Here is a 278446-nt window from a genome sequence, read left to right on the forward strand (position 1 = left end):
CATTTGAGTTGAGGTGGAGACACTCTCACTTAAAAACAAAACAAAACAACACCACAATAACAAAAAACCCAAACAGGTATTCTGGTATTTTCAGTGTTTAATTATTGCAATAGATTAATATTCTGGAAAACTGCATTCACTTATCAGATAATCTAATAAAGAAACTAGTGATTACACTGCTTAACTAGGTGAAAAAGGAAAAGTCCCATGTTTAAAACATTTTGAAATGTTGAAAAATATGATCGATTTAAAAAGTCGAAAGAAAAGAGAGACTGTGGAAATGGTAAATCCTGTTCCTATAACTGGATTTTAGCCACTTTTGGCTACATAGACACTAAACATAAAATTATATGCATCCCTTTTTTGTCACTGTCTTCTGTTCCCCCCGCCCACAAACTTAATAAAACTCACCTGCTAGCCCTTCGAATCAAATTCTCAAGGAAAGGGAAGCTACCGCCTCACCTTACTGCTAAAGAACTTCCCCTGTAATTTCTGATACCCCTTAATGGTTTAAATTTTTCTTAAAATCTAGAGCCACAGCTAACGTGACTGGCCAGTTTCTGGACCCCTGCATTGATTTAACATCTATCATGTTAATTCATTTGAAAAACAAAAAGGCTTTTATCTTGAGTCCCTATTTACCTTAAATCTCATGATGAACACTGATGTCACAAGAGAAGACATAAAACTGTTTTTTCTTAAACTGTTGCAAGTTCAGTTCCGAGGAGGGGCTAGCTTATTTTACTGAGATCTCTGTTCATGGGTGGGTAATAGGGAAAGACAGGAGTTAATGCTTCCCTAGAGATTGAATTCCTTCTGCCTTGTACCAATCCTTCCTCTCAACTCATGCTTTCACACGTTGCTTGACCCAAAAGCATTCACAGGGGTCAGATTTTAAAAAAAGTTTAACTTAATTTCTTAAATATTGCTTTTAACCTGCTGCCACCCAGCCCCCCATTCTCAGCGACTACGGCAGTAGTTCTTAAATAACTACCATTTTTTGGCTAGAATGAATAATACATCAACTATTTAGTTTTCCCAATTAATAAGATGTCTTTTGATCTTCTAAAGAATGTTTTCACCCACACAATTCTTTTTTAGAAAAAAAAATAATAATTCAACTTCCCTGTACCAGAAAAACCCTCATTAAAAATGAATTTCCAGCATGAGATGTCAGAGCAAGGGCAAATGTTCTAATCTGATATTTGCTGTAATTCTGTTGATCATAGGTCCTTCTCATATACTAATGAAGCATTCTCTTGAAGGAAAAAAAGGGAGATAGCAGATGTTGAATGGAAACTAATATAGATTTTTTTTTACATGACTCAATTGAATAACACCTTGGGAAGAGTATGGAAATTTGTGTTTGTTTTTTAGTATTGGTTTCCTTCTTGGTGTTTTTTGTTAGGAGAGCTGGTTAACCAACTCCTTTTGAAATTCTTAACTTCATAATTTCTCTTAAAGAGGTCCTCTACTTTTGTGGCTGGTACACCCTTTGGGGGTGTTTATCTAACCATAGTGAAATGGTGGGTGGAGCGGGATTGCAGGGAGAGGCAGGTATGTTTAATGAAGCGCACCATAGCATCAAGTACACTTAATCCACTCAGTCTCTTAAATATATCTAAGCTGTTTCTCCTTATATTCTTTTATGCACAAATATAGCAAGTGTTTTTACCTACCACTCACAGAAAGTTTCAGGCTGTCTATAACCTGGGGAAGCACTTGGAATACCATCTCACAAATTAGAACAATTTCTGCTATTAAACTGCAATGTTTATTGCCATCCCAGTTTGTTTCATTAATAAATAACAAATTATAGAAAGTGTACATTTAAAAAATGTACATATTAGTTTTAGCTAACATATGAAAAGATCAAAAATACATTTCCAATGGAGAATTGCTTTAACATCTGTCTTCTTTGACTGTACTGGTCTTAACTGAAAAAGAAGAGTTAACCAAAGTGTTGTGAAGTTGGAAGAGTTGTTTCTCTAGAAAATCAAGCACGCCACCCAGAAAACTGCCTGTCAAGAGTTTTATACTTGGAAGTCTCCGTAATCCATCTCAATATGGAGTGGGGTGAGATTAAAAACTACTGATTTATTTGACAGAAATATATACAACAGCATGATCATCATATTAAACACCTGCTTAAATTTGACTCTGTAGCAGGACTTAATCACATCTGAAAACTTGAAATTTAAGAAGATATTATAAACTCAGTTGCAAGTAAATTATAGCATATGATGTAGATCGTGGGTTAGAAAATAATTGAAAATAGAGATACTGCTTTAAGAGAAACAAAATAAGATTTTTCACTTGTACCTTAAAAAAACTCAACGTTAAAAGGTCAATATACTATGTATGACTTTTAAAAACGTAAATGATGCAGTAAAATCAATGGTTAATGTGGCAAATACAGCAGGCTTGACCGTGTCAGGGCTGAGGTCACAGATTCAGAGTAGGGAGCAGTGTTCCTTGGGAGGTGAATCAAAATTCACATTTCACACATGCAGATTTTGATAGATTCTGATGACATCCACCCAAGTCCACCTCAACTTTGCATCTACCTCAATTCAGAAATAGGTTTAACGTCGGTTATCCCTCACATGTTTGGGTGTTATAAGAAAAACATTGAGAGTAACTTTATTTAACCCTGACCAAAGTCAGTTGAGAAAGCAGTAGAAATATAATATTACAAATACTTTGGTAAGTATTTTTCAGGAAGTAGTTCCTTCCTTCCTTCCCCCTTCCTTCCTTCCTCTCTTCCCCCCCCCCTTTCTTTCCTTCCACAATTAAAAAAATTCTATCTGTGGTCACACTTTTCTACTATTTTATAATTTAATCAGTCTAGAACAGTTATGCTTACATAAAAAATTTCCTATTCTCACATTTTTTAATTAAAAAAATTACAGATATGTAAATATAAATGTGAATTCATTAAACTTTCAATTGTTTGAAAAGACCCAAAGATCATAAAAATTTTAGAGGGTAAGAAAAATGTTAAATAAGTACATTAAAGTTTTTAAAAAATTTGTGTGTGTATAAACATGGGGTGTCAGTGCTACCAAATTCCAGGCTTCAACATTAAGTTATTTATTTTACAAAATAAAGTAATTCTGTCATGATTTTGTGGTTCAGACTCCAGATTGAATGTCTTTCTTCTCCATGGAGTCAATTCTGACCCTCTTTTATCTGAATTTTACCTACAACCTTTTATTTTTCCTGGACAACATCAAAATGTTTCAGGATTAGACATTAGGCAAGTGAAATGGATACATTTCTAAATTTGCTTATCCTGTTTAGTTTTGACAAATATAAACTTGTTCTGCTAGTCTAGGTAACAAGAGCTGGAGAAAAATAGATATTTACAATATATATTAATGAAAATGGTACAAGTATTTAAAGTATTTAACCATATGTGGTATTTCAATAGGATAATTCGTTAGTCCAGTCTTCTAAATAATCCCAAAGTGACATGAATTCCTCTGCAGAATGAATGTCTATAGAGAGTAATCCATGGAAGACAGACAAGCCTCTTGTCATTTGCAGCCTTAATCCATTGCCTAGAGCGTGAAAAGTGCTCAGGATAACAAGTGTGGGAATCAGTAAAATCAACATTATTTTTGGATTTTATTTTCTTAACAATACTGACTGATCAATAGGCTGGTGGAAACTGACAAATACAATAGGGTCTGTTTGATGAATCAATCTAGTGAAGTAGAAAGAGAATCCCTGCTCCCCCTCCCCCATTCTTGCCCCTTTAAATCCTCTTCATTCTCTTCCTCCTCGTCCACCTACACTTACACAAACACACGCACACACACGCACACACACACACACACACAGAGGGAGAGAGGGAGGGAGAGAGGGACAGAGGGAGTTGCTCTTTCTCTATTGGTCTATAGCCATTAAGTAATGAAAGCTGTAGTGACAATGCTTAGGTCATTTTTTATAAGAATACTAAACCACTTTCAATAAGTGTTTATGTTTTTAATTGTAAGACTCACCCTTTCCTTTCAGCCAAGAAATTTCCATATTACTGAAATAGAGCTCTCTCCTCCAAATTTCTAACGTGTGCTGTATGTGGGGTTGGGGGGAGGGTGCAGAGTAGAGAGAGTTGGGGAATAAAGAAGGGAAAGTTCTGTCCTGTTGATCTTCATACGCCCTTCCTCAAAACAAAACAAAACAAAACAAAACCATAAGGATATCAGCTTTGAGAAAAATTGAAAGAAAATACGAAAGGAAATTTAAACACCTCAGGCAACATGCCTGTTTAGAAAAGAATTAATGGTGTTTGTATGACTGCCTGAATACATGCATATATGTCCACAGAAAATTTAGTAACCCTTCACCAGCTCATGAAGACGCAGAGATATTCTCTTTATGTTGGTCCTTGACACCCAGCAGGGACTTCTGTGAACTTTGTCATCTTCCTCTGCCCTTTAAACCAAAACTAGGGAAGTGGCTTTAATTAATGAGATGTGATGCACTAAAAATGTTAGCCAGACCATTCCAGGAGCTGGAAAACCATACATGTTTTTAAATGCTGAGTGTCCTTTTGAGAATCCCCTGTTGTAATTTATAATTCTCAGTGGACCTATATTTGTCTTGAGCTGATTGTTGAAATGGGCTTTACTAGGAATTTCTTCGCTGAAATTGCAGTGGGGCGGGGGAAGGGGGTGGTTGATCCAAGGGGGTTTCTTGGGAGGAGGGAATGATTGCTAACAAGGTTTTAAAACCTCCAGTGGTTAAAGTTATATTGATGAAAAGGACAGACATATATATGCATATCCATATACGTATATAGGCATAAACATACGTATAACATACAACGCACAAGTCCAAGCAGAATTATATAATGAGCATGAGTTGGAAATTATGTAGGTAGCAGAATTCAGATTTTTTTTCATCAAAATTGCACCTAAAAATGGCTATAAAACAACGCTTGCCTTGGGAAGTAAATTTATAGCTACATGCCTTTCACAGGCACGTTGGAGTGTTCTGCTCCCAGCTCTAATCTCTACGAGATGTTTTTTGCATGTGTTGTGTGACAGGAGGGAAGGGGAGTGGGCTGAGCTCGCCTGTTCTCCCATTGTCAGCCAGTCTAGTGAGTGTTGGGAAAACCTGTCTGTGGGATCTTGTGTCATCTCTCCCTACATGTGTACAGGAAAAGTCCGCGCTGCTCACGGTTTCTATCTCTCTCTCTCTCTCTCTCTCTCTCTCTCTCTCTCTCTCTCTCTCTGTTCCCCTTTCATTCTGCTTCCCCGGAGCCGAATGAAGCAGGCAGCAGGATTAGAGTCCGCCAGCTATCAGAAGAGTCTAGATAAAAGGAACTGCTTCTTAAGCACCACTGCTGCAGCCCTTGTTGATTTTTTTTTCTTTCCACACAACAGTTGTGCCTCATTATCCGGTGCCTGGCTCGATTTTTTTTTTTTTTTTTTGGAGGGTTTGAAGTTTCTGGGCTTCAGTGACTGTTACAGAAGAGGAGGTGTTAGTGTTGCCTGGAGGTCTTGATTGTCTGCATTTATGAATGAAACTGACCTAAATCACCTGTTACCTCCAGTTTCCAGATTGTTTGAACTTCTGTGGCTGCACAATACAGGACCCGAGACTGAAACAGCATAGGACCCACAGTGCCTGCAGCATGGGCTGGTTCGCTAGGATTGTCTGTCTTTTCTGGGGAGTATTACTTACAGCAAGAGCAAACTATCAAAATGGGAAGAACAATGTGCCAAGGCTGAAATTATCCTACAAAGGTAAGTTTTTCTTTTCCTTTTATTTGACTAGCTTTCTAATGCCTCCCTGCCCCCTGCCTTTTCATTCCTTGAACTCCCTCCCAACCTAAACCGTAAAACCTTTAGTTTAACCTGGGAAACCTTTGTGATCGTGTGTGTCTTTTGGAGGTGATTGAAACACTTTTTTATAAAAGCATGGCTTCTGTTGGATATATGACAATTTAAATGCAAACAAAGAACATTTAATCACATTTGCAGAGAAAAGCTGAATGCCTGGTAAATGCTGATCTATATATGTGATCATATATCCTGATAATTCTTCTGACTCTACTCCTATTAAAATATTTTTAAAAACCACTAGTGCAACAATGGTCTCTTTGTAGATGTGAGTGCCTCACCTATAATAATTATTATGATGCATTGTATTTTCTTAGTTTTAGACAGTAAATGGTTAATTGTCATCATGAATATTCAGTTTGTTCAGATCTGACAATCAGATGCTTAACATAAGCAGTAGATCATGGTTTGCCAAGAGAATATAAACTGGAGAGAACAGACTAGTTTTTCCACAGTGTGTTATGATTGTACAAAAGACTGTGTATTTGGCTAATTGGTGCAAAGCTAAAGCCTTTGAAATGTAATGTTATTTGATTCTATATGTACTTCAGTGAGAACTGAAGAGATACTACTTTCTAGTTGTACAGCTAGCTGTGTGAACTTCTTTTCAAAAAAAGTATAAATTTAAGAAGAAGAAAAAAGCCTTATCACATGATCGGTCTGGTTACATCTTAATGTGTATGCTTGTTTTTTAACGAGGATTTTAAAGAAAATATTTGTTCTATATTTGTTTAGATAGATTTTATAGATAGATGTATAATATCATGCTAATATGGATTCCAACATGGTATATATAACTTTTAATGGAAGAGAATATTTATATAACTGAGGTATTATTAAAATGGAGTTGAAGATTAAACTGTTTTAACTCAAGTAGTTTTACTCCCTAGGGTGTTGCTTTCTTATGATTCTCAAATTTCTACAGTTGGGGGTGGGGCAATAAGAAGCTTCAATTATATTTCGTTTTTAGCCTATGATGTGAAAGAAAATTATTGCATCTATCTGTAGAGATGTCTGTCTACTATACATTGCTCTTATGCCAGAAAAGATATTCTTTAATTTTCACATGACGGGGAACATCTCTTTCTGAGTACTCTAGTGTGAATGAGAACCACAAAATAGGAAAGACAGATGTAATTTTTCACACTTTGGATTAGAAAATTAAACACCTACTAAATGTGTTTGTTTGTATTTAATACTTAGATAAAATACATTGAATTGGAAAATATATTTATTTTTGGTATTATTTTTTGGTTATTAAAAAGAGAATGAATTTTAACCATTAGCAAGCAGAATTGCAACTGTACTCATATAAGGTTTTTAAAAATAATCAAAAGGCACCCATTAAATATTTAATTAAATCCCAATTGTGTCTTTATATAGTAACTGTCTTTAAATTATTTTCCTAGTGTATGATATTATGGTATCTGTGTTTTCATCAGTTTTTGTTTTCTATTTTTACTCTTTGAGAGTATTTCATCCAATGATTCTTAGGTTAATCGTCCACTTTCTTCAAGTTTATATTCCTCATGAGTAAGTTTTACGTACAAGTTTACTTCCTGAAGATGTGAATAGCTATATGCTATAATTTTGGAGTAAGTTTGAAACATGACATGCATTTTAAAAATCTATATTTGGAGATACTTGTCTAAGTGCTAAATAAATTGCAAAATCAGTAGGAACTGAGAATTATTCTTATTTATTTTGCAAGAATTTTATTTCCATGGTAATGGATTACTCTCCATTAATAGAAAAGGCACCAGTTCTTTCTACATATTAAAAGATAGCATTTAATTAGAATAGCCCTTTGTTATATACAAATACTTTAAACTTGTCTAATGAAGTGAGTTGTATATATTGACAAGATGTATATATTTGAAACTGTCTCTATGAGCTCTTTTTAGCAATGGTATCCATTAGAATTATTCTGCTTTCCTTTAAACCAAAAACTGCCCTACAGCTACATAACAATTCTATTGATATACCTAGAGCTGGGCAATTTGGTAAAACAAGCTGTGAAATGAACAACACCAAAAAGAATAATAGGGATGGCCCAAGCAATTTTTCTTCTGCCCTTTTATTGGTCTGTCATTACCTTTTTGTCTCTACATGTACACTTGTTTTTCCAAAGCAACTGCCTGGTAGCCAATTGTCAGTACTTTGTTTCTAAGCTGTAATAGAGATTTTTTTTTTTTTTAGCTACTTCTTTTTCCTCCTTAATTAGATGTCAAACACAGTTAAAACATCCACTGCTTTGCCCTTAAAAATATTCCAGCATGATTCATGAAGAGTTAAATCCCTGCCAACCCTAATTTCCCATGGTCACTTGTTTTCAAAGATCCACCATTAACCCTCTCATTTCTCAGGTTGCCAGGACGAAGTTTCAGGCAATCACTGTACTTACTCTCTACTTGTCATTTTGCCTGGTAGGAGATAAAAGAGATTTGATATGTTAAATGAGAAAGAAAGAGAAGTAAGAACAAGAAGGCAGCCTTTGTAGTGGATATACATATATATCTAATAAGGTACCTCTTTACTTTCTAGGAATAGGAATTAAATAGATGTTTTCAGGACCATCTGGAGAAGTGATAATATTAGAAAAATGGGGTAGGCTGGCTTTTCCTCTGAACCAATCTGATTTAGAATCCTTGCGGGGGAAGCAAATGTGAGAACTCTGTAAATCTCAGCAGTCACATACAAATTATCCTCAAGAAACATTCACTCAGAGATACTTTTCCCTTCCTTAAATTCATGTAATATAGCTAGATGTTATAATGCTTCTTTTTAAAATTGATGAATAACTGTTTATTTGCCCTACGAAACTAGTCAAATTTCACTTTTCTCATGAAATACCAGATTATCATAAAATCTTCCTTTTGGAATGTGTGGTACAATGAAGACTTCAGAAAAACGTATGGAAATCACAAGGAAATAAATTAGGTCTGGGGTTTTAAACGAATGGCAAACATTCCATCACTCAGTGTAATGAGCTTTTCCAGGACATTGTGTGCTTCAGTTTTAGTAGAAATCAAAGACACATGCAAGTCTGAATGTGACGGTGATCATGTGAATCCAAAGATTATATCAGTGCCTTTAACTTTACCTTCATAGGGAGGACTTAGTAAATAGCCCTGAAATAAATGGTAGACATTTCAGAGGCTTTCTTTTCATACTTTGTAAAGGTTTTTTTGTTTTGTTTTTTTTCCAGAGTCAAATTGTTTAATTATTGTAAGAATGAGATTATTAGTTAAATCAAAATTCTCAGACATATCTTTTTGAGTGATGATAATGTTTAATTAAAAATTATGAATTAAAACTTGCAAAACCTTTTTTATTTGCCATTATTCAATATATTATGACCACTTCAAAATTTAATTTGTATGAATAATGATTTACTAATTAAACTTGTTGACTTTTCTGGGATTTTCATTAGTCTGCCAAAGCACAGGCATATATTTACATATTCATACATACATGTGTACACATATATGAATAGGTGAATATACATGAAGGACAAAATTTATGTTAATATTTTAGAGTTAATAAAAACAATCTTGGCAATCTACACGTGGTAAATTATAATAAAATACTTTACAAATAAAATTGTTATTGGTTTTAAAGATAGTCATGTGTTAAATTACATATGTATATTATAGCACACGTGATCTTTTTTTTAATATTTATTTTTTTATCTTTGGCTGCATTGGGTCTTTGCTACTTTGTGCGGGCTTCCTCTAGTTGCAGCGAGCAGGGACTATTCTTTGTTGTGGTGCGTGGGCTTCTCATTGCGGTGGCTTCTCTTGTTGCAGAGTACGGGCTCTAGGCGCACGGGCTTCAGTAGTTGTGGCATGCAGGCTCAGTAGTTGTGGCTCGCAGGCTCTAGAGAGCAGTCTCAGTAGTTGTGGTGCACGGGCTTAGTTGCTCCACGGCATGTGGGATCTTCCCAGACCAGGGCTTGAACCCGTGTTCCCTGCATTGGCAGGCAGATTCTTAAACACTGCGCCACCAGGGAAGCCCCAGGCATGATCTTTTGAGTCTCATGAAAAGTCTTCATGAATATCTCAAGTATTCAAGTAATAATATAAAATGGAATTTGTCTTACACTGGAAATCTCCTCATAGCTAAAATGGAATGTGTCTTTGAAGAGTAGGGTAGTAACATGTATATTTTCACAGAGCAAAGACATTATAAATTCTTTGCAATACCTTATCTCCAGTAGTCACTGCATATATGGCATCAGATCTCTTATTTGCTGATTCTTATTTAGTATGGCCTTTTCTTCCCAAATTCTTTTAACTTTAAAAATCATATTTTGGTTCTGAAGTCTTCGATTTGAGCACGCTGAAAACTAGAACTTTTTATTTATCTACTCGACAAGTATATCCAGGCAAAATAATAAAAAACAATATAAAACAAAATGCACAGTATCACATCTTGCGATCCAGTGCGGATCAGATCAAATGAGAGCTAGTGAAAGTCTCCAGTTTGAGGCTTCTCTGTTTGGAGCTGCCAGCCAGATTGGCCTTTGAAATAATAACTTATCAGTGCAGACTTTGGCAAGTAAGAAAATGACTGAGACCACAAAACCACCCCATGTAAGATAACTCACCAACTTTTGATAATGATGTGCAGTCTTTAATAGCTTAAGGAAACCTGAATACTGAAGAGATGAATTTTCCAATTCTAACTTTTTTAGGTTGTTATTTCTCTTCATATAAATTATTTCCTAGACTCCACTATTGTCAGTGATATGAAATGCCTAAATATTTAGGCAACTAAATAGAGGTATAGATCTGTGATAACTAATTTTTCTTTGTTTTCTTTTTTCTTTATCATATATCAATCAAACATGATTTAAAAATATGTTGTGATTTTCAGTCTATTATATTTAAATTCTATATTGAAGAATTAATGCTATTAAAGGATTTTTCAGGAATAAATTTCACTGGAATCCATCAGTATGATTGCATATGTTCCTAGTAACAAAATAAAAGTTAAAGTGTTGGTAGCAGAGCATAATGTATTTCTATTTAGTGTGAATATATAATTGTATTTGAGATGTGAGCTTTAAGTAACTTATAAAGTTATCAAGAACTTAAAGTCAGCTGTAAGGAAGTGTGTGGTTTAACTTCTTATCCCAGTTTCTCTCATTTAAACTTCAGTGGTACACCTACGTATCACAGTTCCCAAGATCAAAATATCACACACACCTTTACATCGTTTTGGAGAACTGTAAAATCTAAAGTCAGGACTATTTTAAATAGAATTTACACTTGAGTTTTTAAAATTCTTCCAGTACTGAAATAAATTTTTAATTGATCATTATCTATAACATTCATTTACAAAGTCATGATATTATAGCATAGAGAGTTACATTATTAATTGATGAAGACATTGCACTTATCAAACCTTCATGAAAATAAAAACCTATGATAAAATGATCCATTAATGCAAAGTTGTAAGTAAAATCTCCAAAACTCATGACAGTGTCTTAGTTCATGCGGTGAAAGCTGATTTTAAAAAGACCAGCAGTTGTAAACATAAGTTAGAACCAGTGTGAATCTTGGGATGGATTTTACCCTTCATGACTTCTAAGGTGCTGTTTAAAGGAACTACCATGATTTGCAGTTCTATGCTTCTGCTAATAGGTGGCACTAGCAATTTGAGACAGTTCTTTCATTAGTTTGGAAATGGGAAGGCTGCTAGGATAAATACACACAGAGTAGTGTGTGGAGACCAAGCTTGGAAAAACTGGCATGAGAGTCAGGATACGTAACAAGTACAAAACAGAAGCATTAGTTAAAATGGAATTTGCTACAGAATTTGATGTGCTCTTTGCATTTATTGGTACCTTCTGACCCTCAAAAAGTAGATTGTTGTAACCAAAATTAAATAAATAATGTAATTTAATTTAAATGAGAATTTACATGTGCAATTGGTCTATAAAATGTAAACAAAATAATGAGTGAAGCAGTAGTAACAAACAATCGGAGTGATGGACGGACAGTGTCCTGTGGATATGTATAAATAATACATATATAATTATTTTAAGCCTGGATCATAAAGTGCACTTAACAGGAGCAAGGCAGCCTGCCTGTGGCACATTATCACCCTCATTTATAATTGGAGAGTGGCTAGTTGAGAAGGTAAAATAATGTTTAGAAAATTACATTTGGTATATTTTTAAAAGAAGGACTCCTTTAGATTTGTAGGTTATTTTAAATTATTATCATAATTAAACATACCAAAGAACCAATAAATTCTATCTGACACAAATAAGTCTAAATGTCTTCAGTTACTATCTCCTTCCATTGCCAAAACATAAACATCAGTATAAATAGAGAATTTGCACACTATTTCCAGATAGTAACAAAGCTGGACTCTGTCAAACCCAGGATAAGAGGATATACAATTTATACTTGAATTAGGGAATAAAGATAAGTAAAAATAAAATTCTGTTGAATAAATATGAAGAGTGAATTGGTCTTAGTGTTTTCTACAAGCTTAGAGTAAAACTGAAAGGGACCACGAATTTAGGGAGTCTTGTCATCTCATGAATGAGTCGTTGAAACTACATATCCAGGTTTCCTTTGCTTGAAGAGATGTGCCGTGGGAAACAATGTTGACCAAAACTTTACAGTAACTTAATTTGTTACTGCAATCATAAACATGTCTTTGGATAAAATATAACATCACCCACTTGAGTCTTCATCAGCAAACTAAATGAAGTTTAGTTCTATTGATATGTCCAATGAGTTCTTTAGTCAAGAAAACTACTTATGTGGATCATCTTTGTTGTGTCAGATTGTGAGGTTCTAAGGCCAGATTGTATGGTTTTTCATTGGTATAATCTCAAAGGCTAGCACAGTCACTCATTGAATGAACTTGTACTTCATTGGATACACCTTGTTTTTAACCGCAAAGTATACCTGTTTATAAGTGAGTACAAAATTAATACAAATCTGTAATAAATCAATTCATTATAAGTGAATAGTACGTTATAATGTGGTAGAGAAAGTAAAGTCAGTTCTAAATGCTAAGGTAGGAGGATATCAGTGGAGGCATTTAGATGCATGCAAAGGGCAGTGGTATCTCCACAAATAGAGTCTCCTCTGAGCCAAGCGTATTCCAGCACTGAATCACAAAGTGTCTGGGTCACCTTTGTTTGCCTGCAAGTAGGAGATGGAAAATATATAACAATAAATGCATCTCAGAAGCCTCTAGGAGAGAAATTATTTCATTCCTTTCAACAAATACCCTGAGTTTCCTTATTATGGTATCTCAGTACACACAACAAGAAAAGAAAAGTGAGCGAGACGATTCTAAAATCAAATAGTGGCTAAAGACATACTGTCTCCTTATCACTCTTACTGTATCTGGATTTTTGTGTAGAACAAACCAGTCCTACCAAACAAAGTTGAAAATGCAATCGTTTAAAAGTTTAAATTGGCTAGATTTCATTGTCCACACTTTTGGGAGAATCCTGGCTTTGCTCTCGGACAACCTGCTAAGATTAATGTTGCAGAGCCTTCCTTGCTTCTTCTTACCCTTGATTCCGCTTATCAAGAGCAGCAGTTACTTATTGCCCCTTGCTTTTCATCTCCAAGTAAGCCTCTGGCTTACTTTGGCTCTGTGCTTTATGGCCTGGGACCACCACCTACTTCCATCCTCAGCCCTTGCTCCCAAACCCCACCCGCCCAGGAGAGTAGATATGATAAGAAAGATCCATAGGAATCTTTGTTGAAGTGTGATGTGCAAAATATATGTTGAGTTTGTTGTTTAAGATCCCAATTTTATATAATCGAGACGGTGAGAGAGAACAGTAGGCTACTTTCCTTAGTCCACTTATAGGTCTATAATTGGTATCTAGAATATAAATTAATGTACAGTGCTTGACTTTACAGTCTTATAAAATATATGTTAGTCTTGTGACAAGGTAGAATTATCAATAGGAAAGGAAATAATACAACTACCCAGAGTGCTCTTACATACAAATCATAGTTATTCATGGTGTTTAAAAATGATTAAGTCCTAATCCAAGCCCTTCCAGAATATATTTGGGGAAAGCCAAAACAAAGTTCTTTATGCCTGAGGTCAAATCAAAACTATACAAGCACTTTTGAGTCTTTATAATATGTGCAGAAATTTTACCTTCAAATTTGAAATTTCAAGAGAATAGACTCTGCTCTGTTGTAATCATCCTTTAAGAATTAGTTTAAATGAACCTAGGTTTTCATTAGCTATGCAAACTTCAATTATTTACAAAAATAAGTTATGATAAATAATAAGCATTTCTTACTTGTATTTTATATGTAAGACAAACACATAAAACCGTGTAAGGCAAGTGGCAGATTTCTTGATGAATAAGTAGATTCTTGGATAAATAAAGTGAATACATAATGGGACTTCTGAGGAAGGTGGTATCACATCTACCTAAAGACTTCAGGGAATTTTGTAAAATAAGGCATAAGGAAGGTGGGCCTTGAAAGACAAGAAGTATGTGAGAAGGCAGAAATAGAAAAAAGTGACAATTAAACTACTATCAAAAATATTTGGGGGATATTTTTTATAAAAGCAATATATTTCATAAAGTATGTAATAATAGAGTTATATATATTCTTATGCATTCAAATGTGATATGGAAACAAGTGTGTCCTTTAACAAGGGGAACTTAAAGTTGTAGTATGTCAGGCTAGGAATGTCATCTAGTTAACAGGTGTTTGTCTATGTTTGACTGAAAATGAGAGCAAGATGGACAAGTGGCACATCCTTGAAAGACTTTTCCACAGTGGTCACAGTGGTCATTTGGGCTTATTCCATCTCTCCTTTGAGATTTATCTGTAAAGTATATGAGACAAGCTTCTTTCTAACCAATGGAGAAAAGAGGAAAGTTGAGTGTTGTTATCCAGTATAGAAAACACTGTGACTTTTGTTCCTTGAAATTATAAAATATACTGGTTTAGAATGCAGGTTTCTTCTTGTTCTCCTAGTGAATTCCTATTTTTTTTCTGCTTTACTCTATTATTTCTGTAACCAATCCACCAACAATTTTTTAAATTTATTTATTTATTTAATTTTTTTTACATCTTTATTGGAGTATAATTGCCTTACAATGGTGTGTTAGTTTCTGCTTTATAACAAAGTGAATCAGTTATACATATACATAAGTTCCCATATCTCTTCCCTCTTGTGTCTCCCTCCCTCCCCCCCCATCCCACTCCTCCAGGTGGTCACAAAGCACCGAGCTGATCTCCCTGTGCTATGCGGCTGCTTCCCACTAGCTATCTATTTTATGTTTGGTAGTGTATATGTGTCCATGCCACTCTCTCAGTTTGTCCCAGCTTACCCTTCCCCCTCCCCATATCCACAAGTCCATTCTCTAGTAGGTCTGTGTCTTTATTCCTGTCTTACCCCTAGGTTCTTCATGACCTTTTTATTTTTTCTTAAATTCCATATATATGTGTTAGCATATGGTATTTGTCTTTCTCCACCAACAATTTTGAAAAGAGCAACTGCTATTTTATAAATCATATTTGTTTTTAATATGAAGGCACCCATATCATCTATATGATGATCATCAAGTATTAAGATGCCCCTTTAACTGTGTATTCCTGTTATGTGCCATGTCTTTAAATGCAAAGTCATATATTACATATATTTTAATTTGCTTAGCACTTTGTTATCATTCAGGATGTTCCTCTGGCTCACTTAAGAAGGAAACTTAGTTTCAGAACAAACAAGCTAGTAAAATCTTGGAACGTTTCATAACATATAAGACAAAGTTGTAGGTTCATGGTATTTTGCAACACAAACTGCAAAAAGTTACTTCTGGAATTTTGGTCATAATAGAATAATCCCTTGTACTTGCAGAATTATATATAGATGAAGAGCTACACAAATCAATGTGTTTATACGTAGTTCAAATGTGTGTGTATCCATAACAAATACAAGAAAAGTTACATTCAACTCATTACTTTTCTAAATCACATCATGTTTGAGAATTATGGAAAATGGAATGCCAATCACTAGAACACAGACTGAGGCAAAAGGTCATGGGAGACTGTCTCTCCCTTTGCTCGATGGCAGGTCTTGAGTGGTTCAGGACTGGCCATGATATTCTGTCCTTTAGTGGTTGACCTTACCAGAGCATCTTCTACTGTGCAGTGCTGCTGTCTAGCCAAGTTCTCTGCTCTCTCTTAGGCACTAGCACTCTGGGAAGTTACCAAATTGCCTCTTTCAGTAGCCCTTCCATTAAGACTTCTCAGCATCTTGGCTCCAGGTCATGTAGTGTCTTTCCTCTAAAAGCACACACCTCTCAGGTCCTTCCACCTCCAGAATGTAGTGTGTGAGCAGGTCCCGCTGGTACAATAGCCTTTCATCTTTCCAGACTTGAAATAAATGATCTTTTTAACTGATCCTGGCCACCCTCCTCTACCCCTTTGCTCTGGAAGTACAAAGTCTTCAACCCATACCTTCTTATCCTATCCAAATAGATCTCCTCTAAGTCTATCATTTGGAAAACAAAATCTGTTCATTTTCCCCTGGGGGTATAGAAAAAGTTTCTAGGCCTCAAAAATTAAAAGCCTTTCTGTCTCTCTTGGGAAGAGGCTAGGAAGCTTTCATTTTTAGCAGATTAATCTACAGAAATTAAATGACTATTTCTTAATTAGGTAACTTTGCCACTTTAACTTTTCTCTAAGGGCTCTCTTCTACACACATACACCTAAAGCTAGACATCTGCCTAGAACAGAGGGTGTGGTGCTCATATTTTAGTCTAAATGTCTCAACTTTACATCTATAAAATATGCTGACTAAAGGACAAACAAATTAGTCTTCTTGACCCTTGAGATGTAGAAGTGTCCCACAACTGATGAGTGGGAAGAAAAGCACAGCAGAAAGCTGACAACTGGAGGGCATGAGCCAGGGTTACCCAGGGAACTCTTCCCAGTCTGCCCATGCCCCTGCTTGGGAAAATTACTTTCCCAGGTGCTACAAGTTCTGGGAACCAGTTGCTGAGTAAGCTAGGGGCTTTTGCATGTACCCCTTCTACATAGCAAAGGCCACAGAAAATCTACACTTGGATCTGTCACAGGGAACCCCAACTGAACTTGTTTGTTCAAAACTATACTCACAGTCCTCTCTACAAACTTGTTTACCCTCTTGGTTCCCCGTTTCAGGGATTGTTGTCATTTTGTCCTAGTTGTTCAGACCACTAGCATCTTTGCCTTCCCCTTGCTGACTCTCCCCATATCTAACCAATCTCAGTGTTCTATGGATTCTCCCTCTGGAGTTCATCCCTCAAATCTTTCCTCTTCTGTCCTCCAGGTTAAGTCAGGCTCTTATCATTACTTGCCCTGTTATGACAGCAGTCACCTATAGTTGTCTCTTCTTTCTGTCATTACTGGCTATAACTCTTTCTGAAATTCAAATCTAATTATACCACTCCTTTTTAAAAAGTTCCTACTGATTACAGCCAAACTCCTTAGTTTTACCTAGAAGGATGATTAACCTAAAGTAGTCTAGGGCACAGAGGAGCTATTTGGAGGGCCTGCCATGGTTCAGCTATGAGGAAATGAATGCCGGAATAAGGATCATGATAATTGAAATGAGAAAGAAATGCTGGAAATGGGACACATTGAACGTATAGAAAAATTGGGTTTGGGGAATGATTGTGTGTAGGGAGGATCTGGAGAATTCAAGAACAATAAGTTTTAAGTTTTCTGCAACTAGGAGTATTATACAACAATTGATAGTATCTGGAAAGTGAAACTCTCTTCACCTTACAGCCCAACCATGCCCCAATATAGTACTCCCTTCACGTCACACCTGTGACCTTGCTGCCGCCTGTCCTCCCACGCTCTCAATTGTGTACTGACGTTGTCCTCTCAAACAGACATCGACTTGAGTATCACCTTTGGCTAGGCTTTTGAAGAGGCAGAGAAACAGAGGTAGGAAACATAATATGGCACCTGTCCTGAAGAAACTTAGCATTCGGAAGGGAAGAAGACACAGATAGTCAACTTTGTAAGATCACACCTGCTCTTTATCTATCTTATATTCTCAGTCAAGTACAGAGTCTTGTGCATGACAGAGCCTTACTAAATACTCCTTGAATGAAATGATTGAAGGAATAAGTGAGGAGGTGGCTGGTAATCATTCCAGGTGAGAGAGCTAAGGAGCAGAGGTGAGACCATACAAACAATGGATTTGAGAACAAAACATAGCCCAGTTTAAAGGTTTGTAAAATCAAGTACTGGGGCTTCCCTGGTGGCGCAGTGGTTGAGAATCTGCCTGCTAATGCAGGGGACATGGGTTCGAGCTCTGGTCTGGGAGGATCCCACGTGGCGTGGAGCAACTGGGCCCGTGAGCCACAACTACTGAGCCTGCGCGTCTGGAGCCTGTGCTCCACAAGAGAGGCTGCGATGGTGAGAGGCCCGTGCACCGCGATGAAGAGTGGCCCCCGCTTGCCACAACTAGAGAAGGCCCTCGCACAGAAATGAAGACGCAACACAGCAAAAATAAATAAATTAATTAAAATCAAGTAGTGAAATATTTGATTGGAAGAAAAATAATTTAAGGCTACAGGAGCAGTTCAAATGCTGATAAATGGTAGGGAACTCTGAAACAGAGTGTACAGGATTTAAACTTTAGATTCGAGTAATAGGTGATGAAATTTTTTAAAGTTTATAAGTGAGTGGCATGTGCGAAGCAACACTTAGGCATCCCGAATCCTGGGAGTAGGGCTTTAGTTCTGAATTACTGAGTCATCGTCTGAGATGCAGAAGCAAGATTCTGTAACAAGACTTATAACTCAGGTTAGGCTTCACATAATGACCTTGTTATCCTGGGGTACAGAGACTTCATATGTGGGCATGTAGCTCACCTTATCTACATAGAGCATATATTTTCACATGTCTAGAAAAATGCAAGTTATACTTAAGAAAAACTGCAGATATTTATGATTTCGTGTAAAATTACAAATTCCAACAGTTGAGTGTCATTTAGGATATAGCTCTACCTAAAAATATTCTACATTATGTACTAATTCCTTCAAATATTAAGTTTATGGCAGACTATACATGTAAAACTTCTGATGAGGAATGATACATGCATTTTACTCTGTCACAAAGTCACTATTTAGGCAAAGCAAGATATCAAAGGTGACTTTCTTTTTTCCCCATCACCATATTATATGAGTTCATCATTCTTCTTTTTTTCTTTTTTTTTTTTTGCGGTACGCAGGCCTCTCACTGTTGTGGCCTCTCCCGTTGCGGAGCACAGGCTCCGGAGGCGCAGGCTCAGTGGCCATGGATCACGGGCCCAGCCACTCTGTGGCATGTGGGATCTTCCCGGACCGGGGCATGAACGCGTGTCCCCTGCATCGGCAGGCGGACTGTCAACCACTGTGCCACCAGGGAAGCCCAGTTCATCATTCTTTTGATGAATTTTTTTTTTTTTTTTTCTCCTGGGCTGGAAAGCAAAGATTCACTCCTTTGCATTTGATTCTAACTAGATAAACTTAGAAGCTGTACTCAGAGCAGCTACTCCTAAGACTCAGATTCCCTGTTGGACTCTCACATGCTGACCTGGAGCCATGGAGTTTTCTTACTTTCATTGCATGTTTTTCATGTTCAATAGGGTCTCAGCCTTCTTTTGCTTCCCAAGGTGCTTATTCAGAACAGAATTAAGGTTCCCTCTGCTCACTCTAACAGAGCAGACGTCCATTCTCTATCTATTCAACCCCCTAATCCAGACAGATTCTTGAGAAAGATTTCTAGCATAACAACAAAATGAGACCCAGTGACTCAAACAGTTTCTTTCTGGCATGCATGAAATCACTTAGCAAGGCACAGTGTCCGTTGTGCCTACTGTTTCATCAGAAACAAGATTACTACTTATCTGATTGGCTTTGCTCTTTAGCTGCCAAATTGGAAAAAAACTGTCTACTCTATGACAGTACTTCTGTTCCCATCTATATAAACATCTACACATTAATTCTGAAAGAATCTGTTTAGTCTATTCTAAGCAGATGCCATATAAGGGAGTGAAATGAGCAATGTTAGAGCAATTGGTTTCTTTTTTTTTTTTTTTTTTGTGGTACTCGGACCTCTCACTGTTGTGGCCTCTCCCGTTGCGGGGCAACAGGCTCCGGACGCGCAGGCTCAGCGGCCATGGCTCACGGGCGCAGCTGCTCCACGGCATGTGGGATCTTCCCGGACCGGGGCACGAACCCGTGTCCCCTGCATCGGCCGGCGGACTCTCAACCACTGCACCACCAGGGAAGCCCAGCGATTGGTTTCTTTAGTACAGGTCTCAGTCCAGAATATTGAACTGTACCACAAGCAACATACACTAAGGGTCATAGTCTCCCGAACAGATTCTCCATTGTACATATTACACCATCTTTTTCATACAAATTAGTTTTCTTTATAGAGTTAATAGCAGATTTACTGCCTTTTCACATTTACTAAAGAATAAAATTTCACATTCTTGGAGTATACAAAATGATAGCACATATTCAATTAAAATTATATATATTTGATCATATGTGTTGTCATTATTTAGTATTACTGAATAGTAAGTCATGCTGTGTTTACAGAGTTCAGGTACCTATTTGCTGGCCTTTTGAAAATCAGTGGCCTTTTTGAATTTAGCTGCTGGAACAAAAATTTCACCAATACAAGAGGAATCTAAGCCTAGCAAAGAAAGCAATGAATTGACTCTGGCATTTTCTAGGTGTTAGGACTCTGGCATGTATTTTAGCCTCAGGTTGCTCTTCTGTTACATGCAGAGAATAGCTACTTTACAGTAGCTCTTATTGGGATATTGACAATACACGTGTAAGGTATTCAGTCAGTGCTTGGTACATGGAAGAGATTCATTAACTATTAATTCCTTGTGGCAGATTAATAATTGCATAGGTTCTAGGTTACAGTGTTTTGCTCATTCAGAGTGGGTATGCATGCATGCATTCTCTAGCTATTATGCTTATTTTGTGAACCAAATTAATAAATGCTAATAATACAAAGAAAATCACAGTTATTATATTTGTAATGTGCTTCTTTCAGAGACACGTAGCATAATAGTGCAAATCTTTGAAAACATGAAGTTTGTCAATGTCATCTGGTCAGTGAATACAGGAGAACCCTCTGTGAAAAGCTAGTGTTGCAAGTAAACAGTTGTAAAAAAATTTAAAAAGCTGAATCTAACATTCAGCCTTTCAGTCCTACATAAGTGCCCTTAAATGTCTTGGTGTTGACTTGTTGCTTGTCACAGTTTTAAGTGTGGACTATGGATGAGGGTATACATGATACTGACCAGGGGGACTTCCCTGGTGTCGCAGTGGTTAAGAATCTGCCTGCGGGCTTCCCTGGTGGTGCAGTGATTGAGAGTCCGCCTGCCGATGCAGGGGACACGGGTTCCCAAGAATCTGCCTGCCAATGCAGGGGACACCATTTGGATCCCTGGTCTGGGAAGATCCCACATGCCATGGAGCAACTAAACCCGTGCGCCACAGCTACTGAGCCTGTGCTCTAGAGCCCACGAGCCACAACTACTGAAGCATGCATGCTCTAGGGCCCATATTGCACAACAAGGGAAGCCACCACAATGAGAAGCCCGCGTGCCTCGACGAAGAGTAGCCCCTGCTCGCCGCAACTAGAGAAAGCCCGTGTGCAGCAACGAAGACCCAACACAGCCAAAAAATTAATTAATTAATTAATTAATTTAAAAAAACACTAATTATGGGGATGAAAGCAGACATGATTTTTAGGTCTTCTGGCTCTCAATGCTTAGTGATCCAGACTGAGCAAAGGAGCACCTGTTTCTTAAGAAAAGACTTGCCTGCATCTCGCAGATTATAAGTTCCAGTTTGTGTTTTCAACATGAACCAAGGTCAGCCATTTAATATTCAGTAAAAATAACCAGGAAATGACTAGTTTTATTAGCTCCTGTACTTACAGCATATCCTGTCGAATGGCGTAATGGTTGCCTTGAATATTATTTTGTTATGACTTGGTCCATGAAGACACAACATCCTTCATGACAACTTACAAAGTGTTGAATCCACAGAGGAATTAACACAATATTCCCATTTAATATGTCCCCGAGGCTGAATGAAACATTGTAGATATGAAGTCTGAGTCTTTCAGACCAATTCTATGAACCTCCTGTGATGGCGAATAACCCACTTGCAGGAAAAAGGATATGCAGTCATTCGAGAAAATAAACTTGCAGTCTGAAGCTAGTAAATAGAATGAAGAAAATGTTGGGAGCCACTTAAAGGGGCTTTTGTCTAACAGAAGACACTGGGAAGCCAGACTGGGAAATCTAGACGTTGTCAGAAGGGGAGGTGACACTAACCACAGTTGGCTTTTAAAGGACTTCTCTGGAAGGCAGAATTCCTTTGGAAAACACTTTATGCACCAGCATGAATAAGTTTCTGAGGTACTCTAGACAAAGATGAATTTTATTTCTTTGTGGCTTTAGCAATATTACAATGCTCATAAACTCTTTTACCTTATGCCAGACATGTGGAAGCAATCAATATATGTAAATGATATGTGAAGGTGAGGCATAGTTTTAGCTTAAAAACTTAGACTGTCTGCGGTTATAAATTATAACCACATCACAAAGAGCTACTCGCCTTTTAATAGTAACTTAAATGTAAAAATAATCAGCGATGAATTCTTAAAACTGCTAGTGTTTTCTTAGTAAAGTACAATAAATGTAAAATATAGTGCTACTTTGTGCTGTTACGTTATTTTTAAGACAACATTTAAAGGCAAATATTTTTTACTTTAAGTAATTATTAAAATGTAAATAGCTGTAGTTAGACATAATTACATCAGTCTATCTCTGAAAAATTACTTTTTTGCCAAGGGTTGCATTTTAGATTAACTCCAGTTGCCCTTATTAATATTAATGCCCCCCTTTTTCTGTTAACATTATATCAATTTGGTTTTTGCCTATAATATACTTTTTTATATTTATATATGTGTGTATATATGTATTCCTATGCTTTGTAACATTTTGTAAATTTTGAACATATAAACATGAATCAAATCTCCCAGCAAAGGAAACAGATATAATAAAAATAAATGTTTCCCTTTCTTTAAATTCAAAACAGTGAAACTGTTAGTCTCAATATGATGGTGCTGTGCCTCTTTTAAAATATTTTTACCATCTGCTCTATATAAAGCTGGATATTAAAATAACATGAATTCAAAGTAGTGTTAGACACACACACACAACTAGTAGAGGGAAAGAAAGTAAAATAAAATAAATCAAAGATGAATATTTAAACATTAATTTATCATCTTTTCAATGAAAAAAAGATCATATTTTGTTAGACTGAAATCAGGTCTGTTATATCCCCAATTTACTCATAGTAAAACAAACAAAACTCATTCTAACATATGTACTCGAGAGAACCAAGAAACAATCATTATACTAAATATTTAAATAAAATTCACCAATATAGAATGGCTCTACATGCCATACTTCATTCAGCAGGCATGTACTGGTGCAGGGTCTCTGACAAACGGGACAGAGATAAAAGACACAGTCCCCATGCAGAAGAATCCTACCCTCCTATATCAACCCAGATTAATTAGGGTTTAGTATATCATCGGGCTAATTTTTTAAAATATGGAAGTTTTACAAAATAGAATGAATTCCTCAGTCTACTAGACAAATGCCAGTTGCCATTTGGAGTTTATTTCCTAGAGCAATAGTAGAGGAATGTGAGGAGAGGGAGAATGACCAGGAATGGAGAAACATTGACTCAGCTGCTGGATGTGAACAGTCCTAAAAGAAAGACAAATTCTTCAACTCAGATGCTTGTGCCCGTGTGTTGTTGTTGTTGTTGCAGTTTGGTCTAGGGTTTTACTGTAACTCTGATTACTCAGCACGTATTTCCATGCTATTATGCTCTTGCTTCTTTAAATAGTATTCTCTTTCTCATCCAGAAAATGTTCTTTTAAAACAAACTCGTTTCAAATGGACAAAAATTAACTAGGTATAACTATGCACCAATCACTATAATGATTACTATGAAAAGAAAATCATACAGGGTTAATCCCTTTTCTCAAGAACCTCACAACATAGTGCTCGAGACAGTATACCACCCAACAATAAGGCAAATTGGTCCATCAGTTAGATATAAAACAAATGCCATGAAATTTAGAGGTGACAGTGGCTTGTTAATTATGCTGCAGTATGATATTGAGCATAGAGAAAATATGTTTTACAGGGAGTGAAAATTAATCTAGACATACAAGGATGAAGAAAATTTTCCAAGGAAGCATGGGGAAGCCCTTTCTGGTAGAAGCACAATCTGGAAACATGAGGCATTAATATGTATAGCTTATCTAAGGAGCCACAACATTAATTGAACATTAATTTAATCTTTATGGAAAGGGGTAGCAGATAGTGAGGCAATGCGAGCCAGTTCTGAAACTCTGAGTATGTCAGGGATCAGTGATTCTTTATAATCTTTGATCATCCCTCATACTAATATGGTATGCAATGAAGTACACTATACATTGTGGAATATGTACAAAGATAACGTGAATTCTGCCCCAGGGGCAAGAGTTTGTTAAAACACCCAAATGTGCAAAGAGTAATGTATCCTAACAAAGGACTGTGAGAATTCGGAAAATTAAGATATCACAGAGGCCATGGATCAGGAAAGTCCTCTTGTGAGAAGAAGAATTTGAGGTGGGCCTCAAAGAGCCTTTTGGCAGGTGTGGAGGAGAGAGGAAGAATAGAAAACATTCTAGGTGACGGAAGTAAATAAACAATAAACAGAGGAGAAAGTGTTAAGGGTAGTTCATGAAGTGTTTAGTATATTAGTTTGCTTAACCATATTTTAAAAAATCATATGAGGTACGTTCAGGTACTAATTGAATAATCATGGGCAGTTAACTTGATTTCTCTGAGCACACGATGCATGACACAAAAGAGTATTCAGTACCTATTCAGTCTTTTTCCTTCAGTTTCCAATGGAAATGTTTAAATATCCCATAAAATATGTCATCGTCATTATTATTATTTTTTTTTTTTGCGGTACGCGGGCCTCTCACCGCTGTGGCCTCTCCCGTTGCGGAGCACAGGCTCCGGATGCGCAGGCTCAGCGGCCATGGCTCACGGGCCCAGCCGCTCCGCGGCATGTGGGATCTTCCCGGACCGGGACACGAACCCGTGTCCCCTGCATCGGCAGGCGGACTCTCAACCACTGCGCCACCAGGGAAGCCCATTATCATTATTTTTAATTCATATGTTTAAGTACATTTTAGGTTCATGGTACCAAGTCCAGAACAATAATCTACTTAGAATCGGTAGAACGTAGTAGTTAAGAACATGGTGTTAGTAATCAGGAATTTGGGGCTCAAATCTGACCCTTGACTATGTGACCTTGGACAATATGCCCCACTAAAACTCAGTGTTTGTTTAAAAGATGGGGATAATAAAAGATCTAACCTTTTGGATGCTTCTGTAGATTACATGAGGTTTAGCTGGTACCCTTTTAAAATGTATCATGGATGATACACATGGAGTACTAGCAAAGCAACTGGCATGGTGAGTGCCCAGTAATATTGCATTTTGATAGAAAATATAGGAATGGGTCACAAAATGAGGTATCAGGTCAAGTGATAAAAGTGTAGAAAAGATAATAAGTGTAATGGAGAAGCAGAGGAGGCATTCTTTACCAAGGATTGAGATGAGAGCTGAGAAGTCAAAGATGGGTACAAGTAAGATAAGTCGAGAGTTGAGATAGTGCTGTGAGCAATTAGGTAAAAACGTAAGCTGTATTTGGAGGGGAAAGACAAATGTTTTGTTTGTTTGACTGCCTTTTCCCTCTATTGTATTAAACATTGGTTTACATAAATCATTTCAGTAAATATGGCTACCCTTGTTGATGTAGGTGCTAATTATTGTGACTGATTTTCTATTTTCTCTCTGTCTCCTGAAAAGATTGATAAGCAATGACTACGTCAAGATGTATGAAATAGAAGAGAATTGAAAGAGCAAGATGACTAGATATCTCAGCAGTTATTGCTAACAATAGAGTTGTTTGATGTAATGATCTATCCAGAAGTTTATCAAGACAGTTAAAAGGCTACAAGTCAATAAAATCAGACAAGTGGAATCAGGGGGAGGAAATAGATACTGTGAGGTGGGATTGGGGAAGAGGAAACTACTTAAAATTATATTGGTTAATGCTTTACTTTTTCTTATATCTCTCATTCATTTGAGACAGGAAACAACTCTACCTTTCAAAATTATTTAAAGTTTTGTAAAGAATATTGAATTGTTTAACCATGATCGCTAAATGGAGTCTTTTCTAAGTGATTTATAAAAAGTGAACGTAATAAATATCATATATAGAACAAAACTTATAAAAATTGTTGTTACTAAACAATAGCTTGTTTCCATAATCTCATTATAGTTCCCTTGTTATTGAACTTGTGCCTAACAATCTGTGATTCTTTTTAGTTCAGGAAAAGAACAGAGAGTTTTACCTTATGTGACAATAATGGGCGGGTGCTATAGCTAAATAACTGGGGTGATATTATGTCCTAATCATTTACAAGAATAAAATGCATGACCTATCAAGGGGAACTAAAGACAGGTAACCTACGAGTAGATTATTTTTTATAATGTGCCTTCTGATAGGTTATGGATCAAAATATCCTTTATGAAGCATAACAGCTATACACAGTAAAGGCTGTGTGTTGTATGCCCGTTAGCTCTGATGCCACAATTCTAAAGCCATGCCATTAGATTATAGCTCTATTAACTATTTTCTCTTAACGCATACAGAAGAATAGCTTTATTTGAATGCACGTTTCATCATTTTCTTTTAACTTTTGGAAGTAGCATTTTCTTAACTTTTTCCCTGTGTATTCCTAATAATAGAGGACAGTTCCAAAAATATTTTCAAGAACTCGATAGCACTACTGAAGTTGTCCAATATTATGGCCCAAGGCTAGACATTATTATGCAACAATGAATAAGGCTTAGATGGTGCTGTTTCCAATTTCCAGAGCCAGTTATCTTCACTACTGGAATTGAATGTTGCACACTCTAAACTTCACGCATGTTACTAGGAAAGATGACTCCAGACTAAATTATTTGAATTATTTGCCAAAGTAAATCAAAGTCGTTGCTTTCGTTTCACAAACATTGTCAGAGAGGCTAGGAAATGCGAGTGAATAGGAAATACTAGTATTGTTCTTTGTCGGGTTGGAAACTTCTTTTAAATGCTTAAAGAAATAAGCATTCTTAAACACTACTTCTTCAGTCTTAGATTAAGCATAGGAAGACCAGCTGTTTGCTTGGTCTACAAATATTGATTTTTCTACTGTTATCTTTGGAGAAAAGGAGTTCATCTTAAGCCACTGTTCCAAACTCTTATGGGTAGTAATCTGGCACCTTAGTGGTTTGCCATGCCATCTTTCATAAATAAATAAGCTCATACATCTTAGAAGATAATAGATGATTTATTTTTCTTTTTGTTAGGTATACATAAACTCATGGTATGTTTTCCATTAAACACAGGAAGAGAGAACCATTTGTGGTAGAAATTCCAATAGAAAACATATTTACACCCATCTGATCTTTATTCCAGTCTGGATAATAATTTTTTGATTTGTCTGCTCCTTTTTTCAAAGTTCTTAGTATTCATACTAATTGGGGCCTTTATTTAAATGGCTTTCAGCAATTTGCAACACACCGCACAGTAACCTCTTAATGTGCATTTAGAACCAAGATTTGTATCTACTGAAATGTAAGAACTGCATCCTAAATAATTTATAACTTCAACGAAATAAGATATTGCGTGTATTAAAAAGGGAGGAACTAAGTAGAAAGAATCATTCTTAGAAAAAAATATTGAGTTTTAATTCATAATTGCATATTTAGGCTGTCACAGATTTACCATTTCCATGCCAAATAAAGTGATAAGAGTGCTGTGAAAATTTAATGCTTGTTAATGTTGGAGAATCACTGTGACCATAAATAAAAACTGCTATAAAACTTCAGAGCATTCTTTTGTGGGGCAGGCAAGGTTCACGTAGAGTCTGCTCCGATGCCTATTTCCAGACATTTAGGATTCACATATCCAGCTTTTAACAGTACGTACATCTACTTGATGGAATGTTTATCAGACTGTTTTATTCAAAATGATGGATATAATAATATAGAGAAAAAGTAAAAAGACTGATGTAAGTTTCTAATCAAGACATTTGTTAGCTATCATTTAGATAACCAAAACCATTTATCTGTTGGTTTCATGCTCTGCCCTTAAGTCATCCGGATGACTCTGAAAGAAAGGAGTGGAATTTGCTCTCAAGAAAATTCTAACTTTCAACCCTAGCAGCAGGGTCCCAACTAACACAGAATGCTGATGACTAAACTTCCCCATGTACCTCCCAAGTGGTGAACACTCATGCTTCTAAAGCAAAGGGGAACTGATACATGGGATACTCAACTGGCATAAGTAATACAGTGAGGTGCTGGTTTGAGATCAACCCTCCTACTCCTTTTTACTGAGGTTGATTGGCATTCCCCAACATTGATGTATCCTGATGTTTGAAATAGCGTTAGCTCTAAAGCAATTGTTTTTAAAGTTACTTAAAATAAATAACCCTTTATGTTAGAAGTAAATAATGGTGATGATAAAATTAATATCAACCATCACTACTTAATGAATATTTATTATTGGCTAGAAATGGTACTAAGATTTTTGGGTAAACCATGTAATGTAATCATTACAGCCATTCTAATCAGTGGACATTTTCCATCCTTTTATGGATGAGGAAACCAAGGCCCAAAGTACAGCAAGTAGTAGGGAAAACAAAATTTTCATGTCTGTCTGATACCAAAGCCTTTACATTTTTTTTTTAATTTTGGTAAGGACACCTAACGTGAAATTTACCCTCTTACGTTTTAAGCGTATAATACATTATTGTTGATTACAGGTATAATGTTGTATAGCAGCTCTCTAGAGCTTATTTATTTTGCTTAACGGAAACTTTATGCCAGTTGATTTGTAACCTCCCATTTCCCCCTCCCCTAACCTCTGGTAACCACCCATTCCACTCCTTGATTCTATGAATTTGACTATTTTAGATACCTCATATAAATGGAATGATTATTTTTAATCATTGGCTCTCCATTGAAGAAGATCTGATTGCAGGTGATTGAAAAAAAGAACACTACTCAAAGGCTACAACCGTGCAATTTTACATGATCGTTATGATCCAAAAAGTGACTTAAAAATAACAATGTCAAAATCACAGAGTCCTAAAATTCTTTTTTTTTTAACTATTTTATGGGTTTTGACAAATGCACATATCCCTCATTATAGTATCATACAGAATGGTTTCGTTGTCCTAAATCCTCTGTTCTGACTGTTCATCTTTCCCTCCTCCCTAACCCCTGGCAATCACTGCTCTTTTTACTGTCTCCATAATTTTGCTTTTCTGGAATATCATATAGTTGGAATCATACAGTTTGCAGCCTTTTCAGATTGGCTTCTTTCACTTAGTAATATGTATTTAAGGTCTTTTCATGGCTTGATAATTCATTCATTTATTTATTTTCAACATCTTTATTGGAGTATAACTGCTCTACAGTGGTGCGTTAGCTTCTGCTTTATAACAAAGTGAATTGAATACTATGGATATACCACAGTTTATTTATCCATTCACCCACTGAAGGACATCTTGGTTGCTTCCAAGTTTCATCAATTGTGAATAAAGCAGCTATAACCATCTGAGTGCAGGTCTTTGTGTGGACTTACATTTTTGAAGTCTTTTGTGTAAATACCAAGTAGTGAAATTGCTGGATCATATTAAAATTCTTGATATAAATTATTGCTATTGGGCTTGAGGGGCGAAACATTTCAGAGACTACTACATTTCCAAGAAGTTAACCAGAGATTGTTCATCTTTTTCTAACTTAAAACACACCCTAATACCTAAAATCTTTGGAAAAAAAATGAAATCTTTTTTTCTAAGCATATGGGCTACTTATAAAAATGAACACTCAGTCCCATAAGAAGCCTTACTCCCATCATAGATATTCATTCATTCTGTATCTTTATTTTGAAAATGATTTCCATAAAATCTTTCATTTTTTAGAAGTGAATAATAATGCATAGTTTTCCCATAATGCGTAGCTAAACATGTACCATTATGTAATTAAGTTTACTGAAATAAAAAAGATAATATATAAAAAGTAATTTTTGCAATAGCAAACAGTTCTAGCCTCTTTTTTTTTTTTTGATGTGCAAGATGTTTCAGCATACAAACCATTATTTCAGATTTCAAGAAAATTTTAAGCACACTCAGATGAAACTTCTATAATATGCCTAGTTGAAGCTGAAATAATGCAAAACCTCTGCATTCCACAGGATTTACTCTCTAAAACATAAATCCTTTCCTAACATCCAAATATTGCCCCAGCATTGCTGGCATGTTGAACCTGGTTCATATAAAGGTTCCTAAGTTTTGGCAAACTTTTTGACAAATGAATGAAATCACAGACTCGAGTCAATTGTCACATTCTATTGCGGATACTTTATTGGAGGCATTATCTCTCAGAATTAATGAAGTGGGCAGATTTATGAAATGTTAAGAGACTCACCAATCTTTTAAGAAGAAAGAGAAAAATGGTGTTTACATAATGTGCCTTCTCTAGTTTTACAGTAAGTGATAAGTTCTTCTGTTTAGAGATAACAACAAAGTGTCCGCTGTGAACACCACAGGTTATGTTTTTGTTTTTTATTTAGCTCTTTCACTTAAAAAACATGTTTCCAGTGTTGTTCAGATGAACAGCTGGAATACTTAATTGCAATAAAGCGCTTGCCTTGACTATCATGAACCTGGAAATTTATAAAGGATTAGTAAAGGGACCAATTATGCATTATCTCAGTATTTCTGTACCTCAGGGTTTGATTTCTGTTTCATATTCCTGCTTGTGAATTTCAGATCCAAATATCTCTTTGTATCCGGGTCTGTGCTTCTGAATGTACCAACTTAACTTTAAACGACAACTTGTGCTCATCAGGTCCTCTTTCTCAGACTCCTCTTATCTTCCACCCGCAGTGTATGGCACCATCATCCGTGCAGCTGAGTTGAGAATTTGGGTCATGCTGGGTTTCTCCATGATAGTAAATGGATTTGATTACATATTTCCAATAAATAAATAACAATTTTATAGGAGTTTTTAAAGATAGTTCAAATTGTTCAGTGGAAGGCTCTTACTTTTCTATGATTAGTAATGCTACCTTAAGAGATAATATGACAAAAATAGGCCAAATACCCTGTCAATATGGAGATATACAAAATGAATATATTGGTTGGTAAACTCACAAAACATTGACAAATTCTGATTCAAAACTTAAAAGAGTGTGTTTGAGATTTGAAAAAATTCAGTGAAATCTTGCTTTTGATCATTTAGCTTCCTTCCTCTACTGCTGAACATGTAACTTAATAGCTGCTCTTTTTTTTTGATTCTTGTTTGAAGAAGCCTGGTGGCTTACATTATTATCTTCATGGTACAGCAAATGGAGGAAAGTAAAAATAATCGTGTTTCCATGTAAGCAGGATAAAATATAATATTTGGTTAAAAACATTTAAAATGTTTAGTATTAAACTAATTTGGTTCTCTCTTAATATGATAGTTTGTTTTTTTTTTTTTTTGCGGTACGCGGGCCTCTCACTGTTGCGGCCTCTCCCGTTGCGGAGCACAGGCTCCGGACACGCAGGCTCAGCGGCCATGGCTCACGGGCCGAGCCGCTCCACGGCATGTGGGATCTTCCCGGACCGGGGCACGAACCCGCGTCCCCTGCATCGGTAGGCGGACTCTCAACTACTGCGCCACCAGGGAAGCCCAATATGATACTTTTTTTAATCAAAAAAAGTATAATAATTTTATTTTGTTCATTAATATTTTCATTTTATTTTGTTTTCTACAAATCTTACATTTTGCCACTGTTTAGCTATTTAAGATATTATTTATCTAGATTTATATTAGAAAACAATAGAAAACAATTGAAGGGTATACCAATATCAACATTAAATTAATTGGCCATTAATTAATAATTAATGACCAGCTAATATCTCTATGTTATTATTTTGAAAAGAATGAATTTTTCTAGTGATTTTGTGTATTTAAAGTTAGAACACTTTCTAATCTTTGGCAAAGGTGTTAATTTACATATTCACATGTGATTTACATATATTAAAAAGCTTCACCTCTTTGAAAGTAGTATAAATCCCTCAGATCTGCACACTCAAATTGTCAATGAGTAAGTGCAAATCTCTTCCCACTCTCCAGCCCAAAAAAGAAAATATAATTTTTCTGTTTCATTAAGCCAACTGCAGAAAAAAACCTTTCCCCTTCTTGTGATGTCATATTTTCACACAGGATCATCATAACCTGAAACTGAACTCTATATTCATTTTTGTTGAAATTTTTTTCTTGCTTCAGAAGTAAGCAATATGTGTTGATTTTATACTCTAATTGAAATAACTATTCAGGAGATTGGAGCACTGTTCTTTATAATTCAGTGTGATAGTGTATTCCATCACCCGGCAGCTCAATTTATTTCTTTCACCATCTGTTCTTTCTTTCTTTCCTCTCTGCCAAAAATCGATAGAACTCAATGAGCAAAATTGAGCTGTTCCATAACCCAACCATATTGGGATTATTTTGTTCACAATACATTGACCTAGTTCTTACACTGGTCCAGTTTAATTAGGTAAGCCCTCTGTTTATAAAAATGCACATTTACTAAACTGTAAACATTAAATGAGTGTTATAAAAGCAGCCAAAATGTTATTGTTTCAACAGTCAAGATTTTAAGTTGGCAATACTTGGCAAACATAAAGCCATACACAGTCTGCTTTCAGCTTGGAAATCCATGCAGCAAGAGCTTTTCATGAGGATCAATTGTACACGTCCAAGGAGATTAGATAACTAAAATTTTAAATGCAAGGAAGTCTGAAACTCTTATCAGAGATTTTAACATATATATAAGTATGTCACTGAAGATAAGTCTATCACAATACTCACAAAATCCTCAAATAATTTTCAGCTGCTCTATTCCATTTGAAAATGCCATATAAAGTTTTTTGCACACATATCAAATTAATCTCATATGATTTTCACAAATGTAAATACAGCAAAGAGCAGGAAAAAGTCTGATGACATTTTCTACTAATCCAAAATTGTCACAGCATTTGCTATTGTGTAGCTTATTAGCATAAAAAAACCACATAAATTCCATTTTAAAAGTCACTGCATTCATAAATTCCATTTTAAAAGTCACTGCAAGGCTAAGCACCTTGAGAAATTGCAGAAGTTGCACTCTATATATACTTTATGTGTGTGCACTTTATATATTACACAAAGTCATTTTAACTTTTAAATGAAATGCTTTTATAAGTAGGAAGATGAGAAAGATGTCAAACAGTACATATATAAAAATGTTTTATCATTACAAGGCAGTGAGTCAGCGTAACTGAGAGTACCAAGATGTGTCCGCCTTCCATAACTTATGTCAGGGCTGTGTTAACAAAGCTGTTTTCATCTGATGTCTCATTCATCTTTGCAACCTGAAAACTGAAATTGCAGAGTGCTTGGTGACACTTGTATTTGTCATTTTCTTTCTTTGCATTTTTCTTTTAAATTTTTGTTTTTACTTTTCTTGCTGGAACTCTCATTAGTTACAGGCACTTATAAAAGTAGGCTGCAAGAAAAATACAGCTTTAGGTCTTAATAACGGTTAAATATGAAGCTATTTAATGAGACGAATGATATCTTCTCTACAGAAAAGCTTTAAGTATTCATACAAAGGAATTGTTACCAGTTATGGTCATTTTTAATAAATAGTATCTCATTTTAAAAATTGATTTCATCTTTATTATGTGTATTAACAACATTGCACCTTGTGATGGCATTATTTAATGTTACTTCCCAAGAAAGTGTCATTCTTTTTGTGATTGATTATAGACTATTCATTGTGACCTAGCAATAGAAAAAAGCGAAAGATGGTCTTTTGTTTTTTTAAAGCAAAGAAGAAAATTCTGGAAAATATCTCCTTTCTTAAATTTATGAATCTTAGTTCCGATATCTGAAGAATAGAAATTACAATAATTTCTATTAAAGAGCAATAAGCTAATTATAATTAATTTAAAAATCCTTCACAACCATTTATATTTTACTCCAGTAAACAAGGATTACAAAGAAGAGCATTTAATAGATACATCAATGATAATGATTATCTGCAATGCCCAACCTTTACAACGGTAATCCAATGATACTAGACATGCTGTAGGCCAATTTATTAATTGTATTCACTATAAAATTGAATCCTAAGACAATTCACTGGCTTTTGCTCTTGAAGATTTGCAGCAGAGAGAGGACTAGGGCCCAGGGCTTGTATCTACATAAAGTTTTCTCAACATTTTATGATGGTTCATTATTTTCATAGACAACATAAGTAGTGGAAAAACTTAATGCCCCTATTTTCTTCTCCATATTGAAAAGTGTTTTTATTTAATAGGAATGTTATTTACAATTTACAATAGTTGTTATTTTTATCACAATACTTAAAGTATTTGAGGACAATTTGGCGTTTGAAACACTGACTACACATTAGAATCACCTGGTGAGACTGATTAAAAATATATTAATGATGCCTGAGCTCAACACAGGATCAGTAATAACAGTCTCAATATTTTTTTAAGCGTGTCAGTTGATATTAATGTATGGTCAGGTTTGGAAACACTGCTTTAGTTTATATAGTTCAATATAAACTTGAACCCTCAAGAAATTAAAATTACATATTAAAGCCAAGTAGGAAAGAAGCTTAAACTTTATCTGACAAATTTAGATAATGAAGATAATCTTTAAAATGTATATTAAGAGATTAACTCAAGTGGCAGAAAGGCTCATATATTTTGTGAATTAGTAGGTGTTATGTTAGGTATCCTAGTTGGTTCTCATCATGTTCTGAAATAAAATCTATTTTGTAAATCATCTAATTTGCTTATGAAATATAAGTTAATTTAATAAAGGATATGATTTCCATAACTTGATATCCATCATTCATTTCCCTCTTTGTTTACCACAATGTGATACTATTATTTGCTTCAGCATATGTGTATTTCTTCTGTCAGTTGTTTGTAGAAAGTCTCTTCTTTCCTTTTAATACACATGTATATTTGTAATATTGTTGTTATCTTTATTAATGATACTACAGAAGCTTAGCTGTTTTGTAAGTGTTAGAAGCGAAAACAAAAGAGAGCATAGATTGCTGTGTCAGCATGTGGGCTGCAAACAGAACAGGAGAGTTTGTAAATACACCATACACTAAACGAGTAAAAGGAGGGAATATGCACATTAACTTAATTTGATTCTAGTAAAAGTCATTCGAATGGAGGAAAAAACAACCCAGGAGACAGATATTTTGTCTTACTACCTCTTGGTTTATTCTTCATTGTCCTTTTTCAAAAGCAATGTTTTCTAATTGAGTATCAGCCTGGAACGTGGAATTCCAGAATTTTATTCCACTTACATATGAATTATCTTTGACCTTAAACCATGGTGACTTTGTTATTAAGTAACCCCTTACTTATTGAGTGAGATATGATCGTATAATCTACGGGAGTGAAAATAGTAAATGTAGTCAAATAAATACGACTGAACTCTGTGACCTATTTCCCCTAATAACTTACAACCACTAGTTGTTGGTTTAGCCTATGGCCCACTTCTCTATTTCATTCAGCTTCAAAACATTGCAGTCATCACTGCGATGCAAAATTAAGCCATTTCAACAAATAATCTCAATGTGTATAGTTCTTTTTCAAGGACTATATTTTTATTTGCTTCTTCCACTTGTATTTGAGAAGGGATATTATGGTAACTTTTATTTTTACCTTCTTGGAGTGATGTTAAGCTTGAAATGAAGACATTGGCAATTCTCAAACTAAATGACAGAAAAATCTGCACCAGATGATTGTCATTTCTCTCTGTCTTGTTCTATTAATACCGCTTACAGATTCTTCTCCACTCTCCACCTCATAGTTTTGCTGTTTCATGACTTTTATTGTCATGAGTTCTTCTTACAACCTTCTCTCTATGTGTCTGGGTGTTTGCCATACTCAGTTCTCTGTGTCTCTGGTATTCAAACTCCCAAAGAGAGTACATTTAATCTTTTCTTTCAGAATTCGATAACAAAATGTTCCTACTGAAAAGAGTTAGCGTGCCAGGCATGTCAGAGGCATATCAAGTACAGACTTTGGCGCAGGCAGAGATCTCTAATCCATTAAATTGTGGCTGCATGATATAAAGCATGACAGCAGACTACTGTTCCTGTTATTCAAAGGGAGGCTTTGGGTGTGGTGAACACAGTTTTAATGATTTAAATCTAAATTTGAGTGCCACCTGAACACCCAACCACATGTCCCGTAGGTAGCTTGAGGACTACATGTGCTTCCTATGGCCTTTCCACAGTTTAATCCTGATTGGGTCTCTTCCCCTTCTATTTTTTTTTTCCTCTTTGATGATTCCCCTTCATCATCCAGATAAATTCTTTATTTCTTACCATGTCTTACAAGATGCATTATGTTTTCAAATCTGCCTGCCTTTTCATTATCACATCATTTTGTTCTGTCAGTCACTCCCATGATCCAGGAAATCCGAATTGCTTTTGCAGTATTTGTTCACTCAGCAAAAAATTGTGGGGTACCTACTACATGCTAGGCACTGTTCTAGGCACTAGGGATACAGTAATAAAATAGTCCAAAAAAGTTCACAGAATATATTGTCCATTCTTAACATTGCTACTACCCATCTTTTTTTTTTTTTTTTTTTTTTTCGGTACGCGGACCTCTCACTGTTGTGGCCTCTCCCGTTGTGGAGCACAGGCTCCGGACACGCAGGCTCAGCGGCCATGGCTCACAGGCCCAGTTGCTTCGCGGCATGTGGGATCCTCCCGGACCGGGGCATGAACCCGTGTCCCCTGCATCGGCAGGCGGACTCTCAACCACTGCACCACCAGGGAAGCCCGCTACTACCCATCTCATCCTTCTTGTCCTAACACTTTTCATCTTCCATATTTTATATAATCACATATCACATATACTCATGTTTACTACAAATATAGACTACACTGGAGGGTCTTTATATGAATATATATTTAAAATATATTAAAATGAAGATTCTGTCACCTGGGCCTAAAGCCATGGGAACAAGGAATGTGTTAAGAATTAAGAACTGTTTTCTTGATTTATTGTTTCAAGGTATAAAGACAGTGCAGGGGCTTCCCTGGTGGCGCAGTGGTTGAGAGTCCGCCTGCCGATGCAGGGGACGCGGGTTCGTGCCCCGGTCCGGGAGGATCCCACATGCCGTGGAGCGGCTGGGCCCGTGAGCCATGGCCGCTGAGCTGCGCGTTCGGAGCCTGTGCTCCGCAACGGGAGAGGCCACCGCAGTGAGAGGCCCGCGTGACAAATGGGAAAAAAGAAAAAAAAAAAAAAGACAGTGCAGTCCAATGAACAAGAGCAAAGATTGTTAAGCCAAGCTGCCCATATTCTGTTTTCAAGTTATTTACTACATACAAGTTATTTATGTTTTCTCACTATAAATTAGGAATAATAATAGAATCGACCAAATAGGGTCATTGCTAGGACTGAATGTGCTAATATGAGACTACCTGGTCTATATAAAAATGACACAAATTGAAGCAGTTTTAGTTATCAGGTATTGTCAACAAATATACAAGATCATCCTTTCTTGGGTATAGGTAGAAGTACAAAGCACAAAAGAGGAATGTTTACTTAGCCCCTGAACATTGTCTAAATACAATTCTAATTTTCACAACTGTATAAGAATGTGGAGATAAAAATATCAAATATATTCTAGGAATTTTGTTCTATTTTAATAACAATTAAGATTAAATCATGGCAATAGATTTATCAGTGAATTAGTATATAAGCAGAATTACAAGAAATAGTCCCCAAGCTTCGTTCAAGTATCTTTTACAAGTATTTTCCCTTGGTTTTCTGATTTAACATCTCTGTTAAAATAGCATTATATGAAATTAATTGCCATTTTTCCATATAAAATAATTTTTTTGAAAAGCATATAGGCCATTGGAAAAGATGATTCAATTAGAAGGTGATCAAACAAATAGATACTTAAAATTGACAGATAAAGTTTCTCTCAAATATTGGTCAACAGGAATTTATAAAATTTAGGGATATAGAAAAATATATACTTACACAATTAATTTTATTACCTGAGTGTCACTTATTTAAAATTACATATAAAACTATATTAATTGAGGGATGATGCTGTTTTCCAGTCTCATTTTATGAAAATACTTTGTTTGAAGTATTTCCATGCATCTCTGATATCAGACTCTTCAACATTATTTAAGCTGAATTTGGAGTCACCAATGTTCATCATTGTAACTTCTCTTTCCCTGAAAATTATAAGGCTAATCAAAAAATGCTCATATAAAATAAGGACAGTTAGTGTTTTTTTGCCCATTGGTATATATATATATATATACACACACACGTTCTCATAATAATAGAATCGACCAAATAGGGTCATTGCTAGGACTGATTGTGCTAATATGAGACTACCTGGTCTATATAAAAATGACACAAATTGACACATCATTGTATTGCTTCTTTAAGTGTGCTTTAAAAGATATATGTGTATAACATAGTACACATATGTATACACATACATATATATGTATAACATATATAACATACACATATGCATAACTTGAAGTCGTAAGTTTATACCTCTACATATAATTTATAGGATTTAACATAATTCTATACAAAGCATATAAATACAGCAGAGCTTGGATTTTGGAATCAACAACTTTGGGTTAAAACACCCTTCCGACAACTTGTGTGGTTTTTGACAAGCTACTTTATCATTAGTAGCCTCTCTTTCCTTACCTATAAAATAAAGGTTAATGGTCCTCATCTTGCTAAGTACTCAGAATCTGAATTTCTAAAGGACTCACCAAGCAATTACATTAATTAATCACTGGTAGTTTTTGACTTTGGTACATAATTTCTAATGCAAGATCTCAGCCTCCGCGTAGCAGCTCTCTCCCTAAGTATTAATAGGAATTCCGAGTCTGTCTCCCTTCATTTCAGTAACAAATCTAATCCAGCTAGCTTGAGCTATCAGCCAGGAAATGCTATTACTTAGCTGTGCAGCTCTATTCTCCTTGGTTCTTGTGGCAGTGGGTAGACATAGCTACAACTTTGCTAAGCCACCCAGTACTGAGAACTTTTTTTTTTTAACTCCTTAGCAAGGGATTATCTCTAAGACCTTGAGGTGCCGAAGCTCTTTGGTTGTTTGTAGGTAAATTGAGAGTAATTGTTCCCTCCCAATCTAACATTCTGCTATAGAAGGAGTAAAGCTTCTACCTGGATTTTGAAAAACATTTAAAATGAAACACATCTCTCAAATTTTCCTTAAAGCTCTCTTTTTCTAAAAAACCAATTCCAGTCCAGAAGAATATGGGCCAAAAGACAATTTGAAGACCACTTACCGCACTTAGAATCATATTCAGTTTTTATCCCTGAGATTTGTTATGAAGTTTCTCTCTCCTGTCTGCCTCTTCCCAGGTCCTAAAACATATGAGGGGTCCCCAACTCCAATTCCTGAAATGTAGCCAAGTCTGGATCTCATGTTTGGCTCCAGTGGGGTGCTCTGCTTCACTTCCCCCATGCTTTCCTGCCCTCCTCACATCTACATTTGTAAAACCCTACTAGAGTATACATATGGCACTAATACTACTAGCCACTCACACATAGTAACAGCATCTCACTCTTCCTATAGTGACTCTTTCTTATTAGAGAAAAATGAACTTAAGAAATGACATTTTGGAGAAAACTGCATGTATACAGGAGCTTCTGCACACTACTACAGAAATCAATTATTAAAATATTATATTTATAGTATCCAGTATGCATGACATGAAGCTGAATGTTCTTGTTCTGTCAGTAATATGAAACTCAAAATATAAACATTTTATTCAGAGTAAATCCAATAAGACCATATGTTAAATGCTGTATACTTAAGCAGGCTAAACTCTCAGGACCTGAATTAGGGTCAGGATTAAAATGAGTACTGAGCAAAGCAGTTTTGGGGTATATTGTTGCTATTTTTAATGATAAGCTTATATGAATGTGCTAGAAAAATGAAACATTAGTACCCTTAAATGAATTTAAATATTAATTCTTCTAGGGCATTTAAAAAAGAATATACTATTCATATTCTCTTTTTTGACAATTGGCTTGTCAACATGTTAAATATCTATTTGGCTTTGATCTTAAGTAAAGTCAATATGCAAAAGTATTTCACATGTGAATGAGCCTGCCTGTCCTGCATCTGCTCTGCACCAGTTCCAAAATTAGACTATAGAGATCTAGCAGTTCTCTCCATAAATCAAGGTATTTCTACAACCTCCGAAGCAGGGAGAGATATACACGATACAGTGAAATCATTTCACACATCACTTTAAACCTATTTCATGGGCTTGCCAGCTACTTTTATAGTTTAGTAAAAACCTTCAATGACTGGTTTTCCTAGTGTGGTAGAGTTGGGATTCTTAGTGTCCCATGAGCGTGCTTGGTGTGATTTGTGCTGTAAGCCACGTTTGTAGTGCAAAGATCGTGTGTTCACATTTTAATTTCTGGATTGAATTAAAAAATACTTTAATGAAAAGCATTCTCTTCTTCTACTCAGAAGGTTGCCAAAGAGCAATCTTTTGTCCTATTTCTGGTAGATAATTCTGTTGAAGTAAGCAGAAAGAACAGTTGTGATAAGGGGCCTGTGAGGACTTTAAATTCAGATAGCCTTGACACTGAGGTCTTAGCCTCCTTTCTTTATTTCTTTGAACATTAGTGTTCTCATCTGTAAATCTGAAATAACACTGCCTACCTCATGAATTTATTATAAGGATAATGTATATAAAGAGTGTGAAAGAGCACCTAACACAGGATATTACTAAATAAATATTAATTTTTCTACCCCTCAATATGGTCCATGGTTAAAAATATTTCAGTACCAATATTGGGTGCAATTCTGTCAGTGAGAATAAATGAGATCACTCTACTCCTTAAGAATATATTTTAATCTAAGTTTAGAGTACCTCAGATTTTATTTTATTTTAATAAGACCCCATAGCTGTCTCCTGAGGTTTTAAAAAGCCATAAATTATTTCAGAATAAAATTGCATAATAAATCAATCATATTTTGAGGATCAACTTAAGATTTTTATGCTTATTTGTATACTTTAATGTGTGAAAATTGATGCTTTCCATTGTGGGACTCTTGTTCTCATGGCTGCAGTGTTTCTTTTCTGGCTTTCGAACAGCAAAATGTCCAAATTATGAAAGTCACAATATTAAACCCATTAGGACACAATTGTCCACACCCAGCTTGCACAAAAGTCATTATCTACAGCTAATGGTAAAATTGGGTCTTTCCAGCCTTCAAATTACTAGAAGCATTAATGCTTAGATTACATCAAGAGCTAAAAGAGCCTAACAATATTTTTGACAGTGTATTCTGTGATTGAGTTACAGTATCACTAGGTAACACACTTCTCAAACTGCAAATTGCCTTAATGTTGGAATGCTTTTCTCTAACCGGTGTGAAGAGGTGTGGTGGTCTAATTTTATTTCCCCCACTATTACTATGTCAACTCCCTGGGAAATATAGCAAAGGTAGAGTGATAGAGCTTCATGTAGGAGTTTTGCATCTAATGTTTTACTATTTAACAGGATCTGCGTGTAATATTTGCTAGGGAAGAATACATTTGTAAAGATGAGTGCTTCCAAAACACATCACCCTATTTCTTTTAAATTAGTGTAAAATAACAAATGTACTGCAAAAGACTTTTTTTTTTTTTAAATTTGCTCCTAGTGTAGGGTGTAGCAGTTTCAGATGGATTTACTACTTCAGTGGGTGTAGAAACAATCCTTCATTATTTCCATAACTGTATCAAGCACTAAAATATAAATTAAAATTTATGAATATTGTACCTTTAAGACCTTGGTAAACAACGTGAAGTTGCTGTTTACTATGCTCACTGACAGATTATCCTAATGGGTTTCTGTAAAGAGGGGAAGGCAGGCAAAAGATACAGCCCCTTTCTTTGAAGAAAAAATGAAAACTCAAAACATTTTAAGTTATTTATAATGCAAAAGGTCATGGCTTACCAGGTCCGGCAAGTCAAATGAAGCTTGTTTTTAAAATTGCAAACTCTTACAGACGCAAGCTTTAAAAATTCGTCCATAAAATTTAGTTTAATATTGAACTGTGACTTGTTACACAAATTTTGGAATCACTTGTCATCTACAGAAACTAATATGTATAATTTTCTACCTTACTGTGATCTTGTAGAACTACTATATTCTATAGAGACCATAATGTTAAAAATTGTAGAAAAACAGGTAAAATTCAGGGCATCACAACAATATGCAATGATCAATGGAATAACTACTAACAATGGAATTGTATATAATTTTTTATTCATAATTTATTCAGTCAATATTTTTTGAGCACCTACTCTGTGCTACATGCACTGTGTTACATAGAAGAGTTGCAAGGAGGCACAAACATATATGGTGCTGCCCAAATGACACTTACTGTCTAGTTGGTGAGAGAGATAGTAAACTAAAATATGGCAAAAGTAAACATATAGACGTTCACCCTATGACAAATGCTATGAGGCAAAAAGAATATTATGAAAAATTTAATAGTGAGACCTATCATAGATTCTCACATCAGGGAAGACATTTAAATTGAAATGTAAAATTCAGGTTAGCCAGATAGAAGGGGAAGGAGGGATTAGAATATTCCAGACCAAAGTTATAACATCTGCTAAAGACCTCAGACAAAAGAGCACTATAGTTCTAAGTGTGACAAGGGAAGGAGGAGTTAATAAGATATTGGGCCTAACATGGCAGGGACTTGAGCAAAGGAGTTGCATGATATGGTCCAAATTTTAAGAGGATCCTCCATTGATTATTCTGTGATCAATGCATTGAAGAGTGGAGTCAAACTTATTTGGAATTCTGTTGTATTAATCGAGGTAAGAGAGAAGAGTACTTCAACTAGGTTGGTAGTGGTGGCCGTTGAAAGGTGTGTGGTTGTTTGAGATGTATTTAAGGGGAGAATTGACTGTGACTTTCTCGATTTGGATAGCAAATCGAGAAAAACTGTGTTTCATAATATTCTGTCAATTTCTTTGTTTTTTTGAGTGAAGCCATCTTTATTTTATTTCATTTTTTTTAACATCTTTATTGGAGTATAATTGCTTTACAACGGTTTGTTAGTTTCTGCTTTATAACAAAGTGAATCAGTTATACATATACATATGTCCCCATATCTCTTCCCTCTTGCGTCTCCCTCCCTCCCACCCTCCCTATCCCACCCCTCTAGGTAGTCACAAAGCACTGAGCTGATCTCCCTATGCTATGCGGCTGCTTCCCATTAGCTATCTATTTTACATTTGGTAGTGTATATATGTCCATGCCACTCTCTCACTTTGTCCCAGCTTACCCTGCCTCCTCCCCGTATCCTCAGGTCCATTCTCTACTAGGTCTGCATCTTTATTCCCATCTTGCCCCTAGGTTCTTCTGACCATTTATTTGGTTTTTGGTTTTTCTGGATTCCATATATATGTGTTAGAATGCGGTATTTGTTTTTCTCTTTCTGGCTTAATTCACTCCGTATGACAGACTCTAGGTCCATCCACCTCACTACGAATAACTCAATTTTGTTTCTTTTTATGGCTGAGTAATATTCCATTGTATATATGTGCCACATCTTCTTTATCCATTCATCTGTTGATGGACACTAAGGTTGCTTCCATGTCCTGGCTATTGTAAATAGAGCTGCAATGAACATTTTGGTACATGACTCTTTCTGAATTATGGTTTTTTCAGGGTATATGCCCAGTAGTGGGATTGCTGGGTCATATGGTAGTTCTATTTGTAGTTTTTTAAGGAACCACCATACTGTTCTCCATAGTGGCTGTATCAATTTACATTCACACCAACAGTGTAAGAGCGTTCCCTTTTTTCCACACCCTCTCCAGCATTTATTGTTTCTAGATTTTTTTATGATGGCCATTCTGACCAGTGTGAGATGATATCTCATTGTAGCTTTGATTTGCATTTCACTAATGATTAATGATGTTGAGCATTCTTTCATGTGTTTGTTGACAATCTGTATATCTTCTTTGGAGAAATGTCTATTTAGGTCTTCTGCCCATTTTTGGATTGGGTTGTTTGTTTTTTTGATATTGAGCTGCATGTGTTGCTTGTATGTTTTGGAGATTAATCCTTTGTCCGTTGCTTCATTTGCAAATATTTTCTCCCATTCTGAGGGTGGTCTTTTCATCTTGTTTATGGTTTCCTTTGCTGTACAAAAGCTTTTAAGTTTCATTAGGTCCCATTTGTTTATTTTTGTTTTTATTTCCATTTCTCTAGGAGGTGGGTCAAAAAGGATCTTGCTGTGATTTATGTTATAAAGTGTTTTGCCTATGTTTTCCTCTAAGAGTTTGATGGTGTCTGGCCTTACATTTAGGTCTTTAATCCGTTTTGAGTTTATTTTTGTGTATGGTGTTCGGGAGTGTTCTAATTTCATTCTTTTACATGTAGCTGTCCAGTTTTCTCAGCACCACTTACTGAAGAGGCTGTCTTTTCTCCGCTGTATATTCTTGCCTCCTTTATCAAAGATAAGGTGACCATATGTGCGTGGGTTTATCTCTGGGCTTGCTATCCTCTTCCATTGATCTATATTTCTGTTTTTGTGCCAGTACCATACTGTCTTGATTACTGTAGCTTTGTAGTCTAGTTTGAAGTAAGGGAGCCTGATTCCTTCAACTCCATTTTTCGTTCTCAGGATTGCTTTGGCTATTCAGGGTCTTTTGTGTTTCCATACAAATTGTGAAATTTTTTGTTCTAGTTCTGTGAAAAATGCCAGTGGTAGTTTGATAGGGATTGCATTGAATCTGTAGATTGCTTTGGGTAGTAGAGTCATTTTCACAATGTTGATTCTTCCAATCCAAGAACATGGTATATCTCTCCATCTATTTGTATCATTAATTTCTTTCATGAGTGTCTTATAATTTTCTGCATACAGGTCTTTTGTCTCCTTAGGTAGGTTTATTCCTAGATATTTTATTCTTTTTGTTGCAATGGTAAATGAGAGAGTTTTCTTAATTTCACTTTCAGATTTTTCATCATTAGTGTATAGGAATGCAAGAGATTTCTGTGCATTAATTTTGTATTCTGCTACTTTACCAAATTCATTGATTAGCTCTAGTAGTTTTCTGGTAGCATCTTTAGGATTCTCTATGTATAGTATCATGTCATCTGCAAACAGTGACAGCTTTCCTTCTTCTTTTCCAATTTGTTTTCCTTTTATTTCTTTTTCTTCTCTGCTTGCTGTGGGGAATACTTCCAAAACTCTGTTGAATAATAGTGGTGAGGGTGGGCAAGCTTTTCTTGTTCCTGATGTTAGTGAAAATGGTTTCAGTTTTTCACCATTGAGGACAATGTTGGCTGTGGGTTTGTCATATATGGCCTATATTATCTTGAGGAAACTTCCCTGTATGCCTACTTTCTGGAGGGTTTTTATCATAAATGGGGATTGAATTTTGTCAGAAGCTTTCTCTGCATCTATTGAGATGATCATATGTTTTTTCTCCTTCAATTTGTTAATATGGTGTATTATGTTGATTGATTTGCATACATTGAAGAACCCTTGCATTCCTGAGATAAACCCCACTTGATCATAGTGTATGATCCTTTTAATGTGCTGTTGAATTCTGTTTGCTAGTATTTTGTTGAGGATTTTTGCACCTATGTTCATCAGTGATATTGGCCTGTAGTTTTCTTTCTTTGTGACATCTTTGTCTGGTTTTGGTATCAGAGTGATGGTGGCCTTGGAGAATGAGTTTGGGAGTGTTCCTCCCTCTGCTATATTTTGGAAGAGTTTGAGAAGGATAGGTGTTAGCTCTTCTCTAAATGTTTGATAGAATTCACCTCTGAAGTCATCTGGTCCTGGGCTTTTGTTTGTTGGAAGATTTTTAATTACAGTTTCAATTTCAGTGCTTGTGATTGGTCTGTTCATATTTTCTATTTCTTCCTGGTTCAGTCTCGGAAGGTGGTGCATTTCTAAGAATTTGTCCATTTATTCCAGGTTATCCATTTTATTGGCATAGAGTTGCTTGCAGTAATCTCTCATGATCCTTTGTATTTCTGCAGTGTCAGTTGTTACTTATCCTTTTTCGTTTCTAATTCTATTGATTTGAGTCTTCTCCCTTTTTTCTTGATGAGTCTGGCTAATGGTTTATCAATTTTGTTTATCTTCTCAAAGAACCAGCTTTTAGTTTGATTGATCTTTGCTATCGTTTCCTTCATTTCTTTTTCATTTATTTCTGATCTGATCTTTATGATTTCTTTCCTTCTGCTAACTTTGGGGTTTTTTTGTTCTTCTTTCTCTAATTGCTTTAGGTGTAAGGTTAGGTTGTTTATTTGAGATGTTTCTTGTTTCTTAAGGTAGGATTGCATTGCTATAAACTTCCCTCTTAGAACTGCTTCTGCTGTGGCCCATAGGTTTTGGGCCGTTGTGTTTTCATTGTCATTTGTTTCTAGGTATTTTTATTCTGTCAGTTTCTATCAATTTCCCTAGTAGTTAAAATCTCAAAGATATCTTAGTCACAATATTAAAATTGCTGGAACTAGCTAGAAGCCCTAGATCCTCAGAAAGGACTGCTAGTGCTATTTTCACACACACACACACACACACACACACACACACACACACTTCATTAAAGTAGGTAAGCATTCAAAACCCACCTTTTAACTTTTTCCTAGCACATCTGCACTCCGCAGTCCCCTTAACCTTGTTAGATATTAGTCAGTGTGTGGTTATCAATGAAACCTTTTATGTGAATTCTTAAATAGCATTCAACAGGCCCTAAACACAAGACTTTTGAGATCCCTACAGATGTTAGTCATCTTTTAATAATGAAGTATGTTATTTCAACAGATGTAGATATTTGGAAAACAACTGATAGCTAATAGTTATACCTGCATTTTTGCACATAAACATCTATATTGTAAAATAATGTTTTAAGGATTTTGGAGAATTAGAGGTACCAGTGTGAAGGCAAAATAGAAGATTTTAATACTCAAAGGAATGTTAATGATCAGCATCCCTTCTAATACCATTCAAAAGAGTACATTTTTGTCCATTCATATGTTCCAGGTAGTGTTGCAATTGATAGAGCATTCAGTCACTTGCTCAAAATGTACTAATCTTGAAAATTACACTGCTGATTGCTAATTTGTCAGAAATTTAAAGAAAAAACAAAGCATTCCATACAAGTATTTTAAATCAGTGCTGGCATGCATAATAGACATTTCAAGTCTGCCTATCCACCGTTTCGTGGAAAGTTTAGTTACGGTAAAGATTTGGGCTTGATAATGTTATACAGAGTTCCTTTAACAAAAGAAATAGAGACATTCTTCAAGGATTAACATTTTATGAGTCAGGACGGGGGACTAGGACTTCCATTCAAATAAATATATAGGGGAAAAATCCTATGGATAGAATACACAGCTGGTGAAAAACATAATATTCCCACATACATTTCATGTCTTTTTGACATGTGTATCTTCACTGTATACAGACTTATATACATACGGACTTTCCCACAGAAACATGCCACATACATAGAAATGGAATGTGTATTTTACAAATAATTCCTTCACAGACAATCCAGGCAATAAATACTAAGTGAAGTGATAAAACTATCTTTTTCTGTGGCTCACTCAATTATGCAACATTAACCTGAATCTTTTTTTCTAATAGATTATTTTGAAGGTACTTTCAAGTCACAGAATGACCAAGAATGAATGTTGTTATAGTTCTCCCAATAGCATTTTATTGTGTCACATTTTCAGGGGTTTATGATTACCTGTCATGAGGAAAGTTTTGGAAAGACTAGTTTTCTGCTATAAGGCTCACAGGTGGAGACTTCAAGCAGGAACTAAGTCCAAATAACTAAGTAGTCATCCTAGCATGAGCAAAAATGGCATATTTTCATCACTCTAGGAAGTCAGAGAGTATAAACCTCATCATTTCTTTTTTCTTCCTGGTGCATCATGTAAGTATTGGTAACCTTTGATTCCAGAGGATGATACCAAAAAATGAGAAGAAAAAACACAATAAAAAGTTTTAGTTATAATTTACAAAATTCCACCTGGGAAAATTGTATAAAAATCTTAAAAAATTTGGAATCGTAATGTCTTCAGAAAGCAAAGGGCTTAAAGATATTCAGACATTACATCATTATTTTTCTTAAGTTTGCGTGAGAAATATTTAGGGGCAGGTATTTTAATGTGGTCTAACAGGGACAAAGACAGACATAGAACAAATTTTGGCAAGGCGTAAGTTCCATCATAAATCAGCTGTAGCATTAAATATGGTATTCAGAACAAAACCTAAGCTTTCTGAATCTTCCTTAACTGTACAGTTAATCTAGATATATTTGAAAATAATATGATATTATGTTGCTTAAATATAAGAACAATGTTATTAATGTAACTCATCAGCAAATAGAATATATGCTTTAAAAGCTGTTTTACTGGATAAGTTAGAGGAGAAATATATTTAAAACATTTTGATTTTGACTTTCCTCATTCTCCCCTACATAATTAAAATAACCTAATGCGTGTAAAGACAAAACAATAATGAAGCCAAGAAGACTGTATTTGGTAACGCCTCAAGGCAATATTTGATACAAGTTGACACAATTTCTAATCCCCTACCTTAGAGAAATTCCCAAAGTGAAAAAGATGGCCTACTTGAGGTCCAGTGTTTTTGTCAAGTTGTTTGGGAAGAACAAGGCACACCTGCCCAAAGTACACCAACTTCATAAAATGCAGAAGCTCTGGACTGGGAAGGCATAGAGTTGATGAAAGCTAAAATATATTCAGATTCTCCCAGAAACTTTGGAGTAACTTAAAAAAAAAAAAAGCTATGAAAATCTAATGGGAATTGAGAACATTTGAGTCTAATTAAGAGAGACACTATTTTTTGTAGCCTTGGATATGCTGATCCAACCATAGGAAGAATCCTGCAGAAGGAAAATGTTGCATGGGAAAGTGTGTTGATAGATAGGTCTTGAGTTGGAAGTATGAGGTCACTGGTTTATATCCTGAGGAGAAAACCTGGACATATTCCATGAAAAACAGCTGCTTTAGTAAAATGTAATGTCTTACACACAAGTGGAATTAAACTAGCTACTGTCATTTTAAGGATTCCACAACTCTCCAAGAGAGGTGGATGTTTGGACTCAAGCCTTTCAGATTTGCTGCTTCAGCACGAAAGTATAATTTTCCTTGAAATAAATCAGTAACAGAAAAAAATACATTTCAGTCAGAGTATATACTTTATGACTTGAATTATTTACATTTATTGAGACATGATTTATGGCCCAGGATGGGGGCTATCTTGTGTTTCATGTTTACTTGAAATGAATGTATATTGTATTCTTGTTTGGTGGAGGGTTCTACAAATGTCAGCTAGGTCAAAGTGGTTGACAATGTCATTTAAGTTTTCTGTATCGTTGCTGATATATATATATATTCTATCAATTATTTGAAAAGGATTGTTGATATCTCTGAATATAAAAATATTTCTTTGTGAAGTTCTGTCAATTTTTGCTCTGAGTATTTTGAATCCCTCTTATTAGGTGAATAAACATTTTCTATTATTATGTCCACTTAATTTTAAAAAAGTGTAGGTTTTTTTCCCCTGCCAGCTCTGTAGAACTTCAGAGATTCCCCCAAGATCATATTTGACTTCCACTGAGAAGTGTCTTCCCAACTATGGGAGTAGGGGAGTTGGGCTTGATTCCACCATTCTGTGAATCTCAGCACACCCCACCCACGCTCACCCTACCCCTCCTTTTTTAAATACCACTCTTATCGTTTTAATTTATTTACAGGGATATATTATCATTTTAACAAAAAATAATGTTTAAAAACAAAAACATTACTCCTCCCCCCTAGTTTCAGATCCTTATAAGTTGTGTTTCCTATAGCGAAGATAGTTACCGACTGCTGGGCCGCACCCCACAGTCCTGCAAGCCTGTAGTTGCCCCGCCTCCAGACCGAAGAAGAAACCCAGAGACAGTGACAGAGACATCAATTTATTGGACAGGGGAATCTTAAGCAAAAGAAGTTCTGGAGGGACACTACACCATTTACAGCAGAGGGCAGGCAGGACATATCTACAGTCTTCTCTACCAGGGGGAGGAGGCTACCATTTACAGAGGGAATTGACATCAGGTTGGCTCATCAGTTACTAGGGAAACCAGGAGCTGGGGCACGCCCCTCACAGCCCCTCGGGTTAACGAGCATCACAAGCGCAGATGTTTCCCTTTAATAAACTAGCAGGTGGAGCTGTTCTGGCCTAAAGGGCATGGGGCAGGCACGTTCATTTGAGTAGGGTGCAGATGAAGCAGGGACTGGTCCAGAGTGGATGTACAAAGAGCAAGAGAACAGTCATCTTGAGTGGCTGACCGTACACCAACCCCCCCGGGATTGGGTGGACGCCAGCTGGCTCCTTTCCTTGCCTGGTGCCACTCACGCCAATTGAAGGAGACCAGGTTCGGCAGAGCAGAAGTTTTATTTGTTGATCAAGGTATGGGAAGGGAGAAAGACCCCTTCCACGAAGGGGATGGAGGTGGGAAACTTTTAAGGGGAGGGTATGCCATCAGAATTGCGGAAAGGGGTGGAGACTTACAGAAATAGCTGGAGCATGTGCAGTTCTTTGCACATGGCAGGCACTAATTGTGCCTAGCAAAGTGCAGGCCCCCCAGTTGAGCGGAGGTCTCAGGGTGGTAAGGAAGCAAAGGAAACTTTCTAATCCTTTGGGTCTCGTCTGCGCAGGCGCGGCCCTCGTGGTCAGACTGGAACCGGTTCAGGGCGGCTGACTGTCGCCATCTTGGCCCTGTCTGGCTGCGGCAGGTTCTGCGGTTTTGCTTCTGTGGCGTCTGCCTTCGTTTCTGTTAAACTGGCACAGCTGTGGGCATAGGCTGACGGATTGTGGTGTGGGGAAAAGGAAGTAGGTTAGTCTCTGTACTGGCGTGGGTCTCTTTCTGGGGACGAGAGGACGCCGTCAGAGAGCCCCAGGCCATTTACTGGTCGATAATTCAGCCTCCGCAGCTGGACCCAGGTGGGGCTCCATGCGCCGTCATGCTGTACCCATGGCTCCAGGGCCTGGCCTGGTGGAGATCCCTGACTCACAGGACCGGCAAAGCCACTGCACAGGATGCGCGGAAGGGAAACGGGTAGGTTGCCCTGGTGCCCGGCTGAGGAGATGCCAGGTTGGGCATATAGTAGGTGCTGACAAAGTGCTTAGGGATTTGGAAGCTGCGCCCTGCGCAAGCCTCACTGGGGGTTTTGTACAGCAGATCCTTCTCGTGCCAGGAGCAACGCTCTGTTTAAAGGGCATTTCAAGGAAGCCAGCTAGCACCCGAATAGTTATGATTACGGGTCCCAGAATTTGGTCTGTGTCTGAAGGGGCCGAGAGCAGGAGCTGGGCAGGACGTATCACCCAAATGTGAGTTTTAGGCCTGACCGGACCCCTGCCTTTCTTTGAGAGCGGGCACTGTCCTCTTAGCTTGGGGGCCTGGCTATCAGCTCATGCTGCCCACGAGGCTTACTTCCCCACCTGGCTGGAAGGGATGATGCTCATCCTTCAGAAAGGCCTGCCTGGCAGGAGGATCCTGAATGCAGTGATCAATTAGCTGTGTCTGTCGTGGGTGCAGGAGGGAGGAATGGCTACATATGTGTCCAGAATTTGTCATCACTCATCTAAATGCCTGGTCAAGGCCCCACCTCAGATTCTGCTCACACAGAAAAGCATCACAAGACAGAGATGTCAGCTAATGGCTACACGCCGGCCTGTGGCTACAGCCCTGTGGATGGCCGTGAGGACCCCTCTGGCCTGAATACACGAGAGCAGCTACCCTCACCCACTGAGCCACCCCCAGGAAGGCTCCCCACCCCCCCCACCACGACATATGGACGCCTTTCTTGCTCTAAGGCCGATTATATATATCAGAGAATTGACATATATATATATGTGCCTGATATATATTACAATACATACAATGTTTTTACAAAATGTACCATTTTACAAAAAAATGAGTTGGCTGAAATGTACAGGTATAGATATATTTTAAAACCAAGAAGCGAAAACAAAAAAATGGTCTCTTGAAACAAAGTGACTTTGTTTTATTTTTCAATTCTAGACGTATGATTTAAATTCTGGGAAATCATCCAAATTTTTTATTCAGACAATGGCTATTAATCAGTTTTGGCTGAATTCGATATTAAATATTTGTTAAGTATGTGTTTCACTAATTTTATGGCCTTTCTCAGTGTTCTAATTAAATAGATCCTTTTTTTAAAATTTGGAAATGTATATTTTTTTACAAGTTAAAATTATACTAAGGAATCTACCGAAAACATGGGGTATTGTTATTACAATACTGTTACCCTCCAATAATTAAAGGAATTGAAGACAACACTAGTGCACAAAGAAAGGAATTGGTCTGTACTCAGTTTTCAGAATACTTAGCCTAGGTAGATAATGTCTGTGATTTCAAGAAAATTCCCACCAAACTTTTTCCCAAATATTTTAACATCCCATTATTTATTCATGTTATATTTTTAATAATCAATTTCTGCCATTAATATGATAGCATCTCCCTGAATATTCCTTGAAAAAGAATGCTTTTGTATTAAAAGGAAAAAGAGACTCAGTGTCATACAAGGTAGGTAAACATTGGGTTTAATAGTTTCCTTAAGCAAATTTCCTTACCTCCAAAAGTCTTCAATGTCTTAATTTGAAGTATAATATAATGATATATGTAGTATTCTCTCAAACTCGTTTTCTCATGGAATCCTTTATTCCATGAAGCATCAGAAGAATCTTGTTTTATAGAAATATACCTGTATAGCATCATTCATTCATTCATTCATCTACATGTATGTTTGCTTTCATTAGGCAAAGAGACAGGATCAACAGTTCTTAATATATAGATGATGTCAAGTAAGCGTCACAGAAAATATTTTCTAACTTTTGTCTGGGATACTTAAGATTTTATAGCCACATGCTTTTCCTGTTTAGTTTTCTGTTTACTAATCATAAGAAATATAGTAGAAGGTAGAAAGAAAATAAAAGACTTTATGATTAAAATTAAATTTCACTACAGTATTATTTTGAACCTCAACTAGAGTATTTAAAGAGGAAGTTCATGATAGAATTAATTAATTAACAAAAAACACATTTAAGAAAAGATGGGCCACAAAAACAGTATAAGGCCAAGTATAAGAATCCATTTAAGCAGAGATTAAAACATGCGCGTTTTTATTTTTTATGGTCTTTCTTTTGGGAAGAAAATAGGCATTTTTTTAATCCCCATTTTGTCCTCACATGAGTATAAGGTAAGAGTTCTAAGGTCAATGATAATTCTGCTGTAATGTATATTAAATCAATGTGTGTACTTTTAATGAATGTTACAAGTCAACTGCTGATAGTTCAAACGCTCTCTCTTTCTTTGATGTCTGCAAGGATGATAACCAACTGTACGGGATGTGGATGATGTGCCTTTCCTGATAGATCCTCTTTTGACTTAAAGTCTGTTGATTGCTCCTTTTGCAATAAGAGCATTTTCAACTACCTGAATCAAGACTTTCATAATATCACTTAGTGGTTCTTGACAGCTAATGAAGTGTCAAAGCAGGGCTGATAAACTCCAGAGCCTATCAAGAGGGCTGAGTGTAGCATTTTTTAGATTCTGATTTACTAAATGAGGTGGAAGTCATTATGTTCATCAAACAAACTCAACTATGAACTTTTAAACTAATTTCTTGGTTTTTTTAAGGAGAAGTAATTTCTTCTTATTGAGTACTTAGAAATGGTAAGGCAACAGTTATATTGGGAAAAATTAGAAAATCTTTCTCAATTTTGTAATTATACTAGTTTCTACCACTTTTTGAGTTTTATCAGTAGTGGCATTTAACTTAATAAGAAACAAACGCCTGTTTTAAATAACACCCTTACAACATTAATATAAAATTAAAATAAATTTTTAAAATCTTGGAAATCTTGTTTAAAATGCATTGCTGCTTAGGGACACAGCCAAATACATAACCTCAACTTCTAAAGCAAGTTTTGTGAGGTGGAAGTTCATAAGTTGCTCTTTTCATAACAATTGATTAGTTTGAATAGAAAGTTAAAGTATGTGTCTTTGAAAAAATAAACATGTTCCAATTTTAAGTATATAAAATTACTTTCTATTTTTTAATCCAAAGTTTAGTGATAACAATATTGTTATAAAGACATGATCTACAAAGATAATCTATTAACTATTTACATGCAAAATAAACAAGTATCAGGAAAATGAAAGTATTAAGATATCAGTGACCTTAGATAATGTTAAAGGACTCTAGTTGCTCACATTGAACTACTCCGAGGGTTTTATTAGGACTGAATAGCACTAACACACACTTTCTCTCCCTGCAGGTCTAAAGGCAAATTTTACCCCTATTGTTCTCTGCATTCAGACTAATGGGAGTGTCTAATTTTGAGTGTGTATTGTGGCCAGCAGGGATTAAAGGGAGGTCATGTTTCGCTCTAAACAAGGTTTATTACTTATCATTCTAACATTGTTATTAGTGCTTTGTTTTGGTTTTTCTTTTGCTGTTTTTTTAAGAGGAAAACAGCCACATTTCCTGATGAAGTATAGAAGAAAGTTTAAAAAGAACTTAAGCTGTTTTTTTGTTTTTTTTTTTTTTTTGCCTACTCTTGAAAAAGAAGTAAATCTATTTCTGAATTAGATGTTTGTCTTGTGGGGATAAACGTCTCTGTGTCTTGTATTGGTCTAGAGAATCTTCAGTGTCTGCTGTCCTGTCCAGTCCAGAGATGTGCTTGATTTAATGGGCCCTGGGAGAGCAAGGATTTTCCACAAAACAAGCTGGATTTTTAGCTTCATCCTAGGGAATCACTTAGTTGTCCTTTGGGCTCTTAAACCAAACCTGGCTCACATTATATTTAATTTCAATCCCAGAACAGTTCTAAACACGACCCAATCTTGGAATACATTTACAGTGGAATGTTTTTGGAAAAGAGAATAGAATAATTTAAACTTGTCTCATTTTCTGTATAAGGTAAAATTCTTAAATTATTTTGTTTCTATACAAAATTAATTTTAGAAGTAGTACTATCAGATAACTTTACAAAAAAATTATTTTGGCAGAGAAGAATATAGGAAAACTTAATTTTTCCCAAATTATCTATATAATAATCCTATTTACCCCCTTTTCATTTGTGTATGTAGAAAAATTATAAAATGTCAATGAATTGTTATGAACTAATTTCATTAGGGCATCTGACTTCCATTGCTTACCATTGCTGAAATGTGCTCACTTCAAAATTAAATACATTATTAGGGGAAAAATACTTGAGGAGTTCCATCATAAATAGGATATTATTGTCACTAAGATTAGAATGTCCCCAGAACACATTGTGTGGTTTCATCTAGAGACTCTTTGAGTTCATTGGTTTTCAACACCATCCTCTCTCATCTCCCTCCTACCCCTCTGTAGGGAAATCTGATTCAAACAAAATCCTTTTATAAGTAAGCCTGAAGCCTTCATGATCAAAATTCTAGTTTTAGAGGTGGGACATTCTAGTTATAGAGGTGGGACATGCCAAGTGAATGCCCTCCCTCCCCACATCCCCCAGAAATGACAATTAAAAAAACATCTCAGGTGAACAACTTCTATTTTTCAACTGACAAACTTAAATTGCATTTGTTTGTGGCACTCAGATACTATATAGTTTAGAGAATGAAGAGACTAGGAGTAGTAAGGGCAGCAGGATAAATTATGAGTTATCTAACCCATATGCACTATTTTACATGATAAACATATCCATTTTATCCACCTAATTGGAAATCCATCTATTCATTCATTCAGTAAACATACAGTAAACACCTTTGTCAGCCAAATCTGGGGTTTAGGTAATTTGTATCCCCAGCCACACACAGCTGCCTCTTGGATTTGGTTACTTGATTTATCCTTGGGAATATTCACATCATCTCCTGGACTTCCTTGTGACCTTCTCTCTCCCTCACAGCTCTAAGAATTAAATAGATTCTTGTCTCAGTTACAAAGGGACACCCACAAACACTGAATTACATATGTTCTCTAGTAAGTTCACGCTTGGACATACCAGTTTTTGTCAGTGATTAAGGAAAACTTTTTTTGCTCCCATAAATGTGTTTTGGGATGGAAATAATGGAAAAATACTGATAAAATACTCAATTTATTTATTCAATAAAAGGTCATTTGCTCAGCATTAAGGCAATTCAAATAAATCATTCTTAAGCAGTTTAAAAAAAATTCTTATAGTGAGCATATGCAACACATAGTGGGTGACTAAGTGGTTTATAACTATTTAATTCTCCATATGTGTATATTTTACACAGTTTTGTTACTGGAGAAATGAAATATTCAATTTGTAAGTATCAGAAAAAGTTTGCTTTCTTTTAGTCATGTGGGGAAATGCTAGTTATTTGAAGAACACACTGAAACATATGCTGTGGTGTATGTAAATGGAATGACCAAGACTGCCTGAAAAATCAAACTTTCAATTATGTTAATCAGATAAGCGTCCTTTTTTTTTTACTTTGCTAATGATACAATGCTTACCACTCATAGGCAATTAATGCACAGTTGCTGGTGAACTCATTGATGATGGAAACCTGCCTGTGAAGGAGCCTTACAAATAAAACAAAAGACAGAATCTAGAAACAAATTTTAATCCTAGATCACTAGCCCATCACTTAAAGCACCAAATTAAACTGATTTGAATTGTAAAAGAAGTATCTACATTTCAATTCTAAATTTTTACTGACTAATCATCTTGCACAGAAATGAGTGATCAGTTATAATATATGTTTGTATTAATAATTTTTGTCCACATTGAAACATTTAGTTGATTTATATAATGATGACATTTAAACTTTCATTGTTATTCTTCCAAGAAGTAAAAATTAACATTATGCATTAGTTATTTTGTAAATTGTTTCCAACTTTTTTTTTTTGATTATATGCCTGTGCCCTAAACTTACTGCCATCAGCTATCAGGCAGCAAAAATAAGGAGAAAAAATTAAAGTTACAATTTTTTAGAGATTTATTTAGAAAGAGGATTGAACTGAGAGCTAGGAGACCTGAATTTAAACCTGGTCTCTGCAACTGTTAATGGTAGAGTCACTCATTCTCTTTTGCAAATGGAGGCAATCAGACTACAATCTGAAGTAGATCTCAAATTCAATAATTAATTATCTAGTTAATCATTTCCTCTACAGATAATTAGACCCATATGCCACTGTGGTAACTTTATATCTAAAAGAACTAAACACATAGTCTAATGCCCATGCAGATAAATGGCATGCAGTTAATGCATTCGTGTGTGTGATGGTCAAAGTGTGTGAGGCATCAGAGGAGGGAGTGATACCTACTAATTCTTAAGGCTTTCATAGGAGAGATGGCTTCTAACTGTACCTTGAAGCATGAGAACATGGGAAATAAACTAGAAGCAAGAGGGGGGAGGCTAGATTTAGAGAAGAGTAAAGTGGCCATTTCTGATAGAGTTGTGGGAACTTATAGAAATAGGCATAGAACAAGGTAGCAAAGGAAGATTAGGGACTGTGACTTTTATTAGGGAGACTGAGCGAAGGTGATAGTGGTGGGTGTAGGTGCTTTTTTTAAAAATAAAAACATTACATTTTTGAAATTGGCTCTGGTCAATTTTTATAATAATGCCTTGAACAATATGTTAAAATTGAGAGAAATTGAAGATAGGGGACCAGTTAAACTATTGCTATAAACTGTAGCAATAAACTATTGCTATTGCAATAATTTCTATGTTTAATGTTACTAAACCAAACTCTGAAAAACTTTATTCATATGATTATTATATATAAAATGACTATAGTAGTGCTTAGCACATAGAATATTTTAAAATAGCCATTTTATAGCCACATTATAAATAATTTAGGGTTTAGATGGCATAATTTTATTGGTTGTTTGAATGTAATATATAATCAGAAAATCTAGTCTATAATCTGACATATAATACATATCACAACATTTACTTATTCCTAGATGTTATTATATTTACTTTTTCTGAGTTTTTGCTGCCTTTTTTTTTAAAAGGTGTTTCAAATACTATTTATTGAGACACTTGCTTCTATGTGCCAAGACGAGGTATATACCAGGAAAAGGTTCTAGGATTAGGAATACAAATATAGGTAAAAGCAGCATATTTTAACTCTAGAAAGGGAGCCAAAAAGATAAAGCGGTGATTAACCTACATTATTACATGGTACTGTTTCACAAAGGAAGGCATGATATACTGTCCCTTAGGAGGCTGGAGAATTCACAGGAGAGGCGTAACCTAGATCCTGAAATCTGAGTAGGTTCACACGGTAAGTGAACTCGGAAACCATTGGGAGATAGACCACATTCTAAGCTGTGGTAACTATAGATAGCAGACCATTGAGGTAACTGGAAACAATTCTACCCATGCATGTGTGTGTGTGTAAATATATATATTTATAAATCGTTATATATAGGTACATACACACAATCTACTGGTGAACGAGCCCAAAAACGTGTGGAACATACAAAGGGCTCAAATGATACGTTGGAAATTTCTAGGCAGGTTTTAAAGAGGCAAGTGATGTAATATCTGTGCTTTGAAGTTTGATCCATTCCTTGTTTGAATGAATATATTACTAAGAAGTTGTTATTGCTGTAGTTTCTTGAATTGATGGGTGGTCTGTATCCTTAAACCTTGCAAGTTTCCGAATGTCTGATATTGCCTCTCTTTCTTGCTGGGTATAAACTTATTGAGTCACATATGTTTTCAGTTGGGTATTTGCACAAATTCCTGTTTTGTTTTCTGGCAAATAATCTTGCTTTCAATAAGGATGAAGCCCACCTGATAACTTGCCTTCAATAGGTGACTGGGTTTTTATTAATGGATTCCAAATATATTCTTCTTTTATTTAGGAAGTTCCATAACTGATCCTCTGTAAGATTAGATTTTCCTGGCAGATGGTGACATTTCAGTCTGCAGATACTTTTATTTTTAGGTTTTATTTCCTATCTTTTATTCTTATTATCTTCCCAATCAATTTCATCTCTTTCAATGAAAATTTGATTTTGTTATTACTTAGTTTGGAACTTTGGCAACAAGACTCAATCCTCTCTCTTCTTTGTCAGTTCCTCTTTCCTATGCTTTTCAATTGCATTTTGGTCAACTTTTTATCTCCTGACAGTGAGTGAGCGAGCTGGAGGAGTTCACTCTCTCACTGTTGGAGTATACAATTGTTGTTTTGACTTGAAAACAAGCTTCACATTTTTTAATATATTTTCTTCTAGGAAAATATATTCTTTCATATTTTGGCGATTGGTGTGTGTCTTGTGAAACTTCATCAAAGACACTGTGGAGTAGTCTGGTGTTCACACCTTCTACTCCTGCTTTCACTGTAGTTTACCTACAGTGATTTCCTTTAGTAGAAGGATAATGCACACACAATAAATATTGAGCATGTGTGTGTTATTAGAACAGTACTTGGCATATAAGTGTTTGTTATGATGTTGCTGCTGCTTTTGTACTTTAGCTGTACTTCTGCTTTTTATGGACATTTTCCAGTAATTTTATAGCCATATAGACTCCTACAGCTTGTTTATGTAATAAAGCATTTATGGATGGAAGGTTTGTGATTCGTTACATTTTAGTTACTAATTACATCATACCTGGGATATTTGTTTTGTAGAAAGATTATTCTGGAGGCAGTGCATAACATGGCTTGTTGGTATAAACCTAGAAAGGAAGTTCTATTAGAAGATAATTAGAATAATCAAGGGAAGAAATTATAAGGAATTGAACTATGACAGTGGCAGTGAGGATATAAGCAAAAGCAAGTTACAGGAGAAATTATAGTGTTGAACAAAACTGAAGTGATGGAATGGGTCTCTGGATGATGAAGAGGCTCTGGTTTGTACAATTCTTTGGATGAGTGATACTTGCAACCAATTTAAAAATGTACAGAAAGGTGATGATGTAAATGGAAAAAAGAAAAGGGAGTGAGTTCTGATCAATTCCTGCAGACTCTGAGATATTTGTGCAATATGTAAATAGAGATTACTAGTAAGCCTTTGTTTGGCTTTTGGGGGGAAAATCTGTCTTTGAAGACATACATATGAGACATGTCAAAATACTGCTAGTGACGAAAGCCATAGTTGTGGATAAGATTATACACAGAGTTATTATTGTATAAAAAGACCAAGTACAGAGCAAATAAAATAATATAAATATTTAAGAAACTCTTAACTAAGGTGAATTATGTGATAGTGAGAGGTAACCAAACTTCTCAACAATCAGTTCTTAGTGTTCTCCAAAGCATATTCTTATATTTCTCACTTTTTCTTTTCAATGATCATTTCTTAGTATTCTCAAAAATTCTGCCGCCTTAGAGGTAGTGCAGAGGAGGACAGAGCCTGGCCTCTGGTGTCAGGAATTAGAATCTTGACTCTATATCTCACAAGCTTTATGACCTAGGATATTCCCAATATCTATCTGAGTCAATTTCTTCATGAGAAAATATGGAAATGAAAATTTCCACCTCAAATTGTTGTTGTGGGCCTTACATAAATATACTAATAAATCATTCAGCAGTTTTTTTGGCACATAATAGGCACTGAAAACTTATTTCCTTTGTATTTTCTCTTCTGTCTACTGGTTTTTATTCATGTCCTCTTACACTTCCATGTAAGAAGGTTAAAAAACTAGTCCTCGATGAACAAAATAAAGTCAGAAAAATAAGGTGAATTTTCCCACAATATAACTTTATTAATCTCTAAAAATTATTCTTTATTTGTGTTTTTTTGGTCCTTTCTAAACTTTTTGCTGATTAAGTATGAAATGATAATGATAGTAAATAGCACTTGTTTTGTTGTTTTGTTTTTATAGTGCAACCTTTCCTTTCAGCCCTTATTTTGTTTTTGGAAATTTAAATAATAATCTAGGGAGTGATGAAATACAGAATCTCAAAATTTTGGGACCTTGATGAACTTTCCAATATTTACAAATATCTAGATGTGATCATCATTTAGTCAAAATATTTTGGCATCATATAGACCCAAACTTTGACTACTTTAAATAGCATCTTTGTTCTATGAAAAGGACAAAGTTCAAGTCATGGAAAAAGGACATAAGCCTAAAGCCATCAGTGAATACAGGCAGTTCGTTAGAGTCCAGCAACTGGTGGGGTCCTATTACCTTTCATGCTATAAAACTTAGAGAAGGGAGGGTATTGAAGGGAGGGAGAAAGGAAGGAGGAGAGAAATAGAAATGTCATGGAAGTCAGAAATATAGAGAACAGGATGGCTGTTGTTTGGATTTGAGGTTAAGTGTACAGCAGTTTTCTATCCAACTATGAGAAAGTCTAGTTCTGGGCGGTCTTGCATTCTAGAAAGCAGTATTCACTTTATTGCCTTTTTGAAATCTGATTCGATCATTGTAATGTAATCATCTGTGTAGATCTGTGCTTATCCTAAAGATAATCAAGATACCACAGGAACTATACAACTTTCTTATGTAGAGCTGAATCTACATATGTGATTTTGATGTAAATTTTGTCACCTTTTATTCTTTTCGTATATTAAATATACAAGAAGAGCATTAACTTATAAAATAATTTTTCAGTATCTTAACGTACTGATAGTGACTGCTAACAATGTCTTTTCCTTTTTCTTTATTCAAATAGAGCTACATTAGAGATCCTGATGTATTCCGGGGGAAAAGGCAAATCTGAAAATTTATAAATAAATAAGTATAATGAAAATGACAATTGACTCATTAGAAGAGAATCACAGTTCTTCTCCCATGATTATATTCTGATTAAAGAACAGATCGATTAAAATTTCTTTTCTCCTTTTGCTGCATGATATTAGATTTAAAAAATCTATCAAATGGACTTTGTGTCTTGAACGTCATAAGATTCATAAGATTTTTTAGTATTACATCACAAGAGAATGCAATCTATTTATAATTGAAAACAGTGCTGCTTGAAATTATATGAATTGATTTTCCCTTCCAGAACATCTATACACTTATGCTTACTGTCTGCATTGTCTTATAGCCTGTCATAATAATAATGGTGATAATAGGTAGCATTTATTGAACACAGACTATTTGCTTGGCCTTGTGACCACTTTATCTTTCATTTTGTCATTAAGCAAATTATAGAAACACTAAATCATTTGGTGAATCTGGAATAAACAAAATGTTTGCTTAATTATCTTTCAAATTTAAGAATACGTAGTTCATTAAGAGTGCTTGTCTGAAATGGCACTTTTGATTACAGTCCTACATTTACTTTTCTCTATGGTTGACACGGCATGTAGAAGTTGAAGTAATGTCTCAACAAGGGAAAAACTGAATTGCACCCAAAAAGAATTAGTGCCTTTGTATGCTTTAGTCTACTAGGATTCACCAAAGTCGAGCTGATTCTATAGAAATTTAGGTTTTTCTAAAGTAACATTTGTTGTTGTTTGACTAAATGTGAACATAGGCAAGATGTAAGAAAGTAGTGGAGTATTAAACATCTCATATTACTGAATATTAATTTTAGTTCCAATACCAAGTTGTGTAATGGTAAGATTTACATAACAGAAGCTGAAAAGAAACACCTAAAATTCTTTGACTCTAAAGGAGTAAAGTCCAAGTTGAAGTTATTTAATATCAATTGCAGCTGAACATGTCTACATATAAGGAAAATAAAATGATACATTTAAGTTAAAAATCATAAAGGAAAACAGAATATTTAAAAATGTGAAATCTAGACTTTGAGAAAAAAATCTCTGATTTTAACCTAGGTTTTTTCACCCTGAAAAGTGGTGAGATAATCTAAGCAATCCAGAATTTGCCCTGGCTCACTGCCAAGAAGGTCTCAAAAAGACTCCTCTCTCAGTTACAAAGCAATGTGTGAAGTCCCTGATACAGAGGAACATCTAAAGAAATTGCAGCAAAAGGAATGATGAGGCAAAGTTAAGTACATTTGAAAGGAATGTAGAATAGCTGCTAACCTGTACTCCAGGAAAAATTGCCTTTTTGTTTAATGAAATGATCCAGCAGTAACATTTTTTAAAGTGTAGTTTGTTTCTAGAGTGATTTCACATGTAAATGACTAAAGACTTTCTCTAAGTTGTCGGTACCTAGGAACCAATAATTTTCCCTGAACTCAACCTGTAACATATTTTTCAATTGTATGAATATTTTCATTGTTTAAAATTGTGATATAGAAAGTCATTATTTTTGCTATTTAAAGTTCAGCATACAGAAGTTGGCAAACAAAAAAGAATACTGTTCTTAATATGACCATTACATTTAATATTAATGTAAATAAAGGAGCATAGTGCTCTTCTTATTTATCCCTTCACCATACAAAATTACTGATGTTAACAAGTTAGCACACTTGGTAAGAAAGTAGAAAAGTACTTTTTTCATTCAGCTCCATCTGGACCCTAATTTCCTACTTGTAGTCGAGAAGATCAAACATTAATATTTAACCTCTACTTATACAAACAGGTAATCTTTAACTGAGTGTTTACTATGCAAACTATTGCAGTAATTGTTTTATGAATTATCTAATTTCACCTTAATAATAACTCTTGGGAGATTTATTATTAACCCCATCTTCCAGAACTCGAGGCCCAGGTAGTGTAAGGAACTCATGCTAGTTTACACACCTTGTACGTACTGAGGTGGTGCTTGTGTTTTCACCTGTAACTGTGACTCCATGTTCTATGGCTGTAGTAGTTGTCTTCCTATAACTTCTTCCACATTATGCTTAGACCTCTCTTTCATGGTTTCTATGCATTTCAAATTAAAATCAATCCTTGTGTCTCTTAAATGACCCTCCCAATGATTAATATCTCTATGTAATTTTCTTGGTTTAGACTCAGCTGGCTTTTTAAATTCTTTTAGTTTGCCTAGCTACCTATAGTTTAGTCTCTCTGGTATTAGGGTAGAATTATAGTGTTTAGAATTGGAAAAAAGAGTGAAGGTTATCTAGTCTATTTGATAAACAGATCTCTTTATACAGCCTTTCAGTCAATGCATGAATATATGCAGGGATACAGCCCCTGTCTCTGGTAATAGCCCTTTCCATCCTTACACAGCTCAGGGTGCCTGAAATATCAGTCTTACATTGACTCTCTGTAGCATTGATCCTTTACAATCATTTCGTGAGAGGAATGGCATTTACATTCAGATATCATGTGGTGGATTCTCTGTTCTTTCTCTCTGGAGACTCACAGCTCTCATTTATTTCTGATGATGACTTGCATGAATGAAACTCCCTTGATCTATTTCTTCCTTCCCTCCTTCCTTCTATTCTTCCTTCCTTCCTTTTTTTTTTTTTTTTTTTTTGTCAGAGGTAGAGAATAAGATAAGACAAGCCCAGTATTGTACTGTTTCTCATGAAGAAATTAGAAAAGCATCTTTTAACAATGTATTAACAATTAATTCTTCTAATTTTGTGAGTAAGATGTATAGGTAGGTAGGTAGGTAGATAGATAGACAGGCAAGCATTCAATTTAATATTCATGACCTGGTAATATGGAAAAGAAACCATGTGAGTTGTGGATGATGAGCTATTAACTATATATCTCCTTACGTGAGGGAATGTTAATTCTGGTAGATAACTCATTTATAGGAATGATTGTAATAATTGACAGTGTGATGCAGATTATGAGTAATTCAAGCAAAATATTACAAATAAATTAATTCTATGAGAATTCTTAGGGATTGCATTTGAACTAGCTTGGAAGAGTGACACTATTTTCTCTAGGTGGCATATAGTTGTGTCAGGAACAATGGCAGGAAAGGCTGATAAGTGGACGACCACAGAGCATGTTTTCCTGGAGGGTTGTGGACATGAGAAAGAGTACTGCGGTGGGGTCTAAACACAGATGGTGTTGATCTGACCTTTAAGGCTAAGTTAAGGAGTTTGAACTTTATTCTCTATTAAAATAATATTTTTCATAAGATGGAAAAGGCAATAAGAGAAATAAAGCAGGTAACTTATCAAATGACTAATGTCCTGGGATAGGGCTGGGACATTGAAGCGGAAGGGTCTTCATTTCGGCTTCCTCTCCTTGGAAGGCACATTCTACATTTTATGGAGGCTGATGAAAAGGTTCTGTGTGTGCACGGTAAAAATCTGAATCATTGATTCAGGACACATTTCTGGAGCCTCCTCAACATTTCTATCCCATAAGAGATGGGTTGTGGTGGTGTATATATATATATATATATATATATATATATATATAAACCTAATTTCAATTGAAGCAGATAAAGAAAACCTCTTTGGTGATGATCAACACTTACCTCTCTAGTGAAAAGGTGGACTTACTGTTATATCTATCTGAAGATGTTTTTGTCACTTAAGGTGTAGGTCTAAAAAAGTTCAGTATTTGCCTGTTCACAACAAAAGCAAATTGGAAATCAATAACAAACTGAAAAATTGGGGTCATGTAGTAAAATTTATTTAATTCAGTGTTTTCATAAAAGCCTAACTCAGTTGATCTATTATATATGTCAGTTACAAAATATTACAAAGGATTTAGATGGTGAAGTTAATGATTTAATGGTCAAAAAGACGTAAATAAAAAGAGGCCTCAAACAACCTAGGAGGTTGAACAGTGTTTTCCCCACACTACCTCTGCTCTGTTGGTCCCTATGCTTATCCTTCTAGCAATGACTTGGAGCAAATGAAACCACTTAAACAAGTCTTAGTAAAGTTAAAGACATTTTGTATACAAAGTGACCATTCTGATCTATTACTACATGGAGAGATTGCACCAGCCCAATTGTTTGGACAAGGTATTTCTCTCCTTTCTTGTGTAGGAGTGTGTGGTCTTGAATATGAAATCAGCAAACTAATGGGAGTATAACTCCCACTTCAATGAAATGTAAAGAAGTCCTGTATATTTTTTACTACCACAAAGAATAACCGCTGATTTGTAACTACAGCAGGCAGCAGCCTCATTACCATGTACCAATAGTCTGTGTTCATATAGGACCTCACATTAACACCCAATGTCTTGCTTTGTTACCTTGCAGAAATGTTGGAATCCAACAATGTGATCACTTTCAATGGCTTGGCAAACAGCTCCAGTTATCATACCTTCCTTTTGGATGAGGAACGGAGTAGGCTGTATGTTGGAGCAAAGGATCACATGTTTTCATTCAACCTGGTTAATATCAAGGATTTTCAAAAGGTATCTTTATTCTAATATATGTACTATTCTTTTGAAACAATTCAAGTTATATAGAATTTTCTAGTTATTTAACAGTGTGACAACTGAAAAAAATTGTTTAAATTAATATTTTATCTTTTCAGACACAAATAAAAATAATGCACTGATCTATCACAAATCAGTGGATGTAGTAAACCAGCAAAATTATCAGGGAGGAAACTGTACTATTTTCAGTGATCATTATAAGAAATACTAACTTTAGCTTATTCTTCCACAGTTCTATCATTTTTCCTGCATAAAATTAAATACCTAAAGCATTATAGAAATATATCATAATTGATTTCATGTACTAGGTATATATATTTATATATAATTTACATATCTCTCTATATTTCCAGCACATGCAGAGTTCATCACTCATCATACACATGCCTCATCTGAACGTTGCCTGCGTTTGGAAAGTTTATTAGAGCACAGGCACTCTCATTCATTTACATATTGTCTATATCTGCTTTCATTCTACAATGGCAGAGCTGAGTAGTTGTGATAGAAATCATCTGAATCACAAAGCCTAAAATATGTACTATCTGGCCTTTTAAACAAAAAAGTTGGCCAAACCCTGATCACAAAGATCAGTTTTCAGTGTCAGGTTTTTGCAAGTATGGACATTTAGAAACTAGCCTTCTATCATTATTTTTAATATACTTTATTGTGTTTCTGGATTATTTAATTAATAAGCTATACAGTTTGGAAAAAAAATATGGATTGACAGATTAGTGGAAATTGTGCTACTGAGTCTATATGCTGTATTCTAAGTCAAACAGTTTTTTTTCAGTCGGTATTTCCTGTCAGTTCTCTGAGGAACAAAGATCTTTATGCAACAGCTTTCCCAAGAGTGGTAATATAACATGCTTTTTAAGGTGCATACACTTTAGTGTATGTATGTATGTGTGTGTATATATATATATATATATATATAAGTTTTGCTGCTTCTTAACACTTGGTTTTAAAGTCGTGTGCCTCAACTTTTTATAAACTGTAACATATTGGACAGTTATTTTTAAAAAGTAACAGAATTGTAAAAAGCTTTTTTTCTGGTTGGAGAATGTTGTTTTGGGATAAAGTGAAGATTTAATTTCAGGGCTGATTCATATCTCTAATAGAGTATACTGCTAAACCTAAGACTTTTACTTTTCTTCTGTTACCCAAACATTAAAATTCTGACTATATATTAAGAGATTTGATTCATAACATACAGTCAAATAAAATGGCACTGCCCTTAATGATATATTTTGGAATTAAGATATAACATTTAAAAATCACCTTGGATATTTCTTTTTTTGATTTTTCAATATATTAGATTTTGAAGCTTCCTCAGATTAACAGTATCCCTAAGGTTATCTACTATCTAAGAAAACTGATTATCCATTGTTTTTTCTGAAATGATAAAAATATTTATCTTAGCATCTTTTGTAAAGGTCAAAAAATAAGCAAGTTTTTGTTGTTTTAGTGAAAGATAACCATCCTTTATAAAATGAATGAAAAATCTAAGATGATTAGGAAGACTACATATTTTAATAACAGGAGGTTATATCAGTTCAAATTTTCAGTGTTTATAGAAATTTCATCATTTTGTGAAATCCATATATATGAATATATATATATACTTATTATATCTATGTATCTATTGTATATATCTATATATCTATAAATAGAAAATATTTGAGCACATCTCACCTCAGAATATATGTTTAATGTATTCAACATTTTTTCTGAATAAATATTCTTAATTTGGTTTATATATTCAATTGGCTCTAAAATTGAAAAGGACTAAATTGTCATATAAACAACCTACTATTTTATAGGTAAGAAAAATCCTAGAGACATTTGTGTGCCCAGGATGCATCACTTGTAATAAACATATACTGAAATAATGGGTTAAATAAAAGTTAAGTGACTTGCCTAGTGTTATAGTGTTCTTCTTATAGGCTCTTGATTCAGATCATTATTCTAATAATAGAAGACATATTTCTAATTTTAAAGCATTCGTTTCAATACATTATTTAATTTTAATTATATCACACTCTTTATAAGGGTAAATATAGTTTACTTAAGGATTATATCTGTTTGTCTATATTGTCTATTAATGCTCTTTTTAACCTATATGTAATATTATTCAACAACTTTTTCCTAAGCATCTACTACTGTGATAAACTGTATAGGGGGCACTAGGGTATGTCATCAGTAATTCTTGAGGAACTTACAAGATAATACTAAAGATGTATGAGCATAAAGGTAAATACTAGGCCAATCCCTGTTAGAGACAAAAACACAGTCTCAGGCTTGAAAGGACCATGAAAAGATTCTTGGCCTTGGTAAAGGTCTCAATCTCCTTAAGGCATAAATGCTTATTCGCTAATGAGTAAGAAGAGCTACCATGGGTAGATGTATAGAAGCCTAAAGAAGGGAAAGTCTAAAATAGATCATGAAGCACTCTGAATATGAGGGTAAGAAATTTAGTCACTATTAACTGAGAAGTTTTTGAGCAAGAAGAAAAAATATCAACAGGTTAACAAATCTAACCAAAAGATAGGAATTATTCTTCATGGAAATAGATGCTATTGGAAGGACAATTTATATATTTGTTCCGTTGACTTATAGTTATTCTCATTAAATTGCTTTCCAAAAGAGCACTTTCTACACCAGAATTTATTTTACTCATGCCAGATCTTTAAGCTAATATTTTTTTACCCTGATCTGTAACAAGTTGGGAGTACACACCCCTCTAAATATGAGAGAATTTAGCATGAATGTTAGCAAAATTACTTTTTATTAATATTTGTCATAAGAGAGAAATCACAAAATGAGGCCCATGTTGTGTCAATGCTGATAATCAAGAGCTAGGAGACTACGAGAAAACAACCTGCCCTTTTCAATTTAAAAAGTTATCTGTTTTAATAATCTGTGATTCTTGCACAATCTAGCTGGAAAGCTGAATATACAGTCAATAAATCTTAGCTCTTCTATATATTATTTTTGTGTCCCAGAGAAAATTTATATTTGATCCTCCTCCTGTGTATGTTTTACTTTACATACACAAACACACATGAAAAGAAGAGTACATGAAAAGGAAAAGAATACATAAATTAAGAGCTTCAAATGGTAAAAATAAATCCATGTCCAAAAATTTTTAGGGCTTTTTATTGTGATATGGACCTGAAATGCATTTGCCATGTCATCATAGGTTATTTCAATATGTCCTAAATTCTTGTTTATAAATGTGTTATATTTTGCTCTTTAATTCCCTAGATTGACTATCACAGCCTTTGCCCAAGTTTATGACCATTTATACTGAATTATCTAGAGGTTCCCAGATGAATGATAATCAGTCATTTTGAGACTAAAAGCTTTCTAGCAGACATGGATGATGAACTGCCATCATCTCTGGATTTTTCTTTTACATATGACTTTTTTTTTTTCCCTGAAATTAACTAATGTTACCAGAAAAGAAAGATGAATAAAAAAAAATTAAAATTGCTCTACCCCAGTACAGATAGGAGTCATGGGAGTTGCTCAGGGGACTGGAAAATTTTATATTAAAATTTAGATGAGGGTATTTGAATTAATATTATTGAGGGAAATGCATCTACAATCCTCTAAGCCATGAGTCATGCCTTGATTTATCTACCACTGTCACCTGATTTATCTACCACTGTCACTGTATTCAAACAATACAGGAACCTCTGGAAAGATGAAGACCAAATATCAGGGATGAAAATACAGTTATTACACAGTTAGTCTGAGTTTTGCCCACAGTGGGGAAGGTGATTTTTTTTTTTAGAGCTATCTATTTGCTTCTTCATTTCCTCCTTTATCTCCTGAAATTATGTAGTGCTACTCTTACCTATTTTCCCTGTCCAAAAAAAAAAAAAAAAAATTCCTTTCTAAAATGGGTTTTTCTAACCCTATCAGTTGCTCATTATAGCATGTCATGCTGAGATTTGAATGACAGAAATGGATCCAGAGCACCTGATGTTAACATTTCAAAATCACTATTTTATGATAAAGACCAATTCATTTAGAAGACTGCAAGCCACATTCTATGCTTATTTCTATCTCTCTTCACTGGATTCTCACGTGGTCTCAGGATGATCTCCCTTTCCCAACCTGCCTTACAATTCTTTGCATTGCACACTGCTTACATCTACTGACTGCATAAATTTCTGTGTTGCTCAACTTTCATTTATACAGCAAAGCCTAATGGGTAGACAGAGAGTGAAAGATGTTAAGTTCATGCCAATTGACTGATGGTACTGCAAAGTCTTAAACTAAGAGGTTCCTGCCACATAATGCTTTATGGAACTTTCTTTATCTCAGTTGCTCCACTTGTTCTAACAGACTATAAGGTTGGATCTCTTAGAAAACTTAATTGGCAGAAAATAATGTTTCTTCTCTGCCCTTAGATTGTGTGGCCAGTGTCTTACACCAGAAGGGATGAATGCAAGTGGGCTGGAAAAGATATCCTGGTAAGTATCAATCTACTAAGTTATTTTAGTAATTGCATAAGGAATTTATTACTCTATCATCATTTTTGTCCAGTGTTATATTAAATACCATTCTTTGCTTCTGGACTTAGAAACAAATTAATGATATTTGATTTTGAATATTGACATTTTTATGTAAAGCATTGAAAATCTTATGTAAAGCAAGTGGGTAGAAAATGACAATACACCTGAATAAAGCAAAAATGGGTTCCTTTTGATGATTTATATACACAAAAGGTAATTAACCGTTTTAGCATATATACTTATACTCAATAAGTCCACTTATTTGTGCAGATTTGTTTTCATGTTAATTCCTCTTGAATTCCTTTTGAATGCATTGAAATTTTTCTTCTTCTGAATCATCATGATTAAATTCCCCTCCTTCTTTCCATTTCATTCTATGCCTTTTCTTTCTTTTCCTTTCCCCTTCTTTCCTTCTTACATTTCTTCTTTTTTCTCCTTCCTCCCTTAGAACTTCTCTCTTCCCTTCCCTCCTTCTTTCACACATTTCATGCACTCATTCCTTAAATAAATATGGATTGAGAAATGACTATGCAACAAACATTGTCCTGGGTACTATGGACAAAAGATGAGTGAATGGTAAGCAGTCCCTACAATGGTTGTACCACTGTTAGTAGGTAGAGGCCATTTTTCCTGAGGTAAACTTTGTCAGTTAAATTAAGTGGGCCGCTGGTTTGAAGTATAGCCAAGGATCTGCACAGATCATGAAAGGCAGTTATAATCATTTAAATCAATAAATTAACATGAATTCAGGATTTTAAATATTTGTATTATTTTAGGTCTTATCAGATATTTTTGGGTCCAAAACACAAGGAAATAAGTTTAAAAGTTTTGTCTCTATATTAGCATTTAGAAGAAATTTATTCTATGTGCATAAAGACATAAATCAACTTGTATGTATGTATATAGACATATAGATATTTTCAAGGGACAATCTGATTGATTGGTAGCAGCTGGCTAAGATTATGTATATGTTTAGAAGGGTTTAGAAGTGAAATCAGTATTCATGGAAAAGAATGTCTCAATCTGGTAGCAGAGTTGGCTACAGGTGAAGGCAGATAAAGGAGCACAAAGCACAGGTATCTCCCATCCATGATTAATACATATCAGCAAACATGGGAAATTCATCCTTAAAAATTTCAATTTAAGTATAGTGATTACACGTCACATTAAACCATAGTACAGTAAACATTTTTCTGATTATGTGAAAGTGGACAAAAAATTCTGTTCTATCAAATTTTATACTACCCCAAGTTAATACATAGGTTGGGATGATTGAAAAGGAGTAAATAGAAAGAAAAATGAAGTAGGAGTCCAAAGAATCAAGAATTTTATGTTGACTCCCCACTGACTCATTAATTTTAATTGAGCAAGTACCTTAACTTTTGGGGGGTTTTAGTATCGTATCCATTTAATGGGACATATTTGCAGTTGTGAGAAAGAAGTTCAATAGATTTTGTGATAATTATTTAGAAGTAGGTAATATTGCATAAATGTAGGCAAAAAATATGACTGAATACACAAAAATTTATTAACATCAAAATGCTATATTTACCATTAACAAATTATGTTGAAAGACTTCAGTGTGATAATAACTAAGGATGGAGAGAAATGGAGGTTTTACCTGTATACAGCTGTGACTTTTAAAAACAGATTTTTTTTTTCTCTTTCTGTTAAAGTGTAACAGGTGAAGACATGGAAACTTAGAATTACTGCGAACTCTATCCTGTGCCAAGTACTTTGATAATTTAGATAGTATTTTATATATGTAGTTTTAACGATAATCTTGTCAAGTGGGTATCATTACCACTGTTTTCTTAAGAAATATAATGATTCAGCATATTCATTCAGAATTGTTTCATTCAAAAATTTTGGAACAAAAAAAAAATTTTGGAACATTTTGAGTACTATGCTAGAAGTCAAGATCAAAATTTTTGTGCCTCTGCTGAAGTTTTTGGTGTTGTGTGGCATGTATGGATTTGAACTTAGCTATTAACACACAGATAATAAGCAATAGAGATTCAAATAAATACCTTACCTATTCTGATCTTTTTAAGCCTGCGGATATAATGATAACCAGCTCGTGACATTCTTGTAAGATTCAATCACAAATGAAATTATTACATAGACTGTAATGCATGATACAAAATTAACTATTAGTATCTGTAACAGAGTTGCTTAGACAATTTCTAAGTGAAAACATCATTAATGAAATTTATTTGGTCCTCTCTAATGAACATGACCACTGTAGTGTGGAACTGTTCTGAATTCAATTCCATCTGAACACTGAAGATAATAACCATACTTATCTGACAACTTATCTGTATTTTATAAAAAGCACTGAGCCAAGTACTGAGCATATTTCAGTTGCTAAGATAGCAGATATTCTTTTGTGTTTATGGTTTCCAAAATTCGCCTCAGTACATTTCCCTTATCTTCCATGCCTCTCGCCTTGCCTCCCCTGCTCCTCTCCCTCTTCCTCTCCCCTTCCCTCCCCTCCCGTCCCCTCCCCTCCCCCTCCCTCCCCTCCCTCCCCTCCCCTCCCCCTCCCTCCCCTCCCTCCCCTCCCTCCCCCTCCCTCCCCTCCCTCCCCTCCCTCCCCTCCCTGCCTCCCTCCCTCCCCTCCCTGCCTCCCTCCCTCCCTCCCCTCCCCTCCCTCCCTTCCCTCCCCTCCCCTCCCTCCCTCCCCTCTCTCCCTCACTTCCCCTCCCCTCCCTCCCTCCCCTCCCTCCCTTCCCCTCCCCTCCCTCCCTCCCCTCCCTCCCTTCCCTCCCTCCCCTCCCTCCCTTCCTCCCTCCCCTCTCCTCCCCTCCCTCCCCTCGCCTCCCCTCCCCTCCCCTCCCTCCCCTCTCCTCCCTCTCCTCTCCCCCTCCCCTCCCCTCCCTCCCCTCCCCTCTCCTCCGCTCCCCTTCCCTCCTCTCCCACTCCTGCTCCACTGTCAATACTGAACACTGAGGGATTCTGGTAATAGCCCAGACACAGTTATTTCAGCAGCTGCAATAAAGTCAAGATCCCCACAGTGCCCTATGAATAACCTTAATCATGACCTCAGAGGTTTCCTCTCTAAGAAAAGCAACTTTATTTTTCAGGTTTACTGAAAATGCTTATGAGTTTGATAGAACTAAATTAAAAGGAGCTAAAACATACGGTGTTTGCTAAGTCTGATACAGGGTATTAATGGCACCTGATTATTTCATAACACCTTTTAATATGGATTCTGAAAACTTATAAATTATGTCTTATATATTATGTTAGAGATAGGTAATTAGGTGTGCACTGAAAGATGTAAATTTTTCAAAGTTTAACAGTATGTCAATATTAGTCATACAGATCTTAAGCCAGCTAATTAATGTAACCTGATAAAATGCTCATGCTTCTGTTATTCCTCTACATTCTACATTAAATGAATTCAGTCATTGTGAATTTTTATTCTTCTTTGTTAACACTTATTTAATGAAGGGAAAACACAACAAGTTCCATATATTTTAGTTAAAAGAAAAATATATTTTTCCTTTAGCTCTTAACACTAAACACCAAACACTAAAGTATATTTAAATAATAAAATATATTTCGTACTATTTTTCTGGTAACCCATCTCATTCCTTTAATATTGCTTTTCATTGACTGTTATGCAAAATACATTTTGTGCATGTGAAATGCACAAATTTTATTAAAATTTATCTTACTTTTCAGGAGACCTCACTTATGTATCTCAACTTACATAACTAATTTAAATAGGATACATGACATTTATTGGTTATGTTTGGACTTTAACATACAGATGCATTTTTTTTCTTTCTTAATATATGATTTTAGAAAATAGCAAATAGTTGATTTATTGGGATTGTAACATTTCTTCCTTGATAAACATAAAAAATAGAATTAGTATTTTTACCAAAAATTTCTTAAATAACCACTTAAAAAGAAAGATTAAGGGTAAAGAGGTTTTTTTTTTTTTTAATTTTCATTCAACACCATATTTGTTAAGTGATACATGGACAATTTGAAGGAAATTCTGCACTGTATCTTGAGTAAATAATAGCTGTGACTGATGGGACAGTAATTCCTTTCAAAGACCTCTTGTGATGCTCAAAACCACATGAATGAGGCCTTGAGTGGTTTTTGCAGCCATCAGGACTTCAACATAGAATTGTAACCAAAATAGGAAGTGACCTGAACATTTATAGAAAAGTAAACTAACAGCCTTCTTGAGTGCTCTCCGTGGTTTCTAGAATCCAAGTTTACCCTTTTCCTACTGGTTTTAGTGTTTTCTCTAAATGTCCTCTGCAAGTAAATCTCCTTTAAACAAACCATCCTGGAGGAAGTGCTGTCTTCTTGGTATTAGATTCAGATGCAAGAATACAATAGGAAAAACAGGACAAAGACACTGGTTATTTTTATGTATCTTGAGAGTAGGTCATTTTTAAGTCCGGTTAAGATGGTCAACATGGTATAGCCACCCAGCAAGTCAGGATATACCACTTGATTGAACCTACATAGTTCCTGTGTCACTAAGTGTAGCATTATACAGAAAGTATTCCCCATTCTCCCAGGCAGCTGGGAAGATACAAACCATCATTTCTCACAGCTCAGTTTTGCATCATACATATATATTAAATCAGCTGCTGGGATTTGAGCAACTAGTCCACAATGAAAGGACTTTGTGGTAAGAGGGAATCTACAGCCAAAGACGTGTATAGTCTCTCTCTTTCTTCATATATACATAGATGGAGAGAAAAAGAGAGAGAGAATACAAACGTGCCTTAGGCTGCTGATAATGGCATTTCTGACAATAAGATTAATCTAAACTTATTTTTTTTCCAGAAGTGAATATGCAGGATATATATACTACCATTGCCTTCTTTTCTTGGTGTTGTAAGTTCTAAACATTTACATTGTTACGATATTTTTATATTAGAGGAGTGAAATGCTCATGAACTTTTCCACTGTTGTTACTTGAGAGTTGTAATTTTAAAAAAAATTACATGATATATATTATTGTACAGATACCCTCAATAAGGACATAAATGCAATCCAGATATCTCTATTCTGACTGCTATTAGCTGCATTTACTTTTATTTTTGATATTTTTCTGGTGCTTAAAATCCACTTTGTATTCACAATAACATTTCTATTGAGGGATTAACTTCCTTGACCCTGTTTTGCAAATGAAAACTGAATACATGCTAAGCTGGTAAAAGAATCTGTTTCGAATCAATAGCTCTCTGAATCTTCTTCGTTTATCCTGCTAAACCATCTCTCTTTGTACTAAGTTTCAATAAAACCAAATGGCAACCGTATGACTATTAGAAATATTTTGAACATTGTTGGAAATCAAAATTTCAACCATCTGAGATGAACAAAAAAACCAGATTCTCATAAAATCGCTCTTGTTGGATACATTTCAAAGTGCAATATCATGCACCTGAATTTTGGGACATTTTTGCAGTTCTTAAGAGATATATTTTTGTCCTTAGTTGTTACTCATTTTTAACATATGATATATTATTACATGTCTGTCGAATTTATCATGACTCAAATTGCAGGACCTCAACAACACTAATTTTTTTTTTTTTTTTTAACAACACTAATTTTTGCCAAGTGAATGCAACTGAGAATTTGAAGCTACACATTCATCTGAAGTTGCAGTACAGTCTAAAATGCATGTTAGTCCTTGAATTTCATTTACTTTTTCAAAGGTCAAAGTTGATATCAACTTAATTTTTTAAATTTTATTTTAGGGACTTCAAGGCATGTTAAAACTCTAAATGGATAATTAGAATTACCTCTGATTCTATAAAAATCATAAGGTTTCATTAAATCTCGAAACCCTGATGTTTAATTGTTGGGAGATAATTTTTCATAGATCTCTCACACTTCTGCACATCTGATGAACAGAGGAACTCTTAAGCAAAAGGATACTTTTAAAATAACCTTGAGAAGTAGAGACAGTGTCTCCCTCAGAGCAAAGGGCAAGTTATGCTCACCTGCAGGTACAATGAACATAACATCTTCCTTAAAATGTAATGGCCAGGATGCTTATGCCTAGTATAAAGTGTTCAGGTTCCCTCAACCCAGAGTTCCTCTGCTGTAATGCACCTCACTGCATGTGCAGGTGTCACTTGGCCCTCTTCTCACTGCCCAGTGGGAATTGGAGCTTGGGTAACTGGCATGAGAAATGCTGATACTTTGACTACTGATATTTCTGTAAACAATAAAGTCATTTATCTCTGATTCAGGAGCTGTATATCTTCTGCCAGCATCTGCAAAACTGTGTCAGGGTAGCTCGTTATCTTACAAGTAGAGCAGAATCATAGACCCTTTACTGTTCCTGATAATATTGATTATAAGTTTTTGTGGGCACCCTAGATGACCTCACAAATGAAAGACTATGGTCACTTTATTCATTTTTAAGTATGATTCCATGATGAAATTTGATGATACTTCAGGTATATAGACAACTGATTCCTGATGAGAGCAAGTGAAAGACTTCTTATTAAATGTCACAGAAATGAGCATTCCAGTTTTCATGTGCATTCATGTGTGTATGTTTATTTCTGCTTGGAGGTAAATAACAGGCAAACTGATAACATTTAAATTCAATATTCAAAGAATACTAGTAATAAGGATAGCTAACATCTATTGAAGCTCACTATGTATATTAGGTATTATTCTAAATCGTTTCTTTTATTAACTAATTTATGTAACTCCTTTTTGGTTATAAGATACACATTTCCTTTCAAAGGGTGTAGTCCCAGCTTACCTAAGTGACACACCACAGTTCTGCCACAGCTATTGAGAAACAATTGCTGTATTTGCTGTTTGACTGTGACAATGATTCATACCACCTACCACTTTGATAAAAAGAGTGATTATAAGTTTATAATTGATAGTCCTTACTGTTGGAGGACTGGAATTTTATGAAAATTCTAATGAACAAAATATAACTCACCTTTGTAACGGGAATGAGCACAGATTAATATTCAAAACCAATTTTATTAAATCCACCTCTCATTACCACCAATTATGGGTTTAACCTCTTTTAACTGTACTTAAGAAGAAATGAACAATTCATAATAGACTTCTTGCCCAAGTCATGGCACGGTGTGTGGAATGGTGTGAGAGTTAAGCGGACATGAAAATATTCTAACCAACAAATGGATGATTGATTATTTAAAGAATAAGATGTTACTCTTCCGTTAATAAGTGCTAGGCATCATACTATGTACTTTACACAGATATGTCATTAATACCAATTTTAGTTGAAGAAACTGAGGCTCAGAAGTCCTAAATAACTTTCTTGTAGTCACGTAGCAAATGGAAAATGATGCTTTAATAATTCTAACCCCTGTCTGACTGACTTTTAAAGCATCAGATTAGTATAGGTAACTACCTTCATGTTATTTCTATTTTTTTCATTTTGATTTTATTACTTTTATTCTATGTTTTTCTTAAATTCTTCAAGAATACCTTTTCAAATGTAAATACATACCTAAGAATAAGTAACATTTTCATTAAATATTATAAATATAAACAAATTTTTTAATTCTAAAGTTTAAACTTTTAACTGTATTCAGAAATTATTTTTAAAATTATGTATGTATATACATAATATATATACATATAAATGTGTGTATAATCCACATATATTATAAATATGGAGTATATGTCTAAATGGATTATTGTAAATGGTTAAAGAGCCTCCATTTATTAGAATATATGTAGAATATTTTATATTATTAATTAGTACTTTAGACATTAAGGATTTCAAAAGTTTTTTACTTTTGATATTAGACAAGGCAGAGGGTAGAAAAGAGGTATATATGAATTTTAAGAAAGCATTCCTCTAGGGCTTCCCTGGTGGCACAGTGGTTGAGACTCCGCCTGCCGAGGCAGGGGACACGGGTTCGTGCCCCGGTCCGGGAAGATCCCACATGCCGCGGAGCAGCTGGGCCCGTGAGCCATGGCCGCTGAGCCTGCGCGTCCGGAGCCTGTGCTTCGCGACGGGAGAGGCCACAACAGTGAGAGGCCCGCGTACCACAAAAAAAAAAAAAATAGCATTCCTCTAAAATCTGGATTTCATTTTTTTTCTCCTTCCTTAAAGCTACATCTCATAGGTGATTAAAGATGCAATTCATCTCCCTTATTTGAGTATTAAATTCATTCATGATAAATGCATATATGTTAGAATTAATATGCCAGCTAATTCTGTCCACAATAAATCTCTTTAGATTGTAAATCTACCTACTTGGTGTAAACCATTGACTTAGTTGCCTTAAGGCATGAGCACTAAGTATTCAACAACCTTGCGTAATATTGGAAACCACAGAATGTCATTATTGAAATCAGAGTAAGGTTTTTGACTACATAATAGTTCTGGTTTGGCAGGAAAAAATATTCAGGTTGGTTTCGCATAGTATTTTACAATTTTTTGCATTCATTTGAATATGAGATGAAGAAAGGTTATGCTAAGTACATATTGTATGGACCACCCACAATCAAATAACTCCAGTGAGTGGTACAAATGTAATAATTAGATCGATAGCACAATGTAAAATAAAATATAAGCCAAAAGTAGACATTATCAGCTTCTCTGGTCCATATGACATTTCAAAGTGAAATTGCTCAAAGCTCCTTTAAATAGTAGAAGAGAATCACATTGGCTAACTTTTGCTAATACCATGGTCTGTAGTGCTTAGGCATAATATAATTTTGACCAAGTTTGAAGGTTTCAAATAATTTGAAAGAAAAATGTTTATAGAATCTTAATCAGTATTTCTAGAACTTCAAAACAGATAGTCAATCCAGAGGTGAAAAACGAGTCAAATGGGATACTTAATTGAAATGAGCATTCAGGTAAAATGTTTTGGTATCCTTGGGCAGGAGTCTTCATTTAGTCTATCACATCATTGAAACCAAGTTAGAATTTCTTTTCTAATTGTCATGGATTTGAAGATGTTATAGTTCAATTAATATGAATAGACTCAGACACTTAAATAACTAGCCATGGAGTAATGCCATCTTAGTTGTTCTAGTTGAATCAGTATGTTTAAAAAAAATTCTCTGAAATCAAAACAAAACAAAACATTGAAGTGGAAAGGTCCATTGGTTTGATTATGCCATCATTCTTCTTAAAAAGGAAGGGGAAAATGTCTCCCCAGATGGACAGAACAGGCTACTCACTATTTCATCAGGTGGATATTAAAAAGTTCCAAGTCACAAATTCAACATTAGATGGCTAAGACTATAAATAGGACACAGTTAAGTCTTAGTTCTATTAGACATGCCTCTTTGAAGAAGAGATTTCTAACATCCTTTAGTGAATGCTGAGGTATTAGGAAGACATGATTATGGATGATCTGATCACAGCTGTAATAGCACAGTGTTAAAAGAAAAAAAGACAAAACCTTATTGCTAGGTAAGCATGGAACAGCTTAAATACAGAGAGGGATGAAGTGATTGACGGGAACAATCTCACGGATTACTGCTTTGGCACGAAGATTCTCATATTCAGCCAGCTTGCCAAATAAATTGACCAGAGAAAAAGAAAGTCAACAGATTAACTTCAGGAATTAAGCTTATTAATGGATTTTCATGCAGAAATGTATCCGCCCACTTTGATAGGAAAAGGCTTCCTTTGCTTTCCCAGCTGCTACATTATACATTAAAATATTTCAACATAAATTGCTGATGGGATAGAGACTTTTTTCCTTTTTAAATGAGTGTTCACTGACCTGAGGCAATGTTGTACTATATCCATTAATGTTGAGCTGATTTATATTTGAACTAGAACAAGTTGTTTGATTTAATCATGAACTGAATATATTTAAATATAGATTGTTCATCTTCACGGCCTTCTCTCCTCTTTTCTCTTCTTTTATTTAGAGTAAAATTTCACTGTTCCATCCATAATTTAAGAACATGCAAGGAGGTAATTGGAATTGGAGGTAAATTACATTCTTTTATAGAAAGTGTAATTATCAGAAGTTAGTTAAAAACACCTCTATTCTGTTTTAATTTTCATGCATGGAGCAGTTGTTTTGACAGATGGATGGACTTTATTTTTGTAACTGTCCGGGAAAAGTCTTTGTAACACACTCTAATCAGTGCTGCATATTTGTGATGTTTGTTTTTGAATCACTGTGCATTTGGCTTCTATATCCTTTTCTGAGGGTAGACATTTTCTTTCTAAGTTATTTTTCCAGGCTAATATCTCTGTGTGTAATTCCTCTCTACATTTGACCTGAAGGCACTAGAAACTCTTAAAAAATAAGTATAAATGGTTTGTCACTAAGGATGATGAATCATTGGGCTTCATGTGTGGCCTTGGGTTTGCTGGTTTATAACTGCCTTTACTTTTACTACTAGGCTAAGTTAACAATTTATAATGCTGTTGTTCTGGAGTACATTTCAGTAAAATAAGAGCTCAGTATGGTTGCCTGACTCTCGGGAAGCCAACTCGTGGCTAAACTTGTGTGTGTATCAACTTAAATTCCAAAAAGGATCCAGGTTTGAAAAATGAATTCATTTTGAACTGATTACATTCTCTTTATTACGTTGTAAATCCACTAGTGCTGAGCAAAGCAGTGCAGTAGTTGAATGCCAAAAAGTACATTACATTCTGAGTTTTAAGAATCGTCACGGTTCAAGAAAAGGTCAGAAACACTCTTCTTCTGTCTCCCTAGAGCAGAAATGTGTGAAGTGTGTTTCCTTTTTCTGCCATGCTTCCTTTTTTTTTTAGAGGAATGTCCAGGCTGCTTCCAAATAAAATGAATATCCCGTTTTGGAACACTCAAAAACCTTGGCAGCAACAAGCTGGAGAATGAAGGCAAATGAATGACAGGGATTGATACTCTTTTATGTAGGTTTTCTATTTAAAGAACAGTCATTACTCACAATGTCTCTTTCAAGTTTTGGGTTCTTCTCTGTGCAGTTCTTTTAATTCACTGTTTCTTCCTAAGTTGTTATTGATGAGTTTCCTTGCAGCTATTTTAAACCAATTTTGAAAGTATTTCATTCAATTTCTTTGTTTCAGTTCAGGTGTCTTAACATACTCTCTAAACCCCAGAAATTTCTCCCCATTCTATTTGCATCAACCTTCACTTCAAAATAATGTTGAGCTAGCCCCCAGGCACAGAGACAGTACAACCTGCTGCCACCTGGGAAAGTTCACTGGGAAAATCATTCCAGGCCTCAGGCTAGTAGGCTGGGTCTAGCTGCTTTGTAGGGCAGATAGAATCTTTATCAACATTCTCAGTAGAACTCTTTGCCAGGTTTCACAACTATAGTCCTGTGATTTTTTCCAGCAGCTCTGCAGAGGAATAGTTGTCATATCAGAGTGGTGCTTCTTTGACAGTTAATAGAGAACAAAATAAAATTAGGATATTCAGTGTGGCTCAGTTCCCTAGTTCTCAAGAATCCTGAGAATTTTTCAGTCAATAATTATTGCTAATCAGTTACCCAATCTATGAGATAAGAACCCACAGATTCTATAATCTTAGAATTCATAACAGTTGCAGAAGTGACATAGCCTTCATTTGTATGCACAAGTATCTGCGCTCATGAAATATTCCCTTCCTTTTTTTTCCTTTATTGCAGAGAACTAGGGTCTATTCTCAAATTTCTAGGATGCCCTGAGGTGTTAGTAATGAGATTAGAGAAACTGGGTTTGTATTTTAAATTCCCTGCATATCTTTATAGGTATGACTGTGGGCAAACTAAAACCCTGTTCTTTTCTAAAATGAACAATACATCCATCTGGGTGTGCCACTGCTCTTTATTAGAATATTCGTTTGCTTACCAATATGTGTGTGCACATCCAGTTTCTTAATTTCAACATATGGTGCTGGAACTGGTTGTTTATAATCTTGAATGCTATAATATTGAGTCCACTGTCATGGATAGCTGTCTTTATGTAAAAGCAGAGTATGTGACCACCTACATGTTTCAAAGAAAGAGGTGTCATAAAACATTTTCCTGAAAATGACTTATTTGCAAAGGACTGCATTTTCTTAAGAGTACAAGGTTAAGTCCTTTGGGTAAGACTCATAAATGTCTTATTTGTAAATGAGTTTATCAGGTGTTTCCCTATCCACAGCCTCTTTCCTCTGCCCAAGGATCCATGCCCTATCCTCTTGGGGAAGGAGGAGAAACTGCTACAGAATGGGGAGTTTGTGACTAAAAGTCTTGGAAGTTAGGTTATATCTGAGCTTATCTAAGGTTATGTCTAAGATGTACCGTGTTCAAAGTGGTACATGGATAAGATGCATGTACTCTTTAAGCTAGGAAATTTTTCTTCATAGAAAGTTGCAAAATCAGTTGATTTCAGTGCTTAATTTTCTATGTTATAATGCCTTGCCAGACAAAAGAAGGATTCAGGATCTAAGTAGCAAAACAGTGGGAGAAATTAGATGTGTATTTTAGTTGCTCCCCTAAACTACTCAGCATATAATAAGGAAGCATGAGGAGTCGTAACTGGCAAGTTTCATATTTTTCCTTAAAAAGATCTGATTCACCTTTGGGATGATATGTTTATAGGTCATTCTCAGATGTCATCCTAGAAAAATCAGTGATGATGGAAAGCAAGTATTTGAATTTAAATAACAATTATTCTTCTCAGATTTGGTCTGCTCTTTATTTTATGGAGGCAATAAAGTTAATACCAAAATCATCAGCTACAATCACAGAATACAAGTGTCATGTGGAAATGTACTTAAATAATTCTAACACCTCAGTTATAAACACCAATGGACTACATAAGTCTAAATGTATTCTGAGCTTTCACCTGAAGAGTCATAGGTTGTACAGAGTGACTTTGGGAGTGTTACACACATAGAGGCGCAAGGACAAAGCCAATCCACTGTTATGTTTGCCAGCATTACTTGCACTATAGTCTGCTTTTGATCTTTATCTGCATTTTTAGTTACATATTTGGCTCTTATTTATAAATGTTTAATAGGCAAAAACACAAAACTGTGTATAAGAAAGTCTATGATCAATAACAATAATTTTCAATGTAATTATTATTTACCATATGAATACTCAATTGGATATTAAAAAATGGGTATTGTATATTCCATGACAAACTCATATTTTCTACTTATATGTATTTAATTTTTAAGATTTTCTGTATGGTTAATAGACCATAACATTTTATTTGAAAATATTCTGATAGTTTGAATTTCTCTTTTCATTGTTTTATTTTTACAGTATTGATATGGACTCACCTATTTAAAAATAGTTGGCAAAAATCATGTCTTTTCTGCTCTGGATTTCTTTGGCAATAAAATTATCTAGTTTATATTTTGACTGTCTGATTTTTTTCCCCTAAATCTTTCCTTAACAGGAACAAAAGGCTAAGATTCCTATTTGTTTGTAGAACATTTTCTTTCACAGGATCTATAGATATAATGGAGTATATAGAAAAAATATAAAGAGCTCTGTCCATTTATCTCTTAGGTGACATTTTATTTGAGTAATAAAATGGCACGAATGTCTAAACTTCTATAAATAATAATAAGATATGACTATAATTCTCTCTTATAAGTAGCTGTTTTTTACCTGGGGGATCCATGACTCATTGGGCAGGGGATCTACGTATGGGTTTAGGATGTACGTGAACTGCATGAAAATATTTATTAATTATAGCCACTCTAATAAAGACCCTTCAGCCTGTAGACATTGCAGACTCTAACACCTTCTCTATCTCATCTTATACCCAAATTGTCTTTGGGGGTTAAACGACTTTTTCAAGAGAAGGTGGTTTTGTCTTCTTAGGGTCTATAAAGCTCACTAGTAAGAAGCACTACTGAAGTTCAAAGTCAGTCACCCATCATTATGAGTTACTAATGATGTTTCAAATTCATATTTAATAGAAGGTTGTATTACCTTTTATTTTTGATTTTCCAAAATTAAACTCAGAGCTGGCTTCTGAAATTTTCACCATTGTTATGATTTAAATAATTCATTCATTAACCATATAATTTGCTGTTTCCCTCATTTCTAGAAAAGTCACATATGATAATCAGTTATCTATAACTTTATTCCACTTTTGTATAAATTATAGTTTTAATAAAAACATTAAAGAGAATATTATATTTTGCCCCCCCCAAATAAGAACTTCTGTATTTCATGTAATAATGCAAGCAGACACCTTCTGTATTTCATGTAATAATGTGAGCAAACAATAGAATAATAAGCCCTAAAAATGATGTGAGAGGACACAAAAGAAATCTGTTCAAACATGCCTAGCACCCTAGAGGATACTTCAGCCATGCTGACCACTAGAGCTCACTGGTTTTCCTTTTGTTTTACAGAAAGAATGTGCTAATTTCATCAAGGTGCTTAAGGCTTATAATCAGACTCACTTGTACGCCTGTGGAACGGGGGCTTTTCATCCAATTTGCACCTACGTTGAAATTGGACATCATCCTGAGGTAAAGCTGGCTTTTAAAAAACGGTGTTCGTCCATGACCCCTTCCTATTCAAATGCTTCATTACTAATTTCTTCAGTTCATTTAGCTTCTAGTTGCTATTCATTGGGACCTACTTTGAATTCAGATGCTGTTATTAATTTTAATCTGTGAATGCAAAAAGAATGAGACCATCACTCAACAATAACTGTGGAACAGGAGGAAGGGAGGAAGCATTTGCTTTCGCTCTGGATTACAGAGTCCAATCCATTTTGCATGTGCAGCAGATGTCAGCAGGCTGAATGTGTACTGTTTTCTCCTTCATTTGTATATTGCCAGCTTTTCCCCTCCATTTCCATCCTTAGCCAGAAGTGTCTGCCACCGCAGTTGTTTTCTTCTGCCCAGAGATTAAGAAAGGATGCCATACATGTGCACAGTGATCTGATCTCATGTTTGAGCTAAATTACTCACATTTATGTTCTTGCTTAGCTAGGCTTTGTTTTTATATTTTGGGCTATTATTTTGTCAGTATAAAAAAGGAAAAAGAAATGTTTGTCTCTTACTCCTACAAGACGTTTTAGTGAGAAAATTTAGTGAGGAAATTAAAGTTAGGGAAATTTAAGTACAACTTGCAATTAGGGATGTATTTAAAGGAAAAGTTACTAGTAGGAAAGCAGTTCCATGAATTGGATTTATCAATAGCCTTAAATTATAAGCCTTTTTATTATTTTTGGCACAAAATCCTAAGAAGAACAAAAGTGTTCATGTGGTGAGAAAATCATTTGTGACAAAATTTTCTTTCAGATTGGAATTCAGAAATACTCAACAGATAAAGAATTTGTTCCCAGAATATTTCTGGAATCCTAAAGATAAAATATAATTTACATGTTAGCCACTTCTTTATAACTTAAACTCTAGAGCCTTTCTTTATATGTTCTTAATGGGTACAAAAGTGTTACAAATATGTTCTTTCAACCCAAAGACTTAGAAATCAAAACAGTTTGTGTTGTGCCTTCTTTGTATAAGAAGGCACCTTCGAGGCTATGTGGTTTCTAGACTGAACACAATTATTATGACTTTCCTGATGATCCTGGGAAGATAAAAACCCTTTACGGGGCTTCCCTGGTGGCACAGTGGTTGAGAGTCCGCCTGCCGATGCAGCGGACGCGGGTTCGTGCCCCGGTCCGGGAGGATCCCACATGCTGCGGAGCGGCTGTGCCCGTGAGCCGTGGCCGCTGAGCCTGCGCATCCGGAGCCTGTGCTTCGCAGCGGGAGGGGCCACAACAGTGAGAGGCCCATGTACCGCAAAAAACAAACAAAAAAAACCCCTTTACCAGGGTCTCACCGGCGTAGACAGTTGCCCTCATCAGCCTCTTCTCCCACTGCATCCTTCTTCCTTCCTTTACAAGTATGCATACTGTTCTTGCTGACATACCCAAGAGTTTTAAGTAAAAATTAACTTTAAGGAAGGGCAGTTCCACTTAAATTACTTGTTTCATATGGATGAAATTAGGAATAATTTCCTGCACACGGTCCTGGAGACTTTGCATACTTAACTTTTCAGTAACTTCTGGATAAATCTCTCCCTTTTTCTTTCCTTCTCAGCTATTTCCTATAGTCAGGCACCCTAAAATTGGGTCTCACTTCTCTGTTTACTGGAGACAGCTCTGGAGAACCTTCCCCATGTTGTATTGCACTTTTTACATCTGCCAGGCACCATGCTGTGTAAGACAGTGGGGTCCGGACAGCTGAGCTCCAAGCACAGGTTGGTAGAAAAGATACAGGCTTTAGGGACAGATCTGACTTCTGATCATGTTCGGCAACTTACTAGCTGTGGAGCACTGGAAAAATTACTTAACCTCTCTGAGACTCTGTCTCATAATATGTAAAAACAAAACAAACCTCTGCGATTCTCAGTGTCCATATGTTTTAAATGAGAACTTGACTTATTACCTCCAACTGCTTTCCAACCCTCCCAGCAGGGCGTGACCCACTGACATTTTTTGCTGTAGAAACTCAGGGAGTTCTAATCCCATCATTGTTAAAGGCAGGTCACCTGGCCTCACACTGCAGGGCTTTGGTCCAACCTCACTTCAGTACTGGATGCTTGATAAGGAGCAAGCTACTAACTTTCTTTGTGTCTTTGTTTCTACTCTAGAAAGTGGTAATGAGAATGGTCTCTACCTCATACAGTTGTTGTAAGAGTTTAATGTTGTCTAATAGGTAGATACTGAAAAAAATGTGGATTATCATTTTTAAAATAGAAATGTGTATCTCAGGCTGAAAGCGGTTTCAGGGTTTATGGTGATAGTTACCACCTTGCTGTTAAATGTACCTCATTCATCAGAGGTTGTATGTTACTGCACTGGGCTCTCATTGTTGCCAGGTCATTCTGTACTTAGCTTAATTTCCTCCATTTTTAAATTTGAAGCTTAGATGATCTTGGTGGTCGTTTAAATTAAAATATCATATATTGTTCCTGTATTTTTACCATTTTCCCCAAAATGTAGTTTTGTTTTGTGTTTTTTCTTTTTGAAGTTGCTCTTTAGCAAAGTTCCTTCCTTCTCATCTCATCAACTACTTTATTGCTGCTTTATGGATGGGTGGGGAGATGCAGAGGTACAGCTTCTGGAGCCAGGCCATTTACCCAGGAAAATGGAGGAGGCCGTTTCCTCCTTCCCATCTCCTTAAGGTGGGATATTGACGTACAAGTATTTTCCTGAAATCCTAAAACTCAGAACCTTTGAGAGAAGTCCTCCTTCAGAAGCTCAGTGATCTTGATTTGCATGGCAACTATACATGGGGAGATACTGTTCCAGACTGTTTAGGGGGTCAGAGGGAAAATGATTATGCAATTACCTGGGGGAATTTGGAGCAGTCTAGACAGTCAATCTAGGAAATTCTGGAAAAGATATTATCACGATGACTTGTCTAGACAACATAAAATTTAATTTTCAATGCTTAAGCTGCCTTAAGAGAGAATCTGCTTTAAATTGATCTGTATTGGTACTAAAAATACTACACTCGGATTTAAACAGTTATGCTGTTTTTGAAGTTGAGAAAAAAGAGACAATATGTGCTTCATGCCGTTAGGAAAATAATGCTGGTAATGGAAAGATTGGAAGAATAAGAAATAAAATAATAATCAGGACTGAGGCCAGGATTGTTGGATAAGAGTTCATAAGGTCTCATGAAGTTTGAATTTAGTGACTTTTATTTACAAGGATGGATTTTCAGAAAGAACCAAGACAAATCTTTCTCCTATATTCTGGTTGAAAAGTAGCATGTATACTTTGCTGTTCCTGCCCCATTCTACATAAAATAGTGAAATAGTTTACTTTTTAAACTTCTGTCCAGGCTTTACATATTACAAATAATTTTATCATACAAAAAAGGACTTTTTGCTTTTATCATGAATTCATGGACATTTTAACATCCAGTTTTTTCTTTGCAGTGCTCTTCCTTTAAAATAACTCTTTGTCTTACATTGAGTCCCCAAGATTGTTGAAATTCATTGTTAGAAATTATGGACTTACCATTCCAGATGGCTGGATGCCACAAAAGACATCACTTTTGAAACAAAGCAAGACTTCCTTTATCATTTAATAGCTTCAGATCTTATACGAGGAAATAGCAATTCCTTTTAAATAATCATGAACAGTTTGCAAAAAAAAAAGAAAAAACCTTGTTTAGTCTTCTAATTATGAAAATAGACCCAATTTTGCTCTTCTAGCATTTTAATAGCGATATTTAAACTCCTGAATACTGTATTCCAAAACTACTCTTGCTGTATAGTGAATGCCTTATGACCACACACGGTATGTCATTTATTGCTGTATTAAGCAGATTTTGTGTTTGTGTTTCCTGTAGTACAATTGGGAATTGGTAGACCTATTAATTAACTCCAGTTCTATAAGATGTGTCAGTCAATTCTTGGTTATCCTCCAGTAGTACTTGACATTGCAGATAACTCCCAGTGAGGTCACATGCTCCATACGCATGTGTGTGTTTATTATTAAAATGCATGCAGAGTTCACGGAAGGAATGATTCAGAGCTAGAGTACAGATGAGTTTTGTGTTTAAGCTTTCAGCATCCATGCCATTCAAATGAAAAGTGTAAGTCATCCTTACGAGACAGAATATTCCCAAAAGGCTTATAGTATATGGTATTTCCCTTTCAAATTTACATCTGTTAATAAAAAAAATGTATGAATTTAGGAGGAGGATAGCTTTTCGAAGAAGTGTCTGGATGTTTTCTCACATCCTAAACGGGCCTCCTCCTCGTACTGCGAAGGAAATCTAAAGAAAGATGGACCCAGATGAGAGCTGGAAAATATTAACTCTATAAATACTCTCATAATGTCATGATCTCAATTTATGATAGAACCAAAGGGACATTAAGAAATGCAATGAAGCTTAATGGCTATCTCTAAGGTCATTTCTGCAATGACAACTAATATATCAAGATGTAAAATAAAATGTTTTGTCTGGTTCTTCTCTTCCACCAAGAATAAGAGTTTGCTTTCATGTAAAACTTTGAATCACATGCTCTTAGTAACAGTCTCCAGGTCCAAATACTACTTAAGTGGTAGCTAGTGCTCTGTCGACTAATTTATACATCTAATCTAACTTTCTCTAATTGAGTTATCTCTCTCAGTGTGTTATGTCATTGAGTCCAATAGAGTCCAAGTTTATTTCTAAGAGGAAATGCTAAAGCTAAGAAATTCAGATATCTTGGTAAAGCAATGAGGCGTTGTTTGGGGGTTGGTTACATCATTCCATCTTTCTTAGATCATGTCTTGGAGTCTGACTTTTCCCACTTATGTTAGTAGGTTAGTTGGGAAAAGTCAGGATTCCTTGGTGATTTCTTCTCGCTTCATCATTTCCACCAGAGGCAGTGTGTCCCTCATTTGCACTCTCAAACTGAGCCAAGCGTGGTTAGAGCAAGACCATTATGGTTTCCAGGTTTTTCTTCCCTAATCTTTCAATACTTGAATCATGTTGGAAGGTGGACCATACAAGTTACCATGCTGAATAAACAATACCACCGTTTATATTGCAGATGAAATTTTAAAATGCTTTGCTGTTTGTATTTGAGAAAAAGGATCACAGTTCATAAATTCTTTGACCTTAACAGCTCAGCAATATATTTCTTGTGAGCTATTCACATTCTAAACTCTAGATATTATCAGTGAGGCTGTTTCTCAAAATCAACAGAACTAGTGGCCAAGTGAGGCAGTAGAGGGACCTAAGTTATGATTAGAAACAAGTTTAGGGAAAAAAAAAAAAATCACAAATGGTGAAAGAGAGAGAGAACCAAAAATCCAAACCAGCTTCTCCTATACCCAATTTAAAAGATTTCAAATCACCATTTTATATTTTGACTGGTTTGCTCTAAATATAGGGTATGAAAACACCATAGTTATGAGATTAATACACTTTTACCCTCTACACTTATTTGGCTCAATTGTAAAACGTTTTCTTTTTTCCCCCCTCATAGTATTTCATCACTATCTCACAATGACAGAAAAAATAGAAATGTTAGCATTCAGTTTTTAACTTTCAGAGTATTTAGTTTCATGTTTTGTCAGATCTGGTTCAACTAGTGCCAGAAAAAGAATTTGAACAAAATTAAACAGTTTTCTTAAGGCCGTATCGGTGCAGTGATGTCATTCTCAATTACTTATTAAAAGACTGTGTTATCCGTAGTACTCAATTTCTGAGTGACATCTTCATTCACAATACAGACATAAGGACTAAATCATAAACAGCACATTGACCAATATATATTTTTCTTTTCTTCATAACTACTAGTAGCTAGTTTGGATCAAAGACTTTATATTTCTTGGAGCTAATCTGTCACTGGAGGTGTGTACTCCAACTTAAATTTTTCTCTTACTGTGCCCTTTTTGATTGATTGCTTTGCACTCATTCCCTATATAATCTATTTTAAAAGGAAGTTTCTGTTTATAAAAACTAATTTGTTATCAATATTATATTTTTCAAAAAACACAAAGAGTAGTGCTAAACCCCATTGCCTGCTCACCTGTTTGGGCTGTTTTCCTCTTCTCTTTTGTTCTTCCTCTTCGTGACCCTTTCTTTGCCCTTGAACTCTAGTTCTGTTTTTCTTCCTTTATCTCTTTGTCTTCTTGCCTAAATTACTTCATTTGGAACCAAAGTTTAAGGTAGTGGAAATACAGCCTGGATATATAGGTGAGAAGGAAGGCATTAGTTTAATATATTTGAAACTTGGGGAAAATACCAAGATAAATTTAGACTGAATTTCCACAAATCAGAATATGTTTACCTCCTCTTGGAGTGTGTTTCAAATAGGCCTCAGCAAGCTATCTTGTAGATTTGTTTTAAATCATGATTGTTCACTTTGATGATAACCTGAGGAAATGATACAAGTCCATTCCAAATTATTTGGATAACTACCTCATAATCATGTAAAATCTTAAGATTTTAGTGCTCTTGTTTGCTTAAAGCTTATAAGCATGTGAGTGCCAAGGATATACCTTTAATATTCTTGGGCTAATAAGAAGGAAGCAAAGGTTGAGTTGATATGCAAACACTGTCTTCCTGCCAAGTAAAGGCCAAAATGGGGTCAGAGTGGGCTTTGTGAAGGAAGATCTTGCTGTGGTTCAAAAAGAGAAAAGTAAATTACCCCAGAGCACAAAGGAAGGTAGAACTGCTAGCTTCAAAGACTAGCTTCTGGTCACTAGAACCACGTTCATATTGTAAGAAGGTATTTACTTTTCAAGATACACAAAGATATTATTGTCCCATTGCTTTGCTATTGCTAATTTCAATTGTATTTGCTTTCTAGTTTTGTTGGTACTTAATTTTAATCAGGAAGAACCTATATTTAGCTTTATAATTTTATAAATTTAGTTACTACTAGAAAATATGCTATGTAAGTTAACTGGTGGCACACTAAGAAGATAACTTGTGGTAGCTTTTAAGCAGATAGTGTCACCTGTTTTTCACATCTGAGGACACTCCCCTTGCTCTAGTGTAATGGCCTCTGGTCTAGGTTCCTCATGGCTCTCAGCTGCTCCAGGCTTACCACATGTAGTCAATTTGGACGTGATGCGAGCTGGGGAAATAGAAAGAGCAAAGGCTGGTGCTGTGAATCAGCGTGAGGTGATGAGCATAGCACTGAAGTGAAAAGGAAAGACATAATGAGAAAACCAGAAGTTCTGGAATAAAGGTTTTATTTATTAAATAGATTTGGGGGAATACTAGGAGATAATGGAGGCTTAACGTTTATATCTAGGGCTCTTCAGCTTTGTAGCTACAATTCTGTTCAACTGCTACAATCAATGCCCAAGTGATCTTGGAGGCAATTTGTATTCAGAAGCAATTTATATTCAATAGAGGTAAAATGGACTTTAATAAAAATATAAGAAACATTTTTCCTAAGCAAGGTTCTAACAGTAATGGTGAGGAACATAAACACAAATGTCTGCCCTCAAAGATTTAACGTGTACATAAATATGTAACTTCAACATGATGAAACATCAGTAATAATAACAACTATACTCCAAACAGCTAGTATTTACTAAGCAATAATTATACTCTGTACTGGCTGCTTTGAATGTATTACCTTACTCAGTGTTCACAAAATCTGATGAGGTAGGCACTCTTCACATCCTCACTGTACTGATGAAAAATTAAGGGTTTCATAGGTATTTTATAATGGGCCTGAGGCAATCATGCTATTCATTGGTTTACGTCTGAGTGGAGAACCCGCTCCTTTAAAAGGAAGTACCAGCCTGGCACAGAGCGAGAAAAGGGTTAAAATCACTAATTCTGGGCTTCCCTAGTGGCGCAGTGGTTGAGAGTCTGCCTGCCGATGCAGGGGACACGGGTTCGTGCCCTGGTCCGGGAAGATCCCGCATGCCGCAGAGCAGCTAGGCCCATGAGCCATGGCCGCTGAGCCTGCGTGTCCGGAGCCTGTGCTCTGCAACGGGAGAGGCCACAACAGTGAGAGGCCTGCGTACCGCAAAAAAAAAAAAATCACTAATTCTGATTTAGGGTATTAAGTCAGAGATTTTCTCATGTATTTATTTTATATTCCAAAAATACTTAATGTGTGCCTAGTTTGAACAAGGTGATGACTGTAAATAAGGGAACACTTGATGAAGTGAAGAAAGGCCATCACATTTAAGCTGAGTTTTGAAAAATAGGTGAAGTATTGATGGTTGTGGAGGATCCGTTATGTAAGCCTAGAAGGATAGAAGAGGAAAACAGAGACATTAAAGTCCAATGGCGAAATGGCAGATACCCCAGTGTGCATCTAGTACACTGATTTTCAAAAATGAGGCTGGAAAATTAGGATCAAGTTGAGTTTAGGGAAGCTAGCCAAGAGCTATACAAGATTTTAGGAAGAAACTACTGGTATTGCTATGATTGGTTCTGAAACATGTTTTTGGTGTAAATGTGTGTGTGGAGGGGAAAAAAGACATACAGGTACATCCATTTTGAGACTGTGGCAAAAGTTGAGTAGTGTCACATGCTGAGAACCTGGACTGATAGTGAGGGAAAGATACTGAGTACTGTTAAAAGTTCTCATAACAAACAATAAGAAAATTACATCTAAATTTCATAAACCACTAGATGACATACACTGACATGATGATACTCTTTAAACTCCCCAATGAAAAGATGGTTTCCCAGTTGTCTGGGGACAATTAGATAAACATGTTTTGTAGCATACTGTGGCTTACGCACATTCAATTTTCACTGCTAAGTCTACAAATAAGCTGAATTTATACTGTGCATAAAACATTAAGCTACCATATGCAAAGTTATGCGAATTTCTCACCCACAGTGTATAACAAAAACATGGTTTCTCCACACTTGTAAATCCAGAGAATGCTATTTTGTGTAATGCATATGTGAAAGCAATTCAAACACACTTTGTTTAAAAAATAAAAATAAAACACAAATAACTAAACAAAAAGAAACAAGATATATTATACTTAGAAATAGTAATTTTTAAATGAAAAATATCCATGCTTTAATATTAATTTCATTACTATGTTATAGCTTTTACTGATTTTGTGAAATTTTTATGCAGATGATGTATCCAATTTATCCCCTTGTTATTCTGCCCCATTTCTATCCTGCTGTAACTACTCTCCATGATTTTTTCATTAATTTTATTACTATTCATGACTCATCGTTGACATATTTGATGGTTTTATGACTATTATAGCATTTTGTATTTATAACCCTGTGATGAAGGTGTTATCTCCATTTTTCATTTTAGGGAACTATGTCTCAGAGAGAGTCAACTATCTACCCATCATCACACAACTAGTAAATTTGTTGTCATAACCGTCAATAACATACGACCTTCCTAGTGACATCAATATTAGTCTCATAGTGTACCAATACTGTAGCATCCTCATTGGTAGGATGCTGTCCCATGTGCGTTTTTTTGTTAGTTTTTTTTTTACTGTGGTAAGAATACTTAACACAAGATCTGCTCTCCTAACAACTTTTTAAGTGCACAATTCTGTACTGTTAACTACAGGCACAGTGTTGTGCAGCTGATCGCTAGAACTTACTCATCTTGTGTAACTGAAACTTTATACCCATTGAGCAGCAACTCCCCATTTTCCCCACCTCCAACTCCTGACAACCACCATTCTGTTCTCTGATTCTGTGAGTTTGACTGTTTTAGATTCCTCACATATCTGGAATCATGTAGCATTTGCCCTTCTGTGCCTGGCTTATTTTACCTAGCATGATATCCTTCAGGTTCATTGCAACAATATTCACAATAGCTAAGATAGGGAAACAGCCTAAATGTCCATCAGCAGATGAATGGGTAAAGAAAATGTGGTGTCAGATGCAATGAAATGTGATTAGGCCTTAAAAAAGAAGGAAATCCTGCCATATTCAATAACATGCACTATGTGTTCATTAATACTCAGGTGTAAACACTCTCAAAATAGTGAATTTCAAGTAAAATGAACTACAACTTGCATTAGTAGGAACCTACTTAAAAGAAGCATTAAGTTCTTGGTGCTGGAAATGTGACAGTGACTGTCAACTTGGTAAAATGGCAGTGGCAAATTCATGGCGTCCTTTAAAAGGATATGATAATACAATCTGGAAGTCATGTTTCAATAAAAGAAGTGCTTGGATACCCACAAAACAGTTACTTTCTGTTTCTACTAATTCCCTCTCTGTGTAAGAAAGGTGTTGAGCAAAAATAAACAAAACCTGCCTACTGGTATTTCCACTTAGATGCACAGGAGAGTTCAAATATGTTTTACAATCAAAGAGAGTTGTAATTCTTTTTTTTTTTAAATTAATTTATTTATTTTTGGCTGTGTTGGGTCTTCGCTACTGTGTGCAGGCTTTCTCTAGTTGCGGTGAGCAGGGGCTACTCTTCGTTATGGTGCGCGGGCTTCTCATTGCGGTGGCTTCTCTTGCTGTGGGGCGCGGGCTCTAGGCGTGTGGGCTTCAGTAGTTGTGGCACGTGGGCTCAGTAGTTGTCGCTCGTGGGCTGTGGAGCGCAGGCTCAGTAGTTGTGGCACATGGGCTTAGTTGCTCTGCAGCATGTGGGATCTTCCTGGACCAGGGCTTGAACCCATGCCCCCTGCATTGGCTGGTGGATTCTTAAGCATTGTGCCACCAGGGAAGCCCAAGAGTTGTGATTCTTTTTTACGCAAAAGGGATAACCAGAATCTGTAGCATTAATATATAGAAATATATTTGAAATAGATTTCTTAAAATATATATATATATATTTTAGATGTTGGGGGTAGGACTTTATTAATTAATTAATTTATTTTTGCTGTGTTGGGTCTTCGTTTCTGTGCGAGGGCTTTCTCTGGTTGTGGCAAGTGGGGGCCACTCTTCATCACGGTGCGCGGGCATCTCACTATCGCGGCCTCTCTTGTTGCGGAGCACAGACTCCAGATGCACAGGCTCAGTACTTGTGGCTCACGGGCCTAGTTGCTCCGTGGCATGTGGGATCCTCCCAGACCAGGGCTCGAACCCGTGTCCCCTGCATTAGCAGGCAGATTCTCAACCACTGTGCCACCAGGGAAGCCCCTTATTTCTTAAAATATTTTAAAAATTAAAGTTTCTCAATTCTCATTCAAAGTAAGTTTAGCAATGAAACATGCCCTTTTACTATTTCTCAATGTTTTGATCACGTAATAAATATTTCAAGAACACAGAAGAATCTGGATATTACTATACATAGAATTTTAGATTAATAAACAGAAAATACTTAATTTTACATGGCACACAAATTATTAAATAACAGAAAGTTGGTATAGTCTTTATTTCATTTTCCTTAATGTAAATGGACCTTATCAAGATATCTGCCTGTGAAGATATTGAAATATTAACATATTTTTTAAAAAGCTACATTTTTACTCAAAATTAATTTTGTACTTAGGAGTCTTTAGAGTTTCCAGCTAGAATAAATGTATTTGGATAAATATATATTTATGTGAAAGGACATCTTTTAATCATTGCCTCAAAAATTGAATGATATAGGCTTTCAGCTTTCACTTAACACAATTATTTCTATCTTTGCCTATTTTACTCAGATACTTTAGTAATTTCAATCCATTCCTATAGAAATGATAGAAAATTTGATATTAGTACCTGAGTACAGTTTTGAGATTTATATGTTTACATGCAGGAAATATATTGTTTCAAATTGTCAGAAATCAAACCACATAGAATCACTACTTTCCATTTTTATTTTATTTTATTTTTCCTGTCTGCCGTTTTAATTCGATTGTGCATCTCCGGCCACTGAAAGCAATCTCAGGAATTGCTGAGTGGTTAAAAAGGGAGTCAAATGGGATCTGAAATCAATCCACAGGTCTGTCACTGATTCATTGTGTGACTTTTGCTGCCACTGAAATGACATTAAAATGGTCTCCTCAACATTTTTATACCTCAGGATTTCTCTTGTGATAAATAAATACCTATCTAATATGCATTATGGATATATACTTTAAAAAGTAGGTGATGATGAAGAACTACAAGACTAGCTTCTGTTTTAACAAGTTATCTCACTTGAATTTACCACAAAGCTTTATACAGAGGCTAAAAGTCTGGATATTTCTAGTGTTGCAAATGGGGTTTTGTATACATGCCAGGGTTCAAGCTCCTTTTAAGTGCTTTTATCCTGGCAAACTTTTCTTCTTTTGATTTTATTTTGTTGGTATTTAATAGCTGTTGTACTACATATTTAAATTAACCTGGAAAGGATGGATGTTTAGTGTCCCATATTGACTTGCCCTTTGCTGGCCTAAATCTCGGAGGCAAATGGAAGATTTGCAGGGAGGAACACCTATTCGCTGTATTATGTCATGCTAGATAGCCATCCTAGGTACTAGGTACCTTAACACTACGTCAAATTTTTGCAAATTTTTCCTAACAACAGTATGGAATTTTTAAACGTTCATGCTAAGATTGCACAGTCTCTTAGACATATTAATTTTTTTCTAGAATAAGATGTAATAACTTACGTGACAGAGGAATAGGAAAATATTATGCCATTGATAAGCAAAATATTTCCATTTTTACTATGCAAACGACCAGAAAACTAGATGTGAACTGACACCCCTTTGTTCATAAATTCATCAGAGGCAATCAATAGTTTCCAGTCTCCTTTTTTTAAAATAAATTTATTTGTTTTATTTATTTATTTTTGGCTGCATTGAGTCTTCATGGCTACACGTGGGCTTTTCTCTAGTTGCAGAGAGCGGGGGATACTCTTTGCTGCGGTGCGCAGGCTTCTCATTGCCATGGCTTCTTCTGTTGCAGAGCACAGACTCTAGGCGTGCAGGCTTTAGTAGTTGTGGCTCGCAGGCTCTAGAGAGCAGGCTCAGTAGTTGTGGTGCACGGGCTTAGCTGCTCCGCGGCGTGTGGGATATTCCTGGACCAGGGCTCGTACCCGTGTCCCCTGCATTGGCAGGTGGATTCTCAACCACTGCACCACCAGAGAAGCCCTCCAGTCTCTTGAGTAAAATCAACTTCAGGTAAAATGAAAAAACAAAATGAAATGATGTGTTTGCCGCATGGATGACAAAAATGTAATCCCATTCACTTTTCTACCTTATACTACTCAAGAGTCTGAAAATTTTAATAAGCTCCTAAGAAAGAAATGAAAAGTACTTTTCAACTGTGCTGCTAAGAAAAATATTTTGATCTGGAAGATTTTAGTACAAAAAATTAAGTTGGAAGATTTGATATCCACAAGACTACTGAAGCCCAATACCATCCTAAGCAGAAAGCTCAGCAATATCTGATGTCTTACTTTTTTTTTTTGATATCTTACTTTTTAAAAAATGATGTGTCCAGAGCTAACCTCTGACCACAGTTTCCATGAATTTTTGCTTAAAAATACATGTTTATAAAATACTGTATCTTACAGTTACTGCATAGCTCCTCTAAGTCCTATCCTTCATTTCATAATATAGGAAATTTAAACTCAGATTGCTTAAATAGTATTCTCAAATCCCATGGCTACTTAGTGGTAAAAGCTGAGCTTAAACTCAGCTCTCCTGACAGCCGATTCAGAGTTCTTGCCATTGCACTACATTGCCTTCACTCTCACTATCAAACATGGAAAAGGACGTGAAAGGCACAATTTTTCATTTACATCAAGCTGTTTATAAGTTTTTATTAAAATAAAGTGAATAAGTAAATAACATTAGATAATTACTTTTAAAATATAGTTTTACTTTATTTCTCCATGCATTCATGGTCTGATTATAAACTATATAATGTAATGTCAGGGAAAACTTGTATGATTTCTTTTACAAAATAATATTTCCTTATTCAAAATGAGTCAATTGTTTCTTCAAAATAGATAAAATTTGAATTTTGTTTCACTACTTTATACTATTTTCCTTTATTCTCATTAAGGTAGCTAGATTAAAGATGATTTCTATTAGTTGAAACAGTCAGCATATATCAAATATTATCAAAGAAAATAATTGAAACATTAGGAAGGCAACCTGAACACTGTGAACACCAGAATCATGCAAAATTGCACCCACACACCTCTGCATACAATGGACAAGAACGACTAAACTCTTTGATCTCTCCTGGATGACATGAAAGAGTAAAAGGGGGGAAAAAAGCAGCGTCTGTTAGAAAAAGAGTTTAATGAACAGGGTGGAGACCAGCTGAGTGTTGACATAGAGTATGAGAAAAGAAAAAGAATGCAGAAACAAATTTATAGTGATAGACTTCAATAGATCCAAAGAAAGTCTGATTTAGAAAAAAGATATTAAATGCAGTTTGATTTGTATGTAAAATATTTATAATTCCTGTAGTGAGTTCTCTACCAATGTTTTCAATAGGAAAAATATATATATATTACATATGGATATAACTTTTATATATAAAACTATATATTCATATTATATATATGTGTGTGTTTATAACCATAGTGATGACAACATCTTAGACAAAAATGTGAAGGTGTAATATAAGGAATGTAAGTCAGTTCAAACTGCCTGAACATATATTGTAAATACAAATTTTAGTCTATTTTTCCTTTAACTTAAGGAAGTTGTGGGAAAAGTGGGTGTTTTGAAATGGATCAATTCTACAGGGATAGAATTTGCCTAGGCGTTGTCCATCATTCAACTGCTGCAACTATCCAAAGCAAAAATATTTTATCAGTACTTTATAAATTTGGGCGACTTTCAGGCTTGTGAGTTTTTGTATCCCAAAGGGTGGTGGTGATGGTTTTTCTTTTTATGATTGGCATCATATGCTGTTATAAGTATAGATTCTGCTATCATGTGATTTAGTATTTTCTAGGATTCTGACTGTTACACCAGCCGTTCCCAACCTTATGTCTGGTAGATGACATGTACCTATGTGATATTCTCTCCTGGGCACACCCATCATTATATGCATAAGAATATTCTGAAATATGAGCAGCTAAAAATAATGACATCAGAGCCTTAACTTTGAAAAATAATGACATAAGAGCCTTAAGCTTGAACTGGCCATAGTTTCTTTAAAATAATAATAAAGTAAAAAGAAAACTATTGAAAATGTACATATTTAAGTTCAGGGAAGGAAGCCATGTTTGAGGTTAGAGAAAGTGAATCATGGGCAAAAATGACAAGAAGCCATGATCTTAGATGTGTGAGAAAGTACTTAGGAAATACGAAAAGAAAGATTTTTGCCTCTACGATCATGCCTGTATGTAATAGACTAAGTGGACTCTTCTGCTGGACACCAGACAAGCTGTGTAAAGGTCACCATGACTACAGTTCCACTTGGTGAAACAATGCTGTTAACTCAGATCCTGCCTCCTCCCTGCTGCTCACCACTTGGCCTATCCAATCAGGTTATCACCCTGAAGCCAGAGCAATCTTCTCAGGAAGCAAACAGTAGCCCATCACCTCTGTTTAAAGATAGAAACTAGGAAAATCTGCTTTTTGGTCTTGGTCCTTTCTATCTCGGAATCCTTTTCTGGACCTTTATCCCCTTACCCTCTACTAACATTCTGGAGTTCCTTTTCTTCTTCTGGTTCCTTTAATTCACTGTCTCTTTTCTTTTAGGTCTTTGCACTTACTGTGCCTATTCCTTGGATCCCTTGGATATTTGCTTTAATAAATCAATCTCATCCTTCTGATTCCCAACTCAAGCATCACTTCCTTAGAGCAAGTTTCCATCACTTTTCTTGTATTGTAGATAATACTACTATTAAATATGCTCTCATAGCAACACAGGTGAAAAGGCAGACAAATAAATAGATGCATATATTGTGTTAAGTCCTATAATAGGGATTAGAGAAATTTATCTGAAATAGGATATATATTTGCAGGAAGGATTCGCCTTATAAACTCTGAACTGCTAAGGGTCATTTCTTCATCTCTTAAGAGTTAATTGTGATAAACAATTGTGACTCTTTTGTGCAAAAAGCCACAGGGTGTAGATCAGAATGAGGACCTGAAATAAACATCCCCAGCCAGTTTGAACCCTTGAATAACACCAAATAGTCTCTTTTTTAAAATGTGCGTACTCCATATTTTAATACAAACCATTTTATAAATTTGACATATATCACCATTTTCATGTCAGGAATAATCCATATTGATTAACATACAAGTATGCTCAAATTTTAGCATTTTTGGTTTTTTTTGTCATTGGTATAATTGTTTTATCTCTCATATGCATAAGACCCTAAGCAGAGAACAGATTTAAGTAAAATTTTCACTGTAACGTTTGATCTGCAGTTGAAGGTTATTCTGCTGTCAGGGCCCTTATGTAGCAAAGTCAGAAAAGAAGTAGATGAAGGATACACATGACCAAACTTAAAGGAGGGAAGGGGGCCTAAGAGAAGAAAGGAATGAAGTAATATGCCTCCAAATCCATTTGTTAAAATAGGTTGAGCTAACAGTGAAATTTATTGCATAATAACAGTAATGATAATAATAATAACATATCTATTAATTTTTATTTTGGGCCCTTTGTTTAAAATCGAATAGAAATTCTTGGCAGATTTCAGTGCTCTGAATCAAGTATGACACTTAAGATTCTGTGAGTGCTGTCACTTGTAATGTAACATAGCGTTTATGTAGACGTCTACATTTCTGTCCTGAAGACTAACACAGAGGAAGCAATAAATATAATTAGCAATGTAATGTTCAGCAGCAGCTTTTCCTGGCAGTGTAGGGAAGTGGGAGTTTTAAGGTGAGAGGGCCAAAGAGACAAGGGGAGGGCAAAGGCAGAAATATGTTCACGCTAACATTAAAAAGACAATAACTGAAGGTAGCATTACCAGAAAACTACGCGCTCCATTGTTTGAGTTTCGAATTAAAGCTCTCTGAGGATAAAGGCAAATTCTATTTTGGTCAAAGAATTGCCTTTCATCTCCCCCCATCAGGATGTAATTGGCAGGAGATGACACAACCTGCTTAACAATCAGGTATTTCAGAGATTCCCAGTTGACAGTGAGCAAGATTCCCTTGACTCTCCTTAAATGCCTTTTTTTTCCTCTTTGTGAACAGCATGTATCTGGCATCTGTAAAACATTAATTCACTAACATTCTCAGAGAGTAGACCGTGGGTTGACAAGAATTCCAACTTTAGAATTTAGCAGAGTATACAAAGTTATGAAAAAATGTAGCCTGCGTGTCCATCTCTTGGGAAAAATGAGACATTGTAATATTATGGCATTTAATTGTGTTCATAATATACTGATTTAAATTCTAGAGAAATCATCTCAGAATTCTATAATGTTTGGCAGGTTAGAAAAAAAGAGCATTATAATAAAAATCACTGCCTATTTTTGACAAACTGAAAATGACAGACTCGTCTGAGTTATTAATAGATCAATGAATTTCTGGATATTCATTGTGAGGAAAGTATGAAGATATTGCCCAAAACATGGAGTCAAAGTAAAGCAGTTTTCTCTAAGCCTGACTGACTTTTTAGAAGCCACTTTGGATTAACCATAGTGTTAGCTAGATTAAGGTTTAATTTTATCATTTTACCTCAAAGGGATATTGTGATCAAATGTGTTTTACCTAGTAAGGCATTCTGCCTAATAGATTCTGAATTGTACCAGTAAATACTACTTATTCTAATTCTCCTCCCATTTCCCCGGCCCAACACTCTGATGATAAGGTGTGTACTTTCAGTTTGGAGGTTTTTTATTCAGATTAGATCTGAAATATAAAACATTTTGTGTAAAAGCATACTCTTTTTATCAGTCTACACAGTTTTCTACAGCACACAGTGTGACATACTTTAGACACTTGATAATATTTAAGTAAATGAATAACCACTAGTAGCATAATTATTGTGACATTAAAAGTATCACCTTTAAATATCCTTTTTTTTTTTTTTTTTTTTTTGGCGGTACACGGGCCTCTCACTGCTGTGGCTTCTCCCGCTGCATAGCACAGGCTCCGGACCCGCGGGCCCATTGGCCATGGCTCACCGGCGGCATGTGGGATCTTCCCGGACCGGGGCACGAACCCGTGTCCCCTGCATCAGCAGGTGGACTCTCAACCACTGCACCACCAGGGAAGCCCATCCTTATTTTTAATAGGAAAACAATCAGTTAATATCATGCATTCAGTCCCACTTTGATTTATTTTCTTGGCTTCTAGGTGTAAGCTTAAATTCTATTTTGCATTTATTTCTTCAACTCTTTGTTGTGTGTTTCCTTTTCTTTGCATTTGGGTTAAATCTTTCCTCCTTGCAGAGAAAACATGCTATTGCCATGCTGTAGGCTATTTCTGCACATATTTAGGCAAGTCATCTGCAACCATTGTGTTACCTGTCCATTGTTTAAGGAGCAAATGTTAAAGCATACATGTTTCAGGAATGGAATGGAGGATACATCATGATTTAGCAACCGTTAGTACTCTGATTGTCAAATTCCTAAATTTTTATTAAACACACATGTTGATTTTTTCCTTTGAGATAGTCCAACCGACTTATCCCCTGAACTTCCATGGTTTTACTTTTAAAGCTCTTACCAGGTTCTTTCCAAATCAAACTTTAAATCCAAGAAGTGCGTGCACTCACACCTCCACTGTAATCTAAAAAGTAAAAACAATCTTTTATAATATTTGTATTATTTTATTACCCAGAGAATATATGAGATCAAACTTCAAAATCTTTCAGATATTCACAAACATAATTCTCTTGTTTATTTCTTATAATAGGACAGATCTAACTTCAGATCCTTCCTAATATAATAATAATGAGTTTTACAAATATATTGTCCTAAGAATGAATGTTTTAAATGTCTGATTTATTTAGTCTCTATATATCTGTTAAATATTTCAAGCTTATACAGCAATTTTGCATCATCAGTACATTTCATAACCTTTAAAACTTAGTTTGATAACACAGAAGGTTTCCTTGCTACTTCATAAATCTAGGTATTTAAAGTAATACCCAGTATACTTAAACTATGAGTTGTTTGTATATAATAGTTTTATGTGTAAGATAAATATATATAAATATAGATACCACCCTTTAGAAGCTGCATAATTATTTCTTAAAAAGTACTCATTTGTAAAATGAGCCCTATAATGAAGTTACCATAAGAAATGTTAATAACTACTTTGAAGGAATGACTATGTTTCATTAGATGTATAGGTAATTTGAAATTATAACTTCATGTGATTTAGATACGTATCATTTCTGTGAAGTGATTGAAGGTTACAGACTGTTAAATGGTTATCTTTAAAACTATAATTGCACTAAATCAGTAATTTTAACCTTCTCTATTTTTATCTATGAAATAATATTTGCAGTCTGGTATATGTCAAAATATCAATAGTTGACAAGTTTTTGTAGATTTGTATATATGAAGTTAAAAATATTCTTGTTGAAGAATTTACAATTAATAAGGACTTGATTTATTTTTTAAAAGCACAATTTGTACCAGTTATACTAATAGCAACATGTGAGGCACATATTCTTCTTCCAGTGGAGTACCAAACTGATAGCTGAACTGAGGTCTTGAGATTTCTGTTCCTATTTAAGGGGAAGTATTTTACACTACTAGGAAAACATGTTGCAGAGTGGTGCTTGAGATGAGTGTTTACATATAATTTTTCACCAAATGGTATTTTTTTTCCCTAACAGCTCTAAATTGACTCATCATTGGGTCTTAGGAGAATTATTACTTCAGTGCCTTTTTTACTCTTAGTATAAGCTCAAAAACTATGCAAATAACCTTAAATAACTTAAAAAAACCCTTTCCATTGTTTCAAATCCTGAAAAAAATAGTAGCATGTAAGAACATTTAGAGCAGCAACAAAGACTTCTCACCAGCAAAAGAATAATTCTATCTTATTTACTTTTGAATTCTCAAGCTAATATTTCATATTATAGTGGTTTTCATCTTGTTGGACAGGAAGTTGGGAAAAATGAGTAGGATGGTGTATTTCGTATCATTTTTCTAAGTATGTCAGATTTTATAGTCAAAGGATAATAAAATATTCTGTTATCTTTAAATAGATATGAAAAATGTCTTCATAATCAGTCAGCATAAAACTCACACAGAATACCACTTGTGCCATAGTATGATAGCGGTAAATAAAATTGAACTAAGGAATCTTGCCTTAAATAACTTAGAATTTACTTAGAGACATGACATAAAACTGTCAAAGTCAAAAATCATATTTTCAACAAACAGTTTTTTGGTGCTCATTTTATGATGATACCAACTTCATGGATTTATATAGTTAAAAGATAAATTTAACATGTTTTCTGCCCTCAGGACTGCAAGGGCATTTGGGAAAGAAATCATTTTTAACATACAACAATGGCCAGTTATATACAGTTATGTAGAAGGTGCCATGGAAGCCCCTATTTTGGAGTATCCAGTTTTGCCTAAGATTCTTTAAGCTACTTCCAAAACAGGTCAAGACAAGAATAGACATTTCAGAAAATGGGAAGAACCTTGCAAGGCACAGAGGAACAAGATTAAAACAAAATGCAGAAACATAGAGGAAGATAAATACTAACTAGTAAAAGAATATAATACAATGCCGTAGATTTTCAGAGAACAGAGGTCAGTGGTAATGAAGTGTTCGTGAAAGATTTCGAGAGGATAGTAATAACAGTGCTAGCAATAAAACAACAATACTAAACTACTGTTTTGAGTTACTCCTGAACGCTTTGCTGTATAACTTCTGTTCATCTTCCGGATCTCCACTGAGATGCCCATCTCTAAGGGAAGCCTTCTCTGGCTGCTTCATTCCCAGTCTCCGCCTAAGTAAAGTCGCCCTTGTATGTTTAATATACTGTCCTTTAGAAACATACATTAAAATTGCATATATATTGTATATGTGTGTATACATATACACATATGTATAAATAGGGAATACAGACATATGTTTAATGTCTGTATCCCCTATAACACTGTAAATGCCAGAACACTGATACTGTGTCTGTCTTATCTAGCTTTGCAACCACAGCTCCTGGCATGAGGTAGGATCATTGAAAATTAATGATTACATGTCCAAACACTGTGCCAAATAGTTATCTTAGTTCATCACTCCAACAGTCTAACTAGGCGGATGGAATTTTTTCCCATTTTATAATGAGAAAAATGGGAATTAGAGGGGTTCATTGATCTAGGGAATTCCAGAGTCACGTTTTGAACCCAGGTCTTTATAACTACTATAACCTCCTATTACAGTAACTGTGGTAAGTTACTTGAAAGTGAATTCTGATAATGGCCTGCAAGAGTTTGGATAAAAGGATAGAACAAGGTAAATATTTTCATTACAAAAGGAAACCAAAAAAACAAAAGACATGAAATTAATAGCAGATGCACTATTTTGGGGTATGGAGTGGGGGTAATAGAATATGCTGAATAAGCCATTTTGCATATTAGAAAATAGGAAGAAATAGAGTTGGACATTTGGATTAGACCAAATTATGAGGAATCTTGAAAGAAAGTTATATATACGAAAAAGAAAGCTACTGAGGATGGCTGAATGGGAAATTAATATGAAGAAAGCAGGTTTTATACAGCTTTAAAGTGCTAGTGAAGCATGTGATAATGCAATTGGATAAAAAGGGACAGAGCATCAAAGAAATCTAGGAAGCTAAGCAGAAATCTAATCTTGATATTTTAATCCTATTGATGAAATCTAATTTTGAAAAATTGCAAACAGATAATCTTTTTTCACTGCATTAACTACCTAATACAAAAGGATGCAATCAGAAAAAGAAAAGCTTCTTCCAGTTTCAAAGAACATTTATAACGTTTCAGAAGAACATTCTGAAAACCCACTATAGCATAATAACTCTTAGAAATAGTTGCAATTTAAAGAGGCATGTCCAAGCATTTCTTTAACCAGGAATCTTTGTTAAGGCTATGATGAGTTCTGTTCATCCCCAAAGCTTCAATGAACTATATCAAAAAGCAAGAAAGTGTGGTTCTTTAAAAAAAAAAAAAAATTACACATTTTAGTTCAGCAAATTCATTCGTGGAGTGATGTTCTGTTTCAGAAATTATACTGGAAGAACTAGGAAAATATAGAGAGATCAGCTTACAAGAATAGAAGGGAAAGAAAACAAATTATTAAATAGAGTTTTATGGATTGTGATTGAGGAATATGCACCAGGTGCCAGGGAACGGTTTGTATGTTAAAAGGTGGTAGACCATACAGGGTGGTTTGGAGAAGGTGAGGCCAGAAGCAGGGAAACCGTTGAATGTGGCTGCCAGGAGAGAAGAGATAAGGGCCTACATTTGGGTAGCTGCAGTGAGATAGATTCAAAATAAATTTTCAGTATATATAGAAGCTGAAGGTAAGAGAGGGAGAAATATAGGACAAGTGCCTATCATAACAAATATGAAGATGAACACAATAGAAAAAGAATTAAGTGATATAGAAGAGGTAGAAGCAAATTTTCCTCCATGTTCTGTGAGATAAATGCCTGTGAAGATGGTAGATGTGTTGTCTTCTAGAATGATATGCAGGTTCACTAAAGGGCTAAAGAAGGGAAACTGTGGTCAGTTCTACTGGAAGGTAAGTCGACGTTAGTTCGTGGATGATGTGGATTGCCCTTAGTTTATTTTCTATATCAGAGACAGTGTGAATAATGACACTGACAAGGTTTCCCTCTTTCCTCTTGTGCTAGAAAGTTCTGAACCAAAACCGTGGCCCGTCTTAAGCAGGTGTATTAATGAATGTAGTATCTCCTTTTAGCCCTGTTGCTGGCCCAGAGTAGTATCAGCCCTATTGCCCTTTCTGCTTGCCACACCTTAATTTATGCTACTTTGTCATATCCTATGACACTTGAAATCTGTTCTGGAAAATATATGGTGTAAATGCATTTGTATTTATTTCTGTAGCACTGCATGGATGATGGCTTAGAAGAAATAGATAATACATGTGGAAGACCAGTTAGATGATTGCATAGCCAACATTTTAACGGTAAAGGTAGAAGAAAAAACTATAAGAGCTTTTTTGGTTAAAGGATAAACAAATTGATAGTAAAGAATACATGAAACTGATAAACCAAGGTATGTTCTGGGCTTTGAACATGTGTAATAATGATGATTTCATTGATAAGATTTGGAGCATCATTAGGAGAATTGGCTTGATTACAGGATGCTGGTGTTAAGAGAGAACTTGCAGTGCTTGGTTTCCACTCTATCGAGGTTATGATTTGGATGAGACATCGAAGCAGTATGTCACTTAGGCAGATATTAAGCTGAAGGGAAAAAAAGAGTAAAATGTAGACGAGGGAGTCGTGACAGTGAAGTTTTGAGTGATGATTAAAGGGAAATAAAATATAAAAAAGCCAAAGACTAAACTTCAATGAAAGTACTTTTGGTGAAGTTACATAAGAAATGATGAAGAAAAAGGAAATAGACAGGGGTAGAACAAACACAGAACAGAGTCAAAACAGAAAATCTTACCTTGTAATAGGCACTCAGAATTTCCATAGTCAGTGAAAATGCCAAGGAACAACAACAACAAAAAGCCTTGGGAAAACTCCAGGGGAGTTGGAACAAGAAAGTCATTGGTGTTTATGGCCTTATAAGTAGAAGAGTGGGAGTGGAATTCAGAATAAAATGTTAACATGGAAGGGATCGTTCAGAACAAGGGATAAGAATAAAACAATTTACATGTGAATTTTGGAATATGTGAAAGGAATCAAATTCAAGGCAGTGTCAGTCAACAAGAAAAACAAATTGTGCAGCCAGCCAAATTTATCTTTATGTGTCTAAAATATATTTCCCAATTAATCCTTGGGAAAAAACAAAACTTATCTCTTTTTCTCAGGTCTATCATGTGTTACACAGTCCCCTGGTTATCATTTTGAACATGTGAAGAAACAAGTTAAGACAACTTGTGGTAGAACAAGATTAGAAATAATAGTTCCTTGTTCCCAGAAATTTTTCTCAGTATACAAACCACAACTTTTTTGGTATGAATTTTTACAATCACACATTTCGTGTAGCAGTACCTGAACAGTTAAGCCTATCTTCTACTATAATACCTTGGCCATGAACATAATTATTGTGAATTCCAGCTCTGTTAATTATTAGTTGTACCCCCTGGAGCATAGGCATTCTCCTTAACTGTCAAGTGAATAAAATAATATCTGCCTCCTAGCAAGTTTGTGGGGAATATAAATATGATTTGAAAATAACAATAATAAATCTAATAGCAAAGAGTTTATATGGTCCAGTCACATAGGAGAAAACAGCTTTAGGTGAAAGTCAGAGTCACACAACTACAGAGCAGCAGAGCCTGGGCTCAAACCCAGAGACTGTGAAAGTAGCAGGCACAGGACTCGCATCTTCCTATGTTCTCAACTTGTGCTGCTGTAATTTAATGCTAGTATCAGAGAGAGGGCAGGCAAAGGGGACCGTGGTAATAGTAATTGTAGTAGCCACATCAATAGCAGCAGGCTTTGATGTTCACCCTTTGGTTCTGCAAAGTGATCACACAGAGCACCTACAATTTATAATAGCTATAGGGCTAGGAAAACGGTAAAAACAGCACTGCTCTGGCCTCTTCCCTGATTCTGTGTGGCACCTATGTTTGGGCACTGAAGCAATTATAAAGTGCCAAACAACAACAAGATGGGAAAAATAAAACCAAAAAATTAGTGGAAGGTGAGCAGTCTGGTTTGATTATACATTTAAGGTTCAGTTGTACTTCCCTCTTCCAAAATATTGTATCAAAGCTTCTGACTCTCAACAGTCATGTCTTCATGATAATCCACTTATATGTGTCTTTTCCATTTTGCCTCTTTTATTTTTAAAAGTGCAAAGGGGATGCAAAATAGAGGATGGCTTCATTTACTTTTAAAAGGTTAAAGAAGGTACAAAAAATTAGAGTAATATAAGGGTATAGTTAAGATAAAATTAATTTTATGGTGTAAATAGCTCAACAAATTTATTTCATGTTTTCTAATTATTTTTCTCTGTTAAATGTTATTGGAATTTTATCTACAAAAAATTCCAGATTTCAAATTTTCCAATTGTGCTACAGTTTATAACTTTAGCACATGATTCAGGATATTCCTCAACTTGGTTCCTATCGTATTTTCTCCTTTCTTGATCATGCAGCAGTTTTCCATTTCCATCTGTGTTCACTCACTGCCCTCATCTCAGCCCACCAGTTACTTTTTCCCCCCCAGAACAGTGTCTAAGAGTTTATGATCAGTTTCAAAGCTCTGTGTAATGTGATATCCTCCTACATCTATGCTCTGTGTAATGTGATATCCTCCTACATCTATGTTCTCATTTCCTAGACACCCCCTCTCATCCTCCCTTTGCTCCTCCTAAACTTCAGTACAGTCCATTTGTGCAGTTAGCCAAAAAAAAAAAAAAAAAAAATCCACATGTAGCATCCTCCCTCACTAATACTGACATATTCTTATCCTTTATTCTTAACATCCCTTGAGAAACCCACATGGTTAGGCATCACATTTCATAGGCATTTTTAGGTTTCAACATACTGTAGCTTTATTTTTCCTAATGGCATTGTCTTTGACAATTATAATATCAGTGAATAGTGAAAACCTCACAAGCAGGTTTCCAGAATATTGGACAGTCTGTATCTATAAAGACAAAAGTAATTCACCTACTGTTGAGGACAGATTCCTGCTTTATTTTGCTCATATTCAGAAATTTTGACTTAAGATATGGGATATATGAAGCAAATGGGTGCTGTGGCTTTTTATTAACCAGCTGGAAAGCTGCCTAGTTTTCCATTTTTCCTTATGCGTACTACCTTGGCATTAGCAAAATTTGAGTGTCTTCAAATAGGAGGAGCTAGATTTCTAATACATGCCATATCTGGGAGCATAAATTTAAATGATAGGAGACTATGCTCAAATTCCAGAAATGTTTAAAAACCACAAAATAACTCTCTAAAAAAAAAGTATCTCGCCTCTTTTGGGAGGACTTTTTATAATACCACATAGATAAGCAACAGTTGTACAGCTAACTATTTAAGATACTAAATGAATTTTGCCCCCATATCCTTGATATTCCAAATTAGCTATGAGGCATTCTAAGCACAATGGATTTAGGGGATTATTTTATGATTTGTGGAAAATTGGAATAACCAGATCATGCCATAAGCAATTTCATCTGAATTTTTATACATTTATTCTCAACTCACTGTCTCAATTCAACTATCCAGAGAGCTGATTGGTTCCTTTAATGATTCAGATTTTCTGAGTGAAAATTTATAAAGAAACATGTACAGAATTACAATTCATTAATCAGACATAATTTCCCTACTGTGTTATTTTATTATCTAACCTAATTTTAGGATTATTTTCAAATATAAATATCATTTATCTTATAGCTACTTGATCATTTATTCAAAATACGTACAATAATCTCAAAAATTGCCTTGAAACAATAACCAGGTCATCATTTTCCTGGTCTTTACGGTTATTTTTTTTAAAAGCATTTTAAAGCATCAAAAGAAATAAATAATTAACACTTAGGGACTTGAAAGAGATAAATTAAGAACTGTAGCAAAACTGTGAATGATTCTATAAAACTAAATCTGACTCAAAAATCAAGCCATTCAACGTGTAACCAAATGAAATTTCATTGCAATGGTTGGTGGTTCTGAGCCTGCTATATACCAACCACTTGTATGATCACTGATGCTCAGCCAAGCAGAAGTCTGGACTTGAAACAGGCCAACAAAAATAAACATAAGATGATTAGTAATGGCACTTGCAATGTAGCTTGAATTGTACATAGAATAATGGCTTTTACAGAATTAACTATGGATTTAAGAATAAATGTTGTAACAGTAACACACAAAGGTGACCATGGAAAGAGGCAGAATTATTTGGTGGAAAGGTTCTAAAACTGAGATACTAAATAATCATTTATTCTCCCTGAACTTAAGTGTTTTTATTTATTTTGATGGATTGCATAAAATAGTAATATTAATAAATCTAGACTATCTAGAGGCCATGGTTATCCCTTATTTGAGTCAGTCATCATTTTGGTTTTATTTACATTTATTACATACAATACTAAAGAAGTATGTATTTTTAAATAAATGTGGTTTCAAATTATTATTTAGTTAATTACATTTGTATTTAGTTGATTATTTTAGTAAATATCAGTAAAAACATACATATAGTAGATACGGTGAACCATCTCTTATAAGGTGATCATAATTTAATACCCTTGTATATAAATATAGAAAATGTTATCAGAAATTGGTTTATTTACCAAAATAATTTTAAGTAATTACATTTCAATCAAATTTGGACCTCCTTCGCATTTTGACATTCTTTATAAATGTTTTTATGTGTTCCTGTGATGTCATATCCTACTGATTAAATTCTAATATCAAATTTTAAGGATGAAACCTCTCCTTTGAAAATAACTATAATGACACAGTAATGAATAGCACTAGCAATTGACATTATATATTATTTAAATGATCCTGTACACTTCAGACAAGATTTGACTATGTACTTTTAGGTATGGATGACTACTTTGAGAGCATGCCACCTGCAGTGTTTTAATACAGCCAAATTTAGTTTTTCTATCCATGTGCAGGTTTTGGATGGCTTGAATTTCTTGTTAGACTTCATAACTGGTTGATATAGGAATTCCTTGAGCTCAAAAGCTAATACCACTATGGACTTTACCTGTAGAATTTTTTATAATCAAGATGCTCCTAGATTTTCCTTTGTCATATCTTAAAAAGGACCTCAGGACTAAATTCTTACAAGATTTAATATAGTATAACCTTTTCTTTTTAAATTAAGGAACAGCACTTGTATGCAAGATTAAAAATAAAGATGACCCAAAAAAAGTATTTCTTTTTCAAATAGTCTTTTTTTAATTTAGTAATACAGGATTCTTCACTGATAACAATAATATTAGAAATTACCTAAATTTCCACTCCACAGTGTACCGACTGCCATTTTCATTATCTTTTACACTCTTTTGTTATCATCTTGAGTTCTTTCCACTTTCGCCTTCCTGCTGCTCATCCTTGTTATATAGCTTTGTATCTAGAATTCAGCCCAAATAAATAATTCACAATTTGAAAATGAATGAAACATATGTAATATATTCTAGTCTTTCAAGAGCATATACTTCTTGCCTCTCTGTACATCTCTTCATTTTGAATTTGTATACTACAAAGTATGTAGGAATATATGTCATAACTTACAGTATTCAATTTTATACTACTAGTATTTATTTATTTTATACTGCTAGTATTTAGTATTTATTTCATACTGCTCTCAGTCTTTATGTGTTACTTTCTCTCCACATCTAAAATTTTACAGTTCTTAATGACAGGGATTAAAATATATTTTTTAAGAGTAATAAATAGGCATTAACAATGGGCTAGTGCTATTCATTACTGTTGGCATACAACAGTAGCATGGATAATTAAGATGATGATAAAATAATTTTAAGGAAGCAGCATGAAACCAAAACTACAAGGCAAACTGAAAAGCTACCCCAAAAGGTAGACTCCTTTTTTAAGTATTTTTCTTCTACCACCATGGGGCAAGCCATCCTCAATCTTGCTCTCAGTGTTAGAAAGAAAAAGCAATGAAGAGGGCAGAAATTAAAACAGAGAACCTTTAGTCAATCTCATAATTAAAAATGAAAAATAGTGTTTTGTTCTCTTAACCTTTAAAATATACAATATAGTTTGTGTGCATCTGTATGTTTAAAAAATTGTAGGGCTTCCCTGGTGGTGCAGTGGTTGGGAGTCCACCTGCCGATGCAGGGGACACGGGTTCGTGCCCCGGTCCGGGAAGATCCCACATGCCGCGGAGTGGCTGGGCCCGTGGGCCGTGGCCGCTGGGCCTGCGCATCCGGAGCCTGTGCTCCACGGCGGGAGGCCACAGCAGTGAGAGGCCCGCGTATCGGAAAAAAAAAAAAAATTGTAAACCTAGTATCATGGTTAAGAAGTACCTTAAAATATATATAATATTAAGTCATATATATATATTTATATGTAATATATAATATATGAGATCAGATATATAGAATATGTGTAAATGTGTTTATATGTACATATATGTATTCGTATTTATAACTACATATCCATATAAATATAATTAGTCTAGCATAACTTTGTTATGCTATCTGCATATTTCCAGTTTTTCCTTTTGTGTGTGTGTGTATATATATATACACATATATATAAACATATGTATATGTTTAGGGGCTTTCTAACTGTAATTATATTACCCATCAATATTGATCAAATATAAGTTTGGAAAATATTGACAATTTAAAAAAAATTAACAATGCCAAGACACTTAGAAAATACAGTTTTGCTAAATTTTTCTTTCCTGTTATTCCCAGTTCATTGTTCAGGTTGATTCACTCTTCTAATTATGCCACAAATATATCATGTGCTTTCTTCAACTTATTAAAAACATCTCTTCATTTTGAATTTGTATGCTACAAAGTATGTAGGGATATATGTCATATCTTACAGTATTCAATTTTATACTACTCTCGGTCTTTATGTGTTACTATTCTCTCCACACCTAAAATTTTACAGTTCTTAATGACAGGGATTATATTATTTTAAGAGTAATAAATGGGCATCAACAAGCTGAGCAAGATACTAATTGAGCTTTCAACTACTCTTAAAATAATTTATGATGACTTATTATGTTTTCTGTAATTGAAAATGTCATCTACAATGACATAAATGTCCAGTCCACACAAATGGTAATTTTAGGTGTGAGGTGTGATTTTCAACAGCAAACATTCTAGTTAATAAACCAAGTAGAGAAAAGTGAGTTCCCCTGGCTTCAAAGAAGATGGTAGTAACTCTGAGTTCTTTAGCTATAAGGAACTAAATTCTGGCAAAAACTGAATGAGCTTGGAAGAAGACCCTGAGCATCAGAAGAGACTGCAGCCGCAGCTGACATCTTGATTTCAGCCTTATGAGATCTCGAGCAGAGGTTCCTGCTAAACTTTGCCCAGACTTCTGACCCACGGAAACTGGGCTATAATAGGTGTTGTTTTAAGCCACTAAGTTTGTGGTAGTTTGTTGTATAGCAATAGAAAACTCATATAGGCAGATAGATAAGAAATATTCCTTAAGAAGATGTATTTCTAAAGTAGTGTGATTGATGTTCTTGTAGCAACCTAATATAGTGGCTTTTAGATTTCAGGCTAGAACAGGATGCTTTTTACCAGTGGTGAAAATGATCTTTACCAGTGGTAGAAGAGTAAGTAATACAACGATGATTGGAATATTTGACAGCAATTGAGGGTCTAGCATTTTAGATGGTAGGAAAGGATCAGTATGATACGGTGATTCCAGCTATCGGACCTACCAGGGCAGATGTGAATGTACAGGAAGGAAGTACATTTTTATATAAGAAGGTAGCATAGAAGTCTTACTGAAGAGGGAACTTCTTGAAATCTGTGTATATGTGAATTACAGATACAATGAAAGATTCACAGTAGAGACTTATCATAGACGTCAGGACAAGATAGTAAGATGGACATAGAAAGCTTAAAAAAGATCTGTGTTATAAAATTAACCCAGGTTCTAGAATGTGGTAGAAAGCCTCAACAGTAACTGAAGACAAAATGAGGTTATTTTTTGGATAAAAGATCATTTCCTAAAACAGTTGGTTTAGGAATCCACATGGAATTCCTGGTTAGGAATTTTCTAGTTGGGAAAAACAGAGTCCAAGAAAACTGCCATACAGCTTATCAAATTTTATAAAAGACAGCTGTAACAAAATGTAGTTCTTAAATGAAATTATAATATAAAATTTATGTAATTAGAAATTCTTAAACACAGAGAGGACAGGGTGCAGAATTTTGGAGCTGAGTTCCTTGCATAAAACCAGGAGCTGTGAAAGACAGATGCACCTATCCATGAAAAATGGAATAAAAATGTATTGCTCACCAGCCGGAGGAAGCAGCAATAAATGGATATGATATAGTCTAAGGTTCTTGCATTGTCTGGAAAGTAGTAAGTTAGTCATAAAAAATAAATAAAAATAAACCAAGTAAAAATGCTTGATTTATTCTAGGTTGTGTAATTATAATTTTTTGATAACAAAAAAATCTTGCTTTATAGCCAGAAACTGACTTCTACCAGTGAGAGAGATACATTTATAAATAATACAAGTGTTCACTATAGTAGATTAGAAATAATGACCCAAAAGTCAACTCAACATGTGATATAGAATGTCTTCCTCGTCATTAATTTGAAAGCAAAAGAAGCCACCCAATATCTGGGTACTTCTCTAAGGACTACTCTGCCTGTATTTTGCAATAGTTAACCACACAGCCTTAAAGATCAAGTCTTATGAATTCTGGATAATTAATTTAGATATAAATATTTGGAGCAGTTAATTTTTTCTAAATAAAACAGAGACATTGTTAAACAGCAGTGCATGTATAGATTTATTTAATTATATAAAAAGAATGAGTGAAGAGCTATGGAGATTTATTATACTATGACAATTTGAATTTCAGAGCACTTTGAAGTTGCCATTAACTTCTGTGTATAGCCATGATTAATTGCTAAACTTTATTTGAAGTAAATCTGAAAAATGGAGACAATAAGATGATAATGCAATGTAGTTTTTGGTAATTAAGTAATTCACAATGCTTTATAGGGGTTGCAAACTTAAATACCTACGGTGCCATGCAGGTGACATAAAAAGATGAAAATGGAAACACAAAAAGTGGGGAGCAATGGAAACGTTGAATTGTCCTATGGAAAGTTCTGAGTCTCATGAAAAGGCTTTCATATTAAAGATTTCAAAACTGCATGTCAACTAAATCATGTCTCTGGGCCAGATTCTGTTCATGAACTGCCAATTTGAAAGTTTACTTAAGATATAGTAACCCTGGGGGTTTTGGGGGGTTTTGTTTTTAATACATGGGCTGCATGATCATTGTATACAATATTAAAAGTAGATAAAAACAATATATATAGAAAAAATATCTAAACTAGAGATTCAATATTTTGATGAATTTTCTTCAAGTTTTTTTTTCCATGTATCTTACATAGTTGTTGTATTACTACATATTGCTTCCACAATGACTTAACAAAGGTATTCTAGATATTATAACATTTAATATAAACATTTATTTTAATATCTGTATCATAATATATTTTGTAGATAGGTCATAGTTTACTACCCTCCTCTTATTGGCATTTACATTTTTTTTCAGTCTTCAAATACCATGGTTAACCTCTTCTCGCTTTAATTTTTAAATTTTTATTTTCATTTGTATATTTTTCCAAAAGTAAAATAATCAAGTTAAAGTATATGGACATTCTTAAAGAGCTTTCTAATTCCCAAATTATTCTTTAAAATTTATCTTCTTCCCAAGAATTGACAGGATTGTCTCTTTGCTAAAATACCTTTGCCAAAAATAAAAATTATTTTTGTAATCTTTGCTAATTTGCTAAAAGAAAATCATATATTTATGTCATATGATTATAACAACACTTGAATGACAAAGCTTTGCTAAAACAAAGCTTGGTATAAATAAAAATGTTAGTTCTTTTGGCCTCATTGCTTCCCAGATGGTATCTATGAAAAAATCTTGAAATGTAAAGAAACCATATGAGTAGATTCCAATACTTCTTACAGAACATATGCTGCTTTCTATTGACATATTTACATTTAGGTCGATAAAATTCCCCAGTGGTGTCTAATCATGGATGTGACAAACACATTTATAAAAAGAAGTGGTTAAAAATAATAGCTGTACTTTCACAGTTTAGGATAAAAAACACTGATGCTTTGTGAAATTATAAGATGGCAAATACAAAATAACTATGTTTTGGACATAGAAGACTTAAAATGCACATGGAAAGATCAAGTGAATTGTTCCATTACTTTACTTTTTGGGGACTTTTGATTTGCTCTTTGACTGAACTCACTTTACCAGGTCTCACTGGGGCAAAATATTTTAGAGTAAATTGTTCATGTTCTGGAATTTCTCATTCTAGCCAAGATAAAATTTTCCCTTTCATTGTTATATACCTTGGGAGTTAACAGGCATTCATAGCTGAATGATTAAACCATGACAGGTATGAGATATCTGCATAAACTCAAATTAAGCTCCTATTAAAAATATAATCTTCATGAAGTATGAACACATATGCTTTCTGTTTTCCTCGGTTTATACCATTAATTTTAATGACGACAAAAAGCAGATGAATTATGTCACTGATGTTTGTTTGAGGAACCCAGATAAATTCAGATCCCTTAAATTTAGAGGGCAAATCCTATTTAATCCAGCTGTAGGAAGTGTATGTTGTTACTGGGTGGACAACAAATAAAGTGATACTAATTTCTCACAAACTTGGAAACAAAGTAATTTCATATATTTTTCTGCAAATAAAGTTAGAACTACGTTAGTTTTTTTCTACTTGTCTTTACTGTATTAGAGTATAATGTGGGGACTATATTAAATACAGTGTTACCTGTCATGGTCAATTCAGTTAAGATTAATTCAGGACCTAACGTATGCTTGAAATACAAGGAAAATACAATTAAGAGATATTATTATAACACTTTATGTATGATGTGTATTTATAAAGTAACATGGTGTGCAAATCAAACACAAAAAATAAGGATTTTAGAATCCCTCCATTTATTACTGGTTATGGAAATTGTTTACCTGACTCTGCTATATAGTATGTGACCTTAGGCAAGTCATTTTTTCTCAGTCTTTGTTATTTCATCTGTAAAATTAGTGTTATCACACTATGTACTTCAAGGGGTATTGTAATGATAAAAAAGTAAATACCTATAAAGCACTTAGGAGAGTGTGCATGGCTAATATTTGCTTAACACATATTACCTATTACATTATCATAGATAATGAGTTATCAACATGCTATCATAATAAAGATGTACCACTAATAGTGAATTTAGAATCATTAAAATTATAATGAACTAAATTTCTATATGGTTTAAGTATGCTTTCCTATGTTAATTCACGTATCTCATTGAATCCTTGAGGCAAGTATGTGGAGTGTTTTCATAGATAAGAATGTTGACACATGAAAGAGATTTTTGAAACTTGTTTTAGAGTTTACAGTTAATAATTGGCACAAGGGGTTATATAATCTAGATTTTATAATTATTAATAATATTTTTGACCATATCTACCTTCAAATTCAAATAACAACAACAAAAAATCTGGGTCGCAGAAAAGCCATATAATCTCTGGAGACAAATTTTAGAGGTAAGATTTCTGCTTTACTAAAGCAATGCTTGAACAGACTATAGAAATTGAAATCAATGATTTTAACCATTCCTACTTACATTTAATCTAGAGATAAACTCTATAGAAATGTTGTGTACCCTGATGATATTATCCTTCTTTCTATTTTGGATCCTCAGAGTTTCTCAGGAACAGAAATTATATTCAGTGAAAAAAGTCTGCATAGATGTAACTAGAAAGGGATCACATATTATGAATATTAAATTGGACTATATTTTATATAACTGGAATATTTTTATTTAATTTAATAAATTTATTAATAATTTATTAAAATATATTTTTGTCAAAACAATACAATTTTCTCAGCTTTTGCTGAGAAAAATTTACTTTCCAAAGTGTATATTTGAAAAATATTGGCAATTATTGAATAAGCATAATTATAATTATTGACTCTAAACATTTTAGCATCAAATGACTACATTTGGGATTTAAAACCAAATCTTGTAATTATTGTGCAGCTAAAACTACTCAAAAATATTAATTATCAATAATATGAGAAGAAGGTATTAGTATACTCAGTTCTAAAAATCCTTATAAGTGTATAGCTTTTCCTTGAGCTTATCTTTCACTGAGATTCTTTTTCAATTAGCAGTCAGTCATTTACTTGCAGCAATGTTTTATTAGATTGTAGAGAAAAATAAAGTTCTAATGTAGTATGGCTGCAATCATAGTGAAATCAAAGACAGGGCTAATATATTATAATCAGGGCAGAAAATTATACTTGCTTTATTCACATAGCACTACTTTTTAAATTTCCCAGCCCTCAGTGACAGATACCAGGGTTACATTTCTTTTGTATCTTCCCACAATGTATATTGTTAAATAACTCTTTCTGACAGGCTAATTTTTATGAAGTTTATTATTCGTAATTGCTCTTATATTCTTTTGAAGAGCCAAGGCCTCTTAATAGCTCTCAATTTTGAAATAACCATGGAAAATGGAAGATTTCATACAGGCCAGGAAACCAAGTTTGAATGATTAGAATAGCAGAGGGATTGGGGCTGAAGTTCAATAGCTGAATTTATAAAAATAAATGAATACCAAATAATAGTATGTAGAGAATGAAAACAAAAATGGGTTTTAAAAGTCTGGATAATCCCTGTATTATGTTCAAGGACAGAGCCAAAGAACAACAGAAGCAAATGTCCAGATTCAGAGGGATAGGATGAGAGAATCATACCAAGTTAGAAATGGAAAGGTCTTTGTAGAATAGCTGATTTGGAAACTCTTGCCATGACTACATAAAGTCAATAAACCCTAGATTGCTTATAAAACATACGTATGCTTAGCTTCAATTTTCTGGAACAAGGAATCCATAGCTTCACTGGAATATTAAAGGGAATTCTGATGCAACTGAAGTTAAGAAACGTGAAATACAAAGAAGCTAAATGACTTGACCATCGTAACACACAACATAAAAAATTCCTTTAAACTGCCGTAATGTGTAAGAAGAGCTAATTCTCCCCTCCCCAGGCTATGGCAGTAGGTCTTTTCCTGTCACAAGGCTCATGTATCTTTAAATCATCCTATGCATCACTGTCAGATTCATCATAATATTGCACCTCTTTGATGCTATTGTTCTCCAGCTAAAATTATCACCGTGTCGTGAATGCATGCTAAATTGCTTATTCTGGCACAGGAAACTATCCACAGTTTGATTTCAAATTTATTTATCCACCTTATCTCTTAATATATGTATACAGTCTTCATTGTCTAAACTCAATTTTATGTTACTTATCATATGAATTATATCTATTTTGAGGGGATTTTGTTCATGCTGTTTCCTCTAGATGGACTAACCTGCATCTGTGCTTTCCTCTGCCCTCTCTCTATGAGCTCCTCTGGCCCTCTGCACCCATAAACAATGAACACACAAACACACACATGCGTACTCCCAGATACACTCACCTCCCATCAAAATACATTTTTAAAGGACTAAATCAAATAAAGCTTTTCTTTGTATGCTGAAACATAAAATTATCTATCCCCACTTTGAACTCCTGTAGTTTCCAGTTTCTACTATCATAGGGTACATCTCATGCAGTTATTTTTTTAACGTAATATTTATGGTAAGCCCACTTTTTTATATAGTGGTTAAAAACATGGATTTGGAAAGAGTTCTGTTATCAAATTCTTACTCCATCATTTATTGTCTTTATGACTTCGAGTATTAAATGGAAAATATCTCTGCTTCTCATCTGTAAAACTGGCACAATAATAGTAGGGTTGTTTGAAGATTAAGTGAAAAGACATAGATGAACTCTTAGGACATTATTAACACTTAGTATGTGTTCAGTGTTAAGTGAAATAGCTACCAAATACTTTATAAACATTGTAATAGCATATGTATATAATATTATTATTATGTACTTTTTATTGTAATTTCTTGCTCGTTGAATTAAATAATTAGACCTTTCACGTTCATATTCCAAACATAATTCTTACATAGTCACAGATCAATATATATTTACTGTACATATTAATATTTATATAGTGTTTCAGAAAACATGTAAATTAGAAAGTTTCTAAAATAAATATAGAAGCGCAAATCCCAATAAGAAGTTATATATATTTTATAAGTAGAAAATTGTATTTGGCAAAAGCCCAAACAGCTTCTCCAGTTTGATGTTCCAGTAGCCAACATCACAGAGATACATGGAGTAATTTCTGTAAGTAAAAACTGGTCAGGTGAAACAGTTATCCTGGAATTATGGAGCTATTACATCGATAAGAAGATTTTTGAATTTCTACAAAGGACAATTTTGATAACTTTTCCCTGAATAAAATGGCTGTATTGAAAGGAGTAATATTTATTAACAAGCTTAATATTAATAAGAACTGATGAACTACAAGGTCCAATGAAAGTTAAAGAGGAACAGGGATGTAAAAGCAAAGGGATTGTAACGTTATGCTCTTTGTCATTAAATTTTATTTTTTGTCTTTTATAGTAAGAGTAAACTCTTTATAGTAAGAGTAAACTCGTATTTGAAGTGTATAACAAGTATCAATAATCTATTAATAGTGACACATAACAACACTAAAAAATTAAAGATTATCATGTTTCTTAAAACTCACTTTAAAGCTAGGTTTAATATTTAAATTTTGTAGTCTGGCCTCTACTGCACAATTGTGTTCATATCTGTGTCATATCCTTGAAGTATTAGCTCCTAGAGTCCAGGGCAATGTCCTTGCTATTCCTTGGATATAGTTTTTCTCTAGTGCACTCGGTCACACAGTCACTCATTTATTCATTCTTTTTTTCATTGAGCTTTAACTCAGTGAAAAGTTCTATCTTAGTATTTGGGAGAAATATAATGCATCAGATTTTTCCCTCTCCTCAAAAGTATTTAATAGGAAGAAAAGAAAAATGTGCATTATTGAATAGCAAGGTTGAAGGTAACAAATGGCACGAAGAGATTATGAATAGATTTCTATACAAGTTCCAGGGAGAAAATATTTTTTCTGCTGGGGAAAAGTAATGAACATTTAATGGACTGGTATTATGACTTAAGCTTTAAACAATGAGTGAAATTTTTGCCTGCATAGATTAGGGAAAAGTAATTTGAATGAAAGAAGGATGGCATATAAAAAAATACAGGACATGTATTTGTTCATCTGTTCTGCCATTAAAAGTTACTTAGGATAATCCCTAGCTAATAAAAATAAAAAACTAGTGATTTTACTATAATCTTTCCTTGTAGATTTCATGAACTTTTTCTACTGTGATTGTGTTCTGAAGACAAATTTTCTTTCCCTAGAGGGCCTCTAATTTTCAGTTCTACTCTTTTGCTGCTAAGGGAATAGGATCTAGAGCTGTGTTGTCCAATAGAACTTCTGTGACAGTGGAAATGTTTGCATCTGTGCAATATTGTATTCACAAATCTCATGTGACTGTTAAACACTTAAAATATAACTAGTGTGACTGAGAAATAGGATTTTTAATTTTAATTAATTTAAATTGCTACATGCAGCTCATGGTTATTAGAATTGCACAGCATAGATCTAGAGTCACCTTTTTAGGAGAAGTAAATCCGGATGAATTTTATCCACAAGTGGATCTCCTTTGGGTAAAATATAGTATGTCACAGTATTTCCTATGAGATCCTATTACGTCCCTTCATTGCTGAAGCCAGTAGTTTTACCCAGTATTGTCATTGCTTGTGTACTATTGTTAATTAGGATATGCACAAAGGAAATTAATAAACTATCCAGGAAGCTCTGAAGACTTCTACTAGGAAGTAACTTTTGAATTTAATCTTAAAGGAAAGGAAGTTCACCCTGGGGTTGAGGACGGGTGAGCTGGGGATAGTTCAGGCAGAGATGAGAAAAATATGGTGTGACCAAGGAATACTTGATAATTCATTAGAACTGGCAAACAAAGTATCTTTGTAAAGAGCAGGAGAGGAGAAAGAGCAATTTGAAAAAATTTAATAATGTATGTTTTAAAATACTGTCCCAGTATTGGGTTTGATTAAGTTTATATAGTTTCCCACCCAAAATGGTTATTCTATCACATATACATAGGATTTTCTTTTCTTTTCTTTCTTACAAACATCATTTATGTTTTAATCATTAAAACAACTAAAATTGCAGCTTTGTTCCCTAAATTTATTACTTGGACAAGATTGAGATTTAGGAAATTTATTGCCATGATGTCACCACTGGTTTATAATTTATAAAACTTTGGATTAGACATTAGCACAGTTATTATTTCCTCTAATGTCTTACCTCACCGCAGTCTAATAACATTCAGGAAATCTAGAAGACAAAGGGGAAAGAGTGGTCTTGAAAGCTAAAAATAGTTGCTGAAAACTGATGCAATCATGTAATAAAATATGGCACAATAACTTATATGATATGCTCACAGTATCTGCTAAAGCAATTAGAATCCATGCAGCTAGATTTCTGTTCATGTATTACTAAAAATGAAAAGTATTTCAGCCCAAGTAAGAATATAAGCTATGTGGTTTAATTGTATACATTGGTCTTAAGATTTTTGGTCTTATTACTTGCATATGTGATCTGTTTAACACTCTTTAAAACAGAAAATCATTGAGTAGCAATCAGATTTCAAAAAGTCTTCCAAGTACAGCCAGACAGTTGTCTATGTGATATGCTATGTATGACAACAGAGAATGTACCATTATATTAACACAGACTTCTTTTCCAAGGGGTCAGTGTTTTCACACATCTAATAGGTCTCGTGCACTAGATAACAGAAACAGCAATATTGGTGTCTCTCAATCACATTAAGTTCATCAGACGTATTAAATGGTAGCCCTTTTTAATTGAGAATTTTTATACATATTATATATATATATAACATCTTTATTGGAGTATAATTGCTTTACAGTGGTGTGTTAGTTTCTGTTGTATAACAAAGTGAATCAGCTATACATATACATATATCCCCATATCTCCTCCCTCTTGTGTCTCCCTCCCAGCCTCCCTATCCCACCCCTCTAGGTGGACACAAAGCACGGAGCTGATCTCCCTGTGCTATGTGGCTGCTTCCCACTAGCTATCTGTTTTCCATTTGGTAGTGTATATATGTCCATGCCACTCTCTCTCTTCCTCCCAGCTTACCCTTCCCCCTCCCCATGTCCTCAAGTCCATTCTCTATGGCTGCGTCTTTATTCCTGTCCTGCCCCTAGGTGCTTCAGAACCATTTTTTGGTTTTTTTTTTTTTGATTTCGTATATATGTGTTAGCATATGGTATTTGTTTTTCTCTTTCTGACTTACTTCACTCTGTATGACAGTCTTTAGGTCCATCCACCTCACTACAAATAACTCAGTTTTGTTTCTTTTTATGGCTGAGTAATATTCCATTGTATATATGTGCCACATTTTCTTTATCCATTCATCTGTCGATGGACGCTTAGGTTGCTTCCTGTACATATTATATTTAATGGGTTTTTTTTGGTCAGAAAAGCTTTTGAACTGGACTGTGGTCTAGCTATAGAAATGAACAATTTTCAGTGCATTTTGGGAGTCCAAAGTATTTACATATTTTTAAACATATGTCTTAATTTCTACTGATGAATATATAGGCAGGCATTTCCACTGTAGCTTGAGAGATATTAATCAGTATAGGAAAGAATGATCTTATTTTGGTAACTATAAACAATGAAAAAATAAATTAATATTTTTGAGGGCATACTAAGTATTGTTTTATATACATTATTGCAGTAAATATTCCCAATCAACCCTATGAGATTTTCCTATCCTCCTTTTATAGATGACTGAGCTTCAGAAGGGTTTAGGGATTGCCTGAGGCCCAGATAATAAAAGGCACAGCCAGGGATAATATCCATTTCTGTCTGATTTCAACAGCCTTAGACTCCATTACTATGTGTAACAGGTATGAATTTTACACTACAAACATTTCTATGTAAGAAATATCTTTTAGTTCCCTATTGTGAAAGCAAATTATATTTATTCCAGGCCCCATATCACTAGGCTGGAAAGGAAATTCAATCTTTTACCCTTCAGTAGAATCCTATAAGAATATAGAATAGTTACACTGTAGAAACCCAGAAATGTGGGCAAGAGTTCCGTTTAAAGGAAAAAAGACGGAAAGGAAAAAGGAGGCCAGCTTTGAACACATTACCTGACACCATGACAAAGGATAGTTTTTCATCTTCTCTTAAACTGTAACTGACATGCTTAACCTCTCTTCCTATGAAGTTTAATCCTTTACCTTGTAAATCAAATGTTAAACACGAGGTTTCAAGTACTTTTCATATACCTTGGCATTGTCTTACTAACGTGAATACATGATCCCAGACATCATGTGTCTCACACTTTGACAGATAACTCCTCTATCTTTGTCAGTATTGTAAAATGTCTTATGAGGACAAGAAATTTATACTAATATTCCTAACAATATTTTCAGCCACACCACCACTTCTCCTTGATGCTTCCTCTAACCTGTGAGGACTAGTCACATAGACAGATTTTAATATTTTCTATCATTGTGGCAGTAGAGTGTATATCATCTACTGAGCATATTTATTTTGGATTATTTCCTAATTTTTATCTAAATATTTCTTAAGATTTCTTCTATGCTTCTTCTTAGTATATGGCAATAAATTTCATATTATAATTTTAATATTCAAGTGTCTGACAATTGTGTATTTGTAAATAAGTTTATAATTTGGTGACTTATGTAACTGTTTTTAAGTAATATTTCTTTCAAGTTCTGGTAGGAAAGTTTACAACAATGGTAACAACTTGTGTTAAATTTTCATATTCTTGTAGCAGTAATATGAGCAGTATTAATAGAATAAAAATAGTGTCTGTTTTTTATTTTGTTGCTTTAAAAATACTTTATTTCAATTCTTTAATCCTCACAATAAACATTTGAGATTAAATATCCTTATCAACATTAACTTTTAGAAACCGAAGGCTCAGAGATATTAATTGGCCACCAAAGAACCAGAGCTAATCATTGGCCCAAGTGGGCCTGACTCCTGACTCACTGCCCTTCCTACTACAACTTAGCACAATTCTGAGAAACCCCGTAAATTTTTCACAGTGTAAATTTTAGAATTCAGCTAAAGAACCATCATTGCTAGGGGATAGCTGTTTACCAAGTACAGAATCACTGCAAGCAAATAGGAGACTTGGTAATTCTTACAGTAGTAAAGATGGAGAACATTTTTGGTTTGCTTCCTTTTTCACTCTTCTTCCCTAACCCAAATGAATTTTAAGAGTCATAATTTGAAACTCTGCCATTAGCTCCATCAGAGATATTAAATGTTAAATAAAGTGACCCATATTGGCCATAAAATGAACACCATTTACTATCCTAAGAATATAGAAAATGCTTTTATGTGAATAGTAGAGAAATTGCCAAAAAAGGTATTTTATTTCAGTCTGTGGACAAGCTAATGTGCTACTGGAAAATGCATACATATTCTGACCTAATTAATTTCCAGAGCACTTGGTTCTGAAAAGAATGCTCCGAGATACCCCAGTTTATTCCACTGTCATATAGAAGCCTCACATTCTGAGGACAGTGTCTTAGGCATGAGTTAGTTATCTCCTTCTTAAGGATTTTGTTGCAGTGCTTTCTGGCATACTTTCTACCATAGTCAAATGTTCACTTAAGTTTCTGGGTGCTTGAGCCTCAACTGAGCAGACTTCCCTGTGATAAAAATGTGTCACCTCTGTGCTTGTTGTCCTAAGGACACTATCTCCAGGCACACCCATCCTAATAAACAGTTTGATATTTCCCACTTAGAGAAATTGATAAGGATAGTTTGAGGCACCTTCCACCTTCCAAGGTGTGAGTAATTTTAAAATGCTTGAGGAGCTTGTAAGCATCAAAGTCGTAGGAATGACAGAGTGGAGGACGTGACTGCTATGACTATTTCCTTCTGGAAAGTACATACAGAGAAGTGAGATAGCGTATCTTCTTGCAGACATCTAATATAGTGAGTTGTTATTTTTTCTCTATGTGAAGGAAGTAAAGGAGTTATTTGTTTAAATTTAACATTCTTTCAAGAGCCATTAGGGTAGCTCTTAGCATAGCTCTGTGATAAAATGATCACTCATCATAGCGTGCTTGTCCTTTAGAGTTCACTTATACACTATTGCTTGCAACATGCTAAATGCTACTAAAAATCACCAAGCTAAATAGATATTTGTCTAGTAATAGCTAGGTTTTATCCCCCTTAAGTTATTCTGGCATCTCTAAAGTTTACACAAATAATAATACACCTTGATAGTGCAGAAGAATACTCAAGCTCTCTCTGATTAACTGGCATGTTAAAAATACTTTCTATTATAAATAAATTGAATTCTTCTTTTTCTTTTCTACAGGACAACATTTTTAAGCTGGAAGACTCACATTTTGAGAATGGCCGTGGGAAGAGCCCATATGACCCTAAACTGCTGACGGCATCTCTTTTAATAGGTACTCAGTCAACAGTCAGCTAAACAGTGAATTTTCTGTAGATAATAGCCAGATTGCATGTTCCTTGTTATATACCAAGATTTTTCATTATTAATCATAAAATATTTTAGGAGTATGTCAGTTGAGATATTTTCAAATATTTTGAAAATGAAGAAGAAACACTAAATGCTGATTTGGTTATTGTACTATCTAGTCTATGATTCTTTTTAATCAGAATGGTTTAATAGTATCTTTAAAATTGGCTGCTCAATCACTATACATCCCCCTAGACCTTTACAATTTTTGTTTTGTAAAAATATGGTTTTGATTTTCATTTTTTGGGAAGAGGCGTTTCAAGGGGGAATTCTGACAGGTCAGAAGGAAAGAAGGAGATTCACTCCAAGTTGTTAATTGTAGTCTGAAGATTTGTCACACTCTCAGCATTTGGTCAGCTTAATCAGCACAATGCAACTAAATGGTAGTACAATTGACAGAGACCCCTTGTGTCACCTTGAGTTGACAAAGTCCTTCTGTATTCATCTTTTCTGACTTTAGGGCTTCTTCTTCTTTTTTTAATCTAACAAAACATTTTATGCATTTCCTGTGCCCTTTTCTTTAGCCATCTTCCTAGTTCTAGTTTTCTTCTTTTACTTCAACATTGCAGATAGGTGGTGAATGCTTAGCCATAGTTCAAAAGGATAGAAAGAGGAAGATAGAAGTAGGCAGAAGGAGAAAACTTTAGTTTGTATTGAAAAATAGAGAATTCTTTCCACATTCTTTTAACCACTTCTGGACTGGGATTAAATAATACACAAAAAGTGATATATCATTAAACAATTTTTCTTTTTCTTTTTTTGTTTTCTTGTTTTAACTTTTGAGTATGCCAGCAACCTAAAGTACGGAAGATTCTGGGTCATTACCTTACTCCTGAATATATGTTTTTCTATAATCATGTAGAAATTATGTAGCTTTTTGTTTCCTTTTCTTTTTCCTTTTGTTTTCTTTTTTATAAAATATAGAAAGTAATTATTTGATAACACAAAAGAATAATAAGTGAAACTTTTCAGGTGTAAACTTTCTAATAAAATTTTGAATAATACATCTAGATTTTTAAAAGGTAAATTTAGGCTATTATTTGACATATAATAATTTCATAAAGTTTAGCCTTTTTATTTTAAAAAATAATCTTTTTTCTATTCAACAAACTAAGACTCTAGTCATACTGACTACAGCATTAACTTGAAAATATATTTTTTCCAGTATTCTCTAGTGTTTATCGCTGTTTCACTGATCCTTTTACTATTAAGAATAAAACCATTACAGCATGAATTACCTCCTCTATTGCTTTGGAAATGTAGACAATTTCAGTCCATTTGATCCATTTATGGAGCACTTTAACAAAAGTTTAAGACCTGAAGGAATGCAGCAAATGTAACACACTTATAATTTTCCTATTCGCAGATGGCCTAGTGATTACGTGTGGATGACTTCCTTAAGTGCACACACAGAAATTTGAAAACTGTCTTAAACAAAGGGGAGGAGTCCTATCTTGTTTGAACCTGCAGGCTGTACTTATTTAAATTGCATACTGAACAAAAAAAGATAGATATTCCTCAAAAAAGCAGTATGTAAAAGTGTGCCTAGAGCAGCTTTATTTTGTGGTATGTTTCTCAGTAGGGGTTTGCTTATTTATTTTAATATTCCACTGAGAAAGAATGATGACAACTAAGTATTACATAGTTCATATGGCGTGCAGCCACACAATGTCCACAAAGAATATGAAACGCTGCAGTTTTGGTTTTATATTAGAACTTCCTTGAAACAGTTGTATAGGTTTGTGAAAAGGAAAAGAGAATGAGGGAAGTTGCATGAGTCAAGGAGAGGATGTATGGCTGGAAAAGAACGGTAGGCATTTCAGAGAAACAGCTTTTAAATGAAAGGCCAGATCTCACCTAGCCAGTACTGTAAAGTAATTGAATAATTTTCAGAGATATTTAGTGCTTATTGACAGAGGAGATTATTAAAGCCAACTTAAGTTAATTTCTGGATCAGTTGAATAGCAAGATACAGAAAAATGAGCAGGCCATACTAGACCTGGTAAAACCCCTCAAAATATTTGTAGCACCATTTTAATTCAAAAGCTGTGACTTCCTTTATTGAGGTTACTTGCTTCTTTATAACTATGCTATAATTCCGCCATGAGTCAGGAGAGAACATAATTTGACATTAGAATATGCTCTCACTTGGTATTAAAGGTACTCCCCAAATTAATTAACTATAATTGAGAAATTATTTGAACCACTCTGAGCCTCAGTTTCTGTGTATGTAAAATGGCATGGCTATGCAAATTCCACTAGTTTGTTGTGAGAATTAAATAAGACAATGTAATAGCATACTACATTTGGGTACGTACATATTTCTGGCATATATTTGGAAATAGAAACTGAAAAAAGAGGAACAGGTAATAGAGGTTTTTTGTAGGGAGGCTAGGAGAGAGATTTGGTAATGTATAAATTTTACATTTTTAATTTTGTATCATTTACAACTACTTAAAAAATGTTAGTTTTAAAAGTACAGAATTAACAAAGCCAGTATATTTATTGTTACAGAAAAGGTTGCTTAACAAATGTGAAAATGTAAAAGTATTCCCATACCCTTCCACTCTCAAGAAGTAGCTTTTATCCATGCCATGTCGGGGGACGGGGGGGGGGGGGGGTGGTGTGTGTGTGTGTGTGTGTGTGTGTGTGTGTGTGTGTGTTTGAGAGACATATTTTTTTCCCTCTGTTTCTAATTACTCTGCTACGCTGTGAGTGGAATTTGCTTAAGGTGTTAACAACATAATGGCTTGGTCTTTAGGTTTGTTTGATTTTTGCTCACATCCATGATACACTTTACACCTGTGTTAGTAATGCTGTGATTTCATCAGGAAATTTTTTTTTTTCCACCTTCTGTTTCTTCTCACCACACCCTTTTCAGGAATTGTAATCCAATATATTAACTGATCTAAGCCACATTTTTACTTCATTTTGAGCTGTGAATAGAAAGTACAGAGTACATATGAACTTGTGTTTTTAACACATGCTTCTCAGGTAACACTGCCATGGTGGAAATGCAGTTCACTAAACTTTTTGTTCATCTCAGTAAAGAATGCTTTCCTTAGAGACAGTTAAGAAAGCTTACAGTTCAGAAAGAATGGCACTGTACTCAAATATGAAAGAGCAACTTTCATATTTGACAGTTTCTAGCTTGTTAGTTACATCTGTCAGCACTAATTTATCTCAGTCTGATGTATTATTTTTGAGACATCAAACTGCCTATATGGTACTTTTGTAGAAAGACTTAACAACTTTGTTGGACAAAGTATCCACAACCACTTTTTGATGTGTATAACAATTCCTTGAGTATATTATTCTACCATCAATTTAATAAAATTGGACAGATACATTTTCTTTCACTAGTAACTTAGTATATATGGGAAAACCCAAAAGTATGTATCTTAGCCATAATGCAATTTGAATCATTGTAAGCTAACATTTACGTATACTTAGGGTCGTAAAATTGGAAAATTAACATGCATAATTTGATAACTTCATAAAGGACCTCGAACATACAAAAGAAGTTTGGCAAGTGGGCTTTTATAACAAAATAAAAAAATATATTTGTTCTCCAAATATAAGCCAACTAAGGTATGTAAATTGCTTAAACGCAGATATATATATATATTGTTTAATAAATTTATTTTATTTATTTATTTCTGGCTGCGTTGGGTCTTCGTTGCTGCACACGGGGTTTCTCTAGTCACGGCGAGTGGGGGCTACTCTTCGTTGCGGTGTGCGGGCTTCTCATTGCAGTGGCTTCTCTTGTTGCAGAGCACGGGCTCTAGGCGTGCGGGCTTCAGTAATTGTGGCACATGGGCTCAATAGTTGTGGCTCACAGGCTCTAGAGTGCAGGCTCAGTATTTGTGGTGCACAGGCTGAGTTGCTCCGTGGCATGTGGGATCTTCCCAGACCAGGGCTCGAACCTGTGTCCCCTGCATTGGCAGGAGGATTCTTAACCATTGTGCCACCAGGGAAGCCCTAAACTCAGAAATTGTCGGGTCATTTCAGATAGCCAAAGAATGTAATAAGTCTTTAATACAGGGTAGAATACACAATTACATTAAATGAAATATAGTCTGAGTTGATATTTTATATCTGCTTAAAGAGAATGCAAGAGTAGGATATTCTACCACCTATACAGCTGGGCCAAATAAAAAATACGTCATACAATTTCTGGAGGAGTCATCCTGGATAAGAACCCTATAGATAGCTGAGCAGAAAATCTGATCTAAGGCCTGGTGTAAAGGAACAGTTAGTGATATTGAGCATTGACAACATGAGAATGTGCCCTCATGCCCACCTAATCATCTAGTGCCCTCCAGCTCATAGATATCATGTTGACTTTTGCTAAAAATAATATTTGAGTAGGAGGTAATTTCCTATGACTGGAGGCAACTGGTGCCTTAACTACAACCTTCCTTTGGTTTCTAAGTCAACTCTTTATAAATTCTGTCTTTAGTAATAAATTCAGTCACTAGCTCTTCTACTGATGAACTCTTCTAACTCTTCTACATTCTCTGAGTGACAGAAAATCAGTGTTTCTGCCTTTGCCTTCATTTATATTGTTTTTTGCCTTCCTCATGTGGGAATGTTGTAAAACAGCTAAACAAATGAATATGAGAAACAAATACCTATCAATATCCAAATAATGTTTATTTGGTTACAGTTTTCGTTATTTCAACTCTATCTGGAACAGAGTTTACATATAATAGCAACCGTAATTATGAATTTTACTCACACTGAAAAAGCTAAATGAAAAAAGCAATTAACTGATGATATTCTTTACTCTTCCATTTTTGATTATACTTACTGTTAGGCATGGTCTGGCTACAGTCTGATATGAAATTGCTCAGTTTTCACCTTTCGGTTGTTCTGTTTTCGCCTTTCATGATTTTCATCACCTAACGTGGTTGAGGGGGCAATGAGGTTCAACTAGTAATTTAATACTTTTGATTTTTCAAGGTAAAGAGGATACAGGTCACCCTGTACAGGTGTTCCAACATGAAAGTATTTGAAATTGACATGAAGATTTTAGGCTGCTTTCACAACACGCTTTTAACTAACATTCTCTCATTCACCTGAAGTTTAAAAATTCATCACTTCTATCAATCAATTATTTGTAAAAAGATAAGCTTTCAACCTTAATAAAAATGTTACAGTGATTGAATATAGGTTAAAATTAAGTAGACCATATGCATTAAAATGTTTCAAAGTACCTTTGAAACTTATAGATAGCTTGTTCATAGTGTTTTTGTGCCTTTCGAAAAGGGTTATTTCTTTACCTTGTGGGCATATAGAACATTATTGTAGCATATTATGGTGAGAGCAACTCAGATTTGAGCAACTTGATCTTTAATTAAGTAAAGAGAAGACAAGATGCTTTTGAATCCCAAAGATACCATAATATGGCAATTTATGGTGTCATATGAGTACCATCCATTTAGCTAGTAATTTGTACTTAATACATTGTCAGACCATTACTTTTATTTGTCTTGATTCACAACAATTCAAAATAAGTGATCAATTTTAAAAAACTCAGTCTCTAAGATAAGGTGTCTTTCTATTAATATTTAAAGTTATAACTTGGCGTTTCTCAGTGATTCTGTCTATGTAGCTATTCTGCACTGCTTTGGAAGTTTTCCAAAGCCTGGTACCTTCAAACACATGAGAGAACCAGAGGTTCTACCAGAGGAATTAATTTAGTTTGGACCACTGAAAAGGTCTATTTTTGTTTCAAAGCCCCTTATTTGCAAGTGAGAATTTTGGGTGTGAACAAAGATAACACATAAAGGATCAGACTAATTAGACTTTCCCAAAGGTATTGATAACTGAAGATGCACAGAAAGTTTCTGATTGATATACAAGAAAGTCCTTTGGAAATTATAGTGGTATACAAATGTTTTAAGTTATAATTTATGTATGCCTACTTTGTTTTCTGACTATTTTTCGAGTCAGTGAATTCAGAAACATTAGCATATCCAAATAATCAACAAGATAATAGGTTTTACTGTCATTATGGTAGATTATTTGGAGAAAATGTTACATTTATTGTTGTTTTGTTTTGCTGATAATTCACTGTAAGCAAGCAGGCAATAATGCATTTTCTGGATGGAATAATATGAGGCACTTTTTGTTTAAAGGAAAGAAAACGTCATTTTTACAAAGTTCAGTTTATTGAACGGTGATATGGTATATATTTAGTATAAGAGGCTTGGGTTAAACAGGCCTGGGTTTGAACTTTCACCTTGACTTGCCTAGTCATTAGCTGAGCAACCTTGGGTTTCTTGAGCTGTAAAATAGGGATAACATTTACGTCATGGGGTTGTTGACAGAACTAAATGAGATAATTTGAAAGTGTCAAGCCAGCACCTGACTACCCTGCAAGCACAAATGGTATTCAGTAAATATTAACTTCTCTTTCTCCTTATTTCTTTTTCCTTTCTATTCCAACCTTCTGATTATGATTCTCCCATTATTAAACTCTGACCTAGAGTTAATTCAACTTAAGTAGAAATGAGTCAAAGCACAACAGAATCTTGAGCTGTAGTGATTATGGCCTGTGTTTATCAAAATACCCCCTTCTTCAAACACATTTCTGTTATATCTGAAACTATGTGGTGGACTTGTTTTTGGATTGTATGATAGCTCATACCAAGTTAGAGCATTTTTCCCACTTAATATACTAAAAAATGAAAGGCAAGAAAAATTTTTGGCAAGGAAAATATTAGTCTTCTCCAAATTATAGCAAAATCTCATTAATTTAGATCCCACTAAAAAGGAAGTGTATTAGAAAGTTAATTTCCATTAAAATCAAAACTATAAGCAAGATTTTGCAATGAGACTTTACCCTAAAAAATAAAGATATTAGAACCATAGTAGATTGAAACGTATAAAAGCAGACAATGTGACGCATATAATTTGTGTTTTGTACTTTGTCTTTGGTCATAATAGAAAATATAAAAGTTCATGTTTCAGTAATGTGCACTGAATCATACTTTACTCAGTTTTTCAGAGTTAGTGCTAAATGAGTAGTGAGATACTCCCTTCAACAAAGACACAGGATAAACATAAGTAGCTTTGCATAGTGATGCAGAGAGCATTAGCGTGGTCTTAACATGAAACCTGTATTTTGTGTGTTTTGTTTCTCTTGCCTCAATTGAATTAAAGTATGTGTATGTGGTTTTATTTTGTCACAACACAGATGGAGAATTATACTCTGGAACGGCAGCTGATTTTATGGGGCGAGACTTTGCTATCTTCCGAACTCTTGGGCACCACCACCCAATCAGGACAGAGCAGCACGATTCCAGGTGGCTCAATGGTAGGTGGTGCGTGCCAGAATGCAGGCACAAAACACGGGCATCTATAGTAGGTCAGTGGAGAGCTTTCCTTATACGGTACAAACAGCATGAGTTGAGATTTAGTGTGCAGATAAACTCATGGTGGTGACTTCACGGCTGTGTGTGTGAGAAAGTGGGACAAAAAGAGAAAAGAGAGATTAAAAATTTAAGAAAATATTTGCTTTGTGCCAAAACTAAAGTTTCTCAGTAGTTAACTATGGAAAGAAATAGATCTGGGCTGGAGCTACGGAAGGGAGGCAATGGAAAAAGATAAGATGACTTACCAGTCTTGTCTTCCAGGGACACCACAACAAATCTCATGATGTAGTATTTTTTTTCCTCCACACCTCTCATGTGGCCTTGAGAGCATAAGTTATTAAATGTTTGAAAAAATTGTTGTGCTAAAAGCATTACATTGAAAGTGTTTTTGAAAGGATTTTGTATCATTTCATTTGATTCTCCTTTAATCTTCCTAAAATTCTTTCTCCTGTTTTATAGGTTGGGAAATTAACATCAATATTTTATCTAAGATTACATCTAACCCAATAGTAGTTTTGGGGCAAGAACCCAGTTTCCTGACCTTTAGTCACTAGCGTCATACTTGATGAAGCAGATACTTTTTTAAAAAATTTATTTTATTGAAGTACAGTTGATTTACAATGTTGTTTTAATTTCTGCTGTACACCAAACTGAGTCAATTATACATACATATATATATATACACATTCTTTTTCATATTCTTTTCCATTATGGTTTATCACAGGATATTGAACATAGTTCCCTGTGCTATGCAGTAGGACTTTGTTGCTTATCCACTCAATATATTATAGTTTGCAAGGCAGATACTTTTTTAATTCTCTTTTTCTTTTTAATACATAAATAAATTTACCATAGGAGAAAATTATAAAATTTATATGCCAAAAATAAATAAATACTATTTTCATTCAGATTTTGAACCAAATAATCCTTATATAATCTTCCATGTAGAGGTGTTTTTTTTTGGATTATTCATTTATGCATTCACCAAAGATTTTTTTATAATCGTCCCCACCATATTTTCATGGTTGTTTTTTATTATTAAATAATGATCTCCATTTATATCTGCCTTCAGTCCTATAAAATAAAGCTTCCCAGTCTCTAATCTTGCATTCATGAACTCTCCTTTGGTTTTACATGCCTCATTAATAAGGATGAAGCTCATGGCTTACAGTCCATCTATGTACTCAGTAAGATGCTTGATTGTCTCACTCTTTGAACTTCTGCCACACTTGCTTCTCCTGAACTTCTGGGGGGGTACCCAAAATTCATTTCACCTCTGTCTTTCACTGGTTTGTTAGAGAACAATCACAATATGCTCTAAAACCTCGCTGAAATTTCAGGAGACCATGAGCTGTGTGTCTTTGTTCTTCTATATCCCAATTCTAAAATGACTATTTAAATCATAAAACATACCTCAAATTACCTCAATCAGCATTTCATTCCTCCTGTAACAGTATTTCTGATTGTCCTGTTATTTTTCATGTATTAGTGAAAATGATGTGCCTCTTAACTTCCACCTTTGACCCTACTGCTTTGCTCTTAATTGCATTGATTTTTTTTCATAAATTTACCCAATTTACTCTTTTTGCTGTTTTTATCTCTTCTTCACCACTGATTTCTTCCCTGACCTGCAAACATGTTTGTCTACCCTATCCATACTCTCCCTTTAATCATGGTGTACCACGAGGTCTCTAGATGTCTAAGTCCATAGCCTGGTTAGGAACTTGTTTTCTCAGCATTTTCACCAGATTTAGCCATTTTCAACCTGACTTTGATCCCATGAAACTGCTTCTCCACTAATGACTTCCTATGTTTTTTTTTAATCAGTCTCCATTTAGACAACCTCTCCTGTGGTATTTGTCACTTAACTAGCCCTTTGTCTTTAAAAGGGTCTGTTCTCCCAGTTTCCTGCATTTCCTGCTCTCCCAATTTTCTCCAGTTTGACATTACTTCCCAGTTGCTGTCCTTTAAATGCAGATGATGCCTAAAATAATTCATGATTGAGTACAAACACTGTGGTAATCAAAAGGGACTGGACATATAGTCAAATACCCACCTCTGGGGGTAGAGGAAGTAGAATGGTGCCCAGGTGACCATCTGAGAAATTAGAAGCCTCACTAAGGAAAAGAAAAATGCTGAGCTGAGATCACGGTAAGGCTCTCTGTGTAAAGCCGTTGAAGACCCAAACTCTAAAATCCCAGAGGACAGTTTGGAATATCCACTGTTAATTATTAAACCTAGGCTTTGTATGGACTCAAAATTAGTAGGAAAAAACCTCTTTCAATATGGCTATCTGGTCTGCTCTCAAACGGAAATATTTATATAGAAGGGGAAAGTTTGTTTTTTTGTTCAGCAAGAATGAGACTTTGATCTACTAAGAACTCTAAAGGGCATACAGGCTTTCACTGTCCATGAGAAAGAAAATCTCATTAGAAGATGGAATAACATAAAGGAGAGTATAGTATCCATTTCATTTTCATGGCCTTGGAGGAAAAAAGTCATCAAGTTAAAGCTGCTTTTGTGCTGCGCACTCACATGTTGACAGCTGAGTCTGAATAATTTACACTGTGGGAAAACAGTCATTGTCCGCAGCTCTGTATTTCATCTCTGCAAATGTGTAGTTCATTTGAGAATTCAGTTATCAGTCTCTCAGCACTAAACGTGAGAACTGATTTTGCCAAATTAGCACAAAGGTTACATTTGACAGGGTGCAGAAACCAGAACTGCGGCAAGGTGGAGGATGCAGACACATACGAGATAGAACCAAGGGACTGTGTGGTTCACAAGCCTCCTGAAATTAAACACCACTGAAGAACAAAATTGGAAACATAATGTTTACACACGCATGTATAAAATAAGTGAATTTTGAGGCATCAGCATAGACTACACAATCAGTTGTGCTGCCAGAAGTAATAAATTACTTGGCAAGGTACTTTTTGAAAGGTCTCCTGGACTATTGAAATTAATTTTGGCACAGGACTTACTTTACTTTTATCAAATCAATTCAAACCAATTCAATTATTTTGGAAGAATTAATTGGCCTATTTCAGATGACTTTTAATTTGTGTTCTTGCTAAACAAAAATAAAAAACAAAACTGTTGTGTAGAATTGGATCTTGAAATGTCTTAACTTTTATGGAATTTCACTATTTTCATAATTACTCACTAAAGTTTACATTTTTATAATAGTAGCAATAAAGGCTTAAATTCAGTTTCATTTTACCAGGAAACATTAGGAATTAAGTAACAAACTTTTAGATGAAGAAACATGAGAGATGGAATCTATTGATTTTTTCCATAACTGCTTTTTAAAAATCATCCTTTACACTAGCCCCTAGTTTAAGATTGCTAGATGTTAGAACAACTTTTGATTCCAGAAAATGTACTGGTATGAGTTTGACCTGATGTGCCAAAATTCGCTGTTTTTTTCTTTTTGCTTCATAAATTCTCTTGATATTATATAGCTTTAAACTTCAATTCTAATTTTGGTTTACTAACAGTGTAAAAATTAGGTAAAATTTCTCTCTGTATATTCATAGTAAAAAACCAAGTTTACCCTGCTGTTATAGTAATGATTTCTTATCATTTATTGTGTAAGTATCACCTAGTTCTTGTACATATTAGTCATTCATTAGAGCAGATGGATAGCTAACCCACATTTATTTGATGGACACTATTTCTAACATTGTTTATTTATGTCTTGGACTAACATTGGAATGCTCTATGATAGAAGGAAAGACTATAGTCTTCAGAGTGAGACACTGTTTTACCTTGACCTTGTACCTATTCATGGGTTTATAATACTACCTACCTCTTAGAGTTGTGAAAAAATCGACTACATGATAATGCATATAGAGTACTAAGCAAGTGATTGGCATGTAGTAAGCACTTAATAAATGTGAGTTTTTTCTGTATCCTTTATCCCACTTCCATTGGGTGGAGCATGCTTAGTAAGCTTTGTCAGACTCATTCTGTGAGTGATTATATTTGAGTCAGGGTGAAAGGGCAGTCAGAGCTGGGTTTAATACATGAAACCACATGGATCCTTGAGAGAGCCAAGGCCCAGTGCACACAAACAGACCTAATTACAGTGCCCAGAGTGTTAGACCTTCCTACTCATTTTAGGAAGACCTGTTTTCTTTTAGTGGAATTTCCTAAAAGGATTGTGCCTGTGGATAGACCAACTCACTTGCTTTTTTTCCTGTAATTGAAATGGTATGCGAGTCATCATTCCACTTCCTCTCACTTGTAACACTCATACCAGGATGGCTTGCCCTTATTGGAATCAGCATAGCTTCCTCTGTGGTCATGCACTAGGATATTTCATGTTCTCTAAAGATTCAAATTTCTCCACAAGATACATTTTTTTGAAAATAGAACCAAGAAATGTAACCGCAAATAAGTTCTGAGAGCACAAATTAATACTGCATGGTACCAGATATCTAATCTTAAATCACTTGTATAACTCTTTTGATATACTATTTTAATTCTACCATCTTTAAAGGCATGAACTGTATCAGAGTATCTAACTGGATTTTTTTAATAAATTAATCATCTAGTTTGGCATAATGTCAGACTTATTAATGATGCCATTTTGAACTATTTCTCTGACTTAAGTTAGTAATATTTTGCTGACCTTGAGGAAAAAAAGCCCTCTGGAAGCCTTACTCTATGGTTACATGAGCAGATGAGTATTATAGATGTTGAGTGACCATTCAGTTGAAACAACAAGAGCAACCACAAACATCCTCTATGAAAGAAGCAACAAAGATAGAGTCTTTTTAAACTTTTGAATTACATATTCTATGAATTACATTCTGTAGTAATTAGTTAACAGTTCTGAAGTATCAGTGCATAGAGTCACAAATAAAAATGTTCGTATTTTTGGTTATTTTTGGTGAAATAATGCTGAAACATGGATATGTAATAGTTTAAAATAAGTATCCATAACTATATCTAAACACAACCTATTAGTTATGGTTTTTTCCTTATGAATCTATTACCAAGAAAAATTTTCATGCTGATAAAGAATGCCCACCTGCCAGAAATACAATTTTTTCCAAAAATACATACCATGAAATTATTCTACTCTCTAAATGATGATAAATTTAATACACTCACTAAATATGCCCTCTTTTTCTCATAAAGAAAAAGTTCCCAAAGTATACCTTTACTTGCTCTTCTTTTCTGAGGGCCTATTTTCTGTGTCATATTTTATCTAAGGACCATAATCACTTTTAACCAGTTTTGTTTGAAATTACTTTGCACTTATGAGGAAAAAAAATGAATAAAACTTCGCAATAAAAATTAACTCACTAGTGGCAATGTTTGGAACATGATTCTTTTTTCAGGCCTCTGAGAAAATGTAGCTGAATAAAATAGGATATGCTATTTTAACATTTTTTAATGATGGGCTAAAAAGTACAACCCTCAAGTATGGCACATTAATCACAAATTTTGAACCACTTATTTCAGAATTTATAGTTGAATGGTGAGAGTAGAAAATAATATTTAAGGGTATGATTACATTTACTAAAGAAAATTCTGCTTTTTAAATTAAAACTGATGAAAATGTATAAAAGTGAGACAATATCTTGGAAAATTCTTTAAATTATAGCCAGCTCTCTTTTTTCTCTTGGTTCTTAACATTATTTTTCTCTCGTCTCAGCATCAGCTTAATGAATACAGAGCCTGTCTATACCAATTTCCTCTTCTAGAGTCACTACATTCAGAGCTTGGTGGGCCTCAATAGGGATTTACTGCTGACTGAGTAATCTGGGTTCATGTGTGCAGTGACATCAAGCAAGAGATTTACCCTGAGAAGTGGATGCCATGACAATGCGTGTAACCATGGTGTGACTGGCCTCTCTGACATGGCTCTCAAAAGCTTTCCCTCTGTGAAAACAGAAGCCTGTTTGCAAATTAATTAGTTTCTGGCGGCAGCTTGATTGTTGACCCAGAGTTTGTAGAGTGGAAAAACAATCAGATTAGTGTGCTCAGGGTAAAAGACCAGTGTGCAGTTGCGTGTGGCTTGCTCAACTATTGAAACCATGAATGGACTGAAACAAATTCTTTTCTGAGAAGCCTAGGCAGAGGTTAAGTGTGATGAGCCTAGAGCTCCCAACAGCAGGGGTGGGGGAATTAAAGGATTTTAGCCAGATAAAGCTGAATGATGGCAAGCAATGCCATCGAATTTTAATAGCATGGATAGTTTTGGCCAAATAAAAAAAAAAAAAAACCCAAAAAACACTTGTTATGTTGTTCTAATCCCTCTGAGTAGAAGGAATAAGTTTACAATATTATTAAGTGTAGGTTTGACACAAATACTTTCACAGTAGAAAATTTCAGAAGTTTTCAGATGGGAAGGTTTTAATTAAATTTGTCTCAAAGGCTAATATGATAACATCTAAATGAAAAACTGTTATGAAGTAACCTGCATTTTTATGTTGATAAAATTTTTGTTGATATATTTACCTCAGCTGCTTTCTGAGGTGTAATCCTCACATGCCCAATAAAATTAATCCTGAGTCAAAGAGAGATGTTGGCTGATGAGAATACATATTCTGCTGTCTACTTTTGCAGATATCAAATTAGGTAACTGTGCCAAGCAATGATGTCTGCAATCTTAGGATGAAAAAATTCTGCATATAGTTTTTGATGATTAAAATTTGTTTTAGTCAATCAATTATTGTTTATGCTTCATTTTGTAAGATTACCTAACACAATAAGCCATATATACTATTCCTTTTTAGATACCACTGGCAGATGTCTCCCTAAATACAGCTCTGATGGCTATCACAGTACTTTCCTGTTCAAAAATCATTTGTATCTCTGAATTTACAAGTGAATTGAATCCAGATTTTGCTGCCTGTCACGTTCTTTGTCATGCAATCCTAAATGACCTCTCCAATATTAAACACTAACAGACTCAAATAGGGTGGGTTGCCCTTAAATTTACTATCATTTTCATTTAACCATACCATTCTCTCAGTGGATTTTAATCTTTCCCACCTTTGAATCCCAAGAGCACATATATGCATGTTTCGATTTATCACAGGGCCTACCACTTTGCCTTGCAATCTAGGGTATGCCAAATAAGAAACTCTTCAGTGAACCTTCTCTGCAGGCTCTGGGGTCAGATGGCCTGAGTTTGTATCCCAGGTCCTCTCATCTACCACCCTTGTGACTTAGGGGGTAATTTATGTTACTTATTTTCATCACCCATTTATGATTCGTAAAATAGGGTTAATAACTAATACACTGTTTTTCTGAGAATGCATGAGACAGTCCTCATAAGGTACTAAGAACAGTGTCTAATAATATGGTAGATGCTCATAATAACTGTGATTGCTGCTGGCGTTTGCATACCAGCTCTATACATAAAACACAGTGCACATTTGGAGAATTAATACAGAGAACCAGCCTGAAGGTTATGTTTGCCTTTCTTAATCTGTTCTCAGGCTATTTTGTTTTGTCTTATTTAATTGACTATTGTCAATATATGGGCACTTAATACATCAAAAATATATAAAATATTTGTCTTTAGTATTAAAATAGTCTATAAACTTTTTAGTAAAATTGGGCTTAACAAAATTAGCAGATGAAACAGATGGTGAACCAAGGGTAAATTTCAATAAAATGTGTTTTCCTAAGTATTAATTTAGCTCTATTAAGTGCAATACTTACCACTTAAATAAATAAATCATTAGGTTAATTCTTTTTTTCCAATATAATTTTTAAAAAAACATTGACTGCATTGTTGCATCTAGGATATTCATTTATCCTGCCGTATCACAGCTTAGCTTTTAATTTTTTTCATATGAAGACGTCATCTGTAACCTTTGGGGTCGTGGTTAAGAGCATGGAGTCTATGGAACTTGACTGCCTGACTTGGGCACTAACTGAGCAGCTGGAGACAGCTACTGTAAGCTACCTGTGCTCAACGTCCCTTTTTTCAAGTGGAAATGATAATCGTTCCTCCCTATTGGGTTATGAGAATTATGCATAAGTAAATTTCTATAAAGCACTTGGAAAAGAGACTATTCTTACCAAAAACAAAACAAACAAACAAAACAACTCAGTTGATGTTAGCTTATTCCATAACATTGTGTAAGAATTTTAAATAATAGAAAAATAAAAATACCTAAATATGTCAACTCACCAAAGATGTAGTAGAATGTACAGTCTCACTTAACTGAACAGCCATGTATTTCTAGGAAAGCAATGAAAATGGCTTAAGGAAAACAAGACAAGATGAAGTGATAGTAATCTATGCCCTTTCCTTAGACCGAGTCTATACATACAGAATTTCTTGTCTAATGATGTGAGTACATTTTGATAAAACAGATCTACTACTCTTTTGCTTCAAGAAAGGGAAAAAGGATTTTTTTTTCTAAGTTTAGAAATATCCTAAGTTACTTACATATGACACTGAAATGCTCTAAACTTCATATATCAACTAAACATAAATTATAAAATGTTATGCAGAAGAAGGGTCTTTAAAATATTTTCCTGGTAATATTAGTAAGGAAGATTTGCATGTGTTTAGATGTCCTTAAAAGAAACATTTTTTATTTAAAATTGTTTGTGTCACTATATGTTATAAGTAACTAGACAAGAGAAAATCACATCCCTTCACTTCCCACCCCGGCCTCCCCCACCTTCCTTTCAGCAATCTATCAAATTCCTGTGGCACTTTTGGATCAACACATAAATTCTGCATTTTAAACACTATAACATTTTACATATGGTAATATTATTATTTTTAAATATATTTATGCAAAAATAAAGATATGCATTTGAGAACTATAGTTTATTATTAGTAGTAATTTTGTAAATTGATAAGTATAAATTTTTTTATTCATTAGAAGTATAATTTTTATTATTTTGTGATGATTTACTAAATCATAACTATTTTGGCCTTTAATGTAGGCTGTTAGCATAAGGGATTCATCAAAAATATGTCTCTTCAATATGTTAATAAATTTGTCTAAATTCATATAAGTGTAAATAATCTCTTTTGCCTCATTTAATTACTAATATGTTTGCTTTCTTTTTTATTTTTTAAATTAATTTTTATTGGAGTATAGTTGATTTAAAATGTGGTGTTAGTTTCTGCTGTACAGCAAAGTGAGTCAGTTATACACATATATATATCCACTCTTTTTTAGATTATTTTCCCATAATGGTCATTACAGGGTATTTAGTAGACTTCCCTGTGCTGTACACTAGGTTCTTATTAGTTATCTATTTTACATATAGTAGTGTGTATATGTCAATCCCAGTCTCCCAATTTATCCCTCCCCGCCTTCCCCCTTGGTAACAGTAAGTTTGTTTTCTACGTCTGTGACTCTATTTCTGTTTTGTAAATAAGTTCATTTGTACCATTTTTTTAAGATTGCACATATAAGCAATATCATATGGTATTTGTCTTTCTTTGACTTATGGATAAAGAAGATGTGGTACATATATACAATAGAATATTACTCAGCCATAATTACTAATGTAAAAAAATGTTAGGTTTCAATATCAAAGAGAACCATCCCTTTTTGTACATTTAAAATCCTCACCTGAATGTGTATGGGAAATTCGCGACAGCCAATTTAGTTTTCCCTTTGAAACCCACACTGCCTTCTTCTGCTTAGCGTACAATAGGATTGAAGTGACAGACAGTACAGAGCGGTATTTGGGGGCTTGTATGTTGTGTTTTGACCCATTTACAATTTAGTAAACTTGAATCTCAGTGATCCTGAAAGTTATTAATGCCAAGACTGATATCAAATGATTACTACCACGTAATTGCTTAACACCTATAGAATTTATTTATCAGTGTGTTTTCTAAACACATTTAAGAATGAATGAACAAATTATACTCACGTTTTGCAGGACAAGAAAGTAATCTTCTAAGTCAAACAAAAATGACAGTATTCTGAAAATAGAAAACAAAACATAGAAATTACCACAAAACCTTACTCATTTGGGGATGAATTAAAGGGACATCTAGTCATACTAATAATTCAAATTATAAAATTCGGGCTTACAAAGCTAGGATGAACCAATAAGGTGCAGAGCATCTTTGATCCATGACTTTTATGTATTTGCAGTAATCATATTAAATATTTTGACGGAAGAGAAATTATTGAAGTAGTGGAATATTGCTGTTTGCCATAAGAAAGCTAATGACTGACCTCCCTGTTGTTACTTCTGTTGATTTCCTTTAAATAAAATAAAAGGGAAAATCACACTCTTTATAAATATCAAGGTAAATATACAGCCAACTCTGATCAACCAATCAGTGCCCAAATTAAGAAAATTGGATGTGAAAGCCCTTGAGATGATTGTATGTTAATGAATCTTAAAATGTGAACTGATTCTCCACTTTTTTCCAAACTGGAACTACCTTTACTGGCTTTCTGGTTTGTTTCTAATTCCTGAGTAAGAGCAACCTGTAGAAGGCAGTTGAAAAGACTGGCTGGAGCTAGGAATTTGACAGCAGGAAATAGAACAAGAATGGCAGACCGTTAGAGCATCCAGTTTTAATGTCCTACAATGCTGAGGTCATTTGGTAGTGATAGAGCAGAGGCAGCACCAAAAAAGAGGGTAGCCATGTCATAAAGATATGCAAAATCTCTACTAAATTTAATAGTTTTGATTAATTTTGTCATCTCCATTTTGTATAAATGTGCTGCAACTCCATTAGTCAGTTCTGCCTGTTAGCTACTCATGAATTCCCGAACTGTTTGTCCTTGGAAGGATCACACTTTGTTAGCAGTAGATGTCACTAATATGATAGTAAAGAATATTCTGTTAAGAATAGCAAAATGAAACTTCATTTAATACACTTTGATACAACTAAGGAAGCTGAGTATGTCATTGCTATTAAGCTTGATTACTTGTAACTATTACATATTTTCTAGGATGGGAAAACATAGGTTATCATTGAAAGGAAAAAAAAGTTTCTAAAAAACATATCTATCCACTATTTCTATGGAGTCAGAAAAGAAAGATGATAATTATGGAGGAATAAAGGGAGAAAAGAAAAGAGTAATTCCTAATGGTTAATAATAACTTCTTGAATAGATTTTGTCATTATCACTTAACCATAGTAATAACATCTGTCACTATAAGAAAATGTATGACATCAGAAACTGAAATTAAAATCTTTAAACTATACCATTGTCTCTTACCTAAAAGTCTAACCCTGAAGTTTATAATGTAAGTTAGATGTGATACATATTAAATAATTTTTACAGTCTCAGAACATTGCAAAATATTATTGGAACATATATTAATTCCTGGGCCATTTTATATCTGACCAGTAAAAACAATGAAACGCCATGTAATATGATAAAGGTAAAATAGCTAAGTTATTAATGAGAAGTTAAGAATAGATCACTTTTAGGTGAACTAAACTGTCAAATTTAATTACTATTTACAACATATTTTCTGTTTTTTAATGAGTATTTTTAGTTTCCCCAAACCTAGTCCCTTCTAGGCCCTTCTAGTCCTTTCTCATCTCATTCAGCAGTGTTTTCTGTTTCTCTGTATATAACTTAAGTATATCAGTCAACACAGTTACTAACATAGAATGCTACTCTTTCCTCTGTACCCTACAGTTCTACTGGAAGTGCTCCTAGATACCTGATATTAGCACAATGAATAGCTAGCTACGTTTGCTAGCTACTAATATTATTCTGGCCAACTTCTATTTTCTGTACACATTAAGCACTCTCTAGGTACCAAGAATTATCATTAAGTGCTCTCTAGGTACCAAGAACTATTATAAGAAACAGCTGAGTAAGAGAGATCCCTGCCCTCCAGGATAATACTAATAGAACTCTTTATCAATGAAAAACCCTGGAAGTCTTAGCACATCTATGGGATTATATGCATATTATGTCCAACAAGTCTTAATATCTTAAAAACATTGTTTAACTCATAACGTAAGAGAGAAAGTACTATGTATTTTTCTTTCAGTAAACATGAATTTTTTGATTCAGTTGATTTTTAGGCTTTGAGTATCAGAACCACTGACTGACTGAGGTTTTTACTATATAATGATTTGACAGCTTATGAGGGAGGCTATTTTTTGTCCATATATCTGCGGTCTTCTGTTAGAGAATATATATATAAGAGTTCAAAAATCCAAGAAATTGGAATTTTGTTTTTTTAAGTTTTGAGGAAAGGGATGGGAATCTTTTAGAATCAGAAAAACTGTACATAATATGACTATAGATTTTTAGAAGGTATTATTTTAATGGCATACATTTCTAATTATAAATAAATTTTTAAGAAGGGAAGTCATGCCGAAAATAATGAGACCAAAAAAAGATGGGTGGTGAGAGAGAATTAGTTAAGGAGTGGAGAGAAACTAGAAACAATATTCTTTTATTTTCAAGTATTTTAGCAGAAGTTCTGAATGCTTCTAGATGTTCTAGAAATTCTAGATGTTCTGAGCTGCTGTCCAGTAAGTAAGTAAATAAAGTCACTTCAACTGGTCTCTGAGCTTTAAAAGACATACATAAAAAATTATGAATTAATCATTAGCAACAATCATGATTCTTGACCCGTTTTCTAAGAGTAAAATCATTTAATTTGTTTTAAAATTTTAATTTCTAATTTGATTATTTAAAGCAGTGGTTGAATAAGAGCTTAAAAATGCATGTTCTGAACAGTTTTCTTAGGTAAATTTATTGTCTTCATGGATTTAACACACTATTTGCTATAGAATTTTTATATATCAATAGTTATACTGCCTTTTCTATCATTAAATAGAAGGTGTAGTAATTTTCTAGTTTCTTTGGGTTTTATTATATAAATCTATAAATTGTGTTGTTGTCATACATTTACCTGCCTTTCTCTTTACAGCTGCTCTGTGGGGGGGGGGTGCACAGTAACAAATGGAGGGATATTTTAGTGGGGGGGGGGCACAGTAACAAATGGAGGGATATTATTTAAAAAGATGAGGAAATCTTTCTCTCGATGTTTTAAACTAATATATGTAAACATTTCTTATTATATGGTCTAAGAAATTTATTCCAATAACATGTAATTATATAAGGCTCAGAGCATGGCTCAGACAATGGTTGTATTTATAGTTTAATACTTATTCCATGGAAAAATGTAGAAATCGTAGGTCCACTAGAAAGTAAAACTAAATCTATATTAAAGACATTAGAAACCATTTCTTAGTGTTACTGAAATAAAGGGAAACAAACCCTGTATTTATTCAAAACAAAGTTGAAAGTATCAAATTGGTTTAGAAAATACCTTTATTAGTCTTGAGTAGGTATCTATGGAAACAACTCTGTATTAGCCCTCAAAATATATAAGCATTATTAAGGAAGAAACAATAGGGAAAAGTTGCAAGAAAAAAAAGAGGAAAAGGAAATTGAATGCTTGCACAGAACAGAAACCACAAATTGAGTTAAGCATTAGCACCAATTTTAAATCGCATCCACCACACTGCAAATGCTTGACATTTAGTGTTACTACCCAGGATGTTTGAAAGTTTTAATAATTAAAGCAAATTTGAGAAATTGATGTTTTTACATAAAGAAATAATTGAAATAATCATGCACAACTGAAATCCTATGTCTGTATAGTGTTTTATATTCTTGAAAGTGCTTCCTGTAAGATCATTTCATCCTCCCCAAAACCCTGTGAAATAGAAAACTGCAAGAAATAAAATTTAAGTAATCTGCAAGAGGTCAGAAGTAACCTTGTATCCAGTGAAAACTGAGATGAAATTCATACCTTCTGACTCTCTGTTCTCTTTCTAACATGTTCATTTTACTATTTACCATTACCAAAACTTGCATGTTTCTGTTCTTTGCTAAAGCTTTTTCATGTAGGAAATTTTTATCAAGTTTTAGACTTTGGTTTTGGGTTTTTTTTTCCCCCCTTCCCCCTCCCCATATTCTCAAGTCCATTCTCTGGTAGGTCTGTGTCTTTATTCCTGTCTTGCCCCTAGGTTCTTCATGACCATTTTTTTTTCTTTAGATTCCATATATATGTGTTAGCATATGGTATTTGTTTTTCTCTTTCTGTCATACTTCACTCTGTATGACAGTCTCTAGGTCCATCCACATCACTACAAATAACTCAGTTTCGTTCCGTTTAATGGCTGACTAACATTCCATTGTATATATGTGCCACATCTTCTTTATCCATTCATCTGCCGATGGGCAATTAGGTTGCTTCCATGTCCTGGCTATTGTAAATAGAACTGCAATGAACATTGTGGTACATATCTCTTTTTGAATTATGGTTTTCTCAGGGTATATGCCCAGTAGTGGGATTGCTGGGTCGTATGGTAGTTCTGTTTTTCGGGGTTTTTTTGTTTTTTTGTTTTTGCGGTACCCGGGCCTCTCACTGTTGTGGCCTCTCCCGTTGCAGAGCACAGGCTCCGGATGCGCAGGCTCAGCGGCCATGGCTCACGGGCCTAGCCGCTCCGCGGCATGTGGAATTTTCCCGGACCAGGGCACGAACCCGTGTCCCCTGCATCGGCAGGTGGACTCTCAACCACTGCGCCACCAGAGAAGCCCTATTTTTAGTTTTTTAAGGAACCTCCGTACTGTTCTCCACAGTGGCTGTATCAATTTACATTCGCACCAACAGTGCAAGAGGGTTCCCTTTTCTCCACACCCTCTCCAGCATTTGTTGTTTGTAGATTTTCTGATGATGCCGATTCTGACTGGTGTGAGGTGATACCTCATTGTAGTTTTGATTTGCATTTCTCTAAAAATTAGTGATGTTGAGCAGGTTTTCATGTGCTTCTTGGTCATCTGTATGTCTTCTTTGGAGAAATGTCTATTTAGATGTTCTGCCCATTTTTGGATTGGGTTGTTTGTTTTTTTTAATATTGAGCTGCTTGAGCTCTTTATATATTTTGAAGATTAATCCTTTGTCCGTTGATTCCTTTGCAAATATTTTCTGCCATTCTGAGGGTTGTCTTTTCATCTTTTTTATGGTTTCCTTTGCTGTGCAAAAGCATTTAAGTTTCATTAGGTCCCACTTGTTTATTTTTGTTTTTATTTCCATTTATCTAGGAGGTGGGTCAAAAAGGGTCTTGCTGTGATTTATGTCATAGAGTGTTCTTCCTATGTTTTCCTTTTTTTGAGTTTATTTTTGTGTATGGTGTTCAGCAGTGTTTTAACTTCATATTTGTAAATGTAACTGTCCAGTTTTCCCAGCACCAGTTATTGAAGAGGCTGTCTTTTCTCCACTGTATATTCTTACCTCCTTTATCAAAGATAAGGTGACCATATGTATGTGGGTTTATCTCTCTTTCTATCCTGTTCCATTGATCTATATTTCTGTTTTTATGCCAGTACCATACTGTCTTGATTACTGTAGCTTTGTAGGATAGTCTGAAGTCAGGGAGCCTGATTCCTCCAGCTCTGTTTTTCTTTCTCAAGATAGCTTTGGCTATTCGGGGTCTTTTGTGTTTCCACACGAATTGTGAAATTTTTTGTTCTAGTTCTGTGAAAAGTGCCAGTGGTATTTTGATAGGGATTGCATTGAATCTGTAGATTGCTTTGGGCAGTACAGTCATTTTCACATTGTTGATTCTTCCAATCCAAGAACATGGTATATCTGTCCATCTATTTGTATCATCTTTAATTTCTTTCATCGGTGTCTTATAATTTTCTGCATACAGGTCTTCTGTCTCCTTAGGTAGGTTTATTCCTAGATATTTTATTCTTTTTGTTGCAGTGGTAAATGGGAGTGTTTTCGTAATTTCACTTTCAGATTTTTCATCATTAGTGTATAGGAATGCAAGAGATTTCTGTGCATTAATTTTGTATCCTGCTACTTTACCAAATTCATTGATTAGCTCTAGTAGTTTTATAGTAGCATCTTTAGGATTCTCTATGTATAGTATCATGTCATCTGCAAACAGTGACAGCTTTCCTTCTTCTTTTCCAATTTGCACTCCTTTTATTTCTTTTTCTTCTCTGCTTGCTGTGGCTGAAACTTCCAAAACTGTGTTGAATAGTAGTGGTGAGAGTGGGAAACCTTATCATGTTCCTGATCTTAGAGGAAACGGTTTCAATTTTTCACCATTGAGAACAATGTTGGCTGTGGGTTTGTCATATATGGCCTTTATTATATTGAGGAAAGTTCCCTCTATGCCTACTTTCTGGATGGTTTTTATCATAAATGGGTATTGAATTTTGTTGAAAGCTTTCTCTGCATCTATTGAGATGATCATATGCTTTTTGTTCTTCGATTTGTTAATATGGTGTTATCACATTGACTGATTTGCGTATATTGAAGAATCCTTGCATTCCTGGGATAAACCTCACTTGGTCATGGTGTATAATCCTTTTAATGTGCTACTGGATTCTGTTTGCTAGTGTTTTGTTGAGGATATTTGCATCTATGTTCATCAGTGATATTGGCCTGTAGTTTTCTTTCTTTGTGACATCTTTGTCTGGTTTTGGTATCAGGGTGATGGTGGCTTCTTGAATGAGTTTGGGAGCATTCCTCCCTCTGCTATATTTTGGAAGAGTTTGAGAAGGATAGGTGTTAGCTCTTCTCTGAATGTTTGATAGAGTTCGCCCGGGAAGCCATCTGGTCCTGGGTTTTTGTTTGTTGGAAGATTTTTAATCACAGTTTCAATTTCAGTGCTTGTGATTGGTCTGTTCATATTTTCTATTTCTTCCTGGTTCAGTCTCGGAAGGTTGTGCGTTTCTAAGAATTTGTCCATTTCTTTCAGTTGTCCATTTTATTGGCATAGAGTTGCTTGTAGTAATCTCTCATGATCCTTTGTATTTCTGCAGTGTCAGTTGTTACTTCTCCTTTTACATTTCTAATTCTATTGATTTGAGTCTTCTCCCTTCTTTTCTCGATGAGTCTGGCTAATGGTTTATCAATTTTGTTTATCTTCTCAAAGAACCAGCTTTTAGTTTGATTGAACTTTGCTATCATTTCCTTCATTTCTTTTTCATTTATTTCTGATCTGATCTTTAAGATTTCTTTGCTTCTGCTAACTTTGGGGGGTTTTTTGTCCTTCTTTCTCTAATTGCTTTAGGTGTAAGGTTAGACTGTTTATTTGAGTTGTTTCTTGTTTCTTAAGGTAGAATTGTATTGCTCTAAACTTCCCTCTTAGAACTGCTTTTGTTGCATCCCATAGGTTGTCGGTCGTCGTGTTTTTATTGTCATTTGTTTCTAGGTATTTTTTGATTTCCTCTTTGATTTCTTCAGTGACCTCTTGGTTATTTAGTAGTGTATTGTTTAGCCTCCATGTGTTTGTATTTTTTACAGATCTTTTCCTGTAATTGATATCTAGTCTCATAGTGTTTTTGTCAGAAAAGATACTTGATACGATTTCAATTAAATTTAGCAAGGCTTGATTTGTGACCCAAGATATGATCTATCCTGGAGAATGTTCCATGAACACTTGAGAAGAATGTGTATTCTGTTGTTTTTGGATGGAATGTCCTATAAATATCAATTAAGTCCATCTTGTTTAATGTATCATTTAAAGCTTGTGTTTCCTTGTTTATTTTCATTTTGGATGATCTGTCCTTTGGTGAAAGTGGGGTGTTAAAGGCCCCTACTATGATTGTGTTACTGTTGATTTCCCCTTTTATGGTTGTTAGTATTTGCCTTATGTATTGAGGTGCTCCTATATTGGGTGCATAAATATTTACAATTGTTATATCTTCTTCTTGGATCGATCCCTTGATCATTATGTAGTGTCCTTCTTTGTCTCTTGTAATAGTCTTTATTTTAAAGTGTATTTTGTCTGATATGAGAATTGCTACTCCAGCTTTCTTTTGATTTCCATTTGCATGGAATATCTTTTTCCATCCCCTCACTTTCAGTCTGTATGTGTCCCTAGGTCTGAAGTGCGTCTCCTGTAGACAGCATATATACAGGTCTTGTTTTTCTATCCATTCAGCCAGTCTGTGTCTTTTGGTTGGAGCATTTAATACATTTACATTTAAGGTAATTATCAGTATGTATGTTCCTATTACCATTTTCTTAATTGTTTTGTTATTGTAGGTCTTTTCCTTCTCTTGTGTTTCCTGCCTAGAGAAGTTCCTTTAGTATTTGTTGTAGAGCTCGTTTGTTGGTGCTGAATTCTCTTTGCTTTTGCTTGTTTGTAAAGGTTTTAAATTTCTCCTTCAAATCTGAATGAGATCCTTGATGGGTAGAATAATCTTGGTTGTAGGTTTTTCTTCTTCATCACTTTAAATATGTCCTGCCAGTCCCTTCTGGCTTGCAGAGATTCTGCTGAAAGATCAGCTGTTAACCTTATGGGGATTCCCTTATGTGTTACTTGTTGTTTTTCCCTTGCTGCTTTTAATATTTTTTCTTTGCATTTAATTTTTGATAGTTTGATTAATATGTGTCTTGGCATGTTCTCCTTGGATTTATCCTGTATGGGACTCTCTGTGCTTACTGGACTTGAATAACTATTTCCTTTCCCATATTAGGGAAGTTTTCAACTATAATCTCTTCAAGTGTTTTCTCAGTCCCTTTCTTTTTCTCTTCTTCTTCTGGGACAACTGTAATTCGAATGTTGGTGCATTTAATGTTGTCCCAGAGGTGTCTGAGACTGTCCTCAATTCTTTTCATTTTTTTTTCTTTATTCTGCTCTGCAGTAGCTATTTTATCTTCCACTATTTTATCTTCCAGGTCACTTATCCATTCTTCTGCCTCAGTTATTCTGCTATTGATCCCTTCTAGAGAATTTTTAATTTCATTTATTGTATTGTTCATCACTGTTTGTTTGCTCTTTAGTTCCTCTAGGTCCTTGTTAAACGTTTCTTGTATTTTCTCCTTTCTATTTCCATGATTTTGGATCATCTTTACTATCATTATTCTGAATTCTTTTTCAGGTAGACTGCCTATTTCCTCTTCATTTGTTAGGTCTGGTGGGTTTTTATCTTGCTCCTTCATCTGCTGTGTGTTTTTCTGTCTTCTCATTTTGCTTAACTTACTGTGTTTGGGGTTACCTTTTCGCAGGCTGCAGGTTCGTAGTTCCCGTTGTTTTTGGTGTGTGTCCCCAGTGATTAAGGTTGGTTCAATGGGGTGTTTAGGCTTCCTTGTGGAGGGGACTAGTGCCTGTGTTCTTGTAGATGAGGCTGGATATTGTCTTGCTGGTGGGCAGGTCAACGTCTGGTAGTGTGTTTGGGGTGTCTGTGGCCTTACTATGATTTTAGGCAGCCTCTCTGCTAATGTGTGGGGTTGTGTTCCTGTCTTGCTAGTTGTTTGGCATAGGGTGTCCAGCACTGTAGCTTGCTGGTCGTTGAGTAGAGCTGGGTCTTGGCATTGAGATGGAGATCTCTGGGAGATTTTCACCATTTGATATTACATGGAGCTGGGTGGTGTCTTGTGGACCAGTGTCTTGAACTTGGCTCTCCCACCTCAGAGGCACACCCCTGATGCCTGGCTGGAGCACCAAGAGCCTTTCATCCCCACAGCTCAGAATATAAGGGAGAAAGAATAGAAAGAAAGAAGGTAAAATAAAATAAAATACAGTTATTAAAAAATAATTATTAAGAAAACATTTTTAAAAAGTAAAAACAAGAAACAGAACCCTAGGACAAATGGTAGAAGCAAAGCTATACAGACAAAATCACACACAGAAGCATACACATAAACACATACACACAAAAAGAGAAAAAGGGAAAAAAAAAAATATATCTTTGCTGCCAAAGTCCACCTCCTCAATTTGGGATGACTCGTTGTCTATTCAGGTATTCCACAGATGCAGGGTACATCAAGTTGATTGTGGAGATTTAATCCTCTGCTCCTGAGGCTGCTGGGAGGAATTTTCCTTTCTCTTCTTTGTTCGCACAGCTACCGGGGTTCAGCTTTCGGTTTGGCCCCGCCGCTGCATGTAGGTCGCCTGAGGGTGTCTGTTCTTTGCTCAGACAGGATGGGGTTAAAGGAGTCACTGATTCGGGGGCTCTGGCTCACTCAGGTCGGGGGGGAGGGAGGGGTACAGAGTACGAGGCGAGCCTGTGGCGGCAGAGGCCTGCGTGACGTTGCAGCAGCCTGAGGCTCGCCGTGCGTTCTCCCGGGGAAGTTGTCCCTGGATCCCGGGACCCTGGCAGTGGCGGGCTGCACAGGCTCCCGGAAGGGGGTTGTGGATAGTGACCTGTGCTTGCACACAGGCTTCTTTGTGGCGGCAGCAGCAGCCTTAGCGTCTCATGCCCGTCTCTGGGGTCCGCGCTGTTAGCCGCGGCTCACGCCCGTCTCTGAAGCTCCTTTAAGCAGCGCTCTTATCCCCTCTCCTCGCGCACCAGGAAGCAGAGAGGCAAGAAAAAGTCTCTTGTTTCTTCGGCAGCTCCAGACTTTTCCCGGACTCCCTCCTGGCTAGCCGTGGTGCACTAACCCCCTGCAGGATGTGTTCACCCCAGCAACCCCAGTCCTCCCTGCGCTCCGACCAAAGCCCGAGCCTCAGCTCCCAGCCCTGCCCGCCTCGGCGGGTGAGCAGACAAGCCTTTCGGGCTGGTGGGTGCCGGTCGGCACCGATCCTCTGTGCAGGAATCTCTCCGGTTTGTCCTCCATACCCCTGTGGCTGCGCTCTCCTCCACGGCTCCAAAGCTTCCCCCTCCGCCACCTGCAGTCTGCCCGCGAAGGGGCTTCCTAGTGTGTGGAAACCTTTCCTCCTTCACAGCTCCCTCCCTCTGGCGCAGGTCCCGTCCCTATTTTTTGTCTCTGTTTTTTCTTTTTTCTTTTGCCCTACCCAGGTACGTGGGGAGTTTCTTGCCTTTTGGGAGGTCTGAGGTCTTCTGCCAGTGTTCAGTAGGTGTTCTGTAGGAGTTGTTCCACATGTAGGTGTATTTCTGATGTATTTGTGGGGAGGAAGGTGATCTCTGCGTCTTACACTTCACCATCTTTAAGCTCCTCCCAAGTTATATACTTCGGAAAATACAGTTGCATACTTTTCAAAAAGCCAAGATTTGCCACAGTAAAAGGATTTTATCCAACCATGGTTCACAGAATGGATTATGTTATTTATGCGTAGCTCAAATCATTGAAAGCTTAGCTGGTATAAACCCTTATTACCAGGAGTTTGGCCATGGAACTAGCAGCATATGCATCTGCTGGGAATTTGTTAGAAAGACAGACTCTCAGAGCCCACCCAGACCTACTTAATCAGAGTCTGCACTCTAATCCTACATTAAAACTGAGGACTAGGCTAAACTACCAAAACATAGTACATCTTTGATTGTTAAAGAAGAAACATAGAGACAGAACAGCTTTGTTCCATTATGTGAGTGGACTACTTATATCTCAACTAAATTGACATTGGCATGCAAGAATGTTTGTGTGGTGTGTGTGTATGTGTGTGTTCATTATTTAGACTAGGTTTACTGTGATGTGGTCTAGTTCAGACTTTGTAATTATTCTAATATTGGCCTTCTTAAATTAGTAACTTTTGCTTCCATTTTAATTGGGGAGTTATAAACACTACCTTAGTGTATCCTTTGAACAGGTTGGTTGGAATTTTAAGCAACAATCACTGATAAGATCTCTATGAAAGGCTAGTAAGACCCACCTTACTCTGCTTGAATCATTCTACCAAGACAGTGTTAGGTTAGTACAACTGCTAGCACCTTTATAATAGCCCATAAAATCTCCCACAACTACATGTCCTGTTAAATGTTAGGAATTTTCTTTAAATAGTGGTGGAGATGGTGACTTGTAGGTTCAAAAAAGCCTCAGGTAGTTAAAAAAAAAGTTGTTTTCAGAATAGATCAATATGAATTAACTGTTTTACACTTGAACTAGACTAAGACTAATAATGTTTTATTTTAAATAATAAACTGGATGACAAAACAGCAACATAGTATTTAAAATATGTGATAATATTATTTCTATGTATAATAGAATGATAATATTATTGATATTATCATTAAATATTAAATAATATTAAATATTAAATAATATGATAAATATTATTTCTATGTAAATATCCTTTTGTCCAGAGCATACAGTAAAGAAAAACTAGATAGATTCTTAGGGCAAAGACACAGGCAAAATTCAAATATAAGGCCAGAAATTATACATTTTATGTTACAACTTTAAATTTTGTATTGCAACCTTAAATTTTAACTTATTGGGATGTGATATAATTTTATACATATAATAGAGTACTTCCAATGTTAAAAAAACTCACTAGTCTCCAGTTCATATAGATGTAATCCTAAAAAAAAAAAAAATCTCAAAGTAAGTGCAGGTTGTTTTATTAAAGTAACAATAAGTTGTTTGTTTTCAATACAGTGAGATTAGGAAAGTACAAAAAATGGTAGCTAATGTTAAATTTGAATTATTATTTCTTAAGGAATAATAAAATCTTGAAGATTAAACCGTGTGTAATAAGAATTGTTTTCTGCAAATTCTAATTACTTTGAAAATTATGCTGTAAATCATCTTCTTTTCTGCCTTGAATTTCCTTCCCCACATAATTAGACATTTTCAAGAATCAAAACTATTATTGTCTCTTAAGAACAAAAGCCATAGAAACTGCTAATTATATCACAGCTGAACATGTTTTTCTTCTTTGAAGAGATCCTATATTTCTGGCATTTTTGAGAACACTTTCTGATCAGAGAATGATAGAAATAAATGCTGAAGCTTTGCTAGTTTTGCAATCAAGATAATTAGTTTCTACCTATAATAACACTCATTAAAGAGTTGCCAAGGTCTCTGTCAAGTAAAAATTGACCTAAATACTCCCTGGTCCCTAAATCATTATTTTATTTTAAGAATCAGGCCACATTGTCATAGATATTTCCTTTCCCGAGAATTCAAGGGCCTAACTACAGAGGAAAAGCCCCCAGTCAGTGCAGTCCTTGAAAAAGGGCTTGAGCTATTGCCAAGTCCTAGGAAATGGGCAGATAGCAGGATGAAACTTTTTCCATTGCACTTACAAAATTGACTTTTTATTTCACAGAGTAAAAATTTTTTGTGTGATTACATATTCAGAAATATTTTGGCAAAGTAAATTTTATGATTGTATAAAATTGGCTTTTTTCTGAATACAACTGTTACTAGAATTCACAAATACCAGTTTTGCCATCTGTAGATTCTGAGCTACTTTTCAGAGAGAAAAGAATTAAGTGGAAATTGAGTATACACCTGAATTTTAAGAGAATTTAAAAGAAATAAATTGGTATTACATATTTGCTTTTATTTTTGTGTTGCTTAAGTGGTTTTGTTCATTTGTTTGTTGGCAAGATTTCAATCTATCAATTTAACTTTGAATCATGTATAAAATATGTGGGTGAGATAATTGTATGAAACCTCTAAGAAATGTCTGAGGGCATAGACAAAGATTAAAAGGCTTTTAAGCCATTCAAGTCATTTGGAGCTATAGTATCACCAGTAATAATATCAGACAAAAAGGAAAACTAGAAACAAATACATTTATGAGTATCCAGATATTCCAAATAAACGCATGAAATCAATTCTAGTGTTACAAGGATGATTCAGTAAGTAGGAAACCTCTTAATTCATTACCTTAATATTTTAAAAATAAAATAAAGGGTGAGCTGTGACAGGGCGAGAGAGAGTCATGGACATATATACACTAACAAATGTAAGGTAGATAGCTAGTGGGAAGCAGCCGCATGGCACAGGGATATCGGCTCGGTGCTTTGTGACCGCCTGGAGGGGTGGGATAGGGAGGGTGCGAGGGAGGGAGACGCAAGAGGGAAGAGATATGGGAACATATGTATATGTATAACTGATTCACTTTGTTATAAAGCAGAAACTAACACACCATTGTAAAGCAATTATACCCCAATAAAGATGTTAAAAAATAAAATAAAATAAAATATGTTACCTTTTTAAGGTTGAAAAATAATTCAAATGAATTTTTCTGACTAATTAAAATATGTTAGCTAAGAGTAGAAAAAAGTGTTCTTAACATGATAGGAAAGGATTGAACTGCAATTAGAGTTCTTAATGCATAGAAGAATACTGTTAATTTAGGATAATATGTTATTATAATTATTTGAAAATAATAGGCCTTGTATTTTAGAGCACTTTCAGTCAGGTTTACAGTAAAATTGAATGAAGGGGATAGAGATTTTCCTCATAGCCCTACTCCCACACATGCTTAGCTTCCCTGTTATCAACATCCCCCACCAAAGTGTACATTTGTTACAGTTGATGTACCTACACTGACACATCATTATCACCCAAAGTCTGTAGTTTATATTAGAGTTCACTCTTGGTGTTTGGACCAATGTATAATGACATATATATACTTTGTGTGATCTATTATAGTATCATACAAAGTTTGTCAGTGTAACCACTGACCCAAAAATCCTCTGTGCTCAACCTATTCATTCTTTTCTTCCCCTTAATCCCAGCAACCCCTGATCTTTTTACTGTCTCCATAGTTTTGCCTTTTCCAGAATGTCATGTTGTTGAAATCACACCATACAGTGTGTACCTTTTTCACATGGGCTTCTTTCACTTACTAATATGCATTTAAGTTTCCTGCATGTCTTTTCATGGCTTGATAGGCTCATTCTTTTTAGCTCTGAATAATATTCCATTGTCTGGATTCACCTACTGAAGCACATTTTGTTTGCTTCCAAGTTTTAGCAACTTTGAATAAAGCCGCTATAAACATCATGGGCAGGTTTTTGTGTGGATATAACTTTTTAACTCCTTTGGGTAAATACCAAGCACAGTTGTTGGGCCATATGGTGAGAGTATGTTTAGTTTTTGTAAAAACCACCAAACTGTCTTCCATAGTGGCTGTGTCATTTGGAATTCACACCACCAATAAATGAGAGTTCCCACTGCTCCAAATCCTTGCCAGCATTTAGTATTGTCAGTGTTCTGGATTTTGGCCAGTCTAATAGATGTGTAGCGGTATCTCGTTTTAATTTGCATTTTCCTAATGACATGTGATATGGAGATCTTTCTGTGCTTATTTGCCTTCTGCATATCTTCTTTAGTGAGATGTCTATTAAAGTCTTTGGCCCATTTTTTAATTCAGTTGTTTGTTTTCTTATAGAATTTTAAGAGTTCTTTGTCTATCTTGGATAACAGTCTTTTATCAGATGTCTTTTGCAAATATTTTCTCATAATCTGAGACTTATGTTCTTATTCTCTTTATATAAATGTTTTTCAAAAGATGTATTTATTTCTATGAAATGTCTCTTAAACGTACATCATTCCTCTTATTTTAAATGTTACCAAATGAGTGAGATATGACTGCAGATTGGAGAAAGAGTTGAAAGGAGTTACTGCTATGTTTTTCTTCCTTCTAAGAGAATTTAAATCACCCTGTACTATACCTCTTTGGTATGGGTTTTTCTTTTTTTTTTTTAGCTCCTTGCTCAAGCACTGAAACTTTTAAAAAGTAAATCACATTCACTTAAATGCACTTTTCCATCTCATTTAATAAAGTAGAGTAAGTACACTGTGTAAAAACATGTGATGAACTTTCTGGCAAAGGGAAGAAAAACGTGCTCTAATTTAAAATAAGGTGAATTAGGAAATACCATGTTTCTTGAACCTCTACCAATTTTCTCTTTATGGGAAAGGTTTAGTGTGAAGTCATCGATTAAGTAAGGTCGTACAAATTACTTTTTATCATGGAGCAATGATTTTTCTAAACAGAAAGTTTTATTTTCTTTGGATGTAGGAAATGGAAGTGGGCTGCCTTGGTTTTCCTCATCCAAGTTCAAAATTTATTTTTAGTTTGTATTGTATGAAAAATATTATAATTACTTTATGAACATGGACTCTATTGATAGCATGATTTTTTTTTAGAGAGCAGCATTTACATTATACATATTCCATTTAATGTTGATCTCTCCTGTAATGACAAAATATTTTTTAAAATTGTCTTTTTCCCAGACCTTTTCAATTTTATAGAAATCCATTGGGGAAAAAAATCTGTATTGAGTCATTAAGGTTTAAGTATAATCAAAATCAATATCCAAATTATTACCTCAAGAATATGTGCATTATATGTGTGTATATGCATGTATAACCATATGAGGTAATGAAAAATTCTTCTATGAAATTATTTCCTTCATGAAATTCCTCTGATTTTCTCAAATAACAAATCATCTCGTCTGTTCATACAGTAGTTTATACTTAACATAATTTAAAAACATAATGTAAATGATAAAAGGACAGTTTATGATGATGGGTATGAACTTATTTGTTTAGAACCTAATACAAGGAATCACTTGTAAATATTTCAGCTTCCTGCATTTAAGAATAAATAGTCCAAAATTATAGAAATGCCTACAAATATTATAGTTGAGGTAACTGTATTAAATCTAAAGTATTATATCAAAATATTTCTAATCTATATTTATCATGATAAAACACAGACCTATAAATCATTATACATTGTACTTGTAAATGAAAGGACATCATTATACAACTCTCAAAATCTGCAATGGAAAAAGGCACTCTAATATACAATGAATAAAGCACATAATTATATCATTCTCATATTTAAATATTGAAGAACTCTTCTTTCACAAGCAGTCAATAAAAAAGACCACATACTTACAAGATAAGAGAGTGGAAATAGACCACATTTTAGTAGATAAGTATCAAATCATAAGTAATGATGACAGATAGTCATATGAACTCATGATGGATCCATTTGGTTTAAATTAGATTAATATTCTAATCACTCTCCTTAAAACCTACTTTGTGCTTAACACTATGTTTCTGTAATTTGAGAAATTCACCAAAATAGAGAAATGATTGTAAGATATACATGATAGAAATAAATCAGTCAGCAGGACAGAAAGACAAAACCAAAATACAGCAATATGTATTTTCTTAAAAAAAATTCACAAACTAAATATTTATTACCAATTTACTTTCCAAACATAGTTCTACAGCACGTAGGCAATTACAATATGAAAAAGTTCTTATTTGAATACAAGACGTTAAAAACCATAATATTTAAGTAAAAAGAACATAACATGCTATCTAGATATAGAAAATCAACCATACATTGAAGATTTTATCAGATCAAATTTGCTTCTCTATGAAAATCTAAGTGATGTTTGGAGCTCAGACCCAGTTATATTGTTTGAATTTCTCGATTTTGCTGCAGTTTGAATGTAAGACTAAGCCATAAAGATAAGTATTAGTAAAGAAAAAAAGTAAATGTTTTTACTCACCACCTATAATAATTTACAGGCTGTATTTTCTTAATTTGTCCTAATCATTATATGTGCCTTAGCTCACCTTAGCCGAAAGTTAGTAAAAACATACTACTTTTTGTTTCAGGAGGCATAGAGGTATTTTAAAATTATTTTTCTATGAACAATTTCAAATACAGGTAAGTTGAAGGGATTTGACAGTGATACATATTTGTCCTCAATCTATATTCTACAAATTTATAATTTTCTATAATTTATCACATATCTATCCATCCATTCCTCTTCATCAACCATCTTTTTTTATGAATTCAAAGTACATTTCAGAGACCATCACACCATTCTCATATGATTAACAATGATATGAGTTCAATATTTGTGTATTTTTTCTATTCAGATGAAATTTATACAATGAAATGCACTAATCTTAAGTGTAGTACTCACTGAGTTGTGACAAATGATATACTCCTGTACCCCAAATGCCAATCAAGGTCAGAAACACCTCAGGAAGTTTTCTCCTGCCCTTTCCTAATCAATCTCTACACCCTTCTTCCCAGAGGAATCCACTGTTCTGAATTTTCCACAATAGATTACTCTTGCCTATTCTAGAAACTCACATAAATGGAATTACACACAATAGATGCTCCTTTGTTTAAATGTTTTTGAAATTCATCCATGTCATTGCATCTATCAGTAATTTGTTTCTTTTTATTTCTGAGAAGTATTTAACTGTATGGCTACACCACATTGTGTTTATCTGTTCTCCCATTGATACACACCTCGGCTTAAAAAGCTGCTCTAGCCATTATTGTTCAAGTCCAGTTGTGGGCATAAGCTTTGAGGTCTCTCAGTTAAATGGCAATTAGTGGAATGGCTGGATCATAGGGTAGATATATGTTTGGTTTTATAAGAAACTGCCAGACCAATTTATATTCCAACCAAAATTGTATGAAGGAGAATGTTAAACAATGGATTGGGAGAGGAGGAGTCAAGATGGTGGTGTGGGAAGACACGGAGTTAGGGTCTCCTCACAACCAAGGTGCCTGCTGGCCACGTATGGGGGACTCTGACACCCAAGGAGACGGGAGGAACACCAGTAGGACATAGGGGGACTGAGGCGGGAGGAGAAGTGGAGGCCAGATAGGATCGGCGCCCCTGAGGCTGGGGAAATCAGGAGAGGCAGATGGGAGGGGCCCTCCGGGAGGAGTGGAACAGGAGTGGAGGGTGTTGCCCCACCCACTCGGACCCAAGGAGCCTGCTGAGCTCCCAGGCCAGTCCCCTGCCCTCCAAGGTCCCCTCCAGACTGCATGGGTCCTTGAGGGCATAGGAGGGACCGTGGGGAGATCAGGAGAAGCAAGCAGGAAGAGCCATCCGGGAAGAGCAGGAGAGGAGCGGAAGGTGATTGCCCCACCCACTCAAGCCCAGGAAGCCTGCTGGGCTCCCAAGTGGCTTGCAGGATCTTGGTTCACAAGCCTGGGGTCAGGCCAAAGCTCCTGTGGTGGGAGCTCCAAGTCCAAACCACTGGACTAACAGAGAACCTCAGACCCCAAGGAATATTCATTGGAGTGGGGCTTCACAGAGTTCCTCATCTCAGCACCAAGACCCAGCTCTGCCAAATAGCCTACAAACCCCAGTGTTGGAAGCCTCAGGCCAAACAACCAGTAAGACAGGAACACAATCCCACTCAAAAAAAAATTTAAAAATATGTCACAAATGAAGGAGCAAGGTAAAAACCTACAAGACTAAAAAAATGAAGAGGAAATAGGGAAACTACCAGAAAAAGAATTCAGAGTTATGATAGTAAAGATGATCCAGAATCTCAGAAGTAGAATGGAAGAAGATTGAGGAAATACAAGAAATGTTTAACAAGATCTAGAAGAACTAAAGAACAAACAGAGATGAACAACACAATAACTGAAATGAAAAATACTCTAGAAGGAATCAATTACAGAATAACTGAGGCAGAAGAATGAATCAGTGAGCTGGAAGACAAAAGGGTGGAAATAACTGCCGAGGAGCAGAATAAAGATAAAAGAACGAAAAGAATTTGAAGACAATCTCAGAGACCTCTGGGACAACACTAAATGCACCAACATTTGAATTATAGGGGGTCCCAGAAGAAGAAGAGAAAAAGAAAGGGTCTGAGAAAATATTTGAAGAGATTATAGTTGAAAACTTCCCTAACACGGGAAAGGAAATAGTCAAGTCCAGAAAGCACAGAGAGTCCCATACAGGATAAACTCTAGGAAAAACACACCAAGGCATATATTAATCAAACTATCAAAAATTAAATTCAAAGAAAAAATATTAAAAGCAGCAAGGGAAAAACAAAAAATAACATACAAGGGAATCCCCATAAGGTTATCAGCTGATTTTTCAGCAGAAACTCTGCAGGCCAGAAGGGAATGAATAGCAAGATATATTTAAAGTGATGAAAAAGAAAAACCTACAACCGAGATTACCCAGCAAGGATGTGATTCAGATTCGATGGAGAAGTCAAAAGCTTTTCAAACAAGCAAAAGCTAAGAGAATTCAGCACCACCAAACCAGCTTTACAACAAATGCTAAAGAAACTTCTCTAGGCAGGAAACACAAGAGAAGAAAAAGACCCACAATAACAATCCCAAAACAGTTAAGAAAATGGTAATAGGAACATACATATCGATAATAACCTTGAATGTAAATGGATTAAATGCCCCAACCAAAAGACGCAGTCTGGCTGAATGGACACAAAAACAATACCCAAATATATGCTGTCTACAAGAGACCCACTTCAAACCTAGGGACACATACAGACTGAAAGTGAAGGGATGGAAAAAGATACTCCATGCAGATGGAAATCAAAAGAAAGCTGGAGTAGCAATATTCGTATCAGATAAAATAGACTTTAAAATAAAGACTGTTACAAGAGATAAGGAGGGATACTACATAATGATCAAAGGATCAATCCAAGAAGAAGATATAACAATTATAAATGTTTATGCACCCAACATAGGAGTACCTCAATACATAAGGCAAATGCTAACAGCCATAAAAGGGGAAATTGACAGTAACACAGTCATAGTAGGGGACTTTACACCCCACTTACACCAATGGACAGATCCTCCAAACAGAAAATAAATAAGGAAGCACAAGCTTTAAATAACACAATAGACCAGATAGATCTAGTTGATATTTATAGAATATTCCACCCAAAAGTGGCAGAATACACTTTCTTCTCAAGTGCACATGGAACATTCTCCAGGATAGATCACGTCTCGGGTCACAAATCAAGCCTCGGAAAATTTAAGAAAATTGAAATCATACCAAGCATCTTTTCTGAGCACAACTCTATGAGATTGGAAATCAGTTCCAGGAAAAAAACTGAAAACACAAATACATGCAGGCTAAACAGTGCACTACTAAATAACCAAGAGATCACTGAAGAAATCAAAGAAGAAACAAAAAAATACATAGAAACAAATGACAATGAAAACATGACAACCCAAAACCTATGGGCCACAGCAAAAGCAATTCTACGAGGGAAGTTTATAGCAATACAATATCACCTCAAGAAACAAGAAAAATCTCAAATAAAAAATCTAACCCTACACTTAAAACAACTAGAGAAGGGAGAACAAAGAAAGCCCAAAGTCAGTAGAAGGAAAGAAATCATAAAGATCAGAGCAGAAATAAATGAAATAGAAATGAAGAAAACAATAGTAAAGATCAATAAAACTAAAAGATGGTTCCTTGAGAAGATAAACAAAATTGATAAACCCTTAGCCAGACTCATCAAGAAAAAAAGGGAGAGGACGCAAATCAATAAAATTAGAAATGAAAAAGAAATCACAACTGACACTGCAGAAATACAGAGGATTATAAGAGACTACTGCAAACATCTATACGCCAATACAATGGACAACCATGAAAAGATGGACAAATTCTTGGAAAGGTACTACAAGTTTCCAAGACTGATCCAGGAAGAATTAGAAAATATAAACAGACCTCTCGCGAGTAATGAAATTGAAACTGTAATTAAAAATCTTCCAACAAACAAAAGCCCAGGACCAGGTGGCTTCTCAGGTGAATCCTATCAAACATTTAGAGAAGAGCTAACACCAGTCCTTCTCAAACTCTTCCAAAAAATTGCAGAGGGAGAAATACTCCCAAATTCATTGTACGAAGCCACCATCACCCTGATACCAAAACCAGAAAAAGATATCACAAAAAAAAGAAAATTATAGACCAATATCACTGATGAACATAGATGCAAAAATCCTGAACAAAATACTAGCAAACAGAATCCAGCAATACATTAAAAGTATCATACATCATGATCAAGTGGATTTATCCCAGGGATGCAAGATTTCTTCAATATATGCAAATCAATCAATATGATACACCACATTAACAAATTTAGGAAGTAAAACCATATGATTATCTCAATAGAGGCAGGAAAAGCTTTTGACAAAATTAAACACCCATTTATGATAAAAACTCTCCAGAAAATGGGCATAGAGGGAACCTACCTCAACATAATAAAGGCCATATATGACAAACCCACAGCAAACATCACACACTTTGGTGAAAAACTGAAAGCATTTCCACTGATCAGGAAGAAGACAAGGATGTCCACTCTCGCCACTCTTATTCAACATAGTTTTGGAAGTCCTAGCCACAGCATTCAGAGAAGAAAAAGAAAAAGAATACAAATTGGAAAAGAAGAAATAAAATTGTCACTGTTTGCCAATGACATGATACTATACATAGAAAATCCGAACATGCCACCAGAAAACTACTAGAACTAATAAGTGAATTTGCTAAGGTTGCAGGATACAAAATTAATGCACAGAAATCTCTGGCATTCCTATACACCAACAATGAAAAATCAGAAAGAGAAATTAAGGAAACACTACCATTTACCATTGCAACAAAAAGAATAAAATACCTAGGAATAAACCTACCTAAGGAGGCGAAAGACTTGTGCTCAGAACACTATAAAACACTGATGAAAGAAATCCAAGATGACATAAACAGATGGAGAAATATACCATGTTCTTGGATTGGAAGAATCAATATGGTGAAAATGACTATACTACGCAAAGCAATCTACAGATTCAGTGCAATCCCTATCAAACTACCAATGGCATCTTTCACAGAATTAGAACCCAAAAGTTCACAATTCGTACGGAAACACAAAAGATCCCGAATAGCAAAGCAATCTTGAGAAAGAAAACCAGAGTTGGAGGAATCAGGCTCCCCAACTTCAAGACAGTATGGCACAAAAACAGAAATATAGATCAATGGTACAAGATAGAATGCACAGAGGTAAACCCACGCACATATGGGCACCTAACTTACGATAAAGGAGACAAGAACATGCGATAGAGAAAAGATAGCCTCTTCTATAAGTGGTGCTGGGAAAACTGGACTGCTACGTGTAAAAGAATGAAATTAGAACACTACCTACACCATACACAAAACTGAAGTCCAAATGGATTAAAGACTGAAATGTAAACTCTTAGAGGAAAACAGAGGAAGATCACTCTTTGACATAAACCACAGCATGATCTTTTTTGACCCACCTCCTAGAGTAATAGAAATAAAAACAGAAATAAACAAATGGTACTTAATTAAACTTACAAGCTTAGGAAACCATAAACAAGACCAAAAGAGAACCCTCAGAATAGGAGAAAATATTTGCAAATGAAACAGCAGACAAAGGATGAATCTCCAGAATATACAAACAGCTCATGGAGCTCAATATCAAAAAAACAAACAACCCAGTTAAAAAATGAGCAGAAGACCTAAATAGACATTTCACCAAGGAAGACATACAGATGGCCAAGAGGCACATGAAAAGATGCTCAACATCACTAATTATGAGAGAAATGCAAATCAAAACTACAGTGAGGTATCACCTCATGCCAGTCAGAATGGCCATTATCAACAAATCTAGAAACAGTAAATGCTGGAAAGGGTGTGGTGAAAAGGGAAACTTCCTACACTGTTGGTGGGATTTGTAAGTTGATACAGCCACTATGGAGAACAGTATGGAGGTTCCTTAAAAAATAAAAATAGAACTACCATATGATCCACCTATCCCACTACTGGGCATATACCCTGAGAAAACCATAATTCAAAAAGAGACATGTACCAGGCTTCCCTCGTGGCACAGTGGTTGAGGGTCCGCCTGCCGATGCAGGGTACATGGGTTCGTGCCCCGGTGTGGGAGGACCCCACATGCCGCGGAGCGGCTGGGCCCGTGAGCCGTGGCCGCTGGACCTGCGCACCTGGAGCCTGTGCTCCGCAACGGGAGAGGCCACAACAGTGAGAGGCTACAACAGTGAGAGGCCCGTGTACCGCAAAAAAAAAAAAAAAAAAAAAAGAGACATGTACCACAATGTTCATTGCAGCACTGTTTACAATAGCCAGGACATGGAACCGACCTAAATGTCCGTCAACAAATGAATGGATAAAGAAGATGTGGCACATGTATACAATGGAATGTTACTCAGCCATAAAGACAAAACGAAACTGAGTTATTTGTAGTGAGGTGGATGGTCCTAGAGTCTGTCATACAGAGTGAAGTAAGTCAGAAAGAACAACAAATATGGTATGCTAACACATATATATGGAATCCAAAAAAAAAAAAAAGGTACTGATGAACGTAGTTGCAGGGCAGGAATAAAGAGGTAGACATAGAAAATGGACTTGAGGACAAGGGATGGGAGGGCAAAGCTGGGGCGAAGTGAGAGTAGCATCGACATAGACAACACTACCGAATGTAAAATAGTTGGCTAGTGGGAAGCAGCAGCATAGCACAGGGAGATGGGCTCGGTGCTTTGCAATGACCTAGAGGGGTGGGGTAGGGAGGATGGGAGGGAAGCTCAAGAGGGAGGAGATATGGGGATGTGGGTATGCATATGGCTGATTCGCTTTGTTGTGCAGCAGAGACACAGTATTGTGAAGCAATTATACTCCAATAAAGATCTATTAAAAAGTTTTTCAAAAACAAACAAAAAAACCCACAATGGATTGGCGTAAACAAACTGAATGTTGATGAAGTCACTTTTGGTATTATGTAGAAGAAAAAATGTAGGAAGGTAAGACTGATAACAAGAAACTCAGAAAGCTGTTAAAGTGTGGGAAAACTTTAAAGACCTAAACTAAGACATGAATAATAAAAATAGACATAAAAGATATTTAGGAGATAGATGGAAATAAAACTTGATGATTGATAAAATCTTGATGGAGAGTAAGGAGAAAGAAATAGTATGGCATTGAGAAAAATGAGATTCCAGATGGAGCTGGTGTGGAAATGATGGAGATAGTTATTCTGAGGAGCTAAATGTGCAATACTACATGAACACGGGCAAAGTCAGCCAAAAAGTTCTGCTCAAGCATAGAATATCCTGGGAATTGGGGAATCAAATTGATTAAGTTGGAAAAAAAAATTATAGGAAAGGGAGAGGCAGCAACCATGGGAGTGATACGTTTTTGAGGAATTCCTTTCTCTACTTTAAAAAATTCTTTTAACAATCAAAATAATTTTAATTACCTCATAATGATTATACACACCCCTGTAATCTTACTTATACATAATGTAATTAAAAACAATAATCATTTAAATAATGCAAACATGATGAGTACACTCATGGTATACATTTGTTAATACAAGGAAAATATACAAGGAAAGCACCTATAAATGTTGCAGCACATGTAGTCTTGCTCGGCTAGGCAAGCCCCAGCATTGAGAATCAAACCTCCTTTTGAATATTTTAAGTCCATGCGTCTTTATCTAAGTCGGTGTGAAGAACAGTGCGGCTGCCGATCTTTTTAGTTTTTGACTCGTTTTGATCTTCTTTTTCATTATGGCACCTGATGTGAAAAAAGGAGCTCTTGATTTGCCCTTTGCTTCTGCCCTTTACCTTCCACCCCTGTTTTTTAAAAAAGATACTTTTTTTTTGTTTACTTCAATGGTACTCTTCTTAAATGATTTCTGATGAACAGCACATGGATAAACAATGAAGCAGAGGTAACGAACCATGGGTAAATAATGACAGTTATTGTTGTTCTCCGTCCATGTGTTTCAACTCTATTAGGTCATTTGATACTTACAGCATCTCCATAATCTCACCTTATGATGAGACACAGATATGTTAAATAATTTGCTCAGGGTCACACAGTAAGTGGTAGAGCTTAGCTGAATGCTGCGACAGCCCCCTAACCTTAACCTCTGTGCAGTTACTCTGCCATCATCTATGTGAAGGCAGTTTACAAACTGTAAGACAATTATATAAATAGGTAGTGTTCAGTTGAGTTCAGTTAGAACTTAAAGGGTAATGTACTATCTTAAGAAGCAGAGAAGATTTGAAGATGAATGACAAAGCCCTGCCTCAAAAGAACTTTGTGAAGAAACATCCTATATCGTAAAGAATAATTTAGGGCAGGTGAGATGGTATAACTACTTTAATTGAAGTCTAAACAAAATATTGTGGAAACCCAGAAGACAAATTTCCACTGGAAGAATTTAAAGAAAGAACTTTTGGAAAATACTTGAAAAGGATCTTGAAAATTTGGCTTGATTCTTCATAGAGAATTTGCAAGAAAGAATGAAAGTTCTGAGAATCCAGAGTGATAAGAGAGGAGGAAACAGAGGGAAATGCAATGGGAGGTGAGTCTAGAATTATACAGGGGGGCACTGGATAGTGAAGACCTTGAATGCCTTTTAAAGGAGTCTGAAGTGGTAGAAAGTGTCAAGGTTTTCCACTAATTTTTTATTAAAGTTAAAAGCTGATCTCTTTATTAAAATAGTAAATAATAATCAAATAGTGTATGTGTATATGCAACCTAGAGACATATTACAAAAATTACAGAATACACAGGTATAAATATTTGATGCTGCTTGACGCCGTAAAAAAAACTCGTCTCTTGTTCACATCCTAGCTTTGCCAGTTTCTAGTTCGCATTTTGAGCATTTGTTGAGTCTTAATGTCAGAGTTTCTTTCTGGGATGAGTGTGGTTTAAAATAATGTATAAGAAGGACAAGGAAGGGACAAAATAAATAGTACGTTTTATTTTCACTTACTGTTTGTGCTCATCTTCCATTCTAATCAGCCCTTCTCTCTTTCCTGACATGATTCATTTTGAACCTTTCTTCGGGTTAAACTATCCCAAGAGCTGTTCATAGTTTCCCAGCCAGCTAAGCATCAAAAGTTTTTCCAGGCCTGTTCCTTGGCAGCCAGAGGTTTTTGTGTTCCACAGCCAAAAATGATATATCCATTATGCTTAGGCTGTTAGCTAAGAATGTGAGATGACCTTATGCTGCATTCCCTGCATTCCCAATGTGCTGGAAGTTCCCATTCATGGTCTTCTGATTCTTCGGGGCCTTTTTTCCCCCTTACGTTGCATCAGAGCTGAAAGGGGAAGAAACTAGTCACTATGGCTGCCATCGTGGTGCACTAGCCTTCATCTGGTGAGGATTTTTCCGCATCAGCAACTTGTAAGTATTTTGAAGTCTAAGGCTGTGATACTGGAAATATTTTTTTTAATTGTAAACATGAAGTTATACGATTTACATAATTTACAATTGGTCTTTGTTCTTCTTGGTTGTCTTTAACAGGTTTACAGCTGGCTTCTGATTCAGCTTGCTTTCATTAGCACTCTAAGTTTCTGTTACGATTAACTTTTTTTCCCCCCCTTTTTTTTTTGGTGGCACTGCGCAGCTTGCAGGATCTTAGTTCCCTGACCAGGGATCGAACCCGGGCCCCCAGCAGTGGAAGCATGGAGTCTTAGCCACTGGACCGCCAGGGAATTCCCACCATTAACTTTAAAAGATATATTTACATAGGATATTTCTCAAAGTTTTATAAACAGTGTTCTAAAATAATAACAGCTAGCAATTTTGAAGCCCTGTGATATAGTGATATAGATAGGTAGGGAGGGAGATGATAGATAGACAGACAGACAGACATATGTGTATATGTAGGTGTAGATGTATATATATTTTCTAATGTAATTCTCCCAGCACCCCTCAGAGGCATATGCTTCTGACAGATAAAGAAACTGAGGCTAGTTGATGTTAATTAATTTTTTGAAGTTACAAGTCTAGTGAGTGGGAGAAGCCTCGTTTCTATCCAATTTTCTTTGACTCCTATCACAGAACAGTTTTTATATATGTACAATGAAGTAAGAATTTGTTTATTTTTATGTTGTTAATTCAAGGTATATATTTAGTAAGGATTTTCCTTCCTACATAGTCATAATGTCAGTGAAATCACCTTTTAAGTGTGAAGAGAACAAGAGTGTATATTTTTTTTGTGAATTTTTTGTGTTTTTTTGTGAATTTTGTGTTTTTTGGTGAATTTTTTGTGTTTTTTTTGTGAATTTTGTGTTTTTATGTGAATTTTCAAACCTTCCTGTCCTCTCATAAATGGTGTCAGGATTGATTCACAGAGTTAGGTGATTAGGGCTGTTCTTCTGCAGTGTTTTTTTTTTCCTTCTGGTCTGGTCTGGAACCCCCTAATATGCTTTACAAGAGGACTGTCTGAATGTTTCATGGTGTGAAACTAACTATTCCTCTTAAAGTTGCACAAGAGAGTTTATAATCATTAATTCCATCTTCTGTCCAGTTGAACTATCTGTAATTTATGTCCTAGAAAACCAATGTATGTCCTACCTTTTAAATTTATAGGTACTCCAAAAGCCTTAATTAACCTTCCAGTAGATTTGATTCATTTTCAGAAAAAATATTTCTACAATTTCAGTTGGATGTTCTTGTTCTTTGGGGATTGTCGGTGGAAGGGAGACGTCCAGTCAAATGCTGGTCAGAATTTTGCCTTACTAGCGAATCCGATTGATCCTAATGCTGAGAGCAGCAAAATGTGTTCATTGTTTACATAAGCTCAAGCTGCCAAATGACTCATAAAGGCAGCCGTATGTCCCGTGCCAAAGTGTCATTTTCATTAAATGTGAGATTGCACCTGAAGGACAGTTTAATTTGCAGGTGCTAAAAATATTTCGACAGAGTGGTACTGTTACAAGTAGCAGGTGGTGCCCAAACGTGAATTTGGCACGAAATGCCATCTGTGGGATGAGGTGTAGAAGAATGTCAAGGGGGTAGTAACAGAGATAAAGGGGGAAAGAAAAGAGAAGTGTATTTACTCACCATTTATTGCTATTATCATGATTAAAGATTCCATGCTTCACATGATAGCATTGGCCCAAGAGTATTAAATATGATTATTTGTTCAGGTTCTACCCTGTGCTCAGGGGCATTGCAAAAGTAGCACAATACCTGTAAAGACAAAGTTTCTTCCCCAAAGGCATACCACTTAAGCTATCCAGATGAGAGAATCTTTCCAACTCTATTTACCTTTTGTAGTGTTTACATTGCAGTTGTGTACTGGCAAGATTTATGCACTTTGATCTTGCTTAAATGGATTTTGCCCTTTTCTTTTGATGTTAAGCTTTTAATACACATCCACATCAACTTCCTGCTTCACATTGCAAGAAATATTTTCAAATTGTACAAGCTCAAAGATTTTGTTAAGTCATTGTCACTTTGGATTTTGTGAACTTTACAGAATAGAGAACTGTACAGGGTTGCAATGTGGAGAGGTATCTAGGGGCATTGTAACTGTTTACATTATTTAAAAATCTGTAAGTATGTGTCTGTTAGTTTCAATGGACTTGGGCCATATTGAAATCAGGAATTTGTATATGAGGACTGGAAATAGACAATCTCTGATGTAATGGGTTACAGAACACAAATTTTAAAAGAAAAAGTAGTGGGTTTGGGTTTTTCATTTCTGCTTGCCATTTGCTGGGAGTAACTGGAAGTAGAATAACTTCCTTTGTGAATACCATGAATTTTCTTAGATTCCTAAGGAGAACTAATAAAGTAGGTCAATCTGAATGAATTTTGGTAAAACTTTTCCATGCGGAGTTTTTGATCACACGGCAAGTTATTGAAGTGCTTGAAGTTTCTCAGGACAGTGGTAATCTCTGACCCCTAACATATGCATTGTTGTTAGCTTCATAAAATGGAGAGACATGCTTTCTGATATTTTAATCCTACTGATGAAATCTTATTTTGAAAAATTGAAAACAAATAATCTTTTTTTACTGCATTAATTACCTAATATAAAAGGATGCAATCAGAAAAAGAGAAGCTTCTTCCAAGTTCAAAGAACATTAATAACGTTTCAGAAGAACATTTTGAAAACCCACTGTTGCATAATAACTCTTAGAAATAGTTGCAATTTAAAGAAGCATGTCTCAGCATTTCTTTAACCAGGAACCTTTGTTAAGGCTATGATGAGTTCTGTTCATCCCCAAAGCTTCAATGAACTATGTCAAAAAGCAAGAAAATATGATTCTTTAAAAAAAAAAAAAAACTTACACATTTTAGTTCAGCAAATTCATTCGTTTATTAATTCATTCATTTATTTAGGAGTGATGTTCTGTTTCAGAAATTATACTGGAAGAACTAGGAAAATATAGAGAGATCAGCTTACAAGAATAGAGGGGAAAGAAAACAAATTATTAAATAGAGTTTTGTGGATTCTGATTGAGGAATATGCACCAGGTGCCAGGGAACGGTTTGTATGTTAAAAGGTGGTAGACCATACAGGGTGGTTTGGAGAAGGTGAGGCCAGAAGCAGGGAAACCGTTGAATGTGGCTGCCAGGAGAGAAGAGATAAGGGCCTACATTTGGGTAGCTGCAGTGAGATAGATTCAAAATAAATTTTTAGTATATATAGAAGCTGAAGGTAAGAGAGGGAGAAATATAGGACAAGTGCCTATCATAACAAATATGAAGATGAACATAATAGAAAAAGAATTAAGTGATATAGAAGAGGTAGAAGCAAACTTTTCTCCATGTTCTGTGAGATAAATGCCTGTGAAGATGGTAGATGTGTTGTCTTCTAGAATGATATGCAGGTTCACTAAAGGGCTAAAGAAGGGAAACTGTGGTCAGTTCTACTGGAAGGTAAGTCGACGTTAGTTCGTGGATGATGTGGATTGCCCTTAGTTTATTTTCTATATCAGAGACAGTATGAATAATGAAACTGACAAGGTTTCCCTCTTTCCTCTTGTGCTAGAAAGTTCTGAACCAAAACCGTGGCCCGTCTTAAGCAGGTGTATTGATGAATGTAGTATCTCCTTTTAGCCCTGTTACTGGCCCAGAGTAGTATCAACCCTATTGCCCTTTCTGCTTGCCACATCTTAATTTATGCTACTTTGTCATATCCTATGACACTTGAAATCTGTTCTGGAAAATATATGGTGTAAATGCATTTGTATTTATTTCTGTAGCACTGCATGGATGATGGCTTAGAAGAAATAGATAATACATGTGGAAGACCAGTTAGATGATTCCAAAAATATAACTGTTAAGTGAAAAGAACAAGAATGGTGCTGGCTAATTTAAGACTATAAAACAGGGAGAAGAAGTGAAAACAATAGCAGGTATAAGTTTGATAATAAATTTAGAGTAGAGAACAGAAGTCCTGCAGGAGATGGGGGCAGTGTAAGGTAAAAACACATTTTATATCTAGGTGCTGCTCTTGACATTAACCAAAGTGGAACGGTAAGAGCAGAAACAGTTTTTAAGGAAAAGTTGACAAGTTCTTTGCTAGGCATGACGAATTAAAGTTGCAGTGATATATCTAAGTAGAAAATTTTGCCAAAATTTTGAAGTGCAGAATTGGATATAGGAAGAAAAGCAAGTTTTATGTAGTTTGGTGATATTCAAGCATTATAAGTGAATAAATCCCCAAAGAAAAAAACTTTAAAAATAAAGAAAATTAAGAATAGTAAAATAATGGAAGCAATACTAGGAGATGACTTTATTTATAGGAGTAGAAAGAAATAAAAGTGCCCCCGCAAAATTTAAGGAGTGTCTATATTTAGGGATTTAGGAAAAGAGAGTCCTAAAGGAAATTATGAAGATTTGATTATTAACAATTCAGGCTCAGAGACAAAAAAGCCACAAACCAGAGAAGCAGTAAAAATTGGGGGCAAGATCTGAATATTTCATTGTGTCAATGGCTAAAGACAACCAAAGGAGGATGAGTACCAATTTGCTGATTTGGTGGTTTCTGTTGTTTCTCATTAAGAACACTACCAATGGTGAAAGTTTCCAAAATCTATAGACAGCAAAGAGTTGAGAAGCAAGTGGTAACTGGGGCAGGGAGTATATGTACTCTCGCAAGAAGTGCTATGGCTTAATGGGTGCAAGAAACCACAATAGATTCCATGGAGTGTCAGTGGAAGTTTTCTGGTTTTCTTTTTCTTTCTCAGGATAAAAAGACTTAAAATATTGAAAATTCAACAAAAGATTGCCGCCTTCCCTTCATTTTACAGCTCCCCAGTTGCTAGATTGCTTCCTGCTTTTCATCACTTTTCTCAGGGCTCCATTCTATCCTCTTTTATGTTTTTATTCTATACCCTCCTAATCACCCCATTGACTTTACTTTTAAATAGCTTCAACTATAGGCCTCTTTTCTAAGCTCTTTTTTTTTTAATTTTTGCATTTTATTTACTTTTTTTTATACAGCAGGTCCTTTTTAGTCAATTATCAATTTTATACACATCAGTATATACATGTCAATCCCAATTACCCAATTCATCCCTCCACCCCCCCACCCCCACACCGCTATCCCCCCTTGGTGTCCATACGTTTGTTCTCTACATCTGTGTCTCAATTTCTACCCTGCAAACCGGTTTATCTGTACCCTTTTTCTAGGTTCCACATATATGCATTAATATACGATATTTGTTTTTCTCTTTCTGACTTACTTTGTATGACAGTCTCTAGATCCATCCATGTCTCAACAAATGACCCAATTTTGTTCCTTTTTATGGCTGAATAATATTCCATTGGGTATATATACCACATCTTCTTTATCCATTTGTCTGTCGATGGGCATTTAGGTTGCTTCCATGACCTGGCTATTGTAAATAGTGCTGCAATGAACGTTGGGGTACATGTGTCTTTTTGAATTATGGTTTTCTCTGGGTATGTGCCCAGTAGTGGGATTGCTGGGTCATATGGTAATTCTGTTTTACTTTTTTAAGAAACCTCCATACTGTTCTCCATAGTGGCTGTACCAATTTACATTCCCACCAACAGTGCAAGAGGGTTCCCTTCTCTCCACACCCTCTCCAGCATTTATTGTTTGTAGATTTTCTGATGGCGCCCATTCTAACTGGTGTGAGGTGATACCTCATTGTAGTTTTGATTTGCATTTCTCTAAAAATTAGTGATGTTGAGAGCTTTTCATGTGCTTCTTGGCCATCTGTATGTCTTCTTTGGAGAAATGTCTATTTAGGTCTTCTGCCCATTTTTGGATTGGGTTGTTTGTTTTTTTAATATTGAGCTGCATGAGCTCTTTATATATTTTGGAGATTAATCCTTTGTCCATTGATTCCTTTGCAATCCCATTCTGAGGGTTGTCTTTTCTCCCATTCTGAGGGTTGTCTTTTCATCTTGTTTATGGTTTCCTTTGCTGTGCAAAAGCTTTTAAGTTTCATTAGGTCCCATTTGTTTATTTTTGTTTTTATTTCCATTACTCTAGGAGGTTGGTCAAAAAAGATCTTGTTGTGATTTATGTCAAAGAGTGTTCTTCCTATGTTTTCCTCTAAGAGTTTTATAGTGTCCTGTCTTACATTTAGGTCTCTAATCCATCTTCAGTTTACTTTAGTGTATGGTGTTAGGGAGTGTTCTTATTTCATTCTTTTACATGTAGCTGTCCAGTTTTCCCAGCACCACTTACTGAAGAGACTCTCTTTTCTCCATTGTATATCCTTGCCTCCTTTGTCATAGATTAGTTGACCATAGGTGCGTAGGTTTATCTCTGGGCTTTCTACCTTGTTCCATGGACTTATGTTTCTGTTTTTGTGCCAATACCACATTGTCTTGATTACTGTAGCTTTCTAGTACAGTCTGAAGTCAGGGAGCCTGATTCCTCCAGCTCCGTTTTTCTTTCTCAAGATTGCTTTGGCTATTCGGGGTCTTTTGTGTCTCCATACAAATTTTAAGATTTTTTTGTTCTACTTCTGTAAAAAATGCCATTGGTAATTTGATAGGGATTGCATTGAATCTGTAGATTGCTTCGGGTAGTAGAGTCATTTTCACAATATTGATTCTTCCAATGCAAGAACATGGTATATCTCTCCATCTGTTGGTATCATCCTTAATTTCTTTCATCAGTGTCTTATAGTTTTCTGCATACAGATCTTTTGTCTCCTTAGGTAGGTTTATTCCTAGGTATTTTCTTATTTTTGTTGCAGTGGTAAATGGGAGTGTTTCCTTAATTTCTCTTTCAGATTGTTCATCATTAGTATATAGGAATGCAAGAGATTTCTGTGCATTAATTTTGTATCCTGCAACTTTACCAAATTCATTGATTAGCTCTAATAGTTTTCTGGTGGCATCTTTAGGATTCTCTGTGTATAGTATCATGTCATCTGCAAAGAGTGACAGTTTTACTTCTTCTTTTCCAATTTGCATTCCTCTTATTTCTTGTTCGTCTCTGATTGCCATGGCTACCACTCCCAAAACTATGTTGAATAATAGTGATGAGAGTGGATATCCTTGTGTTCCTGGTCTTAGAGGAAATGATTTCAGTTTTCCACCATTGAGAATGATGTTTGCTGGGGTTTTGTCGTATATAACCTTTATTATGTTGAGGTAGGTTCCCTCTATGCCCACTTTCTGGAGAGTTTTTATCATAAATGGGTGTTGAATTTTGTCAAAAGCTTTTTCTGCATCTATTGAGATGATCATATGCTTTTTATTCTTCCATTTGTTAATATGGTTTATCACATTGATTGATTTACGTATATTGAAGAATCCTTGCATCCCTGGGATAAATCCCACTTGATCATGGTGTATAATCCTTTTAATGTGTTGTTGGATTCTGTTTGCTAGTATTTTGTTGAGGATTTTTGCATCTATATTCATCAGTGATATTGGTCTGTAATTTTCTTTTTTTGTGGTATCTTTGTCTGGTTTGGGTATCAGGGTGATGGTGGCCTCATAGAATGAGTTTGGGAGTGTTCCTTCCTCCGCAATTTTTTGGAAGAGCTTGAGAAGGATGGGTGTTAGCTCTTCTCTAAATGTTTGATAGAATTCACCTGTGAAGCCGTCTGGTCCTGGAATTTGTTTGTTGGAAGATTTTTTTTTGGAAGATTTTTAATCACAATTTCCATTGCAGTACTTGTGATTGATCTGTTCATATTTTCTACGTCTTCCTGTTTCAGTCTTGGAAGGTTATACCTTTCTAAGAACTTGTCCATTTCTTCCAGGTTGTCCATTTTATTGGCATAGAGTTGCTTGTAGTAGTCTCTTAGGATGCTTTGTATTTCTGCAATGTCTGTTGTAACTTCTCCTTTTTCATTTCTAATTTTATTGATTTGAGTCCTCTCCCTCTTTTTCTTGATGAGTCTGACTAATGGTTTATCAATTTTGTTTATCTTCTCAGAGAACCAGCTTTTAGTTTTATTGATCTTTGCTATTGTTTTCTTTGTTTCTATTTCATTTATTTCTGCTCTGATCTTTATGATTTTTTTCCTTCCACTAACTTTGGGTTTTGTTTGTTTTTCTTCCTCTAGTTCCTTTAGGTGTAAGGTTAGATTGTTTGAGATTTTTCTTGTTTCTTGAGGTAGGCTTGTATAGCTATAAACTTCCCTCTTGAACTGCTTTTGCTGCCTCCCATAGGTTTTGGATCATCGTGTTTTCACTGTCATTTGTCTCCAGATATCTTTTGATTTCCTCTTTGATGTCTTCAGCGGTCTCTTGGTTATTTAGTAACGTATTGTTTAGCCTCCATGTGTTTGTGTTTTTTACATTTTTTCCCCTGTAATTTATTTCTAATCTCATAGCATTGTGTTCAGAAAAGATGCTTGATATTATTTCAATTTTCTTAAATTTATTGTGGCTTGATTTGTGACCCAACATATGAACTATCCTGGAGAATATTCTGTGTGCGCTTGAGAAGAAAGTGTAATCTGCTGTTTTTGGATGGAACGTCCTTTAAGTATCAATTAAATCTACCTGGTCTATTGTGTCATTTAAAGCTTCCATTTCCTTATTTTTTTTCATTTTGGATGATCTGTCCATTGGTGTTAAGTGAGGTGTTAAAGTTCCCCACTATTACTGTGTACTGTCTTATTTCCTCTTTTATAGCTCTTAGCAATTGCCTTATGTATTGAGGTGCTCCTATGTTGGGTGCATAAATATTTACAATTGTTATATCTTCTTCTTGGATTGATCCCTTGATCATTATGTAGCGTCCTTCCTTGTCTTTTATAACATTCTTTATTTTAAAGTCTGTATTATCTGATATGAGAATTACTATTCCAGCTTTCTTTTGATTTCCATTTGCATGGAATATCTTTTTCCATCCCCTCACTTTCAGTCTGAATGTGTCCCTAGATCTGAAGTGGGTCTCTTGTAGACAGCATATAGGTGAGTCTTGTTTTTGTATCCATTCAGCATGCCCGTGTCTTTTGGTTGGAGCATTTAATCCATTCACATTTAAGGTAATTATCAATATGTATGTTCCTATTACCATTTTCTTAATTGTTTTGGGTTTGTTTTAGTGCTTCTTTTTTTTTTTTTTTTTTTTTTTTTTTTGCAGTACTTGGGCCTCTAACTGTTGTGACCTCTCCCGTTGCGGAGCACAGGCTCTGGACGCACAGGCTCAGCAGCCATGGCTCACGGGCCCAGCCGCTGCACGGCATGTGGGATCTTCCCGGACCAGGGCACAAACCCATGTCCCCTGCATCGGCAGGCGGACTCTCAGCCACTGCGCCACCAGGGAAGCCCTGTGCGTCTTTTTCTTCTCTTCTGTTTCCCACTTAGAGAAGTTCCTTTAGCATTTGTTGTAGAGCTGGTTTGGTGGTGCTGAATTCTCTTCACTTTTGCTTGTCTGTAAAGCTTTTGGTTGCTCTGTGGAATCTGAATGAGATCCTTGCCGGGTAGAGTAATCTTGATTACTCTAGGTTCTTCCCTTTCATCACTTTAAGTATATCATGCCACTCCTTTCTGGATTGTAGAGTTTCTGCTGAGAAATCAGCTGTTAACCTTATGGGAGTTCCCTTGTATGTTATTTGTATGTTATTTGTTATTTGTTTTTCCCTTGCTGCTTTCAATAATTTTTCTTTGTCTTTAATTTTTGCCAATTTGATTACTTTTTGCCAATTTGATTTAATTTTTGCCAATTTGATTACTATGTGTTTCTCCTTGGGTTTATCCTGTATTGAACTCTCTGCGCTTCCTGGACTTGGGTGGCTATATCCTTTCCCATGTTAGGCAAGTTTTCGACTATAATCTCTTCAAATATTTTCTCGGGTCCTTTCTCTCTCTCTTTTCCTTCTGAGAGGCCCATAATGCAAATGTTGTTGCATTTAATGTTGTCCCAGAGGTCTCTTAGGCTGTCTTCATTTCTTTTCATTCTTTTTCTTTATTCTGTTCCACAGCAGCGAATTCCACCATTCTGTCTTCCAGGTCACTTACCCATTCTTCTGCCTCAGTTATTCTGCTATTGATTCCTTCTAGTGTATTTTTCATTTCAGTTATTGTATTGTTCATCTCTGTTTGTTTGTCCTTTAATTTTTCTAGGTCTTTGTTAAACATTTCTTGCATCTTCTCAATCTTTGCCTCCATTCTTTTTCCGAGGTCCTGGATCATCTTCACTATCATTATTCTGAATTCTGTTTTCTGGAAGGTTCCCTATCTCCACTTCATTTAGTTGTTTTTCTGGGGTTTTGTCTTGTTCCTTCATCTGGTACATAGCCCTCTGCCTTTTCATCTTGTCTATCTTTCTGTGAATGTGGTGTTTGTTCCATAGGCTGCAGGATTGTAGTCTCCTTGCTTCTGCTGTCTGCCCTCTGGTTCATGAGACTTAGATAACCTCATGAGGCTTGTGCAAGTTTCCTGCTGGGAGGGACTGGTGGTGGGTAGAGCTGACTGTTGCTCTGGTGGGCAGAGCTCAGTAAAACTTTAATCTGCCTGACTGCTGGTGGGTGGGGCTGGGTTCCCTCCCAGTTGGTTGTTTGGCCTGAGGTGACCCAACACTGGAGGCTACCTGGCTCTTTATGGGGCTAATGGCAGACTCTGGGAGGGCTCATGCCAAGGAGTGCTTCCCAGAACTTGTGCTACAAGTGTCCTTGTCCCCACGGTGAGCCACAGCTGCCCCCTGCCTCTCCAGGAGACCCTCTAACACTAGCAGATAGGTCTGGTTCAGTCTCCTATGGGGTCACTGCTCCTTCCCCTGGGTCCCAATGCACACACTACTTTGTGTGTGCCCTCCAAGAGTGGAGTCTCTATTTTCCCCAGTCCTGTCGAAGTCCTGCAATCAAATCCCACTAGACTTCAAAGTCTGATTCTCTAGGAATTCCTCCTCCCCTTGCCGGATCCCCAGGTTGGGAAGCCTGACGTGGGACTCAGAACCTTCACTCCCGTGAGTGGACTTCTGTGGTAAGTGTTCTCCAGTCTATGAGTCACCCACCCACCAGTTATGGGATTTGATTTTACTGTGATTACACCCCTCACAGGGGCTTCTCTTTTGTCTTTGGTTGTGGGGTATCTTTTTTGGTGAGTTCCAGTGTCTTCGTATCGATGATTGTCCAGCAGTTAGTTGTGATTCTGGTGTTCTTGCAAGAGGGAGTGAGAGCACGTCCTTCTACTCTGCCATCTTGGTTCCTGCTTCTCTAAGGTCTTGTATTTCCTGGTCTAAGGGATAACTTCACAAGCATCTGCCTCTAAAGATGCACTAAACTGAGCTAGTCTTCCTTCCACATCTCGTATCTAGTCTTCCTCAAGTGTTACTTCATGCTAAATGATTCCTATCCCACCAGTTGTTTAAAGCGGTCTTTCCTTTAATTTTACCATGATTTTTCTTACTACTTCTCACATTCAGCATCTTATCAGTGAACATAAACCATTGGTTCTACTTTCCCATAATCTCTGCGTATGTCTCCTCTATCATACAAGTCCACATCACCATCATTTCTCACCAGTCTTCTAAGTAATCTTCCTGCCTTCATTCTTGCCTCAGTATATATTTTTTTCCTACAGCAGCCAGTGATCTTCTTAGAATAGAAACCTGGTAATGTCATTACTAGGTTTAAAATATTTCATTGGTTTCCCTTTTAGCCGTTAGGACAATAAACTCCTGAACAATAAACTTCCTTCTTATGCTGGCCTCTGCTTAACTTTCTGTCATCCTCTCTGACCAGCTCTCTCTCCTATTGCACAACATTCTCTGTTGTTTCTGTGACCTTGCACCTGTGTTTCTTCTACCTGGGAAACTCTTATTCTTCAGGTCTTGAATTACATGTCATATCTTCTGAGAAAAACTTTCCCTAATTCCTTCAAAGCAAGATCAGTTGTCCCTTCTATTTCTCACTGCATTCGTTCCAAACTCATTTTTGTTATGTGCAATTTGATAATTGCTCTGTTTAACTGTTGGTATTCCCTCACAGATAGTAAGCACCATGTAGGCAGAAAACATTTCATCACAATATCCCCTAATCTTCCACAATTCAGGGCATAGAGTAAGTGATTAGGAGATATTTGATAAATGAAAATATAAATGTAAGTGATTACATGAAGAATAGAGATTGCTCAGTGGAGCAACATTCTGTAGATTATTAGATTGAGAGCAAATAGAGAGAGGCCTTATGTATATTATGGAAGGGAAATAATTCTTCCACAGAAAGGAAGCAAAGAACAATTGTGGGGGGTGTGAAGGAAGCAAAAGGAGGGAGTTCTTACTGAATGGCCTTGGTCTCAGCCATATAACAAATTAGAAAGTCCATCTTTGGTGGGTAGATTGAGAGATGGCACATTAGTTGTTCTGAAGACAATGAGAATGATTTTAAACAGTAGCTGATAATAAGTCTAAGGTGAGCCACTACAAGTAAATAAAACAATTACTTAGCAACACTAGAATTCTTGTTTAGGATAAATAACTTGAATTTAGAGCAAATCCATTTACTACGATTATATGGTTTTCTTCATCCTGGCTTAGGTATGGGGGCAAAGGAAAAAAAAGTTTTGGGATTTCAAAGGCAGGTAAGTGGAGGTTTAGGAAGCCAAGAGGTTCTAAGATGATAGGGAAGACAATTAGAATGACTGGTTAGAATGTTCATGTGATAAAGAGGGGAATTCACCAGAGGGGAGGGGAATAGACTGAGAGAATAAGAGGGGCAAGGAAGGGAGAGGCAAACTTTGGAGCATAAGTAGAAAATGAACAGTGAGTAGAGATTTTGGCCAAAAAAAAAAAAAAGATTTTCTAAATTTGAAATATTAGAAGAATGGCTTCTTTTAAATTTTTGAAAGAGATCAACTAAAGACCTAATTTATTTTGAAATTAGAGTGAATGTTTTTTCAAGTATAAGATATAACCTAAATTTCTTGAAGACAATTAACATTGTTTTTCTTAGATAATCTCTTTTACTATTTTGATATATTTGGCTTTTGTTTTCTATGCCTAATGGTATTTTTTGTCTGTAATCTGAAGCTATGTCAAACTGTTAATTCACCTACCAAATCCTCTGTGCCTGTAATATCAGATACTAAAGGAGAGACTAGACTTGAAGACCCTTTAAACAATTAATGTACGTGATAACTTGTTTGAATTATTTCCTACTAGAGTCCACATTTGTAAGATGATAATTATCTTTACATATTTTAGAGATGGAAGCATGATGCTTGATAACTCCTTTTTTCATGCCCAAATACTAACTTAAGAGAATATCTATAAGTATAAAATATTGTTTGCTTTGTTCTCATTTGTATGTTTCTAACATCACTTTTGCTAGATTGTAGCTTTCTGAAAACAAGGGATATATATTATTCATTTTGTTTTATACTTAGTGCCTTGCATGTATTTGTGATCAAATAAAAGGTAGTTGGATTTAATTACTTGAAATCCTTTAAGTTATTCAAGTGTTTATATGAACAACTTCCTTAATATGGGAGGTAGTATTAAACCGACTTCTCCATTTTTTCATCATTAAAGCAGAAGAAAGTATGATTTTTCACTTTAATTCTGCAGCTGTATTATAATGAGATCTTATAATGAGAACTTAACATGTGATTGAGGCTTCCTTTTAGTATCATCATCATAACAACATAGTACATTTGTTAATATTTTACAAAGTTGTTTCACATGTACTATTTAAGTTTAAAATACTTATTTGTATGTGAACTGTTTATGACACAAGGTGAATTGAACTTAACATGAAATAAGCCCAATTTGAATATTAGGCAACTGAGATCTGAGAGGTAAGAGTCTTGCTAAAATGTCACAAAAGTCGTAAGTGATTGAACTGAGTTCTATCATGTGTAGGTCTGTGTTATACATCTGCATGCACATGCATGCACACATACATGCACACATACATGCACATGCTGAATTTCTGAAGCTAGAAATCTGACTTCATCAGTGGGGTGGTAATTATTGGGTTTGTAACATAATTCGTACTCTTGTCACATTAATCCACTCACCATTCTTCAGGAGACAAAAACATGTATACAAATATGTTTATGAATATGATTAAGTAGAAATTTATGAAGAAAAACCACCTTTGCAACGTTTATTAAAGTTGAAGTAATGTATTAAAAATTCTAGTCCTGATTCCAAATTTTGAGGTTTTATTCTCCTTCCCTTATTCCACTGGCATACTGAACTTTAAATATGAATAGGTAATATTTCATATGTTTCACATTACTTACAGGGTCTGTATAATTTGCCTGAAAAAGATAGTGGAGTGTAGCCCTGTGAAATATACTAAGTACATGGTCCCAGAGCAAATGCTAAAGGAAAGTTACAAGTGTAGTACACATGACAACATGATTATTCACAGGTGAAAAGGTTAGGACTAAATAAGATGGATAAAGCTGGTTTCAATATTCTGATCCCTTTCCTGGTATCTTAAGTATGGTGCTGACCTAGGTGTGTATATTTCATAGTTAACTTGATAACATAATACAACATGGGAGCAAAAGTAGGTTATTGTGAGAACTTAAATACCTGCAACAATCCTAAGTGCTTTCAATAAAACAAACTCAGCTTCTTAGTATGTTACATTGTTAAAGCTGTGAAGCAATTATAGTTTGTTAAATAGTTTATATGAGCCCACAGCCATATCAAGCCAGGTACTTACAGAAGTATGTTTTGAAGTGGGACTCTAGACATCACAGATACACCTTCTGCATAATCTAGGCAGTCTTGTTTTTTCCTTTTCTCTTTCCTTGTCTTCTTGCACAGATATTCATTGAATGCCCTCAGTATTTTAAGCTCTAGGATCATAGCATCAAACAAAACACGCCAAGTTCTTGTTCTCCTCGAACTGATATTCATTGGGATGGAGAGGGAGACAGACAATAAGCAAATGAAGATTAAAGAGAGAAGAAAGCAACAGGGAGATGTAGCATAGCAGGTGTTTCATAATGTTAGGAAGAAAAGTAATGCATGTGAGTAGGAGTAAGGCTTTCAGCACTTTAAATTAGGGTAGTCAACAAAGATGTCTTTAATAACGTAATATTTTGAACAAAGACCTGAGTAAAAATAAGAATCCTGTCTTTAGAATATATGAGGGCAGAGAGTTACACAGTGAGGAAAAATCTGAGGCGGTGCTGAGAGTGCTTGACCTGTTTGAGAACCAGGAAGGGGTTTGGTATGTCTGGCTAAGAGTAAGTTAGGGAAGGGAAGGGTAGGAAGAAGAAAAGTCATGTGGGGTAGCAGGGACCAGATGGTAAATGACTTCTGGTCACTGGAAGGAGTTTGCATTTTATTGTGTGTGATTTGAAAAGATATAGGAGGGTTTAGATATGTCTGAAGTGACATATCGGGTACACACTGGTGTGTGGAGACTCAGAGAACTCAAGGGTAACTCCACGGTTTGGGGCTTGAGTACCTCGTAAATGACAATGCCATTTAATGAGATGGGGTACAACTTGAGAAAATTTCTTTTGTTTTATATGAATCTCATCTCTCCCCTCACACCTAGTTTTTGCTCGAAAGTGGAATAGACCAATTGGTAGTTTGATTTAAATTATTTTATGCTTGAAAGAAAGAATAACAGTAGTGATGACAATAAGTAATATTTGATAGCCCTTACACTTTGCAAAATGTTTTAATATCCAGTGATGCATCTGCACTATATGGTCACAGGGAGGATTTCTGCACCTACTCCTAAAATAATGTTTGAGACATAAGGTGATTTGTAACATACTTTAAAATACGTAAAGAACAGTTCACATCTACTGAAAAAGAGTGAACTAAAGAGAGATTAAGTCTTGAAATATGTCACATAGGGGTTAAGAGAAAATTGAAAATGGACTGTAATGAATGGTCTTATTTACCCAACTGTGAATTAATATATATGCTATAATTTGTCTCTCAGATCCAAGGTTCATTAGTGCCCACCTCATCCCAGAAAGTGACAACCCTGAAGATGACAAAGTGTATTTTTTCTTCCGTGAAAATGCGATAGATGGAGAACACACTGGAAAAGCCACTCATGCTAGAATAGGTCAGATATGCAAGGTGAGGTAAAGAAAAAAATGAGGAGGGTATCATTGTCCAATTGCAGTTTTTTCCTTTTCCACCTTTGTACAAATATAATGAAAAATATGGCTAAAAAGCTTGACTGATCACTATAAATATTTAAATACCAAAAAAAGATTGAAAACGTATTATAGTTGCTTATGAATAACTTCATAGTCAAACATAGAGGTATAGGTTGTGAGGTGTTATTTCACAATTACATTAAATAATATTAGTTTGAAATTCTGGAGAAATAATTTTTTTTCATATTACCTGGGAAAATATAATTTTTGTATTCTCAGACCTAGCATAGGTTCCTACAATGTGTAAGTTTTCAATGAATATTTTTTGTTGGAAATAACTCAAGTATGAATATAAAAGAGACAAGTGTTAAAGCTTGTTCTTATGACTTGATTATAGCATCCTATATACACATATGTGCACACACATAATTTTGAAGCTCTGAACTTTAATATACTGTGTGGCACAAATTCAGATGTGATATGTATTATAATGTTAGATATATAGAATAAAAAATTGGTCAGTAAATACTTATGGACTAATTAGTATCAGTGTGAAAATATAACAATACTATTCTTACCCTCTATACTGTATAGTACAGTATATATGAAATATGAATGAAGCTAACTGTTATTATATATTAAAGCACCTTTCATCTCAAGAAAAATCACAAGGCCAAATCCAGTTACTGTCTTAAAATGAAATTATTTCTTTTAAAAAAAAAATCATGAAATTTTAAAAATCCCTATCTTGGGGGCGGGGATATCCTCTTTCCTATCCCAATCATCGAATTATTTATCTTTAGTATATTAAATTACTGGAAAATTAAAATTTTTAATGCTCTGGAAACATGCAAATGATATATGCAATATATGAGAATCTTTTCTCCACAAAATATAAGGCATATTTAAAAGCAGTACTTACAAGGGTTAAAAAAATCTTTATACTCAATAAAATCTTATAAACAAAATATAAATCAGTGTTATATTTTTGAAGAAAAAGTTATTTTCCTTTAAACATATGCACATAAATATTATTTTATAAGACTATAAGTTACTGGTGAATCCATACCATCATAATAGAGTTTATTGCTACATCAGGTTACAGTTAAGTTTCATTTTCAGTGAGAAGATACTTTTTCAAAATTTTTGCTCTAGAATGAGTTTTCTTTATTAAGATTTAAGCAAATGTTTTTTCAACATGCTGTTTGTAAAGTCAGCATTGCGTCAACTGAGCTTATAAAAATATTTGATGCTAGCATGCTTTTGTTTGTGGTGTATTTTCAGTATGAGTTATAAGGCATGCAGTTATTCTTTCATTCAGTAAATACTCATTAAGTGCCTACTATGTGCCAATGTGCTTAATTTTGTGAACCAGCCTACTTAGGTAAGTAAAATCTTAGGGAAAACTTACATAAGAAAGAGAGACTAAAAGCAAACCAAAACAAACACAAGAGTAATATCGTTCGTTGCCAAGTGGTAAGAGAATGGAAAAAGTACAGTGACTTTTTAATGCTAAGGCATATTTATTGTAAGTCATTCCTTGAACAAGGTTGGAGTGAATAGATTTCACCAAAAATATAATAAGAAAGCATAGTTACTTGTATCTAGTCATTTAAAATTCATTTCTCAATTTGAAAAATGAGGAATTGTGATTTGTATGTCTCAAGATATGAGAAGATAAGATATTTGAAATTATCATTTGCATGCACAATTTCTAAAACCATTATTCTCTCCTTTCAGAATGACTTCGGGGGCCACAGAAGTCTGGTGAATAAATGGACAACATTCCTCAAAGCTCGTCTCATTTGTTCAGTGCCAGGTCCAAATGGCATTGACACTCATTTTGATGAATTGCGTAAGTAGCTGATGATGTCATATAGAGAATATTCAAACCTTGCCATTACCTTCAAAAATGCAACTTTCTCCAATTTTGTTTTAAAACAGAGGATGTATTCCTAATGAATTCTAAAGATCCTAAAAATCCAATTGTATATGGAGTGTTTACAACTTCCAGGTAAACAACACTTTGCTCTCTTATTATCATAGAAAATTCATGTCCTTTAGATGCTTTCCAAGTGTCCATAATTTGTGAAAATATTTTTGAAAGAACAACGTCGGCTAAACCTTTGAGCTCTTGTGCATTCTTGGGTGCCTGAAATAAGTCATGACCTAAATCATTTTTTACATAAATCTTAACAAAGAATTCACTACTATAAATTTAATGACGAAAAATATATGCCATGCCCTATGTATAGCTTTGACTTTAAAAATTTGAGTGAAATGTAAAATATTATAAACATAGAACTCTGAGTTTTGTTAAAAGTTTGTAGTGATATAAACTAAGGGTGAAAAATCTTTTTCCCTCCCCTCTCCTTTCTCTTCTTTGTCCCTACCCCCTCTTTCTCTCTCTCTCTCCTCCTTCTTCCCCCTCTCCCTGCCACCTCCTTTCATCATTCCCCATGTGCCTCAAGGCTCTTGCTGTCAATCAAGCAGTAATTATTTCCTGACTATTATATTCAGCATAAAGTTTACATTACCTGGAATTGCTAAAAGAAACATATATTTAAATGCATATAAAGAGGGATATGCATTTGGATATGTATAAATGTTTAATAAAAGAAAAATAATTTAAAATCAAAAGTCAGGAAGAGTGCTACAAGGGACTGTGATAGCATAAAGAAAGATTAACTACAATGTCCAAACACTGATTTTTTTCTGTAAATATTAAAGCCATTACAAATTGATTGGACATTTTTACTTAATTTTTAAAATAACGTAAAAATTAGGAAAACTATATTAGTAAAACCAGATGCAATTTCCCATACCTAAATATTTCTCCCCTTTAGTATAAAAACAGAATGACCGCTAAAGAATGTGGGAGGCTTGGGCTTCCCTGGTGGCGCAGTGGTTGAGAGTCTGCCTGCCGATGCAGGGGACACAGGTTCGTGCCCCGGTCCGGGAAGATCCCACATGCCGTGGAGCGGCTGGGCCCATGAGCCATGGCTGCTGAGCCTGCATGTCCGGAGCCTGTGCTCCACAACGGGAGAGGCCACGACAGTGAGAGGCCTGCGTACCGCAAAAAAAAAAAAAAAAAAAAAATGTGGGAGGCTCAAATTAAACAAATATTAATTGATTTCTTCTGCTTCCTCATTGCTTAGTACAGTAGTTTTCAGTCTTAAGCTTGCATCAGAATCGCCCAGAGAGCCTGTTAAAATACAGATGCTCGGCCCCGCCCTCAGAGTCTCTGATTCAGTAGGAAGGGGTAGGGCCTAAGAACGCATTTTTAACAAATTCCCAGGTGATGCCCATACTGTTGGTCTAGGAACCACACTTTGAGAATCACTGGCTTAGTGGGTAAAATAATTTCACCTGTCTGCTTCAGCGAGCTTGATGTCATATATGAGTTAGTCTTAACAGCTGTAAATCCTAAAAAGATCTTTCCATGATGATGGATTCCATCAATAGATAAGCAAAGTGTATAACAATGAAAAAGGGACACATAAACATTACAAACTACTATGATGTATCAAATATGTATTAATTTGCTACTTATTCCATTATGAAAATATTGTTGTTAAATTCTATAAGTATTTACTGAAATTTACTGTGTGTCAAGTACTGTGCGATATGTAATTTATGTTACAGAAAAGAAGCCAAGCATGTTTCCTTCCCTCATGAAGCTTGCACTCTACCAGACATTGTCTAGATGCAGCAGTTTTCAATAATAAACTCTTATTACACAAGTTTTTCATTTGGTCTAATTTTTATGTAATTTTCTATGGGTAGAGATTGATTAAAAGGTATGCATTCCATATTTTTAATGTGCACAACTGTTTTATATCTTTATAAATAAATCCCTCAAGCTGTATTTATATAAGCAAAATAAAATGGGAAATTGTGGCAGCTCATGGTAAACTTAGAATTTGCTTCAATTACCTGATTTTTTTTGTCCAACAAAATGATGGGGATAATTGCTATAGTACTCCACTTTTGCTAGGGTGTAATAGCTACTAACTTAAAATGATTTTCTGTGTTGAAAAGAGATGATTTTAAATGCCTTCACACAAATCGAGCTCTGTTACTTGATCAAATACTTTTGTTGGTTTGGGAGTTAAAAATTATAACACATTGACTATTCGTCTTCTGCACCAGTTTCAGTTTATAAAATGTGTTCTTAAACATTCTTTCTTGTTTAAACATTTCCTGGTTTCAGCAATGATGCTTAAGTCTTAACATAATACCAAAGTTTATATTTTTATTTTATCTGATATCAGAATTAATCATTACCTTTTAGATTTTGTATATATGTTTTCCCTATCAATGTTTACATATGATATGAATGTATATATTTATAGCATATATTGTCTATTTATGAAATGAATATGTATATGTTCTATGAGTGCTAAAGGTGTTTTCATCCATGCCTTCGAATTTTGAGCAATCATAATTTTGCTTTCTTGTGTATTATTAAAATATATATAAATATATGACTTAAAAAATCCCAAACACTACTTGAGAATTTATGTTCAAGTATTGATAATTGCTATCTGAAATTTAAAAACTCAGTATAAATAGCTCTGTCATTGTGTAAAGATGAAAGTCTGTTTTTGTTCTGTCTTTTTTAGTAACATCTTCAAGGGGTCAGCCGTGTGCATGTATAGCATGAGTGATGTGAGAAGGGTGTTCCTGGGTCCATATACTCACAGGGATGGTCCCAACTACCAGTGGGTGCCTTATCAAGGAAGAGTCCCCTACCCACGACCAGGAACTGTAAGTGGCCTAGGTGTTTAAGATAGGAAATGAATGAATTTATGCTGAAGGTTAAAAAAAAAAAAGCAGCTACATACATATTAAATATAGATAATGTAAAAGAAAAATTCCAAGACTATAAATGAAAGAAAGGCAAGGATTTTTCTTTGATAACCATGAAATTCCACATTTAAAGACATGTTCTTCACAGGCATCAGTGCTTAAGTTCAACGCTTACCAGTAGTTAATACCAATAATTCATGAGAAATAGAAACTGAGCAGGTAGCCTTATTTATCTTCTTTTCGGAAAGAGATATAGTAAAAATGGCTTTCACGGAGAGTTGAAACAATTAGGATAGACTTGCTCTCTCTGATTGTGACAAAGGCTCAAGAATTGCACATTAAATAGGAGGAAACAAATTTAAATCAATATTATCTTCCTGTGGAAGTGGGACACATCTCTCAAATAGGTAAAGAAGATATGCAAGGAAGAAACAAACAAAAACCTCATGGAAAGGGCCTAGGTGTTTTAATAGATGCTGTTTACTATCGCTGACCTCTCTCCTTCCAGCCTGTTGTACACATTCAGGCTTATAAAAAGGTGGATAGATCTCAAAATAAAATCAGCTTTAAGTCTGCAATTTAAAGTAAGGAGAAAAAAAGAAAAGAGTGATACAGTAGAAAGTGAGTGAATATGACGGCAGATGTTCTAGAATATGTGGATGGAACCATCCAGTGCAACATTTCCTAACCCTAAGAATTTTTTTTTTTAACATCTTTTTTGGAGTATAATTGCTTTACAATGGTGTGTTAGCATACGGCATTTGTTTTTCTCTTTCTGACTTACTTTACTCTGTGTGACAGACTCTACGTCTATCCACCTCACTACAAATAACTCAATTTCATTTCTTTTTATGGCTGAGTAATATTCCGTAAATATGTGCCACATCTTCTTTATCCATTCATCTGTCGATGGACACTTAGGTTGTTTCCATGTCCTGGCTATTGTAAATAGAGCTGCAATGAACATTGTGGTACATGACTGTTTTTGAATTATGGTTTTCTCAGGGTATATGCCCAGTACTGGGATTGCTGGGCCCTATGGTAGTTCTATTTGTAGTTTTTTAAGGAACCTCCATACTGTTCTCCGTAGTGGCTGTATCAATTTACATTCCCACCAACAGTGCAAGAGGGTTCCCTTTTCTCCACACACTCTCCAGCATTTATTGTTTGTAGATTTTTTGATGATGGCCATTCTGACTGGTGTGAGGTGATACCTCATTGCAGTTTTGATTTGCATTTCTCTAATGATTAGTGATGTTGAGCATCCTTTCATGTGTTTGTTGGCAATCTGTATATCTTCGTTGGAGAAATGTCTATTTAGGTCTTCTGCCCATTTTTGGATTGGGTTTTTTTTTTTTTTTTTGATATTGAGCTGCATGAGCTGCTTGTAAATTTTGGAGATTAATCCTTTGTCCGTTGCTTCATTTGCAAATATTTTCTCCCATTCTGAGGGTTGTCTTTTTGTGTTGTTTATGGTTTCCTTTGCTATACAAAAGCTTTTCATTAGGTCCCATTTGTTTATTTTTGTTTTTATTTCCATTTCTCTAGAAGGTGATAACCCTAAGAATCTTTAAGGAAATAATTTCATATGATGAAAAAACTTGTTCTTTAAGTTTAACCATTATTTTAATTTCATGTCAGTTTTATTGTTAAATTCAAGTAAATGATGTTTTTAGATGAGTTTATTAGGCATAGGATGTTTTTAATCTTTATTTTCTGTAAAATTTTTTGCTAAACTTATTTATGAGCATTTCATAAAGATTACTTCTAGCTGATGGAGCTTGTAGGTAAAAAACCTGAATAGGCTTTCAGAAGAAAAAATGAACAAGATAGACTATCCATTGATTATAAGAAGCCCGTTTTAACAGATTTATGCATACATACATATTTATATGTGTGTGTGTGTGTGTGTCTATGTATATAAAATAGTATATACAGTAGCCCAATAATTGTTCCCATTTCACAGATGAAGACTCTGAGGCAAAGAGAGGAGCCAAGATTCATTCCAGGCAGTTTGATTCTAGAGCCTGAATTCTCACCCATTGTTCATAGAGAGTTGTTATGACATGGTCCATTAAGTCAGCACTATGAACCAAGTGCTGGAGGCAGAAGACAGAAAGCACTGCCTAAGCTAGGAATTAGGGAGGGGCTGCCAAGAGGAGGCAACACCTTGCTCCGTGAATAAAATTCCCTTAGATCAATCCATTAATCCCAAAAGGGGGCAGCTGAGAATATGTCGTTCCATCAACACTACTGGAGAAAAACATATTGAGGCCTTCAAGCAGTGTGTCAATAGAAGGGCATTTTCTTTATTTTTAAAGAAAAACCTACAGCTTAAGTAATACTAAATACAAAAATAAAAGTAAGGCAAGAAAGTGAGACAAATTGTAAGATAAAAATCTAAAATAAGTCTCTTTTGCAATCATTTCTAAATTTTTGCAAGTAGTTTTTAAATGGTGGTAGAAAAGCAAAAAAAATTAATGTTACAAAATATGTTTTATCGTTTCTTCTATGAGTTTATACAGCTATTTGATATTTCTATAACATTAAATAAATAATTTTTTTAATTTACTTAAATAAAAAGTAATTCCCTAAATCCCTTAACTGTTATATTAGTGTATTATTGTGTGTGTATCTGTATACTACATACATATATATTCATAAAGAGATACTCTTCCCGTTTCAAAATAGCTTTATTTCATTTCTCATGAATTATTAATGATCTGTGTTAAGGTAATGGCAGAGACAATTGATTTCTCCTTCTAAGCCTCTTGTTAGATCAAGAACCACTCAACTACATTTCAGCTCTCAAACTCTTACATTAAATGGCAGAAATTAGTTAAGTGTAAGACAAAAAGCAAGAGACTGGAGTTACTGTACTCTGAATGCTTGCACCACATAATTAAATGCAGTGAAAAGAGACAGTAAAATCTGAATTTTCTTGTTTTTGTCTTACTGCCTTAAGTGGAGCATTTAAATCCAGAGGTGATATTATGACAGTGTACAGCACAGCATCCTGTCTGGCTCTCCCTATAGCCATCATCTGTTCTGCTTGGTCCATTCTGATTGGTCAGTTTCTGTGCCATGCAAGTTGTTAACACCTTGAATAACACATCTCCTTATCCCTAGAATTACTGTAATTATTAAAGAAATAATACTTTTGGTCCTTTTTATGGTACTTTTTCAGGGTTATGTTAAAAATAAGGCAATAAAGAATAGTTTATATTGTCTTTTACTTTGAAGAGAGCATTTATATTTTAGCATAATACCATAGGGAGAAATGAAATGCATTCAAGAAAATTTTTGATTTTCTCTAATTTAATGATTAATAGCATTTAGTTATAACATATTCCACTCATTATTTCAAATACTTCATTTAAACATAAAGTATATGGTGTTGTCACTAATAGAGGCATCAGACTTCTCTTGTACACTGAATTCATTAGATGCATTTGCAATTTTTGGTAAGAAATGATGACATCCCATCGAGACTTAAAATATGTTTAGAAAATGTACATTATATATTACATCTACTAATTCAAGTAAAATTATTTTTTTTTTTAGTTTAACAGTTACTTTAAAAATTACAGATTTAGATTCCTAGCTCATTGAGGCCATATATTATATAAATTATAATCCTATTCATTATATTTTAATCAAAAGATAATATTTTCTTTATCTTAATAGTGTCCCAGTAAAACATTTGGTGGATTTGAGTCTACAAAAGACCTTCCTGATGATGTTATAACATTTGCCAGAAGTCATCCAGCCATGTACAATCCAGTGTTTCCTATTAATAACCGGCCGATAATGATCAAAACAGACGTAAATTACCAGTTTACACAAATTGTAGTAGATCGAGTGGATGCAGAAGATGGCCAGTATGATGTCATGTTTATTGGAACAGGTAAATGTTTTAACTTCAGCTCTAAATGTTCTTCCAGAACATTGCATCTAACTAATTAAGTATACTAAGAACTGAAGGAAGACTTTATAGTCACTCTCAAGATATAGTTAACCTCTAATAAATGACTAAAAAACCTGAACATTCTCCCATTCCAATGTGTTATTTTTTTAGGCAAGTTGACATATATTTATTAATTTAAATTAAATTTCCTTTTCAATCAAAAGTTGATAAATGTAATCAGGTAAAGCTATTGATTAGGTGAACAATCAATGTCTATAATTGAATCATAACTCTTTTCTGAACAGTGGCTTTTCAGGACAAAAATGTATTGCTCAAATCCCAAGACATTCAATAAAAGTTCTAGAATATATTGATGCAAAATTATCCGAACTTTAAAATTATCATAGAGTGCAAATCTTCCAGAAAATAAATTTTGGCAACAAAATTTGTTTAGTGTTTTTACCATACAATGAGAAGGAAAACAAAGCAAAATAAAACTTCATCAGAAGACCAACAGAGTGGACCTAAGGAATCGTCAGATACATTTTAGATCCATTTCTATAGACATTTAGTGACGTATTTTTTACCAATTCCATGATTAGAAACAAACATTTTATAGGTATATTTTCAGGATGAATTTCATTGCTTTTATGACATATTATTTTATTTTTACCCTACTCTCTTTAATAATACTTTTTTAAAAGCACCAGTTACAAATCTGAAACTTGCTACTTAGGGTCAGATTCCAAGGTAATAAATTCCTAGTCTCCATTAACATTGTTAACTGAAATAAATCAATAGGAAACAGAGTGAGTGCTCCACTGAAACCTGTATAATAACATTTATTTTCCCTTGGTGAGAACAGAGAAAGAAATTGCATTAAGTACAGGGGAATGCCAACTGCACAGTAAGTGCTTTAAAGACTTAAAGTTTTATAACAAAATTGTGAAATACGTTATCAAGTGTAAGTGTCAGGTTCTGAGCAATACATTACAGTCTGCTTTTATGAGTGAGAAAGTTTCTCTATCAAATAAAGGAATCCCAGGGAGACCTGGAGTTCAATAAAAGTCAATGAATTGCAAGTATCAACTTCTGGTTATAAATACCTTGAGAAATTATAAGATGATAGGATTTCTCTTCAATAAATATTAGTTTATCACTAATGTCAAATTATAATTAGATCTCTCTACAGAGTAGTTAAACTTGTTCAGTAATGTCACACTTACCTTTTTCTTCACCTCTGGCCTAAACATGTTGAGAAGTCCCCCACTCATTGTCAATGCAACAAAAGCTTGCTTCCAGCTATTTGACCAAAGAAACCTAATCATGAATTTTCAGTTCTTCTTGGACGCAAGCCGTCTTTAAAGGAACCAATTTCATGAGCACGTTGAATGTCTGATGATGTGGATGGCTATCGGTCAGCACAGAACAGGGTCATCTGTCAACAAAGTAAATTGATTACAGTAATTTTATCTTTTAAGTAAGTTACACATTGATCCTAGTTGAGTAATCTGATTCAATTTGTGTGAAATTGTTTGAAATACTACTCAGTAAAACTTGATCTGGAACACAGATAAAGTTATTTTGGGGTATTGGAGAATGATCAGAGGCACTGAGTATATTAACCTAATTTACCTTTAATCTTTGGTGTTATGAGTAATCTAAGGTCCTGTAAACAGAAGGATCTGCTTAAAAGAGGGATTTTTTTTTTTTTTTTTGACTTTACAAGGGATACACTAGCAACCTTTCTTGGTCTCATATAGCACATCATATTGATCCCTTGAAAATGGTTATCTGTCATATGAATACATTGAATTATTTTTCTGGTGTAACTTTACTGGTAAGATTTTCTTCTCGAATAATTAGACTGTTTAATTTGATTAAAATGAGCCAGTTGAAGCTAAAAATATTTGATCAACTGATCAGAAATGGTATGTTGAAGAGTCAAATTTTTGAATTTAATAAATCTCTGTTCTTTATTCTATCAAGAATAGGAACCCATCTGTAAATACTGGAAAATAGTAGCTTCTTAACCCCACTTAGAGTAAAAGTGCCAGGTCTTATCATTAAAACAATTTACCTCTTTTAACAATGAATCAACAGTGCTTTAAATCTCTATAAAATGTATTTATTTTAACAGTTTTCATTATTTATGGTTCTGAATTTAAAAATTTTTTAGTACTCTGAAGTTGATTGAACAGCATGTTAATTAAACCAATTTGCTAACCAAAATTGATTAGCCAGTTGTTGAAAAACCACTGTAATAAGTAATCCAAGGTATTTACTTTGAGAAATCAGATTATTGTCATTTATCAGGTAATGGTCATTGAGCTGTTGTTAGGGGCCTCTAACTACTAAAGTCTTCCTCGTGGGAAGAAGGTGAGCAGCCAGGCTCTGAGGCTCTAACTACTTTTGTTGCTTGACAACATTCCTTCCATTTTGCTTATATTTTAAGTATTCATAGTAATTCCTGGTTGCATAACAAAAATGGGAAAAACTTGTAATGTCAAGCTGGTAATTTTTTTCTTTTTTTAGTATATTTTGTTATAGAATGAAAGATTCTTTACATTCTATAGTGCTTTACAATTTTCAAAAGTTTCACACAGATGATTTCATATAACCCCATAATAACCCTTTTTTCCCCACCCCTATATTGCCCCTCCCCCTTCTGCCTCCCCACTGGTAACCGCTCATTTTGTTCTCTGTATCTGTGAGTCAGCTTCTTTTTTTGTTATAGTCACTAATTTGTTGACTTTTTAGATTCCATGTATAACAGATATCGTACAGTGTTTGTATTTCTGTCTGACTTATTTTACTTAGTGTAATGCCCACCAAATCCACCCAAGTTGCTATAAATGGCAACATTTCCTTTTTTTTATGGCTGAGTAGTAGTCCATTGTATATACATATACCACATCTCCTTTATCCATTCATCTGTTGATAGCAATTGTAAATAGTGCTGCTAGGAACATTGGAATACATGTATCTTTTTGAATTAGTGTTTTGGGTTTGGTTTGTTTTGTTTTGTTTTGGCTATATACCCTGGAGTGAAATTCCTGGGTCATATACTATTTTTAGTTTTTTTTTTGAGAAACCTCAACCCTGTCAAACTGGTATTATTTTTAGTTTAGTTTTGTTTTTGAGACACCTGATAGTTGAGATTAAAAATACAAATAATCCAACCTAGTGATTGTTATATATATATATATATTTTTTAATTACACAGGTTTAGGATAAAATCATCTCCAAAGCTTCAGATATTTCTAAAAATTCAACTATTTTTATTCCATAGCTATGTTTATACTTTATCTAGTTTCATGAAATGAATTTGTATATATTACTAATGCTGTAACAATAAAATAAATTTTAAAATGCTGACGTCAAAATGTTCTTTCTGGTCAAATACTGATTTCATGCATTAACACTAAACTCTGTTCAGATCTATTTAAATTGTGGTCTTCTCCACTTTCTTTCAAAGATGTTGGAACCGTTCTTAAAGTAGTTTCAATTCCTAAGGAGACTTGGCATGATTTAGAAGAAGTTCTGCTGGAAGAAATGACAGTTTTTCGGGTGAGTGCTGCTTAATTTCAAGTGTCAACAAGTTCCCTTGTATGTCTTTCCCCCAGGACAGCTGCACAGTGAACTTGGTATGGACAAGCAGTCTAGCATACCCTTCTAATTAGCTTGTCAATTAGAAAGCCAGACACTAGTCAAAATAAACCTTGAAACTTTCAATGCTAGTTAAATCAAAAAATGTAAAGAAATATATCCTTGGCTCATATTTTGTTTTCTCAATGATAAATTATATGATTTACATTTTATATTATTTATGTAAGTTACCTCAATGAACAAACCCTGTGTGCCTCCTACCCTCCAAATCCCCTCTTTCACACTTAATGGTATAACTGGGATGATAGGTAACTTCCATGAATGTATTAAAGGAAATACATTCAGAATGATAACGGAATGAAGACATTTCAGTAATTTTTTAGCTTATTTGTGAATTGTTTTATCATATTTTCCTAAAGAAATCATTTGTTAGCAAAAAAAAGTTTGAGGTTTTTATACCACTTGTGGAAAATCTGTTATGAATTCCTAGTCTACACAATTATGAAGAGTACAGATAGTTGTCCTTTTGTCCTGAATCACTGATGGCCCAAGTAGGTTTATATAGGATTGGGGGTAGAGGCAGCAGTATATGGATTGAAGTGAGGGAGGAAAACTGAAGTAATGTAACATACACCACATTCCTTTTAGAAAGCCAGCTAGGAGGAAGAGTTTGAATTGAAGCACACCTTTATATAAATCATTTATGAAATATAACAGAGAAATAGATGCCTATCAAAGGTGTTATTTCAGTTTTTGATTAAAAAAAGGCAAAAATCTGAGACATTTATAACTGCAAAATAATCTGGAATTAGAAGAATTTCATGGACAGAAAATGAGAAAATATAGGATCTAGTCTCACAACTTAACATTATCTCATTTAGTCTCCAGAAATCTCACTTTATCTATAAAATGAAGTGGATGAATTAAAGTTTTCAGTTGATTAAATATTTTGATTGTAAGGAAAATCTTCCCAAGACTTCTTTTAGCCCCATACTTCTAGACCAGTTTATTAACACAATAGAGCTCTAGCTCACTATTCAGTAATACTTTGAAGAGAAAATAAAGTAAAATATGGCAAGCTTTTAATATATATATATAGATTCAAGTAAAGTTATGATTAGCTTTGAAACAGATAACTGGTACATCATGACACAGACATCTTGTAATAACTAAACAATGTTCTAATGGGAAGGGCTTAGGTTCTTCAGTCATAGCTAGCTACATGGCAGTTCTGTTTGGAACCCATACAGTCCCTCTGAGCTTCCCTAGCAGGAAAAATAATACCTACCTCACAAGGAAGCTAGAAGAATTAGAGACACTATATGTAGAACATCCAGGACAGTGCCAGCTCCTGTGCTTAGAGTCTTATTGTCAATATAATTTTACTTGTTTTAGTTTGTCTACACTGAATATAAGCCACATTCTCAGTAGCCTTCTCTACTAATCCTTGGTTTAAGTCTTAGAATAACACAGTCATCATAATTCTAGTACGATTTTTAAAATCAGGCACTTGGACCTTACTTTGTCTGGTATAGAATGATGACTAATCCCTATCTTTCACCAAGTCCCATTTCATTATTTACGCATTGATACTTTATCCTACAAATTCAAAAATACAATTATGCAAATAGACTGTGCCAGTAATACAGAGCCCATCTAGATTTAGCAAACAAATTATGGGCACTGAGGGGCAGATACATATACTGCTGTCTTGTGTCCATTGTTGTGTCTTCAGAGCCTAAAGTGTGTTTTCAACCTACATTTATTAAATGAACAAAGGAATCAGGATTTACGCAAAAATGAAAAATGAGAAATTAAAGAGTTTAAGGTCTTCTTAGGGAGACCCCACTTAAAGTGAGGTGCCAGAGTATGAGGAAGATAAACCGAGAACAGCAAAAAGTTATCCTGCTGATTATATCCCATATTATTCTAGTAGAAAAAAATTTTTACCAATTCTGTATTTTTGGAAATCTATATTACCACCACTGTAGCAAATGAAGTTGCAGGAGTACTAAAATATTGTTAACTTTAGAATTTCTTAACTATTTCCAGAATCTTTTACTTTTGAATTTGTCATGGTTCCTTTGCGTATTCCCCTTCAGTTATAGTATATGATTATAACAAGTTCCATTTACTAATTCAACTGTAAACAAACATGTCTACCATGGTCCTGGCACAATGCTAATCATCATCTCTGGTGATTCAGAGATGAACACTATAAACATGGTCCCTGACCTTGTGTAGCTTAGAGACTCTTCCATGTTATCCTTCATAGTTGCAAGTACTTAATTTATTATCTTTTAGTACAATTAAGTTTTATCTTGTAGAATTGTATCATTATGTCATGCCATTAAAAAAATAAGGTTCTTTTTATCTATTATTTTCCAGGATTTTACGAATCAGAATATGTATAATTTTGCAGTACTACTGTGTTCTAGCTAATTTTCAATCCCTACATCTCTGGGATTTTAAGTTTACATTTCACATCTTATCTTTGTTTTTTAATAGTAAATCAAATTTTAGTTTAAAAATATTACTTTAAGCTGATCTATTAAATGACTTTTAACAAAATCTTGAGAGGTTGGAAGCCAGCCATCTTGCCAACCCAAATATTTAATGTCTATTAGATTTTGTTAGTGTTTTGCAATTTCCAGAGAAATACACAGCCGAATTACACTTATGATAACTATTGAATGACTTTTTTGTGGTTTTTTAAGATGTCATGAGAGAGGTTCTTTATTCAGTTTTTAACAATTAGGTATGGATACGTAATATTGTGCTTTCATGGAAATGATTGTTTACGAGTTTATAATTTTGTTAAAGGATTGTTTGCAACGTGGGACACATCTTCCAGAGATAAATGTTCCATTTTTCTCCCATATTCTGTTTTATGCATTGTTGTCATTATTATTTCTTTGGCACCCAAGTAGACAAAACGTATTTGGGCAGAGTTTAGAGAAATATTTTCTTTCAACATTCTGTTCTATCAGGCAAAGTTCATACATATATTGTGGTCTAGCAATTGGAATATTTCACTGTCAAACTTTGTTTAATTTTGCAGGAGGGCAAAAAACACATTAAAGCCATTTCTATATACACTGAAACAAGCGGAGAAATGTTACAGTTTCTGTATTTTTATTTGAGCCTTGCAAGTCATTCCATTTAACATAAAATAAAATTTAAAAGGGTTAATTTGAGCACTGTGGTAGTTTGACAAGGTAAATAGACAAGGAACAGATTTAGGGTCTTGGTGGTATCTGATACTCTTGGATTTTAAAAAGAAAGACATTTAATGTCAACCAACCAGTTAATTTTACCATAATATCATCTCCAGGAGACCATGTTCATTATGTGTCTTTGCTAGACTGAATAACCAAACCTCATATAAAGTCCGGAATTAAAGCCAGTACTATGTCCATTGCCATCTTGAGGTTGGTTTTAGGAAAACACCCTGGCTAATCACAGAACATTCCAGTGGTTCCAGTTACATCTAAGATACTTTTTTTCTGGGTGAAATCAAATCCCGATCAGAGTATAGAAAGAAAAATATTCCTCAGTAATAAAATTTCCATTTTAGAGTAAAATTTTTGTAGGTAACAAGATGTGAGATAAAATTGGCCTTGGTATAGGACTCTAGAAATGACTTTAAATAGCCATTATATATTCAAAATGGTATCAAAGTACTAAGACACAAACCTGATTCCAAATATTACTTGTAACCATAAATTGGTGTTTGAATCTCATTTACTATGTGATTCCAAACAAGTTGGTTAAAGTCAGTTGAGGCTCCACTTCTTCATTTCATAATTTTTTTTTAATGAAGATTACTGGTAAATTGTAGCTATTGTTAACTAGTTATACTAATGAAAATCTCATTTAAAATAAATGCTTGAAAATTCTACACCTATACCTTGTTAAAAAAAATATTCAAAAGGTATGAAAACCAGACGTATGCTGATTTTTACTTTACTCACATTGAGATTTTTTTTTCCCCAGTCCAAAGAGGGTTTTACTTTTGAGACAGTGAGGTGTTCAAGTCGCAATGCATTTAGTACAGTGGGTTTTATTTATAGTCCTATTGACTGCAAAGGATTGCGAGGCAGTTACATTGATAACGCATGCATTTTAAACCCAATTTATGCAATATTCCATGAACAGCTGAGCAAATAAATGAAAGAGTTTAATTTTCATTCAAATGTAAATCATAATTGATGCTTTCCAAAACCTAGTCTATTAACTCATTCTAAAGGAGCATCAGCATGCGTAGCATCCAGGGAGCTCTGTCAGATTCTCCTGGGATCAGCAGGTTGAAAAGCTCTGCAAGTGTGCAAGTTTAATAAGGACTAGATTAAAATATCTGAAAAAAATATATAGCAAATTAGAGTCATAGAAAATCTTGAAAAGATGCTAAGTTTTTAATTTCATTTTTACTTGAACTCCAATTAAATTTGCTCTTGAAACCAGTTTCATGAAAATGCTTATGAAGCTACATCTGTTTTAAATGAAAGTTGTATTCATCACCAACTAGGGCTCAGAAAAAATATAGCTTATTTAAATGGATGTCATCTTAATATATTGTCTATTAAAATTCAACTGCAGGCAGCATATAGCACATCCTATTCCAAACTGTTATTACTTTCCTGGTCTGAAAAATAAGTTTCTTTTAATTAAGAGATTCTAGGATCTTAATTGAAGAACGTTAAAATTATAATATGGCACAATGGAATTTCTTGTGTTTTGGGGTTTGTTTTGTTTTACAATTTATGTATGAAGTGATCATTTCCATCTACCTTACAGACATTTAATTTTTTGTATTGTCAATGAATGTGAAATGTCTGAAAATTCACCAGCTTCACTTTTATATAGTTTCACTGAAGTTTTTAAAAGAACTGAGACATAGCTAACTTTCATTTTAATTATACTAGCTGTTGATTCTCTAAGAAGTACTTTCCTTGTACCTTGGCTATAAAATTTATTTCATGAAAGTCCCTATGAAGTTAGCTGCTTACATAACCACTTTTCCTGTGAAACTCTTGGAATGGAAGAGGCTGCTATGGAATATTTTCCTAACTCTTTTGAATTATTTGTTTGGGTTCACTTATTCCAATATTATGTAAACCTAAATACAATTGTCAGTTTTATCTTTTAAAACTAAAAATCTATGATGAATTGGCCCCTTGATTTTTGTGATTTGATGCTACTAAATTCCAAAGATCTTATGTCTGTATAGAGAAAATTGGTAGATATTTCTTTCATAATAGTTGTCTTTATGATTGACAGTTCCTATAGAAAATTATTTTTAATATCGTTAAACTCTGAAAATAGGAAATTATGGGAAATCTCTAACTTATCCCATCAAATTAATTTACATTCTAAATCATTTGTCTCATTTGTGTCTCAGGCAGGTTGTCTTAAATTTGTTAACAAAATTCTGTGCTCAGCTTAGATGTCAGGGTTCAAAGTGGAAATTTGCAATTCTGCAGTACTCAGGGGGTAATTAAAGCCACAAGAGTGGATAAGCCCACCAGGAACAATGTGGCATCCAAAGAAGAGTGGAAAGGAGTCAACAAGGCAAGGCAAGTATATGAGGAATGGCTGGAGATAGAAAAGACTGAAAAAGGCTGAGAATAGTCAATAAAGAGTTTCAAGGCATAATGAAATCTAAAGGAGGAAGCAGTCAAGAAGAAATGACTGGTCAGTAGTGCCATATCAAACAAGAACTCTAGCAATAATAATAGACTGAAAGCTTCCATTCAGCATCAGTGATTTCTCTTTCTGAGAATCGTAGGCCACCTCTCTAGAGTAAGGGCTAGACTCAGTGGGCTGAGGGATGAATGGCACTGAATGAACATGAAGAAGTAAAGATGGTGAGTATAGAATATTCAGATTATTTTCAAAGAAATTACAGCTAACTTTAAAGGATTAAGGAAAAACTTCCTTTAAAGGATGGCCTCCTTTATCTCATATACAAATTCAGTTGAAGGAACAGAGCATAATGGGGAGAGTAAAAGAGTAGGAGAGAAGGGGGAAAATTGGTAGGGAATTCATTTATTCATTCATTCACTCATTCATTATTTAACAAATATTTATTGACAACTTGCAAATTACACTTAACCTTTGAACAACTTGGGGGTTAGGCGCACCAACCCTTCAGGCAGGGGAAAATCTGAGTATAACTTTACAGTTGGCCCTCCATATCTGTGGTTTTGCATCAGTGGATTCATCCAGCGCTGATGGTGTAGTACTATAGTATTTACAATTGAAAAAAATCCACATCTAAGTGGACCCACAAAGTTCAAACCCCTTTTGTTCAAGGGTCAACTGTAGGAGCAACAATCCCAGGTATGTGGCAGTGCACGAAACAGCCCCAAATCCCGGGCCTAAATTAGTGTGTCGGGCGGTAGAGGGGTGGGGAGGGCTGGGGCCAGGGGAAGATAAACAATTAAGAAAACATATGAGAGATTGGTTCAAGATGATGGAGTAGAAGGGCGTGCTCTCACTCCCTCTTGCAAGGACACCAGAATCACAACTAACTGCTTAACAGTCATCAACAAGAAGACACTGGAACTCACCAAAACAGATACCCCACATCCAAAGACAAAGGAGAAGCCACAATGAGATGGTAGGAGGGGTGCAATCACAATAAAATCAAATCCCATAATTGCTGGGTGGGTGACTCACAAACTGGAGAACACTTATACCACAGAAGTCCACACACAGGAATGAAGGCTCTGAGCCCCAAGTCAGGCTTCCCAACCTGGGGGTCTCGCAATGGGAGGAGGAATTCCTAGAGAATCAGACTTTGAAAGCTAGCGGGATTTCATTGCAGGACTCTGACAGGACTGGGGAAAAGAGAGACTCTTTCAGGGCACACACAAAGTAGTGTGTGCATCAGGACCCAGGGGAAGGAGCAGTGACCCCATTGGAGACTGAGCCAGACCTACCTGCTAGTGTTGGAGGGTCTCCTGCAGAGGTGGGGCAGGGGGTGCTGTGGCTCACCGTGGGGACAAGGACACTTGCAGCACAAGCTCTGGGAAGTACTCCTTGGCGTGAGCCCTCCCAGAGTCTGCCACTAGCCCCAGCAAAGAGCCTGGGTAGGCTCCAGTGTTGGGTCACCTCAGCCCAAACAACCAACAGGGAGGGAACCCAGCCCCATCCATCAGCAGTCAAGTGGATTAAAGTTTTACTGAGCTCTGCCCACCAGAGCAACAGTCAGCTCTACCCACCACCAGTCCCTCCCAGCAGGAAACTTGCACAAGCTTCTTAGATAGCCTCATGCACCAGAGGGCAGACAGCGGAAGCAAGGACAACTACAGTCCTGCAGCCTGTGGAACAAAAACCACATTCACAGAAAGATAGACGAGATGAAAAGGCAGAGGGCTATGTACCAGATGAAGGAACAAGATAAAACCACAGAAAAACAACTAAATGAAGTGTAGACAGGCAACCTTCCAGAAAAAGAATTCAGAATAGTGACAGTGAAGATGATCCAGGACCTTGGAAAAAGAATGGAGGCAAAGATCGAGAAGATGCGAGAAATGTTTAACAAAGACCTAGAAGAATTAAAGGACAAACAAACAGAGATGAACAATACAATAACTGAAATGAAAAATACACTAGAAGGAATCAACAGCAGAATAACTGAGGCAGAAGAACAGGTAAGTGACCTGGAAGACAGAATGTTGGGATTCACTGCTGCAGAACAGAATAAAGAAAAAAGAATGAAAAGAAATGAAGAAAGCCTAAGAGACCTCTGAGACAACATTAAATGCAACAACATTCACATTACAGGGATCCCAGAAGGAGAAGAGAGAGAGAAAGGACCCGAGAAAATATTTGAAGAGATTATAGTCGAAAACTTCCCTAACACGGGAAAGGAAATAGCCACCCAGGTCCAGGAAGCACAGAGAGTCCCATACAGGACAAACCCAAGGAGAAACACACCGAGACACATAGTAATCAAATTGGCAAAATTTAAAGACAAATTATTAAAAGCAGCAAGGGAAGAATGACAACATACAAGGGAACTCCCATAAGGTTAACAGCTGATTTCTCAGCAGAAACTCTACAAGCCAGAAGGGAGTGGCATGGTATACTTAAAGTGATGAAAGGGAAGAACCTACAACCAAGATTACCCGGCAAGGATCTCGTTCAGATTCAATGGAGAAATCAAAAGCTTTACAGACAAGCAAAAGTGAAGAGAATTCAGCACCACAAAACCAGCTCTACAAGTGCTAAAGGAATTTCTCTAACTGGGAAACACAAGAGAAGAAAAAGACGCACAAAAACAAACCCAAAACAATTAAGAAAATGGTAATAGGAACATCATATAGATAATTACCTAAAATGTGAATGGATTAAATGCTCCAACCAAAAGACACAGCCTTGCTGAATGGATACAAAAATGAGACCCATCTATATGCTGTCTACAAGAGACCCACTTCAGACCTAGGGACACATTCAGACTGAAAGTGAGGGGATGGAAAAAGATATTCCATGCAAATGGAAATCAATAAAAGCTGGAGTAGCAATACTCATATCAGATAAAATAGAGTTTAAAATAAAGAATGTTACAAGAGACAAGGAAGGACACTACATAGTGATCAAGGGATCAATCCAAGAAGAAGATATAACAATTATAAATGTCTATGCACCCAACATAGGAGTACCTCAATATATAAGGTAACTGCTAAGAGCTATAAGAGAGGAAATCGACAGTAACACAGTAATAGTGGGGACTTTAACACCTCACTTACACCAATGGACAGATCATCCAAAAAATGAAAATAAACAGAAGCTTTAAATGACACAATAGACCAGATAGATTTAATTGATATTTATAGGACATTCCATCCAAAAACAGCAAATTACACTTTCTCCTGAAGTGCACATGGAAATTTCTCCAGGATAGATCACATCTTGTGTCACAAATCAAGCCACAGTAAGTTTAAGAAAACTGAAATCCTATCAAGCATCTTTTCTGACCACAACACTATGAGAGTAGAAATCAATTACAGGGGAAAAAAGGTAAAAAACACAAACACATGGAGGCTAAATAATACGTTACTAAATAACCAAGAGATTACTGAAGACATCAAAGAGGAAATCAGAAAATACCTAGAGACAAATGACAGTGAAAAGACAACGATCCAAAACCTATGGGATGCAGCAAAAGCATTCTAAGAGGGACGTCTATAGCTATACAAGCCTACCTCAAGAAACAAGAAACATCTCAAATAAACAATCTAACCTAACACCTAAAGGAACTAGAGAAAGAAGAACAAACAAAACCCAAAGTTAGCAGCAGGAAAGCAATCATAAAGATCAGAGCAGAAATAAATGGCATAGAAACAAAAAAAAACTATAGCAAGGATCAATAAAACTAAAGGCTGGTTCTTTAAGAAGATAAACAAAATTGATAAACCATTAGACTTATCAATAAAAAGAGGGAGAGGACTCAAGTCAATATTAGAAATGAAAAGGAAGTTACAACGGACACGGTAGAAAAAGAAAGCATCCTAAGAGACTACTACAGTCAACTCTATGCCAATAAAATGGACAACCTGGAAGAAATGGACAAATTCTTAGAAAGGTATAACCTTCCAAGACTGAAACAGGAAGACGTAGAAAATATGAACAGACCAATCACAAGTAATGAAATTGAAACTGTGATTAAAAATCTTCCAAAAAACAAAAGTCCAGAACTAGATGGCTTCACAAGTGAATTCTTTCAAACATTTAGAGAAGAGCTAACACCCATCCTTCTCATACTCTTCCAAAAAATTGCACAGGGGGCTTCCCTGGTGGCGCAGTGGCTGAGAATCTGCCTGCCAATGCAGGGGACACGGGATCGAGCCCTGGTCTGGGAAGATCCCACATGCCGCGGAGCAGCTAGGCCTGTGAGCCACAACTACTGAGCCTGCGCGTCTGGAACTTGTGCTCCACAACAAGAGAGGCCGTGATAGTGAGAGGCCCGCGCACCGCAATGAGGAGTGGCCCCCGCTCGCCACAACTAGAGAAACCCCATGCACAGAAACGAAGACCGAACACAGTCATAAATAAATAAATAAATAAATAAAAATTGCACAGGAAGGAACACTCCCAAATTCATTCTTGAGGCCACCATCACCCTGATACCAAAACCAAAGACACTACAAAGGAAAATTACAGACCAATATCATTCATGAATATAGATGCAGAAATCCTCAACAAAATACTAGCAAACAGAATCCACCAACACATTAAAAGGATCATACACCATGATCAAGTGGGATTTATCCCAAGGATGCAAGGATTCTTCAGTATATGCAAATCAATCAATGTGATACACCATATTAACAAATTGAAGAATAAAAACCATATGATCATCTCAACAGATGCAGAAAAAGCTTTTGACAAAATTCAATACGCATTTATGATAAAAACTCTCCAGAAAGTGGGCATAGAGAGAAACTACCTCAACATAATAAAGGCCATATATGACAAGCCCACAGCAAACATCATTCTTTTTTTTTTTTTTTTTTTTTTTTTTTTGCGGTACGCGGGCCTCTCACTGTTGTGGCCTCTCCAGTTGCAGAGCACAGGCTCTGGACGTGCAGGCTCAGCGGCCATGGCTCACGGGCCCAGCCGCTCTGCAACATGTGGGATCTTCCCGGACCGGGGCATGAACCCGTGTCCCGTGCATTGGCAGGTGGACTCTCAACCACTGCGCCACCAGGGAAGCCCCAAACATCATTCTTAATGGTGGAAAACTGAAATCATTTCCTAAAGATCAGAAACAAGACAAGGATGTCCACTCTCACCACTATTATGCAACATAGTTTTGGAAGTCCTAGCCATGGCAGTCAGAGGAGAAAAAGAAATAAAAGGAATACAAGTTGGAAAAGAAGAAGTAAAACTGTCGCTGTTTGCAGGTGACATGATACTATACATAGAGAATCCTAAAGATGCCACCAGAAAACTATTAGAGCTAATCAATGAATTTGGTAAAGTTGCAGGATACAAAATGAATGCACAGAAATCTCTTGCATTCCTATACACTAATGCTGAAAAATCTGAAAGAGAAATTAAGGAAACACTCCCATTTACCATTGCAACAAAAAGAATAAAATACCTATGAATATGCTTACCTAAGGAGACAAAAGATCTGTATGCAGAAGCTATAAGACACTGATGAAAGAAATTAAAGATGATACCAGCAGATGGAGAGATATACCATGTTCTTAGATTGGAAGAATCAATGTTGTGGAGATGACTATACTACCCAAAGCAATCTACAGATTCAGTGCAATCCCTATCAAATTACCAATGGTACGTTTTACAGAACCAGAACAAAAACTCTTAAAATTTGTATGGAGACACAAAAGACCCCAAATAGCCAAAGCAGTCTTGAGGGAAAAAAATGGTGCTGGAGGAATCAGGCTCCCTGACTTCAGACTATACTACAAAGCTACAGTAATCAAAAGACAACATGGTAGTGGCACAGAAACAGAAATATAGATCAATGAACAGGATAGAAAGCCCAGAGATAAACCCACACACCTATGGTCAACTAATCTATGACAAAGGAGGCAGCAATATACAATGGAGAAAAGACAGTCTCTTCAATAAGTGGTGCTGCGAAAACTGGACAGCTACATGTGAAAGAATGAAATTAGGACACTCCCTAACACCATACACAAAAATAAACTCAAGATGGATTAGAGACCTAAATGTAAGACTGGACACTATAGAACTCTTAGAGGAAAACATAGGAAGAACATTCTTCAACATAAATCACAGCAAGATCTTTTTTGATCTACCTGCTAGAGTAATGGAAATAAGAACAAAAATAAACAAATGGGACCTAATGAAACTTCAAAGCTTTTGCACAGCAAAGGAAACCATAAACAAGATGAAAAGACAACCCTCAGAATGGGAGAAATTATTTGCAAACGAATCAACAGACAAAGGGTTAATCTCCAAAATATATAAACAGTTCATGCCGTTTAATATTAAAAACACAAACAACCAAATCCAAAAATGGGCAGAAGACCTAAATAGACATTTCTCCAAAGAAGACATACAGATGGCCAAGAAGCACATGAAAAGCTGCTCAACATTACTAATTATTAGAGAAATGCAAATCAAAACTACAATGAGGTATCACCTCACACCAGTTAGAATGGCCATCATCAGAAAATCTACAAACAACAAATGCTGGAGAGGGTGTGGAGAAAAGGGAACCCTCTTGCACTGTTGCTGGGAATGTAAATTGATACAACCACTATGGAGAACAGTATGGAGGCCCCTTAAAAAACTAAAAATAGAACTACCATATGACCCAGCCATCCCACTACTGGGCATATACCCTGAGAAAACCATAAGTCAAAAAGACACATGCACCCCAACGTTCATTGCAGCACTGTTTGCAATAGCCAGGTCATGGAAGCAACCTAAATGCCCATCGACAGATGAATGGACAAAGAAGATGTGGTACATATATACAATGGAATATTACTCAGCCATAAAAAGGAATGAAATTGGATCATTTGTAGAGACGTGGATGAATCTAGAAACTGTCATACAGAGTGAAGTAAGTCAGAAAGAGAAAAATAAATATTGTATATTATCGCATATATGTGGAATGTAGAAAAATGGTACAGATGAACCGGATTCCAGGGCAGAAATTGAGACAGAGACATAGAGAACAAACGTGTGGACACCAAGGCGGGAAAGCGGTGGGGGGTGGGGGTGGGGGTGTGATGAATTGGGCAATTGGGATTGACATGTATACACTGATGTGTATAAAATGGATGACTAATAAGAGTCTGCTGTATAAAAAAATAAAATTCATAAATTCAAAAAAAAAAAGAAAACGTGAGATGCCTCTGCTGCTGTCCTCATATCCTGTCAACCTCACCTCTAATTCCCACTGTGTGTCTTTCAGTTTTTGCCCCAGCACTTCCCTGACAGGCAAAAGGGCAAGCAAGAGTCACAACTGAGGGTGTGGGAGATTTAACAACCCTGTGGGCATCCAAAGAGTAATGGAATATTTCCATATTTATATATATATATATAAAACTTTTCTTGGTACAAGCCTCAGTGGATAGTTTTGAGAGTCATTGTCTACTATCCTCAGATTTTGTCTCAGTGGTACTTACATGACCTACTTTTTATTGACTTTTCCTCCCTCCTCTCAATCCTTAGTTCCTTACTCTTACTCCCTACCTTCAGATAAGAGCTTTGAGCTATCGGAGGAAACTCACCTCCTCTACCTATATGACTCAAGATAAAGGTCATATATAAATCATATATATGCATAAATGTCATATATATGTATTTCTAGATAGTGATAAGCACTCAAGAGAAAAACTAAAGCAAGGAAAGGATATGGGAGTGTGTCTGTGTGCACGTGTTGAGTGTGTATGTTGTGCGTTTGAAAGAGGAGAGATTTGAATAAACACTATGTGATGAGCAAATTTGTAAAGTATTTTATATTTATTAATTCATTTAATCGTCTTAGCAGTCCTATGAGGAAGGTACCATTGTATTCATTTTTCAGATGAGAAAACTAAATTCGAGATTCTATACCACACCTAATATCACACTTCTGGCCAAGTTTGTGTTACTACTATTTGAACCCATACATTTGACCCCAGAGTGCAACTCTTTACCCTTTCTTCAGGGCTTAACTTCAGTCACCTACACAGAGAGACCTTTCAGGATTTTGTTCTTCCCACCTAAGCCTCTTCGTCATCAGCTGTCTCTGAAACCGCCCAGCCATCTCTTCTTAGAATTGTGTTTGTCATTGATGAGACATACGATGGAGCACAGTTAAATGAAAGTGAATCTAAGAGTATAAGCGAATACATTCAGGTGAATAGCCTTTTGGTGGTCTAAGTTATTCAAAGAACAGTCTTTATTTATGCAGCATACATAGGTTTATGATAAGCTTTAGCAGAACACTTTAGCAAAGTATATTGGTGATTACTTCCCTAGTCATGACTGCTCTAGATTAGCCAGTTGATAGAAATTAAAGAGATTATGTTCTCCAGCAGAGACCTGAAGTGTAGGTCTTTGCGTCTTAGTCATTTTAATAATAAAGAAATTATCTCATCCCAACTGAGCTCTCACAGTTCTTGACAGCTGGAAACCAGCTTAGTACTCTCAGCTCATCCTTGGCGCTATTAGGAGCTGCCCTGACAGTCTCACATATGCCATGGTCTTGGTGTTCTCCAGTTGAACATACAAATTTTCACAGATCCCCAACATCAGATGGGGCCATTCTCAGACCATTATGAATCAAAAAAAAAAAAAAAAGGCAAGACCATTCTGTAATCATGTCTGAATATCTAAACACAGAAAAGAATGTAAACGTTGTCCAAACCATAAAAATGACCAGATATCTCCCTACTCTGCCCTAGTGAGTGATTGCTACTTTACCTATCGCTACTTTAGCTTCACTCTGTTTTTCCCTCCTAAATAAGACTTATGAAGATACCGAATCATAGAATTACCTCTGCTTTTTGACAGCATCCAATGCAAAGCAAAGCCCTACTTCCTGGAACCCTTCCTTAAGTTACCTAACACAAGCCCAAAACGTATAAGTCCTTTCCATCCCTCTCTTACTGAGCTTCCCATGAACAGTGGGCAATAAACCCAACCTGATTCATGGGTATGTTCCTGATGGTCGTTAACTGGAGGATGCACTTATTGTCTGCTCCATACATACAACACTTGTCTATGCAATTTCTTTTACATGTCTTATTTCCCAGTTATAGTGCTTCTTACAGGCACTGAAGTTATCTTTCTGGAAATTTATGTTGGTATTTTATGACTTTTCTAATTGACTAAACAATTCACATTTTGTTTTTCTTCTTTAGGAACCAACTGCTATTTCAGCAATGGAGCTTTCCACTAAGCAGGTACTATATTCTATATTTTGTTAATTTTATGTTTCAAATAGATAAATATGTTCCATCAGATTTTATGGATTTATTAACAATTGTTCAAAAAACAAGAGAAAAAATTCTTACAATAACTAGTAGGAAACTAAAGATAATTTTCATTGCCCTCGTGCTTTTGACCAGTCTCATATATGTCCTATAAATATATTTCTTAGATCACTATTTGTTGTAAATTTTCATTTATAGCATTTCTTTTTTGGTCATTATAATATAATTTACTCAGTAATTATTTTCATCTGTCTATCCTTTAAAATAACATTGGTGAATATTTCAGAATATAAATAAATTTATAATTTAATTTGTATGTATAAACAGAATACATTATATAGGGTAATAAAATTACGCACTGGACTATATATTTTTGGAGGATTTTTACTTAAAAGTTAATTTTACTTTTTCAGTAGTATTGTGTGCTAGAGAAAACATTTAGTTTGGCTAAATATAAAAGGGAAGCAGTAAAATGGTCGCTGCCAAATGATTTTATTAAACTCCATGGATTCAAAGGTTAAGGGCAGCGTGTTAAATTAAGTCTTTTCATTCACGTTGAATGAATGCTTTGGCAAGACTCTTAAGAAACACAAATGACTTCTAAATGCTAAATGATATGGGCAAAACAAATATAATTTTAACTTCTAATGAATTACCTTTTCCACATAAATGTTACCTAGCCTTTCTATCCAGTATATCAAAGGTAACTAAAAAGAAAAAAATGGCTTGGATCCTGAGTTGAAATTAATTATTAAATAACCTAGAAGAGAAAGCCAGGAAGGAGTAGGGAGCCCTTTACTCACTGTAAACTTACATACAAGTTTTGTATGAAAACTTATATACAAAATTATTGAATCTGAGAATGATTTGGTGACTCTTATTTCTTAACTGTTTACATGTTGTATCTCTGACCATACATTATTCCTCATACAGGATGCTAAAATACTGTGCCACTGAAACTCAGTATATATCCTTTCCACACATTCATATCAAAATAGATTGATAATCTCCAAGTTACTTAGAGAAATACAGAGTGCAGATATTATTGACCTGATACTGTCATCTTACACTTCGTAAGTGTGTGTTCACCTGTTCTTGTAATCTAAAAATTGTCAAATGTTGGCAAGGAAATCCGGGGATTTCCAGGATAGTAGCTAGACCAGGATATTCTTTCCTGTAATGATTTTTTAAATTATTTATTTATTTTCTGCTAAACTTCTTTGTCAACGTTAATTACATTGCATCTAGTTTTGTAAAACATTTCTTTCTGTTTTAACATGTTTAAACCTACCTTAAGAATTGCCTATTAAATGTAACACGTTTCACCAAAAAACAAATACAAACAATTTATCAACCTAAAATACTATGTTAGAAGAAAGTGTCCCTAGCCTTCATTTTTCATTACTGGAAAATTTTCACAACATCAGATGGAGTTTCATTTCCAGTCAGATGTGACTGGAGTTTGATTTCATTCAGATGTGACTCAATTTCATTTATGCTCATGGAAATTTTAAAACTGAGGCAGTAGTTTCATGAGGGAGAAGCAGTGTTGCAACTAATTTTCTGGTTAAGTGGGCTCATCTCCTGCTATGAACCACAACTTGTTAAGGAGGTTAGTGAGAAAGCCTGTGGTGATGTTAAATTGGGCAGAAAAAGCACGTCAGGTTATTTACTGGTGACTGGATTATGCTCAGTGGTGCCTGCAAGCGTCCCCCATATTTCATTTAAATAGCATAATTCATTGTGAAAATCATTAATAGTACTGCAGAATAAGCGTTAAATATAAACTACATTGAATTGTATTTAATTTGGGGCATTTTATCACACTTTAGGTTTTCATTACAATAATTTCAGTTGCCATATTTTTGGTTTCATATTCTTCTCATGTATTATTTCTCTGATTTTCTCCTAAAGGAATCTGACAGGTTTAGATATTATCATTTGGATAACAACTCCTTTACTACTCAATGCCATATTCTTACAGAAATCCATAAGTATGAATTTCATTCATGCTTCTTAAAAGTTATTGGCCAAACATAGAAATCTTTTTCTTAGGTATAACCAACTTGGTCAGTAGCTTTTTAAATAGTTATGACCACAGTATATGGTTTGGCATGTCTGTATTCACCGATGCCAACCATGCTTCTAGAAACTACTACCCCATTTTAACTAGTTTAATTGTTGTTTAAACATTATATTTGTTTCATTTTTTATCATATTGAGATTGCTTGCCTTCAATACAGTCTAAGTTTTTTTTTTTAAAGGTGCTTTTGGAAGAGAGAAAGAATAGGAGGGGAAAAAAAAAGAATAAAGAATTTCTTTCCATTAGTTAAGTTCCCTGTTAATATTTTTCAAATTATGATCAACTGTTATCACATGCAGGTTCTATAGATGCTTTAAGAGCGGTACATATCAATATAATTTTCTCTCAACCAAAAAACTTAATAATACTTCATCTTTTCCTCCCAGAGACTTTAACTACCATTTCTTAATTTGCCATGGTTTGTAGCATCTTTCAATATAATAATACAAGGTGAATATAGTAAGAAGTTGATTTTCTGTAATATATTCCATATTCTATATACTATACTATGTTCATGTACTATAAATATTCTTCACTTACTGAAATGGAATAAGCAATCAGTATATCTGCCTCCATAATAATTTAGTTTTTATTGTATTATTTCTTACCCCTTTTATTCCCTTTCTTATATTAAGATATAAGTAAGTTGGTTAGCTTTCAGTATATAATTATTTTCTAAAGGTACTCCTTATACCCTCAATAATTTCATAGATTCTAATAGTTACTTATATCTTCATTTAAACATATCTATTTACATATGTAGTCCCATCTTTGAGAGCCTTTTGGAAATGCAGTTTTAATTATATCCATTGCTGACTGTTAGACAATTTGTTATAGTAAAAGAGCACACCATGGTTCAGAGACTGGCTTTTCTGTAACTTATTTTCATTTATATAGTGGAAAATTAAAATACACTTTTGAGGTCTTTTTCATATGTACTGTCATGTTTCAGTATTTTCACAACTTTTATTTAATGTTTTATTATAATTATTCAATCATCTAAAGCAAGAAAGGGAGCTATGACACCAATTACAGTAAAATGTAGAAAAGTCACAGAACAGTCTTATTTGTATGTCATTTTGTATTTACATAAATTTGCAACTGGTATGCTACATTGGTTCAACTTTGTTAAAGGTATTTTTTAACTTGTATTGAAATCCTGAAGTAGTTACTGTTAGAAAGCTTTTTTCCCCCCAATTCTGGCTCCTTTGATAATTTCAAATTCACTGAAGATAGTGGCAGCATAGACATTTTATCTAGATGCATACTTTAAAGATCTAGTTAAACATGCTCATTTTATGAATAAGGAAGTTAAGTCTTAGAAAAATTATGTGTAAGGCCCAAGATCACAAGAGAGTTAATGTCAGGCAAGACCTAGGATCCAGGTATGTTGATGCCCAATACCCCACTTTTTCCCACAACACCTGAGTTTTTTGTTCAAGTCCACGGCACCAGCCAGAGTGTACTTGATTCCCCTGAGATCTTTCGAGTGAGAAGTAATTGAGTACTTTTGTTTAAAGTAATCTTCCTGGAGGTAGTGCAAAGGCAAAACATTTAGCGTTGAGCAAAACTTCTTACCAATGCAAGTGCCAAAACTTCACCCTTTCCCTTCTTATAGGAGGGCAGACTGCATTACAGGCAATTCAGTAGGGCACCCAAGAGTCAAAAGCAAAAGATCCCTGCCTCAAGACCAATCAGAATACATGACAATGTAGATAATCTGATTAATCAAAATTATAAACAGTAGAAATTAAAAAAGCAACCTAAGAGCAAAAACTGAAGGTTTGAACTTTACATTGCTCAGTGTCTTACTGTCTAAAATTTTTTATTTTTATGAGATTTAATTGACATATAACTATTGCTGTCTTCCTTTATCTTCCCTTGGTTTTACACTTATAAAATATACCTGTTTCAGTCAACTATTTAGATTTTGGTCTTGCTCTATTTTAAATGGTCACATTTCCTGCCAGGCCTTTGAAGAAACTACCAATAATGGAATGTTTTTAAACCCACAAATATAAATGCATCTTTGCTAAGCTGTAACCTTTTTTTGTTGTTGTTTTTAAGAAAAAAATAGATTTGAAAAACAAGGTAGATTTTGTCATAACAGTAAACTCTTTCCACAGCAACAACTATATATCGGCTCTACTGTGGGAGTCACACAGCTCCCTTTACACAGATGTGATATTTACGGGAAAGCCTGTGCAGAGTGCTGCCTTGCCCGAGACCCTTACTGTGCCTGGGATGGCTCTTCATGCTCTCGCTATTTTCCTACTGCAAAGAGGTAGGAGGAATATTAGAAATAAACACAGTGTTTCGTATTTATCTTACCTGATTCCATTTTTGGAACAACTTCTTCATATGAATACATCATCTTTTTTCTGATGAATAAAATGAGGTGTTATACTTCAGGGAACTCTTAGACACCTCCTAAACGTTGTACACAAGCTTGGTTTACTTTTGTTTTAAAAAACAAAAACACTTTCTTAATTTGACAAAATAGTCATTTCAACGTATTCTCTACTACTCACTTAAGGCTACCTTTGCCCCTTGATATTCACCAGTATTTTAGAAACAAGCAATAGTAGATGAAGTAATATACAATACTTGCTAATATAAACCTAAAGATTAACAGTATGCACATGAACATATTGAAACCTTTAATAGAAATTAACATTATTAAGCCAATGCATTATAGGAGCAGTAAAATTTGTTTTTTTATCTTAGCTAATGTTTTACAAGAAGGTAAGAACGTGGCTTTTTTCATTGCTAATGAGATGTGTTCTACAACATTTGGATCATTTTAAAGGTTTTGGAAAAATATTAGGGAAAAGAAATAACCCTAATATCTACTTAAATATTTTGATTACACACTAGATAATGTTGACTGTAGTGTTAAATCATCTACAACTTAAATCTTTCATATAGTCAGTCCATATGGATTAAAACACAGTTACCTTGTTAATAATAATATTAAATAATAAATATTAAATATTAAATTATTATTCCACTTAATAAATATGCAATTTTCTTAAGCCTTCAATATTCAGAATTTAGACAACATGTTAGTATTACTTTCATATACGTATTGACTTCGTTGGAAGTTTAAATTTAAAACAAGAACTTAGTGTGGAGGTAATGTGTTATTGATCAAAGAAACCATGGATAATTTAATAAATAGGAATATGCTGTTTTCACAGCAATTAAATTAATTAAGAATAAGGTTTTATGCTTCTTAAAACCAGTTAGCTCTAAAGGGCTTTTAATGTTGCTTGAAAGTGTGAAATTCATGTTTGAACTAAAAACGGGTATTATTTCCTTTCCATGTGAAAATGTATAACATTGCCTAATTTAGTAATAATCCATTTGAATTTTAAGCTTTTATTAATGAGAAAGAAGATAAAAATAAGATCATAACTACGTCTATAATAAGTTAAAAAGCTGGATGTTATTATACATTTGAAATGTGTTTATTGCATACCTAGAATCCAAGATTGAAGGAATTATCATTAACACATTTTTGTTGTGCCTTGCAGATTTTACTTAATCCAATTTCATGTGTCTTTGAAAAGGATGTTTAGAGGCCTCACAATTTATATATTCTTTGTGACGGCATTTTTCAAAAACTTCAATGGCAATAAAAAACACCTTCCCAAATGCTTTGTGGTTCATGTTTCACAAGTTCCCTTGTTGGCTCAATTTTGAAATATGCAACATCTGTTTGATAGTCTCACCAATTCTACAAATAGAAATCTATAAATACCTGGGACTTCTAAATTTATGAATACAGTAACAAATTCCATGTTTGCAATTCTCAGTGGCCTTTGTGAGAGCTCTTTTCAAGGATGGTAACTAACTTTGCAGCAAGACAATACCCATTAAAATAGATGCAGAAAACAGATGGGCAAGTGTCCCCAGTCTTTTCGAGTCAGTCACACAGAGCCAATCTCCAGTTTTAGCCTTCTACTCCAACTACACATCTAGTTGGCACCACAACGGCTGGAGCCAACCTCCTTCCTCCCAGTCAACCAGTAGCCAAGTGTAGAGAGAGGACTCCCAGAATGCACTGTAAGTAACATGATCTGAGCAGTAGAATGCAGGAGAAATTAATTTCGAGTTCTATAGCAAATTTAGCTTTTCTTTTAAAGGTAAGTTCGTCTTCTCTCTCACCTTCCTCTGATAAAAGGAGGAACCTTGCTCCACAGTATTTGTTGTTGTTTTTGTCCTTTTTTTCACTTCGCAGGTAAATTGGTTTGCAATCAAAACCATGTAATCATAAAAGAAATGTTTTATAAAAAAAAGTTGGTATAGCAACCAAAAAGAAAAATTAAAGACTAACTTACAAGTAGAATTCATAGTCTTAATAGTATAATTTAACAAAAGTCTATTTAAGGAATTATGTGTAAGTATTAAGAGAAAGAGAACATTCATGTGAGTTTTAATTTTCAGGCTTACTCCCTCATTAGAGATTAGGAAAAAAAGTTTAATTCTATTCATTGAATAAATGGGTTGCTCTTCTATATTTTGTGCTTTTTCCTCAGAATTTAAGATATTAAGAATTTTAGATTTTCTAGATGTTAGATACTTACTGACTGACATTCAGTAGCAAAAAGAAACCATGAATTTTCTGTTATCAATACTTTGAAAAACTTTTTTTTCATTGTTAGTACATTTATATACTATTTTCCATTTTGATCATCTTGCAGACTACTGTTATAGGTATAATGAGCTACTTTTAAAAAATCTTTTAGGCAGATGTAGATGCATCTCTTCTGTTAAACTTCCAGTGTCTTTGACTCTTCTCAGTTCTTACGACAAATTCCGAAGAGGGAATAGAGATACAGTAATAATTTTTAAATATAATTGTTTTAGACGCACAAGACGACAAGATATAAGAAATGGAGATCCGCTGACTCACTGTTCAGACTTACAACACCATGGTAAGTTATAGCATTTTTAATCTTTCAACTTGCTAACACCAGGGTAAAACCATAAGCAATAATGCGTATACGCACACATGCATACGCACACATACATACACATGTATACAAGTTATACACCTCTGCCAGAATACTTAGAGAAGTGCAACTGAAGAGAAAGAAAATCTTGTAGAAAGAAAATTCCAGTGAACACAAAGCACTGAATTATGTTTTATTATTGTAGGTATGATAAATTCAGGTTGTTAGACCCTTACGAGACTTAATGCTCAATTTTCTCATGTTAACCAAAAGGAGTCAAGTTTAAGCACACGCTTTGTATGTGGTAGCAACCAGAGAGTAGTAGGCAGCAAATATATTCATTTAAATATATCAGAGAAGGTGTAGTCTTAAAATAAGCCGTGCAAATTACTCATTAATATACTCGTAATATAGACCCAGTATATTATTACTGGGTATCCTACTCAAGTAGAAGATGGTTTGGATGTCTTCACTCTGATTTAGTAGGATAGTCCCTTGAACTGGGGATTTGGGACCAAGTTCATTTTATGTTTCCTAAATGATGTCAAGGCCTATTTAATGTCAAGTTGCTTATTTAATGATGAAATATCAACCAATCTTCATTTAAAACGCAGTAAAATTGTAGTATAGCTCATCCCCCCCCACCCCCACTTCAACCCTTTACAAAAACAATAATTAGGCTATGCTTCCCCCTGCTGGGAAAACTCAGCAATGACATCACTGCTAACGAGCAGCTCAGTTAAAAATGGCTAAAATATCAAATGTAAACATTTTACATGTAATTGAACGTAATTATCCCTTAACTTTTTTGGTGCGTTTTACATTAATCTTAAAAGCAGGTATACTATTTTTTATCATTTACTTGGATTTGATTTACTAATTCTGTGTGTAGAACATTCATGGTTCATGAATGTTAAGAAAGAAAACACACTGTACGAATAGCACCCAGCAACATGCCAAAACCTAGTTGACTTTCTGAAAGTCCCTGTGTGTATCCTACATGTACTGGTATGTCATTCATGAATGTCCGCACAGTTGTTTGGGAGATGCCAATACCAGGAGACAGGTAGCCACAAATTGGGCCTATATTTTGAATTCATTTGCTTGCAAAATTTCCTTATCTGTTATTTGTTTTCCTGTCTGTTATCGCTCTCATTATGAAAAAAAATACCACTAGATTGGAGCATATAAGTTTTTGTCTTTATACGGATTTAGTGCATTGTTGACACATCCTCATTTAATTTTTCGGATGGCATATTTCAATTGGACAACAAAATATCCACTAGTTTTCCATTTATTTCATGTAGAAATATTGAATTATGATCAGCAGCTTTTCAACAATACAGCATTATGAAATATTCCTTTTATTAAAGAGTATATTTGCTTAGATATAGAGAGGCTAATGATAACTAACTAGAAGTAAAAGAAACAAGATGATGTAAGTAGAGCTCATTTCCAATCAGATTTAATCTCCATGTCAATATGGACCTTGCTATTTTGCTCACTTTTTTATCTCTTTTCTGTCTCTGTAACAGATGCAATATTGTGAATATTGTAGATATTTAATAAATACTTGTTGAATGAATTATCTAAATATTTCAAGCTATAGCATAATACTTACATACTTTTGTTTCTCAATAGAGATTTGATCTAAATAGCATCCGTTATTTATTGTGAAAATGATTTGTCATACATTGTTATTAATACCATTGTATTCAGAAGTAGAATCTTTAAGAAATATCATAAACCAATTAACTAATAAATTATAGTTGCAAACCACTTTATGTAGGATACCGTGCTATGTTTTGAAGATCGCTAGAGAAATATATATATATATATATATATATCTTATTAATACATCCATTTTTTTAGCAATCAGTCCCTTCATAGACCCAGTTAGTGTTTTTTCAAAGTGATATATATGCTGGAATTATGAGTGTACATATATACAAGGAAAAGTTGACCGAAGTCATACTTTTTTTTAAAGTGAGGCTGTGGATAAATAAATATTATTAACAGTTGAATGAATGGGCTTTGGAGAGTGCTTCAGATTTTAAAGTTATGTTTTGATGAAATTAGAGTGGTGCAACCCTATAAACTTTGGGAATATAGAATTGCTTAGCTGTAGAAAGTAAAATGAATGTGAATAACTTTTTTCTCCTGATTCTTCAGTTGGAATGAATACTGTAGGGAGGAAAAATAATTTCTGTGTTTCAATGTTACTGAGTCTGTGTGTGTATATAAAAACAACCCCAAGTAGATGCTTGTGATATATGGGAGGAAATGGTAAAATAGTTCAAGAAGCTCTGCAGTAGTAAAAACATTCCTTTTTTGAAGGCCTCTTTATTCCTTGTCTGCTTGTCTTGCTAATTGACCAAACATAAAAAATATACACCATAGATTACAGTAAATTTCAAATGTTTGGAAACTAAGTCAGGCATTCCCATGTGGTCAGACTGAGTCTTACCATTAGGAATCAGTGAATTATCTTGGAATAGGTGATGTCAATCTTTGACAGTAAAATGGGCAGAAATCCAGAGCTCAGCCCTATTAAATCATGTATGTTACCTTGCTAATGTCCCATCTCACATTGAATAAAATAAATGTGCTCATATGGAAACATATAAAGATATGAGATGTTTTCACAGAAACTGCTAAGCAACCTGAAGCCAATTATACACTTCAGGACCATCAGTTCCAGCTGTAATGGTAAACATATTGGGTAAAACTCTATATTTTACATCTCCTGAGGTTTTAATAGAGGGACTGTATAAAATAACTCAGAATTAAGGTGGAAGACATTTCACTCTCGATGAAACCTTTAACACTTACTCAGTGCTCTGTTCGCTCTCTTGTAAAGGCAGCACTAATGGTGAGCTGGACCGGGTGAAACAGAAGAATCCAGCTCCACTTCCCCTTGGTCCAGCACACTCTCCCCCATCACTGGTAGCCTTTTGCCTTGGGAAATTTCAGTACAAAACCCTAAATATATCTGCTAGCAGATCTTCTTGTCTTCCCATTCACTCATACACAATGCTAACGAGAAACCTCCAGTATGTTCCCTTTCCTAACATAACTGTTGTGCACAGAATTGGAGCTTGTCTGACTTTGCATTCAAGAGCATAAGTGGTTGAGTCAATGTACCTTTAAACTACCTCTCATTCTTCCTTCTTTACTAAACGAGCTGTATTATGATCTACATGTCCAGAAAGGAAAAAGCTATACCAGAAGTAACAATTTTTGAAAATTAACATCTTAGATTTTTGCATCTTTGAAATATTTTATGTCCTAACTTCTGCATTAATGCCATCATTGAATTTCACTTTGTAATAGTTCTCTTGGCTGTTCTACATACATGCATTTCCTTTCCAACAACCCACAGTAAAATGTTGGCAGAATTCAACCTTCTTCATTATCTCCACAACTAGTTCATCTCAATTTATGTCTTGGTTGGCATAATTTAAATGAAATCATTCCAAAATTGTTCCAGAATTTCATAAAATATCTCTGGCAGTGTCATCTTTATGGTGTGCAGAGCTATAAATTTAGTATTTTGGAGCAATGCTAATCTGGTCTGTGCTTTAGCTTCTTTTATACATGTAGAAAATCCAACTATGAATCTGAGCATTTGGCCCCAAGAGAAGCCTCAAGATTTGATAGATGAGCTGATGTCAGTCCTAAAAAAAATCCCTAACTTTAATAAATTACCAAATTGTATCAAGTCTAAGACGTCACTGAATGTAAGGTGCACCATTATTTTATGTACTGCTTAGAGAGAAAAACTGCCCAAAATGGACAATCTAATATATGGTCCCAGCATCAAGCCAGAACGCAATATGTTTCAGTATTGGCACAAAGGAGAAATAAATTCCCAACCGAAAGAAGATAGCAAAGAAATTGGCCTGTTTTACTCCTTGAACCACAAAGGTGGTCCTCATGAAGGTTTAATTTCTGAATTCACAAATAAATTCCCAACCGAAAGAAGATAGCAAAGAAATTGGCCTGTTTTACTCCTTGAACCACAAAGGTGGCCCTCATGAAGGTTTAATTTCTGAATTCACACCAACGGGGTGGACCAAAAGCTTCAGACAAAACTTTAATTTAAGGAGCTGTCAGCTTAGTAGGGTCTCATGTGTCTGGAAGAAGTAAGAACAAATTATTTCTGGAAGAAAGCAACTTCAACTCAGGTGGAGAACAACTGTAAGACATTCTGATATCAGAGATGTTAAAATATAAAAGAGCACGCATCCTAGAATGAAATTATTATAGTAGTGTCTTCCATAACTTTTGTAAACCTTTTTTGAAACTGTTTTCACTGGAGAAAATCAATCATCACCACAGTAGTCTTCTGACATTACGTTAGGCCAATAATCCATTTATTCATAGCACATGTATGCAAGACCTGCACACACAACCTGAATAAGAAGAATAAGAAGAGGTTTAAAATATTTTGTGCTATCATTGTTCCTTATTAAAGCTTTTAAATACGTCATCAGAGATCACCCAACTGTTTATACATCTATAATTTAACTGTTGTAAATGAAAGGTTCTTAAACATGCTGTATTTTTTAATTCCAAAACTTATAAGGAAAACAAATAAAATACAAGATGGTATTTTTATTATTGTTTATGGAAGGTTTCTACTTCAGCAAATGGGTGTTTTCCATCATCTATCATATCTCTTCGGAAAATGTAAATTGAACATTAAAGTTCATGTTTCCTTATTTTTAAAGGTGTAAATTCACATGGTAATTTTACTCTGCCATGTAAATTATATGTGTTTTCTTGGTAAAGAATTTGTTATAAAGTCATGAAAATAAAACATATCAGACATTTAATATAGACTATATAATACAGTAGATATCTTCATATTGGTGTTGCTTTTTAAAATAATTGAGTTTCAGCCCTCCCTATACTAAGAAGCATTGAGGCCTCTGATATCCCAAGATTATTAAGCACGTTATTAAAATGGTTTCATAGTTAACTTCAAAACATGTCAATTTAATTTGTGTATTTTAAATCAATATATACCTTAAAAATAAGATACTAGCGATTCTCTCTACAATAATTACCTATGAACAATAAAATTAAAATATCCTAGTCATATCTCTCTGTTTATCCATCTACCTATCTGTACACTGACAAGAGCATTTAAACACAAATCCACAGGTATCTGTGAATTCAAGGAAAGCTGGAAACTCCTTGAATTGTAAAATTCGAAGTGTTGTATTCTGCTTGATAATTATTTCCCAGCACCAGAGACAGATCTTAATTTAGGGCATAAAACAAAATAGTGTAAAATTTAAATTTATTTTAGCAATTTGATAAATTATAAGTTTAAATGTTCTCTAAGGTTTCATTAATTGAGTCTTTTTTTGCACTTGAGAAATAGATGTATTGAGCATATGGACTTTAATACATATGCACACATTTCTAGGCACATGTATGCATGCAAACTCACATGCAACAAACATTTACTGAGAAACTAGCTGGTATAAGCATCACACAAAACACTGGAGAAATATTATACTAAGCATTATTGTGATGAATAAACAACTAGTACCCCTGTTATATAGCTGTAAATTTGTGTTAAGTGCACTACAGTATATAAGATTATTAAATCAGTTGTTAACCATCTTAATATTCAGTCAGGCCCAAAATATACATGAATGTCAAGGATGAGTGTTAAGGATGAGTGAAACTTTTGTCTTCTTTTTTTATTTTATTTTATTATTATTTTTTTTGCGGTATGCGGGCCTCTCACTGTTGTGGCCTCTCCCGTCGCGGAGCACAGTCTCCGGACGGGCAGGCTTAGCAGCCATGGCTCACGGGCCCAGCCGCTCTGCGGCATGTGGGATCTTCCCAGACTGGGGCACGAACCCGTGTCCCCTGCATCGGCAGGCGGACTCTCAACCACTGCGCCACCAGGGAAACCCTTCTTTTTTTTTATTTTTAAATATTTTATAGCTTCCCAAGAGTTATTGATTCATCCATGAAATGCCTTTTCAGCTACTGCTACTTTAGGAGATATTTATTATTCATCCACTTGAAATCAAATTAGAGTCTTTTCTATTGATAAAGTACCAGTTGTATTTCTGGAGAAAATAATCAGAATCCAGTAAGAAAAATCTAAGTAATGTTGTTTATAATAAGAAGTGCATATCTCCAGGTTTCTGTGTCACCATGAGTCAGTGGACAACATTTCCTTTCCTCCTTTGCTTGACCTTTTACATTGAATAATATTGGCAAAAAATTTAGTGTAAAATATTAAAATTACAATGTGATGAAAAAAGTGGAATTAGATTTCTCTTTATGTAGTTTGGCAACTAATTGAATTTGCTAAATATTTAAAATAATTTGCAATTATTTTCCCTCTCCCAAATTGTTTCATTATTTATGAAATTCAGCTTTTTAATAACCTAAAGGGTGAGAATATCAAAAATGACAGCAGAGATCAAATAGTTGAATACATATATGGTTCACTACCTCACCTATCTCTGTCTTTTCTACATGAAATCAAATTTCCTAAGATTCTTACATTATTAGCATTTCAATCTTGGGAGACATTTATGGGGTTAAAATGGAGAGTGAAATAAATGGAAAGCTGAAATGTGATGCCTTCTGTTTCTGCTATATTGGAAGAGAATCAAATACTAAATAAGGCCTTTAGCAACGTGATATTTCTGGCCAAATGATGGATATCTTGACTTTTTGTTGTTACAAAAGGAAGCAATTTATTTAACTTCTTTCTTTCCTCCCATTCTTTCTGGCTTATTAGCCTCATTTCATTTCCATAAATTATCCCAATGAAAGAGGAAATGGTTAATTGAAGATTGCTTCCTTACAAACATTATTTCTTGTCATTAACAGCTGCAACATATTGTAATATGTGTTATTCAAACACACTGTGATACTTTAAAAATAATTTTAATGTTCTCAATTATTTTGCTCTAACTATTCACTTCAACCCATAAGAATTCATTATGCCAATTTAACAACTCACCCTTCTTGTCTACTAGTAATATTCGTGACAAAAGTTTGTATTCAAAATCATTGCTTTCTAAGTATGAAAAGTAGTTTTAAATTGATTACAATGAAATTGCTTTTTTTCTGGAAAAATTACTTATTGGCATAGACATCGTTTAGAGATATAGGTGTCCCTGGAGATATGAGAATACATTCATATAATTTCTCAAATATCTTTCTCTTCTTATTATCCCATATTTGAAATTTTTGATTTTGGAGTACACTTGATTAGTCATCATCATCTTCTACCATATCTCAAGTCAACTCTTATAACATTATAAAGCTTAACAAATTTAGAAGACTTGAAATGTTTACAGTGCAGTAATGTATTCTGTCATAATGAGGGTTATAAACCCTATACCATTTTTAATTGATCAAACTCTTAATCATTTATGTAATTATGATAACTCTGTGCCTTGAAAATGTCAAAGTTACATGAGATTTCAGCTTTTAAATGCAGAGGAAACTGTTACCTGGATTTGCTATTCAGCAAACATCAGCTAAGGGTTTATGACTACCTTGTGCCCAAATTGTGGAATGCACAGTATGAGGGAGATAATCAGATTAATAAAAAATTGTAACAAATAAGACTGCATGTGCTCTAAAGATACATGTAAAAAGAGATTTTTTGAAAGCATAGAAGAAGCAATACTTTTTTTTGATATGGGTGAGAGAGCAGAATTGATGCTGGGAAGGAGTTCATAATTTGTCTCATTAGGGCTTCTCAATAAAGGATTTTAATTTTTGAATAAACAGTTGAAACTATCACAAGAACAGCAATAACAGTAATATCACCTCACATATTTATGACTACCTCTGTATCCAGACAATGTACTATTATTTGTATGTAGATATATTTTAATAACAAAAAATATTTAAGGGGATTATAAAAAGTATATGCTGTCTGTAATTGATAAGTGACCTAATATATTTCAGACAATTTGCAATTGTTTGATTAAAAGCAAAGATAGGATAAAGGCAGCAATAATGTCACACAGGCAAAGCAGATGTACTGACAGAGAACAAAACCAGGCATGTGACAAGAACATATTTACTAAGAAGTTACAAGGGTAAGACATAAATTTGTTTAATGGTTTTTTTCAGCCAATGTGGGGGGAGAAATATGATCAAGTGGTGAGTCACAAAGTTCATTAAAAAATTCAGTTGTTCAAGCGAATCTCAATAATTCCTAAAAACTAACATTAGAAAAATTTCCCAAAGATGAACACCATAGTCAACAACAGTGGGACATAAACACAGTGAGCGAATCCATAGAGTATTGCTTATGGGTTCCCTCAACAGATCAGAGGGACCCCACTCAACAGGATTCAATAAAATCAATTATATCATGGGATTAACACAATGTGTTTCATGTAAACTGCTCTTGTTTCAACTGTAATCCAGAGAGAGATTTTAGATTAGATTTACCTGAATGTGCAAGATTTCATATCCTTCAGGAAATCTTGAATCAACAATGTTTTCTCAGGTGAGCTTTTGATTTATATTGTGTATTTATGAGTTCAACAGTATATGCTCTGAAAAATACTTATAGTGCAGCTATATTCTATGCCACCATTTCTATGCAGAGCTGTTTGCTTTAATAACAGTCAAAATGATAGTGTATTTGGCATCCAAAAAATTGAAAATCTAATAAGTTTAGAAGTCAAGAATCAAAATGTTGTTCCTGTTTGTTAAATTTTTTTTTTGAGAGAAAGAGAGGGAAAGAACGAGACAGAGATGGGGTAAAGGGGTTATGGGGGGGAAGAGAGGAGGGAGAAAAGAAGAGAGAGAAAAACATATTGTTATTAGACCCCTAATGTTTCCTATGTTGTACAAAATTTACTCAAGTGGTTGGGATAGAAGGATCAGAAAAGGGAATGAATATTTACTGAGTACCTTCCAGTAGTCTATCGGGTGTAAGATCAGCTGCAAGGATATATTATACAACATGGGGAATATAACCAATATTTGGTAATAACTGTAAATGGAGTGTAACTGGTAAGAATTGTATAAAAATAAATTTAAAATTAAATATTTATTGAGTATCTGTTTATAAGGTATCGGGTGTGGAGAAATTAACAGAAAAAATGTTTACAGGGTGTGACGTCAAAGCACCCAAATATATGAATGCTTGGCTGAGGCCACTGTGAATGAAAGTTCTGGTCCTAAATTAAAAGTTGCTGATGATAGAAACATTCTACTGCAGAGGAATTAAGAGAAACAAGTGTATTCAAAAGATATTTAGTTTCTTCCATTTTTTGGCAGTCGCAGAATCTAACAGAACATACAGTAGGAGACTCTCAAACCAAAGAAAGAGAGTAGTACCTCTGCATACTAAGACTGATAGTTAATATGACAGGACTTTTAGCTTCACTGCTTACTAACTAGAAGATTTTGTTTTGCTTTCAATTTCGACAAAGGAGAGAAAGAAAGGGCCAACTTAGAGGGGAATGAATCCTTAACGTATTGGCAAGAGTAGTTATTAAGACACCAAGACAGTGAACCAAATTCACCAGTTGTGCTTCTTATCTTATTCAGGTGGGAAAGTATCTGAATGTCATGATATTTCTTGAAGTCCATGGCCTATTGCTATATTAAACCAAAAACAACTTGGTATAAATTTATTAGATTCTACTATAGATAAGTAACAGATGAATATTTTTTAAATTCAGGAAACATTTACCACTAAGAGAATTCTTTTCTTTAATGGGCTTTGGGAAACATTTGCTGTCACCAGAGATCTTGGAGAGAAACTAAAAACTAAGTAGATTTCCCAAGACTCTAGAGGTGACAGAAAGTTCTCTATGGATCAGTTAGAATGATTAAATTAATTGAGAAGACAAACAGTGACTTTTTTGAAAATGTACCTAATAGATGTTTCATTTATATTAAGCTCTATTATTTCTTATTATACAAGTTACATTGCTTTTCTTATCTGAGTATCAACTAATGTACTGAAGGATTTATACAGATCTCTATGTTTGAGAGCAATAACTTATTTATACCTTAGATTTCTATAGATATCTATAGTAACTTGGACAAATTAGATGAGAGACAAGTATTATCATAAATTTCTACAAGAAAACTAGACCTGAGAGGCATGGCTGGCAAGACAGAATATACTGGTGGATAACCATACTGTTTGTCTCTAAATCCAGCTGATTTTTTTCTGTGTTATCATGCTGTCATATATCTTATGATTCAGTAATATGTAGATATTGAATGAAAAGTTACTTCCTAAAAGTAATAGGATTTCTTTTTTTAATTAAATATTTTTTTATGTTTTTATTTTATTAGAGTCAGAACACAACATGAAATCCACCCTATTAACAAAATTTGAAGTATTGTTCACTGTAGGCATAATGTTGTGTAGCAGATCTCAAGATCTCATTTATCTTGCATAACTAAAATGTTATACCCATTGACTAGCAACTCCCCATTTCCCTTCCCCCCCCACCCCATAGCAACCACCATTCTACTGTCTGCTTTTACGAGTATTTACTACTTTAAATACTTCATCTGAGTGGAATCATGCAGTATTTGGTTTTCTGTGACTGGCTTATTTCACTTAGCACGTCTTGAAGTTTCATCCATGTTGTTGCATATTGCAGATTTCCACCTTTTTTCAGGTTGCATAATATTACAAGTAAAATAATTTCTAAATCAAATAAGTTTAAACTGCACAACCATTAGCAGAAAAAAAAATGCATTCTACGTAAACTCTAAAAACCTCTGTGACAAGGCATTCTAATTATTCATGGTAGCTCCTGAATCACAGATCTCCCAGCTCGTGTTGGACATAGACACTCAATTCATCTCTATCCAAGGAAGCAGATGTCTTGCAAACTAGCACAGCAACATGTGCCATATCTATTCAATCAAAGATATACTAATAATTTCAGAGGGAAAAGAAAAACACTACCATAGTGCATGTATATATTGACACACAGATACACATATCTCCAACATGAAATAAACTGTGACTTGGAATGAGTTAAATATTGTTTCTTTACATTTCAGTCATTTCCTGTTTTTTATTATTTCTAGAGTATTCATCTTTTAAATAAGAAGAGACAGATACTTCCCAATATTAGAAGAGTTTTGTTTCACACCTAGAACAATAAAGGAAAAAGCACTGGGACTGACATCCCTGGAGATAGCAAATGCAGGCAGAAGGTTGACTATAGGAAGGGTGAGAATAGGAGATGATGGCCATAGGCTGTGTATGGGAATTGGATGGAAGCAGGATTTTGGAAAATTTTAAACTTAGAGCAAATCATACTGTCTGTGACAGACAGAAGTACTCAGATAGTTATAACAAGAGTAAAACTGTCAAAGTGATGCAAAAAAGGGGGAAACATTTTTTTAATTAAAAATCTAGCGGAGTTTGAAGAAGAAAACAAAAATTTTTCATCTGTCTACACTGTCAGCCCTCTGTGCATGTGAAAATATATTTATTATTTTCTAAATTAATTTAATGAGTTCCAGATTGTACAGGATGTCATAAAGGAAACAGGATTAAACAAGATAACAAGGAGTTTTTCTTCTCTAAATGAGTTTTACCTAGACACCCCGTGTCGTACTTTTGATCTTAACTGTGTTTCATTTACCACATTGAAGGAGGTTACATAAAGGGTAAAATAATAGAAACTTAATCAGGAAACAGAATTTCTTATTGCTGCATTTTATTACATACTCTTGCCATCTTCTTTAGCCTAGTTCTTGAAAATAATAAAAGATGTGTCATTTTAAAATAAGGACAATTGAAACCACATTGCATTATAATTGTGCGTCTTTCTTCTGAACCATCCCAAACGTTTCACACCAATTGATCTTCAGATCAAACTTGTGGATTATTTAAGGGTTGTTGGTGGGGAGTATAAACTTCCTGAACTCTACCTTCTGTAAAATACTAGATAAATATTACTGGCTGGTAAATTTAATTTTACAGATGAAAAACAAACACAAAAAGGCAAAATTAAGTTCTCAGAAATGGACTCTTATTTCCAAAAACCCAATCGAATAACTTTTCTGCTGGAGAATTGTGGCAGAAATTCACTGGCACCATTAGTCAGAGCATAGAGTTTTACAATGAAAATAATATCTTGGAGAGTATTATCATGGCATATAAATGTATAGTTATACTGCACACATGACTGATTTTGTTAATGTAATGCTATTTTCTGGTAGACAAATCTCTGTATATGCTTTATATAACCCATACTGAAATAATTAGTCTATTTAGTAGACACTTGAATTCTGAAACCTTGTCATTTCTGCCATCTTCAATCAAATTGGAAAAGACTTCCAACTTGGCAACAAATTCATCTCCTGAATTTCTGAATAAATACTTTGGAAAGTTGAGTTTACTTCTCTAACATTTTCTCATTTCATTTCCTCATCACCGGCCAGATAATCACCATGGCCACAGCTTTGAAGAAAGAATCATCTATGGAGTAGAAAATAGTAGCACGTTCCTGGAATGCAGTCCAAAATCACAGCGAGCTCTGGTCTATTGGCAATTCCAGAGGCGAAATGAAGAGCGAAAAGAAGAGGTATAGGAAAGAAACTGACTGGATTAATTCTATATGACATATGCTGTTAAGTGACCCCAGCATGGTTGACTTGAGAGGGGAAAAAAAAGTAGTGAATATTTATTCTTTTCTTAACATACCAATACTCATTCATTAAACAAGTATTCATTGAAGGCTGATTTTATGACAGGCTTTGTGATAGGAGTTAGAGAAACAAAGGTGAACTGGTAAGAGTTTTGTCTCAGAAGCTGTTTGGGGATATATTTTAGAGACTTCTTTTTTCTTCCTGGAGTTATCTACAAAACAATTATGTTATCTACATTCATATACAAGAGAAAAATCTAATCCTTCTACTAATTTTAACTTTTGTTCAATTAATTCTGCTCTCCAAACATGTTTTCCTTTCTCCATTAACTTCCTCCTCAAATGGGAAGGGGCAGTTAAGGGAAAGGAGTAGTAGATTTTGGATAAAGGTTCTGAGGTACAGTTATGAACTCTGATGTGAACTGTGCATGTAGTTTCACACAAATCTTCCTCCTCTGTGGATCCATTTATTCCTCTGTAAAATTTAAAAAAACATATACATAGAAAATCTCAGTGAGTACTCTGAGCCTTTAAAACTTTTTAAAAAGTGTTAAATAGGGTAACCATAGTATGTAGGTGATTTGTGAATGTACAATGTGCAGACAGTTTTACAAACATAATCTGAATGTAGAAGTAAAAGCCCTTCTGTTATCTCTTTTGACAGTTGAAGCAGTCTTCAAACATGTAATCACATCATATAAATGTTAAGGTTGATTTTATATATTACCAGCTGTGGCTTTCAGAGATCTCTTTTGTAAACTGTATGCAAAATAAAAGTGAGGTTAGACATATTAAATAGCCTATCTTCATGTCACATCTAAGACTTAGGAAATTGAATAAATACGTAAGCATGCAATCCCATGTTTTTTCTGGTTGCTCAACTGCTGAACTTATTCTCTTTTTCCATCCTTATTATAAATTTATTCTAATGCTGCATTGTTTTCTAGTATCATGTTTCTATATTTCCAATTCCAATATTCAATGTTAACTTTCACCTATATTTATATAGCTTATTTCAAATTTATAAAGTATATCTTTGTCCTTTCATCCCATTATCTTGATTACTTTAAATTATTATGAGAAATTCTATTAAGACAAGAGACAGCAATATTTTGCAGTGCTTCTTAAAAACAATTGGAAGAAATGTATAACTCTTTTCCTTGATAGGAAAATGCAGTCATTTCTCTTAAACTAGAAATTTTATTAACTGAAAATGTGTCTCAGTACACAGTCTGAATTTTTGCTGAGACAGAGTTTTGGAGCCTATATTTCTTGTAAATATGTATGATTTTACTACATCTTGTCTTTTGCTAGATCAGAGTGGATGATCATATCATTAGGACCGAACAAGGCCTTCTATTGCGTAGTCTGCAGCGGAAGGATTCAGGCAATTACCTCTGTCATGCCGTGGAACACGGATTCATGCAAACTCTTCTTAAAGTGACCCTGGAAGTCATCGACACAGAGCATTTGGAAGAACTTCTTCATAAAGATGATGATGGAGATGGCTCTAAGACCAAAGAAATTTCCAACAGCATGACACCTAGCCAGAAGGTCTGGTACAGAGACTTCATGCAACTCATCAACCACCCCAACCTGAACACAATGGATGAGTTCTGCGAACAAGTTTGGAAAAGGGACCGAAAACAGCGTCGGCAAAGGCCAGGACATACCCAAGGGAACAGTAACAAATGGAAGCACTTACAGGAAAATAAGAAAGGTAGAAACAGGAGGACCCACGAATTTGAGAGGGCACCTAGGAGTGTCTGAGCTGCATTACCTCTAGAAACCTCAAACAAGTAGAAACTTGCCTAGACAATAACTGGAAAAAATGCAATATACATGAACTTTTTTCATGGCATTATGTGGATGTTTACAATGGTGGGAAGTGCACCTGAGTTCCACCAATTATAAATTAAGTCCATGAGTAACTTTACTAACAGGCTTTCTTCCTAATACCAACACTTAATAGAGGTCAGGTGAATGCAGATGTTCACACTAGTGACTTAATGTTTCCTATGAGATTTCACTATACAGGTTTTGCTTTCTTCTTTGCCTGAGAAATAAAAATGTCATTTGCCATGTTGCCATCTAAAGAAGAAAAACTGCATCAGCAAAGCCATTTTATTGAACTAGAAGTTTTAAACTGCATGGATTTACTAAGCTGATGAATATTCCAAAACACTGTTGGATTCAAGGATATTTTTTGTCTACCAGTACTCGTGTTTATATGTACCGGAGGAGTAAAATGATACTGAATTAAACGGTCTGTGGAAATACGAAAAACATAAACCATCCATCATCCAGAAGAAAAATGGAATACACTGATCTACTACTGATGTCTTCTTCCAGCTTTGATCTAAAGATGTATTTTATTAAAACTATAATTTAAATGTACCATGACAAATATGCAGAAAAAAGTAGCTCTTTTCTAAGCTAGAGTAGGTTTTTGTCTTACAATTATTGTGCTTTGTAGTTTTTGTTTTTAAAAACTCCAATTGTGTGCTGCTTTTTTTAAAACGTTGTTTTCAGTTTTGCAAGAGGAATAACCAATATTGTCCTAGAAACATACATACATCATTAACAACCAATTCCTAAAATCTGGATATAAATTATGCTTTATTTCTCTGAGGAATTAAAAAAAAAACTTCCCCTTCTTCAAATATTATCTAAATTAATTAGAACCTGCATAATGTTCTTAGAAAAACAGAGCATTTAACCCGAAAAAAAAAGAGAAGAAAGAAATAGATTTGTAAATGCATTTTCTTGTACCTAATGGATCAACAAAGAGAAAAGGAACTGCATATTTCATGCAAATAGTAAGCATTGGTTTAATGTTAATAGAAAATGTCTTTAATTCTGCGCTTGAATTCCTGCCTGATATTTGAGACATAAAAACTCTCTCTCATGACTCCATTTGGAATTTTATCTGTCACTTAATTTTTTTGAGAAGAGGGAGATCAGTAATATTCAGAACAACCTCCTAAAAGCAAATTTCCCAACTCTGTTTACATTTTTATCAGCTGCCTCTTATCTCACCTTGTTTAAGACAATTATCTGTCTAAAGAACACATGACTCGCGGGCTTCCCTGGTGGCGCAGTGGTTGAGAGTCCGCCTGCCAGTGCAGGGGACACGGGTTCGTGCCCCGGTCCGGGAAGATCCCACGTGCCACGGAGCAGCTGGGCCCGTGAGCCATGGCCGCTGAGCCTGTGCGTCCGGAGCCTGTGCTCCGCAACGGGAGAGGCCAGAACACTGAGAGGCCCGCGTACCGCAAAAAAAAAAAAAAAAAAAAAAGAACACATGACTCTTTTCAGGTCAATGGGAGTGGCTTATACAAACTATTTTCCAGGACACGGCTCACACTTAAAACATGTAAAGCTCTTTGTCTCCTGCAACAACTTATAAAATAAGATAAAAGATTATTAATTAAGGGCTTGCCTGCTTCATTGTCCTAAGATGATTCTTTGAGAATCATTGACTTCAAGATGTATAAGACCTTCAGCATTGCAATGCAGTTTTGCACTGCACTCATCTTTCCAAGAATCCCTCTCTGGGTCCTTCATCACGCACAAAAATGCAAAGGAAACATCTTATTGCTAATTAATGAAAGCAGCATTGAAATTGTAACTCTAGCTGTCTTGGGATTCTAATTAACTCAGCATTAATTTCTCACCTCAGACTACAGTGAACTTTTTTTGAATTCTCTATCAGCTGAAATATTCACAGATGGAAGCTCATGTTTCAGTTTTAATGATTACTTTGAATAAATGATTTTTTGACGTTTGTTTCAAATGGGAGCCTAAAAATATTCTACATTCAATTTTAGGCTCCAATGATTAATACAATGTTACTTTTAGAAGTACATCCTCAAATGGTAGCTAAGTTTTAAATTATTTGAAGAAGAGACTCCTGTAGAGGAAAAAAAAAAAAAATGAGATATAAATCAAAAAACCAAGAGTGCTCCAAAAATAGATCATTTAAAAATTTCTCATAGAGTATCTTTACTAAAATTCGGTGTTGCATTTTATTCTAAATTTGTAGCTGAAACAAATTTATTTGCAATAACAGAAGTATCTTATTATTAGTCCTCAAAAATAAAGGATTTGAAGGGGTAGAGATTGTATAACTTCAGGGATGCCTTCCAATATCTGAATGCATTTTGTTTAGCATTATGAAATACCCATAGAAAGAATGTGTAGATTTCAACTAACAGAAACAAAAACAAATCCACTGACATGTCTTCATAAATCAGGTCTAAGTTTTCGAAGAAAATTATAGATATAACATGCAGGTAAATAAGTCTTATTACAGTCATAATCTTCTGCCAATGGGTATTGAGGTGGGCAGTTTGCACAAAAAGTAATTAATGTCCCATTTAATTCAGTTTCAATAGACTTTGGCTTATGCATGTATCATCAGAGTTGAAACTTTGTTAAGAGACTCATGTGACCTTGAACAGATTATTACAGCAATCTTAAAATAGGAAAAAGGTACAGCACAGCAGAGAAATTATGGCCCAGTTGAAATCAAATGCAAAATGTAAATGTACACTTACTGCTACATTTTATGTATTATTTAGTGATTTTCAGTGGTATGTGTTTAATATTTTTGCTACCTACACATTAGGCAACAGAGATGTACATAATTTTGAAAAGAAGAGGAAGGACAGTGTAAAATGCAACTTTTTGTAGGTACTCCATTTCAGTGTGTTCAACGTCATCCTAAAATGCAAGATTTTCCCACATAGGTAACAAGGTGGCTTATGTGCTATTTAAGGGCAGAAGCTGTGTGCCCATTCAATCAGCATGTTTTTTTTGCCAGGTAGTAAATACGTTCCATATCTGTATTTATCATTGCATTTCAGATGGGAACTAGAAAACTGGAGAGAAAAATGTAATGAAACTGCTGCTGTAAATTATTCCTTTTAGCATGTATTCAGTTGCTAAATACACATTTCTTCAAAATATTTGAATTCAGATGTCTTTACTATTCCATGTAGCATATAGTGTCAAGGAACATAAGTTTAGAAAAGGTTGAGAACCAAAGTCAGGTTGCTAGCAGATTTCTTCATTGTAGTCATCTGTAAATTGGGCTCTATACTTACGGAGATGATGTGAATTTAATGCCCTTTAAATTAAATACTGTTATTTTATGCCATACTTAAAAAGCAAATATGGGGATGAAATTCTATAGTGTGTCATTATCATAATCAGTTTGGTTTCATTCTGGATCTACAAAGACGCCTGATAATTGTTATTGAAGTTGCCTATCCTGAAGGTCATAAGCAAGCATTTTATTAATATGGAGTGATTAGTATAACATTTTGAAATCTTTGTTTTATGAATTCATTTTTTAAACACAATCTGTGTTCACTTTAATGGTAATCTATCAGGTTTCATGGCTTCAAAGACACACTTAACAAATAGGATTCAACATCAATGTTATAATGTGTTAGAGATAAATTGGCCTAATGCCAAAGACATCCATGCTTTTTAATTTTCTTTGTAATAATTAAAGTCAATGTTAATGTTTGCAAAATACATGTTTCCATAAAGAAGAAAACATTTTTCAAAAAGTCTGCAAAATCCTATTAGTTTGATTTGTAACAATTTTTATAGTAATTAATTAAAGAAACATACTTTTTAAAGTTAATATACTAAGAGGACCTATACATGAAAGAGAAAAAGAAGCCACAGAAATGGTGCCTCATATAGTATGTCCATTTTCACAGTCAACCTGATCAAAGAAGACAGCTTGGTTTTCATTTCAAACATGCAAGCACACACAGGCAGAGGCAGAGGTACCAAATCAAACTAAACTAAAAAAAAAAAAAAAGGATTTTGAATATAAAGGATTTGGGCTTTTATTTTATTTTATTTTTTAACATCTTTTTTGGAGTATAATTGCTTTACAGTGGTGTGTTACTTTCTGCTTCATAACAAAGTGAATCAGTTATACGTATACATATATCGCCATATCTCCTCCCACTTGCATCTCCCTCCCACCCTCCCTATCCCACCCCTCTAGGTGGTCACAAAGCACCGAGCTGATCTCCCTGTGCTATGTGGCTGCTTTCCACTAGCTATCTATTTTACATTTGGTAGTGTATATATGTCCATGCCACTCTCTCACTTCGTCCCAGCTTACCCTTCCCCCTCCCTATGTCCTCAAGTCCATTTTCTACGGCTGCGTCTTTATTCCTGTCCTGCCCCTAGGTTCTTCAGAACCTTTTTTTTTTTTTTAGATTCCATATATATGTGTTAGCATACGTTATTTGTTTTTCTCTTTCTGACTGACTTCACTCTGTATGACAGACTCTAGGTCCATCCACCTCACCACAAATAATTTCTTTTCTTTTTATGGCTGAGTAATATTCCATTGTATGTATCTGCCACATCTTCTTTATCCATTATCTGTTGATGGGCACTTAGGTTGCTTCCATGTCCTGGCTATTCTAAATAGAGCTGCAATGAACATTGTGGTACATGCCTCTTTTTGAATTATGATTTTCTCAGGGTATATGCCCAGTAGTGGGATTGCTGGGTCACGTGGTAGTTCTATTTTTAGTTTTTTAAGGAACCTCCATACTCTTCTCCATAGTGGCTGTATCAACTTACATTACCCCCAGTAGTGCAAGAGGGTTCCCTTTTCTCCACACCCTCTCCAGCATTTATTGTTTCTAGATTTTTTGATGATGGCCATTCTGACTGGTGTGAGGTGATACCTCATTGTAGTTTTGATTTGCATTTCTCTAATTATTAGTGATGTTGAGCATCCTTTCATGTGTTTGTTGTCAATCTGTATATCTTCTTTGGAGAAATGTCTATTTGGGTCTTCTGCCCATTTTTGGATTGGGTTGTTTGGTTTCCTGGTGTGTATGAGCTACATGAGCTGTTTGGTTTCCTGATATGTATGAGCTAAATTTTGGAGATTAATCCTTTGTCAGTTGCTTCGTTTGCAAATATTTTCTTCCATTCTGAGAGTTGTCTTTTCGTCTTGTTTACGGTTTCCTTTGCTGTGTAGAAGCTTTGAAGTTTCATTAAGTCCCATTTGTTTATTTTTATTTCCATTTCTCTAAGAGGTGGGTCAAAAAGGATCTTGCTGTGGTTTATGTCATACAGTGTTCTGCCTATGTTTTCATCTAAGAGTTTGATAGTTTCTCGCCTTACATTTAGGTCTTTAATCCATTTTGAGCTTATTTTTGTGTATGGTGTTAGGGAGTGATCTAATCTCATACTTGTACATGTACCTGTCCAGTTTTCCCAGCACCACTTATTGAAGAGGCTGTCCTTCCTCCACTGTACATTCCTGCCTCCTTTATCAAAGATAAGGTGACCATATGTGCATGTCTTTATCTCTGGGCTTTCTATCCTGTTCCATTGATCTATATTTCTGTTTTTGTGCCAGTACCATACTGTCTTGATTACTGTAGCTTTGTAGTATAGTCTGAAGTCAGAGAGCCTGATTCCTCCAGCTCCATTTTTCTTTCTCCAGATTGCCTTGGCTATTTGGGGTCTTCTGTGTCTCCATACAAATTTTAAGATTTTTTGTTCTACTTCTTTGAAAAATGCCATTGGTAGTTTGATAGGGATTGGATTGAATCAGTAGATTGCTTTGGGTAGAATAGTCATTTTCACAGTGTTCATTCTTCCAATACAAGAACATGGTATATCTCTCCATCTATTTGTATCATCTTTAATTTCTAAAGAAATTAATCAGTGTCTTATAGTTTTCTGCATACAGGTCTTTTGTGTCCTTAGGTAAGTTTATTCCTAGGTATTTTATTCTTTTTGTTGCAGTGGTAAATGGGAGTGTTTCCTTAATTTCTCTTTCAGATTTTTCAATATTAGTGTATAGGAATGCAAGAGATCTGTGCATTAATTTTGTATCCTGCTACCAGGTTCATTGATTAGCTCTAGTAGTTGTCTTTTAACATCTTTAGGATTCTCTATGTAGAGGATCATGTCTTCTGCAAACAGTGACAGCTTTACTTCTTCTTTTCCAGTTTTTATTTCTTTTTCTTCTCTGATCACTCTGGCTAGGACCTCCAAAACTATGTTGAATAATTGTGGTGAGAGTGGACATCCTTGTCTTTTTCGTGATCTTAGAGGTCATGATTTCATTTTTCACCATTGAGAATGATGTTTGCTTTGGGTTTGTTGTATATGGCCTTTATTATGTTGAGATAAGTTCTCTCTTTGCTCACTTTCTGGAGAGTTTTTATCATAAATGGGTGTTGAATTTTGTCAAAAGCTTTTTCTGCGTCTATTGAGATGATCATATGGTTTTTATCCTTCAATTTGTTAATATGGGGTATCACATTGATTGATTTGCATATATTGAAGAATCCTTGCATTCCTAGGATAACCCCCACTTGATTATGGTGTATGATCCTTTTAATGTGCTGTTGGATTCTGTTTGCTAGTATTTTGTTGAATATTTTCACGTCTATGTTCATCTGTGATATTGGCCTGTAGTTTTCCTTTTTTGTGAAATCTTTGTCTGGTTTTGGTATCAGGGTGATGGTGGTCTCGTAGAATGCGTTTGGGAGTGTTCCTCCCTTTGCTGTATTTTGGAATAGTTTGAGAATATAGGTGTTAGCTCTTTTCTAAATGTTTGATAGAATTCATCTGTGAAGCCATCTGGTCCTGGACTTCTGTTTGTTGGAAGATTTTTAATCACAGTCTCAATTTCAGTGCTTGTGATTGGTCTGTTTATACTTTCTATTTCTTCCCGGTTCAGTCTCGGAGCATTGTGCTTTTCTTAGAATTTGTCGATTTCTTCCAGGTTGTCCATTTTATTGGCATAGAGTTGCTTGTAGTAATGTCTCATGATCCTCTGTATTTCTGCAGTGTCAGTTGTTACTTCTCCTTTTCATTTCTAATTCTATTGATTTGAGTCTTCTCCCTTTTTTTCTTGATGAATCTGGCTATTGGTTTATCAATTTTGTTTATCTTCTCTAAGAACCAGCTTTTAGTTTTATTGATCTTTGCTATTGTTTCCTTCATTTTCATTTATTTCTGATCTGATCTTTATGATTTCTTTCCTTCTGCTAACTTTGGGGTTTTTTTGTTCTTCTTTCTCTAAGTGCTTTAGCTGTAAGTTTAGGTTGTTTATTTGAGATGATTCTTGAGGTAGGATTGTATTGCTAAAACCTTCTCTCTTAGAACTGCTTTTGCTGCATCCCATAGGTTTTGGGTCGTCATGTTTTCATTGTCATTTGTTTCTAGGTATTTTTTTGATTTCCTCTTTGATTTCTTCAGTGAACTCTTGGTTATTTAGTAGTGTATTGTTTAGCCTCCATGTGTTTTTATTTTTTACAGATTTTTTCCTGTAATTGATATCTAGTCTCATAGCATTGTGGTTGGAAAAGATACTTGATACGATTTCAGTTTTCTTAAATTTACCAAGGCTTGATTTGTGACCCAAGATATGATCTATCCTGGAGAATGTTCCATGAGCATTTGAGAAGAATGTGTATTCTGTTGTTTTTGGATGGAATGTCCAATAAATATCAATTAAGTCCATCTTGTTTAATGTATCATTTAAAGCTTGTGTTTCCTTATTTATTTTCATTTTGGATGATCTGTCCATTGGTGAAAGTGTCGTATTAAAGTCCCCTACTGTGATTGTGTTTCTGTCAGTTTCCCCTTTTATGGCTGTTCACATTTGCCTGATGTATTGAGGTGCTCCTGTGTTGGGTGCATAAATATTTACAATGGTTATATCTTCTTCTTGGATTGATCATTTGATCATTATGTAGTGTCCTTCTTTGTCTCTTGTAATAGTCTTTATTTTAAAGTGTATTTTGTCTGGTATGAGAATTGCTACTCCAGCTTTCTTTTGATTTCCATTTGCATGGAATATCTTTTTCCATCCCCTCACTTTCAGTCTGTATGTGTCCCTAGGTCTGAAGTGGGTCTCTTGTAGACAGCATATATACGGGTCATGTTTTTGTATCCATTCAACCAGTCTGTGTCTTTTGATTGGAGCATTTAATCCATTTACACTTAAGGTAGTTATCAATATGCATGTTCCTATTACCATTTTCTTAATTGTTTTTAGTTTGTTATTGTAGGTCTTTTCCTTCTCTTGTGTTTCCTGCCTAGAGAAGTTCCTTTAGCATTTGTTGTAGAGCTGGTTTGGTGGTGCTGAATTCTCTTAGGTTTTGCTTGTCTGTAAAGATTTTAATTTCTCCGTGGAATCTGAAAGAGATCCTTGCTGTGTAGAGTTATCTTGTTATGTAGGTTTTTCACTTTCATCACTTTAAATATGTCCTGCCACTCCCTTCTGGCTTGCAGAGTTTCTGCTGACAGATCAGCTGTTAATCTCATGGGGATTCCCTTGTATGTTATTTGTTGCTTTTCCCTTGCTGCTTTTAATACTTTTTCTTTGTATTTAATTTTTCATAGTTTGATTAATATGTCTTGGCATGTTTCTCCTTGGATTTATTCTGCATGGGACTTCTTGCGCTTCCTGGACTTGATTGACTATTTCCTTTCCCATACTGGGAAGTTTTCAACTATAATCTCTTCAGATATTTTCTCAGTCCCTTTCTTTTAGTCTTCTTCTTCTGGGACTGCTATAATTCTAATGTTGGTCCATTTAATGTTGTCCCAGAGGTCTCTGAGATTGTCCTCAATTCTTTTCATTCTTTTTTTCTTTATTCTGCTGTGCGGTAGTTTTTTACACTATTTTACCTTCCACATCACGTATCCATTCTTCTGCCTTAGTTATTCTGCTATTGTTTCCTTCTAGAGAATTTTTAATTTCATTTATTGTGGTGTTCATCATTGTTTTTTTTTTTTGCTCTTTAGTTCTTCTAGGTCCTTGCTAAACATTTCCTGTATTTTCTCCATTCTATTTCCAAGGTTTTGGATCATCTTTACTGTCATTACTCTGAATTCCTTTTCAGGTAGACTGCCTATTTCCTCTTCGTTTGTTTGGTCTGCTGAGTTTTTACCTTGCTCCTTCATCTGCTGTGTGTTTCTCTGTCTTCTTATTTTGCTTCACTTACTGTGTTTGGGGTCTCCTTTTCGCAGGTTGCAGGTTCATAGTTTCTCTTGTTTTTGGTGTCTGCCCCCAGAGGGTAAGGTTGGTTCAGTGGGTTGTGTAGGGTTCCTGGTGGAGGGGACTGGTGCCTGTTTTCTCGTGGATAAGGCTGTATCTTGTCTTTCTAATGGGCAGGACCACATCTGGTTGTGTGTTTTGGAGTGTCTGTGAACTTATTATGATCTTAGGCAGCCTCTCTGCCAATGGGTGGGGTTGTGTTCCTGTCTTGCTAGTTGTTTGGCATAGGGCGTCCAGCACTGTAACTTTCTGGTCGTTGAGTGGAGCTAGGTCTTAGCATTGAGATGGACATCTCTTTGAGAGCTTTCGCCATTTGATGTTACCTGGAGCCGGGAAGTCTCTGGTGGGCCAATGTCTCCCACCTCAGAAGCACAGACCTGACACCCAGCTGGAGCACCAAGACCCAGCTGATAATAAAGAAGTACACAGGGAGAGATCAGGAAGGGTCCCGAGCAGAGGAACTTCTGACTCTGTGAAATTGGGATGCACCATGCTCCCAGCATGTGGACATGCTCACCAACTCCAAAGCTCTCCTACTTGGGCTTTTAGACGTTTTGTTCTTGAGAACCAGATTCCTACCCTTTCTATTAAATTCTACTGTTAGGTCTTATCTACTTGCTATGTGCTAGGCACTGGTAGGTGATGAGCATGCTAACATGAATGTGGCATAACCCTTATCCTCAAGAGCTTCCAATGAAATAAAACAGATTGTAATTTGACTTACCATCATCTTATCTGGCCAAGCTTTCCAGATCCTCCCATTCCTGCATTGAACTAACCATCTTCTCTGCACTAAATCTGTGCCTTGTATATAATTTTTATTGCCACACTTATCAGAAGAGTTTAACTTCTTTGTTTACAGCCCTGTCACCTTTTCTAGACTGTGAGCTCCTTGAGGGCAGGGTTTGTATCTAATTTATCTCTGCCCTCAGTGCCTAGCATGATGACTGACACAGGGAAGGATCTCTTTATATTGTTGCAGGAAAGAATCAGGTTACACTGTGATGAGTGACAAATGCAAACTCATAATAAAAGTGCTCTGGGGCTGGCCACCTTTCCCAACACCATTTGGTGAAGAGACTGTCTTCTCCATTGTATATTCTTGCCTCCTTTTTTGAAGATTAATTGATCATAGGTTTGTGGATTTATTCCTAGGCTCTCTATTCTGTTCCATTGATCTGCATGTCTGTTTTTGTGCCAATACCATGCTGTTCTGATTACTGTAGCTTTGTAGTGTTGTCTGAAGTCTGAGAGGGTTATGCCTCCAGCTTTGTTTGTTTTCCTCAGGATTGCTTTTGCAATCTGGGTCTTTTGTGGTTCCATATAAGTTTTAGGATTATTTGTTCCAGTTCCGTGAAAAATGTAATGGGTAATTTGATAGGGATCACATTAAATCTGTAGATTCTTAAGGTAGTATGGCCATTTTAACAATATTAATCTTCCAATCCAAGAGCATGGGATATCTCTCCATTTCTTTGAATCATCGTCGGTTTCCATCATCAATGTTTTATAGTTCTCAGCGTATAGGTCTTTCAGCTCCTTGGTTAGGTTTATTCCTAGGAATTTTATTTTTTGACCTGAATTTTAAATGGGATTGTTTTACTTTTTCTTTCTCATATTAACTGTTAGTGTAAAGAAATGCAACAGATTTCTGTATATTAATCTTGTATCCTGCTACCTTGCTAAATTCATTTATTAATTCTAATAGTTTTTGTGTGTGGTGTTTAAGGTTTTCTGTATAGAGTATCATGTCATCTGCATATAACGACAGTTTTACCTCTTCCTTTCCAATTTGGACACCTTTTATTTCCTTTTTTAGAACACTCCCTCACACTGTATACAAAAATAAACTCAAAATGGTTTAAAGACCTAAATATAAGACATGACACCATAAAACTCCTAGAAGAGAACATAAGCAAAACATTCTCTGACATAAATTATAGCAATATTTTCTTAGATCAGTCTCCCAAGGCAAAAGAATTAAAAGCAAAAATAAACAGGCGGGACCTAATCAAACTTAATAGCTTTTGCACAGCAAAGGAAATCATCAACAAAATGAAAAAACCTATGGAATGGAAGAAAATATTTGCAAACAATGTGACTAACAAGGGGTTAATAGCCAAAACATACGAACAGCTCATAGAACTCAATATCGGAAGAACAAACAACCCAATCAAAAAATGGGCAGAGGGGCTTCCCTGGTGGCACAGTAGTTGACAGTCCACCTGCCGATGCAGGGGACACAGGTTCGTGTCCCGGTCCGGGAAGATTCCACATGCCACGGAGTGGCTGGGCCCGTGAGCCATGGCTGCTGAGCCTGCGTGTCTGGAGCCTGTGCTCCGCAACGGGAAAGGCCACAACAGTGAGAGGCCCACGTATCGCAAAAAAAAAAAAAAAAAAAAAATGGGCAGAAGACCTAAGTAGATATTTCTCCAAAGAAGACATAGAGATGGTCAATAGGCACATGAAAAGATGCTCAACATCGCTAATTATTAGAGAAATACAAATCAAAACAACAATGAGGTATCACCTCACATGGGTCAGAATGGCCATCATCAAAATGTCTACAAATAATAAATGCTGGAGTGTATGGCGAAAAGGGAACCCTCCTGCACTGTTGGTGGGAATGTAAATTGGTGCAGCCACTATGGAGAACAGTATGGAGGTTCTTTACAAAACTAAAAATAGAGTTACTATATAATCCAGTAATCCCACTTCTGGGCATATATCCAGAAAAGATGAAAACTCTAATTCGAAAAGATACATGCACCCCAATGTTCATAGCAGCACTATTTACAATAGCCAAGACATGGAAATAACCCAAGTGCCCATCAACAGACGATTGGTTTAAGAAGATATGGCATACACACACACACACACACACACACACACACACACACACACACACACACACACACAGTGGAATATTACTCAGCCATAACAAAGAATGAAATGTCATTTGCAGCAACATGAATGGACATAGAGGTTATCATACTAAGTGAAGTAAATCAAACGAGAAAAGACAAATGTTATACTACTTATATGTGGAATCTAAAAATAATACAAATGAATTTATTTACAAAACAGAAACAGACTCACAGACTTCAAAAACAAACTTATGGTTACCAAAGGGGAAATGGAGGGGGGAAGAGGGATAACTTAGGAGTATGGAATTAACAGATAGACACTACTATATATAAAATTGATAACAAGGATTTTCTGTATAACACAAAGAATTATATTCAACATCTTGTGATAACCAATAATGGAAAAATCTGAAATATATATGTAAAACTGAATCATTTTGCTGTACACCTGAAACTAACACAATATTGTAAATCAAATATACTTCAGATTTTTGTTTTTCTTTTAAAGTGCTATGGGATCAAAGAGGAGGGAAGAATTAATTTGGTGAGAGAGATCATGGAAAGCTTCAGAAAAGAAGTGACACAAGCTATGAAATGAAATATAAGACAGGTTTGCCCAGATGAAGTAAAAGAAGTCAGTCTGGGCAGAAGGAATAAGGGGATTGGAAGAAAGGTATGAAAAAATGCTTTTATTTTGAGAACAAATATTCCAAATGGAAAGAGCATGGAATTCATAAAAGTAAAATGTCCCACTATTATGAGTCAAAGTGGTGCAATTTGTTTGGATTTTACTGGATTTTGGCTTATTGTCCTCTATTTGTAGCTCATATTCTCATCACTGGCACATGGTGTCATTCACTCTGCTTCTTTATACTCCCTACCCACCCTTCCCTTTCCCTACCTATCTTCCCTCTTAACGTCGACCTCTTTTGTCTTTACTCAGCTGGAGTCATAGCACTGGCCTGTGTTCCCATGATCACCTTCAAATTAATCTTTATGCCATAATCTCTTTGCTAGTTCAAGTGACCACAGGCCAGCTGAAATTTGGAATTCCACAGATGAATGGCTGAGAGAAGATAGCTTCATCAGGTTGGCCCCTCTCTTTCTCTTATATTTCACCTACCTTCAGCATTAACTTACCCATCTAGTACTAGACTGCTAGGTCACAGAGTCCAACATTGCCTAGCTAATTAGCAAGGAACCTCACAAAAAAGACTTCACCAAAGATAGCATTGAAATAGGAAACCTGTATTTGTTCAGTGGATGCCCTAGATGGAGTACTTCACAGTTAAACAATGATGCAGGTGAAGTTAGCACACATACTTGACAGGAAAAGACTCCTTTTTTTTCAAACAAAAAAAGAAAAAGTTAAAAAAAAAAGTCACACCTTGAATCCGTCAAATCCACCCCACCGTTATATTATACTGTCAAGTTTTTTCTCCTATAACAAAAAGAATGTATTTTATTTCCCTTAATCTAAACATTATACTTGTAGACACAGTGTTTATTTATACAGTACCTAAGCAAAAGTTTTCATAAATGTGTTCAAGTCATCACAGTTTGGGTAATTTTGAAGATTCAACTTCCATCCTCTCTTTGTAAAGCTCACTGAAGAATTAGATCTCAGGTAAATACAATTTTTTAAAATCCATGTTATTTGTGTAGCCCAGTTCTTAATGTTTTGACTGTTTTGTTAATCACTAAATCCAGAGTGGCTTACACTTTTTTAGACAGTTTTGTGTCAAAAATCAAACATCTTTGCCACTTTAGGATTTGTTTACTGCATGTCAATTTTTAGGGGGGTTGCACCTTTGAATTTCTAAAAAAGAATGAATTTTATTAAGTCCTCAAATATTTTATATGCAATGATCTGAATTGCTGGTAAATGTCAACAAATTAATACAGATCTCCACATACCATTTAATAAATTCTACTTGAATTTAGATACTGACTAAAGATGGTACCTCTATGTTACATTGTTGGCATCTACCAATTTCAGAAACATTGCTCATTTTCTTTGCATTACTTTTGATTCTAAGTGTATGTTTGTTGAAGTTAATTTTACTGTATTTGGTTCAGGAAGCAGATTAAATTTATTACCTGGTGAATATTATACAGCATCAGAAATAACTAATATTAAAAGTGGTAGTCATCATAGATACAGTAGTACTAGCAATAATGATATTAAGTGTTTATAACATACTGTTTTCTTTACTAAGTGCTTTATTTGTATTGCTTTATATAATTAACACAACAGCTCCACAAACCCTATATTTTATCCCTATTTAATCAATAAAGAAACTCTGGCACAGAGTGGTTAGATAACTATTATAATTACCCAATTCACACAACCAAAAGCTATAGAAATAGAGTTCTAACACAAGTACAATCCCTGATTACTTGTGTTTCTAGAAAGATAAGTAGTTAATGTAAATATTATTTAAGATACCAAGCTGTACAGAAACAAAGAAAGATTATGATGTCCAAAAGCTTTAGAAGATGAAGGAGGGGACAGGATCTGAGTTGACCAAGGAAGCAGGGAACGCCTTCTTCACAAGGCAAGCTAGACAATCAAGGGGCTGTAGAGGCCAGGTCTTCTCCTTTACTTGGGGGGTGTCTTTGGACTTTTTTTTTTTTAATCAATACTTCCCTAGGCCTCAGTGCTCCTATCTATAAAATAGATAATACCTCAGTTTTATTCATCTGTATAAAAGAGATGATAGCTTATTCATAGAGTTGGGGTAATAATTAACATTGATATATGACACTTACTGCTAACACTGACATTTATTCACTTTTTTCTATTTCTGTCCTGACAATGATAAAAAAAAAATTACGCTCTTCCTTGTTAAATGAAAGAATAAAAAAATGCTCTTGATTATGTCTACTGCCACCCTCTCTAGTCATTCATCCCTCCACTTCTTGTCTTGGTTTCTTGTACTTACAGTTTCTCCTTCTTCCATTCTAATGTAATAATTGTAACAATAACAATAATTTCTCTCATTTATACTATTCATTTGAGCAGTTTTCTACTTGCCTTTTTGAATAAGAATTCTCAAAAGATATTTTAGGGGATTCCCAATTAAAGATAAATAATTTATGTGTTTGACTTCTATCCTCTTGTAAAACCTCATTAAATTAATATACAACAGATTTATCTTAGGTGCCATCTAGGTCAACTTATAATTTCCAATTTTTTGGGCTTCTGTCTGTCTGCCATCATCATCACAAAAGATGTATTCTAAAGGTGAATAACCCAATTGTTCTGTACTAAGTAATCACTTGTGTGTGTATATATATATATATATATATATATATATATATATATTTTATATACGGTTTCCACAGTTAGCATTTTCAAGCTTGGAAAGAAAACATTTCTCTATACATTATTTCATGAACCCTCTTCCAGAAAACAAAATAATTCTTTTTATATAGGCTCAAGTAAATAAACCATACTGCATTGTGTGCCTTTATATATGAAAACTCCTTGAGATGTGGTCTGAGCAATCACATGTGCTGATAAAGAGCTTTCAAAAATAGAATCAGAGTTAGAAAATACATTGTATAGAAGAAATTTTATTTCTTGTAGTAAGATGTAATTTAAAATACAAGAACAGGCATTTACTCATAGTCTCTAAAGAACACATGAAAAAGAGCACTACCATCATTCGCACCTCCAAAGATAATAATCTGTGCAAAATTACTCCCTTTAGAAAGTAGAGATGAAAAGAGACATGAGACCTCAAAACCCTGCCAAGCTAGGGATGAACATAAAAAGTAAACCACATGTACTGTGGGAGGCAAAGCCACAGCGGAACTGTTAGGCAAAAATAAGACCAAGCTGTGACGTGGTCCAGAGGCTCACTAACAGGAAGTTCTCAGAAGCATCTGACGGGCCTCGAGGTCTGATAGGAATCGATAAAAGTTCCGAAAGTGTGGACACTGATTGGGTTCAATTGTTTGGTAATTCTCCTTAAAGAGTTGCTTTTTGTTTGAAGCACTGTCCTCCTTCAACTCTATCTTGGAAATTGATAAAAAGCAGCATAAAGAGATGAAATAACAGTGCAGGCTTTGAAGTAGAATTATTCTATTCATATGAACTTCAAGAGAACATTTGGGCTGATCCCTAGAAAAGACTACTATATATATTAGACAAGCTGGAGGGGGAAAAGAATAAGGACTGTAAAATGTTTTATACTGTCCCTAAATGAAAAGAGCATTAAGTTCAAAACTCAATGGGCAGTATATATATTCATGGTAGAACTGAAGATGATTTTCAGAGAAAACTAAACTAGACTTTTTTTTTATTTTTGGAGTTATAAATTGCAAAACAAGTGTTTTATTTTTATTTTATTATTTATTTTTAACATCTTTATTGGAGTATAATTGCTTTACAATGTTGTGTTAGTTTCTGCTGTACAACAAAGTGAATCAGCTATATGCATACATATATCCCCATATCCGCTCCCTCTTGCGTCTCCCTCCCAGCCTCCCTATCCCACCCCTCTAGGTGGTCACAAAGCACCGAGCTGATCTCCTTGTGCTATGCGGCTGCTCCCCACTAGCTATCTGTTTTACATTTGGTAGTGTATATATGTCCATGCCACTGTCTCACTTCGTCCCAGCTTACCCTTCCCCCTCCCCGTGTCCTCAAGTCTAGAGTTTCTTTTATACCTCAAATTTAGGTCTACTCTCTGGACATCTCTCCAGGCTCTGTGTTTCTCAGTATCTGATCAGTCCTGCTATGTTTAAATGCCTTGCACTGAATACAACACCACTTACCTTGTATGCTCAGCTTTCTTTTATTGACCACATGATGACTTAACATATTTAACAAAACATTAAGGGATGGGAAGATACTGCTCCAAAATAAGAAATTTTAAGAGCATAAGGAGGAGAAATCTCAAATGTTGTGAGAGTGTGATGCAAGAGAGAATGGGAGCTGGGAAGGCAAGGGAAGAAAGTGCATGGATCTTCAAAGGAAGTAAAAGCGTCCAGGAACACCGATATCATCTCTTTTATTAACAGTGCGAATGCTTGGGTTCCTATCTACTTTCTCATTTTATTCTTCTGGGGATCCCAGTCTTAGGTGCTATCCGTCTGTATTTAACTTGTCTACTTTGGTCAACCATTCACTAAGTCCAGCTACTCAAAACACATGGTCAAAGTGTGGGCTACCAACATTGGCGTCACCTGGGAGCTTATGAAACTACAGATACCTAAGACACTCCCCAGACCTACTGAATCCGAACTAGCATTTTAGCTCAATCCCCAGATCGTGTTTGATCAGCAGTACTCTGACTCATTTCTATAGATTTGGATCTCATTCTCTTTCAGGCACACACATTTAGCTCGCTTTTCCTGTATTTCATGGCTGATTTCTCAAGACTTGACTGGCCCAGTGGCTCCACACAGGCGTTATCCTGTCTTTGTCCTACAAAGGCTAATCTGCTTCCAGGGTCTATGGGCTCCAGGGGCCTGAGACCAGTCACCAAGATTTCTCAGCCCTGGGATATCAGGTAAAAATTACATATTCCACTAATTAAGAGAAACTGTTACATAGTTCAAGAATAACTGTGATAGAAATTGACAGAAACTTGTTGTATTTTAAGTAATATTTACCTATCAGTGGTAGAGCCTAGATTGGAGGTGGGAGAATCTTACTTGGAAGCTATTTCTACAGATTTTTTAAAGTGTTGCTCCCTGTGTTTGTTTAGTTTGGGGTTTTTTGTGTTTTTTTTGTTTTTTGGTTAAAAAATAGTATGCAAAACTTCAACTGTATAAATAGTTTTATCTAGTTTTTGAGTAACATTCTTAGGAGAGGGAGTGTAATGCAATGAGAGTGTATACTTTATAGATAATATCATCATTTCATTTCCTTTAGATTCCCTAGGATAACGCAGGTACACATTTTCCTGGAATATTTCAGCATTAGGCTTCCTGAAATTTGGCAGCAGTGTGAGTGACTTCTTGAATTTCTCAACCATTTTTTCCCATTAATCTTATAGTATTTAAATTCTATGAAGAAGATACAGTAACTTAAATACTTCCTATAAATAGAACTACTCAGATTACCAACAGAAAGACTTCTTAAAATTAAATATGCGGTTTAGCAAAATAGTGATCAAAGGCTATTTCCGTAGAATATTCTGGTGCCATTAAATCCCAGTATTGTGTGTAGAGCTAATACTTAAAAGTATAACCAGCTTTAACAGTGTACGCATGTGTACATGCCATATATTTCCAAGATTTATTTTTCACTTCATCTTGGGTGGTCTACTACTGCCTTTTACACTACAACCAACTGATCCCAAAGTTCAGGGTTATTGAAAAGCATCATAAATAAAATCCATGTGTGCATTGTTTAAGTACCAGATGATACTTACAAAGGTTTCAGCAACTTTGCCAGTTCACTGCCAGCAAAAATTATCGATCTCTACCGTTAGTTGTACAATCACAAATGTTTTTGTAAGGTTGAATTCTCCCCGATAATCTTTCCTGGCAAATTCTAGTAGGATTGTGAAAGAATTATATTATTTATGTTGCATTCATTGTTGCATGTCAAAGCAGCAGATACTATCTGTTTAAAGCAGCCCTTGAACTTCTTGTTGGACTACCTATTGTCACAGATCTATACATTCTTAAGGAAAGAATGTCTGTCCTTAAGAGAAAGTCTCTATGCTGTTTTTTCTATGAAAATAGTTTATTGATTAGCAGCAGTGTGTGAGCCTATTAAAAATCACTTCCAAAACAAAAAATTTAGTACTGAAGTATTAGATGTTTTATGTCAATGAGATTTCAGGAAGTGGGGACTTTAAATTAAAGCTCAAGGGAGTTTCCGGTCATGGAGTTTAAAAAGTGCAGTTTTCTCTTAAGCTCTCTGTAAATCATCTTAAAACACTGCTGATTTGCTAATGTGTAACACAGACTTCTAGATTTTTGTTGGGTAAAAAAGGATAAATCGGGAGCAATGGGAATGGGAGCCTGGGGGCAATTTGAGGTACAGGAATGTTTCCAAAGCAGTTTTTGAACAGTTGTAAGGACAAAATGAAGTCACTACCAAAGAGGTGCTAGTTTACAGTCCCAGAGTCATGAAACATAAGCGTTGCATTTTGTACCACTGAGTATCAGCTTCTTGATATGACTTAATAGCAGGTTATATTTTTAGCACAAAAGGATAACCCTTGGATAAAATCTCGTATAGCATCAACAGATATGTCATTAGCCAAAACCCAGTGTTAAAGAATTTAAAACCCCAAATCTCCATTGATAGCTAATAACCTACTCCAGTCTCAGGTCACTTTGGCAAATGTGTTGTCCTCAGTTACATTTGTGACGGTTTCTTTGAACCTTTAGGAGTTGTTTCCTTGGCCAGGTACAGTGAACAATCCATGTTTTTTATTGGTCAGTTCCGCTGCTGTTCACCATAGAATAGTGGCCAGTAGCTTATAACGTATAAATGTTATGTAAAGTGGTCAAGGTTTTAATCAGTTGGAAGTATTGGCAAATTAGAAGAACTACACTTTCCAGGAGGCTCATTATCCTTTCCACTTTGAGGCTGAAGAGAGGACCACATAGGACAAGGTTAGAGGACTCTGACCACTTTCAGAGAAAAAAGGTATCTCCCCAAGCAAAAGCAAGAGCTACATGTGGGTGAGAGGTCAGAGGAGATACCAGAAAGTGGAAGTAGGAAGAGAAGTGGAAAAGAAGGTGGATAGGGAGCTAACTTAACCTTCTTTCCTTTAGGAAATCTAAATTCTCAAAAGGAAATTTACAGTGAAGCTACAGGAAGATAATTTTAGAATTTGGGTTAATCTGAGAAACGACATGATTAAGGGATTGATTCAGGGAGTTGCTTGTCTAGCTGGAAATACAGATTCTCAAGTCTTGGGTTGTTTTATCTAGGTTCTAAAGAGCTGTGTGTATGTGCTTGTGTGTGTGTGTGTGTGTGTGTGTGTGAGATAGTGTGTGTGTGTGTCAGTTCAAACATATCCAAACTGACTAATAACCCTCTCTCTATTCATTCAAATTTTAAAGAAGGTAACTTGTAGAACTCTTATTTTCAAAGCTTAAATTGCTTGTTGGGAATCTACAGTGTTTAGGTCTCAAGCACCTATCCACTTTCCCCATCTTTGCATTTTATACGCCATTAGCTAATAGAATAGGTTATAGCTCCACTTTCACTAGGAGTGTACACTTCAGTGAGGAGAAATTCAACGGCCCCACCTTTATCACCAAATTTACAGGCAATTCATTTGGAAAAATAAAATGAGATACAGCACGTCACAGTCATAGGTTCCTCCTATAAAGCCTTGTCCATCAAGCTGTGACTGGTGCCCCTGCTGCAACCCACCTTCAGTGCGTTCTGCTCTTCTACATCCAACCCAGCTCCAAGCCTCTACTGTACACATCTGCACTCAGCCCAAGCTGACTATGAAACTATCACCTGAACTCCTTTGAGCTCATCTTTGCGGATACTCACACATCCAGCCCCAGACACTCGCCCTGGGAAACCACAACAGTCCCTGGTGCCACTCACTGGTACCATCCCCAATCCTCTAGTACCCCGATCTTGCTACTGCTGACATATACTAGTTCCTGGTATGTTTCATAGAATTGAACAATAGAAGAAATACACCTACCCAGACTTTTAAAAGAACTTCCTCAATAATGTCTTTTAAAAGAGTTTTAATTTAAACCCAGACACATTTCAGGCAAGATGAAGGTTTGTGACAAACTCTTCTGTCTCACTTGCGAGTACTCAAATGCAACTCTTCTCCCTCGCTTCTAGGAGTGTAGTTTTCAGAGGAGAAGGTAAAAGGAGGCCTCCAAATCTTTCTTCAAACTCCTTCCATTGATTACAGAGGAAAGAAGGTAAACCAAGTAAGCACCTTAGGATATGCTACAAATAAATATCCTAGGGCTGTTCCAAAAAGATTTGAAAATGTGACTCAACCTCCCAGGTTGTACATAGTAACATAAGATAAATGCTATATGTGAGGGAATTACAAAAGTCTAAGTGACAATATTAAATATTAAAAGGGAAGTATTTGAGTTGCAGGAAGGCTCTGCCCCAAATCTCATCCAGATTACTGCCTCTTCTGCCTGCCTACAAAGTTCACTTTACTTCCACTTTCTCTTTCCATGAGAGACCTCTTTATTTTTGCTCATAATTGTGGATACTGAGGCTCTTGGATTATGGTTATAATCCGAGCCCACTTCTTAAAAAAATCCTGTCTTCTATAATACATTCATACCATGACCATACTCTGATTATGTTACCTTTGAGCTCTATTAATCAGAAACAAATGCATATGACAGATATCTATCACAAGCTTACAATACGTAAAAACTCATAATATTACATTATGCAAGAGTTGACACTGCACTCAGAAAGACCAGAAAAGATTGAAGTATCTTATTTATTCACCTGAAAAATATTTATCAAGTCTTTATTATGTGATAGACACGAGATATAAATCTGACTTCTGGGGGGGGGGTTACAACCTATAATTTAGATAAGAGTTGATACTGAAATATATAATAGAAAGCTACAAACATATTAAGAAAACAAGTTATTTACATACTACTGCAATTCATAGATCACATTGTTAAAAAAGGAATCTCAGAACTAATTCTGGAACAACTTCGGTCTCTCAGGGAGATTCAGCATTCTTAACCCCATTATACAGAGAAATGGACGAATAGTGGAAGGCTTTGATGTTAGAGTTCATGTCTCATTATAGATTGCTTTTCATACTAATTATCACTGTCTCTATGGTGTATGAAGTTAACATAAGTATTTCTCCATGGTAATTTAAATATTTGTACAAATTTACCCATATAAAATGTTTTTGTGTACATATTTCTGAAATTTGAGGAATAAATATTTCAGCTTGGTAACTTTCTGCTTTTTCAACTTGCCCACTATGACTTCATACCTATTAATCCCTCCTTAATAATTGTTTTGTTTTTATGTAGAAAGATCCTAGGCATTTAGATTACTCATTTCCTTCACATAACTGATGTTACGCACAATTTATATTTAGCTAAGTGTGTTCACTTTTAAAAACATACTTAGGAAGAGCTCAGTCTTGAGAATGGGTTCATGCTGGGGGAAAGCACCAACAGGCACTAACAGACTGTCAACTTTTCAAGAAAAGACCTCTCAGGATATGAGTATCCAGGGATTCTGCAAAGGCCATTTTCACATGATAAAATGTCTCAGTCTGAATTTCTTGGCAACTTTTGTTTTTGACATTTTATTTTTCAAATCAAAGACGTTTCAATGTGTCATTATCTTGAAGAATGTAACATTACATGAGTCCAGATGAGCATAGAAACTTAACAAAAGTTCCATGATTTTAGCCAACCTGCACCTGCCATCTTCCCTGGAGACCCACTCCTGTGTGGTTTCCTTACATGAAGTAAAAGCTTCTTAGAGACCATAGTGCAGTAATTCCCAAATGTTATGCAGTTGCAAAACCCTCTCATTGTGAGATTTTTGCCTTCCACCTCTAGCATTTTGGGAAAATTTGAAGGAATCTCAAGTTAATCTAGTCTTTCTGAAAAACCCAAGTGATGAAATTAGATAATGAGCATGGAAAGGAGATTGTAAAGTAATTATTCTCTCTTCTTTTGGGATTGGGCTGGCATTCCTGGGGAAGGAATGGGTTCTGCACATGATGTCTGCTTCTATGCCCCTGATTCACTTATCACCACTCCAAGAAAACATATTTCTTTCATTCATTCATTCATTCAGTAACTATTTGATGAGCACTAACGTATGCCAAGCATGGTCCTAGGTGCTGAATATTTAGAGGTAAAAAAAAGACAAAATTGCTATACTAAAGGCTCTTACATTTCAGTTTGTGAAACAGACAAAGAAACATTAAACAAGTAGATCTTTAGTATCTAGTAGCTCACAATTTTCTTTAGCACCAAGCAAAGTATTTTGAACATAGTAAGTGTTTAGTAACTATTTGCTAAATGAAAGATATAGTGTGGCTTTGTTATTTACTAGCAAGCTACTTATCCTTGCTAAATGGGAATAACAATAGAGTTCTACTGGGTTTCCATAAGATTTAAGAAAATATTTAATATGTGAGTCACGGTATCTTGCATATAGTAAATGGCGGAAAGTATCAGCTCACAAAATTATGCACAATATATTATAAAGGTATGGAAACTGAAGGCAAGGAGTTAGTGATGTTCTGGTAGGTGGTTAGATAAGTGGGGTTGGCTGGACCTAAATACATCATAAAGAATGGAAATAAAGACATCTTATTCCTTCTTCCCCTTCAAGAATGGTACTTGACAATTTACAGTTGGAAACAAAAGATATGAAGGAGTTAAAGAGATTTCAGCTAATAATTTGAATCAGCTTGACTAGTGATGGCAATAGCTTTGTAACACGGGAAATAGGTCAGTGTATATGTGAAAGCCATAATGGTTAACCAGGCAGTTCCACAGCTGTAGCTAGAAGTTAGTCTTTTCCATGTGGCTTTAATATACAAACTGAAGTGGCAAAAGTACTCAGAAGGGCAGATGTAACTTGGAGAATAAAAATGTATTACAAGTACCAAAACTGATTATATTATTTGATAGTGCACTGTTTGCACGATGTCCCCTCCCTTTTATCACTGTTAATAATTAAGTTTTGATTATAATATACACCATAGTTCATTAATTCAACAAATGTTGAGTGTTTCTAACGCGCCAGAAAATGTGTGAATACGTTAAACTGGAATACCACACAGAAATCCTTTAATACGAAACAAACTTCTCCATAAGTTATCATGATAGAAATTCTCAGCTAACTGACCCTTAAAATTCTTCCATTTAAATGGATTCCTGTTGTCCAACCATATAAGAGCTTTCACTTGCGTATTTTGTGCCATGAACATAGAATCAAGTGGGGAGTGGCACCACTCCGTTTGGATCTCAACATCTGTCCTTCTTCAAATTAAAAAACTCGGGGTGGGGGGAATGACACATGATAAATCTATGATAGTTTCAATCAGTGTCAGTTGATAGAACTTAACTAATATTATTTGAGGTTCTAATTACATGAATAGAGTCAAGGTGTTTGACATGTGTAGATTCCATACACGAACTTAGTTCATGCAGTAAATTCACCTATTTTTATTAAAAGGTAAGAAGGTGCCATAAATCACAAAATTATAATCCTTCACTAATGGAGAACCAAAATAAACAAGTGAATAAGTGCACTAGCAAATGCTGCATAATTAAACCTGCATCCCAGAAATATCTCTGTAGTCTCTAAAGCCTTACTTGTTAGAAAACATACCATGAGAAAGTATGCTTTTCTTTCTAAACTTTCTCATGAGCTATAGAGAATAAAACCTGGTTGGATAGGGGAAAGGAAGTAATATAAAATCCAATGAATACATGGGATAGATTAACATGGAGAAATGTAGATAATCTACTTATGCAGGAACATTTTCTTAACAACAGCTCTTTTCTGCCATTATCTCTTAACTCTGAAATCCCAGTGGAATTGAATATTATATTTTCTTATTTGAATCGATTCCCTAAATTCTTTGTTAATTGACAAAGCTGATATTGTATGAATTCTCCAAATGACTGTGGTTTCAAATGAGAAGTACATTTATAAAAGAACTTTAATTCCTCTACTTTTGAAATGAGAAGACTATTAATCTTAATTACATATTATTATAGCACCTAATATTTTAAAACTGAAGAGTAACTTTAAAAAGAGTAAAATCAAACTTTTTAAAAATAAGACTTTCCCATTAGGATACAACAAAATTATGTTTTAAATATAGTGAATTTTTCTCCAAAGTATTTAAAGCTTGTTTTATTTAAAAGATATTGTCTTCTTATTCATTGCTAAGTAACTCAACTCTGAAAGCTACCCAGTTATACATCTGGAGTCAGCTACATAACAAAAATATCGACTATCTGAAATACTCGGGCAAAAGCTGAACCTGGAATTAAACTATGTGGATAAATTTCAATTCACAATACCTCAACCATCTCTCAGTTTTATCAGTACTTTCTAATTAATTCAATACGTTTTATTACCTTAAGGTCTTATTACCGTTAATGCAGTATATTGAAAGCAAAAATAAATGATATAACAGGAAAATGGAGGAATATTAAAATATTTGTGCAAAAATATGCAGAAAATAATCTCAGAAGTATTATAGATTATCAAATACAATTTTTAGAAAGATGTAAAATGTCATTAAAAACACATCAATCTACAATGATGTTACGTGAATAATTTCCATCTTTCCAAAAGTTACTATCTAATGAATACCCTAAATTATCTAAAAGATATAAAAGGGAACTTCAACTTAATGCTTTTATGTAATTAAATTGTAGCAATCTTTTAAAATGTATTTTTCTTCTCATAAACAATAGAAGCATTAGAAATCTATACCACAGATGAGAAAACACAAACAGGTTTCTTCAATAAGATCTGGCTCAGGAAAACCCATTTTAGCTCTATCTAATTAGGATTCTTTACTCAGGCTATTTTGGACCAAGTGCTTATGAAGAATACCAGTAACAGAATGGTTTGTAAAATCAAATGTAGTGAACCCAGGCAGAAAAAAATATAATAAAGTTGCTTCAGAAACGCACCTGCCACACAGGTTTGTCTCCAGCAAAACAAAGGCAACAGGCAGGGTAGTCTGACACTGAGCTAAGATAGAGCGACATATTTTAAGCAAGATTTCACACAGCTCACAAGACAAAGAGATGAAGTCAACAGCAGATGTGTAAAGAATGAAAAACCAGCATAAAGGCCTTGTGTGCTCAGATAACCATACCATAAGAAGCCAAGAGACTCAAACACACACCCTTAACCAAAGCACCACTATCCTCCCAGTAAGAGAGTCCCTGAACTCAGATGAGGAACACAGAGGAAACTGACAATGAACACAAAAGCAAAGGCAAGTATTGAATCTTGATTCTTCAAAGACGTAGGTCATATTATTTATTTTATTTAATCTTTTTCTTATCTTCAGAAAAACTTCCTGATGTACTTCTATTCTAGCACTCATTATATTATATATCTATATAGAGATATACTCTATATTTTTATCTGACTGGCATCTTAGCCAGATGTTGAGCTTTGTGAGAGGGAAAAATCCTCTATTGATCTTTATATCCACAGCTTCTAGCTTAGTTCCAAACATATAATAGAAAGTACTCAGTAGATGTTCAACTGATTGATTTGTAGTTCATGTACTACTAGAAACGTGTTAAATTTTCTTATCAAGTATATTATAATCAGCAGTGCCATCTCTGAGTATGAATGAGAAATGTGGTGTTTGTATAGATACAGTATCAAGTGTATGTAATGTAATATACCACAGCAGTGGACAAAAAGGCATAGTGACCACACACTATAATCTTCCCTCACATTGCACCCTAGAACTGCATATGTATATGTTTTTAATTGCACAAATGTAGAACCATACTCAGAAATAAGGAAAGTTTCAGAAGATCAAAAGTGAGTTATTCCTGACAGACTGAAAGGAGACAAATTTTGATCAAATAGAAGAATGTGAGCTCAATAAACTTTTGGAAGAGTATGATTTTTAAAACCTGACAGGAGCAAAGCCACAGAAATTCCATGGTGGATGCCTGGAGTGGGAGGGAGCTGAAACAACTGTAGTATGATAAATTAGGGTACCACCAAGGAGATAGTCTATCTGCCAGCTCAAGCACATTTCCTGTCCCTCTGCCATCGCATATGACACATCCCTCTCCACCAAGATAAGCTGTAGCATTAGTGTTTATCTCAAGATGGACTTGTAGGTTGGATACAAAAGACAAGGAGCTAGGCAGCTGGCAATGCTAGAGAAAAACTGGGGGGGAAAAAAGCCCAAAATAAAAGGACAGAAACACCTCTATATAAGGTTAATCTGGCCATTCTACCAGAATCACTGAAAACTGAGTAGTAAAAGAGCCAGTTGTAGTTTGAGTGTTCTACCCTCAGATAGACTTCATAAACTAAAAGAGCCAAACACCTGAAAGGGAAGCTGAACTACAGATAAGACCGTTTTCAGAGATCACAAGACACCTTAGGAGAACCAGGCACAGGAAAGAGAAACAACAATCATGGGAACTTAAACCAGAGAAAGAAGATCAGATAGAGCAGTGATTATCAACCACTGCTGCATTGGAATCGCTTTAAAATGTGTTGAGACCTCAATATCTGAGAGTCAGATATTATGGTGTACTTGGTCCAAGGTGCTACCTGGGGGTTAGGGTTTTTTTTTTAAAGTTCCCCAAGTGATATTAATGTGCAGCTAAAGATGAAATCTTTTGTGATAGGGCAGCCATAACAGGAATTTAAAACACATATGCACCTTCATAGAGTTAAAAGAGAGATTGCATTTATGATGCCTATTATGATATTCAAAGATCCTTTTAGGATTTATGATATTATCTTTATCCTCTGCTAGTTTTCCTCTGTTACCACTGACTATTATTGGGGGAGAGAGAGGTTTGAATAAAGGGAGGCTGTGTTGAGTTAGGGTATCTCCCAGGGATTTCCTAGAGATTAACCCAATAAAGGCCGCATAAAGTAGAATTACCTGCTTGTATTCAACAAGGTCCAGTGTCTGGTCCTTACATGCTCAGAAACATGATCTGCCAGATTTCAAGATCCAGTGTACTCAGGGATGCTGTCTCCAGACTACCAAATGCAATTCGGAAAGAAAATGGACAATTTATTAATTTTCAACAAGAGATATAGTTGTGAATGAGATAGAAAAGCATGCAGAGGAAGATTTTCATTTAGCATGGAATCAGAACAAAAGGAATTAGTCCTGTGCCTCAAATGTTTGAGGGCCTCAGCTGTAATTATTGGAAGCACTTTCTCGTTCATTTGTTAGAAATAAGGATTGACTGAATTCCTCTTTTGTGTCAGTATGACACATAAATGTATAGACAACGTTTCTTGTCTCAGGGAGATGGCATTCTAGTGGTAGGTGGGATGAAGAAGATAATAAAGAAATTAATACATAGATCAATAAAAATATCAAAGTGAGTACAGTGGGTTAAACAGTACCCTCCCACAGCAAAATCCATGTCTACCCAGAAACTCAGAGTGTGACCTCATTTGAAGACAGGGCTTTTGCACAGGTCATACTGTTTGGATTGGGCCCTAAATCAAATAACTGGTGTCCTTATAAAAAGAGGAGAGGATACAGAGAGGCACACAGAGAAGAAAGCCATGTGAAGATGGCGGGAGGCCGAGATTGGGAGTTGTGCTCCCACAAGGCAAGGAATGCCAGGAGCCACCAGAAGCTGGAAGAGGAGAGGAAGTAACTCCCCACACACACACAGCCTCATGGGGAGCACAGCCCCTCCAGCACCATCGTTTCAACCTCCAGTCTTCAGAACGTAACACCTGGTTTGTGGTGATTTGTGGTCGCTGCAGGAAACTAATGCAGCAGTGATCCGCTGTAGATGTAGAATTAAAAAGACAACGGGGGGACGGAAAGTCAATGAATGACATGGATTCTGGGATTGAAATGAGAATAAAGAGCAAACCACCAACAAATGATCGTAATAATGCCCAAGATAGAAGACATGGCCACAGCAAAGATTCTAAGGCCGTAAAAAGCGTGCTGCCTTCCAGAAACCAAAGTCAGGCCAGTGCAGCTAGAGTTCCATGGGCCGAGGGCAGAAAGGTAGGAGACCAGGTTAGAGAGGAAATCAAAAGGCATGTAACATAAGGATTTATATAGATTTTAATTTCAAGTGCAATTTGAAAATGTTGGGAAATCTTAAAATAAGCAGAAAATGGACTCAATCTGATTGAGGATTTTTAAAAGATCCTTCTGATTGCTGTGGAGAGAATGTATTTTTTTCAGTTAACCCTTTGACAACTAGCATATGGTCACAGTGAGGGATAACTTGGGATACGAACATGTTGTTTCTAGATCTAGCTCTTTGCCGGTCACTGGTAGCATGTTTTAGTATCAGTGAAATGGCAGTAGGAAAGCTGGAGAATATGAAAGGAGAAAGATCATAACACTGAACAATTGTCACGAGTAGCAGGCTGCTTCTGCATTTGCTTTTCATCCACTCTCATTAGCAGCTACTGGTTTTCTAAAGAGTGAAGGGCTAAGACCCATAGCTTATCAGATGATGCTACTGTAATATGCTCAAGATAAGAATTTAGAGAAGTCCTGTTTCTTTATTATGTGTCCTATTTCTCACAGGAAGAGCCAAGCAGCAGTAGTATTTCTAATTAACTGCACCTGAGAATTTGAGATTTCCTAAGAAACGACCAAGAGAATGCTAACTTGGAATGATGGTTACTGGATATCCAATCCAAAAGGTGAGTTATGTTGTATTACATAAAGAAAGAAATGCTGTAACAACTTACCTGTATATATGTATATAAACTTGAATGCTAGTGATTCTAATATTTATAATAACTCTGAAAGTTTCCAGTGTATAGCTTCAGTATTTATACAGTCACTAAAAGGGAAATGAATAGCAGGTAAGTACTTTGTTCTACTAATAAGAAACAGTGTAGAAATACAGGCAGATAATATGTCGTGCCCCAGTGAATTTCCCAGCACGTACTGTTGAGAATAACAGCTAGTGAAGGCATGGTTCTCTGGTCACCTACTTCAGAAAAAAAAAATCTGGGGAACTTGTGCTCACCTGGGGAACTTGCTCTCGTCAGCTAATTTTGAGAACAGTATAAAGGAAATTGTGTCCCAGGCAGCCTGACATGAGACAATGGGGCAGTCTCCTTATTGCTTAAACATACGGCATTATGCAGAGCCGTTCTGCACTTGCCTTCTCACAAAAAGCGAAATCAGCCTCAAAGACCAGTGACGATATTGCAAAAGAGGATTTATTGAGCTTCATTACATCTTGAAAGGATTAGCTGCACCTGCACATAAAGAATCTCAGTCGGTTCAGATAAACAGGCTGAAGGCGCCTGCTTTACTATACAGCTTTCAAGGGGAGATCTGTGACTGATACTCCTGAAGATGTGCAAAGCCTCCGGGTTCCCTGGCAAGGAGCAAGAGTGCCATCTTCTGGTAGAAGAGACTGAGAACATGGGGAAGGCTTTTCTTGAACTTATTAGGAAAGAATGTTATTAAATAAAGAATTTTCATTTCTTTGAAGCTGAATTACAGAACTGTTGAACATATCAACATGTTTTCAACTAACATGCACCTTTCTCTCAATTTCTGACCTATACTTTTTTATTTTTTTAATTAATTTATTTATTTTTGGCTGTGTTGGGTCTTCGTTTCTGTGCGAGGGCTCTGTCTAGTTGCGGTGAGCAGGGGCCACTCTTCATCGCGGTGTGCAGGCCTCTCACTGTCGCGGCCTCTCTTGTTGTGGAGCACAGGCTCCAGACGCACAGGCTCAGTAGTTGTGGCTCAGGGGCCCCGTTGCTCCGCGGCATGTGGGATCCTCCCAGACCAGGGCTCGAACCCGTGTCCCCTGCATTGGCAGGCAGACTCTCAACCACTGTGCCACCAGGGAAGCCCCTGACCTATACTTTACACAATATGCTTTAAACATCCATATTTTAATCTTTATTTGAACCATTACATTGAAATAATTCTACTTGGTCTACAAAATGTACTTTGTTCCTAACTACATTTAACAGTTCTAGAGTCCTCACTCAACTAGCGGTTCACATAAATTCTCCATAAAATTTAGCTGTGATCAACATAGCCAAGCACTTCCCAGATCTCCCTTCAAAGAAGGGCTTGTTATCCCAGACTTTAGCTTCCAGCCTCTTTAGGGAATGATTCCCCAGCTGCACCTTCTTACTCTTCCAACGGCTCCAGTTCCCCCATGGCTGACATCCAATGACAGGTAGATACAGGAATATCAAGACCTGCTATTTCTGCCTAACTTTGGACCACTCTAATGGGCCACCTTGGCCCCAGAGCAACTTGTAAGGTTGACAGAAGTCAACCTTCCAGCATGAATTCCATCTCTTCCCAATCCTGCTTGCTTACCCTCCCTGACACAGGTTAATCTCAGTGGCATTCCCTAATGAACAACTTGTTTGCAGGCTCACTCCATCTCAGCGTCTGCTTCCAGGAGAATTCAAACAGCCACTCCAGTTGAAGGACAGCCTCATTATGACCAGGTACTTTGTTTTGTCCTCTTCTATGGAAAAATATGTTATTTTTAACTTAAAAATGATTTATCTCTCATCAAATCTTATCAAATACTGTGAGATGCATGGTTTTTGGCCATTATGTCTATTCTATATCACTGAAATATTTTACATAATCCTGTATGTGTATTGCATATGTATGTGTGTGTATTGGTATGTTGATCTAAGTTTGAAATCCTGAACAGTTTATTGGATTAATGTTTTAAATTCTAACTAGTTTAACTATAGATCATGGATGCTTAAAATATGTATTTTAATATAATATGTGCCATAAAGACTTTGAGCTCTTAATAATTTGAGATGATAGATTGATCTGAAATATTTTATCTTTGCAACTTAATAAAGTGTACTCAGTCCCTCTAGTTTAAAAAAAAAAAAAACAAGGACTAGAATTAGTATTTTTAAGTGGAAGGAAAATGCCCTCTAGTGGTAAATATTAATAAGCTTTATTTTTAAAGCATTAAACTCAATGCCTTGTTTAAGGCATAGTTAAGTGTCTACCATGAGCTAAGCCCAGGATACAATTATGAATAAAATAGAAAGATTACAAAACCTCTTCTAATGTGCATTCTAGTAAGAGAGACAAATTTTTAAAAAGAAAATAATTAAAAGAATTGTGTATTTAGTGAACATGATAAAGGGAACGAACGGGATTTTGAGATAGAGAACAGTTAAGGGGAAACTTGCTTTATTGTCAAATACTACTTACTCCTTCATTTCTAGGAAGCTTCAGTCTTCTCATTTATATTTTGTGGAATAAGGATGGTTGTCTTTGTTGCTTTTGCTTTGTTTTAAAAATTTGAGGCATGTGAGTGTATGAAACTAGAATCTCAAATCCGAAAAAGAACTCAAAGCTAAAATAGTTGTCTAGAGACATCCTGAAATACTATTTCATGTACACAACATCTGAAATGTTATGTAGCAATTGTGCAGGTTTTGCAAAATAACAAAGAAGTAAGAGGAAACCCATTGTATTACCAGTAGAAGGGTTTCACAAATATATAATAATTCAGAGTCTTCGTCTCACTACAAAAACATAATGTCACCAGTATAAAGAAATAATAGCTTATGGAAATCCTTATAATTGTATCAATTATATGAGCACTGAGCAAAAGAAAAATGAACTTCTTCAAGATCCTACAAGATCCCACTGCCTTCATTATTGATGATCCCTGGCCTCTTTCAAATTTTGTTCCAGGATTAGACCCAACATGCTGCTCACAGATTGCTCCCTGACAATTTTGATCTCCCCAAACACATTTCCACAGTGATGTGGTCTATTAGATTCTGCATTTCTAACAAGTACCTAGCTGATGCCAGTGCTGCTGGTCCAGAGAACACACTTTAAGTGAAAGAAAGAGACCATCCCCACCTATGGGTACTTAACTTAAAAAAAAACTGGGTAGGCAAGAATCAATATTCTCAAGATGTCAGTTCTTCAACTTGATCTATAGATTCAATACAATCGCAGTCTAAATCCCAGAAAGTTATTTTATGGACATCGACAAACCGATTCTAAATTTTGTATGGAGAGGCAAAAGGCCCAGATAGCCAACATAATCTTAGAGAATGACAAAGTTGGAAGACTGATACTACCGTACCTACTTCAAGTTACTATCATTAAAATTAAAAACTTCTGCTCTGTAAAAGACAATGTCAAGAGAATAAAATAGATAAACCACCTACTGGGAGAAAATATTTGCAAAAGATATATCTGATAAAGGACTGTTCTCCAAAGAACACTTAAAACTCAACAATAAGAATACAAACAACCCAATTAAAACATAGACCAAAGACTTTAACAGACACCTTACCAAAGAAGATATACAGATGGCTAAATGTGTATTGAAAGATGATCCACAACATGTAACATCAGGAAAATGCACATAAAAACTACAGTAAGAAACCACTACACACCTATTAGAATGGTTAAAATCTGGAAAACTGACAACACCAAATGCTGACAAGGATGTGGAGCAACAGGAACTCTCATTCATTGCTGGTGGGAATGCAAAATGGTACAGTCACTTTGGAAGACAGTTTAGTGGGGTCTTACAAAACTAAACATACTCTTACCATACAAACCAGCAATTGTACTACTCGGAATTTACTTTAAGGAACTGAAATTTTATGTCTACACAAAAGCCTGTACTCAGGTGTTTATGATATCTTTATTTATAATTGCCAAAACTTGGAAACAGCCAAGATATCTTGCAGTACCTGAATGAGTAAACTAGGTTATATTTAGAGAATAGAATATTATTCAGTGCTAAAAAGAAATGAGGTATCAAGCCCTGAAAATACACGGAAGAAGCTTAAATACTAATAGTAAGTGAAAGAAGCCAATCTGGAAAAGCTACATACTGTGTGATTCCAAATATATGACATTCTGGAAAAGGCAAAACTACTGAGACAGTAAAAAGAACAGTGATTTCCAGGGGTTGGAGGGTGGAGAGGAGGGATGCAAAAGTGGAGTACACAGGATTTTTAGGGCAGTGAAACTATGCAATATGATACTATGGATATATGAAATTGTATATTTGTCCAAACCCATAGAATGTACAGCCCCAACAGTCAATTCTCGTGTAAACTGTGGACTTCAGGTGATAATGATGTATCAGTATAGGTACATCAATTGCAACAAATGTACCACCTTGGTGGAGGATGTAAAAATGGGAGAGGCTATGTGTGTTTTGGGTCAGGGATATATGGGAAATATATACCTACCTTTCTCTCAATATTGCTGTTAAACTAAAACTGATGTAGAAAATTAAAATCTTAAGAAAACTAATAAGAACAAAACACTCTGTTTTAGGATGTCTTTAGGCTAGATGTAGATTGAATCCTACCAGCTTGGTATTCTTTCATCAAGGTTAAGGTAGCAAGACCTAATTGTATGTCTTCTCACAAATGTAATCTCAGTGCTCAGCCCGGTGCCTGATCCAGGACTGATAGCTGTTAATAAATAAGTAAATGACTGATGAATCCATGAAAATGCATGGCGGAAGGAGTTTCTTGTAACATCGAAAGAGTAATTGATATTCTTTTTATTTTTGGAGCATGTTTCGCCCAACATCATGCACATTTCTTCGTAAATGTTGCTCTTTTCCCATCTGCTCTGAATGGGAGCATCTTTTTTTTTTTAATGATTTGCAGAGGATGCTAGGCAACTCCAAATTTTCTAGTTTATAAAACATTCAATAAAGCACAGAATTCTGGTGTTAGCTCAGGTAAATAAATAATTCATAACAAACATTCTTACAGCTGAACATAAAAGAAAGTGTGAAATACAAGGCCTGGCAAAGTAATATGAGTGCAAAAACATTGGAATAGAATGCATATGGGCATCACATTTTTAAAATCCATTTTTTCCCCTTAGAATTTAGGGAATTAGGGCTTCCCTGGTGGCGCAGTGGTCGAGAGTCCGCCTGCCGATGCACGGGACACGGGTTCGTGCCCCGGTCCGGGAAGATCCCACATGACGTGGAGCAGCTGGGCCCGTGAGCCATGGCCGCTGAGCCTGAGCGTCCAGAGCCTGTGCTCCGCAATGGGAGAGGCCACAACAGTGAGAGGCCCGTGTACCGAAAAAAATTAAATAACTAAATAAAATAAAATAATTTAGAAAATGAATATTTAGAATCAGAAAGAAATCACAACAAATAAATTAGTTTTTAAAGCTGCAATAATACAAACATTATAAAATCCAGTAAACTTTGGTTTTATTAATTGACTGTCAGACACACGTTTTTTTTAAATTTTAAGAGTTTGAGCGAAAATTGATTTGAACCAGGCAGCACCAAACCAGAGGTGGTTAAACCTCTGGAGCCAAGGGAACAAGTTAGAAAGAGAAAGTGGAAGCAAAGAAAGGAAATTATTGACTGGCTAGAGTACAATGCCTAGATGGCTGTTTGTGATTGGTTTTCCTGAGTATTTTGATTTTGTAACCTTGAGGCATTTACACGCTTAGATTTTGGTTTGCTTACACAAGCCATCACGGAATTAGAGCCACCTCAGTCTGGTGGCCTCCTTGTTTAGCTAATTTAACAATTCCCCCTGTTTGCTCATCCTTTCATACATGAGAGATTGGCCAACAATTTGGTATCAACCCTACTCTCAGTCACCGTCATAGTTAAGCTGTTCCTGTCTCATTGTGAAACTCTCAGGTTATGAGGTCAGATCTGGAGGAACTATTTTTGCTGTTTATCTTTTGTTTCATCTCGTTTCTGTTTCTCTAAGAACAGTGAGACCATCTGAGGTAACGTTGATGGCTGTGAAGAAGCACTTAAGACCTTTGAGCAAGCATAGCACACCAGGGAGACTCCAATGGTGACTATTAGAAGGAAAGCACCAGGAGATTGAAGTATGCTCTGTAGCCAGGGCCACCATGAACCAAACCAGTCAGTATCAGATAAGTCAAAGCATGTACCTGAAAGGGAAGTAACCTGTGTTAGCCAAGTGCCTTGTTTGTTAACTTCTTGTATTTGCTACAATACCAGAGGTTTTGCGCCAGGTACAGCAAAAGTTATTCTCTACGGCACAGACTCCTTCTTGGTCAGCCAATAAGTAATCTAAAGCAATCCTATTGTCTAAATCCACCTTAGCAAGAAAGTCTAGCAAGTTTTGTTGTGCAGGTTTTAATTGTCTGACACATGTTTAATAACACTTTTTTCTTACATTTTTGGCTGAATACATTTTGATTACCTCTTAATTGAACAATAATTTCTAATAGGATTTACTATAGAGATAATAGAAAATATACTTCTGTTGGGACTATTTCAGCCTCACAACTTGTTATCACTTAATATCATGTAAGTTTTAAGATTGTTGTCAAATTGGGGGGAAAAAAAACTATCAAGTTTCTTCCCACATAAGCCATAATATTGCAGGAGTCTATCCTCGTTATAGTAATGTGTTATAGGTTTTATATTATTTTCATCAAAGGTGTTTTCAAATGTGTCCATATGATTCATTTCTCTTCAATAACTTGATCATCATGTAATCAAGGAGCCTATTCATTACTTACACTCTTCCTCTTACATTACTGCTTTTACTGTTGATCTAAATTTTTTTGTTATAATTCACTTGTAAATATCAGAATGACTTCTATTGATGTTGTGCATCCCTATCATTTTGTTTTATATTTCATTTTTATCTGAATTTTCTCTCAGGTTTTAATAAATACATTTTAAAGTGACAAAAGAAGGTACACTTCAAATATATCCAAGTCAAGAATCTGTAATTTCTCTCTTGTTTAATTAAGCATTCCAAACCATCTTTCCAAATTGCAATTAAAATAGCACACTTCAGTTTTATCAACCTTTAAATACATTTTTTGCATATCGTTTATGTGCTGGTTTAACTCTCAAATCTTCAAAAATACATTTACAACTTTATAATAAGGAGCAGACTTTCTCTTTAGACAAAAATCCAAGTTGTCAAATGTGTTTAAGATAAACCAAAGAGAAAACTTGTATTTGTGGAAAAATACCAAAGCAATATTTCTGGTACTATGGCAATAGCTTTCTTCTTTAATGACATCAAGGTTAGGAGCTGCTCATGGCACATATTCTGTGTATTTAGTGATGTTTTTATGGAATGCTTGCAGCTCTTAAAAGTAACATTGTCATATAACAGACTATGAATATTATTCATAGGTAGGTTACAATCAGGCTACTTTTCTGGTGATCTAATGGTCAAAAAAATCATGCAGAGGGTTTTCCTTTGTAGCAGTAGGACACAGTAATTATCAATGATTAGGATTTATTACATGATGCAAAATCTACGGCTATGAGTAATAATTGGTTTCTGGTTTATTTATTTGGACCAGTATTATATACGCTCTCATAATTTCTATTAATCTTAAGAATTTTTTAGATTAGTTACATTTTTTTCACTTTAATGCTTTCCAAGTGCTCATACCAAAATGAACCATATTCAACTCTAACTCAATACTTCATATAAAGTTTTCATTTTTTGTAGAACATCAATTTTCATCTTGACCACTGAAGGCAAACATATTTTGCCTCAAAATGTATAACTGAAACTCTTTTTTCAGTATTTCCCCAAAAATGAATATTTCTGTTTCTACATATAAGGAGCTTGGAAGTCACCACTTTATCCTAACAAGTGAAAAGCTGAGCAGACTAAAAAAATCACCAACTCTACATGGATCCAGAAGAAAGAGCAGGACACAGGGCAAACTGCTGCCTCCAAGACTGAAGAGACAGGCAAATACAGGGAGTCTCATCTCATCACTAGATCAGAGACTTGTGAGTCTCTGCAACAGAAACTGCAACAGAAACCAGTGCCCGGGCATGAAAACCTGAACTCTAACTGATGAATTGCTGAAAGCTCATGTAGACAAGTCTGAGAGTTAAAAATTCTGCGGGACCTAGTCATACGGGGCCGCCACAATATTGTGAGATTTATCTCCAGGTAAATCATACCATGTGGCCCAGCAATCCTGTTCCTTGGTATTTACCCAAAGGCGTTGAGAACTATATTGATACAAAAACCTGCTCATGAATGTTTTTAATTGCCAAAACTTTGAAGCAACCAAGATGTCTTTCAGTAGGTGATGGATAAATCAACTGTGGTACATCCAGACCAGTCCTGAAAGATACTGCCACCTATCTGGCACCGTAATTGAATCTTCAAAAGGCTATTCCACTGTTCCGTTAAGTCAGCTGCTTCAGGATGATGGGGAACGTGGTAAGCCCAATGGATTCCACAAACATAGGCTCTACTGTATCGCTTAATTTGCAGTGACGTGAGTTCCTTGATCAGAAGCAATGCCATGTGGAATACTATACGGTGGATAAGACATTTCATAAATCCATGGGTGGTAGTTTTGGAAGAAGCATTTCATGCGAAGAAGGCAAATTCGTATCCACAGAAGTGTGGCTTCCAGTGAGAACAAAATTCTATCCTTTCCTTGATGATTAGTAGTCCAGTGTTATCAATCTATCACGAGGTAGCAGTCCAATGACCCTGAGGAACAGTGCCATATTGGGGCCAGTGTTGATCTCTGTTTTTGGCAGACGGGGCACTTCGCAGTGGCAGTAGCCAGATTGGCCTTGGTGAGTAGAAGTCCATGCTGTTGAGCCCATGTATAACCTCTCTCCTTGCCACCCTCACTACTTTGTTCATGAGCCCATTGGGGAATGACAGGAGTGGCTCAGGAAGGAAGCTGATTAATATCCACAAACTGGGTCATCAGATCCACTTCATTATTAAAATCCTCCTTACATGGGACTCAAATATCTTCATATTTTCTGTCCATTCAGAAAGGTCGATCCACAGACCTTTTCCTCAGACTTCCTTATCACTAATTTTCCAGTCGTACTACTCTCAAGTCCCTCCCCATTCAGCCAGTTCCCTGGCCACAGCCATGAGTTGGTATACACTCACACATCTGGCCATTTCTCCTTCCAAACAAACTAAGCAAGCAAGTGCAGTGCTTAAAGTTCTGCTCACGGGGCTTCCCTGGTGGCGCAGTGGTTGAGAGTCCGCCTGCCGATGCAGGGGACACGGGTTCGTGCCCCGGTCCGGGAGGATCCCACATGCTGCGGAGCGGCTGGGCCCGTGAGCCATGGCCGCTGAGCCTGCGCGTCCGGAGCCTGTGCTCCGCAACAGGAGAGGCCACGACAGTGAGAGGCCCGCGTACGGCAAAAAAAAAAAAAAAAAAAGTTCTGCTGACTGCATGGATTTCCATTTACCATTGCCCTTCAGGGATGTCCCAGAAAGCGCTGTAGTGCTACAGATTTACACTTTGGGGTGATGTCTACATTATCTCCCAGAACAAGATGTAAACCAAGACTGAGGTTTCTCTGCCTCAGTCTAGTGATCATAGGGGACTCCCCATGATGACACAGATGCAGACTGGGAGAGAAAAAGTAATATAGCAGGAGCGGGAACCATGGGCATCTGGGCCACTTTCTTATGTAACTAAGTTGTGTTCTTACAACCCAATCTTACATATAACACTTCCATTTGATGATGGAGTGCCACTGCTGTGCACACCCACCTTTATAGCTTGGGGAGTCAGACATGGACAGTTCATCATGGGAAGCTCAGGTCACATGGTAGCTTGATCTCTTCTAAGGCCTAATAGCAAGCCAAAAGTAGTTTCCAAAAGAAGAATAGTTATCCACAAGAAGGGCAGGGCATTGCTCCAAAATCTTCAGGGTCTTTGCTGTGGTTCACCGATAGGGCCCTGTTAAAGGTTCCAAACAGCATGCCTGCCTCTGACACTTCAGGAGCCACTGGATCTGGCCCAAATGACAGAACAGCTTGCACAACAGCCTGGACTTGTTACAGAGCTTCTCTCATATTGGGCTCTACTCAAAACTAGCAGCTTTTGTGTTACTCAGTAAATGGGTCAGAGTCGCACATGTAAACGAGGAATATGTTGCCTCCAAGTGCAGAGGCCCACTAGGCATTGTGCCTCCTTTTGGTTGCAGGAGGAGCCAGATGCAGCAATTTATCCTTTAACTCAGAAGGGATATCTTGACATGCCTTATACCGCTGGACCCCTGGAAATTTCACTGAAGTAGAGGCCACTAATTTTTTGTTTAATTTATTTCCCACCCTCTGACACACAAATGTCTTACCAATAAGTCTAGAGTAGTTGCTATTTCTTGCTCACAAAGTCCGATCAGTATAATATCATCAATGTAATTAATGTGATTTCTTGTGGAAGGGAAAGGCAATCAAGATCCCTAATGTGGACTAAATTATAACATCGGGCTGGAGAGTTGATACACTCCTGAGGTAGGACAGTGAGGGTATTTTGCTGGCCTTGCCAGCTGAAAGCAAGGGTGGTCTATACCAGTAGACATAGAGAAAAAAGCATTTGCTCAGTCAACAGCTGCATACCACATACCGGGGGATGTGTTAATTTGCTCAAGCAATGAAATAAAATCGGATAGATTTGCAACTGGTGTTAACACCTGATTAAACGTATGATAATCCACTGTCATTCTAACAAGATACATTTTCTGCAAAAGCCAGATAGGTGAGTTGAATGGGGATGTGGTAGGAATCACCTCCCCTGCTTCCATCAAGTCCCCGATGATGGCACTAATCTCTGCAATCCCTCCATGAACGTGGTATTGCTTTTGGCTTACTATTTTCCTAGGTAGGGCAATTCTAGTGGCTTCCACCTGGCCTTTCCTATCCTAATAGCCCTTACTCCACAGGTTAGGGAACCAACATGGGGATTCTGCTAGTTTCTGAGTATGTCTATTCCAGAACTGGAGAAATGAGTAGACAGTGGGTTTGCAGACCCACTGAAGCACCTTGAGACAGACCCAAGTTAAATCTCCATTGATCACCTAACCTCCGTAAGTCCCTACTTCTATTGGTGAGACATAGTAACTTTTGGCATCTCCTAGGATTAGTGTCAATTCAGAGCCAATGTCCAGAAATCCCCCCAAATCTGCTTATTTCTTTTTCCCCGGTGCCAGTCAAGGTGGAAAATTCTGCAGTTCCCTTTTTGGAAAGCTGGGTGAAAGACTAACAGTATAAATTTTGGCAGTGTAGCCAGATTCTTCCTCAAGGGGACCTGACCTCCCCTTCGTTCAAGAGGTTCTGGGTCTGTAAACTGGCTCAAATCTGAGCAGTGTTTGAGGGGCTGTAACTCGTCCTCCCTGTCTCCTGGGACAAGGGCCACAGGAATGTTTACCTCCTGAATTCTGGGAGAGAGGGAAGGAGGAA

The 278446-nt window shown here is 35.3% G+C and overlaps 1 protein-coding gene across 1 annotated transcript; it reads left to right on the top strand.

The window, feature by feature from the left end:
• Positions 1 to 5629: 5629 nt before the first annotated feature.
• On the top strand, positions 5630 to 237387 carry SEMA3A (semaphorin 3A; the record flags this gene model as incomplete). Its single annotated transcript, XM_082662278.1, has 17 exons — positions 5630 to 5756; positions 66217 to 66374; positions 70817 to 70879; positions 85234 to 85353; positions 128415 to 128508; positions 135787 to 135906; positions 188503 to 188645; positions 190409 to 190523; positions 190613 to 190682; positions 193294 to 193438; positions 197168 to 197387; positions 200866 to 200957; positions 215861 to 215902; positions 220142 to 220299; positions 222888 to 222955; positions 235412 to 235554; positions 236932 to 237387. Exons 1-17 carry the CDS (start codon positions 5645 to 5647, stop codon positions 237385 to 237387), a joined length of 2319 nt encoding a protein of 772 aa, XP_082518404.1. The 5' UTR covers positions 5630 to 5644.
• Between the last annotated feature and the right edge of the window lie 41059 nt (positions 237388 to 278446).

Source organism: Grampus griseus (assembly GCF_964374135.1).
Source record: "Grampus griseus genome assembly, chromosome: 9".
NCBI classification, from domain to species: Eukaryota; Metazoa; Chordata; class Mammalia; order Artiodactyla; family Delphinidae; genus Grampus; species Grampus griseus.